General features: G+C 40.8%; 35 protein-coding genes, 27 long non-coding RNA genes and 1 pseudogene across 106 annotated transcripts in view; 32 read left to right on the top strand and 31 right to left on the bottom strand.

The window, feature by feature from the left end:
- The window catches only part of LOC124199767, a 10,686-nt gene extending 1,635 nt beyond the window's left edge, over positions 1 to 9,051 (top strand). Inside the window, exons 4-11 of one of the 2 annotated variants that reach the window (XM_046595703.1) lie at positions 1 to 163; positions 248 to 621; positions 679 to 819; positions 890 to 1,684; positions 1,792 to 1,964; positions 3,123 to 3,316; positions 3,999 to 4,123; positions 8,047 to 9,051. The exon at positions 1 to 163 is cut by the window's left edge and continues 6 nt beyond it. In XM_046595703.1, coding sequence (XP_046451659.1) covers positions 1 to 163; positions 248 to 621; positions 679 to 819; positions 890 to 1,426 — 1,215 coding nt within the window. In that variant the 3' untranslated portion in view covers positions 1,427 to 1,684; positions 1,792 to 1,964; positions 3,123 to 3,316; positions 3,999 to 4,123; positions 8,047 to 9,051. Of the gene's footprint in view, positions 164 to 247; positions 622 to 678; positions 820 to 889; positions 1,685 to 1,785; positions 1,965 to 3,122; positions 3,317 to 3,998; positions 4,124 to 8,046 lie in introns of both variants that reach the window. The other variant, XM_046595702.1, reaches the window with a different exon arrangement.
- LOC124199766 (transient receptor potential cation channel subfamily V member 5-like) lies at positions 1,447 to 7,082 on the bottom strand. The gene is made up of 19 exons (XM_046595701.1): positions 6,664 to 7,082; positions 5,730 to 5,806; positions 5,447 to 5,625; positions 5,292 to 5,373; positions 5,046 to 5,222; positions 4,785 to 4,974; positions 4,560 to 4,713; positions 4,349 to 4,499; positions 4,159 to 4,262; positions 4,011 to 4,093; positions 3,541 to 3,937; positions 3,333 to 3,464; positions 3,117 to 3,268; positions 2,855 to 2,964; positions 2,280 to 2,443; positions 2,150 to 2,212; positions 2,024 to 2,077; positions 1,826 to 1,951; positions 1,447 to 1,735 (listed from the first exon to the last, which is right to left on the bottom strand). Exons 1-19 carry the CDS (start codon positions 6,699 to 6,701, stop codon positions 1,544 to 1,546), a joined length of 2,625 nt encoding a protein of 874 aa, XP_046451657.1. The 5' UTR covers positions 6,702 to 7,082; the 3' UTR covers positions 1,447 to 1,543.
- Positions 7,732 to 9,180, bottom strand: LOC124199769 (glycine-rich cell wall structural protein-like). 2 transcript variants are annotated; one of them, XM_046595707.1, is made up of 6 exons: positions 8,923 to 9,180; positions 8,756 to 8,791; positions 8,512 to 8,629; positions 8,283 to 8,416; positions 8,053 to 8,214; positions 7,732 to 7,975 (listed from the first exon to the last, which is right to left on the bottom strand). In XM_046595707.1, the coding sequence occupies exons 1-6, from the start codon at positions 9,128 to 9,130 to the stop codon at positions 7,872 to 7,874; spliced, it is 762 nt and encodes a 253-aa protein (XP_046451663.1). In that variant the 5' UTR covers positions 9,131 to 9,180; the 3' UTR covers positions 7,732 to 7,871. The 2 variants fall into 2 exon arrangements, with proteins under 2 accessions (XP_046451663.1, XP_046451661.1); XM_046595705.1 differs by having other exon boundaries at positions 8,756 to 8,794; positions 8,923 to 9,179.
- A 383-nt stretch (positions 9,181 to 9,563) lies between these two features.
- LOC124199771 lies at positions 9,564 to 10,443 on the top strand. Its single transcript, XM_046595709.1, has 3 exons — positions 9,564 to 9,914; positions 9,989 to 10,120; positions 10,183 to 10,443. The coding sequence occupies exons 1-3, from the start codon at positions 9,883 to 9,885 to the stop codon at positions 10,322 to 10,324; spliced, it is 306 nt and encodes a 101-aa protein (XP_046451665.1). The 5' UTR covers positions 9,564 to 9,882; the 3' UTR covers positions 10,325 to 10,443.
- A 1,249-nt stretch (positions 10,444 to 11,692) lies between these two features.
- Positions 11,693 to 12,331, bottom strand: LOC124199776. Its single transcript, XR_006876999.1, has 2 exons — positions 12,133 to 12,331; positions 11,693 to 12,063 (listed from the first exon to the last, which is right to left on the bottom strand). It is a non-coding gene; the product is annotated as an uncharacterized LOC124199776 (long non-coding RNA).
- Positions 12,332 to 12,493: 162 nt separating this feature from the next.
- On the top strand, positions 12,494 to 15,070 carry LOC124199768. Its single transcript, XM_046595704.1, has 8 exons — positions 12,494 to 12,735; positions 12,840 to 12,971; positions 13,035 to 13,168; positions 13,398 to 13,766; positions 13,829 to 14,021; positions 14,097 to 14,519; positions 14,600 to 14,773; positions 14,830 to 15,070. Exons 1-8 carry the CDS (start codon positions 12,704 to 12,706, stop codon positions 15,008 to 15,010), a joined length of 1,638 nt encoding a protein of 545 aa, XP_046451660.1. The 5' UTR covers positions 12,494 to 12,703; the 3' UTR covers positions 15,011 to 15,070.
- Positions 15,071 to 15,746: 676 nt separating this feature from the next.
- On the top strand, positions 15,747 to 16,317 carry LOC124199775. Its single transcript, XR_006876998.1, has 2 exons — positions 15,747 to 15,974; positions 16,041 to 16,317. It is a non-coding gene; the product is annotated as an uncharacterized LOC124199775 (long non-coding RNA).
- A 177-nt stretch (positions 16,318 to 16,494) lies between these two features.
- LOC124199772 lies at positions 16,495 to 19,900 on the top strand. 7 transcript variants are annotated; one of them, XR_006876990.1, is made up of 10 exons: positions 16,495 to 16,643; positions 16,746 to 16,982; positions 17,136 to 17,273; positions 17,354 to 17,466; positions 17,604 to 17,695; positions 17,779 to 17,895; positions 18,414 to 18,690; positions 18,762 to 18,869; positions 19,199 to 19,332; positions 19,411 to 19,900. It is a non-coding gene; the product is annotated as an uncharacterized LOC124199772 (long non-coding RNA). The 7 variants fall into 7 exon arrangements; XR_006876988.1 differs by having other exon boundaries at positions 19,199 to 19,900; XR_006876991.1 differs by having other exon boundaries at positions 19,187 to 19,900.
- Positions 19,901 to 20,066: 166 nt separating this feature from the next.
- On the top strand, positions 20,067 to 22,531 carry LOC124199773. Of its 3 annotated transcripts, XR_006876997.1 has the most exons (6): positions 20,067 to 20,381; positions 20,517 to 20,758; positions 21,805 to 21,891; positions 21,959 to 22,079; positions 22,257 to 22,411; positions 22,478 to 22,531. It is a non-coding gene; the product is annotated as an uncharacterized LOC124199773 (long non-coding RNA). The 3 variants fall into 3 exon arrangements; XR_006876995.1 differs by lacking the exon at positions 20,067 to 20,381 and having other exon boundaries at positions 20,394 to 20,758; XR_006876996.1 differs by lacking the exons at positions 20,067 to 20,381; positions 20,517 to 20,758 and adding an exon at positions 21,414 to 21,711.
- Positions 22,532 to 23,370: 839 nt separating this feature from the next.
- LOC124199765 lies at positions 23,371 to 25,305 on the bottom strand. Of its 3 annotated transcripts, none has more exons than XR_006876987.1 (6): positions 25,038 to 25,305; positions 24,801 to 24,977; positions 24,461 to 24,598; positions 24,288 to 24,390; positions 23,940 to 24,028; positions 23,371 to 23,880 (listed from the first exon to the last, which is right to left on the bottom strand). It is a non-coding gene; the product is annotated as an uncharacterized LOC124199765 (long non-coding RNA). The 3 variants fall into 3 exon arrangements; XR_006876985.1 differs by having other exon boundaries at positions 24,782 to 24,977; positions 25,038 to 25,303; XR_006876986.1 differs by having other exon boundaries at positions 24,790 to 24,930; positions 25,038 to 25,303.
- Positions 25,306 to 25,363: 58 nt separating this feature from the next.
- Positions 25,364 to 26,903, top strand: LOC124200626 (annotated as a pseudogene).
- Positions 26,904 to 27,911: 1,008 nt separating this feature from the next.
- Positions 27,912 to 30,394, bottom strand: LOC124199462. Of its 2 annotated transcripts, XR_006876843.1 has the most exons (6): positions 30,246 to 30,394; positions 29,685 to 30,193; positions 28,552 to 28,638; positions 28,364 to 28,484; positions 28,032 to 28,186; positions 27,912 to 27,965 (listed from the first exon to the last, which is right to left on the bottom strand). It is a non-coding gene; the product is annotated as an uncharacterized LOC124199462 (long non-coding RNA). The 2 variants fall into 2 exon arrangements; XR_006876842.1 differs by lacking the exons at positions 29,685 to 30,193; positions 30,246 to 30,394 and adding an exon at positions 28,732 to 29,029.
- On the top strand, positions 29,823 to 30,570 carry LOC124199461. Its single transcript, XR_006876841.1, has 2 exons — positions 29,823 to 29,948; positions 30,388 to 30,570. It is a non-coding gene; the product is annotated as an uncharacterized LOC124199461 (long non-coding RNA).
- A 1,035-nt stretch (positions 30,571 to 31,605) lies between these two features.
- On the bottom strand, positions 31,606 to 32,210 carry LOC124200439. 3 transcript variants are annotated; one of them, XR_006877306.1, is made up of 3 exons: positions 32,110 to 32,210; positions 31,917 to 32,029; positions 31,606 to 31,629 (listed from the first exon to the last, which is right to left on the bottom strand). It is a non-coding gene; the product is annotated as an uncharacterized LOC124200439 (long non-coding RNA). The 3 variants fall into 3 exon arrangements; XR_006877304.1 differs by having other exon boundaries at positions 31,611 to 31,688; XR_006877305.1 differs by lacking the exon at positions 31,606 to 31,629 and adding an exon at positions 31,744 to 31,804.
- Positions 32,211 to 32,424: 214 nt separating this feature from the next.
- Positions 32,425 to 32,832, bottom strand: LOC124200440. The gene is made up of 2 exons (XR_006877307.1): positions 32,687 to 32,832; positions 32,425 to 32,587 (listed from the first exon to the last, which is right to left on the bottom strand). It is a non-coding gene; the product is annotated as an uncharacterized LOC124200440 (long non-coding RNA).
- Positions 32,833 to 33,066: 234 nt separating this feature from the next.
- LOC124200438 lies at positions 33,067 to 33,924 on the bottom strand. The gene is made up of 2 exons (XR_006877303.1): positions 33,358 to 33,924; positions 33,067 to 33,291 (listed from the first exon to the last, which is right to left on the bottom strand). It is a non-coding gene; the product is annotated as an uncharacterized LOC124200438 (long non-coding RNA).
- Positions 33,925 to 34,236: 312 nt separating this feature from the next.
- On the bottom strand, positions 34,237 to 35,028 carry LOC124200437 (NF-kappa-B-repressing factor-like). The gene is made up of 3 exons (XM_046596674.1): positions 34,783 to 35,028; positions 34,534 to 34,707; positions 34,237 to 34,477 (listed from the first exon to the last, which is right to left on the bottom strand). Exons 1-3 carry the CDS (start codon positions 34,998 to 35,000, stop codon positions 34,297 to 34,299), a joined length of 573 nt encoding a protein of 190 aa, XP_046452630.1. The 5' UTR covers positions 35,001 to 35,028; the 3' UTR covers positions 34,237 to 34,296.
- Positions 35,029 to 35,312: 284 nt separating this feature from the next.
- On the top strand, positions 35,313 to 38,788 carry LOC124200432 (elongation factor G, mitochondrial-like). The gene is made up of 10 exons (XM_046596667.1): positions 35,313 to 35,526; positions 35,591 to 36,087; positions 36,144 to 36,260; positions 36,330 to 36,448; positions 36,510 to 36,662; positions 36,732 to 36,890; positions 36,966 to 37,282; positions 37,347 to 37,601; positions 37,661 to 37,870; positions 37,929 to 38,788. Exons 1-10 carry the CDS (start codon positions 35,440 to 35,442, stop codon positions 38,274 to 38,276), a joined length of 2,262 nt encoding a protein of 753 aa, XP_046452623.1. The 5' UTR covers positions 35,313 to 35,439; the 3' UTR covers positions 38,277 to 38,788.
- LOC124200434 (sentrin-specific protease-like) lies at positions 38,532 to 47,627 on the bottom strand. Of its 3 annotated transcripts, none has more exons than XM_046596670.1 (10): positions 47,171 to 47,627; positions 42,608 to 42,842; positions 42,155 to 42,543; positions 41,997 to 42,093; positions 41,825 to 41,930; positions 41,176 to 41,756; positions 39,751 to 41,110; positions 39,441 to 39,685; positions 38,794 to 39,368; positions 38,532 to 38,712 (listed from the first exon to the last, which is right to left on the bottom strand). In XM_046596670.1, the coding sequence occupies exons 1-7, from the start codon at positions 47,227 to 47,229 to the stop codon at positions 40,583 to 40,585; spliced, it is 1,995 nt and encodes a 664-aa protein (XP_046452626.1). In that variant the 5' UTR covers positions 47,230 to 47,627; the 3' UTR covers positions 38,532 to 38,712; positions 38,794 to 39,368; positions 39,441 to 39,685; positions 39,751 to 40,582. The 3 variants fall into 3 exon arrangements, with proteins under 3 accessions (XP_046452626.1, XP_046452627.1, XP_046452625.1); XM_046596671.1 differs by lacking the exon at positions 47,171 to 47,627 and adding an exon at positions 43,124 to 43,224; XM_046596669.1 differs by lacking the exon at positions 47,171 to 47,627 and adding an exon at positions 42,952 to 43,191.
- On the top strand, positions 43,767 to 47,047 carry LOC124200435 (sodium/potassium-transporting ATPase subunit beta-like). 2 transcript variants are annotated; one of them, XM_046596672.1, is made up of 7 exons: positions 43,767 to 44,122; positions 44,251 to 44,415; positions 45,265 to 45,405; positions 45,640 to 45,759; positions 45,829 to 46,115; positions 46,176 to 46,344; positions 46,422 to 47,047. In XM_046596672.1, the coding sequence occupies exons 2-7, from the start codon at positions 44,286 to 44,288 to the stop codon at positions 46,523 to 46,525; spliced, it is 951 nt and encodes a 316-aa protein (XP_046452628.1). In that variant the 5' UTR covers positions 43,767 to 44,122; positions 44,251 to 44,285; the 3' UTR covers positions 46,526 to 47,047. The 2 variants fall into 2 exon arrangements, with proteins under 2 accessions (XP_046452628.1, XP_046452629.1); XM_046596673.1 differs by having other exon boundaries at positions 43,975 to 44,181.
- A 180-nt stretch (positions 47,628 to 47,807) lies between the features above and the next one.
- LOC124200433 (lateral signaling target protein 2 homolog) lies at positions 47,808 to 51,569 on the bottom strand. The gene is made up of 6 exons (XM_046596668.1): positions 51,090 to 51,569; positions 50,867 to 51,013; positions 50,670 to 50,801; positions 49,967 to 50,604; positions 49,478 to 49,889; positions 47,808 to 49,405 (listed from the first exon to the last, which is right to left on the bottom strand). Exons 1-6 carry the CDS (start codon positions 51,123 to 51,125, stop codon positions 48,743 to 48,745), a joined length of 2,028 nt encoding a protein of 675 aa, XP_046452624.1. The 5' UTR covers positions 51,126 to 51,569; the 3' UTR covers positions 47,808 to 48,742.
- Positions 51,570 to 52,063: 494 nt separating this feature from the next.
- Positions 52,064 to 52,799, top strand: LOC124199533. Its single transcript, XM_046595365.1, has 3 exons — positions 52,064 to 52,196; positions 52,269 to 52,431; positions 52,516 to 52,799. Exons 1-3 carry the CDS (start codon positions 52,093 to 52,095, stop codon positions 52,645 to 52,647), a joined length of 399 nt encoding a protein of 132 aa, XP_046451321.1. The 5' UTR covers positions 52,064 to 52,092; the 3' UTR covers positions 52,648 to 52,799.
- A 2,635-nt stretch (positions 52,800 to 55,434) lies between these two features.
- Positions 55,435 to 62,826, bottom strand: LOC124199743 (homeobox protein bagpipe-like). Its single transcript, XM_046595677.1, has 4 exons — positions 61,633 to 62,826; positions 60,666 to 60,757; positions 60,305 to 60,438; positions 55,435 to 55,835 (listed from the first exon to the last, which is right to left on the bottom strand). The coding sequence occupies exons 1-4, from the start codon at positions 62,483 to 62,485 to the stop codon at positions 55,487 to 55,489; spliced, it is 1,428 nt and encodes a 475-aa protein (XP_046451633.1). The 5' UTR covers positions 62,486 to 62,826; the 3' UTR covers positions 55,435 to 55,486.
- A 14,374-nt stretch (positions 62,827 to 77,200) lies between these two features.
- On the top strand, positions 77,201 to 82,868 carry LOC124199583. Of its 5 annotated transcripts, XR_006876884.1 has the most exons (14): positions 77,204 to 77,486; positions 77,704 to 77,870; positions 77,950 to 78,137; positions 78,374 to 78,666; positions 78,728 to 79,090; positions 79,189 to 79,263; positions 79,327 to 79,418; positions 80,363 to 80,512; positions 80,570 to 80,883; positions 81,000 to 81,313; positions 81,384 to 81,510; positions 81,616 to 81,981; positions 82,085 to 82,393; positions 82,486 to 82,868. It is a non-coding gene; the product is annotated as an uncharacterized LOC124199583 (long non-coding RNA). The 5 variants fall into 5 exon arrangements; XR_006876883.1 differs by having other exon boundaries at positions 77,201 to 77,486; positions 77,950 to 78,666; XR_006876885.1 differs by lacking the exon at positions 77,204 to 77,486 and adding an exon at positions 77,555 to 77,646 and having other exon boundaries at positions 77,950 to 78,666.
- Positions 82,869 to 84,777: 1,909 nt separating this feature from the next.
- Positions 84,778 to 85,183, bottom strand: LOC124200331. The gene is made up of 3 exons (XR_006877270.1): positions 85,127 to 85,183; positions 84,865 to 85,046; positions 84,778 to 84,800 (listed from the first exon to the last, which is right to left on the bottom strand). It is a non-coding gene; the product is annotated as an uncharacterized LOC124200331 (long non-coding RNA).
- An 851-nt stretch (positions 85,184 to 86,034) lies between these two features.
- On the top strand, positions 86,035 to 86,375 carry LOC124200508. The gene is made up of 3 exons (XR_006877334.1): positions 86,035 to 86,081; positions 86,144 to 86,249; positions 86,318 to 86,375. It is a non-coding gene; the product is annotated as an uncharacterized LOC124200508 (long non-coding RNA).
- Positions 86,376 to 88,210: 1,835 nt separating this feature from the next.
- Positions 88,211 to 90,457, bottom strand: LOC124199618. 3 transcript variants are annotated; one of them, XR_006876903.1, is made up of 7 exons: positions 90,196 to 90,358; positions 89,766 to 90,079; positions 89,569 to 89,695; positions 89,386 to 89,463; positions 89,098 to 89,315; positions 88,663 to 88,994; positions 88,211 to 88,593 (listed from the first exon to the last, which is right to left on the bottom strand). It is a non-coding gene; the product is annotated as an uncharacterized LOC124199618 (long non-coding RNA). The 3 variants fall into 3 exon arrangements; XR_006876902.1 differs by having other exon boundaries at positions 88,686 to 88,994; positions 89,098 to 89,463; positions 90,196 to 90,457; XR_006876901.1 differs by having other exon boundaries at positions 89,098 to 89,463.
- Positions 90,453 to 94,834, bottom strand: LOC124199619. Of its 2 annotated transcripts, XR_006876904.1 has the most exons (7): positions 94,158 to 94,834; positions 93,209 to 93,370; positions 92,413 to 92,705; positions 91,816 to 92,351; positions 91,661 to 91,752; positions 90,567 to 90,716; positions 90,453 to 90,509 (listed from the first exon to the last, which is right to left on the bottom strand). It is a non-coding gene; the product is annotated as an uncharacterized LOC124199619 (long non-coding RNA). The 2 variants fall into 2 exon arrangements; XR_006876905.1 differs by lacking the exons at positions 90,453 to 90,509; positions 90,567 to 90,716 and adding an exon at positions 90,761 to 91,268 and having other exon boundaries at positions 91,322 to 91,752.
- A 10,466-nt stretch (positions 94,835 to 105,300) lies between these two features.
- On the top strand, positions 105,301 to 121,790 carry LOC124199747 (homeotic protein Sex combs reduced-like). Its single transcript, XM_046595681.1, has 3 exons — positions 105,301 to 106,708; positions 120,608 to 120,819; positions 120,893 to 121,790. Exons 1-3 carry the CDS (start codon positions 105,559 to 105,561, stop codon positions 121,139 to 121,141), a joined length of 1,611 nt encoding a protein of 536 aa, XP_046451637.1. The 5' UTR covers positions 105,301 to 105,558; the 3' UTR covers positions 121,142 to 121,790.
- LOC124199748 lies at positions 109,216 to 109,958 on the bottom strand. The gene is made up of 3 exons (XR_006876976.1): positions 109,868 to 109,958; positions 109,619 to 109,713; positions 109,216 to 109,430 (listed from the first exon to the last, which is right to left on the bottom strand). It is a non-coding gene; the product is annotated as an uncharacterized LOC124199748 (long non-coding RNA).
- Positions 121,791 to 128,192: 6,402 nt separating the features above from the next.
- LOC124199554 lies at positions 128,193 to 130,311 on the bottom strand. Its single transcript, XR_006876878.1, has 4 exons — positions 130,101 to 130,311; positions 129,865 to 129,972; positions 129,401 to 129,615; positions 128,193 to 128,600 (listed from the first exon to the last, which is right to left on the bottom strand). It is a non-coding gene; the product is annotated as an uncharacterized LOC124199554 (long non-coding RNA).
- A 1,994-nt stretch (positions 130,312 to 132,305) lies between these two features.
- On the top strand, positions 132,306 to 133,833 carry LOC124199702 (shematrin-like protein 1). Its single transcript, XM_046595618.1, has 2 exons — positions 132,306 to 132,545; positions 132,615 to 133,833. Exons 1-2 carry the CDS (start codon positions 132,519 to 132,521, stop codon positions 133,530 to 133,532), a joined length of 945 nt encoding a protein of 314 aa, XP_046451574.1. The 5' UTR covers positions 132,306 to 132,518; the 3' UTR covers positions 133,533 to 133,833.
- Positions 133,834 to 134,896: 1,063 nt separating this feature from the next.
- On the top strand, positions 134,897 to 136,021 carry LOC124199700 (keratin-associated protein 19-2-like). 2 transcript variants are annotated; one of them, XM_046595617.1, is made up of 6 exons: positions 134,897 to 135,056; positions 135,148 to 135,257; positions 135,335 to 135,426; positions 135,499 to 135,612; positions 135,706 to 135,783; positions 135,847 to 136,021. In XM_046595617.1, the coding sequence occupies exons 1-5, from the start codon at positions 135,042 to 135,044 to the stop codon at positions 135,774 to 135,776; spliced, it is 402 nt and encodes a 133-aa protein (XP_046451573.1). In that variant the 5' UTR covers positions 134,897 to 135,041; the 3' UTR covers positions 135,777 to 135,783; positions 135,847 to 136,021. The 2 variants fall into 2 exon arrangements, with proteins under 2 accessions (XP_046451573.1, XP_046451572.1); XM_046595616.1 differs by having other exon boundaries at positions 135,499 to 135,622; positions 135,707 to 135,783.
- A 1,440-nt stretch (positions 136,022 to 137,461) lies between these two features.
- On the top strand, positions 137,462 to 138,687 carry LOC124199256. Its single transcript, XM_046595006.1, has 3 exons — positions 137,462 to 137,591; positions 137,669 to 137,779; positions 137,858 to 138,687. The coding sequence occupies exons 1-3, from the start codon at positions 137,574 to 137,576 to the stop codon at positions 138,524 to 138,526; spliced, it is 798 nt and encodes a 265-aa protein (XP_046450962.1). The 5' UTR covers positions 137,462 to 137,573; the 3' UTR covers positions 138,527 to 138,687.
- Positions 138,688 to 140,328: 1,641 nt separating this feature from the next.
- On the top strand, positions 140,329 to 141,904 carry LOC124201220 (glycine-rich cell wall structural protein 2-like). Its single transcript, XM_046597730.1, has 6 exons — positions 140,329 to 140,417; positions 140,523 to 140,558; positions 140,638 to 140,850; positions 140,918 to 141,065; positions 141,154 to 141,454; positions 141,574 to 141,904. Exons 1-6 carry the CDS (start codon positions 140,376 to 140,378, stop codon positions 141,704 to 141,706), a joined length of 873 nt encoding a protein of 290 aa, XP_046453686.1. The 5' UTR covers positions 140,329 to 140,375; the 3' UTR covers positions 141,707 to 141,904.
- Positions 141,905 to 142,963: 1,059 nt separating this feature from the next.
- LOC124199489 (DNA-directed RNA polymerase II subunit RPB1-like) lies at positions 142,964 to 145,224 on the top strand. The gene is made up of 4 exons (XM_046595313.1): positions 142,964 to 143,043; positions 143,119 to 143,263; positions 143,345 to 143,665; positions 143,739 to 145,224. The coding sequence occupies exons 2-4, from the start codon at positions 143,120 to 143,122 to the stop codon at positions 144,987 to 144,989; spliced, it is 1,716 nt and encodes a 571-aa protein (XP_046451269.1). The 5' UTR covers positions 142,964 to 143,043; position 143,119; the 3' UTR covers positions 144,990 to 145,224.
- Positions 145,225 to 147,400: 2,176 nt separating this feature from the next.
- LOC124199502 (cell wall protein DAN4-like) lies at positions 147,401 to 148,478 on the top strand. Its single transcript, XM_046595322.1, has 2 exons — positions 147,401 to 147,613; positions 147,693 to 148,478. The coding sequence occupies exons 1-2, from the start codon at positions 147,416 to 147,418 to the stop codon at positions 148,392 to 148,394; spliced, it is 900 nt and encodes a 299-aa protein (XP_046451278.1). The 5' UTR covers positions 147,401 to 147,415; the 3' UTR covers positions 148,395 to 148,478.
- Positions 148,479 to 150,835: 2,357 nt separating this feature from the next.
- On the top strand, positions 150,836 to 151,918 carry LOC124199464 (mucin-5AC-like). Its single transcript, XM_046595284.1, has 2 exons — positions 150,836 to 151,047; positions 151,123 to 151,918. Exons 1-2 carry the CDS (start codon positions 150,910 to 150,912, stop codon positions 151,819 to 151,821), a joined length of 837 nt encoding a protein of 278 aa, XP_046451240.1. The 5' UTR covers positions 150,836 to 150,909; the 3' UTR covers positions 151,822 to 151,918.
- Positions 151,919 to 152,814: 896 nt separating this feature from the next.
- On the bottom strand, positions 152,815 to 154,043 carry LOC124199456 (adhesive plaque matrix protein-like). Its single transcript, XM_046595270.1, has 3 exons — positions 153,818 to 154,043; positions 153,350 to 153,745; positions 152,815 to 153,277 (listed from the first exon to the last, which is right to left on the bottom strand). The coding sequence occupies exons 1-3, from the start codon at positions 153,827 to 153,829 to the stop codon at positions 153,023 to 153,025; spliced, it is 663 nt and encodes a 220-aa protein (XP_046451226.1). The 5' UTR covers positions 153,830 to 154,043; the 3' UTR covers positions 152,815 to 153,022.
- Positions 154,044 to 154,884: 841 nt separating this feature from the next.
- On the top strand, positions 154,885 to 164,376 carry LOC124199555. 3 transcript variants are annotated; one of them, XM_046595385.1, is made up of 4 exons: positions 154,885 to 155,008; positions 155,921 to 156,707; positions 156,798 to 157,035; positions 162,309 to 162,656. In XM_046595385.1, exons 3-4 carry the CDS (start codon positions 156,915 to 156,917, stop codon positions 162,581 to 162,583), a joined length of 396 nt encoding a protein of 131 aa, XP_046451341.1. In that variant the 5' UTR covers positions 154,885 to 155,008; positions 155,921 to 156,707; positions 156,798 to 156,914; the 3' UTR covers positions 162,584 to 162,656. The 3 variants fall into 3 exon arrangements, with proteins under 3 accessions (XP_046451341.1, XP_046451340.1, XP_046451343.1); XM_046595387.1 differs by lacking the exons at positions 154,885 to 155,008; positions 155,921 to 156,707; positions 156,798 to 157,035 and adding exons at positions 159,629 to 159,850; positions 162,725 to 162,846; positions 162,985 to 164,376; XM_046595384.1 differs by having other exon boundaries at positions 155,921 to 157,035.
- Positions 164,377 to 167,860: 3,484 nt separating this feature from the next.
- Positions 167,861 to 169,455, top strand: LOC124201140. The gene is made up of 4 exons (XR_006877538.1): positions 167,861 to 168,161; positions 168,242 to 168,533; positions 168,623 to 168,722; positions 169,157 to 169,455. It is a non-coding gene; the product is annotated as an uncharacterized LOC124201140 (long non-coding RNA).
- Positions 169,456 to 173,175: 3,720 nt separating this feature from the next.
- Positions 173,176 to 175,070, bottom strand: LOC124201138 (mitochondrial dicarboxylate carrier-like). 3 transcript variants are annotated; one of them, XM_046597607.1, is made up of 7 exons: positions 174,971 to 175,070; positions 174,685 to 174,895; positions 174,464 to 174,619; positions 174,233 to 174,402; positions 173,964 to 174,171; positions 173,813 to 173,893; positions 173,176 to 173,720 (listed from the first exon to the last, which is right to left on the bottom strand). In XM_046597607.1, exons 2-7 carry the CDS (start codon positions 174,787 to 174,789, stop codon positions 173,562 to 173,564), a joined length of 879 nt encoding a protein of 292 aa, XP_046453563.1. In that variant the 5' UTR covers positions 174,790 to 174,895; positions 174,971 to 175,070; the 3' UTR covers positions 173,176 to 173,561. The 3 variants fall into 3 exon arrangements, with proteins under 3 accessions (XP_046453563.1, XP_046453564.1, XP_046453565.1); XM_046597608.1 differs by having other exon boundaries at positions 174,954 to 175,064; XM_046597609.1 differs by having other exon boundaries at positions 174,992 to 175,053.
- A 67-nt stretch (positions 175,071 to 175,137) lies between these two features.
- Positions 175,138 to 176,990, top strand: LOC124201137 (U3 small nucleolar RNA-interacting protein 2-like). Its single transcript, XM_046597606.1, has 6 exons — positions 175,138 to 175,495; positions 175,558 to 175,998; positions 176,067 to 176,187; positions 176,243 to 176,440; positions 176,519 to 176,658; positions 176,720 to 176,990. Exons 1-6 carry the CDS (start codon positions 175,252 to 175,254, stop codon positions 176,950 to 176,952), a joined length of 1,377 nt encoding a protein of 458 aa, XP_046453562.1. The 5' UTR covers positions 175,138 to 175,251; the 3' UTR covers positions 176,953 to 176,990.
- Positions 176,984 to 181,915, bottom strand: LOC124201136 (condensin-2 complex subunit D3-like). Its single transcript, XM_046597604.1, has 8 exons — positions 180,637 to 181,915; positions 179,625 to 180,541; positions 179,424 to 179,557; positions 179,168 to 179,360; positions 178,834 to 179,103; positions 178,324 to 178,768; positions 177,949 to 178,250; positions 176,984 to 177,880 (listed from the first exon to the last, which is right to left on the bottom strand). Exons 1-8 carry the CDS (start codon positions 181,820 to 181,822, stop codon positions 177,047 to 177,049), a joined length of 4,281 nt encoding a protein of 1,426 aa, XP_046453560.1. The 5' UTR covers positions 181,823 to 181,915; the 3' UTR covers positions 176,984 to 177,046.
- A 220-nt stretch (positions 181,916 to 182,135) lies between these two features.
- On the top strand, positions 182,136 to 183,375 carry LOC124201141. The gene is made up of 3 exons (XR_006877539.1): positions 182,136 to 182,245; positions 182,596 to 183,269; positions 183,331 to 183,375. It is a non-coding gene; the product is annotated as an uncharacterized LOC124201141 (long non-coding RNA).
- Positions 183,376 to 183,472: 97 nt separating this feature from the next.
- On the top strand, positions 183,473 to 184,458 carry LOC124201139. Its single transcript, XR_006877537.1, has 3 exons — positions 183,473 to 183,636; positions 183,743 to 183,999; positions 184,102 to 184,458. It is a non-coding gene; the product is annotated as an uncharacterized LOC124201139 (long non-coding RNA).
- Positions 184,459 to 185,944: 1,486 nt separating this feature from the next.
- Positions 185,945 to 187,464, bottom strand: LOC124199507. The gene is made up of 4 exons (XR_006876858.1): positions 187,274 to 187,464; positions 187,105 to 187,206; positions 186,820 to 187,044; positions 185,945 to 186,003 (listed from the first exon to the last, which is right to left on the bottom strand). It is a non-coding gene; the product is annotated as an uncharacterized LOC124199507 (long non-coding RNA).
- Positions 187,465 to 188,158: 694 nt separating this feature from the next.
- LOC124200777 lies at positions 188,159 to 203,786 on the bottom strand. The gene is made up of 16 exons (XM_046597071.1): positions 203,696 to 203,786; positions 203,464 to 203,567; positions 203,302 to 203,383; positions 201,955 to 202,881; positions 200,576 to 201,885; positions 199,475 to 200,504; positions 199,234 to 199,413; positions 197,036 to 199,156; positions 196,691 to 196,973; positions 195,586 to 196,625; positions 193,238 to 195,520; positions 192,742 to 193,178; positions 192,321 to 192,677; positions 189,199 to 192,258; positions 189,024 to 189,116; positions 188,159 to 188,909 (listed from the first exon to the last, which is right to left on the bottom strand). The coding sequence occupies exons 4-16, from the start codon at positions 202,877 to 202,879 to the stop codon at positions 188,436 to 188,438; spliced, it is 13,593 nt and encodes a 4,530-aa protein (XP_046453027.1). The 5' UTR covers positions 202,880 to 202,881; positions 203,302 to 203,383; positions 203,464 to 203,567; positions 203,696 to 203,786; the 3' UTR covers positions 188,159 to 188,435.
- Positions 203,787 to 204,559: 773 nt separating this feature from the next.
- LOC124199525 (mitochondrial pyruvate carrier 1-like) lies at positions 204,560 to 205,475 on the bottom strand. The gene is made up of 3 exons (XM_046595357.1): positions 205,314 to 205,475; positions 204,982 to 205,082; positions 204,560 to 204,919 (listed from the first exon to the last, which is right to left on the bottom strand). Exons 1-3 carry the CDS (start codon positions 205,373 to 205,375, stop codon positions 204,756 to 204,758), a joined length of 327 nt encoding a protein of 108 aa, XP_046451313.1. The 5' UTR covers positions 205,376 to 205,475; the 3' UTR covers positions 204,560 to 204,755.
- Positions 205,476 to 205,758: 283 nt separating this feature from the next.
- LOC124199523 (beta-1,4-mannosyltransferase egh-like) lies at positions 205,759 to 209,271 on the bottom strand. Of its 3 annotated transcripts, none has more exons than XM_046595353.1 (9): positions 209,105 to 209,271; positions 208,033 to 208,196; positions 207,697 to 207,971; positions 207,341 to 207,616; positions 207,112 to 207,258; positions 206,930 to 207,058; positions 206,622 to 206,845; positions 206,449 to 206,551; positions 205,759 to 206,379 (listed from the first exon to the last, which is right to left on the bottom strand). In XM_046595353.1, exons 3-9 carry the CDS (start codon positions 207,952 to 207,954, stop codon positions 206,134 to 206,136), a joined length of 1,383 nt encoding a protein of 460 aa, XP_046451309.1. In that variant the 5' UTR covers positions 207,955 to 207,971; positions 208,033 to 208,196; positions 209,105 to 209,271; the 3' UTR covers positions 205,759 to 206,133. The 3 variants fall into 3 exon arrangements, with proteins under 3 accessions (XP_046451309.1, XP_046451311.1, XP_046451310.1); XM_046595355.1 differs by lacking the exon at positions 209,105 to 209,271 and adding an exon at positions 208,283 to 208,427; XM_046595354.1 differs by lacking the exon at positions 209,105 to 209,271 and adding an exon at positions 208,242 to 208,392 and having other exon boundaries at positions 208,033 to 208,181.
- A 203-nt stretch (positions 209,272 to 209,474) lies between these two features.
- Positions 209,475 to 211,013, bottom strand: LOC124199524 (putative defense protein 3). The gene is made up of 6 exons (XM_046595356.1): positions 210,698 to 211,013; positions 210,552 to 210,618; positions 210,321 to 210,451; positions 210,147 to 210,238; positions 209,899 to 210,055; positions 209,475 to 209,691 (listed from the first exon to the last, which is right to left on the bottom strand). The coding sequence occupies exons 1-6, from the start codon at positions 210,878 to 210,880 to the stop codon at positions 209,611 to 209,613; spliced, it is 711 nt and encodes a 236-aa protein (XP_046451312.1). The 5' UTR covers positions 210,881 to 211,013; the 3' UTR covers positions 209,475 to 209,610.
- Positions 211,014 to 214,719: 3,706 nt separating this feature from the next.
- Positions 214,720 to 216,572, top strand: LOC124200037 (homeobox protein Nkx-2.3-like). The gene is made up of 4 exons (XM_046596119.1): positions 214,720 to 215,571; positions 215,635 to 215,756; positions 215,820 to 215,921; positions 215,984 to 216,572. The coding sequence occupies exons 1-4, from the start codon at positions 214,944 to 214,946 to the stop codon at positions 216,467 to 216,469; spliced, it is 1,338 nt and encodes a 445-aa protein (XP_046452075.1). The 5' UTR covers positions 214,720 to 214,943; the 3' UTR covers positions 216,470 to 216,572.
- On the bottom strand, positions 216,511 to 219,041 carry LOC124200036. Its single transcript, XM_046596118.1, has 6 exons — positions 218,877 to 219,041; positions 218,511 to 218,820; positions 218,284 to 218,438; positions 218,011 to 218,212; positions 217,685 to 217,936; positions 216,511 to 217,623 (listed from the first exon to the last, which is right to left on the bottom strand). The coding sequence occupies exons 1-6, from the start codon at positions 218,988 to 218,990 to the stop codon at positions 217,148 to 217,150; spliced, it is 1,509 nt and encodes a 502-aa protein (XP_046452074.1). The 5' UTR covers positions 218,991 to 219,041; the 3' UTR covers positions 216,511 to 217,147.
- A 386-nt stretch (positions 219,042 to 219,427) lies between these two features.
- On the top strand, positions 219,428 to 225,871 carry LOC124200043 (homeobox protein Hmx-like). Of its 3 annotated transcripts, none has more exons than XM_046596126.1 (6): positions 219,428 to 220,957; positions 221,022 to 221,155; positions 221,218 to 223,405; positions 223,473 to 224,157; positions 224,774 to 225,099; positions 225,164 to 225,871. In XM_046596126.1, the coding sequence occupies exons 3-6, from the start codon at positions 223,136 to 223,138 to the stop codon at positions 225,572 to 225,574; spliced, it is 1,692 nt and encodes a 563-aa protein (XP_046452082.1). In that variant the 5' UTR covers positions 219,428 to 220,957; positions 221,022 to 221,155; positions 221,218 to 223,135; the 3' UTR covers positions 225,575 to 225,871. The 3 variants fall into 3 exon arrangements, with proteins under 3 accessions (XP_046452082.1, XP_046452081.1, XP_046452083.1); XM_046596125.1 differs by having other exon boundaries at positions 219,428 to 221,155; positions 221,218 to 221,869; positions 221,976 to 223,405; XM_046596127.1 differs by having other exon boundaries at positions 219,428 to 221,155; positions 221,218 to 222,452; positions 223,154 to 223,405.
- Positions 225,872 to 231,138: 5,267 nt separating this feature from the next.
- Positions 231,139 to 232,893, top strand: LOC124200284 (putative defense protein 1). Its single transcript, XM_046596459.1, has 5 exons — positions 231,139 to 231,373; positions 231,442 to 231,508; positions 231,574 to 231,679; positions 231,742 to 231,833; positions 231,906 to 232,893. Exons 1-4 carry the CDS (start codon positions 231,215 to 231,217, stop codon positions 231,758 to 231,760), a joined length of 351 nt encoding a protein of 116 aa, XP_046452415.1. The 5' UTR covers positions 231,139 to 231,214; the 3' UTR covers positions 231,761 to 231,833; positions 231,906 to 232,893.
- LOC124200283 (periostin-like) lies at positions 232,320 to 233,905 on the bottom strand. The gene is made up of 6 exons (XM_046596458.1): positions 233,745 to 233,905; positions 233,553 to 233,655; positions 233,221 to 233,474; positions 232,944 to 233,133; positions 232,655 to 232,864; positions 232,320 to 232,583 (listed from the first exon to the last, which is right to left on the bottom strand). Exons 1-6 carry the CDS (start codon positions 233,847 to 233,849, stop codon positions 232,435 to 232,437), a joined length of 1,011 nt encoding a protein of 336 aa, XP_046452414.1. The 5' UTR covers positions 233,850 to 233,905; the 3' UTR covers positions 232,320 to 232,434.
- A 702-nt stretch (positions 233,906 to 234,607) lies between these two features.
- Positions 234,608 to 239,277, top strand: LOC124200285. 4 transcript variants are annotated; one of them, XR_006877248.1, is made up of 8 exons: positions 234,609 to 235,629; positions 235,780 to 235,909; positions 236,071 to 236,764; positions 236,901 to 237,427; positions 237,542 to 237,748; positions 237,821 to 238,694; positions 238,959 to 239,042; positions 239,126 to 239,277. It is a non-coding gene; the product is annotated as an uncharacterized LOC124200285 (long non-coding RNA). The 4 variants fall into 4 exon arrangements; XR_006877250.1 differs by lacking the exons at positions 238,959 to 239,042; positions 239,126 to 239,277 and having other exon boundaries at positions 234,608 to 235,353; positions 236,071 to 236,777; positions 237,821 to 238,906; XR_006877249.1 differs by lacking the exons at positions 238,959 to 239,042; positions 239,126 to 239,277 and having other exon boundaries at positions 234,608 to 235,629; positions 236,088 to 236,777; positions 237,821 to 238,906.
- A 1,397-nt stretch (positions 239,278 to 240,674) lies between these two features.
- LOC124200282 lies at positions 240,675 to 241,308 on the bottom strand. Its single transcript, XR_006877246.1, has 3 exons — positions 241,140 to 241,308; positions 240,972 to 241,080; positions 240,675 to 240,911 (listed from the first exon to the last, which is right to left on the bottom strand). It is a non-coding gene; the product is annotated as an uncharacterized LOC124200282 (long non-coding RNA).
- A 257-nt stretch (positions 241,309 to 241,565) lies between these two features.
- LOC124200281 lies at positions 241,566 to 242,709 on the top strand. 3 transcript variants are annotated; one of them, XR_006877243.1, is made up of 4 exons: positions 241,566 to 241,693; positions 241,755 to 241,855; positions 241,923 to 242,115; positions 242,182 to 242,709. It is a non-coding gene; the product is annotated as an uncharacterized LOC124200281 (long non-coding RNA). The 3 variants fall into 3 exon arrangements; XR_006877245.1 differs by having other exon boundaries at positions 241,579 to 241,693; positions 241,761 to 241,855; XR_006877244.1 differs by having other exon boundaries at positions 241,598 to 241,855; positions 241,923 to 242,095.
- LOC124200280 lies at positions 242,658 to 246,561 on the bottom strand. Of its 3 annotated transcripts, none has more exons than XR_006877240.1 (8): positions 245,727 to 246,561; positions 245,457 to 245,629; positions 244,417 to 245,394; positions 244,202 to 244,355; positions 243,949 to 244,135; positions 243,710 to 243,882; positions 243,565 to 243,650; positions 242,664 to 242,961 (listed from the first exon to the last, which is right to left on the bottom strand). It is a non-coding gene; the product is annotated as an uncharacterized LOC124200280 (long non-coding RNA). The 3 variants fall into 3 exon arrangements; XR_006877242.1 differs by having other exon boundaries at positions 242,687 to 242,961; positions 244,417 to 245,404; positions 245,727 to 246,560; XR_006877241.1 differs by lacking the exon at positions 243,565 to 243,650 and having other exon boundaries at positions 242,658 to 242,961.
- Positions 246,562 to 247,224: 663 nt separating this feature from the next.
- On the top strand, positions 247,225 to 248,785 carry LOC124200279 (transforming growth factor-beta-induced protein ig-h3-like). Its single transcript, XM_046596456.1, has 6 exons — positions 247,225 to 247,372; positions 247,472 to 247,574; positions 247,653 to 247,906; positions 247,978 to 248,167; positions 248,247 to 248,456; positions 248,532 to 248,785. Exons 1-6 carry the CDS (start codon positions 247,268 to 247,270, stop codon positions 248,678 to 248,680), a joined length of 1,011 nt encoding a protein of 336 aa, XP_046452412.1. The 5' UTR covers positions 247,225 to 247,267; the 3' UTR covers positions 248,681 to 248,785.
- A 4,229-nt stretch (positions 248,786 to 253,014) lies between these two features.
- Positions 253,015 to 254,772, bottom strand: LOC124200278. 4 transcript variants are annotated; one of them, XR_006877238.1, is made up of 5 exons: positions 253,988 to 254,772; positions 253,692 to 253,921; positions 253,500 to 253,628; positions 253,345 to 253,438; positions 253,015 to 253,272 (listed from the first exon to the last, which is right to left on the bottom strand). It is a non-coding gene; the product is annotated as an uncharacterized LOC124200278 (long non-coding RNA). The 4 variants fall into 4 exon arrangements; XR_006877239.1 differs by having other exon boundaries at positions 253,345 to 253,628; XR_006877236.1 differs by having other exon boundaries at positions 253,015 to 253,628; positions 253,988 to 254,128; positions 254,219 to 254,772.
- A 5,701-nt stretch (positions 254,773 to 260,473) lies between these two features.
- LOC124200277 lies at positions 260,474 to 264,237 on the bottom strand. Its single transcript, XR_006877235.1, has 4 exons — positions 264,136 to 264,237; positions 263,874 to 263,973; positions 263,472 to 263,684; positions 260,474 to 260,759 (listed from the first exon to the last, which is right to left on the bottom strand). It is a non-coding gene; the product is annotated as an uncharacterized LOC124200277 (long non-coding RNA).
- Between the last annotated feature and the right edge of the window lie 2,485 nt (positions 264,238 to 266,722).

Here is a 266,722-nt window from a genome sequence, read left to right as displayed (position 1 = left end):
CGAATCTCGTGCGACTATTGCCCAACGCACTACGGTCACGATATCAAGGAGCCACATCGACAGAATCTGAGCAAACAGGAGAAGGATTGGATATTAGAGTTGCTGCGTCGGGGTTGGAACTCGGACGAAATCGTGAAAACCTTACGAAACGGCACCATAACCGGTTAGTTCTCGATCTGTAGACACATCAGTCATTCAATCTGTCTTGTTCGAACGAGTTTCAGCTTTGACATTTTACGCGCTTCAGGAACCAGTATACGAATGATGAGTGTGACACGGCAGGACGTGTTTAACGTTTGCCGATCTCACGGTGTCGCGAACTTTGAGCGTCGCGATCCAGACGACAAGAGCAGCGTGAAATTGTGGGTGGATGAGCTGCGCTCCAAATCGTCTGTTCTTATCTGGAATCCAGAAGACAATGTTCTTCTTTTGGCCGTGATGAACGAGAATCAAACGGTACTCGCCCGAATTCATTCTCGCATCGTTTACGTTACTGACATTTCCTTCACCTGGGACCGCCATCACCGCCTGATTGCGCTAAGTGCTTTGTCTACAATAGATGACGACGCGTATTTGCTCGCTTACGCCATCACAGATCAGGATGGACTGGAAGCCTTGCAGGTTAAAATAGTTGTTCTTTCATTTTTGACATAACGATTAATTTGCTTTAATTATTAGGCCGTTTTCGCTGCAGTTCAAGCGAAATTGGGGCAAACGTTCCAACCAGAATTCGTTTTTTCTCAAGATCCGTCGAGAGTAGCTGACGCATGGATACCAGGAACGGATAGCTTTCCGATCTTTCTTTGTTCGCCGTGGAATGTAATAATCTAGATTGATCGCACATATTCCTACGAACTTTTTTTTTAATATTCAGGAATTACATTTTCAGGTGGAAAAAGAATGGGATGAAGGCCGAGTCAAGTACATAGATAATGATCTGAAGCGAGAAGCCGTTAAGAAGAGTTTAGACATTTTGCTGGCTGAAAGCGATCCTTCGAAATTTTCTACTTTCCTTCAGCTCGTCAACGGCATGTTGAATGCAGATGAAAGTTTGCATCAATTTTCGCAGTTTTTCGTCACCAGCTACGCCCAGCAAGCTGCCCACTGGTCGAGGTTTCATCCACTACCAGACTGCTCCTCGCTTCAACGGCTAAATGTCGAGTTGGAACTGATAGCTCGTCGGTGTAGAGCGCTCAAACGCTTGGACAAGTGTATATACTCTCTCGAATTCCTGTCCTCCAACCAGCCTTATCAACCAATGACGGAATTCCGCTGCAGCTCCACCCAAAAAGAATCACAAGAAGTATGCAATCTACGCCGCGAAATCGCTGAACAAATGAAAACCCTAGAGCGTGTCGCTCATGAATGTGATAACCTGGATGCCCTGAAGAGAATCAATGGGGCCATCAGACAAGCTTTGGAGTAAACATTGTTTCGTCAGAGAAGTGGAATTGTTTGTATATTCTTTGAAAACTTTTTCTACGGTTGATTTTTTTGAAACAAAAAAGCGGAACAACAACAAGAACAGCAACAAAAAAAAACTTTAAAATTGGTTTTTCGTAATTGATAAATTGACGTTTTGAGTGATCACGGGAGTAGCCGAGCATTTGCTGCCATTGGTGCCAGACTTCGCTGCCGCTTGGGCTTCTGCCAACTTTGCCGCTCTCCGTGCAATGCTTCGCTTGTGAGTATTTCTTATGTCATCCAATTCCTTCATCTCTTCCATATCTTCATCCTGTTTCATTAGGAGGGAAAAAGATACAGTATATATGGGGGTTATTTCAGTTACAGATATTCTCGTGACTTCCGGCCGGCTTGTGTTTACCGATTGTTGTTGTCGAAGCATGAACGCCCTTCTCCCATCCACCATCGGCTGCGAGTAGAGGACCATATTTTCCAATCGGGATTTAGGATCAACACCTCTCTCCACGACGAGGACAATGCGAGCCCACTGGAACGTACAAGTAATTGAAATTAGTTAGTAGCTTACAACTTTCCAGTTAAATCTCGGATGCCTTATTACCTGGCGTTGCCATTCGTTACGCGTTTCGGCGATTTTTGTATAAGTGTTACCCATCTAGTTTGGCAGAATTTCAGAACATATTATTATAGTTAGTTTTCTAAATAGGTTTGTGTCAAAATTTTTTACCATAGCGATCAACATGTTAATCAGCAAAATTCCGACAATTGCCATGTAAACGACGAAAAGAATCTAATTAGAGAGAAAACAGTTTTGATTAAGCTACTTTGAAGGAAGTGTAAATATAAGTCGATAGTACCTTTGCTACAGTTTCGTGTTCCGTCCGTGCAAAAGCTTCGTAGGTACTTCCAAAATTATAGAGTGACATGAGAAACATCATCATCACCGAGTCGACCGGAGTCGGCATGGGATTTTCGGCGTGCTCACGGTTGTTCGGATGAGTGAGAAACACGATGTAGTACGCTGTTGAAAGAAAAAACAGCGATTAAATTTCCATAAATGAACATTGGATCGTCATAAAAAAAAAACCAAGTCCGAATTTTATGCGTTTAGCCTCGATCGCAACGCGTGTAGCGCTGCCTTGAAATGGGGCCAGACACCTGTGTGTTTTGAATTAACAACTACTTGGGGTGATTGGTCTTGCATTCTCTTTTTTTTTCGCAATCCCGGATCATCTGACATGTTAGCCAATTATACGGTTTGAAATACGTCGAGGAGAAAGTATTCGTATGAATTAGCCAACGTTTTTTCTTTTTCTTTTTGTGTCTGATTCCAATCAACCAGTCAATCTGATAACTCAAAATTGGCTCTTTGATTGTAGTTGTTACATTTGTTTGGTCATGCGCAACCTCCCAACTTGGGAGAGCTGTTTACCTTGAGAGAAACCCATGACGAATACCACGTAAATGGTGACGAAACGCAGCAAGTCTCCCATAATCATTCGGTAAATCATGACGACGAAAGGCCCAACTTTCTTGAAACCTCTTTGATTTCATAATCGCACCGATATAGCAAAGAAATTTAATTAGAGTTTTAATAAATTGGAATAAGTTTCTAATGATCTGTGCTGTTCTTTTTTATGCAATGTCTCTAACCTGCTTCTCTGTAACCCTTTCTTTTTTACATGTTTACGTACCTGCAGAAGAAAAGGAAGTACGGAGCTGTCGATAACATGACGAGCACGGCGACGATGTCTTCCTCGGCTCTCAGACAGAACCAGCGCAAAAAGACCATGGCGATGACGAACATGCAAGAAATCAGAAAGAGGACTCTCGACGGAGCAGTGGCCTACACAAATGATGAAAATGTTTAAGGACCACCATTTTTTTTTTAATGGTAAGTTGAAACTTACTAAATTCTCAAAGAACATTTTCCTGCCGAGAAAGCGAGCTTCCCGAGCTGCTGCGCCAAGGTACAAGGCTACACCAATCAAGACGCCAATTTCTCCGCCCATCCTAGCATAGCCTTGTATCGTAGAATCGTACTTTTCCAGGGAAAAAAAAAACAGAATGAATTAATACCATCCATCAAATAAGAGGCGTAATTTAATTCGTTCTTACGTGTTGTAAAATGCACGCGTCCTCCTCATTGTATCTGTGTCTATCTCTGGGTGATACCGAGGATGCCATTGAGATTTTGGTAGGTCGAGGACTGGGACTAGTGATTGGAATGGTAGTTTCTATGCGGGTTGTTGTTATTGGCTCAGTGACCGTACTGTTCAAATCGTCGTAGGCCGTCGAATCAATTGTGTCATTTTCGGTTGGCCAGTTTGTAGTACTCGACAGTGGCATCTCTGTTGATGAAAAGGGCGATGAGGGCCAAGTCATGTCGGTGGTTGTGTAACTTTGCGTTGTAGTCATTTCTTCTCTCAAACGAACGGGAGGACTCGGGCGAACCGTGAAGCAGATTAACGAGATTACAAAGTACAAGGCGAAAAGCAAGAAGCAGCGATAAAACCTGTTTGAACCCACCCATGATTACTGATTAGTGATTGTCTATTCATTGATTTCGATATTAGGTGTACGCTCACCGGAATTTGATGAAAGTGTTCCACTTTGCGTGAAGAAGGTCGATGACGACATCGTCCATCAGCTCTAAATGGGCTTCTGAATCCTACGTGAAAACCGGACGGACATGGATAAGGTAATACCAACTTCTGAAACTTTCTAATTGTATACTCCGAAAACGACGAGATTGAGAACCGAGTCTTTGTCAATGCCCCCAGTAGCACCATCGATCGTATCCAGCTGGGGAAGGGCATAAGCACTGCATGTGACGTTACCTAGAAAGAAAGAAAAAATAGACCCAAGGTTGGTTTATTTTGAACGGTCAACGTCCGGTATGTAGTTCGCGTGATGTAATCCTTACCCAATTGCCAGTAGACTTCTTTTTGAATTTTGAGGATGTGAAAGAACATGTCGCGGCGAGCTAATTTAGCAGCCAGAGTCAGCGGAGTGAGACCCAATCGGTTGCGGATGTTCAACAGGGAACCCAATTCGTGCGCCATGTCAAACATTGCCTGTATATCCGCACACTTTTGTCAAAACTGGATTTGAAGAATGTTTGAAAATTGTATTACCGTCTTGTCATAAATGACAAGCATGTGGAGTACGGTATTGCCATTAGTATCTTGGCCGTTGGGATCCGCGCCTTTGGCCAGCACAAGTCGATAGCATTCCTCTTGGCCGAGACAAGCGGCAAACGCGAGAGGATATTCACCCCAGTAGACGTAACTAAAGAATTTGAATCCTGGGTCAAGAACTGCATTTTGTCTCCATAGTTCTCAATCGTCGTAGTCATATACCCGTCGTAATTAGTAACTGCGTCATTCAGAACAACTTCTGAAGTGAGACTGTCGTAGCGACTGGCTTTCTGATCTTCTGGACTCATGAAATTACCACAGCAACGATCCTGGTAATTGACTCCGTTGTCCAGTAAATATTTGACCATGGCAGGATCTTCGTTAACGATTGCGATGTGAAGTACGTTCTCGCCTGATTTTGGTGCGAGAAAATTGCTATCGATCGTTTCGCGCTAAGTAGACAATAACAGAATTGATACAGACCGTAGTACTCTTCGTCGAGGTAGATGTCGACAATCAGTTTCGGGTAGAATTTGAGAAGCCTTTTCGCCAAATCTGCGTGTATGGATGTAGCCGACAGCATGCACAGATGCATAACAGTCTCTCCGACACCGCCCCGCTGGTCTAAATCCCAGCAAACTTCCCGATAATGCGTCGGATCTAGATTTTTTCGAATTTTTCCTAAAATAATTTCTCGTCTTTAAAGCAAAAGTTTGGTTTTTATTATACCTTTATCGTTGGAGAAGTTATCCGCTACGTATTTTTCAATATCGAATTTGTAGGGATCTTCGACTTCTTTGAGACAGGGTAGCTATTAGATCGTGCAATAAGGCGGGAGTGAATATAGAATAGTCGGTAATATAATTTAATGAGAAAAGATTTACCAATTTGGTTTTGGCTCGACCCCTATTTCTCAGCAAGACGAGATGTGCGATGTGCACCATTTTACCTAGGCCTTTGTTGTAGAGACAGGGCTCCACCATTTCTACTATAGTCTTGTCGACTTCAGTAAAGTCTTTGGTCTTGGAGGCCTTTTTCATCAATTCAATCAAGAGCCCACCCCCTGCAGATGGATTGTTCCGGCGAAAAACATAAATCCAGCAGTCATAAAAGATGATTAAGTAGACAGGAATAACAAACAATAGTAAAGGTGTCGGAAGACATTACCTTTGAGATCGACCAGTTTGTAGCAGGTTGATGATGCGGCACCCTCTGCCTGCTTTTTAATGCCGCTCGTCACATTGCTTGACGCATTACCCATGTTGACGATTAGATTCCAAGTCGGCGCCCCCCGAAATGAGAAAATAAATCAATTGACTGTTTTAATGGATAACTTGCACAGCGGGGCACTAATACATAGGCCGAGAAACTAGGTGAGGCTAGCAGCACAAGAGCTATTTAATCAACTACTTGGCTGTTAGTTTGTTGCACTGTTCGAGAGAACTCTTGGGCTATAATAAGTATCGGCTGAATGTCGTTGTCGACGTCGTCGTCGTTGCGCTATCGACTCAACTGTGTGTCGAGTGTCCATGGAAACCAGTACAGCCAGCGCGGGCTCCAAAGTGTTGTGGGGAAACATCGAATGGTCTCAAGTGCCGGGCCGCGACGACGACGACGTAAAACAGCTGGGAGAGAATGCAACAGAACTTGTCACTACTATGTCGTACGTGCCTGGCACCGTTTGAACTTGGGCACATGAGGGATTATATAGCTCTTCCGCTTAAATGCCACGGCGCCCCTGTCCGTGCCGCCCTCCAACCTGCCCCCTCCTGTCCACCCCGCTTGATGCTTCCCCCCCCCCCTACTCTAGTCATATTTCATCGCGGGTTATTGCCTCGAGTGCAAATAGTTACCGGGAGACGGCACAGAAGTTTGTCCCGACGCTCCACCAATTCTTTTTTTTTTTTTTTTTTTTCAATAGAACCTGATGCGTTTTTCCACCCTGCGCATTTGTCGCTCGACTGATTACTTTTTGTCGCCCGCCCACGCCAGCGATACAAAATAGTCAAACACTAATACAACTAAAACGCGCTTGAATTGGATTAAAATAAGATTGAAAGTTAATTGTAATTTGATTTTTTGTTTTTTTAAAGATACTTACACAGCGGTGATTTCGTTGCTGTTGCTGAAGAACTTCATCTTTTATCGGTCGTCGGTAGATCCTAAACGGAGATCGAACTTGTTGGTCGACACTGGTTAGATTGAAAAGTGCGCGCAACAATGGAAAGCCATCGCTAATATCTTTTTTTGTGAAGATTCCCTCGCGGTATCGCGGTTGGCGACCAACAACTTTCAGCTGTACATAATGGGGCACAAGCACGCACAAAGTCTTTAGCTCACAATCGATTGAATAGTAGCGAAAATAGTCCGCTCTTGATGGGGTTGTTTTTAGGATTAAAGCGAAAAACAAGCGAATCGCACGCCCGTCTCGATGGTGTTGAGGTAACCGACTCGACACCGAGTGCCGGGTGTTGTAGCGGGGTAAATATACTTGAGCCTATCAGCCTATCAGCGCGTAGCTGCCACTCCGGCGGTGGCGAAAAGGGGGTGGGCGGGATGATGGAAGGATCAAACATGGGTCGGGAGGTGTTTGGACTTGAGTTTCCACCGAAAAAGTCAACAAAGGAATCCAGTGCTATGCAATCCCTTTGCTTACAGTCATTTCAAGTTGTTGACGTCACAACAGTTCCATTTTAAAATACTTAACTTGCGTAGGTTTAAAATTTATCGATGTTTGTTGGTTTTATTTAAAACGAAATTACGTCACTTTGTTGTTTTATTCACAACGGGTTAAAAATATTTTGACGTCGTGTAACCTTTGTTCGTGATTCCCTTCGGCATTTTATAGTGTCGGATCGAAATGTCTGAAAATTGTTGAAAGGAAAATATAGCACGTGAAAACGGTCGGACGCCGTCTGAACGATTATTGTGCAGATCAAACGTACCTAAAAAGAAAATGACTGCCAGCACGAGATAGTCATTATTCTTTTGTCGAGGTGCCAGCAAGAATAATGATGGCCAATAACAAGCGAAAAATAATAAAGCGAAAGCGACAACAAAAGAAAAAAAGACCAATTCAATAACCAACCAGTCACAGAACATTGTGCGCTTTTTGAAAAATGATTTAGTGGAATGTGTTTTGAGAAATGATTTATGTGACAGAGCTCAGTCGAAGTTAAATTATTCTTGTATTTTATTATAAAAAATGGGTGGTGATATAGTTTATCACGTGAATATAAGTTATTAGATAAATTGGGAGCTGTAGGATAGTAACGAGGACTTCATTGACGAGCAGACAGTCTTATCTAATTAACCAAGAAGGGCGGGTTGTTGACAGGAAGCTTGGCTGCCAATTGCTTTAGCGCAGCATTTCAGTTGACCCGGACATTGGTAGTCTTGATAGCATGGTTGGCCTAAATTTACCAATATATTAATTATTTGTTTTATTTCTTTTTCTTTTTTTTTTGTTTTTCGTGAAATCAAGGTTTACCGAAGAGACCACCGATGGCTCCAAGGAAACGAGGGTCGGTTTCTCCCGGACCAGAGCGGCCTTGAACATCTCCGCCAGAAGATTCCTTAGTTGCTTCATCGGATCTTTTACGACGCTCGGTCTTGTCTCCGCTTTCACCTCCTTGATCAGCGCTACGGAATCCTGTTGGATCAATGAAAATTGAATTAGAGTAAATGATTTTTCTAACAGAAAAGATTATTAATTTATACCAAAACCACCGTTGTAACCGCCGCCTAGCCCGCCATATCCGTACTGTCCTGGATAACCATATCCACCAGCTCCATGATGGTGGCCGTAGCCATTTCCGCCGTATCCACCATAACCACCGGGATATCCTCCAAATCTGTAATCCAATATTAGATTTTACAAAAGTTCATTTATCGCGTAATATTAACTGCGCATTAACGTGAGTAGTGTAACAATATTGAAATAACTTACCCTTGTTGACCATATCCACCATATCCGCCGTACCCTCCGTACCCTCCTTCAGGTTGGCCAATTCCTAAGCCCAAAATTCCAGGGCATCGGCCAGGTTTGGTGGTTCCAATCGGGTAACCTAATTAATTATATAATTCTAACTTAATTAATGGGTTAACAAATTCGTTTAATGCAATTATGTTAGTTAGAAAGTATGTTCGTTCAATTCTTTTAAAAAAAAGAATCTTTGTTTTTTTGTGTGTACCTGCGCCGAAGCCGCCACCACCAATTGGACGATTAGCTCCTGGTGAAAAAAAAATACATTTTATTTATACAACATCAGTAAACATTTATCTCTTAAGATTCCATTTAATAGTTGAAAAAGTACTGTCACACAAAAAATTACTTTGAAATAAAATGCAAAATATTTACCGCCCAAAAGTCCAAAGAAACGAGAGTCAACATCTCCATTGGAAGGAGAACCGGCAGCTTCGATCACTACGCTGTCGTCAAAGGGGCCATTACGAGTGCCCACGTTAGCGTTATCTTGAGATGTGCTGGGCGAATCTTCAAAGATCACACCGCTGGCTGTGGCCGAAACGACCAACAGTAAACTCACAATCACTCGTAAAGAAAACATTCTATTGGGAAAGACAACGTTCAACTGACTTGACTACCCCTCCCAGTCAACCACTTTTATACTCTGGCCGCCTTAAGGTAAACGTAAATTAACTGTCGAGGTATCAATCCTATTTTGAGGTCAGGATATCCCGCTTTTTATCCGTCCTCGCCGCCAATTGGTCAGTTTTCGGTGGCGCGTGGGGGGGATGTAGAAGAGTCAAGGTGAAAGGATTCTTCCGGTGGCTTGTATCAATATCTTTCAAGAGAAATTTTGTTTTCAAGAAATTTAAGTTCCGTGAAGAAAAGTGAAAGTTTTGGGTTTTTTTCTCTTTTCTTCTGCAGATAGCGGTCAAGGTTGATGATGACGAGATGCTGCTAGATCCCAAGACGTTATTTTCATCATTTAGGTAAAGGTCAGGGTAGTAACAGTAACTTTGGGTTTTCCATACTTCGACATGTCTTTGTTACTTTCGGGGTTTTGTTTTGTTACCGATGATAACCGCTTTGTCTTACTTATTCATCGTACCCCCTTTCACTTGGGAGTGAGCAGCGCGACGGCGGTGAATCATATAATTGCATTCAGCAAGCGTATGATATGTCCTCCTGCTGATTAGCCAAGACCTTGGTTTTTTTTTCATAGCAGACTAACTAGTCACCGCATCAAAAGCGAAATTTTGACAAGCCCAAATTGCCTTCAAAAAGCGTGTTACAAGGCGAGACATTGTGATTCTTTGTCTTTTTAAATTATTTTGCTGAAGGTTGTTTAACAAAATGGACGGTGACTGGGATATCGAGAAGTATAAGTAAGCTTTGTAAACGATAGCTTATCATTCTGAATTTTTGTTAGTTATGTTTGAAACTTTGAATTGTGAAACAGGAACAAGTTCGAGCCTGAAGAACAATGGGAATTGAAGAAGCAATTCATGGAAACACACAAAACTCTTTTCTCTGAAGATCGTGTTGTTTGCCTCGCCCAGGTTCTCGTCAACATGGAAATTTTAGGAACAACGTATGTCTATAATGAAATTGAAATTAAGCATGTAAACTAATTTCAGATTTGATTGTTTTTAGATATCCACTAGAAACCATGAAGACTGTTAATGAATTATCGGTAGATATTGTTGGAGAGTTCAGAGAAAGACAAAAGACAAGACTTCAGAGAACATTTGTGGGGGCTGCAGCAGCTGCTAATGCTAAATTCAGTCGCAAATAGACATGTGATTTGCTGCATCATTTTTTACAGTTCTGATAATTCATAAATTGAAATTGACAGCCTAATTATTGCAATGCATCATCATTGATGAAACCTGATACATAACATGGATTCTTGAACTTCTTTTAATTTTTAAATTTACATTACCTTAATTTACATACAAATAAGCTTTGAACATTGTTTTGGTGAGTATCTGCTTTTAGCTTGATGAATGAATAATCAATTGTCAGGGTGATACATCTCTTCTCCTTAAATAATGCAATAGCTTCAGGACTTATTTTGCAGGCTTAATCTTTTCAGATTATACACTTTGTATTGTGTATAAGCCTTGCAGAATTTTATCTGTTGAAGTTTGAATTTTTCCCCCTTTCAGCTTGTGTAGTAGGTTGCAGGAGTGTATACTGACTTAATTCCTCTACAGTGTTTCAGGTTCATATTAATTTGATCAGGTATTGTTTTTCAATGACAGGTTTGATTAAAAAATCATTATATATGATTTACAGGGAAATACAACAAATGTCGACAACACTTCCAAAAAAATTCTTTTTATTGCATAGATGATAGATGTTCATCAAGAAAAACATTGAATGTTGAATATAGACCTTTTTCACAATGCGGAAAGTCGGGATTTTACAATCCGGCAACGCCGCAATCGGCCATCTTTGTTCTAATTAATTTTTCCCCGTGTAAATTCCCATAAGGAATCGGGGTCCCTTTACTTTTAATTCATTTTCTACTTATTGGTGTCTTCAGTCCAATATATTTCTCGTGTATCTTGTTCCCCGAATAACTGGTAACATTTTCATGTATGGTAAGTATTACTTGTGACTTATATTAATTATGTAATTTGAACTTTCATTAGGTTGTTTTGATTCTGGAATGTCAAAACAGACATGTTGTGTGTTTGTGTGTCTGAATAGGTCAGCCAAGTTATGTATTTAACTAAAGATGTTGACTGGGCATCTGGCACCAACACGTAATCATGAGAATAATTCCATTGGGATGGCTACTGTTAAAAGAATTAGTCGCTCTGTAAGAAGGCAGATTGCTAGTATATGTTGAAAGATGTAAGAGGATGGTATATTATTTATATTGATTATGTCATTTCAAACATTATTTAACATATTTCATCATTTTCTCCCATAGACACCCACACGTTCCAAAAGATGCAGTAACTGATGTCATGAAAGATAATGCTGGAGATACCCAATGCAGAACACCTTTGATTTACACATCAACAAATTGGTGAATCAACAAACGAGCAGCATCCATCTACCTGCAACACAGCTCTTGCATTAGAAAACCAGGCATTGGTTCTTCGAATAAAAGTATTGAAAAATGAAAAGACAATAACTAGTTGAAACAGTGTCACATCTTCAGTATCTGTATTAAAAACTTCTTTTCACCTCGTTTAATACAATGTTTCTCTAGAAAAAAGAATCGTGAGTATTCTTAAACTGATAAATAAATAACGATAATGAATCAGGTAGCCTAATCATAGTGAATGCTTCGTCAGATTAGGAAACTAAATGTTAAAGCAGTTGAATTAGTAAATTTTAAACTAGTTAACCCCAAATACTTTTGAGGGAATTGTTACCACATATTGTGGATGTTCAATAAAACTTTTGGGATGCAAAACTTACAGTAACAGATTCATAAACATTGTAGCTGTTACCGCAGCCAAACGGCAAACACACAACATGTCTGTTTTGGTTTTGACATTCCAGAATCAAAACAACCTAATGAAAGTTCAAATTACATAATTAATATAAGCCACAAGTAATACTTACCATACATGAAAATGTTACCAGTTATTCGGGGAACAAGATCCACGAGAAATATATTGGATTGAAGACACCAATAAGTAGAAAATGAATTAAAAGTAAAGGGACCCCGATTCCTTATGGGAATTTACACGGGGAAAAATTAATTAGAACAAAGATGGCCGATTGCGGCGTTGCCGGATTGTAAAATCCCGACTTTCCGCATTGTGAAAAAGGTCTATTATAAATGAATATCAAAATAGGACTAGATACTAGAAGCATGCTAGAAGCCCCAAAATAAAAATCGCGAATCGGAGTAAGAAAAGGTCAGAATCATCGGAGAAAATAGAAAAAGCAAGTTGCAACTTGCAACTCCGCATTCCGCAAGTGCTTAAGTCGACACTCGACAGTCGACAGCATTCGAATTTCGTTCATGCTCATTAGTATCACCTTTGTAGCAGTCTAGCAGACCATTTATACCACGCTTGAAATTGAAGTGAACATTGAAGTCAAAACACAGACTGCTCAGTAGCAACAAGACTTCCCGAAGCTATTCTTTAGTTTTAAAATTGTATCAGTATATCATAAAATCAGAAACCTTTTTTACTTTAAGACAATGGAACAAGATTGGGATATCAGCAGTTATAGGTAGGTTAACATAAAAAGTAAAATTGATTTTATCAACATGTAGCGAGTTATAGGTAGGTTAACCTTAGATATTAATCTGATCTGTCCCTAAATCTGTGATCCAGGAATAAATATGAACCAGATGAGCAATGGGAAATGAGAAGAAAGTTTATGGAGGCAAATAAGCATAACCTGCCTGAAGATCGAGTTGTATGTCTTGCTCAGGTTTTGGTGAACATGGAATTTTTGGGAACAAAGTATCTCATTAAATTTTAATGTAATTGAAATGAAACATTGATTATTTTTTGTTATTTCTTTAGATATCCTATTGAAACGATGAGAACTGTTAATGAACTGTCACAGGAGATTATTGGAGAATTCAGGGAACGACAGAAGTCTAGGCTGCAGAGGACATTTGTTGGTGGTACTGATGCTGCAAGTGCAAAAGCAAATGGCAAGCTTTTTTTTTATAAAAAGATTTCATTTCCAAAATTTTGCCTTGGAGCCTTTCATTCCTTGTAGTATAGCCTGTGTTCAGTTCTTTCCTTTAGTTTTTTTCTTTTGTTAGTTTGTGTTCTGACTTCAGACCAAAATTTTTAAGTTTTAATAACAGTGAATTTTGTATTTTTTTCTAAACTTACATAAAAAATGTGACTGGTTTAAATTAATATTTACTCTTCTAGGTAAACGACCTGATGCTAGCACATTGAAATCTCAAACAGAAATGAGAATTGCAGAATCAAACGCATCATATTTCTTGTCTGCTATCCTTTCTAGTAGAAGCGCTGTTGTAAAAGAAGAAACCACGTTAAAACAAGAAGAAACTAGCAAATTGAATACGTTAACAGTAGCTTCAAACGGAAATGACAGTAAAACGGAATCACGCAAAAGGAAAAAGAAAAAAGTAGCTCGCTCTGTTGAAGAAACACACACGGACAATGTTACATCCAACAGCGACTGTATGGTAACGCGGGATTCTTCGCAAGTTTCTCGTCAATCAGAGGAAATTGGTGAACCCATCTGTAGAAAGAAAAAAATTAAAAACAAGAGTGGTATAATCCTTTGATGAAATATTAATGAAACCTTTATTTTTAACCGTTTTCTGATAAAATAGTTGAAATTACAAACCCAAAGCTTTCAAATTTCGTAATAATAATGCTTAAGAAGGAAAAAACAAGAGTCACACGGAGTGCCTCTGGCGATACTCTTTCGAAACCAAATTACCGACAAATAATTGAAAATTCTGCCCGTTTATCTGCTGTTCAGCTACAAGTCGTAACAAAGTTTTCGGATAATCAGAAGAAATGGTAAATATCTATATTTATTTTCAAATTTTGGGTTATTGTGGAATTCATGTAAAATTATTTTGTTGTTATGCGAAGGGAAACTGTTCTTCTTTTGGATGGTAGAAAAATTGCGTCGTCGCTTCACGAAAATCAGAAATTGTCTGCAAAAAATGTCTCTAAACTGGCCTTTATCAATTTGGAAAAGACCCACTACCAAATTGTTGTAACTGACACCAAGTGTGTTTCAGTTGGGCACTTCATGTCGCAAGAAGAAGATGCCAGGCTAACACGAGCTGAAAACATGTTGAGTACTAAGATTACAAAAGAAGTTATGAGAGGGAAAGCAAATTCAACTCAAGATTGTTCCACTGACCACGCTTTTGAGATCTTATCAAAAGGTGAGACTACCATCACACAACCAGTTCAGTCTACGTCTGCTATGAGAATGATGAAATTGATGGGTTGGACTGAGGGGACCGGGCTTGGACTGCAAAAGCAAGGAATTGTCGAACCGATAAAGTAAATTAATGTTTTTTTCTCTTAGTAGGCCTATATGATAAATTATTAGTTTAAAATATTTCATGAATCCTTTTTTTCAGATCTGACGTGGTTGTTGGCAGAAAGGGTATTGGTTACCACGACGGTTCCAGAAATGCTGAACCATTTGCAAAAAGTATTCGTCGCTACCTACAGAATTATAAAAACAGCGCTTCAGTCCATAATATTGTATTTTCCAGTGAGTTTTCCAGTGAAGAGAGGAAGTTTATTCACGAGTAAGTTACAAAGAAAAAAAAAATCGAGACATTTATTAACGTTTGATTTTCTTTAGTGTTGCTCGTAAAATGGGAATGCTCTCTTCCAGCATTGGCAAGGAGCCTAAACGTCAGTTGACTGTCCGTCGCTCCCCCTGTAAACCTCGCCCTTTAATTGAACTACTTAATCGACTCATAGAATCAAAACAATCAGATCCTCTCTTTTCTAGAATCAATCTTATTTCACCAACAGGCTAGCTTCTTGAATAATATTTTTGCTTGTGAATCCCAATAAAATGCGTTGGATTTCACATTAAAGGATACGTAAGTTTATTGATTTAAATGAGTAGAATGGATTGAGTAGAATGGAAAAACTATAAAATGTCTTCATTAACTTTATTTTCACGGTAAAAAGACATACGATAAAAAAAGTAATGGCTTGATGAGTATGCGTCGACAGTTTCCCTCTGGGGGGAGAGCCAGAAGGAGGCTTTCAACCTGGAGTTAATTTGCGACATCGCCAAGCTTTAACGAATAATTTTTAAAGAGTAGTTAACTCAGAGGTTAACTGATTGGTAAGCTTAAATTAAAATAATTACACAGCATGTTGATACCGAAAAGATCATAACCAAGTCTTTCATGGCGCGTCAGTATACGTTCCCTACCACACGTTCCTATTTGATTACATTTGTGCTTTCCAGCCCGATCGAATTTTAGCTGCGTGAAGATAAAGAAAGTCTAGAACCCAAATCCCAGACAACTTATATTTTATCCTGTCTCTTGGTTTATGATTATTCTTTCTGTATACAAAGTCACATGAAAAGACGAAGTCAACCGGAACGGAACAATAAAGGTAACAAGGTGTGCTGTAGTGGCGTGATTTGTTAATCATAGACATGACATCTCGAATCTGGTACGGATTTTTCTTTATTCAAGATTCCAACACAATTGTGTTTTAATCACTTTAAAAATTTGCCATTAAGCTCTGAAGTCTGAACATTTTGTATTCACAGTTCACACAGTCGGACTTTTGGACTTTTGCCGCTTTGGCTGATTGCTGCAATTGCGGAGATGCCAGTTACCGATGCGGACGTTTTTAATTGCATAACTGAAAATGACAACGTTGCGCCTTGAACGATATTTTCAATTTTTCAATATGGCTGCTGGCATTCGACGAGGAAATGTAGTACATTCATTCCCGTCATTTTTCGTTAGATAAATGGTAATTTCTGCTTGTATTTTTTAAGGCTATTATTGAATGTAAAGTTTTTGTGTGGTGAATTTACAGGTAACAGCTAACAGCCTCCAATTTATATTTTGCGATTCCATTCCATCACGTTGCCTGAAACTGCAGTACATTTTCCCAAAATGTTTCTTGCAGCATGTTGTACGTTTCGTCACATGATTTCGTCACGTAATTTATTCTTTAGGATTTTAATGTGCCTTATTGGAGGAACTCACCAAACTCGAAAATGGAAACACCAAAGTTTGCTGTGTTTATTGGGACTGTTTATTGGGTCACCAAATTGGAGTGACATGTGAATCATGTGATGGTGTGGCACATGCATTTGGAATCACCGTGTAAAATCAAGTTTACTTATGAGTGGGGTGTTGCTTTAATCTGGCATCTTTCTCTCAACACATCCTTAATAATTAATGAAGGCAAGTAGTTTTTTTTTTTTTTTCATTCTGTTTGTTGGGTAGCGTTTAACACACTGTTTTTCTTTTTTCAATTTCATAGTAAACCAAGTGAGATTATTCTTGGAACAACTTTGGTCTGATGAATGAGAAATTCAAATTCTTCTTGAGTACTTGCGTGTCATGGCTTTCATGCTCTTCCATAGCCTAGATGTGTCATTAATCAAGTTGTTTTGAAAACAACCCAATAAATGTATTAGTCATAAGTAAATTAGATATATTAGTTATAAGTAAATCTTTGTGAATCTGTGCACTGTAGAAATAATGCTGTTTTTTTTTTTTTGTTATTTTACAGGTTCTACTTCAGCTGTAGGCCTACCCCTTTCGGTTGTTACTACGAGAAAATGAGATGGCATCTTGTGTCAGTCTCGCCAGTATTTAAGTCATCATCGTGGTGTTGTACAAATATACAGCAAACAAGTAGATGTCTTTGCACATCCATTAATACTGCAAAAGAATTCTTTGTTGATTAAAGAAGAAGTCCAATATCGGCTGCAATCTGCAGAATAATCCATCTCGTCGCAGACTCGCAGTAAGTGATGATTTTCCTTGTGGCGACGTTTTGAAGTAATAGGATGAAGACGGTTAATGTTTGTTCTACGTTTTATCAATTTGTTGGCCATTTTTATGATTCTAAGCATTCTAAGCAGTGGTTAAGGTTGTGAAGTTGTCATGTTGTCAATAGGTGGGGTTCGAATTCGTCAACCAGAGGTGGTCTTTGAAAGCCAAACCACGTCATTCGTTTCCGGGACAATGTGCGGATTGTGCGGTGTTGTATCCATTACGTCGAGTTTCCAACCTTTTTCATCATCAAGATGGAAAGGTAATTTTGTTTTAGATTTTCTCCATTACTACTGTGTATGTTAAATAGTAATGTTCATGTATTTGTTTGTGGATCTATAGGTGGTTTTGCCTACAATTTCAGTCCCACTCCCAGTGTGTCATCTGGCCAAGTGGCCTGAAATTGCTGTCCGGATGCCGAAATGTCGTCTCGTACCAGAAACTTTAATGCAATGGTAACTATTTTGATATTCGTTTTTCAAAATTAAGATGTTGTAGTATTTTTATTCAGTACATTCCTTATTTTGGTAATTCATTACATTTTAATTTTGATTCAACTACATTTGATTTAAAAAATGGGTTTTTGTTCCAGCTGTAAAATTACAAAAAAAAAATGTTGAAGCACCTTTGGAAGAAGTCATTGGCATGCTAATTTCATTTTGTAACTACTGTCGGCTTCCATAGGTAATTCAATCTTTTTCCCTTAAGGTTCTGATTGCTAGATTAATTCAAGCTGTTGAATGATTGTGTTTGCTGCCAATGTGTAGATGGTGAAAGATGTGCTTGACGCGAAACAAGCTGCTGTTGTCTATGCTGGTGTTGGTGAATCTACAGTTGCTTTTCTTACCTTCTTCAGCTTCTCTGGACACATGGTTTTTTTACAGGTTTTTTGTCTTAATGATTAGAATTAGATTGTTTCAATATAGATGTCAGAAAATGTAAAGAAATGTAAGGACCAGTCAAAAAGAGATTTAGTGCTGAAGCCTTAATTAAAGAAAGATGATATAATTGCTTTTTTGTTTTATCTTCATGTGCTTTACATGTGAAACAGCTTTTCCTGTCCAAAGCTAAATTCCACTTGGCAAAATTATCTGATCACATGGATTCATTGCTGTCCATTTTGCAGAAACCAGAAACAATTTTATATTAATTGACACATTTCCTTTAGATTCAACATGTTTAACTGTTTGATGACAAAGTTAGTCAGAACTCCAACCCTAACAGCTGCTGCTGCCGCACAGGCACAGGCGCACAGGCAGAAAAGTTATTCTATTTCTTCAGACAATTGTGTTTTATATTTTCTTGAATCCCAAGCTCTCTGTTAATATTATAGATTTTTATGTTGGAAAAAATAAGGAAAGTTAGAAATAGCTAATCAAATCATTTGTGTGTTGTGTCATAGGGAAATATGCTGGAGTAATCTAGTCTTCATCCTCATTTGATTCGTTTCGTGCCAGCTAGTGGAAGGCGTGACGAATTCCAGCAAGCAATCAAGCAATATCCAGTCGTTCCGTTCAGTCATTTGAACAGAAATCTATTGGCTGTCGCTATAGTTGGCTAAAATGTCCACCAGGGAACGCGGGTGTGTTCAAGGACGGAAAAATTCAGCCATTCTGTTCCAAGACGCAGCCAAATTTGATGGTCTTGACGTTTACCTTGTTAAAATTGAAAATTGAAAGGTATTTCTGCTTTTATATCTAATGTTTAATTAATGTAAAATATCGATTTGTAAAATTTGTGGGTGATTTAGCATGTAAAAAGCACTTTGCCAAAATCATCGGACTTGAAACTACCTGTACATTTTGCCGAAATGTTGTACCTCCTACTGGCCTCGTGTGTCTTGCTGCTTGTAGACAAGGTAATAATGTTTATGAATTTCGTTAAAAGAAAGCTATAAATGTCGGTGATTAAAGACGAGAGAGTAGATTTTGTTTCATCTTAGTTTCAATATACGTGAATCATTGGGCGTGGTTTTACATGATTTAATTTTAATAATTACAACATTTTTTTGTGAAATTCGAAAATCTTGTTTACTCTCGACTCCTCCGAAAAATGTCTTACATCATAACAAATTTGACCAAGTGCTTAATTCAACTTTACTCCTGTCAATTAGATTTTACTCTTTTCAATTAAACATTATAAATGTGTTCCTTAATAGTAAGTTCACTAGTTCAGTTTGTAAAATAGGTTCAACAGCCAGGTGATATTTCTGCATTGTTGTTTTACACAACTTGGTTTTTGGGTGCGGCCAGCCGGTGAAAGGTGCTATCAAATCAAGTTGAGCTGTTACATGGAGTCTGTGGTGGCGGTGTTATCCTGGAGTGTGTTGGTGTTCTGACTGTTTGTGTTAAGTGTATTCTCTTCGTCAGATAACAATTTTTCATTTTCGATTGAAGTAGGTTATGATGTAGATAATGGCACATCTGGGCTTCCTCTTCTCTGGTCCCGTTTCCCTAATAATTAACCAACGCTCGCCGGTGGTCGCTCACTCGCTATGAAACTAGGAGGATGAGAGGGCTCTGGTCGAACGGGGACTTGAAAGGTTGATGATCCGATGAAAACTTTTGGAAGATCATGAATCTAATTAGGAATCCTACTATGATTAATCGAACCTAGCAAAACTTGTCTCGCACTCTTCTCTCTTCTTCCATGTCCAGGGAATCTACCTGGGCAGAGTCTCCCCCTGTCTTGATTGGTTGGACTTTGCAGGAGTAAAGTAAAAAGTGAATTATTTAAACCTTGTCCGATACAAGAGCTTAAATTGGTAACATGGAAAATAATTATAATAAAGAATAAATTAACAAGAAAAATGAAATTAACCTGAAATATATAGTACGTTATACGGTCATAGCAAAATTTACAAATACAACATTGATAATCTTCTATTTATTTTCCATGCTTACGTTTCGTTATCCTTATATGTTATATGTTGCATGGATGTGACATGACAGACGAACAACACATTGAAATATGCCACCAAGGACAGTAGCAGCTTTAAGCACACTTATCACCATCTCCTCATTGGGCTTGAACATCATACAACCATCAGTGCAGGGAAAAAGACAGATTTTGCTTCAAACAGGAATAGATATACCACAGGCCAGGCCCACTGAAGAAGTTAAAAAAATAACAATAACATCTCACATCCAGAATTGTCAATCAACTACTTCTGCACCAAGTTTCCTAGTAAGATAATTCTCTTTTTGGTGAAGTCCTAATTCAAAATTACACATAACAGTGAACATGGAAATGAAAGAAAATGAAAGGACTTCAATCTGCCTAACCAATTTCATTACATGGCCAGTATCTAGAGTGAGGATCAAATGAGCCAGGAACATGCTGTTGTTGCGAGACAAGATAGTGTGGAAAGGTTTTTAAACTTTACCATCATATTTTTTTGACTTAACATTTGCTGTTGCCTTGTAGTAAACCACTTTAACGAATAGAAAAAAAAAATCTGAACAACTGGCAGATTTACCTTACCAACTCGTATTTTTCCTTTCAGCAATCCACTGTCCAAGTGCTGTTGCCCGGGTGCTAAAACGTCTGGAATCACTAACAGATGCCATAGACAAGGCACATAAACGAATGTCAAGAGTCCTTCTCCTCACTGTAGAAGTTGGACTGACGTCCATTAACGATTTCGTCTGTTGCGGTCTCGGTCTGTTGTTTTGTGTGGTGCTGCGGTGGTGGCTTTTTTTGGTGAAGACTAAAGACGAGATATAAATTTGGAGGGGAGACTATTACGTGAGTATCAACTATCAAATATATTTGCCTTTGTTTGTTGGATCTTTCAATTAAGTACTAACTGATAACGAGCTAGAGCGGACATTGCTTTTAACTTTTAAGTTTTATGTTTCTTTTAAACGTTTCTTCTTTCTGACGCTAGACACTGTAGACAGCTTAGCCTTTGATCATTTTTGATTTTTAACTAAAAGAAGCATCAGTTTAGTTACGTTTATGCAGTCCACTGTAAGAAGCATTAGTTTAGTAACGTTTACTTTGCACATCTCTGAAGAAATTTCTCGCTTCCACAATAACGAAATTTTGGGTGATAACTGCCAGTTTCTGTTTCAGCAACAAAGCTCACTTGTTAGATTTTTAATAATGTGATTTTTTTCTACTTCCGGTTTTCTCATTTCTGTCAATAGTTTAATAAATATTCATCTGACGCACAAAAGAACCACATTTTCGTGATCCTCGTAAAATGTGTGGTAAAGTTCATGTTTTTTTTTGTACGTTCGCGTACTTCCGGTTTCGAGAATTATCCTGAACTATAGTTCAGGAAAAATTTCGATTTTGACCAAATTCTGGATTTCTTTTAAATTACACCTAATCGACCCCAAATTTCACGTAGATCATGAATTTTTGGTTTATTTTGTCGACAGCTCAATGGTTAAGGAGCTATCCCTTACTTCCGGTATACTTCCGGAAAATTTGCATGAAACTAACAAGTGAGCTTTGTTCTCTGTAGAATTCTATAGATTCCGTGCTAATTTAAGCAAAGAGAAATGGTCTTTTTGATTACTTTTATGACTTGTGACTATCTAAGGTCATTCCTTTAGATATTGAGTTTTGAACGTGTCAAATAGATGGCGTGAAAGAATGTTGTTTGTTGTGTCACATATGGGCTAATGGCGGTTCGTTGTCAAAAGTTCAGCTACAGCTATCTTCTTCGAAAATTACCAATGAATTCGTTGGTAAATTGACTAGATTTCCTGTGCAATTTGTTTTGCATGTGTTGTTTACTGAATATGTGTTTAATAACATCATTATTTCTCCTCCATTTCCAGGAAAAAATGTGAAAGGTGCATGAAGCCAGTACTGTCAACTATTGTGTTGGTATCCTACAGAATATGTCATCCAAATGACAGAGAGTGGTAACAACCAATGCTAGCTTTAGTAAAGTATTGCTGGAACATAGTCAATCTTCTCATCTTTTATTAGGATTCATCACTATTATCGGCTGAATCATTCTATGAGACTTGCCAGATTGCAACCCAAGCATGGACCAATTTCTTATTCCATCTTCTAGAGAACCTTACATAACCGATTGGTGGTTTAGTGTGTAAGTTTACTTGTCATGTCACTGAACTTATTTTGTTGCAGTCCTATATGTATTTAAAGTATTGTTCTGCACTTAAGTCTATCTAATGTTTGAGTTTAATTATTCTTTTAGATCATAGACATTAAGCACATTGATGCCACAAATTATAGACAAGGTTACTTTATTTTTTATTTACAGGTTTTAGGTTTCTAATGTAGCATGATAGACTTTATGAGAAGTCATGTTGTTTGAAGAAAAAGGACTATACAGTCGACAAGGTTCTTTGGTAACCCGTTGGCTGCTACCCTTGAATCTCCCTGTTTACTTCCTTACACGGGTCCACTTGATTTGAGGTACTGCTTTCTGTTGCTACAACCTCGTTTGAATATTTTCCAAATAAATGTTCATTCTGCTTACAGGGTAATCCTTCGCTACTGATCACACCCACGCTGGTGAAAACCGACGAGAGAATGCTGTAATCCAAGACTGATAGATTGTGTAGTTGTTAGATAAATGACAAGTGCATATCTGGGCTCCCTTCTTTTCTGTGGCCCCGTTTCCCTAACTAACCACTAACCAACGCCCGCCGGTGGTCACTCACCCGCTGTGAAACCAGGAGGAGGGGAGGGCTCTGGTCGAACGGGGACTTGGAAGGCGCATGATCCGATGAAAACTTGTGGAGGGTCATGAGTCTAACCCGGAAGCCTAGTATGACTACATCTCCCCGGAAAAACTTGCCTCGTACTTCTCTCTTTTTCTCGGTCCAGATACTTATCTCTGGGGGCCGTAGACATGTCCTATAACAGCATGTGCGATTTAAACAATGCAACCCACTACCCAATGAAACAAATAGCCATGGTTTATGTTTTGCGCAAATCTGCGTTAGTCAAGTTACAAATTTTTCCTATTCCACAACTCGCGTAGAATTTTGCATGTAATCTATTAGTGCAAATCGCCATTCCATGTGTTTGGTAGTTAAGAAAATGGTTGTTTAAGAAACAAACAATGGGGTGTTCTGAGTAGCCAAAAAAACTCACCATTGTTTGTTTTTTAAACAACCATCAACTACCAAACACATAGGATAGCTATTTGCACCAGTATAGTAGATGCAAAATTCAACAGAAGTTATTGATTATGAAAAACTTGTAACCTAACTGACGCAGATTTCCGCAAAACTAAACCATCGCTTTTTGTCTCATTGCCGCAGCGGTGGTGGCGGGTTGCGTTTAAACTCGTGCAGAAGAAAATGGTTTTGAACCGGACGCTCTGTTTATTGAATTTTTTGAACATTTTAAAAAGAACATAAAAATTATTTCATATAGTGTGTTTTTTTTTATTTATTACAGATATTACATGGTTAAGGTTTAACATTGGTTTATAGGGTTAAGGGTATAGATTTAAGGGTTGATAGGTGTATGTTATCGGGGTTTGAAGGATTGGAAGGTACAAGTCTGTGGGGCTTGGAGTTTAATTGGTAGGGATACATTTGTAGGGTTATAGATTAAATGAATTTTTATCCAAACTTGAAATATCCTCCTTCCCCCCTCATACATCCACCACTTTCCCAACCCCAAAAACATGTTTATTATTTGTTTGACATGAACATCCCATATTTGTTTTTGTTGCTTCTGAACTTATAAACGATTAAACGGTAAACTGCAAGTCACGATGACAATTTAACAAAATATGATGCAACTTCGGTAACACAACATCAGCACCAAGGAACGGCCAGTTGAACTTGATGTAGAAAGAAATTTCACCAGCATAGGTTTCAACAACGTGCCACATCGGACAGCAACTACGCGAACATAAAACACTAAACCTATTAACAAAATGAAATTAATTAATCTAGATGAATAAATGTCACTTTACGTTATTTACAAGAGTTAAAGCACTCAGCTGGCTGCATCAAATCCATGTGTACGTTGGGCAGCAACAAAGAAGCTCATACTTTTACTAGACTGATAATCCTATTTATAAAAAAAAACTAAATTACTATCAACTATCAAGGAAACAATGTCTTAAATTACAAAAACAAAAAAGACAGAAGTCAAAGTAAACTATGCAAACACAATCCTTCAGAATAAAAGTTGCAAAAGAACCTACAGGCCTACAGCTAGCAAGCATTAACAAGGTAGACAACTGAAAAATCTACAACAAATAAGGTAAGAGATAGTCACCGACTTACTAAGTCTGTAGTCTCACAGTCAGAAAGTTGAACATATTTACCTGAATAGTTCTGAAGTGTTTCTTACAAAACGTACAGCCGGTACAGGAAACAGAGGAATTTATCCTTGGCATGGTTGTCCAATTTCAACGAGCTCAATTTCACCTACATGAGGGGAGAAAAGAGTTACTTATAACAGGAAATCAAATGCGGTTTTGTTTTCTTCTTTTCAGACCTGGAGTGTTACAATTCTGGCTCGGCATCACTCAATGAGGGGAAAGAATTGAGGTAATCACTAGTTGTGATTGTGATAGGTAAATGATTTTCAATCTTTTCATTGGTATCCAACTCTTACGGCACTCTGTGAAGAACTCTATAAACAAATAATGGTTAAAGCTTTATCAAAATATCTATTATAAGGACACAGGATCTCAAATGAAGTTAAAGTTAACTACACAATTCTTTGGAATAAATGTTGCAAAGGAACCTACAGCTAGCAAGCTTTTCCAAGATAGACAACTAAAGTTCTACAACAGGCAAGTTAAGACATAGTTACCAACTAACTTAAATCTCACAGTTCGAAAGTTGAACATATTTATCTGATTTCTTCTGAATTGTTTCTTACGAAACGTACAGCCGGTACAGGAAAAAGAGACGACATCTTGGCAAAATGTACTCAGGCTCTGCATCTCTGCACATGATCAGCTGGAATTTCCAAGTAGAAATTATAGGCTAGGTTACCACACAAATAACTAAATTCACACACAAATAATTAAGATTCAGTAACATCTAACAATCCAAACGGGAAATACCATTTCTATGAAGAAATATGTGAGGAAAGAAAATACGCTGTACGAATAACGATACGAATAACGATCGGTGTTCGAAAAAAAATGGCGGAGACTCGGCGAGCGAAGACTTATTGTTCAATATGAGTAGTTGTAAATGTGAATCATAGATGGCTATGAAACTTGTATTATAGTCTGCTAAAAAAGAGTCAAATAAAATGTCTGCACACGATTGTCAACCTACGTAATTTCAGCAGTTTGTGTCAACTAGACCCATTTCTAATTGTCCCACATCATTTCGCAAAAATGAAAAAATTCAAAAAGTGTATAGTAACTATCATCTTTTTACAATGGCGGTGAGTATCATTAGATTATTCGTGAATGCCTGAATGGCATGTGCTGTAACGTGTAACCTGCTTTCTGTTTAAATTTATTAGGAGATGACGAACTCCGTTCGCTGGATCTGAGTCCGAACAAGTCGTTGAATATGAGATCTTACGGACTTAAAGTATACAAGAGAGCAGCAGTTCACGTTCAAACATAACGAGCTTTTGATCAAGACTGGGCCTCAGTTAGGCCAGGTGCCAGGTCTTTCCATCCAGCTAGTGTCCTGCTGGCCTTGCATAGTTGCATCAGGGCTGGGTTGTTCCGGGGGCAACACCACCCGGTAAATTTGCCAAGGTAGAGTTGATGAAGATCACCAACTTTCTTCACTTGACACCACCCACTATTGAATTGAGAGACAAATGCCAAGCATTGAAAAGTGAGAATCCTGCAGGCTGCAGTATAATAGATAGTTTAATAAAGCTTTAACCATTATTTGTTTATAGAGTTCTTCACAGAGTGCCGTAAGAGTTGGATACCAATGAAAAGATTGAAAATCATTTACCTATCACAATCACAACTAGTGATTACCTCAATTCTTTCCCCTCATTGAGTGATGCCGAGCCAGAATTGTAACACTCCAGGTCTGAAAAGAAGAAAACAAAACCGCATTTGATTTCCTGTTATAAGTAACTCTTTTCTCCCCTCATGTAGGTGAAATTGAGCTCGTTGAAATTGGACAACCATGCCAAGGATAAATTCCTCTGTTTCCTGTACCGGCTGTACGTTTTGTAAGAAACACTTCAGAACTATTCAGGTAAATATGTTCAACTTTCTGACTGTGAGACTACAGACTTAGTAAGTCGGTGACTATCTCTTACCTTATTTGTTGTAGATTTTTCAGTTGTCTACCTTGTTAATGCTTGCTAGCTGTAGGCCTGTAGGTTCTTTTGCAACTTTTATTCTGAAGGATTGTGTTTGCATAGTTTACTTTGACTTCTGTCTTTTTTGTTTTTGTAATTTAAGACATTGTTTCCTTGATAGTTGATAGTAATTTAGTTTTTTTTTTATAAATAGGATTATCAGTCTAGTAAAAGTATGAGCTTCTTTGTTGCTGCCCAACGTACACATGGATTTGATGCAGCCAGCTGAGTGCTTTAACTCTTGTAAATAACGTAAAGTGACATTTATTCATCTAGATTAATTAATTTCATTTTGTTAATAGGTTTAGTGTTTTATGTTCGCGTAGTTGCTGTCCGATGTGGCACGTTGTTGAAACCTATGCTGGTGAAATTTCTTTCTACATCAAGTTCAACTGGCCGTTCCTTGGTGCTGATGTTGTGTTACCGAAGTTGCATCATATTTTGTTAAATTGTCATCGTGACTTGCAGTTTACCGTTTAATCGTTTATAAGTTCAGAAGCAACAAAAACAAATATGGGATGTTCATGTCAAACAAATAATAAACATGTTTTTGGGGTTGGGAAAGTGGTGGATGTATGAGGGGGGAAGGAGGATATTTCAAGTTTGGATAAAAATTCATTTAATCTATAACCCTACAAATGTATCCCTACCAATTAAACTCCAAGCCCCACAGACTTGTACCTTCCAATCCTTCAAACCCCGATAACATACACCTATCAACCCTTAAATCTATACCCTTAACCCTATAAACCAATGTTAAACCTTAACCATGTAATATCTGTAATAAATAAAAAAAAACACACTATATGAAATAATTTTTATTTTCTTTTTAAAATGTTCAAAAAATTCAATAAACAGAGCGTCCGGTTCAAAACCATTTTCTTCTGCACGAGTTTAAACGCAACCCGCCACCACCGCTGCGGCAATGAGACAAAAAGCGATGGTTTAGTTTTGCGGAAATCTGCGTCAGTTAGGTTACAAGTTTTTCATAATCAATAACTTCTGTTGAATTTTGCATCTACTATACTGGTGCAAATAGCTATCCTATGTGTTTGGTAGTTGATGGTTGTTTAAAAAACAAACAATGGTGAGTTTTTTTGGCTACTCAGAACACCCCATTGTTTGTTTCTTAAACAACCATTTTCTTAACTACCAAACACATGGAATGGCGATTTGCACTAATAGATTACATGCAAAATTCTACGCGAGTTGTGGAATAGGAAAAATTTGTAACTTGACTAACGCAGATTTGCGCAAAACATAAACCATGGCTATTTGTTTCATTGGGTAGTGGGTTGCATTGTTTAAATCGCACATGCTGTTATAGGACATGTCTACGGCCCCCAGAGATAAGTATCTGGACCGAGAAAAAGAGAGAAGTACGAGGCAAGTTTTTCCGGGGAGATGTAGTCATACTAGGCTTCCGGGTTAGACTCATGACCCTCCACAAGTTTTCATCGGATCATGCGCCTTCCAAGTCCCCGTTCGACCAGAGCCCTCCCCTCCTCCTGGTTTCACAGCGGGTGAGTGACCACCGGCGGGCGTTGGTTAGTGGTTAGTTAGGGAAACGGGGCCACAGAAAAGAAGGGAGCCCAGATATGCACTTGTCATTTATCTAACAACTACACAATCTATCAGTCTTGGATTACAGCATTCTCTCGTCGGTTTTCACCAGCGTGGGTGTGATCAGTAGCGAAGGATTACCCTGTAAGCAGAATGAACATTTATTTGGAAAATATTCAAACGAGGTTGTAGCAACAGAAAGCAGTACCTCAAATCAAGTGGACCCGTGTAAGGAAGTAAACAGGGAGATTCAAGGGTAGCAGCCAACGGGTTACCAAAGAACCTTGTCGACTGTATAGTCCTTTTTCTTCAAACAACATGACTTCTCATAAAGTCTATCATGCTACATTAGAAACCTAAAACCTGTAAATAAAAAATAAAGTAACCTTGTCTATAATTTGTGGCATCAATGTGCTTAATGTCTATGATCTAAAAGAATAATTAAACTCAAACATTAGATAGACTTAAGTGCAGAACAATACTTTAAATACATATAGGACTGCAACAAAATAAGTTCAGTGACATGACAAGTAAACTTACACACTAAACCACCAATCGGTTATGTAAGGTTCTCTAGAAGATGGAATAAGAAATTGGTCCATGCTTGGGTTGCAATCTGGCAAGTCTCATAGAATGATTCAGCCGATAATAGTGATGAATCCTAATAAAAGATGAGAAGATTGACTATGTTCCAGCAATACTTTACTAAAGCTAGCATTGGTTGTTACCACTCTCTGTCATTTGGATGACATATTCTGTAGGATACCAACACAATAGTTGACAGTACTGGCTTCATGCACCTTTCACATTTTTTCCTGGAAATGGAGGAGAAATAATGATGTTATTAAACACATATTCAGTAAACAACACATGCAAAACAAATTGCACAGGAAATCTAGTCAATTTACCAACGAATTCATTGGTAATTTTCGAAGAAGATAGCTGTAGCTGAACTTTTGACAACGAACCGCCATTAGCCCATATGTGACACAACAAACAACATTCTTTCACGCCATCTATTTGACACGTTCAAAACTCAATATCTAAAGGAATGACCTTAGATAGTCACAAGTCATAAAAGTAATCAAAAAGACCATTTCTCTTTGCTTAAATTAGCACGGAATCTATAGAATTCTACAGAGAACAAAGCTCACTTGTTAGTTTCATGCAAATTTTCCGGAAGTATACCGGAAGTAAGGGATAGCTCCTTAACCATTGAGCTGTCGACAAAATAAACCAAAAATTCATGATCTACGTGAAATTTGGGGTCGATTAGGTGTAATTTAAAAGAAATCCAGAATTTGGTCAAAATCGAAATTTTTCCTGAACTATAGTTCAGGATAATTCTCGAAACCGGAAGTACGCGAACGTACAAAAAAAAACATGAACTTTACCACACATTTTACGAGGATCACGAAAATGTGGTTCTTTTGTGCGTCAGATGAATATTTATTAAACTATTGACAGAAATGAGAAAACCGGAAGTAGAAAAAAATCACATTATTAAAAATCTAACAAGTGAGCTTTGTTGCTGAAACAGAAACTGGCAGTTATCACCCAAAATTTCGTTATTGTGGAAGCGAGAAATTTCTTCAGAGATGTGCAAAGTAAACGTTACTAAACTAATGCTTCTTACAGTGGACTGCATAAACGTAACTAAACTGATGCTTCTTTTAGTTAAAAATCAAAAATGATCAAAGGCTAAGCTGTCTACAGTGTCTAGCGTCAGAAAGAAGAAACGTTTAAAAGAAACATAAAACTTAAAAGTTAAAAGCAATGTCCGCTCTAGCTCGTTATCAGTTAGTACTTAATTGAAAGATCCAACAAACAAAGGCAAATATATTTGATAGTTGATACTCACGTAATAGTCTCCCCTCCAAATTTATATCTCGTCTTTAGTCTTCACCAAAAAAAGCCACCACCGCAGCACCACACAAAACAACAGACCGAGACCGCAACAGACGAAATCGTTAATGGACGTCAGTCCAACTTCTACAGTGAGGAGAAGGACTCTTGACATTCGTTTATGTGCCTTGTCTATGGCATCTGTTAGTGATTCCAGACGTTTTAGCACCCGGGCAACAGCACTTGGACAGTGGATTGCTGAAAGGAAAAATACGAGTTGGTAAGGTAAATCTGCCAGTTGTTCAGATTTTTTTTTTCTATTCGTTAAAGTGGTTTACTACAAGGCAACAGCAAATGTTAAGTCAAAAAAATATGATGGTAAAGTTTAAAAACCTTTCCACACTATCTTGTCTCGCAACAACAGCATGTTCCTGGCTCATTTGATCCTCACTCTAGATACTGGCCATGTAATGAAATTGGTTAGGCAGATTGAAGTCCTTTCATTTTCTTTCATTTCCATGTTCACTGTTATGTGTAATTTTGAATTAGGACTTCACCAAAAAGAGAATTATCTTACTAGGAAACTTGGTGCAGAAGTAGTTGATTGACAATTCTGGATGTGAGATGAGGGTAATTGTTATTTTTTTAACTTCTTCAGTGGGCCTGGCCTGTGGTATATCTATTCCTGTTTGAAGCAAAATCTGTCTTTTTCCCTGCAGGTTGTGATGGTTGTATGATGTTCAAGCCCAATGAGGAGATGGTGATAAGTGTGCTTAAAGCTGCTACTGTCTTTGGTGGCATATTTCAATGTGTTGTTCGTCTGTCATGTCACATCCATGCAACATATAACATATAAGGATAACGAAACGTAAGCATGGAAAATAAATAGAAGATTATCAATGTTGTATTTGTAAATTTTGCTATGACCGTATAACGTACTATATATTTCAGGTTAATTTCATTTTTCTTGTTAATTTATTTATTATAATTATTTTCCATGTTACCAATTTAAGCTCTTGTATCGGACAAGGTTTAAATAATTCACTTTTTACTTTACTCCTACAAAGTCCAACCAATCAAGACAGGGGGAGACTCTGCCCAGGTAGATTCCCTGGACATGGAAGAAGAGAGAAGAGTGCGAGACAAGTTTTGCTAGGTTCGATTAATCATAGTAGGATTCCTAATTAGATTCATGATCTTCCAAAAGTTTTCATCGGATCATCAACCTTTCAAGTCCCCGTTCGACCAGAGCCCTCCTCATCCTCCTAGTTTCATAATGAGCGACCACCGGCGGGCGTTAGTTAATTAGGGAAACGGGACCAGAGAAGAGGGAGCCCAGATGTGCACTTATCTACATCTATATGCTAACCTACTTTCAATCGAGGATGAAAAAATGTTCTGACGAGGAGAATACACTAAACACAAACAGTCAGAACACCAACACACTCCAGGATAACACCGCCACCACAGACTCCATGTAACAGCTCAACTTGATTTGATAGCACCTTTCACCGGCTGGCCGCACCCAAAAACCAAGTTGTGTAAAACAACAATGCAGAAATATCACCTGGCTGTTGAACCTATTTTACAAACTGAACTAGTGAACTTACTATTAAGGAACAGATTTATAATGTTTAATTGAAAAGAGTAAAATCTAATTGACAGGAGTAAAGTTGAATTAAGCACTTGGTCAAATTTGTTATGATGTAAGACATTTTTCAGAGGAGTCGAGAGTAAACAAGATTTTCGAATTACACAAAAAATGTTGTAATTATGAAAATTAAATCATGTAAAACCACGCCCAATGATTCACGTATATTGAAACTAAGATGAAACAAAATCTACTCTCTCGTCTTTAATCACCGACATTTATAGCTTTCTTTTAACGAAATTCATAAACATTACCTTGTCTACAAGTGCTTCTTTCACCATTCTTTCGTGTCAAGCACATCTTTCACCATCTACACATTGGCAGCAAACACAATCATTCAACAGCTTGAATTAATCTAGCAATCAGAACCTTAAGGGAAAAAGATTGAATTAGCTATGGAAGCCGACAGTAGTTACAAAATGAAATTAGCATGCCAACGACTTCTTCCAAAGGTGCTTCAAAATTTTTTTTTTGTAATTTTACAGCTGGAACAAAAACCCATTTTTTAAATCAAGTGTAGTTGAATCAAAATTAAAATGTAATGAATAAAAATACTACAACATCTTAATTTTGAAAAACGAATATCAAAATAGTTACCATTGCATTAAAGTTTCTGGTACGAGACGACATTTCGGCATCCGGACAGCAATTTCAGGCCACTTGGCCAGATGACACACTGGGAGTGGGACTGAAATTGTAGGCAAAACCACCTATAGATCCACAAACAAATACATGAACATTACTATTTAACATACACAGTAGTAATGGAGAAAATCTAAAACAAAATTACCTTTCCATCTTGATGATGAAAAAGGTTGGAAACTCGACGTAATGGATACAACACCGCACAATCCGCACATTGTCCCGGAAACGAATGACGTGGTTTGGCTTGACAACTTCACAACCTTAACCACTGCTTAGAATGCTTAGAATCATAAAAATGGCCAACAAATTGATAAAACGTATTACAAACATTAACCGTCTTCATCCTATTACTTCAAAACGTCGCCACAAGGAAAATCATCACTTACTGCGAGTCTGCGACGAGATGGATTATTCTGCAGAGTGTAGCCGATATTGGACTTCTTCTTTAATCAACAAAGAATTCTTTTGCAGTATTAATGGATGTGCAAAGACATCTACTTGTTTGCTGTATATTTGTACAACACCACGATGATGACTTAAATACTGGCGAGACTGATACAAGATGTCATCTCATTTTCTCGTAGTAACAACCGAAAGGGGTAGGCCTACAGCTGAAGTAGAACCTGTAAAATAACCACAAAAAGACAGCATTATTTCTACAGTGCACAGATTCACAAAGATTTACTTATAACTAATATATCTAATTTACTTATGACTAATACATTTATTGGGTTGTTTTCAAAACAACTTGATTAATGACACATCTAGGCTGTGGAAGAGCATGAAAGCCGTGACACGCAAGTACTCAAGAAGAATTTGAATTTCTCATTCATCAGACCAAAGTTGTTCCAAGAATAATCTCACTTGGTTTACTATGAAATTGAGAAAAGAAAAACAGTGTGTTAAACGCTACCCAACAAACAGAATGAAAAAAAAACTACTTGCCTTCATTAATTATTAAGGATGTGTTGAGAGAAAGATGCCAGATTAAAGCAACACCCCACTCATAAGTAAACTTGTTTATTCACGGTGATTCCAAATGCAAGTGCCACACCATCACATGATGTCATGATTCACATGTCACTCCAATTTGGTGTCCCAATAAACAGTCCCAATAAACACAGCAAACTTTGGTGTTCCCATTTTCAAGTTTGGTGAGTTCCTCCAATAAAGCACATTAAAATCCTAAAGAATAAATTACGTGATGAAATCATGTGACGAAACGTACAACATGCTGCAAGAAACATTTTGGGAAAATGTACTGCAGTTTCAGGCAACGTGATGGAATGGAATCGCAAAGTATAAATTGGAGGCTGTTAGCTGTTACCTGTAAATTCACCACACAAAAACTTTACATTCAATAATAGCCTTAAAAAATACAAGCAGAAATTACCATTTATCTAACGAAAAATGTCGGGATTAAAAGTACTACATTTCCTCGTCGAATGCCAGCAGCCATATTGAAAATATCGTTCAAGGCGCAACGTTGTCATTTTCAGTTATGCAATTAAAAACGTCCGCATCGGTAACTGGCATCTCCGCAATCAGCCAAAGCGGCAAAAGTCCAAAAGTCCGTGTGTGAACTGTGAATACAAAACGTTCAGAGCTTAATGGCAAATTTTTAAAGTGATTAAAACACAATTGTGTTGGAATCTTGAATAAAGACAAATCCGTACCAGATTCGAGATGTCATGTCTATGATTAACAAATCACGCCACTACAGCACACCTTGTTACCTTTATTGTTCCGTTCCGGTTGACTTCGTCTTTTCATGTGACTTTGTATACAGAAAGAATAATCATAAACCAAGAGACAGGATAAAATATAAGTTGTCTGGGATTTGGGTTCTAGACTTTCTTTATCTTCACGCAGCTAAAATTCGATCGGGCTGGAAAGCACAAATGTAATCAAATAGGAACGTGTGGTAGGGAACGTATACTGACGCGCCATGAAAGACTAGGTTATGATAGTTTTCGGTATCAACATGCTGTGTAATTATTTTAATTTAAGCTTACCAATCAGTTAACCTCTGAGTTAACTACTCTTTAAAAATTATTCGTTAAAGCTTGGCGATGTCGCAAATTAACTCCAGGTTGAAAGCCTCCTTCTGGCTCTCCCCCCAGAGGGAAACTGTCGACGCATACTCATCAAGCCATTACTTTTTTTATCGTATGTCTTTTTACCGTGAAAATAAAGTTAATGAAGACATTTTATAGTTTTTCCATTCTACTCAATCCATTCTACTCATTTAAATCAATAAACTTACGTATCCTTTAATGTGAAATCCAACGCATTTTATTGGGATTCACAAGCAAAAATATTATTCAAGAAGCTAGCCTGTTGGTGAAATAAGATTGATTCTAGAAAAGAGAGGATCTGATTGTTTTGATTCTATGAGTCGATTAAGTAGTTCAATTAAAGGGCGAGGTTTACAGGGGGAGCGACGGACAGTCAACTGACGTTTAGGCTCCTTGCCAATGCTGGAAGAGAGCATTCCCATTTTACGAGCAACACTAAAGAAAATCAAACGTTAATAAATGTCTCGATTTTTTTTTTCTTTGTAACTTACTCGTGAATAAACTTCCTCTCTTCACTGGAAAACTCACTGGAAAATACAATATTATGGACTGAAGCGCTGTTTTTATAATTCTGTAGGTAGCGACGAAAACTTTTTGCAAATGGTTCAGCATTTCTGGAACCGTCGTGGTAACCAATACCCTTTCTGCCAACAACCACGTCAGATCTGAAAAAAAAAGTATTCATGAAATATTTTAAACTAATAATTTATCATATCTATGGGAACAAAACATTAATTTACTTTATCGGTTCGACAATTCCTTGCTTTTGCAGTCCAAGCCCGGTCCCCTCAGTCCAACCCATCAATTTCATCATTCTCATAGCGGACGTAGACTGAACTGGTTGTGTGATCGTATTCTCACCTTTTGATAAGATCTCAAAAGCGTGGTCAGTGGAACAATCTTGAGTTGAATTTGCTTTCCCTCTCATAACTTCTTTTGTAATCTTAGTACTCAACATGTTTCCTGACTGTATCTTACGTGCCCCTAAATTACACTTCTACTATTCGACTTCGAGTCAACTTTCAAATCTCAACTGCAAGTCTGCAACAACAACAAGCAACAAGCCAACAACCGACGAGACACGAGTTTTTGGTTTTACTTGTGAAGATTTTTGTACTGTTCCGCAGACGAACTTCCGTGAGTAACTGATAAGCGATGTTGAAATGCCAATCCCTCTGAGTCTCCGACTCTCTCGAACATTGATGAAAGTTCCTGCCGGCAGGTGTCGATAGATAGGAAGTAAGTAACTAGACATGAATAGATAGGATAGCAGACAACTTGTCAGTTTCGGGTCAAAAATATAAAAGGGCTCACGTGCACTACCGGCTTTTACTAAAATTTAGTATAGCTGTTATATAAATTGATTGTAATTTCGATTGAAAAATTTAGCATTTTAAATGTTTCCACACATTACTGCAACATGCCTCTTGCGATCAGCGAAATGTGCTTTGCGGCACGCTCGATCTTCTATCTTATACCGAAAGGTAAACTTAAAGTTTGTTGTTTTTGGAATTCCGAGTTTTCCAATTTGCCTATTTACCTTTTTAGACTATTTCGCGTTCTTATGCAGCTGTAGCCAAATTTTCAGAGCATAAGGAGCTGGAGAAAATCAGAAACATAGGGATTTCTGCTCACATTGATTCAGGAAAGACCACATTGACTGAGCGTGTGCTGTTTTACACTGGACGAATTGAAGAAATGCATGAAGTCAAGGGTAAAGACAGTGTAGGTGCAGTTATGGATTCCATGGAGCTGGAGAGGCAAAGGGGAATCACAATCCAATCAGCAGCAACCTATACAGTGTGGAAGGATCACAATGTGAACATTATTGATACCCCAGGGCATGTAGATTTTACTGTGGAAGTTGAAAGAGCTCTCAGGGTACTAGATGGAGCAGTTCTTGTTCTTTGTGCTGTAGGAGGAGTGCAAAGTCAAACATTGACTGTAAACAGGCAGATGAAGCGTTACAATGTACCCTGCCTGGCATTTATCAATAAGCTGGATCGATTGGGCTCCAATCCCTATAGAGTTTTACATCAACTGAGGTAACATTTAAGTTTGTGTTAGTCTTTCAGATTATTATACATATTTTTTTATTTAGGACGAAATTAAATCATAATGCTTCTTTTCTACAACTCCCAATTGGTTTAGAAAGTGAATGCAAGGGAGTTATTGATTTAGTCCATCAAAGAGCCATTTATTTTGAAGGAGTTCTTGGGTAAAAATTGAAATTCACTTTACTTTACCCTGCTTTTCAATTTACAACAAATATTTACTCGTTTAACAGAACTACCATCAGGTATGACGAAATACCTAGCGATATGAGAGCAGAGAGTGAAGACCGGCGACAGGAATTAATCGAAAGCGTTTCGAACGTTGACGAAATACTTGGCGAAATATTTCTTGGTAAGGATTAATTTGTATTTATTCTGCAATCATCCGTTTTAAATTCTATTTCTGTAATTAGAGGAAAAGGTTCCTACTGAACTAGATCTCATGGCTGCTATTCGTCGTTCATGTATCAAACGAGTCTTTACGCCAGTAATGCTGGGTACTGCATTGAAAAACAAGGGTGTCCAACCCTTATTAGATGCCGTTATTGACTATTTACCAAATCCAGGTACAGCTAAGTTATTTACTGGAAATATTATAAAACTTTGCTAATTTTTTCATTGCGCCAACTTTGCAGGAGAAGTCGTCAACTATGCTCATATAGAAAAGGAAGGTAAGGAACGAGAGAAAATTATACTGAATCCAGCTAGAACGTCAGCAAGTCCTTTTGCTGGGCTGGCCTTTAAGTTGGAAGCCGGACGCTTTGGGCAATTGACTTATGTTCGAGTATACCAAGGTATTTATCTGCGCCATTTTGCATTCCTTGTTGGAAAAAAAAGAAAATAAAAGTTACAATTTGCTGTTCCAATAGGTATGCTCAAAAGGGGAGATAACTTGTACAATACTCGTACAAGAAAGAAGATTCGTGTTGCTCGTTTAGTGCGAATGCATTCTAACGAGATGGAAGATGTCAATGAAGTATATGCCGGTGATATCTGCGCACTTTTTGGTGTCGATTGCGCCAGTGGAGACACTTTCGTTACCGAGCCTAAATTAGAAATAGCTCTAGAATCAATTCATATACCGGAACCAGTTATCTCAATGGCAATTCGCCCGGCCCACAGCAAAGATATGGACAGCTTTTCCAAGGCAGTCGGTCGTTTTACTAAAGAAGATCCTACCTATCATGTAAATTGCACTATAAAATTATTAGTACGTACCTTACTGAAATTCGTTTTCTTTTCCTTTATAGATTAATTACGACACAGACAACAAAGAAACTATCGCGTCCGGGATGGGTGAGCTTCACTTGGAAATTTACGCTCAACGTATGGAACGCGAATACAATTGCCCAGTTGTTATGGGCAAGCCCAAAGTGTCTTTTAGAGAATCACTTCTTTCTCCTTGTGAATTTGATTATTTGCACAAGAAGCAATCGGGAGGCTCAGGTCAATTTGGACGAATCTCTGGAGTGATGGAACCGCTACCTGCTACAGAGAATACTAAAGTAAGAACTTTACCGATGGGGTTTCTAGAAAAAATTACATTTTACTTTATATGTCTTAGGTGGAGTTTGTTGACGAAACGATGGGTACGAACGTACCAAAGACATTTATACCTGCCATTGAGAAGGGATTCCGAATGATGGTGGACAAAGGGTTGCTTTCCGGACACAAGATTGCTGGAGTCCGATTTATCGTTCGTGACGGTGCTCATCACATAGTCGATTCTAACGAAATTTCATTTATTTTGGCTGCTCAAGGCGCTGTGAAAGAGGTCCGTATTTTAGATAGTAACAATTATCTGATTCAAAGTAAAACAAAGTTTCTTATAGGTTTACGAAAACGGTTTCTGGCATATCCTTGAGCCGATCATGAGTGTGGAGATTACTGCCCCTGACGAATTTCAAGGAACTGTAATCGGACAGCTCAACAAGCGCCACGGTATTATCACAGGAACGGAAGGAAATGACGGCTGGTTTACTGTCTACGCCGAAGTACCACTCAACGATATGTTTGGTTACTCCACCGAGATACGTTCGAGTACACAAGGAAAAGGAGAGTTTTCAATGGAATATTCGCGCTATTCGCCAGCTTTACCAGATGTCCAAAACCAAGTCATCAATAAATATCGAGAATCTATAGGTATCAGCACCACGGACAACAAGAAAAAGAAGAAGTAACTTAGGTTTAAATTAGTATTAGTTACAAGCAATTGTGTGAAGTATCAGCCGACTCGTCATCCAAAACTTATTCGGTATTTCCTGCTAGTGACATTTTGTAATATAAACGGTTGACTTGTTCGACATGCAACATCTGACTTTTCCATTTTTAACTGTACACAAACCAACCAATACGCGTTGTTACAATGATTCAGTCGAGTTATGAAAGCAATTTCGGCAGATCGCATGCAGATTTTTAAAAAATTCAAACACTTATCTGGTTGGTCATGTTGTATTGCCTTTAAATTATAGCAATAGTTCCTTGTATCGACATTTTGTTACCATCGCTCCCACATTCAAGACTCTCAATGATTCGGAGGGCTTCATTCTTGAGACGCGACGAGCAGTGCATGTCACCAACACTGTAGATCATATAGCAGCTGGTCTTGTTGAGTATCTAGTTAACGAACAATTGAGATGTATTAATTATAAATATAGGATGAAAGTGCAGGAATAAAAAGTAGTTAAGATAACTTACCGAGACAAGATATTCTTCACATTTGATAAACAAAGATTCAAGTTTGAATTTGTTAGCGACAGCCATCAACTTGTAGCTATTGTTAACCAAGTCACATTCACCCGTATAGATGAAACGGATCATTTGGGCGAAGCCTTCGGCATCAACTCCTTCTACTTTGATTACTGATTCACCTCCACGCACCAACTGCGCCAGAAAGGGGCAGCTAGCAGCCACAATCCATTTGTGCGCCCTAACATAAGAACCGGAAATAACGAAAGTTATATCATGCCAAGGAAATGAGTGTGCCAGTCGTTGAGGAGATCCAGGGCTGTCGAAGTTAGTGTCAGTGTTAAGAATCTTGGATGGCTCGGTCGACGCACTACTGTTACTATTTCTTCTTTTTTTCTTGCGTTCCTGATTCGTTATATGTTTTGTGTACTGGACAGTGCAGCGAATCGTCATGGCATCGTTAACTAAGAAGACCGCCTTGTCTTTTAAAAGCTCATCCATCTTCATAAATTTAGAACGACCCCAGCCACTGCCTCTCTTGAAAGTATTGTCTCCTGTCACTTTGTGTACGATCCTATCTTCACCTGATCGAATAAATATTAAGCAATAATCGATCAAATTTCAAATTGATGACAATCGTTTCTGCTGTAAATTACCAAGGATTTCTACGGAGTATTTGGCAGGAAGTTCAGGCATGTCCGATGACTTGTCCAGGTTGATGAAAAAAGAAATCGTCTCAGTTCCTGGAATTGCATTGGAACTAGCTTCTTTGTCGCCTTTGGGAAATAACTGAAGTGTCCATTTAGTTCCAGGATCGTCCTCGTGGCCGAAAACGCTTGAATTGATAAATGTTAAATGGCATTTTGTGCTTGAGAAATATTGCTCATAACTTTCAATTCTCCTGAAATGATCAAAATGTAAGTTTTATAAGCTAACTTTGATAACTTTTACGTAACTTGCACTTACCAAGTGTGTACAACGTGATAATGTACAGCACGAGTGACACTCAAAAATTCACCCACATTTTCTTCGTCACTCATCATTTAACTAATTAAATATTAGGAAATTACAGACAAAGATTACACGCAGTTCCTAACCTCGTGGCAAAAATTACAGCTTTCTGACAATCACCAAAAGTTAACTAACACGTGTTTCTATATAGCAGTAAGTACTAGAAACAAATCGCCAAAAACCCGAAAATAACAAATGGATTCCGGCTCTATTGAGGCAGACTTTTAATTCAATAACTGATACTGAAAACGTAAACACGAATGATTTAGTGAATGATCACTAAATGCAAACCTTTGCGGGACACCTCTCACACGCTTTGCGGTTTGCGAACGACTGGGGCGGGTCAATCGCTTGGCTCGCAATAAATTCACAAAATTCAATCGATTGTGGAGACGAGAAAAGAATATGGTGTCACACATCCAATCACAGAGCGAGTAGACAGGTGTGGTACACAACTTTGTACCCCATCCTGGAGACTGGAGAGGTGGGGTACAATACATAATGAAAAATACTTACCCTTCCCTTAACCCCCCGAGGTGTTCCTTGACGACACTGTTGCAAGTTGATATAATCAAGAGAAGAGTAGCTGAAAAAAGCAATATTTATTCTGCATTAATATTTTCTTCCTTCTTGTCGAAAGACAAAAATAAGCACATGACAGTGTCGAATTAGCAAGTATAAATTAAGATAGAAAGAACAAGGAAAGACCTCCGATTGAAGTGATCTAAAAGATGGGCAATTAATTTGTTTAGGGATTGATGAGCTTTAAGATGGGCGTTTACTTTGTTTAGGGATTGATGAGCTTTTGGGTGATAATTTCGTATACCATTCTCTTTCGGAAGTAGGGCATATCTTTTTGCGCGAATGTAATTTTGGCCTTCCGTGATAAGTACTCTGCATATTTACAGGTAAACATGCCACAATCAGAGCCGTTCATTTGCTGAGGAATGTCTTCTACACACTCCAGTGTCCAGTTGCTTGTATCGAGGGAAGTCTTCTTTTTGTCCATACTTTCCGCTTCCATGTAGCGCTTAAGCCCATTAAGGCAATCTTGATTCCGACCACCCATACTGTCGTAATATCGGATTGCCTGTTCCTTTGGACAAACGGTCGCTAGACACCAATGGAGCCCTAGATGGACGGGAATCAAAATGATATCCTGTTGGAAGAGGTCGACTTTTCTTGTCCATCGCTTGAGTCCACCATGTCCCGAGCTCATCAACTTAGGATAGAAAAATGTATTGAAGGCATAGGCTTTGGGCCAATCACCGGAGCTGCTGCGCTCCATGACGAGGGTTAGGTAAAAATTTATGACCTAAGGGAAAACATAATGAAATGTTGATTTATGGAATGCAGCACAAATTAACGCAAACAAGTTACCTGATCATTCAGCCAATTAAGTCCAGAAAGAGTTTTGACATCACGCCGGGTAATAGTAAGACTGAACGCATCGCACAGAACTTCATTTTCCGAATGGCCACCCCAAGCTTTCTCAATGACATTATGCATGCCACTAGAGATTTCCGGCAAAATTACCACTTCTTCAACTTCTGGTTCTTCGATTACAGGCCTGATGGCAATCTCCAATTGTTTGCGAACTCTGTTTTCTAAATCTTTCTCCCATTCTTCACGATTTTCAGCTAAAACTTTGCATCGAATCGCTTCTTCATCTCGCAGTCGCTGCCGATCACGTTCTTTTTTATTAAAGCGACTCTTGATTTCGGAGATGAAGCGACAATCGTATTGAGGAGACTGTGCCAGTGCTTCTTCTAAAGAGTTGATCCGAACAGCAGATTTAACGGGAGAACGGTTAATTGGCGAAGCGATTGGGGTTTTTTGGAAAGAGTTCGACTCATTGACCAGGTCGATAACAATGCTCGATGCCTTAAGCTGCAACTGAATTGACTTGGCTTCATTACTACCGATTTTCTCTTTCAAGATAGCTGAAGAATTTTGGCAGCCTGAAAAAATGTATCTTATTAAGTAATTGATTCCATGTTTTGACAATGCTTAAGTTGATTAAGTTTACTTGATGTAGAAGCCAACGATGTAAGTGAAAATCTGCCGGAAGGAACTTTAGTCGTAAATTGACTAATAAGAGCTTTGTATGACAGCTTCTCGTCCATTCTGACACACTGTTAAAAAAAGCATTACAAAATAAAGATTTCTTACCGAAAAATTAAACAATTTTTTATTCTTACATTTTGGATTGCTAAGGAGTGTGAATGGTTATTCAGTATAGAAGATTTCAGAGCTTTGTGTTGTTTGGGGGATCCATAAAGCTTTTGCATCAGTGGCCTAAAAAATAAAAGAAACTTGTCTTGTCATGAGTTCATTAAACCATGGAAAATATGCACACCTGTAGTTATTTTTCTGAACACCTCCATTGGAAACTCGTTTCGTAAAATCTTGTGTGTTTTGTTTAAAGGGGATTTTTGAATGGATGCTTGATGAAAATTCAGTTTTCTTGCTTGATGTGGTAATAGTAGTTGCCATGGGAGTGAAAGCGAATGTTGGGGTAGATTCAGATTTGTGTAAAGCTTTGGCTTTTGGTTTAACACTGAGAGCAGTGCTACCCAATCTGTCTACCATAAGTCTCTCCAACTGACTTAAACTCGATCCAGTTTCAACAGGCCCAGTGCTTGAGAGAGGTTGATTTAATTCCATTTTATTCTTTTGTGTGCCAGATTTCAGATCTTTTTGATTCTGGTTCCCACGAGGAATTTCTTTCAAAAGTTGGGCATCAACCTAAGAATCAAGATATAATTGCTTACTTAGTCATATAAAAAGATAAGGAATTGATAGAGCTAACTGGAATTGGGCTTCCAATAGGAGTTGATGTCTGCAAGTTTGAACCCTTGAAAAATTTATACATATTTGTCTCTTTGGTCTCTAGATCTTTTTTGTTTCTTTGGCTTGAATACGCCATGCTCTGAATGTGATTCTCTGTGTCATGTGGAACCCCAGACATTAGTTTAAGTTTTTTCGTACTTGGAGCATCATTCAATGTTGGTACTGCCAAATCAGGAGACCGTTCATCTGGTGAGCTATAACATAAAAAAAAAAAGATAATAATGATAAGATAAATATCCATTCATGTCTTTTTTATCATATCGGTCTTTTAAATTTTAAACATTTCTGTCTTTATTAACTTACAAATCCCTTCCCCGCTTTTGACCCTGTATTTGATCACCAGTGGGGAACCAGTTAGAAAAAAAATTCTTGAATTTCCCCAACATTTGGGAATGTTCTTTTGAAATTTTGTAACCTTAATTGCTATCAGGCAAATCAAATCAAATATAGAGTAAAGTATAAACAAGAAATTCACTCGTCAGTAAGGCAGCTTGTTATAATCGCGTTGTTTCAATTGACAAGACGCAGACGAAATCGGTTGCAAATTTTCTCGCCAGGCGGCTTAGTCCCCAACCTATACCCCAGCCACAGCCAGAGCCCAGAGTGCCCAGAGGCGATCAGTGATTTAATTTCCAAACGGGAGATATTTGAAACGGATCCTTCGATTCGATTATTTCCGCTTGCAAGATTATGTAAACAATTTCGCTCTTTGTTATGCACTGAGATAAAATCATACAAGAGTTATTCATAAAAAATATGTAGGGTTGATTGATACGAATTGAAAGGTCGCACAATTTAACAATTCTTAAATTTCGCCTGTGTAAAGACTTGAATATTTCCTATTAAAATAAATTAATCAATTGAAGAATTGAGTCAAAAAATTTAGCCAATGTAAAATCGCATCTAAAGATTCAACATGTATGATGTTTTTTATGAGGTTGTTTAAAAACAGAAAAATAAAGAATACATTATTCCGAATGGGGGGAGAAAATAACCGCCGAAGGGCTTGTGTCGCTCAATTCACGCAATCGCTTAAATCAAAGAGCCAAACAGCCAAATAAAACAAAATATGACCACCATCACTATTTCTGATGGATGCCGCTGCGAGGCGCTAGTTTGATAGCGTCAGCAGATGAATACCAAATTGGGCGTTTCCCAACACGAATTTTTTACACGTTAAAATAGAAATTCGAAAACTAGTGATGAGCAGTACGAAACCGGCCAAAAAAGAAAATATTAGTAGTAAGCCACGCCCGGAGAACCTCATCTGAAAAGACGAGGAAAAACCCGATTGCACCCCAGTATAAAACCCCCAACGGGCACAAGTAAAGGCGCCCTCAAGCGTCATATTTTATTTTTCCCCGCTAACACGACACGGGTCCTCTCTCTTCTCCTTCTTTCCCCGACTTTTCACTCTCCAGCGAGACGGTGGCGCAGTCAGTTGGGAGCAGGTTGTTTTCGTCGTTTCGGCCCTGTAAGTTTCTCTGATTACAATCATAGCTCGTCAAGTTCTTTGCTACTACTACTACCGAGGTGCGCGCGAGAATCAAGCTGTGCTCATCATTTGTGTCTTCTGTTGTTGTCTATTTCTTTTGATTTTAGAATACAAATTTCCCAGCCAAAAAAGAGAAACAGCCATGACTGAGAAGAAAAGTGAAGACTACTTCGCCGTCGCTCCACCCAAACGCTCGGGCTGGGCGAGCTTTAAGATCTTTCTCTGGAATGGAGAGACGAGCGAATTCCTTGGTCGCAGTGCCAGCAGCTGGGGTAAAACAAAACATTCATTTATTTGCTACTATCGATAGAGTTATCAGAAAAAGTCATCAACTAGTCAGAAGAATAAGTGGAATAGGGGGAGGCCAAACACAATGGCTGACGACTTTCGATCCAAGTAGTGGTGCAGACATGCACGCAAGAGACTAAGGGGGGGCTGGATTGACAAGGACCTGCAGTAAAATCAATACCTCGGTCGTCTGGGGATCTATAGGAAAACTTTCGGGGTAGCCCTATATGTTGAAACAAGAAAAAAAACTGCCACTTTTATTTCGCTATGGGTCGCCATAGCAACGGCTGTACTGCTTAGTTCACTTTATGGATTATCTCCTTAAGTATGTTCAAATTTTGGACTCTTGAAAATGAAATGTTGCTACTGAAATTGTCCCTGGAAGCACCGTTCGCATTTGCTATGTCATGAACTGGAGAGTAGAAAACGAGATCAAACCAGTTTCAACTGGAAAAGAAAGTTTCACCCATTGGGCATAGTCCTTGTGCTGAAGACAGCCATCATCAGCACACACATGTACCGCTAAATGTCCATGACCCGAATAATTCTTATATAGGCAGAAAATTCTAAAAACATATAAACAAACATAAGATGTAAAATTGGAAACTAGAAGAGTTGAATTACTTAATGCCTAACTTCAAATTGATGGTGGCCGCCAACCCTACAAGGCTAGAACTAGAAAGGAAACAATATGGACCTAAATTTAACGGGATTGATGCTACAGCACGTCCAGATGGAAATTTATGTGTTTTTCGTTACGTGTGTAGAGTCTCGAAGAACAAATTTGTGATGAAACCACGACTTTCATTTTCAAAATTTTAATTCATTTACAGCCAAAATTTTCTTGTTCTACGTCGTCCTCTACGCTTTCCTGGCCGCTTTCTTTGCTGCTATGCTCATGGTTTTCTTCCAGACATTAGATCTTTACCAACCAAGGTGGCAAAACGCCAACGGACTTATCGGCACCAACCCAGGTAAAAAAAAATTAAAAAATAATTTGAAAAAACATTTAGCGTTAAAAAATGCCAGTTTCCCACGGTTTGCTCAAGTGGAACGTCTTGAATATTGAGCAATTCCAGCCGCAACTGGAGCCGTCCGGTCTATTCGAGACTATCATTTTACATGATTGAGCCAGACGTGACCTATTGCTTGCAATTCCCAGCTAATATGATTATTCTTCTCTCGATCTTTCTCTCCCCACCCAACAGGACTCGGATTCAGACCCATGCCCACTTCATCTAACGTGGAAAGCACATTGATCCACTTCAAACATGGAACAGCTGGAAATTGGAAACACTGGACTTCCGAGTTGGAGAAATTCCTTTATCGTAAGTTGTCAAATGTTGTAAAGCTTTCCCGTTTACAATCAGTTTTAAATTTCAATTGAAACGAAATAGCGTACGACACTGTGGCCAGCAGCGGCGAGTACTTCACCAGCTGCAGCTTCGACAAGTGGCCTGCCGAGGGAAAAGTTTGCAACTTTGACATCAAACTGTTGGGCACTCAATGCACCAAGGAAGAGAACTTTGGTTATGAACGCGGTCGTCCATGCATCGTCCTCAAGCTCAATCGTATCTTTGGCTGGATTCCTGAGCCATATGACGATCTCAACGATTTGCCTGCCAATATGCCTACTGAGCTAAAGGAGTACATCAAAACTAAAGCAACTGAAAACAAGGAACAGGTAACTTTTTAGAACGCCTTTGATTTAAGTGGCTGAAACTGATTCGTAATTTTGCCCTAGTTGAAAATGATTTGGGTCTCGTGTGACGGTGAGAACTCAGCTGATCGAGAACATATTGGAAATGTTACATACACACCATTCCGTGGATTCCCAGCTTACTATTTCCCATACAAAAACGTTCCAGGCTATCTTAGTCCTATTGTTGCCCTTCAATTCCAGAAGCCCGAAGGTATGTTTCTCGTCAAGTTATTAATTTTTGTGGATTGGAAGTCGCAATTGAACCCGCATTTTGTTTTCTTGTTACAGCCGGCGTTCTTATCAACATCGAATGCAAAGTCTGGGCCAAGAACATCGTTCACGATCGCCAGCGCCGTCTTGGATCGGTTCACTTTGAGCTCTTGATGGATTAGATTATTCTGATTTATATATAGGAACATATTGATAAGTGCAAATTAGGAATTTGCTATGAATCTCCCATCATTGCCACATTATTTTCACATTCTCTATTGGTGAACTATTTTAACTGATTATGGTTGAATTGGTTTGATTGAAAGCAAAAGGCAAGTAGATATTTGTAGCTGGTAAAACAATTTAATTTGGTGTTCAAACTGTAGCCATCCACATCCCTCCTTTGCCTCCTATTTCGGCTATATTTACCCTTTGATTCTTTTGCTTCAAAGGAAAAAAATCTCTTTTGTATAGTTATTCCGATTGTTAGAAATTTGCAGACTTGCCACAAGAGAAAAAAAAAAGAAAAATAGTATTTCAGGTCCCTTTTAAAACATCAATCAAGAATCTCCTTTTGGGTCTGTAATATCATGAAATGACTGAAAGTGTCAGTAGTCTGCAGCTCTTTCTGTCTAAAACAAAAAATGTATCATTCCAATTCCCTTGATTCTGCAATAAATTAAACAGATCCATTCCTGGAAAAACTCAAAACTCTAATTCTTAAATCGCTAGCCTGATGCCTACTGATTTTGAGCTGGGTGCTGGCCTATAGCTACAAACACATGGTTTTAACATATTTGACTTGTGCATTTCACACGAATCCTTACTTGAGTTGATGCCGAGGCAAAGTTCTGCTTGGACGACCGGCGAAGAGAGCAGCCCACATATTCTGTCTTATTATGGGTATGGTAACCGTTGCTGTAGCTGCTGGTTCGTCAACATGGGGAAGTACGAAAAGGTAATTCCATGCAATTGGATTAGTAGAGCGTGCCTTGGGGTGGAAATATTTCACTTTGTGTTGCGATCGATGTGGAACCAGGGTTTGCAAAGCACGAAACAATCTCGTTCCACTGTCGTTATCTGTCAAATCACGTAAGGTTTCTAAACTACTGACTTTCTGTTTTCGGATGACAGTACATCCTGTCGTCTGTTTATTTGTCTCGAGTAGAGCTGCGTATAGTGATACCACTGTATTATATTAGGTTGTCAGTCACATCAGCACTTAACTATTTTATTTGAAATTCTCCGAAAGAATAAATAGGTCAAAATGCCAAAATGGTGTCGACCTTAAAAAATTATTTTAGTTGTAGAAAAATTTTTAAATGAATAGTTATGCCTACCGAAATGGTAGAATAACGTGTTTTAACGAAGGGTGTACTGAAATCCCCACCAGTCCTTCTTTGGAAAATAGATTTCAAACGGGAAAAACCGAGATTCTGGCAATAGCTTGAAATGGTCATGTCGTGATCGGAAACAACAATTTTATTATTGCGTAGCTATCATAAAGAAGGAGAATATATAATATAACAGGTCAGCAGTGTGTCCAGCAAGAAAGTGGTATTAAATCGAATACCAATTGAGGGGAGGGAGAATGGATTGAATGTACAATTACACATTCGTCGCATAATCCTTGTGGATATTTTGACGATCAAAACGATGATGTTTTGGGCCGATTATCAAGTGACATTGGTATAAAGGATGGGGGGGGGAAACTGGTAGGGAAACTGCAAAGATTGTAAGGGCAGGCTGCAGTTCGATCCAAACCTTAAACAAAATAAACCAACACCAGATTAAGTTGTTCAAATTTCTCTAATTCATTCTTCAATTTCTTCTAAATTCTTCATTCTTCATCTTGCGGGAGGGGGGGGGGGAAGGGAAGGGAAGGGAAGAAAAATTTCATGTTTGTGGTCTCACGGAGGCCATCGATCACCAGAACTGTAGCTCCAAATTCCGGCAACGATCAAGACTATTTCGCAATCAAATAATTGCTTCAATAAGAAAGACCCAATAAAAAAACACAAAAAAAAAAATGAATAATAATTGTACAGAAAAGGAACAATAGGAGCGCGCATGTGTGGTTATTGTGGGCGAGATACGCGAACTGTACAAGGCAACACGGCTTCGTCCTGTCACTAGTCACTAACCACCCGCAAGATGTAAATTTGACGATGCCGGGAGTATAATAATAATTAATAAAATGGTTGCATGGGAAAATTGGGGAACCAAAAGAGCAGACGGGGCTTGGTTTGATATAATCTGAAGGTCAATTTGTAATTGCTTTTCGTCATCATGGTCAATGTGGTGATTCCTTTTGTAGAGAATATTGTGCGTAGTCTCCTGGAAAGTGCGACAAACGGGCAAGAGGCGGGTAGTGTAGTAATGTAGCTGTAGAATCGTTATTAGGAGAGAGAGGCTTCCGTCACGGCGAAATGTGTCACGTGGAACATGAAGCATCGATTGCAGACGCGGACGGGCTTGACGTGGCCGTAGCGAGGTAAAGGGACAGCGTTAGCACTGCACTTGCCGCAAAAGACTTTCCCACAATTTCGGCAATGATGGCGACGGCGAACGACAGTGAAAACCGATTGACAGGACATGCAGTGTGGCGCCGACTCGTCGGGAATCCAGGCCGGTGGCGTCGAAAGCTGCCCGTCAAGTGGGAATGTGCTGCTGGGGCTGCCCGAGTACGGAGCTACTGTGGTGGCCCGATGCATAGTCAATGGAGGCGTTCCATCCGATGTCTGACTCAGACTGGACGGTGGCGTTTGATCCAGCGAATCCGTTTCGGCGTGATCCGGTTGAAGCAGCCCACTGTCATCGTCGTCGACAGGTGACCCGTCTGGCGACGGTGTCGATTGGCTAAGGCGGAAAGGCACGTTGCTCGGTAGCGAGCTTCGTCTCTCCTCTTCGGACGTCTCCTGCTGGAACTGCTGGCCAGGGAATGTCAAGAATGAGCTGTTGTTGACGTACCAGGCGTCATCTAGCAATGACGCCGAATTGCCGCTGTCCACCTCCTCTTCTCCTTCTTCAGCTTCTTCCACTGGCTCCTCCTCCTCTTCCGTCTGCATGAAAAAATGCACAAGTTTATGATTAAACTGTAAACAACAAAAGCGGGCTAGTAATGTTATTCTGACCGGGGAGGCGTTAATTAGAAAAACAGCCTTGAGGATGGCGCGTAGATCTGATGCGAAGTTGGTCTGCAGCTGATCCGCCACGCCAGAAATGCAGACAAAGAGTCTGTGGATCAAGTCTTCGCTGCTTTTAAATCGGCCCCGAATTTGATTCCGTGAAGCGATTTCGGCCGCTTGCAGGGCCAGCGCTATTTCTTCGTCATCTTGACACTCGGAGGCGGCGGACGTGACAGAGGAGCTGTCGCTATTCGTACCGCATGCTGACGACGTCGTACTAGAACACGAGCTGGTATCGCCTTCGTCATTGGTCCTTCGCTCAACTGTGTGACCAGTCCGGCCTTGGTCTGCGTTGGCCACTTCCGCGGGAGCCGCGTTACTACTGCTGTTGTTCTTTTGTGACAGCTTTCCTGCCACTCTGAATGATGAACGACAATGTTGGCTATTAGGGGGGAAATGGGAAACAAGAACGAAAACAAAATGCAATTGATTTACCTCTGAGTGGTTGGGTAATCCTGATGAAACTTTGTTATGTACTCATCCGTCTTGCACATGGGGTAAGTGCCAGATGAGTCCGACGTCGGAGTTGGGTCCGTGGAACAAAGAGCCTTTTCGAGGAGCTGCAGTTCTTGGCTAGTTAGGGTCCACAGCAGATCGCGAATTTTACACAGTAGATTACGGAAAGGTCGGAAGAGTTCAGACAGCTGCCTTTGAAGATTGAGTGGTCCGTCAGGAAGAACGAGAAGACCACAAACGATGGCAAGCCGCGGGATAGTGAACATCAGCGCGGGATCACAGGCGTCTACCAAGTCTTGGGACAAAAGTCCCAGACTCAAGGCACGTTGTAACGTCTCAGAGAACAGGACAATAATGTCCTGCTGGTGGTTGTACTCGAGCGCTGTTTTAACTGGAACCATAGCGCTGACGTAACTCAGCTCAAATTCAGCGAAGAGCCTATCGAACAAGCATAGGCTTTCGCGTAGCTTGTCGGGAAACTCCATCGAGTTACGGAGGCACTGCTCACGTAGTTGTTCCCGCACCGTCTCCAGCGATTTGGCCAACGCTTTCGCCAAAGGACGCATCACTGCACTTTCCGTTTCTCTATTTAAAATACTTGAACCAGCTGCCAGGCACTGTAAGACAAAAAGAAAAAATGTGATGAGCATGAATTAAGGAGACTAAAACATCAACAGCCAACCTCAGCACCGAACCATAACTGGCCAGCTAGGTTCTCTTGCAACACATCATCAGGAAACTTGGATCTGAAATCCCTGCATGCTCTGTCGATGGGCATCACTTCGTCCATCAACTGACTGCATATTGTCAGCACCTGAAAACGATGACCAAGGTGAAAAATCAATATCACAATTTTCAAGGCTACAAAACTTATCGTACCTTGTCCTGGCACTGCCTTAGCTGGTAAACAAGCGATGCACACCGTTCTGGGTCTTTCCTTCCATCGAAACTATCCAATTCAGTGGCCACTGCATTAAGCTCCTCATCTGCATAGTAAAACTGGGCCAGCAAAGATGTATCATGTTTCTATTGGGAAATGGAAAAGAAATGGCCACATTAAAAACAGGTCTTGGTTGGTGGACAAAATCCTAGACTGAAGAACCTTTGGTTTGTAGAGCCACTTTCGGAGTGAATTCATTTTAATACAGACACAATCTCGTGGGGAACACTCACACTCAACTCCCTCTTCTGTGCGAGGGGTTGATTTCTAGGTTTGGTACAAATTCACCAGCTCACAGCACTACAGCAGCTCTCATTCTCACGACCAAAAACAGAGAGAAACAAGGAGAAACAGACGGACGCAACTAATCATGACGGCGATTCGCTTTCTCTTGTAGAAAACGTCAACCTGTCTGAGTCATCCTCCCTCAAAAACACTGGTCTTATCACTCTCTTGCACTTTGCTCTGTCGTCGGGATTCGACACAAAGAAAGATTACCGATATTCGAGAGGCGAAAATTTAGAACACCTTGGAGGCCACTGGTAAATAAAAAAAAAAGGTTTTCAATGCCAAAGAGAGAAAGAAGTGGGCATTGCAACATACACACACAGTTCTTCTCTCTTGCAATAGTCCCTCGGCAATTGTTCGCTAGGTGGCTAAACCACCAAGTTCAATATATTGCCGCTAGATGTCTTAACTAAAAGAATCGCCGCTTTCTTTTTTAAAAAACTAGTCCGTACGTGTTTAGGTGGAAATTGGAGATTCAAATGCCAATCACTACAATATGTGCATATACCGTCAATCTTTCAATCCAATCAAGTAAAGTTTGACGACTTTATTCCCCTTCAAGTTCTGATCCCAAAGTTATCAATGGACAGCTGATTTTCTATCAACCCTCAGAAAATTGAATCAACGTCCCAGGCGGAGACTAGCCACTAGATATACTATGTACACAGTAGAGAGACGTTGGTTTAAAATTAGCCACCAACCACAAGGAGCTGGACGAAATGTCAAGAACTCGTGTCAGGCTGAACTTGTGTCACCGAAAACTTTTCGAGTCAAGATCGCCGACTGAATATCAATCAAAAACACAATCTTGAGGATATTTGGACGGTATATATAAAGCCCAACGGCGATGGAGTGGAACAAGCCACAACATCACTCGATGTTCATCAATCAGTACGTTCGATACTCTTCTTTTGCCATGGCTGTCCGTCTGTATTTCGTCCTGCTCCTAGTCGTCGTGTCCGCCATGGCCCAGACATTTCAGTTGAGTTCCATTCGATTTCACTTTGTTCACAAATAATTCATTTCCCCGCCAATCTGATTGCCCGAGTGCAGGTACAGCAGAGGCTGGACCAACGGTCGCAAACGTTCCGATCCTTCTTTCGTCCAGCAGCAGCAGCAATGGATCCAGCGCAATGGACACCCCATCGTCGTCCCTGCAGAATTCAGGAGCAATTCCTTCGAGGATTGGAGCCGTTACAGAGTCAACAGCGAAAAGGTATTTCTTATAGTGTGTTCTTGCGTCACTTTTTCTAAAAAGGGATTTCATGCTCATTTCGGTTGGTTGCCATGACGACAACAGGTGAACGAGGACGGAGATTCTTGGCTCGTCCACGTTAGCCATTGCGCCAAATTGGCCACGTCGCTGGGCTCCGTCTTGAAGAACAAGGACGCCAAATCCGACGACAACCCACTCATTGACGTTATTCATTAAGATTATATTTATAGATATAATATTTTGTGTGTGTGAAAAAAAGAAATTCGTCCTCGTTCAATTGAAATGCCCACACGACAAAATTGCGTGTCTACGACCCCGTCAGCGGACATATTATAAAGAGGTTGGAATTATTATTATCTCAAGATGGAAATAAATAAACGAAAAATAAAACTGAATACTAGACACACTGTCATCTCTCTCTAATTCAGATGCCGACGTCAAACGGCCTCGTCTGTTTGTACACACGTAAATAATAATGTCAGATCGGCCAACAAACACGAGTCACGCTATAATCAAATTCAAAAAACATTATATAACTCGATGGTTGGCGAAGAAGAAAAAGTTTGGCCCTTTGTCGACCCCGGGAAAAAAAAGAAAAAAAAATTACGAATTTGAAGTCGTTTATGACAGGACACTGAAATGATGAGATAGCAGCAGCGGGAAAAAAAATAAAGAATAAAGTAAAAATGAGGAATGCGATTTGGTCCGACGCGCTGCGCTGCTCGGCCGTCGTCGTCGTCCGCGCTCGCACATATTACATTCACCGGCGAATATAACCTCCGGTTTCCAACACAAAAAGTAGCGACTCTTTGTGAACAGCGCCCATTTGATTTTCATTTTTGGGTTCTTTCTTCTATATCCTCCTGTTTGCTGGTGTTCTCTCTTGACTTGTGCAGCTCAGTGTAACACAAGTAGCTTTTTGGCCGGGAATTCTTTTCGTCAGGGGAGGGTTTTTGGTAGTCCAGTGACAAGTGACACGCCAATGACAATAACTTTCCGTTGGGGGGGGGCTGCGGCCCTTATAGGCCCATCTGTAAACAGACGGCAGCACGCTATATACAGTGTGTGTATGTACGTTGTAATTCGGTATCAATGCCGTGTCTAATAACTACATGGGGGAGAATATTATTATGATACGCGTACGGTACAACACACAACGTCAACTCGTCGCGGAGATTCAGTTAATGTTTCAAATTTCTCGGTTAAAAAATACAAAAAAAAAATAAAAAAATATTTTATAAATCGTAGAAAAGAAAAAAAAGGAAACTGACACGGAATCTCTACCGCGCGGCATTCGAACGTATCGAAAATCAATAAATGGTAGTCGTAAAAAAATAAGAATAAAGAATAGAAAATAAAAAAAGAGCCAGCCAGCCAGCAGCGGTCTTTGAGTGTAGAGACAAACTATTGGAAAATAAAAAAAAAGCCGCCCCCTGTAATATAACAATGCCGAGGTATTATCAATAATGGTAATAAAAGAACAAAAAAAGGAAAAAAAAAAGAAACATGGCTACCGTGTGATTTCGTCACCCGAATGCCGCCGCTGCCGCCGCCACGCTTCGTCCGGCCACACGGCGCAAAGAGCGCGCAACATCAATATATAAAGCGCGCATCGTTAGATATTTAAATTTTTAAAAAACACACACACACATTTTTTCAAAGTCTATCAATCGGGCGGGACGACCCCGCTGCTGCTGCTGTTGGGTTTCCCGAATAAAATAAAAACCAAACCCCCCTGATAAAAGACCCAAAAGAATGTAGTAATTCAGCTGTCTTGGAGCTATTTGAAGATCGGAGAAGAAGAAGAAAGTTTCTCAACTTCTCGCGGGCTATTTGGCTCGTTTGTGTGAAAGGAATTGAACGCCGCGCCGCGACTCTCTCAGCGCATAGCGCAGGGCCAAACGACGACATGCACACAGACGATAAAGAGAGAGATGCTAGCTATTGCTATTGTTGTGTATTATTCCGTCTTTAACTGCAGGGCTTTTTCTCATCGTTTTCTGTTCAAACCGTTACATCTTTTTGGTGTCCTGCCGCCGCCGCATAACTATAAGAAGAAAAATATCAGAAAACACTAGATAGACCACTTAGCAGCTCTGGATGATTGACCCTCATGAAGTGTAAAGGAACTACTACTATATAATACATGTTTTTCCCTTTTCGCTTCAATTTTCTTTTGGGGTTTTTTTTCGGATGTGTTGGGCGCGGGGGAGGTTGTCCACATTTCTTTTCCGACACCTATAAATATATATCTAAGAATGTATTATAAGAGAAGGTGTCAGTTTTTATATGCCGACCACCCTCTCGCCGGATTTTCGAAATCAACCGGATCGTGGACATTTAGGACGAAGGCTGACGATTTTGGTTTTTTTGTTTTGTTGTTTTTATTGTTATTCTGATTGTTATTGTTGGTTAAGGTGTCGATAATTGAGGTCGCGGGAAATAAACACACACGGACAATTTCACAGACACACGGAGAGAATCACATGCACACAGATATTTTGGAAAAGTAAAAGGAGGGAGCCGCAGATGGAAAGTTGCCTTTTTATTTCATGGATGGGATCGAAAAAATAATAATTTGGTTGAGGAATTTGAAATGAAACGATTTTGGTCTTTCTAACGCATTTAGCTCGCTTCATCATCATCTCCAGGTGGGTTATTTAAAACATCGGTCGGGAAGCCCAACAGGTCGAAAGCTACACATCGTCCAACCACACATACACACGCATACACACACACAAAAAGGGGTGAAGAAACAAACAACATATTGACATTTATTTACAAATAAATTCAAAAAGAAGAAAAACAAAAAAATTCTGTTTAAATTTTTGAAAAACTGAGATTACAGAAATAGAGAAAATTGTGAACATTATATTGTGCGAAAAGCGTGTGAACATTGAAAACAAACAAAAAGTTTCGTTTATTTTTTATTTTATTTTGTGAACTGAAATTTTTCGAAAAACTAAATTTTTTGGGCGCCAAAATTTGATTTGGATTTTTAAAAAATGAATCGAGCGGAGATTTGAAACTAATATGAATTGGTTTTGATCAAAAATCAATGGTGATGGTGATGATATCCAGGTGAGGATCTGTTGCCAGGATCCGATGACGCAGATTCCGCCCACGGTTGCAAACTTTGCAGGGCGTTGAGTGAAGTGGCGGTGGGACTGCCGCGCAAATCCGGTTGTTGCTGCCTGTTGTTGTTGTTGCTGCCGTGGACCTGCTGAGTGGGTGCTGGGGGTGACGTTTCGTGGTGTTGCATAGACGATGACGATCGCTGAGCAGCAGCGGGGGCTCCTGACGTCACCGGATAGAGCGTCTTTGTCATGGCTTCCGCCTGGATGGATAACATCAATCGATTGGCCGCTTGGCGCTCAGCTTCTCTTTCCTCGGCCGTCTGGCGCCTGTGTAAATAATTAAAAAAACAAATTATACTACACGTTTTATTTTATGAATTCATTTGTTTTTCAAATCAATCATCTCGCGCCGGAGGAGGAGCTCAACCAATTTTTGAAAGGCCAGCAAAAGCGGCTAGTTGAACTTAAATAATCACAGGGTCTAAGCGACATCAGAGGCTCCGCGCTCCTCGTTGTGTCGCCAGCTGATGGATGTGTAACACGAACTGGTCCAACACCCACTCACCACCAAAAGGTTAAAGAGCCCCCAGAAGGAATAGAAAACCAAAATCCAGCATGGGTGACGAAACGGGTCACACAACAGTCGAGGAATTTCGTGTTGTATTCCATCCACCCAAAAAGAAAAAAGAGGAGCGCGCTCGGTTTGTGTGTATGCGCATTCATTTGCATAAAAGGGTTATAATCGGATTAATTTGCATAATTTCAGGTCGTCTCGTTAAAAGACATCGAGAGCGTTTTTCCTGACCGGTCGCCACTCGCTCTTGCCCATCAGTCTGCAGCAGCAGCAGTCAGCAGCTCTTTTATTACGTCAAATTAATGGCCTAACTGAAAAGTTGAACAACACACCAAAACACACAGCTATATAGCTAGAGTATCTAGAGAAGAGGAGCTGTTAAGAAACTGTTAAGAAAGGAACCTTTTTCCTCCCCTTTTTCTCTATAAGAGCTGCTGCTGCTGCTGCTGGAGGGAGTTGGGTTTTTTCTGTGAACTGCTGGACTGACCGGTCGGTTTGTGTGCTGCGCTGGCTGGGCCACAGCCACTCTTTGGCTGGCGTCTCATACCAAACTCGGTAGCCTAATGGCTTGTTACCATCAAGAGCTATCAAACGGAGGACGAGGGGGGCAGCAGCAGCAGCAACTGCAGCTCTTATATAGATGCATTTCATTGTGTCGAGACTGAGACAGAGAGAGAGTGAACGGCAATCAATCAGACGGACGACAGCAGCAGCAACAGCAACCCAGGCATTTCACGTCATATCGCTTACTGGATATTTCACTTTATCGATAAGCTGCGCATAACATTCCTACGTTCCTCCAGCAGCGCTGCCCTATTCACCCCATTTCTCTGCTCTTTTAAAATAAATAACCCAAAAAATTGGAAAATAATTTTTTATTTCAGGGCCGAATAATAATCGACAAAATCAAAAACATTTATAATGCAAAACTATACAAATTTAAATGAAATATAACTAGTTCTCTCGTTTCAAAAGTGGGTTGGAAACTTTAGAGTTTAACCAGTTGCTGGGGTCATTAAATGACCGACAAGCAATCCATTAGCGATTGTTGTCCCCCTCCTCCTCAGGAATGATATACCCAAACTGATTGGCCGTCGGTGAAAGAAAAAAATAAATAACAAACAAAACAAAGAACAACCGTTGTGTGTGTGTGTTGTCCCTTTTTTCGGTTTTATATATTTTACTTTCACCGCCGATTAGATTTTCTGCTGTATTTTTTCTAGACTGGATAAGCCCATTCAACCCCAGCTTTGAAAAGGAGCGCAGCGCTTGTATACTTGTGATGTGTAAATGTCATCGAATAATAAGTGTGTAGTACAAAGGTGTAGTCTTCAGGTGTATAAATAGTTTGTCTAGCTGAGGAGTCTTCCAAATTACACAAATGTACAGTTGTTTGGGTGTGTAGGTTAACGAGTGTCGGAGAAATAAAGAAAAAAGGGCCGACAATAACGGGTGGGTCTTTCGTGTTTCGACTTCTGTCTATACTCGTGAAACCCCGAAATTAAATATATTTCCACAAAGAAAGAAAAGAGAGAGACGATGGTTTTTAGAGTATAGAGCTAGCCCATCTTTATTTACGTATTTATGTACACACCGCGCCTGGAAATAAACAAAAACGAAAGAGAATGCTGTCGGTGTCTCTCTCTTTCTCTGGCGAGCTTTTATTTTCAAAAGTGGCGCCATTAAAAAGCCGGTTCCAACAAACGCCACACACAGCGCTAATTCTCGACCTTCTCTTTTTTTCGGCGTGGTTCGGCGTGACATATTATATCAAAAAGACAATAGAGCGGGAAATTTAAAAGAAAAAGGCAAATGATACCGCGCAAAATAATTGGGACAAATATTGACTGGGCGATTATCAGAAAATAAATCAGAAAACAATTCAAACTTTGAAAAGTCGATGGCTATTGGGAAAAAAAGGTGGACCGCCCTTAATGGGGCCCCACCTTATCTCGGTCTCCACTAAAAACAGTTTAGAGCCCAAGGTTTTGAAGCAGCCTGGTCTCCAATGTATCACACACAATCTCCTACAGAGAGCTAGCCGATCCACTTAACAATTTTCTTCTTCCAGAGAAGAGAAAAAACAAGTTAATTGATTGTTGCGCGCGCGCGCGAGCGCAATCCCACCGTTTAGAAAAAATTTAAAATAAAAGGCAAAATGGACGACGACGAGACTCTTCTTCTTCTTCTTCTTTCAACTCCGATAAGAAGTGGAGGCCATCAGCAGAGAGGAGCAGGTTTCCGTGTCTCTCCCACCGACTGATGGATGTGTCCTGTTGGAGAGACACGGCGACGACGACGGTCGCCCCACTCTGCTGCTGAGTATATCAAACAGCGCAATAAGACGCTCTCATACAAAAATAGTATATAGACGAGAAAAGAAAAAAAACCATAGCTTCTTCTTTTTGGCTGCTGGTTTAGTTTTTAATAGTTTTTCAAATAGCCCGCGCTCTTTTTTTTTTATCGTGTGGACCCGCAACATGCTCTTTCGATTAAGGACCTTTTTTTTAACTAAAACAAACTGAAATTGAGACCGTTCGTACTGGTATTGTATACCCACACAGAAAAAAATAAAACAAGTTTGTGGATAGATTTTGAGCCACAAATCAAAATGAAATTTCAGATGGTTGAAATTTACATAGGCGACAGTAGCGCAACGACTCTAATAGGAAGACGCATGACATATGGACTTATTCGATTGATGGATCGTGTAGATTAGACTCCCATTTAATACCTCGCCGGACAAGTCATGGCGCATTAGCTAGACTTGTGTGCTATGACGTAACATCAAGAAACCCCACTGTTCAAAATATCAAAGGGGGAAAAACGCCCAAGGACACATCAGCAATAATCAATAAATAACCAGTCGTGAATCAATCGGAATTTCTTTCGTGATAGTATTATAATATCCCCTCTCACACACGACCCATGTTTTCTGCGATTGTTTTGCGGCTCTGTTGATGGAATAAATGATTCGCATTCAGAAACAAAAAACCTGTTCTCTTCTTCCCTTTTTTAATATTACATCGCCACCATTTTTAAAGCGACTAGCCAATATCAAATCTAATGGCGCAACGACAAATAAAAGTCCTTTTTTTAAAAAAAGTCGCCATTCAAATTGGGAAAATAAAGTGATGATGATTTACGCATTTTAGATTATCATCTTTACATTACAATCTCAAACGGAAAAAAAAGTATTTCTTTTCTTTTTCTTTTTAAACCATTTTAGTTTTAGCTGGAAGAACCTGCTCTGGGAGGTGGCGCCCACCATCCTGGGTGGGTTTTTTTTTTGCGGCCGGCGCCAACGACTAGCGACAGACAAATGGGCCCACTCAAACAATTTGAAAAATAAAAAAGACACACACGAGAGAGAAGAAGAGGGGAAAGAAGACTACAGTACACACGACGGGCGGCAGCCAAAGAAGAAGAAGAAATAAAAACGTCTGGATGAACTTGGCGCCCTTTAGCAAACGATCTTCGTCGTTCCCGTAATCAGCCGTGAACAATTAAGACAATCCCGCGTCGACAGATAATAATGCGACTCTCGATCAGCTCGCAAAGTAGAGAGATAGAACCAGCACACGGCAAACCAGCCGAGAGAATATAACATATATACAACCAAAAGAAGAAGAAACTTTGTTTCGACGACGACGACGACGCCATGCACGTAGATATACACACACTGTTGTATATATTGCCTTGGGCTTCCCCCCCGTCCTCCTCGTTCGTTATCTGATTGGCACGTCGGCGGTGAATAATGTAGACGGCCATTTTGAATGACAATCAGGCACTTGGTGAAATACAAATGCAATAGCTGCAGCTGAAAGTGCTCGTGTAAAGCTGATGTTTTTTTTAAATGGCGCGCCAGCCATTTTCAGCGGGACAGCAGGAGGGGGGGAATGTTGCCGATAGGAAATAAAACAAAACAAACTCTCTTCCCATCCAAAATACGTTTGAAAACAACAGAGCGCACTATTGTGCTGTGTGTGTCTGACTTTAAATAGGTTTTTATACACATTATTGAAACTACAAAGCAGCAGCAGGAGCCGGGAGTTTTTGTATGTATAGCTTTAGGGGAGTGTCAATCAATCGTCTATTGATAATGAAGTTGCTCCTCCTTTTTGGCCCCCCTCTCTTTTTATTTTAAATTTTAAATTGAATAACCCGCGCGTTCAGGAATTTCGGTCGGTTTAGTTTTGGTAATATTATTATCATCACTGACCTCCATTTGGTGCGGCGATTTTGGAACCAGGTTTTCACCTGGGCGTCGGTCATCTTGAGCAGTTTGGCCAGGGCGGCGCGTTCAGCAGACGCCAGGTATTTCTGCTTGTGGAATCGCTTCTCCAACTCGCACACCTTTTTTTGGGTCGTAGCGTAAAAATAAATCAATGAATTATACAACTTGGTTTCAAGGAGACAATCAAGACTCTTTAATAAAATAATAAGTTGACGTCAGTCGACTATAGCCATTCACCCCGACGGCGAATGTAATGGGTGTTCTAGCGAATCGTTTCGGTGCTGCCGTGTCCACCGAAAGTAATTAATCAATGATTGATCGCGAAAAGCAAATCGACTATGCTCACCTGTAAACGAGTGAATGAAGTGCGAGGTTTTTTCCTCTTGGGCGGCGTTCGCTGCTGGTACGGATGGCCGATGCGTCTGGCCAACGGAAATCCTGAAAAAAACATTTCCAAAAATGTCATTTTACATCGACGTTACAATTATGTAAAAGAGTTGAAATAAAAAACTTGAACTAAAAAAAGAGGTGTCAAATAAAATGTGGGACCGGCGGCCCAGCAGAAGCGCCAATAAGTTCAAAGTGCTTTGGCCATTACTATTTCATATAATATCTCTCAGACTAGCTGTGACTCTGTGACTCTCTCTCGAGATGCTGGCGTATATGGATTCTCTTTTTAATATTCAACATATGCATAAAGAGCAATCCACTTGCGTCGCTGGGGCGTCACGTTGAATGTCCGGATCATTCGTCATGGGCACAGCACAACCCCCCCCCAAGCGAGTCAAGAGATATGTGTTATATACATTTCAAAATGATTATTCTTTTTTTTCGATTCCAGCAGCAGCAGCAGCAGCCCCAAACGGCCATTGATACAATAGCTAGACAGCTACTGTATATACATGTCAAAGAGCTCGCCGTCTGTGTGTGTCTATAATACACATACGTCTATACAGCCAGCAGCAGAGAGTCCACGTCGTAATAAACGCATCAAAGATTCCAGGGGAATAAAAAATAAAGGTGATACAAAATTTGTGAGACTCTGTTTCTCTTTTTCAAATGGAAGGGGGCCTGGGCCTTTATGACGATATCATGAATAATTTAGCGTCGACTTTTATTTGATAGGTCTCTCATACTATCCTCTGCTGCTGTGTGTGTGTCTATAGTGTCGTCGGCGGTTGAGCGACAATTTTCGCTCGATTTATCATCCGTGTCGTGCGAAATGAAAGTTTCATTTTAGAAAATTCAAATCACGCGCGCTTTTTTTTTAAAAGAATAAACAACCCAACATTCCCCGCTATGATGATTATTACCTGCGGCTAATCGATCCTTGAAGACGGTGGCTTCCAGTAGAGCGGCAAAGGCGTTGGGAATTCCGGCCGGATTGAGTCCGCCACTCATGTGGTGGTGGTGATGGAGACTGGCCGGCGACAGCGGCGAGTGTTGAGATGACGAAGATAATCCGTGCGGAGGAGGTGGCGGGCCGCCGGGGTAACCGCCGGAAGACGCCCCACCGCCGGAACCGGCGTTCGTACCCGTCGATCCGGGTGTCGACGGATAGCTGAGGTAAGTGCCGGCGCTCATGTTCAACATGCCGCCGGAAGGCCCTCCGCGTTGGCTGTTGGCAAAGGCGCCGGAATTGTGGTGGTGCTGCATCAAATGCGACGGAATCATGCCGTGGTGTTGTTGGTGTTGCTGTTGTTGCAGGGCGTAGAGGGCGTACCAGTCGATGCCCATCGACGGATGCGGCGGATGACTAGAATAGTCAGGCATTTTCGAATCGTCCGGTCGAGATCCGGCCGATTCCTCGTCGCCGGAATCGTTGACTTTGACGTCCTCATCGTCGTCCACGTCACTCATGTCCTCGCCCATCTCGTCGTCCACTTCCAGCGGCGATTCCGGCGGACTTTCTCGGCTGAGCAACAATTCAGCCGCAGCCGCTGCTGTCACTTTCGGGTTGCTGTTGGACTTGACCGTAGCCGACGGTTTAATCTCCAGCGGATGAGCCGAGGCGGAATTGTCATTGGCCGTAGCTTTTTCCAAGAGTCTAGAAATGCTAAAACTCAATCCACTTCCGGCACTGCTGGTCGTGTTGTTGGTACGGGGTGAGGCCGAGACTGCCATCTTGTTAACAGGACAGGTCATCACCTGACTGTCCAGTGTCATTACGCAAAATTACGCCGGAATTCACTTGTGGTGTGGCACACTGGATCCCGCACGAATATGTTTCACTTTTTTAAGACAACGGAGGGATTGACTGATTTATTCAATTCAATTCCGGCCGGAATAAAATATTTCAAAATTCTATAAATGAACGAAAAACAAATGAACAAACAAAACCAACGAAACTGATTGACGGCGATGTGACTGATTGACTTGGTGCGTGAATGACGGGGGGGGGGGAACGGTGAAACGGCGACGACTTTTGTGACTTGCAGTTAGTCAGCGACTGAGTGCCGGATCGCTGTGTAATCTGCCTCTCATGTCAAGTGACTTGAACGCTCTTCGGGACCCGTTTTCTCCCTCCCCTCCCCTTTCATCCCCACACACAAAGTCACGTGAGGTGGTGGGAGGAGCTTGCGGGCTGGCACCACCGCTCGCCATTGGTCCGCCTATTCAACTGCCATTGGTTCTTTTTGGAAAAAGAAATAGAAGAAAAGAAGGGCAAAGCCCAAAAGTGAGGGTGGGGGATGCGGATTGAATTTTCTTTTTATTTCTTCCGCTTTTTTTCCTTCGTCTATATGCCGAGCGAGTCCATTATATTCCGTTTTATCTTCTTCTTTTCTCTCCCTACCATTTTCCGTTTTGTAATTTTTCTGTCTTTTTCCAGGTTCGTTGTTTTTGAAATATAATGTAAGGCGCGCGGTTTTCACGCTAATACACGCAAAGGTAATACACGCTGGCTATACACTGCAGTGCACATACTACATTACCGCCGCCCGGATGACTTAATTGGATTGTTTTGCCTCCGGTTTTTCTACTTTTCCCCGTTCCGCTTAACAAGCTGGAGGAGCCTCTAATCGACTTGATATTGTGTGTGTCTAACTATTAACAAACTGACTGACTGGGCTATGGAAGGAAAAATTTGGTTTGTTTTTCTTCTTGGCCGCTTCCGACTCTACTCGGAAGAGTCATTCCGGCGTAAGGGAAAAATTATTTTTCTTGTTTGTTTCAAAATGAGGAAGAAGATATTTAAGATGTGTGTGGCGACTAAATAACAATCAAGAAATGAAAGTCTGTACTATATAGGCCTGCTGGCCGCCATCCGGAAACACATATTCCCACCGTTTTTCTGGCTGCCTGGATCTCGTCGTAATAATAATACGGAATAAGAAATAGAAATGAATACAATGACTGAATTATTAGACGCTCGATCGATTGCTGGAGCTCTCTCTTTCGGGCGGATGCTGCTTGGGAGGATGAAAGAAAAGACGGACATAAACATGTCGAGAAACCAAGGGTCACCGAGGGAATTTCATCCCAGCTCGGCCGGCTGCTCTGCTACTGCTGCGGGAGTTTTCAATTGAGCAGAGTGGCTCTCGTCTCTTTAAGACTCTCTTGACTATTGGACGCTCTCTTGTCTGATGGCAGCAGCTTTTCTTTTTCAAATAATAAAACACACACAAAAAATAAAAGAACGGCGGAAACATTAAGGATTAACATGATTGCACCTTGATTCCGTGCTAGTACTTGTTTAGGCCTATGTAGATATGGCAGAGCCAAAGAAAGAAAGAAATTGGATTAATAAATAATTTCGTGCCGGCTATAAATGGATGCGGTGCGCAATTGTTTGTCAAATATGTCATGGGTGGTATATATGTATAGTGCGCATATATAAAGTGGGGGTACTATAATTTAAGCGTATAATGTATTATTATTAGAGACGGCCGGGCATATCATCATCAGCACTGGTGATATTATTGTTCTAATAAGTTTTAAGAGAGTTGACGTCGGGTCGCAACGATTGACACGCAATGCGGGAAGTGTATAACCCCGCTCTCTTTGCTATAGCCTGGCCTGGAACAAACGCCCAGCACACAGCTCTTGTGTACACATTTATTCTCGTGCGCTGCCCGGCTCAACTGGGCACATCGTCATAAAGCAATTAAACGCCGGCGCTATACTTGATGTCAGCCGGCGTCGTCTCCATATAGTTTTTGTCGGGGGCTAATAATTTTCCCCATTGAAATAATACATTCCCCCATTTCTTTGAATTGATAAAAAGTTAAAAATTTTTACAATTGATATCCTCCCTTATTTGCTCTTATAATTAATTGCTTATGGCGCTATTATTTAAAATTTAGCTAATTTGGAAATCAATGAACGATCGATCAATAAAAAAACATTATCTTTTTCTTTTGCTGAAGGCGAGACAGGATTCTGGGAAGGACAACAAAACTAGTCATTTGTTTATTCGTGAGTGTTTGGAAAAGAAAAAAAAAATTCGAATTGAAATTTGTTGAGGGGGAAGAAGAAAAATAAAAAAACGAGCCGGTATACAAGCAGAGTAGAGCGTGGTGATCAATTCTTTTCGATGAACGTGACAAGACTGGTCTCATTTTTCCAGTCGAGTCCATTTGTTTGTTCTGGCTTTTTGGATGTACACCAAATATATATAAGCTCATCACAGTCGATCAGAATTGAACAGTTATATAGAGTTTTGTCGATTGAAACCCAAACGAATCTGGTCAAACATGATGCATCCCCCCCCCATTAGACGTGTGCTGAGCTCTCTCTCTATTATACTATTTCCCTTTTTCAAGTACGCTATAATACACTTAGCCGCTGTAATATAATATGACAATTTGGCGAGGTATCATCAACTTCGTTTTCAAAACTCCTGCCTATACTGCCTGATGCTCTCTTAGTCAGATTTTATTACAGCCGTGATTATATACATGCACAGTTGCAACTCGAAAAAGTTAAGAAACTATTAGACATGTGTGTGTATATACCCCGTTATAATATCAGCGCTTCTATGTGTGTACATATAATAAACCTCCAGCCCGCCAGAAAACTAGAGATATACATATACACAATATGTATATATAATATCTCTATAACGTTAAGTATAACTGCACGCGGGACTAAAGTATATTATATGCATGCTGTTACGACTTGATTATGCCCCCCTCCCAACCCAACCGACGTTCCAGCTTAATCGAGTTATAAAAGCAAAGGCTATGATGATGATGATGATGTTTGACGGTGGCCAAAACTTTTGCACAATTTCCACAGTGTGCCGGGGCCCGTTTTGATTCGTCCTTTTTGTCTAGCTCTACTGCTGCTGCTGCTGCTGCTGCTGGGCAGCACTTGGGCTCTTTTTATGGCTCGTCGTCGTGTACGCCGTTATATAAACGCACACAAAGTCATCGGGTCTGCGCTTGGGGGGGGTCCTTCCACTGCTGCAATAACAAACCGAACGCAGCACAGCCAAAAAGGGCTTTTGGGCTTCATAGGACATAACGTCATCGGCTCATTTGAATAAATCACGGGGGGGGGGGGAGGCAGGACAGACACGTACTATATAGGTAGCCTACGTACACGTATTACATATTACGCGTTTTCTCCGACAGTATACCTACACATACAATTCATATGTATAAGAACTGTGCCGTTTCTTTCTCCATTTGGACGATCGCGTGAGTGTAATATTATTATACAGCCACATCACAAGACTTTGAGGCTATTCGAAACTGACCGGGCGGGACACGCGCATTCAAACCAGAAAAAAAAAAAAATACAAAAATGTTATATTATCGCATATTGCACCGACCTGTGAACGAGAAAAAATAGAGAGGAGATGTTAGATGTTTTATAATGACTGCGGACACTATATACACACGTACGAGAATCAGGCAGCAAAAGAAAAATTATTGGGGGTCACAAAAGAGTTGGGATATAACATGGCATATGGTGATTGCTCCTCTAGCTGCTGCTTTTGGCCCCCGGGCTTTATACAATGATATCTCAAACAAGCGAACGACTTTTTGACTTTTGGAGATATTCAGGGGGGCTGATGGAGAGGGGAGGTTTGCCATGTATATAATAGGCTCCTGTCGCAGATGTCGTGTTATTAATAGACAGAGGGGGGTGAGTGTATAGACATAAAGCACACGCTTATGTTTCATGTATGTATACATTGTGCTGATATCTGTATAGAACGGGGCTGGCTGGCTGGCGCGCTATTCAACTGGTTTTTCTCTTTTATATCAAGTGCTGACCCCTCGGCTGTTTTCATTCGTTGTGACGGTCGACTTGACACTGTCTATTATTGCTATTGAGATTGTGCTGTTGTTGTTTGGGACGAGCTGTAGACTATGGTCAGTTGTCACCGGGGCCGAAACGGAAGCCAGTTGTCATACAAAACTGGTGACGTTATATGTGGAATATATAAGAAGAAAAAAACAGATTGACCTTTAAACAAATCAAAAGCATCCGCCATGATGACGTCATTGACGAAATAAAAGCAGAGCGAAAAGAATAAAGAGAGCCCCTATTATATCTAATAGAAACAGGTGTACATATAGACCGACGGAACTGGATTTGGATATTCGGTCGAGTCGTGTCAATCAACCGAAATTGACGACGACTGTCCTACTATAGAAAGACGGACCCCAACAAACGGATTGTGGTTCTGTAGATGGTCAAGCCTTGTTAGCCGACCCCAAACTTGAAAAAGAAAAGAAAAAAAATCAAAAGATTATAGAAACACGAAGACGGGCGACGGTGGTGCTGTCTGTCTATATAAGCGACGACGATCGTGAACTGATCGTGAAATGCGCAATTGGGAAAAACTCGCCTCTCTCTCATTTATATTCATTTCCTTTTAGGCTATATATTTATAATACAGAGCAAATGTGGTAAGAGAAGAAGAAGAAGATAAACGACCGAATCAGACATGGGCGGCGAAGAGATTTTTCTAACTTGTCGTTGGAGTTATTGCGACTATTATACGCTAGCAGCACGGGCTGATGAAAACACACAGAATTGATTTTCCATTTAATATGAGGGTCTTATTGTGGCGGTCTAACAGTAATTATCTGCGGGTTTTTCATGCAAATTTTTATTTTTATCTGAAAAATGCTAGAGGAATAATATGGGGCTCAGTGGACGAAGTATTAGATATTTATAAAATAATTCCTATCCGTCCAGTGGATGTCAAGCGAGAACCGTTTCGGAGCAGTTTGAATTTAGAGCGGGTCAATTTTTAATAATTTCTAGATCGATATCTTAAGAATCGCTAATTGGAAGATTAGTGTCGTCTGCTTGTGAACGAAAAATCAGCACACCAAATGAAATTGCGAAAATGTGCTTCTGGTGTCATGGCTCTTTATAGAAACTCAATACACACTCTGACCATGTTGTTTAGCAGGTAAATAAAGCTAAGAACACAAATAGAATGATTATTATGGAAGCTTAAATAGAAGAGAAACCTGTTCCAAGTTTGTGAAATGTTCCTGACTAGTACTTATCATGTAAAGCCACCCACCACCCTGTCAATGCATGGCAGTTTTTTACACTATGTTATAATCTTTTTCTTTGTGCAGTTTTTAGGCCTGAGCTAACTATAATTACAGCAAGATGTGCCAGCTTTGCTTGTGCTGGGCATGTCAGCAGGAACCATCTCAGCATCATCGGTTTTTGGGTTATGATTTTCGTTACTTTTATCAACCTGTGACCTGCTAGATAGTTGAGTGTTGCATGACTCAGTGCATAAATTAGTGTATGTGTATAACATGTAAAACTTAAATTCTCATATTTATTAACAATTAAGGTTTAACCAATGTTTCATTTTCAACATTTCCTTGCTGCTTCTGCAAATATTTCTCGTAACCCATTTTATAAATTTTTATTTAGATAAACAGCATCCCGTTTTATTGGAGAATCCACCGATGTCGATCGAGTAACGGATCTCTTCTTCCCCTTTCTTTAAACCCCCCTGTCCTCGTGTACGCCCATGTGTGTGTGGGTGTATTCACGAGAACCTCCTTTTCCCTATTCCGCCTGGTGGATTCAACTTTTCTGCGGATGCCTGGCCGTATTTCCCTGGCTGAAAGGCAGGAAATATTAATCTCTATTCTTCCTTTTGACTAATTGGTGGCGTTGATTATAAATCATTACATAGTACGAAGTCAAATTATTCAACTGAGCTAGGCGATTGTGGCTGCAACCTTTTCACTTGCCGTTTTTGTTGACTCAATTAGGCTTCATTAAATAACTCATTTGTAGAACAGATCAGGCTTGTTTTTGTATACCTCACAACTTTGTTTGTGGGTAAACAATCAAATTCAAAAATATTTTAACTTTATAACACTTTGTTTGCAAAGTGCATCTTGAACAATTGAGGGACCTGTGCTGGCCACACCGTCTTTTCTAGATTTTTCATTTCGGAATTTTTTGAACGAACCGCCACCCAAGCCCAGTCGTCGAATCCCAAAATTTGCGCGCGCAATTCAAAACGAAAGGGAACATTTTTCTTTTGATTATTGATGTCTTTTCGGTATGTTGAATTGTTGAACCTTCGTGTGGCAATAGTTTTACTTTACATAGCAAGACTGTTGATGACTAGGTAGAGATTGGCGGGCCGATCGAGTTTGTCTTGTCTCCTTTTTGGGGGTTCGTTCGATGATTGAATCGAAATGTCAAACGGGTTTGTCTCCATATAGATTTATATAATGCCTCAAAATACTTGAAACGTTGCCTTAATGAATGTTGAGGCAATCAAGTTATCGACATGGCATCAGATAACTTCATGCTGGTCTCAAGTTTCCACCGTTTCGACGGTTGGGAGAGAGAGAGAAACAAAACGAGAAAAACGACAACAGCGCGCAATCCGGTTAAATCATTCCCAAAAAAACCCGCAATGCGCAACGCATTGCATTCTCGTGCAAGATGAGCGGCTTTTTTCAAATTTATGTTATTTGTTTTTTTTAAAAGGCTTCTTTCTTTCATTTATTTTTCGTGGCCATGAAATTCCAATCTCTACAAAATTTATAAAACTGAATGGGACGACTCTAACCGGGCGAACACGAAATCTCTCGTTTCTTATTTTCATTCCAGTATTATCCGAATATGTTTTTGTGGTAGTTAAACAAGTCGATTTGACAATAACAGGTTACCTATTCGTACATTAGACAGGGAGGTTTATAGAGACCGTTCATAAGTAAGACTTTGGCCCGTATAAATAATGATTCATTTACCCAGATCGACTTGGTTACAATCAATGCGACTTGGGAATATCAATGGACTCTTTTGCACAAACAAGACTGATGACAAGTTGTTTCGAGATTTTTCGGTTGGTTCCTTACATGTTGTTGAATTTCTGCATTCCTTTTTCAATATGTGTGTACTTGAAATAACTGGTGTAAACCGCAGGTGGATTCCGACTATGGGAAAAGTGCTAATAGTTTTATTTTTTTCAGAAAGAAAATTGCCTCCTTGTTTGTTTCAATATCCTTTCGCTTTGCTCGAGTGAAAATTATAGTCAAAACGTCGTCGTTCTATTTCAAACTATCCCAAACAGTTCTCATCCTATAACTGCACATTTTCCGGTTTTAAACCCAACTCCTCCTTCTCTCTGCTGCCGTGCTGCCTAATACGCAGAAATGTATTAACATAAAAGATAACGCCAGTCGACAGAGCAAACTGCTCACTCACTTGCTGACTACTACAAACAACACGAAACACATTCAACTTGTCTCCTATCAATTCCAAGCAATTTAACGACGACTACCTTTGGCTGCTGCTTTTTTTTTTGTCATATTCCAAGGACTTTTCGTTGTCTATTTACTCTGGCAACGAATCTAAATATGACAGAGTCACGAAAAGTTCGATAAAAGGAAACACACAATGCGATACCAAGAAAAGTCTACAGCCCAACATCGTCGTCAGTTTATAATGAAAATGCGGAGAAGAAGCGGGTCTCGGTTGGTTAAAAAAACCAAAAATCTTAAGTCGATTGGAATTTTCATTGAAGACTCGTTTTCTGTTTTTATCGCGGTTATATAGGAGGAAGCATTCGTTGCGCTTCTGTTTTTATCGTAAATTTGTGTAAAGCTACTTAGTTCCCCCCCTCTCTCTAAGCTCAACTGACTAACCAAAAAACCGGAATCGTGCGCTGTGCTTTTATTCAAACGATAAACTTTCACATTTCTTAACGAAATCGTTTTTCGGCTAGCTGCTCAATCACCACCGCACGACATATGTTTTCCTTTACCTAGTGTACTATATTATAATATACGTGCAGCGCACACAGACGGCCAACAATGAGCGGCAATCAGTCAGTTTGGCTGGGGCGAGTATGTGTGTAAGGGCACAGCAAGGCAAAACGCATTAACATCAGAGGGTCTGACTTATAGTATATGCCCGGTTGCTGCCTTTTCATGTACATAATTGGCGATAAATTGCAACGGAACACCCCCCATGAATTTTCACCCATGGGTGTGTGTATATAGGCCTACAAACACTGTTGCGGTCATCAAGGCCCCTCCTTCTTTTGTGTAGTACATTTTTCGGGGGGTTGGATCTCTCTCTATATAAAGCAGTTAAAGCTGTACAGCATATAGGCTACATCTATGCTGCTCAAATAATAAAGTCCCAGATCGATTTGATGGGCCGTGAAGAGGCCGGTAAATGATGAGATCGTATACACCCTTTTTCAAGCCGAGCTCTTTTCTGAACCCTGCTGATGTTTCTTTCATGTTGCAGTTTGTATAGGAGTATAGGCTATATCCAGCAGCACCAACAGAGTGTGTGTGCTGTTTTGTGAAACCTTGTTATGGATGGTATATTATCAGGAGAGGGCTCATCCCCCACAGGAATATCTATGAGCCTTTGCGCCTCTCTTTTGATTGTATTTATGTATCAATTATTCCCTTTATTCTTCTACTGGCCTCTTGTTGTTGTTTGAGCCAAGCACTCGTGTCGGTTGTGTGTGTGTCCATACGATTCGTACGAGAGTCTCTTTTGTGGGTGGATAAAAAAAGGACAAAAGGAAGAAATAAGAGAGGGGGCTCAGCAGCAGCAGCAGCAGCACGCACGGTGTCAACATCCGTTGAGGTCTTTTGCCCCCGGTATTATAGACCCTGCGGATCATTGGATTACATCCGTCATCAATTATATAAGAACCTACTTTAGATAATGGACGCGCCCAGCAGCAGCACGAGAACGCGAAATAAAATAAAGTAGATGGTCTCGGAGACTCTATTTATATATAACGGCGTACCCAAGCGGTTATCATCTCTATCTAACGACGTTAGAGGCCTGCAATTTTTAGTTGTTCAAAGAGATTTTCAAGATGTGATCAAGTATATTTTATGAGATCATAAAGTTATTGACTTGACTCTTTTTTTATTCTCTCTACTCCAATATGTGCTGCCCTTTTCCTTACATTTCGTTTGACTTTGATGTCGTGTTTTATAAAACAGGATTTGCTTATACATGTGTATGCAGAGACACTCACACTCAAAAGCGCGGGCCATTCAAATCAATTCAAATCATGACTGCTGCATATATGTTTAGATATTACGATGGCTAAAGGTTTCGCTTTCTCCTCTGTGTGATGGACTTGAATAATTGATCATGAGAGAGAGCTGCTGGCTATTGGGAACTGCTGAGCAATATAGAAAGGGAATAAAGAGCGGAGGGGATTGAAATCCATCGGCGGATGATATTCCGCACAGGAAAAAAAAATAAGATAGAATAGGGGGGAAAAGGCGTTGGTGGGAAAAAGAGGGTATATAGGGTCCTGAATCATTCGTCACCTGTCATGGCGCATCTAAACAAAACAGAAAGCTTAGATATACCCCCGTTGTATGCACACATAGACGCCCACCATTTTGAACTTTTATTCTATGCATATGTATAAATCTACACATATGATTAATTGATAGGAATCATTTTCATTTGTTGCTGGCCTTTATATAATAAGGTTCAGTTTAATTCACGTGCAACTCTCTGCGCTGATGGATCCCGAACATGTGCGCCAATTGATCCAACTTTCGTGTAAGGAAAGAGGACAGAGTTTGGGAGACTTGAGGTGCCATCAAGGGGGGGGGGGTAAAAAGGTGGATGGATATCCTAATCGTGTACGCCACGGCGGCAAATTAAAGGAGTAAGAATAAGAAGAAGCAGGAGAGAATAAGAGCAAGTTAATGAACGGCTAACGAAGCCTAATGAGCTATAGCAGGAGCAGTTCAAGTTGGCTAATAGCGCCAGTCCCGCATAATATAAATGACCAAGTTGTGTGAGCTGCTAGGAGCCATCCCCGCCCGTGTCGAGAGTCAAGCCGGTAGACAGTCAGACAGTCAGACCGCCTAAATGATGGAATAATTAAAGACTCGGTACATCAAGCTAGTACTATAGCTGCTGCTACTGTTGGCTAACTGCGCCAAATCCCACCTACGTCAATAATAGGATCTAACACGACATAGACTTTCTCTCTCTCTCTCAACTTGGCTCTTTGCCGCCTCAACTATATCACCGCATACTTTGCTGATGGAATCGACTGCTGCGACAACAGCAGCAAAACAGTTGGCTCACAAAATGCATGCGATAAGTATTTGCATAAATGCAGAGGTACCGGTAGGTAGGTAGGTAGGACCCGTCACTTTCAATTAGAATCGACGCCAGGGAAAAACAGACAGGACACACACACAGGGAGAGAGAGGAAAGCGTTTTTATGGCTAAAGTTGATTTTATATTGAATAGAACAGGAACGCTTGTTCTATATAGCGAATGGCGTACGCCCGTTTGCCGTGGGCACTCACCAGTGCTCAGTTTCGGTAGTATAACCGAAAAGAGATCTTTTAACCATCAATAAATCAAGGCCAATTAAACAAGAGCTAATCAGTTTTAGGAGGGGGGCCACTAGAAGTGAGGGGAGGACCTTTTTCAATTATTAGACCCATCCATTATCAAAGTTTTATAGAGCTAGTGTATACCAGAATCATGAGGGAAACTCAATTCGCTTTAAATTTCACGTACCAAATTAGAGCCTCAATGCAATTAAAATTTCGAATGAAATGGAAATGACAAAATCGCATTTATAGATGATGATTACAGCAGGTAAAAACCTATTGGAATGTGGATGCAGATCACGTTCTCACATTGGCGTCAGCACTGCGCTGGTACAAATATCAGAAGATTGGAAGAAGCTTTTAATGTTGAATGCTTTTAGAGTGGGTGAATTCATCAAGGCCCTTTATAATGTAGGCCATTTAGGCTCTGGCTCTTGTATACATGTATAGGCCCTCTGTCTCTCTTCTCTTCTCGCTATTATATCCCTCCAGAGGCAGATCTATAAACAAAAACAGCACCGGCATATAGTGTGATGTGTTTTCCAGACTCTCTCTCTCTCTCTCTTAGCTATATACGCCACTGCTGCTGCTGCTGCTGATTCATTCATTTTTAAACTGGACAAGTGGTTTTGTCTGTCGAGTTTCAGACAGTGGGCGGACCCCGGTGGCTGCCTAATAAGACCCGTCCTTTATAACAAATAGATATAACTTCTGCGAGAGGCCTAAATAGAATAATAGTTCCATTTTCTCCGTTCTCTCTCTGTTTTGTGTGTGTGTCTGGTGTCTGCGGTGTAGTTTTCATCAAGATCATTAAATATATTCCAGCCTGGTCTCCAGCAGTCAGAGCGTCTATTTGATAATGATGGTATGCGATGAGAGCTATAGTCCGGGCATCTATATTTGGGTGTATAATATCTGACTATGCGCCGCAGTCAGTCGCCGGGCGGCATATTACACACAGCACAAGACGGACAATAGTTTTTTTTTCCCCTTTCTTTTCCGGGGGTTGGATGGTTTCAGCTGATATGAGAAAATTAAATTAAAATGGGCGGCGGAGGGGCGAAGAGGCGGGACGATACCGATGATTTCCCACGACGTTAATATAATAATACAAAGTCAAACATGTCGACATTCATTTTTGTGTACAAGAAGAAACTAAATGCCGGGGCTGTTAAGGAAACAAGACTTTTTTTTTTGTCTTGCCTTATTGTTGTTGTTGCAACCAAACAAAACACACAGGATATGACAATATGAAATAGAATCCTATTACCCATATCTCTATAGACTCTCGCAGTTATATACAAGTATATATACCTATGTACAATACAATATGTAAAAGAGAGTCTTAAGAAGGGCAAAACACAATGAGTCTGTTTAGTCGGGTTGCACGTTTTGTTGTAATGGAACATAATGGCCGAAAAAGGGGCCCCCGAAAAGAGAAAAACGGAAACAGATGTCATCAAGAAAACGAGACGTAGTCTATAGACCTGCTGACGAGCAGCAGCAGCAGCATACCATCACAAAAGAGAAAAAAACCACACGTCGAAAGAGAGAGAGAGATATGCCTGTTATTTTGGCGGCCCCCAACGAGTAGACTATTAGTCGGAGGGAAAAAAAGGCGCTCTGTTATTTGACAAGGTAAAACACGATGTGAATATGAGCGCTGCTGATGAGGCCATCGGCGCATATAAGAAAAAGGAGCGGTGGCGCCGCTTTGCGTCTCTCCGCTCTCTTTTTTCTGTGTGCGTTCGGTGTGCAATCAGCCAATCAGCGGACTAAAACTCTCGTAGGTAGGTATATATACATCTATGGGGTAGTGTACAGTGCAGTCACAACATTTATTTCATTTCGAGAAAGAAAGAAAGGCACCGTCAGTTCCCCACACCAATTAACATGTCTAATTGTCACTTTTCTTCTAGTTCTTTCGGTTGTGAGCTGCTGCTGCGCTCGGGTTGTTAACTCCACTTAACTCTTTCTTGTTTTCTGTTTCTTCTAGCTCGTTTATTGGTCTGTTAGTAAAGAATTAACCGTGAAAGGAGAGCAAGCACCAAGAAAAAAACAAAAAAAAAACAAAAAGACGAAAAATAAAAGTTGGAATATTATTATTATTATTATATTTCCTCGCCTTATGTAGTCTTAACCACCACCCTCCCCCCAAAAAAAAGAAATAAGCGCTCCGGGCTCGTTAAAATTCAATTAGAATAGATATCTACCGCCATAGTTGCTTTTGTGCACACATATAATAGACAACAGCCATAATCGGTAGAAAATGTTGTGTGCTGTTTGTGTATATATATATGTACGTATGTGAAAAACCATCAGCTGAGGTTATGCGTCGCATTATAGTCGTCCGCAGCTGTGCGCAAAATAAAACAAGGAAAAAGTGAAAGATATCAAAAAGCTTTTGCAATCAAAATGTATCTGAGCTACTGTCTTCTACGGGGATAAAACGCAATGATTCATTTGACAGAACATTCAATTCAATGGGAATCGGACATTTCAGCTGCGGATCGATAAGAGGGAAAACGAATATCGAAATGCTTTTAGCTGGCCAGCAAAAGAACGAAGTAAAAAGGAATTATGTGTAACCCAGCAAACAGCGACGAGCAGAGAGAAATCCAGTTATAGAGGTCAGGTTACAGGTTACAAATTTTCCCACTGTGTGGTGTGTCCATCACCGTTCCGTCATCGCTGAAAGAGAAATGGACAGAAAAAAAATAAAATAAAAGGTGGACTTGTCAATCGAGTTGATGATTTGCTGGCCAGTAGCTAAATTACATTTGTCTCATCCTGTATAACCTCATCCTGTATAACAGGCCAAATGATGCAGCCAATAATTACCTGCTCCGGGTGGTAATCTTTTCGTACGTTTTTTATTTTCGACGTGATTTCGGTTACTTTTTTCGTCAAATTTCTTTTGATCCTTCCTAATGGTTGAGTTTACCGGCAATAGATGGCTAGTAAAAAAGAGGAGAGCGCCAAATATGGAAATAGTGAAATAATCGTGAAATAAACGGACCATCACGTTGATGATCACAAGAATGAGCAACAATTTTACTGACCATTTCGACAAACTACTCCTAGACCTTCAGGTTTAATAGATACTTACTATTCAGTACCGATTCTCATCTCGTAGCTTTTAACTCGTAGCTTGTATGGACACGAAATAATTTTTTATTCGTAACGTTTTCTTCCTCATGAAAGAAGAAGAACGAGGAATAACTCCAAAGTTTTGAATTCGCAGGCGTGAATAATGCAAATTTAACAGTTTAGTTCCTGTCTTCCTGGTCTGATTCGGTCCAGGTTTTAACTTGATACAAACAGATAGGAGCCCGAATGCGCCATCTAGCGGGGATGGTAAAACGGCTGTTCATTTGAATAATTAATTCATCATTCGTTTTTATCGTTCTTCTGTTCATTTGGATCCACATATTTCCGCGTTCATTAAAATAAAATAAATTAAATGGCTAAAATTGTTTTTGTAAGAATATTTCTTTCATAAAACTGTATGAGACTATTCAGCTAAATTTTCTTAAGGCATCCCATAGCCCGATAACGGCGATTAACCTACGTTAATTCCACCTCTCCCAACAAAAGGATCCTAGCACTTTCGATTTTTTGCATTTCCATGTCCTTCGTGTAAATGCCCTGTATAATTTGGTGGATTACTTCGCTAACTATTTCTCTATCTAATTAGGAATTACATTTATTACATGTAACTGTGAATACGAAAGACTTTTACTTGCTTCCACCATTTTCGACAACTAGTTTTTTTTGTGTGTGTTTGAATGTACTGTGACTAGTTAAACGTATTATAAGCTACAAACTCCAAGTAGCCTGATAGTATAATTAGTTAGAACCTTTCTGAAAAACTGGGTTTTCCAGTTGTTGCTGGATGGATTGTTTTGGTGTTTGTTCCCATGTCGTTAACTTGCCGAATTAGGATACAAGAATGTTAAATGATGACATTATGATTTGGTGCTCGATTGCAGAGTGAACAGAGAGCAATCTGTCAGTGTCAATATTTGTCTGCTTTAAATCAACAGACACTAACACCACAGCCCTCCGTATTTTGTATTTTGTATTTCGTTTGTGTCCTTGAATTTTCCTCATTCTCAAACGTAAATCAGCCCTTCCGGTATCTTGCTAACCGCAAGTAGCTGACAATCCAGCCGTTCCGTCCAGTCGTTGCCCGTTGGTGGATCTTGGCTCTCATACGCGACTAAAATGATGTCCTCTAGATGGCGCGCGTGTCTTCGTTGGAGATGAAAATTCCGCCATTTTTTTTCTCGAGAAACTGATAGAAAATGTGTCGTAAAGTTGTGCGTTACGTTATTACGGTGTACTTTACATTTTTCGTCAAAATGGTAATTCCTGCTTCAGCTTCTTAATTCCTTACTCTATCAGTTTTCCTACAGCAAGTATATAGATTAAGTTTATTGATGACCAGAGAATAGATCCTTTTGCTTGACTCTTGTATTTTGACAAGGAAATAATTTTTTAGGGACTACATTGTTAGAGCAGTTTGTAAGTTTATTTCTGTTGTTTTGTTCTCAGAACTAATTTTTTTTTTTTTTTAAATAGGTTTAACATCAGGATCAAGTCAAAACTATTTTGATTGCTTTCTATGTGCGCATGGTTTTGTTGCAGTCAGCTGGTGAAAGGTGTAATCTTGTAAAGTTGAGCTGTTGCATGCAGTGGATGTGTGCATGGTGCTGGTCTGGTCTGGTCTGGTCTGGTGTTACCTTTGGGTGAGTCATAAATTGTAATGGAAAATTTCATTGCAGACATCCTTTATGAAGTCATGCCATAATCTGCTTTTCCATCCAGAGCTGTGAGAAGGATCATGATGGTGTTACAGAAATTGAGAACACGACAAAGTCTTAGCTTCATGGCTGTCGTATCATTACCATGATTTTGTTGCAGCCAGCTGATGAGAAAAGTGTGATCGATTCAAGTTGAGCTGCAGCTGCTTCCTTCCAAATAACTGTTTATGTTTAAAGAAAGCCATATTGTTGGTCAGCTTCCACTGAGATTTTTTTTATTTATTTTCTTCCAATCAAACTAGAACAAAAATTCCCACTCAGTATTTCCAAGTTTTTATAACTTATTGGAAGTAGATGTACATAATTCTTTACTGGTTTCTTTTCAAATTTACATTATTATTCATTTTCCCTAAAGTAAATTTTATTATCTGTACCTTTTTTCACATTTCAAAATGTTATTGGTTCATTAATGTTCTTTTGCTTTTTAGGAGTTCATGGTCAGTGATGTTTGAGCTGTTTTTGGTGTTGCTGTTTGGTGAACAGTGGTTTTGCAGTCCCTTTCCAGTTGAGAGATGCTCTGAAATGGAACTTGTGCAGACTTGTAGTTCAACATCACACTTAAATGTGTCATTTGTCTATGTTGGTGTCCATGCAGTATATGCAGTGTTGAACAGTTGGGGTAAAATAGTCTATGCTGCCTGATGGCTGTCGCCTGTCGGTCTTATTTTATCGGTTGCATTTTGTCGATATGTCGTCTCTTGCTACCTCTGCCGGCGTTGAGGTAATGCTTGATGTTTCGTTCAGTTATTGACTTTTATTTCAAATCTCTGTTCTCATTTCAGTTGAAACGTTAGCCGCCGTTCCTTAGACTTGATTCACCGGTGAAACTAAGAAGACGTAGCTGAAATTCAAGATTGATCAATAAATTATGTAGATAAATTACACGTGCATAATCTGGGTTCCCTTCTTCAGTGGCCCCGTTCCCCTAACTAACCAATAACCAACGCCCGCCAGTGGTCACTCACTCGCTGCGACAACCAGGAGGGAGATGTCTGTCGAACGGGGACTTGCTAGGCGCATGATTCGATTAAATCTGTTGGAGGGTCATGAGTCTAAGCCGGAAGCCTACTATGATGCATTTCTCTCATGATAACTGCTCCTCGGCTCTCTTCGCTCTTTTTCCGGTTTCTCTTAACCATGGCCGGGTAATCTCCCTGGTCGAGTCAGTCGGGCAGTGTCTTCCCCTGCTTGACTGGCTGCAGTTTGAATCGGACGGTCTGTTAAAATAAGAATTTAAATCTAGAACAACGCTTCCTTTGAGCGGCCCGGACAATCCTGAACCCTTTAGGGTTGCTATTCCATCGAGGCTTAAACGAGGGTACGTAATTACACGTTAGTCAAAATGCTACAGCTAAAAAATTCAATTGTTTGTATTACCCAGATGACGCGGAGGTGTTGCCCATTGAGGGGTTTTGGTGACAAGGAGTCACTGAACGAAACGCCAAACCAAATGAAGAAAAAACATTAAAAAAGGTAATGCTAGATACGACATGAAGCTTTTGCTTTCGCAGAGAATAATGTGTATTTGTGTGCAACCAACGATCCTTTATGTATCCGAGCCGAGTCCTTTCCATCTATTCGGTGTGAGGAGCAAAACCCGAATTTCAACACATTTTACTGCTTAGCAACGAAAACAAAGCGGGTGTCAAAACATCTTTTTACTTGCGGCATACTTTATTGCGGTAGAAACGCGTTGATCATGTAACAGGGTGAATTTTTTCCCTTTTGTTCATGCAGCATCAAACGACACGCGATAGGTTCCGGCGGTCATCAACTATTCAAGATGGTAGACCTGTCAATGTAAAAGACAGGGTAAGGGTAGCTCCTGTAAATGTTATTCATTTATGTTAAAAAGCTGCTAGTAGGATCTCATCGTTGAATCTGCGGTTACAAAATCCATAGTATTGTCAATCAATCATTCGATTTGTGTTTTACATTCTCCTAAATCAGTTGTGGAAATACGATTTTTTACCCCCGCTTATCCTGGATGGTTATTTAGGATCATGTAAGTTCATTTTTTAGTTAACGTTGTGAACGTAACGGACGAACTCTGACAGTCTATCGAGCTTTAGCAATTTCGTCAAATTTCTTATTTTATTTAGTTGATTTAACCGTTTTATGAGAAACCTCGATTTGTATTTTTTTTAAATTAATAATTTATCTATTTTTTAATCTCTGTTTTGCGATTTTTTGCTCCGGTTGCAGGTGCAAGGGTCATATGTTTGTAACTTAGATAAGGTTGCAGTAGAATATTTCAAAAAAGCCAATTGTTGTTCAAACGGTTCGAAATTGAATATTTATTCATTCACTGAATAAATGAGTCAAATGACTCAAATGTCAATTGGTATAAAGTGACTAAAGTTTAAGCCATTATCATTTATGACTTGATATATTTATTTTGATATTGGTTTTTGTAGACCCATCCCCAGCAACGTCATCCTGCAGAAAGAAAAAGGCCATTTCTATGGCCTTCAGATTCGAAGATCGCGGAGATAATTACGTAAAACTGGCATGGGGTGGCGTAGAGGTTGGGTGAGAATGGCACGTTTTTCAACATTATCAAGCAGGTAGAATAGCCGCAAGGGTAAGCTATTTGGTATTCATTTTGATATTGGTTTTTGTAGACCCATCCCCAGCAACGTCTACCTAAAGAAGGAAAGGCCAGTTTGCATTTCAATCGAAGGTCATGGAGATCATTAAGTAAAAAGTGTCATGCAGTGGTGTAGAGGTTGGGTGAGAACGGGACATTTTGTATCATTTTATCAAGAAGGTAAAATAACCGCAAGGCATAAGAGGAGGGGTGAGAAAAAGTCGTATAAAAGGCGAGAGAAAAGTCGACAGGGATCAGTCGAGCGAGTATCTCCGACACGGTAACAGCTGCATTCCACTATCTGCCATCAGCTGCATTCTTCATCGTACTATCAGTTCTCAATCATGGGTAAGTTTTCTGTTTGTCGTATTTAGTTGTGTATCAATATTCAATTTCTATTTTTTTCTATTTGCTACTAGCAAGTTATTGGTGAATGGTAATGTTTGAATTTATCAATTGTCTAGTAAACTATGCTGTCGTGCTGTTGTTGGGTGTTGTGTCGTTGATGGCTGGTTCAGCCACTGGCGTACCGATGTATCCTGGGTATGGCGGATACCAAAGCACTACACTGCCGCCTTAGTACACAACTTACGACACAACCAGTTGCTACACCGATCCCCCCAAGTACTTCACCACCATGCTGCCCCGAGCTACTACACCGAATCCCCGCAGTATTATTCTTCTCCGAGCTACACTACTAAAGGGTAGAGTACTACACCGAGGCTCCCCAACACTACATCACCAAGGCACCGGAGTACTACACCACTACATATCATGGGTAAATATTCTGTTAGGTCGAGTTTTAATATGCCAACTACTAAATATACAAATTATTTAATGTCTATTAGTAATGAAGGAGAGAAAAGGTGAAAGATTTCAGCAGCCGATTGAGCATCTCCGTTACGGCAACAGGAACTGCCGTGCACTATTTGTCATCAACTTCATTCTTCGTCGCATTAAAAGTTTTAAATAAAGGTAAAAAATTTTCCATAGAGTTGTGAATCAACTCTACTTTTTTTCTATTTGTTAATATACCAGTACCATAATTGAAAATAAATTTAAAATTTATTAATCGTCTAGTAAACTATGGTGTCGTGCTGCTGTTGGGTGTTGTATCGTTGATGGGTGGTTCAGCCATGGTGTACCGATGTCTCCTGGGTATGGCGGGTACTATAGCACAACACTGCCGTGCCGTCTAACTAATTAGCATCAACTTCCGCTGCTCCAGCTTACTACACTGAGGTTTACAAGTGCTACACCACCATGGATCCAGAGTTTTACACCACAGCTCATGTTGCCCCGACCTACTACGCTGAATGCCCGAAGTATTTTTCTTCCCCGAGCTACACTACCAAAGGGTCGAGAACTACGTCGAGGTTCCAAGTATTACATCACCAAGGCACCGGAGCACAAAAACGGTTGAATACTACACAGAAGCTATCATGGGTAAATATTTTTTTAATTTTTTCATGGAAATTTGAATCAACTTTCTAATTGTCAATATGCCAGTTATTAATGCAAATTAAAGTTCAAATTATTTGTTGCCTAGGAAACTATGGTGTCGTGCTGCTGTGAGTGTTGTAATCATGATGGCTGGATTGACCACTGGTGTGCCGATATCTCCTGGGTATGGTGGGCATCAACAACAACATACGCAACAACCGCTTACTACACTGGGACCTGCAAGTGCCAAACCACCAAGGCTTCAGAGTATTACACCACAGTTTATGTTGGCACGAGCTACTACGCAGAAGCTCCGGAATAATTTTCTTCCCCGCTTCACTACCTTCACCACGCCGCCTCCTTACTCAACAACAACAACAACGTCAACACCTACTTACTAAACGAACGCCTCCAAGTACTACGCCATAAAGGCTTCGAGTATTAAACTTCAACCTATGATGCTCCAGCTAACTATAATAACGCTCCCATGTACTATTCTGTTCCCAGCTACCACACCGAGGGTCAACCTGTTACACCGCCGAAGCGCTCAAGTACTGCACTACAACCTACATTTCACGAAGACACCGTAGTACTCCATCACGAAGGCACCGGCACGTTAAACCGAGGCTCCAGTTTACTACACTGTAACCTACGCTGCTCCAAAGTACTACACCGACAAGGCATCCGAGTATGACACCACTACTTACGCTACTACCACCTACTACACCCAAGCTCCGAAAGCACTACTCTGCCCCGAGTTACTACACCACTAAGGCAGCCGAATATTACACCACAAACTACGATTCCGCAATTCGGTCACTTTCATGGTCATTGGTCACTGGAAATTAATTGTTGATCTTTGATGAGAAAATAAAGTTTTAATGCTGGTAGTTCTTTTGGAAGACTTTTGGTAGTAGCTTCAAGCCTGTCAACATTGCGACAGTTGTCTATTGGCGTTGTATTTCTTCAAGGCCAGTATGCCAAGTATTCAATTGTTTGTCTAATGTTTTAGAGGTTTCCACTGCCTTAGTCACTCTGCATACGGACATGTTCTTGTTATTCGACGACGATGATGATTCAAGGGTAAGTTACGAAAGAGACTTGTAACTGGTGATTTTTCAGTTCTTATAAATAATAGGCAAATGGCTGACTTTAGTATGAATAAAGACTTTGAAGTTATATTGCTACAATTCCTGAACAACTCTTGTTATAAATTAAGAAACATTGAACAAAAAGCTTATTAAAAGAATTGTGATATATTGTCCCGCCTCCACCCACAATTCCACCACATTTTACATTGTCCCGCCTCCACCCACAATTCCACCACATTTTACAGTCACATACACATATACATACAAATATACATACACTTAAGTTAACCCGTTGGCTGCCACGCCATACAACCCGTAGGTTGCACTCTACTACTCTACGCGCCACGTCTGAAGGATCCATGACCAAAGTGGGACTTGCCATTACTGACAAGTCCGGGCTGACAAGGGGGGTGCATGGTGCATTGCCTTATAACAGGCGCCTTGCGGCAAATTTTGGGCTTGGCGACTTTCCGACCCCGCGGTTTGTAAACCACGAGACCGAACAGCGCGGCCCGTGCAGGGGAGAACAAAGGCGTGGCAGCCAACGGGTTAACTAACACTAACACAAACATATTACCAACAACAAATGAGGATCCGCGCTGACATTTTGGAGATACCAACGGCGTTGAAATGTCCATCTTCTCGACGGCATTACCTGAATAAAGACAAAACCATTCTTATTTAGTGACATGCCAATAAAAGTTACATAATACAGATAGAAACAATAGTCAGGTTTTTAAGCTCAAAGATTTAAAGATTCAATTTTTTTAACTTAAAATCAAGCTTGCAATATTAAGAAATGTAAACAGGACAAAGCTCACTTGCTAGTTTTTTGAAAATTTACCGGAAGTATACCGGAAGTAACCACAGCGCATCAACCATTGAGCTGTCGTCAAATTAAACCACATATTCGTGATCCCCATGAAATTTGGGGTCGATTAAGTGTGATTTAAACGAAATCCAAAATTTGGCCAAAATCGAGAATTTTCCTGAACTATAGTTCAGGAAAATTTTCGAAACCGGAAGTACGAATACGTAAAAAACAAAACATGAACTTTACCACAAATTTGACGAGGATCACGAATATGTGGTTCTTTCGTACGTCAGATCAATATTTACTAAACTACTGACAGATATGAGAAAACCGGAAGTAGAAAAAAAAACACATTTTTTAAAATCTAACAAGTGAGCTCTGTTGGGGGAATAGTTTCTGTTAGTTATCACTAAATATTTCAACAAAATAACTGCCAATAAATGTTTAAAAAGATGTGCAAAGTAACTGAAACTGACTGTTTTGACAGCGGCAAATTTTCAAAAAGCCATCTAGCGTTAGAAAAAAGAAACGTCCAAGTAAAAACTTTGTTTGCGCGCAAGAAGGGCCTGATTTTGTAATTATTACACAGACAGAGTCTAACGCAACTAGATTATTAGTAGATAATCTACGAAAGTAAGTCAATTGTCGGGTACCTGGGCATAATCCCGTGGTGAGTGACTGCAGGTGTGTAACAGCGGAAGGAAGCGATCACTGAAGTTGTCCAGAAACTCGCCAAGTCACCAGTGAAGTAAAACAAATTGTGTTTAGAAGCAGTGAAGCTAGTTGAGCGTGCGTCGCGAAGATAAGGATGGCGAAGAACGTTGATGGAAGTCCCTCTTCCGTCATGGACAAAGGTCAGCATTGGCACAAGAATCTCCATGCCAGGACCACACCATTCCATAAAAAAACCGTGTGCTCTGTAAAATAAAATGTTTTACATTAATGAAAATATAACAAAGAATAAAGCATATCAATCCTTACCTTTTCTAAGAAGCACACTGCAATTTTCATGATGAAAAAACCGTAAAAATGGAAATCACAGGAACAAAAAGTCTTACTCCTCATGTTGAGATACATTTCCTGATGCTTAAGAAAGTGTCATGAAGTGTTATAGTAGCATGGTGATAGGTGGTTCACTTCACATTCTTCATGTCACTGAAACTCTAAGTGGAAATGGGAAAAGGAAATTCTCTACGTTATTTACAAATTTACACAAATTTACCTATGAGAAATAAAACTGTACCTAGCTCTTAGCTGGGTTGCCTTCTAAACAGAAGTAAAAACAGCCATAACAACAAACATGCTGTTGCAGGGTACGCCTATGGTTCCTTGGTTCAAGAATACCTATGTTACATGAAAATCTGAATTGTAACGGTCTGGTAGCAGTAATGGGCAAATACCTTATCTCAACACATTTGTATTCCACAATATATGAGCTTCAAACATGAGTTTTAGGCTTTTGACTGCATGAGGATCTAATGGATGGAAATTGACTGAGCGCTAAGTCAACTTGTTGGAAAGACTGACAGTTTGCATCTAAAATTTGAAGAAATAAGTTGGTACAGTGTAAAATAAGAAAATTAGGTCAAGATAAACCTACATAGGATATGAAGTTAAATTCGGTACTTGAAATCACAGGAATATAATTATAAATTAGCAACCAACTATTTCGCCCAACCTCGTTTCACGATGTAACAACAACAAGGGCGACACTAGCGACATCTGGCAATGAGTTTTGAATCCTAAAGCGACAACTTTGGATTCAAAACTTATTACCAGATGTCGCTAGTGTCGCCCATGTTGTTGTTCTTTGATGGTGAAATGAGGCGAAATGAGCGAAACAAATTGTAGCTAATTATTACTTATATTCCTGTGCTTTCATATACCAAATTGAACTTCGTTTCTTATGTAGGTTTATCTTGACATAGTTTCCTTATTTTTATACTGTACCAACTTATTCCTTCAAAAAATTCTAGATGCATACTGTCAGTAATTCCAACAAGTTGACTTGGCGCTCAGTCAATTTCCATCCATTAGATCCTCATGCAGTCAAAAGCCTAAAACTCATGTTTGAAGCAGTCATATAGTGGAATACAAATGTGCCGAAATAAGGTATTTCCCCATTACTGCTACCAAGTACCAACCACACCACGTCAAATGCCTTACTAAATTCATCACCATTCACCCATATGATAAAGGTAAGCATCAATATAATCTATCACCACACTACTGCAATACTTCATAATGACACTTTCTTTAGCATCAGGAAATTTGCCTCAACCTGAGGAGTAAGGCTGTTGGTTGCTGTGATTTCCATTTTTGCGGGGTTTTTTTTCATGAAAACTTCAGTGTGCTTGTTAGTATAAGTAAAGATTGAAATGCTTTATTAACTGTAAAATTTTCAATTCATTAATGCAATACATTTTTTTTACAGAGCACTTAATAGATCCTTAAGCCAATGCTGACCTTTGTCCATGAAGGAAGAGGGACATCCAGCAACGTTCTGCTCCATCCTTATCTTCCCGACGTACACTCATCTAGCTTCACTGCTTTTTCTGCTACAACTTGTCTTACTTCACCGACGAGTTGGAACACTTCAGTGATCGCGTCCGTCCGCTGTTACACACCTGCAGTCACTCACCACGGGATTATGCCCAGGTACCCAACAATTGACTTATTTTCGTAGGTTATCTACTAATAATCTAGTTGCGTTAGACTCTGTCTGTGTAATAATTACAAAATCAGGCCCTTCTTGCGCGCAAACAAAGTTTTTACTTGGACGTTTCTTTTTTCTAACGCTAGATGGCTTTTTGAAAATTTGCCGCTGTCAAAACAGTCAGTTTCAGTTACTTTGCACATCTTTTTAAACATTTATTGGTAGTTATTTTGTTGAAATATTTAGTGATAACTAACAGTAACTATTCCCCCAACAAAGCTCACTTGTTAGATTTTAAAAAATGTGTTTTTTTTTCTACTTCCGGTTTTCTCATTTCTGTCAGTAGTTTAGTAAATATTGATCTAACGTACGAAAGAACCACATATTCGTGATCCTCGTCAAATTTGTGGTAAAGTTCATGTTTTGTTTTTTACGTATTCGTACTTCCGGTTTCGAAAATTTTCCTGAACTTATAGTTCAGGAAAATTCTCGATTTTGGCCAAATTTTGGATTTCGTTTAAATCACACTTAATCGACCCCAAATTTCATGGGGATCACGAATATGTGGTTTAATTTGACGACAGCTCAATGGTTGATGCGCTGTGGTTACTTCCGGTATACTTCCGGTAAATTTTCAAAAAACTAGCAAGTGAGCTTTGTCCTGTTTACATTTCTTAATATTGCAAGCTTGATTTTAAGTTAAAAAAATTGAATCTTTAAATCTTTGAGCTTAAAAACCTGACTATTGTTTCTATCTGTATTATGTAACTTTTATTGGCATGTCACTAAATAAGAATGGTTTTGTCTTTATTCAGGTAATGCCGTCGAGAAGATGGACATTTCAACGCCGTTGGTATCTCCAAAATGTCAGCGCGGATCCTCATTTGTTGTTGGTAATATGTTTGTGTTAGTGTTAGTTAACCCGTTGGCTGCCACGCCTTTGTTCTCCCCTGCACGGGCCGCGCTGTTCGGTCTCGTGGTTTACAAACCGCGGGGTCGGAAAGTCGCCAAGCCCAAAATTTGCCGCAAGGCGCCTGTTATAAGGCAATGCACCATGCACCCCCCTTGTCAGCCCGGACTTGTCAGTAATGGCAAGTCCCACTTTGGTCATGGATCCTTCAGACGTGGCGCGTAGAGTAGTAGAGTGCAACCTACGGGTTGTATGGCGTGGCAGCCAACGGGTTAACTTAAGTGTATGTATATTTGTATGTATATGTGTATGTGACTGTAAAATGTGGTGGAATTGTGGGTGGAGGCGGGACAATGTAAAATGTGGTGGAATTGTGGGTGGAGGCGGGACAATATATCACAATTCTTTTAATAAGCTTTTTGTTCAATGTTTCTTAATTTATAACAAGAGTTGTTCAGGAATTGTAGCAATATAACTTCAAAGTCTTTATTCATACTAAAGTCAGCCATTTGCCTATTATTTATAAGAACTGAAAAATCACCAGTTACAAGTCTCTTTCGTAACTTACCCTTGAATCATCATCGTCGTCGAATAACAAGAACATGTCCGTATGCAGAGTGACTAAGGCAGTGGAAACCTCTAAAACATTAGACAAACAATTGAATACTTGGCATACTGGCCTTGAAGAAATACAACGCCAATAGACAACTGTCGCAATGTTGACAGGCTTGAAGCTACTACCAAAAGTCTTCCAAAAGAACTACCAGCATTAAAACTTTATTTTCTCATCAAAGATCAACAATTAATTTCCAGTGACCAATGACCATGAAAGTGACCGAATTGCGGAATCGTAGTTTGTGGTGTAATATTCGGCTGCCTTAGTGGTGTAGTAACTCGGGGCAGAGTAGTGCTTTCGGAGCTTGGGTGTAGTAGGTGGTAGTAGCGTAAGTAGTGGTGTCATACTCGGATGCCTTGTCGGTGTAGTACTTTGGAGCAGCGTAGGTTACAGTGTAGTAAACTGGAGCCTCGGTTTAACGTGCCGGTGCCTTCGTGATGGAGTACTACGGTGTCTTCGTGAAATGTAGGTTGTAGTGCAGTACTTGAGCGCTTCGGCGGTGTAACAGGTTGACCCTCGGTGTGGTAGCTGGGAACAGAATAGTACATGGGAGCGTTATTATAGTTAGCTGGAGCATCATAGGTTGAAGTTTAATACTCGAAGCCTTTATGGCGTAGTACTTGGAGGCGTTCGTTTAGTAAGTAGGTGTTGACGTTGTTGTTGTTGTTGAGTAAGGAGGCGGCGTGGTGAAGGTAGTGAAGCGGGGAAGAAAATTATTCCGGAGCTTCTGCGTAGTAGCTCGTGCCAACATAAACTGTGGTGTAATACTCTGAAGCCTTGGTGGTTTGGCACTTGCAGGTCCCAGTGTAGTAAGCGGTTGTTGCGTATGTTGTTGTTGATGCCCACCATACCCAGGAGATATCGGCACACCAGTGGTCAATCCAGCCATCATGATTACAACACTCACAGCAGCACGACACCATAGTTTCCTAGGCAACAAATAATTTGAACTTTAATTTGCATTAATAACTGGCATATTGACAATTAGAAAGTTGATTCAAATTTCCATGAAAAAATTAAAAAAATATTTACCCATGATAGCTTCTGTGTAGTATTCAACCGTTTTTGTGCTCCGGTGCCTTGGTGATGTAATACTTGGAACCTCGACGTAGTTCTCGACCCTTTGGTAGTGTAGCTCGGGGAAGAAAAATACTTCGGGCATTCAGCGTAGTAGGTCGGGGCAACATGAGCTGTGGTGTAAAACTCTGGATCCATGGTGGTGTAGCACTTGTAAACCTCAGTGTAGTAAGCTGGAGCAGCGGAAGTTGATGCTAATTAGTTAGACGGCACGGCAGTGTTGTGCTATAGTACCCGCCATACCCAGGAGACATCGGTACACCATGGCTGAACCACCCATCAACGATACAACACCCAACAGCAGCACGACACCATAGTTTACTAGACGATTAATAAATTTTAAATTTATTTTCAATTATGGTACTGGTATATTAACAAATAGAAAAAAAGTAGAGTTGATTCACAACTCTATGGAAAATTTTTTACCTTTATTTAAAACTTTTAATGCGACGAAGAATGAAGTTGATGACAAATAGTGCACGGCAGTTCCTGTTGCCGTAACGGAGATGCTCAATCGGCTGCTGAAATCTTTCACCTTTTCTCTCCTTCATTACTAATAGACATTAAATAATTTGTATATTTAGTAGTTGGCATATTAAAACTCGACCTAACAGAATATTTACCCATGATATGTAGTGGTGTAGTACTCCGGTGCCTTGGTGATGTAGTGTTGGGGAGCCTCGGTGTAGTACTCTACCCTTTAGTAGTGTAGCTCGGAGAAGAATAATACTGCGGGGATTCGGTGTAGTAGCTCGGGGCAGCATGGTGGTGAAGTACTTGGGGGGATCGGTGTAGCAACTGGTTGTGTCGTAAGTTGTGTACTAAGGCGGCAGTGTAGTGCTTTGGTATCCGCCATACCCAGGATACATCGGTACGCCAGTGGCTGAACCAGCCATCAACGACACAACACCCAACAACAGCACGACAGCATAGTTTACTAGACAATTGATAAATTCAAACATTACCATTCACCAATAACTTGCTAGTAGCAAATAGAAAAAAATAGAAATTGAATATTGATACACGACTAAATACGACAAACAGAAAACTTACCCATGATTGAGAACTGATAGTACGATGAAGAATGCAGCTGATGGCAGATAGTGGAATGCAGCTGTTACCGTGTCGGAGATACTCGCTCGACTGATCCCTGTCGACTTTTCTCTCGCCTTTTATACGACTTTTTCTCACCCCTCCTCTTATGCCTTGCGGTTATTTTACCTTCTTGATAAAATGATACAAAATGTCCCGTTCTCACCCAACCTCTACACCACTGCATGACACTTTTTACTTAATGATCTCCATGACCTTCGATTGAAATGCAAACTGGCCTTTCCTTCTTTAGGTAGACGTTGCTGGGGATGGGTCTACAAAAACCAATATCAAAATGAATACCAAATAGCTTACCCTTGCGGCTATTCTACCTGCTTGATAATGTTGAAAAACGTGCCATTCTCACCCAACCTCTACGCCACCCCATGCCAGTTTTACGTAATTATCTCCGCGATCTTCGAATCTGAAGGCCATAGAAATGGCCTTTTTCTTTCTGCAGGATGACGTTGCTGGGGATGGGTCTACAAAAACCAATATCAAAATAAATATATCAAGTCATAAATGATAATGGCTTAAACTTTAGTCACTTTATACCAATTGACATTTGAGTCATTTGACTCATTTATTCAGTGAATGAATAAATATTCAATTTCGAACCGTTTGAACAACAATTGGCTTTTTTGAAATATTCTACTGCAACCTTATCTAAGTTACAAACATATGACCCTTGCACCTGCAACCGGAGCAAAAAATCGCAAAACAGAGATTAAAAAATAGATAAATTATTAATTTAAAAAAAATACAAATCGAGGTTTCTCATAAAACGGTTAAATCAACTAAATAAAATAAGAAATTTGACGAAATTGCTAAAGCTCGATAGACTGTCAGAGTTCGTCCGTTACGTTCACAACGTTAACTAAAAAATGAACTTACATGATCCTAAATAACCATCCAGGATAAGCGGGGGTAAAAAATCGTATTTCCACAACTGATTTAGGAGAATGTAAAACACAAATCGAATGATTGATTGACAATACTATGGATTTTGTAACCGCAGATTCAACGATGAGATCCTACTAGCAGCTTTTTAACATAAATGAATAACATTTACAGGAGCTACCCTTACCCTGTCTTTTACATTGACAGGTCTACCATCTTGAATAGTTGATGACCGCCGGAACCTATCGCGTGTCGTTTGATGCTGCATGAACAAAAGGGAAAAAATTCACCCTGTTACATGATCAACGCGTTTCTACCGCAATAAAGTATGCCGCAAGTAAAAAGATGTTTTGACACCCGCTTTGTTTTCGTTGCTAAGCAGTAAAATGTGTTGAAATTCGGGTTTTGCTCCTCACACCGAATAGATGGAAAGGACTCGGCTCGGATACATAAAGGATCGTTGGTTGCACACAAATACACATTATTCTCTGCGAAAGCAAAAGCTTCATGTCGTATCTAGCATTACCTTTTTTAATGTTTTTTCTTCATTTGGTTTGGCGTTTCGTTCAGTGACTCCTTGTCACCAAAACCCCTCAATGGGCAACACCTCCGCGTCATCTGGGTAATACAAACAATTGAATTTTTTAGCTGTAGCATTTTGACTAACGTGTAATTACGTACCCTCGTTTAAGCCTCGATGGAATAGCAACCCTAAAGGGTTCAGGATTGTCCGGGCCGCTCAAAGGAAGCGTTGTTCTAGATTTAAATTCTTATTTTAACAGACCGTCCGATTCAAACTGCAGCCAGTCAAGCAGGGGAAGACACTGCCCGACTGACTCGACCAGGGAGATTACCCGGCCATGGTTAAGAGAAACCGGAAAAAGAGCGAAGAGAGCCGAGGAGCAGTTATCATGAGAGAAATGCATCATAGTAGGCTTCCGGCTTAGACTCATGACCCTCCAACAGATTTAATCGAATCATGCGCCTAGCAAGTCCCCGTTCGACAGACATCTCCCTCCTGGTTGTCGCAGCGAGTGAGTGACCACTGGCGGGCGTTGGTTATTGGTTAGTTAGGGGAACGGGGCCACTGAAGAAGGGAACCCAGATTATGCACGTGTAATTTATCTACATAATTTATTGATCAATCTTGAATTTCAGCTACGTCTTCTTAGTTTCACCGGTGAATCAAGTCTAAGGAACGGCGGCTAACGTTTCAACTGAAATGAGAACAGAGATTTGAAATAAAAGTCAATAACTGAACGAAACATCAAGCATTACCTCAACGCCGGCAGAGGTAGCAAGAGACGACATATCGACAAAATGCAACCGATAAAATAAGACCGACAGGCGACAGCCATCAGGCAGCATAGACTATTTTACCCCAACTGTTCAACACTGCATATACTGCATGGACACCAACATAGACAAATGACACATTTAAGTGTGATGTTGAACTACAAGTCTGCACAAGTTCCATTTCAGAGCATCTCTCAACTGGAAAGGGACTGCAAAACCACTGTTCACCAAACAGCAACACCAAAAACAGCTCAAACATCACTGACCATGAACTCCTAAAAAGCAAAAGAACATTAATGAACCAATAACATTTTGAAATGTGAAAAAAGGTACAGATAATAAAATTTACTTTAGGGAAAATGAATAATAATGTAAATTTGAAAAGAAACCAGGAAAGAATTATGTACATCTACTTCCAATAAGTTATAAAAACTTGGAAATACTGAGTGGGAATTTTTGTTCTAGTTTGATTGGAAGAAAATAAATAAAAAAAATCTCAGTGGAAGCTGACCAACAATATGGCTTTCTTTAAACATAAACAGTTATTTGGAAGGAAGCAGCTGCAGCTCAACTTGAATCGATCACACTTTTCTCATCAGCTGGCTGCAACAAAATCATGGTAATGATACGACAGCCATGAAGCTAAGACTTTGTCGTGTTCTCAATTTCTGTAACACCATCATGATCCTTCTCACAGCTCTGGATGGAAAAGCAGATTATGGCATGACTTCATAAAGGATGTCTGCAATGAAATTTTCCATTACAATTTATGACTCACCCAAAGGTAACACCAGACCAGACCAGACCAGCACCATGCACACATCCACTGCATGCAACAGCTCAACTTTACAAGATTACACCTTTCACCAGCTGACTGCAACAAAACCATGCGCACATAGAAAGCAATCAAAGAAGTTTTGACTTGATCCTGATGTTAAACCTATTTAAAAAAAAAAAATTAGTTCCGAGAACAAAACAACAGAAATAAACTTACAAACTGCTCTAACAATGTAGTCCTTAAAAAATTACTTCCTTGTCAAAATACAAGAGTCAAGCAAAAGGATCTATTCTCTGGTCATCAATAAACTTAATCTATAGACTTGCTGTAGGAAAACTGATAGAGTAAGGAATTAAGAAGCTGAAGCAGGAATTACCATTTTGACGAAAAATGTAAAGTACACCGTAATAACGTAACGCACAACTTTACGACACATTTTCTATCAGTTTCTCGAGAAAAAAAATGGCGGAATTTTCATCTCCAACGAAGACACGCGCGCCATCTAGAGGACATCATTTTAGTCGCGTATGAGAGCCAAGATCCACCAACGACTGGACGGAACGGCTGGATTGTCAGCTACTTGCGGTTAGCAAGATACCGGAAGGGCTGATTTACGTTTGAGAATGAGGAAAATTCAAGGACACAAACGAAATACAAAATACAAAATACGGCGGGCTGTGGTGTTAGTGTCTGTTGATTTAAAGCAGACAAATATTGACACTGACAGATTGCTCTCTGTTCACTCTGCAATCGAGCACCAAATCATAATGTCATCATTTAACATTCTTGTATCCTAATTCGGCAAGTTAACGACATGGGAACAAACACCAAAACAATCCGTCCAGCAACAACTGGAAAACCCAGTTTTTCAGAAAGGTTCTAACTAATTATTCTATACCATCTTAAATGTTACAGTTATCAAAATATAGAAGTTAGTCAAAACAATTACCTTGCAAATAGGATTTCCTTAGATTTGTAAGACACAGCTTAGCTTATTGGATTGGGCCAAAAGCACCTATGCCACATGAAAACTTCAGCTTGATTATTGGATAATCAAGAAGGTTGACTTTTCATTTTATCTGGTCTTTAAGTTTCATAACACCCCACCCCACCGACCCCACTCAGCACTTGAAAAAACTTTGTTGCAAACCTGGAACATGTAGGCAAAGCCAACCTGCAATTTACCTGGACTAACCAACGCTTTTCGACACTAATGTTGATGTACTTTTCACTGTCTAGCATATTTTTCAACAGTCATACTTTGTATGATGTGAAAATTTTTATCCATGTTAATTTCCATGTTGATTGGTAGAACATATTGTCTGGCAATTCATCTACTCCTGTGTTGCTGCCACTGAACATTTGAGTACTTCACTGTCTACAGTTTGTATTCAGTTTGTGTTCGTATTTGTACTTCGCAACCTATTCCAACAAGGTTTTCTCTGGACTGTTTCACTGTTTCAACCACGTGTAGGTGGACGGGACACCGGTGGGATAACACAGATTGAGGAATCGAGAAACAAAAGGACACTTTGCGTGAACAGACTCCTTTACTAAATGCACACTTTATTAACCATGCTCACGACGTGACATCAGTTTTGTTTCTTGACTTTTTTTCAACAGCAGACGAAGTTCTATGAAAACTGGGAGCAGTGTTGCCGATTTCTAAAGTTCGATAAAGAACGAATCTTTCTTAACTGCGAAGAAAAAATTTCACGTGTTGTTAAAATATATCAACGTAGATGGATATAATCATATAATAACATCCCAAAATTAACATGACATGCTGTATTTATTCCATTGTTTCTGGTTGATGGGGTAAAAATGTTTTCAAAATGAACGGTAGAAGGCACGGCAGTTCCATTTTCCTTTCGAAACGATTGGCGGTATATTCAAAAACCCTTTTTTCAATTCGACCGACGAAAATAACCAGATCAATTCCTATCGCTAGATGGCATTTATCTTTCCATAATAACAAATAAAAAACTGAAGCCAAAACAAAATTTAAAAAAAAAAGAACGAGAGATTTCTCCAGCTGCCGTTTTTCTTAGCTCCGTCCTCCTGGTTCAAAACAAGACGGATGGGCTTCTTTGACTAGTCTCTGGGCAAAGCTTGTTTCCGCGTCGTTCCACTCCGGCAAGAATAAGCCAACCAGTCGTCTTCTACTTCTTTCCCCCTACCTCCTTTTGGCGTTCCGGAGCAGGAAAGCAAATGAGCCATGGATCGTTGCAAACTTTGCCAAAGGGGGGGAACGTTGGCGGCGGTGGTGATGGCGCGGTCTGGCGGCAGGAGGAGGAGCAGCGGCAGCAGGCAGCACAGAAGCAGCGAAAGTCCTTGCTCCTCTACTAGAGTTGCGCCACCAATCATCATACCTATCACGATAAATAACTCCAAGGGAACCCAAAAACCGACAGACAGTCAATTTTCTTTTTCGGCTTTTTTTTATTTTTATTTTTTAAAGTTTCCCAGATGGGCTGCGCGCACCGCCTTTATCATGAGCATTCACGCCGTAACGTAATTGACACCTCCTCAATCAATCCTTTGTGAATGACGACACTTTTGCCAACCCACTTTTCCCTTCACGTTGACACCCGGAGGAATTTCTTCTTCTCAATCCCCCACCCACCGCATACATCAGAGCTCGACTCGGCGAGAACGGGCAGAAAGAAACGAACAACATAACACGAAGAAGAGAGATAGCAGCTAGACTAAGCCAGCCGGAGAGTGATGGTTGCGTCAAGTCGTTTCGGAGATAATTATAGGGCCATTATCGGGTTATTACGTCATTACCACTTAATCATAGTCATTAGGAGTGTTTCGAATCAAATGGATCCCATTAGACGCGTCTTGATGATGGCCCCGGTTATTCTCGGGGTGGACGAAAAAGTGGCCGCCAACTCATTGCCGAGGAAGAGCCCCAACTACAAAAAAGAACATTAACGACAACAAAACGCTAGAAAAATAAAATAAAAGAAGAAGAATAAGAAGGAAAAAGAGGCCAATAAGGGGTGGACAGGACCAGGGCATTCGCCGGTCGTTGTTAATAATAAATAGACAAAGCGCGTGAGTGTATGTAACTACTAAGCTCTTCTATGTGGATATAACAATGGCCCAAGACCGTTTGTTCCGTTTCGCTGCCAAACATCCACAGCAGTGGCTAATTAAAGCGCCTCGCCACCATGTGTTTAGATGATGTACACCACCAAGAGCTATTGTGTTGTGTCGAGCATATTTAACTCGTTTCACAATCAACCTCGCCTTGATTTGGCCTCCGCACCAATTTGGGTACACACACACGAGCAAATCATTATCTTCATTCAGCGCACCTTTTTTAAAAAATAAAACAGAAACGGAGTAATTTAACCGAATTTAACGAGAGATACGTAGTAGTAGTATACATTGTCGAGTCGAAGATATTGGAGTCGTTCTAAATGATTTATTCCCTTTTTCGAGTTTCAAAACAAACAAAAAAGGGACAGCCGACTTGCGACGACGTGAAAAAGGTAAAAAGAAAAAACCCCGAAAAGTTATTTATCCTCTTTCTTTTGATTTACGACAGGAGTTTAAATGAGCGGTTCAAAGGCACATCGCCCGTCCGCTCTTGTAACTATATTTTCCATTTGATATCTGACGAGGGAAATATATGTAATATAAGAGTATAAGGGGATGGAAAATAAAAAGGGTGGTGTTGGCAGTCCAACAGTTTTCGGTTTCGTGTGTGTGCTGCCGCGCCATCAAAAACCCCCGAGCGAGTAATGCTTGTCTTTTGCGGTTCTTCTTCTTCTTCTTCTTCTCCTATGTATAAAGAGCCGGACCCAGCAGTCATCGTGTGTCCGCCCTATAACTCGTTCCGTCTCTGAAAAAGACCTCGCGTCGAGAGACAAGGAGGAGTAATATAAGAGGACGTCGGGATAAAAAAACAAAAAATGAATGGTAAAAACTTTTAAAAAAAGAAGCAAACGAAAACAACAAGCAAACCCGCACTGTTATGTGTACTTAATGGCCCGCGTCTCGGGGTCATTACTCACAAGACCAAGCAGGCCACTCTCTCTCTCACCTTTTTTTTCTTTTTACTTTTTTAAACACACACAGACGCCGGGAAATTAGAGGGGGGTTTGTGTGGGAGGAGGCCCAGGTGTGTGTGTGTGTGTTGCTGTATCCATATCCAAGGGGTCTGTCTATAAATAATCGGAGCGCATCATATCGCGTCCGTTTTGTCTTCATTTTCTAGATGATGAGATTTGTCATCCAAGATGCCTGGGCCGGCCGTTTAGTTTGGCTGATGGCAAACAGCTCCATTTAACCATTGACTCCTCCCTCTCCATTTAGCGTGTCGAAATGCGAAAGAGGGGAGAAAAAAAAAGTCGTTCATTATATATCTTAGCGGATAGAACCGCGTCCCAAGGATTATTACATCATACCAGACTTTAGCTTTTGATTGATGAACTGGCTTTCTTTCAAATTTACGTTAGATACAGTGTTGCATCTTCTCGTTAAAATTTTCTTCCACCCCGGTCGCCGTGCGTGTGTGTGTATGTGTAGGAAATGAATCAAAAAAGATTAGTACGAAAAAATTATAACCGCACACCCAAAACTTTATTTTTTCTTTTCTTATCTTTTTGAAAAATAAAATTTTTATTTTCGTTGTTTTCTGGCGATTTTTTGGTTTTCTTTTTTTTTATCTCCTTTTTTCTTAGCTCTAACGAAAAGAAGTGTTTTTTATAGCGTACTGTACCTTGCGGCGACATGTTACGGGCGACTTTATCAAAAGGGAAACAGTTATGGCCGCTTCTACTTTTCTGAAAAGAGAGAGACATATAAGAGATAAAAGAGCGAGAAATTTTCTGTGTTTTATTGTGTTTTTCTTCTCCTTAAAGAAGAAGAAGAAGAAGAAGGAAAGAAAAAACCGCAGCCAGAGTGGCAATAATAATAATAACGCGCTGGCTGTTGCCCTCCTTTGATATGATTATTACGACTGGAGCAACTTACATTTTGCTGGAGCGGTGCGGCATAAATCACCCGGCCCATTGAAAGGCGGCTTCCTTTTTCTCTTTGGCACAGCAGCAGCAAGCGGTGGCGGCGGTGGTTTTTCTCTTGTTTCTCTTCTTTTTATTTTTCTCCCCTTTTTCTTTCCCCCCTTCAACAAGAAAAAATGAAGAAGTTGAAATCGGTTCTCTTCGTGCCGGAATCAAACGCGGAATTCTTTTTTTTTCTCAACTCCGAGCTGATGAATATCAAACACTAGATGGCACTGGCTACTGGAAACTCTCTCCACACACATAACTCATCATCGCTCTTTCTCTCACTCGTGTATGTAGGGTCTTTGTATAGTCTTGATCAATTTCTTCTTCATCAATTTGCATTTTGATGTTTTTTTCTTTACGGAACCGACGAGCCGCACAACCACCGGCAGAGCGGCGGCGGCGGCTGCTGCGGCGATCGTGTGTCTGGCTGATGATGGTATAATGAAGACGACGTGTCTTGATCAATCACCATACACACTAGGCAGTCGGACGTGAATAGCCTGCGCGCTTCTTTTCATATCTCTATCGCCCCCCCCCTCACACATTTCCTTTGCCATTAAATCATCATTAAATCACACGCGCATACATACAAGTGCCGACTGAGAGGCATATAGGCCTATAGGTATCTCAGCATTGTTGAGGCTTGGTTCGGGAATAATTTGAACGAACGAGGGTTATAAGAAAAAGATAGAAACGGCAACAACGTCCGTCAAAATCTCTTCATCAACAAACAGCCAGAGGTCACAGCACAGCAGTTTTTTCTGTACGTACTACAACAACTGAACAACCAAAAGAATAAGAAAATAATAGGAATCGTAAAAGAAAAATATATATCTAAAGTCACATATTCTTTTTATTTTGTTTTACGAGTTTTCTTCTCATATTCTTTTGTGTGTGTGTGTGTCTTCTTCGATTCAACATTCTTCTTCTTCTTCTTTTTTCCCGTCTGTGTTTTACAGCCCCCGCCGACACACAGAACGCAACAAACCGGCGGGACAGAAACAACAAAACGGTCGGTGCGTCGTTTTTCGTCGGACGACGTGTGAAACGTGAAAGTGCGACTTGATTATATCCTCAACAATAAAAACTACGGCGGAAAGAAAATGAAAAAGAAAAAAAAAGGATAAAAATACATTAATAATAAAGTTGTTGCTGCCGCTTCTTTCGATTCTTATCTGCGCCTAAAATAATATAAATTTTTTCCTTTTTTTTTTCTTTTTATTCGCTCCCGCATATTCGTGCGTGTTTGGTTTTTTTTTTTTTTTAGTTTGTGTAAAAATAAAGGTGGTGGGGGGAAGTACCACACCACCAAATGTGTTGTATATAGATATAGACATCCTCCTCCTCCTCCTCTTAGACCGGAAACCCCGAAAATAATGTTATATAACCCAGCTGGGGTGTGTGTGTGTGTAATATTATAAATAAGTCATTAAACTTGATGATTCTTTCTGGTGGCGGCGGCGCTATATAGGTGTACCGTAGTAGCAGCAGCAGCAGCGTATTATATTGTGTGAGCGCCACCACCTTCAATTTATGTGAAGCTTTTATGGCGGTCCTATTATCTATATAGAAGGCATCATCATCAGCTGTGATGTGCTCCATAAATTGACCAAATATTTTGGCTTTCATTCCTACCCACTTCTATAGTATATATCCTTTTTCTCTCTTATACTCTTATAGACACCATAACCGTGATGACAATGGCAGTGTGTGTGGGTGGATATACTATACAAGCAATCAAGCAATCCCATGATACCGGTCATTTCAAACGTCACGGAGGCGTAGACCCAAAAATCGTTCGGGGAACTTACACACACACACACAGAAAAAGGATTGTTAAAAAAAAACCCAAGACGAAAATTATACAACTGGATGGACAAGGTTGTCAGTGAATAAAAGTTATTAAAAATTTAAAACAAAAATATCAAATGGCAAAATATTCTTATTGGAAGTTGTTTTTTCTTATTTCTTTATCCCAGCTTATTTCAATCGATAGAAATGAGCCAACGTCATGTACATGTTAATACAATTGTTTATGTGTCATCGCTGGGTCGAAGGTCAACTACACAAGCGGCTCAAGGGAAACAGTTATTTGCCACCGATTAATGTATAATACGCGCCGTTCCAGGTAAATCATATGGAGAGAGAGAGAGAAGACGGACCCCTTGAGCTGCTCTCCGGTCGGCGGTTAATGGGGCGAAAACATTAATAAACCCCCCGCCAGAGACAGGCTAATTACTCCTTTTTGTGTCTTTATTTCTTCAAGTGAGTTATGCTCCTCTTCATCTCCCCTGATATGATCCAATCGGTCGGAATGGGTAAAACGATAAGTCCCTCGGCGCTTTCACAACGTACAGCAGTGGCCAGCAGGCCTATAGAAAACGCACACAAGGAGCTGAAACTGTTGTTGTTATTCATCTTTGATCCGTCGCCTTCGACCTTTGTCACAAATACGAAATTGAATCAAAAAGAAAAGAATCTACTAGGAAAGGAGATATCGACACACTTGATCTCTTTTTCTCGATAATGTGTTAAGAGGATTGCCGACTCTCTTGATAAAAATCGTGAACATTCGATTTTCGAAAATCCATTAGAAATTCAACACATGAGCAGCAGCTTATTGCATGTCGTATCCATTCCAAATTGCATTTTAATAGATGACCCCTCACACAGTTCGCACACACATGAATCAGCACAAAACTTTTCAGAAAAAACAAAACAAGATAAAAATGATGTGTGTGTACATGTTTTGAGATTTTAGCCATCACGTTATTGAGCGTTGCCGGATCCCACCACGAGAGATTAAAGTACAAAAAAAAGATTGCTGGGGAAGACAAGGCTCGTACATTCAAAGTTCATTAGATCGATCGAGCCGCGGAACCCAATTATCGATTAGGGGCAGGCGTGAAGACCCGAAAAGATATAATAATCACCTGCTTCTTTTTTTCTCTCTCTAGTCTAGCTACACTTTTTGGGTTTGGTGTGCAGATGACGGTGATATCACCGAGAAAATCAAAACCCCACTTGTTCGTTATTCTTGTGTAGAAAGTTTTCTTTTTGAGATAATAGAGTACATTCATATACCTAGGCTGGCTGTAGAGCTGTCTCATTTTCAAACGTGTGCCAGCAGGGCGATGATGAGCCCTTACACACTAACTATCGTATCGTGGGCGGGGCTCATCTCTCAATCGCAGAATGGATAGGCATGAGCTCCAGTCTATGTCAGCCTACATAGTACATAGAACTCTCCTTATATGTAGAGAAGGGGGGAGATGGAAGAAAAAATTTCAAAAAATAATAATTTTTTTTTTCAAGGAGGGGAAAAGAGATTCGTGTGTGGTCGGCAGACACACACACACGTATAGAATTTTTAAATGGAGTTGTTGTTGTACATATGCAACTTTTGAATCAAAAAAAGTACTGCGGGTTCTTTTCTTTTTCTTTCTTCGTGCGTGTGTGGCCCCGTAATCCGCGCGCGGCATTTCTCTCTCCCACTCCATCGCCGGATGAGATTTTCGTGTTGTAAAAACATCAGATAATCGAAGGTGAACATCACGTCAACGTGCTCACAACACACACACAGCCATTATATAGACACTCTATACAAGCCTCGGCGTCTTATAATACAGCTCGCTTGATATTAGTTGTTGTACGCATTCCTGCCAAAAAAGAAAATGTTTTGTTTCGGGAATGTCTATAATAAAAAAAAATCACACCGTCGCAACAACAACAACAACATAAATCAGAATTATACACCTGCTGATTACATCAGGGGAGAGATGCGCAATAAACCGATTGAATCAAAAAGGGGAAAAACAAAAAAAATCTATTCCGCCCGGTGTCACGAACAGTTTCCCAGGATAGTTTGGTTTTATTTTCTTTTCAAATTTAGCGCGCGCAAAAATCTCAAAAAGAGAGCGAAATGTTCTCACGTTGAGCCTCTTTAAAAAAAAAGTGAATTAGTCACGAAAAAATAGAAGAATTGAAAGTGAGAGAGAGAGGATTTAAAAAAACAAAGTGCGAAAAAGAATAGAAGAAGAACACCCACCCGCATTTCGGGTGTGATAATTTTGCTTTTGGCGCGCTACTTTCCGTCTTATATTCCACCTTTTTTTTCCTCCCCTAAAGTTACTATAGACCGACGACGGCTCTTTTGGTGTGTATGTGTGGGGGAGTTGTAAGGTAAGCGATGCTCGATGACGGTGTGAAAAATGGCGACCAGCAGCGACCAGGTAGACAAGCGGCGGCATATCAATGCGCACCGGGGGATTTTTCGCCCCCTTTCCAACCCACCTTATGGTATAGTAGTAGCTACCCCCTGTATGTACACAAGGTGAGTCAGCTGAGTGTGTTGTTACAATTCTTTTTTCTTTCATTTAAAGGTGGCGCGCAGGACAACACACAATTCTTTTCTGCGCCTTTTGATCTTATTCTCTCGACGTGTTTTTGAATGGCGTGGGAAAACAACGAGAAGGAAATTAGATGGAAAATAAAACAACTAAGGGCCACCCCTCTATGTATGTCCACTATTATCTTCAGACTCTCTTCTTCTTCTTAACTGCTGCCGGGCTGCTGGCGGGTTTTTTTTTTGTCCTTGTTCTCCCTCTTGTCTCGATTTAACAAGGTGACGAACACCAGCAGCACACCTTTTGATACGTTGGATGTATAGTTTATAGTATTAGATTTTATAGATTGATAGTGGATGGCTGGCCAAGGCAAAAAGAGTCGGCTTCTTCTTGTTCTTCTTATGGACTTTAATTGTTCCACACCTGGATGGTCTTTCTCTCGAGATCATCATAAAAATAAAAACTAAAAAAGGACAGAAATTGAAGCTGCTGGATGGATGGATAGTCGATGTCCAAGACGTTCTCACCACCGTGGAGGATCTGTTTTTTTTTTTTTTTTGGGCATCTCATGGCCGGTGACATCGACAAAGTAACTTCTCAACCGTTGCGTCTTTATATTCTCTATGTAAGCTATCTTGTAACCCCCCTGGTTTTCTTAAATTCTCGCGGGGAAAGGAGAGAAATATCAAGCGGTTATTAGACCCGTTTCGGTCAGTTTACTTTTGTTGATATTATACATTTTCCAAAATAAAAAAATGGGGGCTACTCTAGATATATATACACAACAAATCAAAGACTCTTTGGGGGAGATTCACCTGACCGTATCGGATGAGGGGGTTTCGAGAAATCACCAAAAATGGCATCCGTTGTAGTCGTTTTTTATTTTTTCGAAAGTCTGAAATTCTTTTTCTTTTTTTCCCCATCTATTCCTTTCTATTAGTTTCTCACGTCTCCACAAAATTTAGACTGACTACTGGGGTGTGAATGTGTGTGTGTGTGTAACTAGTTTATACACATATTACAATCGTTACGTAATGTCTGCTGGCTACCAGTTTTTTTAAACTTTTTTTTTGTGTTACTTATAAAAATTTAGTTTTTTTTCCGTATTATAAGCGCAGTCGAGCCTGTGCTGATGGTGTTTATAATTTCACCCAATCACGTAGCACGATCTCCTGTGGTCAGAGGCCAGTGGCGGAGCTCATTGTCGGAGTTCTTTCTCTCTATGTGTAGAAAAAAAACACGTCCGGAATGGAAAACCGAAACGCCACGACTCTTATTCTCCCCCCCACCTATCCGAAAGGAAAAAAAACGCATTCATAATGTATGATGGATCAACTAACGTGACTATCAAAACTAACCAACCAATCAACCCAAAACGTATGGAGAAAAAAAAACCATAGGCCAGCGCGCAGCAGCAGCCATCAGCAGTCGATCAAGTCGAATGGCTCAAGGGCCTTTTGCATCTACTTATTATTAGTTTTTGACGATATTATACACACACACATGTATAACCACCGTTGGTTCTTTGGCGGTTGCGCACGGAAGAGAAACTTTTTGACTGTAGACGTACATGTCATTAAAAAAAGCAACAGACAATTTGACGTGCTTTCAAAAATCCTTATTAGGTTATACGATGTGTGTATTATAATCTCTAGTGACGACTCTTTTCTTTTTCTTTTGATTATTATTAGAACAATTCGAAAAAAAAGGATGATTGGCATCCGCCGAGCCGGAACGGAAGCTGCGTAACAATTGTGAATCACAACCAATCACAACCATTTGTAACGCTGGCGGGCGCTGGTCCAGCATCTCTCTTCTATAACATCTTTTATCTACGTTATACTTTTGAAATGGGGAATTGAGTTTTTCTTTTTCCTTGTTAATAATCCAGTTACAGGTTAGGGTTTTCGCTTACACACGCAATCGCACCCGAGTAGTATTGATGATATAGACGATGGCACACACACACGTGCCCCCCTTCTTCGCCGTTAATACACTGGAGGCCATTATAGGCCTTGCAGCTTCATGTTACAGGATCATCAGGAGCAAGTTTCAGCCAGCGACCTCACGCCGCTTTGGGTATATACAGACGGGTATTATAAGTGCCCTATAGTATAACGGTCCTCTAGCTCTTTTGTTTTCTGGTTGTGTAGTAGATTATAGATGACGGCGACGCCTCATATTTTCCCTCTAACTCGTTGAGTCAACACGCGAACCCCCAGCAACACTTGGCTGGTCATTAGAAGAAAAATAAGAAAGAAAACAAAACCCCAAAAAGTTGTGAAAATCTAAACCTTCCCCGGAGAACGACGTTGTTTCCCACATGACAGCTTTAGACTACTATCTCCGAATAAAAACACGTACCGTACACTTTGTTATCCGATTGAATGAAATGGCGCGTTGTCCAACGTGCTAAATGCTAATCAGAAAGGCGAGTTATGCGTATGAGTTGTGATGTCTTGATTTGATTCCTCCGTGACAAGCCTAGTTAGTTCGCTCGCGCGCCACATACGTGTACACGAGTAGTAGCAGCTACAAACACACACACCCCAACGACTAACCCCCTGGCTCCGATTGGGCGCCGCCCACGACCCACCGATTCCAGCCAATCGCTGATCGGTTCCCTCGGAGGGAGGAGTTTACGATTCGATATTAAGCTCCTCCCTTTCTGGTCCCAGCCCACCACCCAAGTGGTAACTCGTCCGGAGAGCGGCCACCGTTCAGTTCCGTTCCGCCTCTCGTGGCCGTCGTTTTACAAAAATTTTTGACAGCCGCGCGCAGCACCAGCCGAAATTCCGGAATTATTATTTTTGTTTTACTTTGATCGTTTCTTTTTTGTTGTTGTGTACTCGGGTTGTTGGTGTTGTTGTCTTCGTTCGTTTCGAGTTGTTCCAACTGATTGACAAGTGTGACGACACACCGATTCCGGACTGCCAAAAAGTGTTTTGTTTTTTGTTTTTGTTTAGTTTGTCCGGTGGACATGAAAAAAATGAGGCCGGCGGATTGTAGCGCGGATGAGTACAGCAGTGACGACGAGATCAGTGTGGGTTGCCCGTCGCCTCGACGGACTGGAGACAGTCGAGTGCTGGCCGACGACGAGGAGATGGAAGAGTCCAAAGAGACTCTGGTACTCACTAGTCAACACATCCGGACGGATGGAGACAATGGCGGAGATGGCGCCAAGAATAGCGCTTCCGGCGGCGGCGGAGTCAGATCCTTTTCTATTCTGGATATTCTCAATCATCGGCCGGCTCAGCCGCCGCAACAACAACAACAACCGCCGCAGCGTTCGATTAAAAGCGAATCGGAATCGTCGGCCGTTTGCTCGGCTGCCAAAATCCGGCGGAAGAGTTCCAACGTTGTGGACAGCACAGCGTCGGTGGGTGTGACCGATCACATCCATCCGTCCGCACAGCAGAACGATGCGGATTCGCCGACGAAAATCATGCGGCCGTGGGATTATCCGCATTTGACCCTTCCGGCTCACTTCCAGGCCGCAGCGGCAGCCGCTGCGGCGGCCGGATTCCTCAATCCCAACCGATGCCTGCCGTTTGCCAATCATCCGGCGACTTCACCTTTCCTTCCGGCTCCGGGACATCATCACCACCACCCGTTCGGCCTGCAGTCGCATCCGGCCGCCGCCGGTCTAGGCTTCCATCCGCACCAGCATCCCAACTTCCATCATCACCTGCACCACCACCACCAGCAGCGGGGCGCTGCCGGATCGTCTTTCGTCGGCGGAATCCTGTCGGTCGGCGGCAGCAGCAGCGGCCACCTCTCGCCGTCCAGTTCCTCGGCCTCGCCGGATTACATCAGCGCCGGAGGATCGAGCGACTGCGAGGCGGACGACGTCTGCTCCACCAGCGGCAACAGCGCCACATCCGGCGGCAGCCCGCTCCTCCAGCAGAGGCAGAAATCTCTCCTCAATTCCGGCTCGCTGGTCGTCAACAACAACAACGGCGGCGGCAGTGCCGGAAGCGTCCGGAAATCTTCGGGAGCCAAAAAATCATCCGAGAAATCCTCGGCGGCCGGAGGCAACACATCCGCCGGAGGCACTCCCCTTGACGCTCTCTTCCAGATGACCTCCAAGACCTTCGACGGTTCCTCCAACAACGGAGCCGATTCATCTGGTAAGCGCGGCATTTCAAACATTTTCAAACTGTTTCCCTATTAGAATAATCTGCATCGATGTGGCAGTGCGTATAGAAATAGCCGCGATTGACAAAGTCGACCTTCCATTCCGGAGGAGAGAAAAAGAAAAAAAAGTGTCGTTTTTATTGTTTTCGGAATTTCGCCAGGGTCTCGCTAATGGCATTCGACCTCGCTAAACGCAATCCGATGACCCACTATGTCCCAAAATGAAAAAAAAACCCAACGGTCCTGGGTTAAAAGGGCTCCAAATGTCTTTGGGGGTCCGTCAAGAGTTTACTGGATGTACTGTACTAGTGAAACAGCTGTTGCATTCTACAGCATGCTCATTAGCATCTACATCCACTAATATATATAAAAGTCTAAGGCAAATGAGAGTCAAATCAGAAATAGTCTCGTCGAACTGGACTTTTCTGCCTGTGGTCTGCTGGGCGAAATCTAAACGGGGCCTCGCTGAAATGGACTTTGATTGATGGCACTCTCATTATTAGCAAATAGCTGTTGTTTCCTACTCCCCAAGTTGGGTCTGTCTGTGTGTGTGTGTGCCTCCGGGAGCTGCTGTTTTCATATGCACATCAATTAGTTGATTTGCGGTTGCCGATTGGCCATTGGCCAATTGAGATTGTCTCATTTGCGTTTTGCCTTGATTGCGGCAGGTGAATTAACTAATCAGGAACGAAAAAGACGGAGAGAATAGAACAAAGTGTGTTACCATTGCAGACGATTAAAACAACTGAAAGAGGGGGGTGATGATGATGAGAATTCTATTAGCCGTTTTTGCAGGTTATTTTTCCGGCTGGAGAGTAGAGAGAGAGAAAATGAGAATCAAGCGTGCGTGTTATATTAACGGAGGAGGGTTCCCTTTTTGGCCCATTTTGTCGCCGAAACACAAAGAGCTCTTCTCTCGGAGCTGGTCTATTTTGTGTGTGTGTTGGGGGGTAAGATAATATCAGAGAAACGGGACTTGTCAAATTCAGGAAGAAAAAAAAGAAGCGGATGAGTTTCTCGCGTGCTCTCCGTCGCCCAGATCTTTTTTTTTTTGAAAAGTTACACAGCGCACTATAGACCTATCGAAAAAGTGTTGCTCGTTCTGTCATTAACTCATCCGCCGACGCCGTGTTTTAGATGTTGAACACATATAGACACACACAAAAAGGAGCGCTGGATTTTTTATTTTTTATTTTTCTAGTCGTCGCTTTTGGTTGTCACATAAGAGCGCGTCAATTATTTGTCGATCGGGATTCCACGGTTGATCAATTTCCTCCCCACTCTCTACACGACAACGACGACGACGGAACTGAATTTTTAGTTTTTCGTGTCCGATATAATGACGTACTTGTATAACGAGCGCCGCCACGGATTAGTCTGCTTAACCGCACGCAACGTCGTGTCGTACATTAGCGGTCATCATCCGAATTTCAATTTTTCAACACAAAAAAGACCAAAAAAAAAAACCGTCCAGGGTCTTGATCTTTTCCCGTTTGACAATTTTTCTTTGGCGGTAAAAATTTGAAAAAATTAATCGGAAATAGAAATGGGAAAAAAAGGATCGATTGACGGATGAAACCGGAGACGAGTATATACCGACCACCATTAGCACGATAGGACTAATCAGGTGCGCTATAGACCGATGCGGGTGATGCAGTACCATATACTTGGAAGATGGCGCTAATTTCAAACAGAGTTTTTGTTTCTTTTTCGGCGGTGGAACAGACGGAATAGAAAGAAAGAAAGAAAAATGGGTCTGGTGGTGTAACCTCCAAATTATAATAATATAATGATGAAAGAGTGCGGCGGGTGTCACGTGATACTCTCTCTAGCTCCGTCTAGTATAGTGGATATATATCGCGCTGATGATGATATCGCTGATCCTTTGCTACATAATAGGACAGGGGGGGATGTGGTTTCCATATCAACTCTCGCTGGCGTTCCCATTATAACGTTCAAGTTGTTATTGTTGCAGAAGAGAAGCGGCGGAAGTGTGGGGTCTCTCTTGTTTTTCTCTCTCCCCCCACCCCATCCGACACCACCACTGTGATTAATAATCGATTACGTTTGCCCAGGTAGCAGCACACCGGCTCTAGCCTATACATAGCGAAAAACAACTGAGGCAACAGGAAGAAAAATTATGTGGAATAGAAATGAATTCAGGAAATCGATTGTTATGTTGCATCCTTTGTTCTTGGCTACCGAAAAAATCGCTCATTCCAGTCATCCATTCTAAAAATGGGGAGAATCTTTTCATGTAAAGAAAATCATCGCCAATTGAATTGAAAAAAATTTCTTTCAAAATAAAAAGGAGAACATATTATTAAACCAAGAGGTGCCGGCAAAACCCTCTTGGCTCATAACTCATCAAACGGCAAGTGAAAACAGTTTCAGTCAACCGCCTAGCCTAGCTCAGGAATAATCCTGCTCCGTACTATCTAACGACTGACAATCAACCAAATAATAAAAAGGATAGAGAAATATTGTCCTACCTTTGTGCCTGGGAAATACGGCCAGACATCCACAAGTGCTCCATCCATTCGCAGAAAGGTTGAATCCACCAGGCGAGATAGGAAAAAGGGCCTCAGACTCATGAATACCCCCACACACACATGGACGTACACGAGGACAGAGGAGAATTAAAGGGGAAGAAGAGATCCGTAACTCGATCAACATCGTTGAATTCTCCAATCAATTAGACGGGATGCTGATTATCTAAATAACAAATGAAAAAATGGGTTACGAAAAAAAAATTGACAGAAACAAGTCAGTCTGAAAAGTTGAAAATGAAGCAGTAGATAAACTGTTAAAATTGTTAATCAACAAGAGAATGCATTTATGCACTGAGTCATGCATCACTCACATATATGTAGTAGGACAACAAAAGTAATGAAAATCATTACCCAGCCGATGATGCTGAGATTGTTGCTGATGACAATTCTATACCAGCACAATCAAAACTGGAACATCTTGTAGTTATGATGACTAAGGCTCTGACCTAAAATTTGCACAAAAGAAATATTGCATGGTGCAAACAAACTGCCATGCATCAACATGGGACTTGCATGGGATAAATGCTAGTCAGGAACTTAACATTTCACAACTTGGAACAGATTTAACTCTTCTATTGAAGCTTCCATAGTTTTATTTACCTTCCAAACAGTTCGGAGTGTGTATTAAACGATTCTATAAAGAAACACGACCAGAATTGACCACATTTTAGCAATTTTATTGTGTTGTGCTGATTTTTCCCTCCACAAAATGGAAAGCAGACGACACTAATTTTCCAATTAGCGATTCTTTTAAGATATCGATTATCGATGGAATTATTTAAAATCATCCCCCTCTAAATTGAAATTCAAACCGCTGAAAAACGAAATATAAGCTGGTTTGATCACAAATTCACAAGCCAAAAGGGGAATCAAATGACGATGTTACGCCACGGTCTATTTTGAGCAGCAGACAGCTGTCAGAGCTCAGCCATTCCATTCGGTAAATTTAAGAAAGAAAAATAGATGTGTGATACATAAAAAAAAAAGAAAAATGAAATGGATAAAAAGGGCTAGGCCTTCCAGCAAATGCAGCCCAAAATGCAGTTGAGAGTGTGGAACGCGAAGAGTTGTCCATGAAAAGATGTTGATGGAGCATGTCGGACACGTCGATTTTCGTTTGCCTTCGTGTGTTACAAGTCGAGAACATTGGGGAAAGACCCAAATGCTCCGTTCCGAACAAACCCCCTCGTCGACATCTCTGAGTGTATTCCAATGGGGACCGGATCGAATCGCAACTAGAAAAACCCGGCCCTTCTTCGTTTCATTCCCTTTGCGGATGGTGTACACATCCCCCCGCCGCCGCCATTGGTACAAAAATGAAGCCATCAAACAAAAAGGCCAAAGAAATATATATCTACTTTGCTCTTTTCGATATTATAACCAGCCGGATCGGACATGAAGTGGCAACTAACTAGCCCCTCTTCTCTCTTTCAATTCAATTGAAATCAACCAAAAAAAGCTCTTGTGTCTATAAAAAGACACACGTACACATTCGACCGAGTTTGATCGACTCGAAATATCTTGGGCGAATCAATTTTCTGATTTTAGAGTTTGAATATTATGTAAAACACGTAGCTAGTCTACGGAACAATGCAACATTTGGAGAAAGTTACATTCAAAAAATCGAATATCTCTCCGGCCTCAAACTATATTTCCTTTTTAATAAAAATTGAGCATTCAAGTCGCCATTCTATTCCGAGTAAAAAGATTTGCAGCGCGTTCATCAAATCATAAAAAGAAAAAAGAAAAAGAAAAAAAAGGGACACACACATTCCAAAAACAGATGCGTGTTGTATAGTGTGTGTGTTGTAATGGGCATACGAATTGAATGGTCAGCTGCTCGACTCCGACTGCACACACATTAGGGTGGTACTTGTTGGTGGCCATTAGTTATGGATCCCATCAGGTGTGATGTTACTAATCGGTGCCCGTTTCTCTCTCTCTTTCCTTCTCCTTCTCCTTTTGAGTGTTTTGTGATGGGCCTCTGGCGTCCCGGCAGAAGCGACAGCAGCGCAACGGGCCCCAACAATAAGAACCTAATGAAGGCGCGCGCGGTTCTCTTATATACATTTCGTCCCATTCAAATGGGGAAAATGAAGTTGGAAAAAAAAAAAAGAAAACCCTCAGCTCAGATCTCTCTCTTAATGATGGGGGCCTGCGTTGTTGGCCCGTCTCGTTAAGCCGGCCCATACAACCTCAACTCGAGAGAAATGGCGCAGAGGGGAAAACTGAAAAATGAAAATGAAAAAGAAAAGAGGAGAGTTAGTTATATATGTCTACGCCGTGTGAAATGTCTATTTATTGTTGTGTGTTGTTGGCTGTTAGTTACAGTAAAAGATATCGCCCCGACTGTATATGTATGTGGGGGGGGGGGGGGGGGGGGGACCCTCGATGACTTAATTCAATCTGCGCGCGCGGAAACTTGCCCCGAGGCTCTATCACGTAACAGATGTCTCTTCCGTTCAGGGTCACATCCGAAAATGGAATTTTGGTATTTCTGGTGACCAAATCAGATAGTTTTTAAAATTTAAATCGTAGACTTTGCTGGGGGGCCAATAAATGCGTCATCTATTTAACTTGCGACTTTTTTCTTTTTCCTTTTGAAAGATACTACCAGCTCAAAAGAATAGGAAAAGAAATAGAACCGCAGCGGGGGTGGGCCGGGTTACCGCCAAAAGAAGGAGAAACTCTCTCAGTTGTTTCTTTTCCTTTTCTTCTTCTTCTTCTTCTTTACCTTGACAGGTAATCAGCGCCTTCAGGTGTTGATGATGAAAAAGAGAAAGAATCTAAGAAGAAGAAGAGGGGAAGAAAATGAGTCAAAGAATAGCACAAGATTATTCTCTCATGGCTTTTTGAGCATGTATAAATATATAAATGTCTTCATTAGGGATGTTTCCTTTTTTTCAAAAATCCCGCCGTGTGTAGTATAAGAGTGTGGGGGAATCATTATTCAATCTTTTTCTAGATTTTTTCCGACTTGGCGTCGACGCGAGAGCATTAGCATAAGATATTTTTTCTCCGGCGTTAGACACATGTACACGTAATACCGGCACTCTATTTTTTTTCTTTCCCTCCGTGAGCGCACAAGGACCGCCATTCATCACGTTCAATTAAATGGATTTTGAATGGGCCGCCCTTTTTACTTTAAAGTTCTTTTGAGAAAAATACAAAAAGTCTTTGACTTATTCTTTCCACAAGGGTTATGTGTGTACTAACGATCAACACCTGGCCGGCAGGTATATAGTAGTACTTCATCAACTTTTCTATAGGCAGTTCAAAAATAAATGCTGATAGGCCCAGTGAATCTTGCGCTTCTTAATTATATTATAAAGACAACGCTGGAAATGTCGTGAAAATGAAACAAATGTGAAATAAATAAATTCACACTTGTTTTGTTGTCGTCGATTTCCCTGTTGCGTGTGTGTTTTGTTTTCGAAATGTTTTCTGTTATTCGAAGAGAGAGAGAGAGAGCTTACAGCTCGTCTATTTACAAGAGGCCAAGTCACTCGTCAGTTTAGATAAAATTCCGGGGCTCGTGTCTGTTATGGATAAGGAAAAAAAGAAAGAAAGAAAAAGAAAAAAAAGGCCCATCCCCAAACTTATTTTTCTTTTTCTTATTTTCTTTTGAAATTACAAGGAAAAATAATCTATATAGTAGCTACTGGGTTTCTGTTTTGGGTTTGGTGGTGATGGTGGTGTGCCCCTGTCTGTGTTTGTCTGCGTGTTTCTCCTCACTCTTCTTTCATGTTGAGTAACACTGACAACGTGACATCTGCACAACGTGTGCGGGTTTCGGTCCTCCTCCTCCTCCTACATATAGCCCATCTTCTCTCCGGGTCCGGTTTGTGTCTTAACGGACAAATTCCGTCTCTCAACTCTCTTACATCTAGTTCTCTCTCTCTCTCTTCTACTTTAATTTCAAACCACACATAACAAAAACCAACCATAGACACACACACAGACAACACCAAGACAATCCGGCCTTGTCATCACCTCCCCCGCCGAGTTCCTTTTTTCTTTTTCTTTTTGGGCCGGAAGAAGAAGAAGAAGAAGAAAGTCCCGATGACGTATGTGTTTGTAGGTGGAGTTTTGACTGGTGTGTGCAGTCTAAGAAAAAGGGAGGTTAGGTTTAGAGAAGAAGAAGAAGGATCTTTTTGGAAAAGGTTAGAAAAATACCTACCGCAGCCATTGTTGATGACCGAAAGTGAGAAAAGAGATGGCGGCCTTCTCTCTCTCTTTCTCTTATAACACCAAACTCAAATGAGCGCCGAGAGACAACAACACCGGCAGCAGCAGCCGGCCGGCCACAGTGCGCCCATCAGAAGAAGAAGATAAAAGAAGAGATGGCCAAGGTGAGAGGAATCTAACATAATGGAGGCGGGGATCGAGGTGGCAACAAGAGGAGGAGGGTGTAGTGTATAGGGTTGACGGATGGGTGGTCAAAAAGAAGCCGCCTCTCTCTTTCTCCTGCTGGATGTGTGTAGCAGTACCGGTGAGACTCACCACCGACCGCAATAGCCTATCAGATAAAAGGCCGGCCCTTATAGAGCTAGAGCTAGCTAGATAGAGCTGGATAGACTCTCCTTTTTTTCTTTCGTTGTATGTATATCATTTGACTAGACTCTTTTTATTATTGCCCGTTGTTTTTGTTTTCGTTTGGGGGGAGATTATATAAATTTTTTTTATGCCCAGTCACGATGCGCAACCGGTAGCCCCCCTCTTCTTCTTCTTCTTCCCATTCTTTTCTTCTGCGTTTCCTTTTCTACTCGATTACATTAACGAAAATGTTTTATTATTTTCGCCCACACCAATCCGACCCAGCCACTTTGATATTTTTCACTCGGGGTGGTCCCCCCCTGGGTTTGTCTGAATCAAAATGAGCGACTCGACTCTCATTAACGAATTTTTGACACAACAAAAAAAGACTTTGGATGAAATGCTGGCGGATGACTTGAGAGAAAGAGAAGAGACCCCGACTCTATTTACTACACAATCCGTCAAAAAGACACAAGTTGTTCATCCCTTGATTGTTTCCTGTTTCCCTTTTGATTTTCTCTCTCGGCTCCATCCGAAACGAATCAATGAACATTGAGAAAAAAAAGAACTTTGAACGTCAACCTGTTTTTTCTCCTCTTCTCCGCATTATATTCCGTCTTCCGGTGTGAAACAAGAGTCGAAAAAGAACAAAAACCCTCGAGAATTTCTTTCATTTTCCCGTCGAAAAAAATGTCGTGAATTCACCAACTCGACAAAAACATAAAATAGTAAATTCGGTAATTGAATCGTCGATTCATCCAAGTGTCTAATAGAAAAAGAAAAAAGATCCATCCAGTTAAACAGCGGTGAACTAGAGGATCTAACCGAATGAAAAATCGCCCGTTCCACCACGTCACGGCGGGACCGCCGACAGAGCGGCCACTTTATTACCATTATAGAATTATGTACACGTAGTATACGTAGATACACACATATACGCAATATGTTACGTGTAGAGGAGATTAAGTGTGTAGAGAGAGAGGGGGGTTGGAAAAAAAAGGTATTTGAATCAATCAAATACGGAGGCGCATCCGCACATGGATCTAGTACGAAAAACAGCTGATTGCCCTCCCCCCCCTTCTATCCTTCCCCCTTCCTCCTTTATTTTTGAGTGAAAACATAATACGTATAAACCCTCTTACAAGTTGAAATTGATGTTCTAGTCGGAGAGAGCTGTGTGGATGACTTGATTCGGCTGAGGGTAGAAAAGCGCAGGTGTTGCGGAGCCGGGCCCAGCATGGGGTGAGAATCTCCCCCCACTCGTTTTCCACCTCATTTATCACTTCTCCAATTCCGTAATGTCTTCATCATGGCCCAGCAAAGTGATCAGCTCAGCCAGCCAGCAGCAGCAAACTGCTCAATTTTGATTCCGACTGAACAAAAACTCGTTCGTGCCCAACAGACACAGAAATGACGCCATCTGTCGTGGGCGTGATTTTTGATGAAACATTTTTCTCCTCAACTCCCCCGCGCTCTTCAAAACTTGTTTTTCCCCCCTTTTTTCTCATTTTTCGTTTGAAATGTGACGTCATTTAACAAAAGTAAAAATCGCCGTTCCGGCTGTCATTTGTTCGCATTAGACACACGAAACGATTTCTGAGCTGGTGACTGTTGTGCGTGCCATATACTACAGGCGTGAATCTTTTCGGTTATTATCAATCTTCTTTTTATTAGAAAAAAAAAGAGCAGCCCTGGAAAAGTATATAGGTCCGATTGTGTCCAATATCTGTACAGTTTAGCTGGAATTCTCTTTTTTTCTGGATGTTGATTTATTTCTTTTTTTTAAACCCCCAGAAAAAAAGTTATTTTTTCAAATCTTCAATTACAAGACGGGTTAGGAAGATGAGAGAGGGTTCAAACGGGTTGTTTTTCAACAGCTGGTAAATATCGTGGGAGGTCGAAACCCTTTTTTTACCCCAACAGAGTCCGGTCAAGAAACTCTTTTTAATGTCCGTCAACACCTACGGACTTTTGCGACTGTTTTCGCTTTGGCCTAGCTCTCTCTCTCTCTCTCTCGCCACAAACGACTCACTTTGAGCTGCTGAGCTGGCCTCATCCGGAGCGACGTATATATACTGGCTACTCTTCTCGAGCTGTTATATATATATATATTGAAAGTGTCGACAAACTAAGCGATTCGTCCGGAAGGGACCCATCAGCTTCTTCCCCCGTCTCCGACAAAGTTTGAAAAAGAAAAGGGAAGAAAATCTATTCCGAGAAGTGAAAAATCAAAATATTAAATTTAAAAAGAAAAATCATGTTTTCTTTGATAATGACCTGGCAGCAGCTCGTTATTGCGCTGGAGAGCAACGGGTCCGGCCCCCTTCCGCGCTGGATTAAAAATAAAAATAGTAGAGAAAAACCCCTTCAGGGTGTCTACTAGGCTTATTCTTTTGTGTTCACTAGCGACTAGAGCAGAGCAGAGGTTCTCGCAGGTGTTAGGGCCGACACGGAAAAGAATGAAAATCTTCTCCCTCATTTACGGATGACTAAGATTCTATGCAACAATATGTACAGTGCAACCGGAGGCCGACGACGACGACGGCCGATGATGAAAATCCGCGCCGTCTCGTTAGCTCGTCGGACATTTTTCCCGGTCGGTCGACAAATTCGTCATCGTTTTCTCAATTGAGTTGGTTCGTTTTTTTTGTATTTCATTTGATAAATCAAAAAGCCCTGAGGACGCAGAAATCAAAGAATAACGTCGTTTGGGAAATGACTCAATGGCGGAGGCGCATTCGATCATCCAATTCGATTGAAAAGGCAGGAAGAAAAAAGATGACGGCCCGCAGGTAGCGCATCAGTAGCGAGAGAAAAAGAAAGAATAGGTAGGGAAATCTAAATGTAATAGCAGCTAGAATCTCTACATTGTTTTGGGTGGTCCAAAAGGGCAACAAGTCTCTCCCACCCCTCACCACCACCACCCGTTTTGTATCAGTGGAAAGAATCTCCAAAGTGATGAGAAAAGAAAAAAAAAAAGAATCATTCGGAATGATTATTACCTCAACCTTGACGCTCGGCGGCCATTTCTAATGAATCAGCGCGGCCATGATGATGAGGCTGCTCGGGTCCCTTGTCAAAATTTCTCGCACCTGCTGGCGTTGATTGGAATCAAGACCGAGGCCTACTTTGTGTGTAAAAATGTGTATTAGCTATAGCTAGAGACTGTGTCTTGTATGTATTACAGAGAGAGAGAGAGATATGTACCTGGATGATGATGAAAGCCGACGCGATTGGACCGTCATCATCCGTCATCTGCTCCATCACATCTGATCCATCATCATCAAAGTGGAACAATTGCCGCATTTTCCATTCCGCAGCAGGTTATTCTCTCCCATTATCTCTCCATCCAGCAGACATATAGGCTTCCTTCCTTCCATCTCCATCTCGATTGGCGGATTGAACTAGTTTTAAAATTTGTTATTTTATTTGTAATTTTTCGGTTTCACGTTTTTTTTTTGGGACGATTTCTCCGATTCAATTATGGCGCGGGCCTCAATCAATCGTGTCCCGGAAAAATTGTCTTTAAATGACGCGCGGGGAAAAACATTTGAAAGGCTGGCGGCAATTTTGATCGATTTAAAAAAATAAAAATCAGGAGAGAGAGAGAGCTTTTAAATATTACATGCGATTAATCACCATTTAGAAATACGTATACACAATAGGGAAATAATCACAAATTGGTGATCTGTCTCCGCGTCGTTCGGATGCAAATGATTTTTTTCCCCCAATCTTTTTCTATATATATATTTTTTTTTAAAAATATTTTTGGGGTTGTTGTTGTTGTAATTTCTTTCCGGGCGAAATGAAATGAGGAACGCAACGACCTTTTATTTCATTTTGATTGTTGTTGTGTATATGCCGCCGATAATTAGCCTCGGCCGCCGCCGCCGCCGCACCGCGCGCGGTATCCAGCCAACACACATCCTGCACGATCCATCATCATCAACACCTCTCGGCTTCAGCGGCGGCGGCGGCGGCGGCGGCATGGGAATAATAAATGACATTCAAAACCGTTTCTCTTATTTTTCTTCCCTTTTCGAAGGTTTTTCTTCATTCTTTCTTTCTTTTATATTCTCTATCCGCGTTCGGATATTATCTAAATATTCCTACATCCAATTCTATTCATAGTTTCACATCCGCCAATCGGAAAACAACAAAAAACGAACGAAAGTATCTAAACGCTCGGGAATTTTTGGTTGTCACCTCACGCCCGAAAAAAATAAAATAAAATTCCCTGGGAAATCAGTCCTCCCCTCCTCTTTTCTAGATTGATATAATTCAGTTTTATGTATTATATAAATACAGCAATTGTCAAACAGCTTTTTTTTTTATATCAAGAGGAAATCAAAACTGTTTTGTGGGTTCTGTGAAGTTGTGTGTATGTGTGTTTCTTCTTACCATTTTTATAGACCCAGCCAACGTCGTACCTATTAAAGGCATGCGGAAGGTTCACAGCAGCACACACACACAGGGGCGGGCCCCTTTTTTACTATATTATATATTGTGCTGCTGGTGAGAAGCTCATATTTTCCCCCTCCCGTTTTATTGATATCACACTTTATATAATGATAGATAGATAGAGATAGAGATAGAGAGATGCTTTCATTGAGTCGTTGTTTTTAAGTGTTCTGGGAAAGCGGCGGCGGTTGGCTTTCCAGCGGCGTAGAGAAAAGGAACTTGATTCGACAGAGAGGCGGTCGGACGGGTTGAATGAGCATAAAGGAGGAGGGGAATATTATATATAATGTATAAAAAAAAAAGAGCCGAAAATGTTTTATTTTTTATTTTTGTTTCAAACAACCTGGGCCGCCCGTTTCCGCCGTTCACAAATAAAAAACCGCGGACCACTTATTGTGTTACCAGCGGTTGTATAGTAGCAGCAGCAGCAAGCAGCCCTTGTATTACTACTGCTAGACTATATACACTCGAAACTATAGACACACAAAACAACATAAACGTGACTCTATTCAACAATCAAAAAAGTGCCGCTCGCTTGTTTTATGTATCGAAATTGTTTTTGAAAAGAAAAAGTGAAAACCGTCGTCTATTTCGGTTGGACTTTGTGTGTGTGTGTGTTATTACCATTATTATTATTACGTATATAGACAGCCAATGGCTTTATTATTGGTACAATTCACTCGCATTTTATTGTCGCATTTCTTTAGAGCCGTTGCTGGAATTTCGACGGCTTAGATTTCTACGTGTGAGGGCTTGTATAGATATTGGAATGGAATTTTTTGATCCTGTCACGGAATTTGGTTTCCCGGGTGTCTCGAAATGTTTTAGCGTCGAGATGTCAACTATTTCTTCCTGTCCCCGTGTGGGAGGAGCTTATTAACACTGGGCCGTCACATATTTTTCTAACCGTTTCATTTTCTCTCCCACCTGAAACAACCCCGCCAACAATTCAAAACTCCAACGAACAAGAGTATTTTAAAGGAGCTGCTCAGTAATTAGTCACTTTCAGTTTGTCTTGATGATTCGAAACAAAACGATTTCTAGGAGCTAGAGGAAATATGAAGTCGTCCGTGTTTGTTTCCAAAATAGTTTCATTCGACGCTCTTGGCTTCCAATGTCCGCCCACAGACAAACAACACAGGCGATGTACACAGAAGAGCATCATGCCATTTGTCAATGTTGCGGGGCCCCTTCGACCTTCTGTTCAGTGTTCAACTGTGTCATTTGTCTCTTTTTCAAAGAAAATAAAAATAAAAGCCAAAAGAAAAATCGCCATCATCTACTAGACACAGACACACTCGGGACGAAATGTTTCAGTCCATCAACTCCAGCTAATATCCAGTCTAGTTGCAGTGTCCCTCATGTAGTATAATACTCTGAGCTGCTGTGACGTCATAGAGTATATATCGTCGAAAGCTGTGGGCCTCCCCCATAGTTGCCCACCGAGTGATAAATGGTGTCTCAAAGTGTTTGGAGAGAAAAGGGCAACAGACAAAAAAAGATGGAGATCCAATTGAAGGTGTGACCCAACTAATAGCCCGAGTGGAGTGTCTTGGCTGTGTGTATATGTGTGTGTGTTGCTAGTGTGTATAAATATCGACAAGAAGACCTCCCTCTCAGCTCTCTCCCTCCAGTCAAAAGTTGAACGGAGCGGACGTTTACTTAATGGTTTGTTGATGGCCAACAGAAGCAACTGGTCCAGTAACGACGTCAATGACAAGCGACTACTTTGCGCCTAGCAGGGAACCATCACCAAGGCGATGGCCAACTTCCTTCCTCCATCTCTGCTCGACTCTGACCTTATTCAACTGGTGAAAATCGTTCCTAAGGGAAATGAAAAGAAAAAGCTTTTTTTTCTGATTTTTTCCAAAATGAATAGCGCAGGGAACTTTTAACCCCGTGAGTCTTTTTTCCTTCCCCCCCCCCAACGTGTTCCGTCTATATGTAACACGAAGCGCCCTCTCGAACTTATCACCAGGGGTCAGATGTTGTGTCTCTTCTCGTCAATTGACACTTTGAAACACTCCCCGGTCTCTTTTTTTTCCTTTTATTATTTTTTAAACTGTGAGGAAATGTTTTTTGGGAAAATAAAATATATATTTTCTGGGGGGCTTGAAATATTTCCATTCGACACGCCAACTGTTTTGTATATATGCATAATAAGTCGATGGATATCCTTATGTGGCCCCTCCCTTTAAAAAGATTCAAATTCAATTGGATTTGGCTAGATACTGCTCTCATGTCGAATGTAATTTACGTCATCTATTCCAGGCGATTAAACATTTTTTTTTGGGAAATGAAAAACTAATTCGAATTGATTTTATTTAATTTTTTGGAAAACAGGAAGTCAAAATGGGAGCGGTCACGGCGGAGGAGGAGGAGGAGGCGGAGGCGGCGGAGGGGGAGGTAGCGGCGGAGGGGGTGCGCTCTTCAGTCCCCGACAACAAGCCAAAAAGAAGCGCAAGTCCAGGACGGCCTTCACCAATCACCAGATCTTTGAGCTGGAAAAGAGGTTTCTCTATCAGAAGTACCTGTCACCTGCCGACCGCGATGAGGTAATTTAATTAGATACGCAAATTGTTATTCAATAGAAAAAGAAATTAAAAAAATGGAACTATTATCGCGCAGATCGCCCTGACACTGGGACTGACCAACGCCCAGGTGATCACCTGGTTCCAGAATCGACGCGCCAAACTCAAACGAGACATGGAGGAACTGAAAAAGGACGTCGAGTCGGCCAAGATTTTGGGCAGTCACCACCACCACCATCATCACCAACACCATCACAAGGCCTTCATCGGTGCCCACATGGATCTGAACATGTTGCAGAAAAAGGCCGACGAATACAATCAAGCCATCGCCGCCGCCAGCGATTGAATGTAATCAATTGTATTACACTATACCGCCAATTCGAAAATCTTATATTAAAAAAAACACAAATTTAAAACAAAACAAAAAAAGACAAAAAATACCGTGTGTAGTTTGCTTTCAAACATATCTCGTTCCTCCCACTACTTTTCAACTCTTCTAAACTATTTTCTACCAAAATTTTACGACAAAATTTACTACAAAAAAAAAGAAATTGACAAAAAAAAAACCGACAAATATTTTATTAATTATTATCATTTCAGGTGAAAAGAATAACCATTGGTATTTTGTATGTTTTTTTTGCGTGCGTGATTGTGTGTGATTGTATTTTGTTCTGTGCGAACGCGTGTTGTTGTGTCATCATCAAAATCGACGATTTTTCTTTTTTTGTTTGATTTGTTAGAACTTTTTGTGCCCGACGACGATTTTCCTTTTTTGATTTGTTGTACATTTTCAGCTCCTCCACGAAAAAATAATTTCGAGATAGAAAAAAATTCACTTTGTTCTTTGTAATTTGTCTTTTTCTAAAAAGTTTCCCCAAAAAGTTTTTCAATTCGCCCGCTGTCCTCCCTACTCTGATTTCTAAATAGCGAAAAGAAAAAGAAACAAAAACAAAATAAGGACAGACAATATATAAATTAACATCTATCGTGCTGATGTCGCAAAAATTTCCTTTTGTTTTGATATTTTCGTGAAAAGAGAAGGAAGAAACTGATCAAGTCGAAGTCGAGTGATTTGCTGCCGACGCCGACATCACATATCTCATCATAGCCGTATTATATGCGGGAAAGGGTCGGGTGGGAGGGGAGGTATCAGTTCGGGGAGCCAATTACGCACACACAACAACAGCAGCCAGTCAGTTGTTGTTCGGGTATGAAAATATACACCGACGGCCAAAACCCAAAAAAAAAAAAAAAAAAAAAAAAATTAGAAATTACAATTCATTGCTTGATTATGCGTGCATAGTTTTTATTTTTTCTTGTTCTCAGATTATCCCGCTCTTTGATAAATTCCCGCTAGTTCGAGATTCAAAATACCCGCCTCCAGATTCAAACGAAAAAAAAGGAGAATTCGTGAGTTGTATAAACAACATTTTCATTATATCTCAATTAGCAGCTACTATTTATTATTTCCGTTGTTTGGCTGGCGTGATGGCTCAATCGATTCGATCGATCAACTATCGGAAATTAACTCGACCGAATTGGCGAACTTTTAAATTTCCCGCCGCCGGCCTCAAATTAAAAAATCAAATAAATTTGAAAATCTTGAACTAGGTAACACAAAAAAAAATGGGGGACTGAAAAAAAAGAGGGAAATTAACTCGTTACGAAGCGTCTACCATATTTATTTACATGTATATATCCCGTGTATAGATCTACAAAAAAAAAAAAAAATGGGAGCTGCCCACTTAGCCGACATAAATCAGCGGTTGCAAGCGGCGCACAACAGCAGTCGCCCGAATCCAATTATATCTTCACGGCATCCCTTTTTTTATTTTATTTTATTTTATTTTTTTATATTCTCTCTCTCTTTCTCTTTACACGTCTCTATCACACTCAACGCCCAAGAGCCACATGCATTCTTCTTATTATTATTACATGCTAGATATACTGTACACTTGATTATATAAGACGTGATGGCCGCCAACTAATCCAGACACATCTTGACCATAGCTCTTCGTGGAGATGTTATCAGGTTGATATGAGAAATGTATATAGACACCGGCTTTGTGTATACACACACACACAACAACATATCAGCTCGTTATTATTTACCAGAGATTTTGATTGACGATGATTATACACATCGTTTTTCAGATGTATACGATACGCCGGGAAAATGGCGCCGTTATACTTGAGTGTTTTGAAATCAATATTTATGGGTCGATCAAATTAAAACCACAGAAAAATAAGTGCCTCGCATTATTCCGGAATGGATATTAGTCATCCGCATTTTTTGGGGTCATCCGCAAAAAGGTAAAAAAAAATGTTTCGATATTAACCGAAAATGGGGCAAACATTCAAGAAAATGAGTCTATTATGGCTACACACCATATAGACACACGGACGAATCAGCAATCGTATCGCCTATAACTGGCCAGTTCACCGAAAAGAAAATATAAATACAAAGCCGCACATATCTTCTATAATAATAAGCGTGCGCCCAGGTGTCTGTTCTAAAAGGAGCGGATTGGGGGGTGGTGGTGGTGGCGCTCACACATCTTTCTAGACCCATCGATCAAAGCGATGATGAATGAGCTCTCAATTATCACCGAGTGTGAATAGTGTATAATATCTTTCTTTTCTTTTCTTTTCTTATCTTCCTTCTTCTTCTACTTCTTCTTCTTTTTACCTTTAAGATGTATTATTCTTTTTTCCAACTGGCCTCCGGGTCTAGCTTGTGTGTTGTGTGTAATGATGGCGCGGCGGTTTCCATTGCTCTTTTCTCTAGCTTGATTCTCTCCTCCTCCCACCGAGCATACACACACACACATACAGACACACATAAAGGGACACCGCTTTGTAATTAGACTGTCGGCTTCATCTTTTCTATCTCTCTATCTCCTTTATTCTTTTTTCTTTACTCCGAGTTGCTTCTCTCCGAATGTATATACGGAATCAACTAGCCGCCGGTGCATGTTATAAAGGGCAAAAGCCAAAAAGGAGGGGGGTGATGGTGGGTGGGTGTCTAAAGGTTCTCCCCTCTCAAAACAAATTTCGTTTTTTCTTTCTTTGCCTTTTCACCTGATGGAAAAACATATTGGAGGTAGACAAATGCTCATCACACTCTCCTTATGGACGATGCCGAGCAATGAAAAATCAAAGGAGAATTGGAACCGGTGGAGAGATGCGGTAGCTGTGGGGCTTGCAACGCCATTAGAACCTTGTTACTAAGCTTGAAAAGCTTCCGTCGTCCATATCTACGCAGCACACACACAGAGAGAGAGATATATACAGAGCCCCACTTATATCTGTCTAACTCTCCCAGTTCAAACTCTCCACTTATGTGCGCATTTGAGAAAAAAAAAGGCGCAGAGCTTATTTATTTATACCCAGGCAGCAGCAGCAGCAGCAGCGAAATGGTTGAGCAAATGGGCTGCAATGTTTTCGGCTGCTCGAGAGTTCAGCAGGCGATATCGCGTGACAATATGAAACCGACGATGATTTATTGTCATCAAAATTTGTTTTTTCTTTCTTATAAATGAAGAAAATTTCTTTTTAACTTTTCGGACATGGGGGGCTGTCGCTGGGAGAGACTGGGGATATCTAACGCTCTTATTACACATCGTTACGAAAGTAGACAACATCTTCATCTTATTATTAGAGACACAAAAAGGTCTGGAAAAGGAATATAAGGTGGGAATAACACAAGAGAGGAGAGACGCTGTTAGTATAAGGATTTAAAAAAAAAGACTTGGGGGAAATGTGTACTATACACATATAAAGGCTATATCAAGTGTGTGGATGGAATAAGAGACGAGAGGGATGAAAAAGAGCGACAAAAGGACGTGCGATAATTATGAATGAAAGAGCTCGAGGGGCCTGTCAGGTGTTGAGAGAGCTGATAGATGGCGGCCGGCCCCGCCAATGTTGGGCTCTTTTATACTTTTAAATGCCTGTTGGATTCTATATGTAGTATACTAGTAGGATAGCATTTAATACACACACACAGAGCACCGCAGCAGACATGGAGCCGCTCTCTTGTTGTTTTTTGTTTTTTCCTTCTCCTCCATTTGAAATTGTATCACAGTGTTGTAATTTTTTTGTTCTTTTCTATAATGGACACACCGCTGGGTCCTATCCACGGGCCTCTTAAATTCATTCCCGTCTAGTAGTAGTACAGTGTATCTAGTCGACTCCGTGTAGTATGTAATTCAATCCGATTCGTATGCTTTAGATGTGGATTAGCGAGTTAGAAATTGTATAACGCGCTACACGTATAACGTAAAAACCTTTGGGCTGCGAATCAATCAGAATTGAGCGATGTGCCAGACCGTATATCATTACGTGATTTCTTTTTGTATGAACAAAGAATATTAGAATACGCAGACTAGTGCCAGGAGGTGGAAGATGAAGTGACACACGCGTGAATCCTTATATAGTAAGTAGTCTCGACCCCCCAAAAAAATTTGAAACAAGAATATCTACCAAAAAAAAGTTCTTGTCGGGAAAATCTCGTTGGCAATAATTAATTCACGCGATAAAAGTGAAATCGCGCGAAAGTTGTTGGCTGTGTGTCTGTCCCGAATCGACTGTGTAAATAATAATTCAGGCCAATCTTGTATATAACTCTTAAACAGCAGCAAAACTAAACTTATAATAAGACATACTGGAATTGACCTGGTGATTATCAAGTTATCGTTTCATTTTCGGTAGTAATTCCATCGCACCCATCGCGCAGTTTCTATACCAGGGCAGCGGGGCAGCCAAAGCAACAGGTGTTTGGATTTTTAATATCTCTCTCTCTCTTCGTCCTAGAGCGACATAAAAAAAAGGAGTCTAAAGGATTGTATAAAAATAGCTCGTAAAAATGTGTAACAATTCTTTTTTTAAAGCGCCAGCAGTTTTCTGATGTTTTCAAAGAGGGTCCAGGGGGAAAGCGCAGATTCACTCCGATAATTTACCAAATAATATAAGGGAAAAAAAAAAGAATCTATACAACCCACGGATTGATTCTTAGATTATTAGCTGGTTGATGCTGTTATCCATACATAGGTCTGTGAATGCATAATTACAACCTTGTAACACAATCTGGCACTAATTTTCGGGGCATTGTGTCTAAGGCGGAGCGGCGTTTGTTAATGCCTGGGAAACCTTGTCAAACAAGACCAGCAGCCCAACAATGGAGGGGCCCAGTGTCTTTTTCTTGGCGCTAGAACAAAAAAAAAACCCGATGATGCCCAGTCAACTTTGACCGACATTCAAAAGAGCGTTGCTGGCCGCGCCTGCTGGTCTCTCTATACCATTATGTTCATATTTAGACAAACAAACCGTTAGGGAAAATAAAAGCCGTTTTTACTTGATAAACCTCCCGATCTCCCCTTGATTTTTATTTAATATTTATCTTGAAACCATTTCTGGGTCGTTTCATCAAGTTTTTCCTGTAATAATTGCGCTAGAAAGTCTCATAAAATAAAATAAATAAAAAAGATTGAATCACCAGAATTCTCGGTGTAGGCACAGCGATTATTCTGATGATTATTACGCAATTCCGAGATGCGCTCGGGCTAATCTCCAAGAATTCGAAGAAGTGGGAGGGGAAAAAAATAAAAATAAGAGGAGAGTGGAATTTCACGTCATCATCAACACACAAAAGCTGATGCACCGTGGATAATCCGAAACTCCTCTGACCAATTAGACAAATCTATCTCATCAGTAAAAATAGCGGCAGCAAGATAAATATATCTCTTGATGGTTTTCCTGGAACACGAGTAGAATATTTAGAATCATCAACTGTAATAAAATATCTGAATGCGAATAGAAAGAAGATAAGACCCCGGTTTGATTCATCATCTTCTTCTTTCACTTTGATACTAGTCGATGGAAGAAAAAATCGAAAATTCCACGTTTTATTCTTTCCAGATTTATTTTGCGGTGGGAAATTTGAAAATCTATTCGTGATGCTCGCGCCCTCTCAAATTATATAGGCGCAACCCGCCGATGGTATACTATACAGGCAACATATATATACTAGCTAGTCAATTTGCATATTCAACCATCTAATATATATAAGACTCCGCCGCATTGGCTTTCGTCGGCTATAAATATTATACGAAAAGAAGATTGTGATACGCACAGGTCTCTCTCTCATATATATACTGTAGGTACAGTATATATATATTTCAGAAAGATTGTTTTGCCGCCACTCTATGTAACATGACCGCCGCTGGTAGTTGTATACATTTAGCCTAGGTGCTGTAACACGTAGATATACTGCTGCCACAATTACGTCTCTATCTCTTCTCAGATGGTCGGAGAAGAGAGAGAGACTATCTCTTGTGTTTCACGCGCCGCCTATAGGTGTCGGATGATCATCCAACGCGGCCCGGGCAAACTTGTTAATTGACCAGGAAACACAACGCGCCGGGTATATTACGACATAACAATTGGCCCGTCACGACAAGACACACACAGCACAGATCATCATCATTTGCCTCTCTCTCTCTCCATCTTCATTCGTATATCTGCTGTGTTAGCCTCCGCCATAAATATAAGACGAACTTATAGCCGCCTCCCCCTTCTATTTAGTAATCATTTTATACCAGTTCTGTGTGTGTCTCTCTATGCGCATCTATATGGAGAGAGGAGAGTAATATACCTACGTCGGCGACTCGACGCTAATTAGCGTCGACACTCTGTGAGGTGACACCGTAAACGGCCATTCACAGCCTACAACAGCTGTTGGATATGCGTAGACAAGGGGGAGAAAAAAAAAAATGGTTAAAGGTGACAAATTGTAAACCTTGGAGGGAAAAGAAAAAATCTCCTTTGAATTATTTCGAAATCATAAAAAAAAAAAAAAAACTACCGAAAATTCACGCGGAATTTTCTCTTGTTTAACGACCCAGCAGCGGAGACTTTTGGAATAAATCAAGCACCTGCTTACACAGCAGGTTGGGTGGCTGCGCAATCTGCATTCATCAGCCGGTATATATCTCTTATAATAATACTGGGTTAGTACTTGTTTCATTATCCAGCTCGTTATTGTAACAGTAAAAATGTGGATTGCGCGCGTACATGTACGACGGAAGATAAGAAACTTTTTAGGGAAACCAACGGCCGACATTTTCACGATTGTTTTCGGTCTTCACTTGCACACATCAGCTGATGTTATCTATCTATTCGCAGCTAAAAGTGCTTCATCAGAAGAGTTGTCTAACCTTTTAAATGATTCGACTAAATAAGAGTGCCGATTATAAAGTTGTCGATTTCAATCGAGGACGACGAACGGAAGTTGAACGGATAATCACCGGGTTGTATTTTCTGTTGTGAATCAAAGACGGCGGCAATCGTCGTCGCATTCATTTTGAAATGTTATCACCCGAAAAAAACAGACGATGGAGAGATCATCCTCTTTATTCCCATTCTTTCTCGCGGTACGTAATGACAATAATCAGAGGAGAAGAATATAAGAGCCCCCCGTCAGATATCATCATCATCATCGGCGGCTTTGGGTCGTCGTCTAAGTGCTGAAGAGAGGCATGAAGAATGAGAAAAGTACAACGACAATCAGGCGAAGAAGAAGAGAACAACAAGACAACAACAACAGCACAGAAAAGAAGAAGAAGAAAAAAACACCTTGTGGGAATTGAGAAATTGTCGTCCGGGGCCGCGCGCACGGCATCTCGGCAGAGCGGCGCGAGAGCCGGGCGAAAAAGGAGCCACTGGAGGAGGTGATGGCGGCGTTTTCTCTCTTTGTGCCCATATAAGGCAAGTCATTACACGCCGTCGCCCGTTACGCACCTCCTCTATTCACAACAACAACGAGCAGCGAAAAAAGAAAAAAAAAAGACACGGCGTATTTATTTATAATGGAGAGAGTTCTTCAAGGGGGAGTCGTGAATCGTTCGTCCCGAGGAAACCCAAGGGGGGGGGATATTTAATACAATCAAACGGGCACCGGTTCAACGAGTATTTTTTTTTCTCTCTGTAAAATTGTGAACACTGAGCGAGATCTAACAGCCAACAGAGCAACCATGATGTTTTCTACACCGACTTTCAAATTTTTGTTGTGAAAAATTTGTTGATGTAGTTTGGCACTTGGTTGATAGATGGCAGCAGTTTGCAGCTTGATTTTAAAAAAGGATAGAGAAAAACGCCGCGTTCATTTGAACCGCATGTTTCCGCGTTTATTAAAATAAAAAATTAAGTATTAAGTTAATACTTAATTTTAGCCAACGGGCGACCATAGACGTCGACGTCACACGTGAACCAAAAAGTGCCGGTGTAGCAGCAAATTTTGGTGAAAACAAATTGTTCAAGTTCACTTTGCTTCAAGTGTTTCAAGTTCAAAAGTTTTTGAATTTGATTGTTTACTCATAGACAAAGTTGCGAGGTACAAAAACAAGCCTGATCTGCAGTGGTTCTACACGTGAGCTATTTAATGAACCCTGACTGAAAAAAAAACAAACAGCAAGATGAAACAGTTTCAACCATGAAACCATTTCAACGCATGGCTCAGGAATGATCCTAATCCGTACTCCGCAACGATTTAAAATAAACGCCACTCAATAGTCAGAAAGGAAAGATAGAAATGAATTTGTCCTACCTTGAAGCCTGGGAAGTTCAGCCAGGCATCCACATCCAGGTGCTCCATCCATCCACAGAAAAGTCGAATCCACCAGGAGGGATAGGTTAAAGGAAAGGGAGTCCTCGTGAATACACCCACACTCGCATGGGCGTACACGAGGACATTTAAGAAAGGGGAATTGAAGAGATCCTTTACTCGGTCGACACTGGAAGTGTCTCCAATTAAACAGGATGCTGTATAAAAAATTTCAACAATGAGTTACGATAAATATTTACAGAAACAATAAAAACAAGAAGAAGTTGAAAACAAGACAGCAGAATTTGTAAACCAGGGGAATAAACTGTAACATTATAACCTAATTGTTAATAAACAGGAGAATTGAAGGTTTCCTTGAAATGACTTGCATAAAATGCAAGTCATGCATCATCGTGCAGAATTTGGCAGGTCACATGTGGGTTAATAAAAGTAACAAAAATTATTACCTAAGCGATGATACTGTGGTTGTTCCTGATGACAGGAGGACAACAGTCAACACTTTGTCCAGCACAAGCAAAACTTCACTGTTACAATGGCTGACTCAGGCCTCGAATCTGCAAAGAGAAAAAGGTTTAAGGGGATAAATAATGCTACTCAACAAGACATAATTCACAAACTTGTAACAAGTTTAACTCTTCTATTTGAGCTCCCAAAGTCATCCCATTTTATTTTGAGCGTTTACCTGCTAAACAGCATGGAGTGGAGACTGGAGAGCATGCTGGATAGCATGGAAAGCTTCGACACCAAAGTTGACATAATTCGATGACCACATTTTTTGCTATTTTGTTTCCGTGCATCCACGTCACAAAAAGTTATCGTTCCGTTTTTCTTTGTCCTTTTAAAACTTGTATTGCTTGTATCATGCTTTTGCTTTGACGATGCTTTGCTTTGATTCATGCTTTGCCTAAAACGAAAAGTCGAAAATGAAAAGTCGAAAACGAAGCAGACGACACTACTCGTTTAATTAGCAATCCTTAAGATATCGATTATAATTTATTAAAAATCGATCCTCCCCTTAAATCCAAACCGCAAAATAAGGATAAAAGCGGTTTAATCGCCAGTGCTCAACTTCCGCTGAACGAATCGGGATTATTTCCACATCACATTGTCGTAACAAGAGAAGATGGTGGAAGGCAACGTCGTATTCACAGATAAATGTAATTACTAATTAGAGAGTATGACACAGTTGGCAAAGTAATCCACAAATCATACAAGGCATTTACACGTAAGGACTTTATTACTTGGTAATGCAGGGAATCAAAAGTGATGAGAGTTCTAAAGTTAGCTATTGGGCATACATGCCTTGAATACAAAATCAGCGGAATCATTCATTTCTTAAGATAATAAACACACTTACAATATTTATTTTCGTTAACACTTAATTTTTTATTTTAATGAACGCGGAAATATGCGGATCAAATGAACAAGTGTTCGTTTTTTGCCGGCGTTTTTTCTACCCGTTTTAATCAAGCTGGAAACTGCTGCCACCTATCAACAAAGTGCTAAACTACATCAACTAATTTTTCACAGCAATTTCTGTTGACGTCACAACAGTCTGTTGAGGTTGATTGATTGATTGACTTAACAGTTAACACTTACCATAGACAAGTTCGGGATGCTGAGTTGCACAACCGCAAAATTAGGATCGTGCGCCAACGAGTTTTTGTAACGTTGTGGGGATAGTAGAAAGCGGGTTTTTTATTATTTAAGCATAGAATTACTTATCTAATCTTAGAAATGTTCAGGATTATCGTTGTTTAGAACATTCTGCTTTTTATAGAGTAATTTTAAATGTATAATTCAGCTTAGTTTACCCATTAAAATTAAAGAAAGTCCAAGCCTGGGATGCTGTTTAGTCTTTTCTTGTGTGTTTGAGCTTGTCACTTGTCAGCAGATCTGTCAAAAAACACAAGAAAAGACTAAACAGCATCCCAGGCTTGGACTTTCTTTAATTTTAATGGGTAAACTAAGCTGAATTATACATTTAAAATTACTCTATAAAAAGCAGAATGTTCTAAACAACGATAATCCTGAACATTTCTAAGATTAGATAAGTAATTCTATGCTTAAATAATAAAAAACCCGCTTTCTACTATCCCCACAACGTTACAAAAACTCGTTGGCGCACGATCCTAATTTTGCGGTTGTGCAACTCAGCATCCCGAACTTGTCTATTTACAAATTGCGTGAACATTTTCTTGTCTTGCATGCAAATAATTCAATTTTTCTCATTGTATCAGCACGGCAAAAAATGTATTGTTTCTCCCAAAATTACTGTTACAACAAAAGTGAATAAACCATCTTTTTTTTTAATTCTATGTTGTGAAAATCGGTTGCTGTATATTAATCGTGCATTAGGATGTCAGTCACTAGAGCAACGGGACCAATAACAAAGCATTTATTTGTGACAATCAACAAAATCAGAGAACACAATACAACTAGCCATAAAATAAGTTGGAATGCTTGCTACTCAGTTAAGTAGCTATTATCTATAAGAATAAGACGAACGTTGCTGATAAGAAAAAAAGCGCTACGATTGAACGATTCTCAGCCGCTTGGAAAATCATCTGTCCTGACTCGTCGTGACTACATCATCCGGACGCCGATTAATATCGATTATGGAATTCAACAATCACCATCTCGGCTTTCTCCATCCAAATAAATAGGCTACCGGATACAGGTCTTGATAAGATTAAAAAAACGGGAAACTATTAGATACAAAATTGAATTTTCTTTCATTGCTTTTTACACCCAGCTATTACAGATTTCACATAAGTTGGTAAGTTTCCTTGTCCCAATTATTGCACAAAGCCGGACCTCTAGGGAGGGTTGCACTGATCTCTGATAACTCTCCGCCGTTCCACGCTGCATAGTGTTCTTGTTGCTTAGATGCTTGTCTTCGTCCCAAAGCGGCTTCCTGCTCTCTCTCTTTCTCAAAGGCAAAATCCGTCTGGATAGTTTCAGTTTCATAGGACACTCCCGCTTTCTCCGTTCATGTAAAACCAGGTTAACTAGTTACTTTTTTGTCCCTTGAAATCTTATAAAAGGCACTAAAAATCTTTTTCTTTTCATCATTTACTGGCCGACCTTCAACCGCATCATGAATCCCCATCGTGTAATCAGCACGGTAAAACGGCATTCAAAGTCTAACACTTTATAATTTGACAGTACTTAACAAATTCATTTTACATTACAGCTGATTTTCTTGGTCGTCTGCTGCACATTTTCGTTATCGGACGATTCGCAAGATCAAGCATTCAAAGCTTTGGCCGACCTCTCTGCAGTCGGCAGTCGTCGAAGTTATGGGGCTGGACCTTCTTCTTCTTACGCGTCGTACGGAAACCAATACCAATCCGTTCCAGTCCCAGTTCCCATAAGCCCAGTCACGTCTTACGGCTATGGACAACCTCAAGTGATCCTTCCAAAGGCTCCTAAAGCCAAAGGATGGATGAAAAGCATTTTCAAGTCGTCAAACAAGGGCGCCACATCAGCCTACCCTTCTTACGTCATACCATCATACGGATCATCTTATACTTCTCAATATAGTGGCAAATCGCCGTACGCAGAGCGATACGGTGACTACCCAACTGGCTACAATAACGGTTACTCCGGGTCTTACGGGTCTTCCTACGCTCCAGCCTATGGTTCCGGATCTTACGGGTCTTCTTTCGCCCCAGAATTTGGATCATCTTACAACAACAGAGGCCCATTGATTCCTCCCTATCAACCAAACTTTGGTGGTATAGGAGGTTTCGGTCTGGATTTCCCACTGCAACCGCCACTAGTCGGCTCATCGCTCTATGGATCGCCGGGGTATGGATCGTTTTACGGCCTCAATTATGCCGGAGTCGGTGGGAATATAATCGGAGGAAATATAGCAGGAGGATCTTTCGGGTACGGCGGATACCAGCAGCAGCAGTCTTATACGCCCACCTTGTTTGGCGCATTCGATAATTATCGAGGTCCGATTTACAACGGTGGATTTAGACCAACGCTGGGGCCGTACGGCGGAAAACCGTTTAGCGATTTGCTCTCGGTGACAGATTCGTACGGACGGCCACTATTCCCTTATCCTTCGACCGATGCTCTGTTTGCTAAAAAATCCGATTCCTAATTGCTTTCCCAAGAAATTCTGCCTTTGTTGTTTTCTCAATTTTCTCAACGTCCGGTACGATGTTTCCCAACTGATTTTGTCGCCACTCATCTACGTGAAAGGGTCGTTACATAATGCAACAACACTAACCAATCATAAGCGTCATTTATTTTTATGTTATGTGTTAAAGCTTGAAATATGTGGAATCTCATCAAGGATAGATAATCTAACGGGATAGATGCCCTGATTATGTATGTTTTCAATATATATTTTTGCCTTGACAGATTGTCTGCTGGAAGAAATAAATCAATTACAATTTGAATTTTCAACAATTTAATTGCGTTACATCAATTTTAGGTAGCATTGATATCGTTCTATAAACTCCGTCTGACGAAGATCTCAACAGCTTAAAAGAGTCTTACACTTTACAATCCTATTTAGATCATTAATTTAAAAAAGGAACTGGGAATTTGATAAAAAGAAGTTATAAATACATTAAGTCTATAGGAAAACTAAAAGAAAAATAGCATTAGTCTTTCTACATTTAGTTTAAATAGAATAAATGAAACCCAATAACTTGAACCAGGAACTTTATTCCATTTTAGCAAACGGAATTTGTGCGTTAGTTTTTATCAACATCGTATTCAACTTCCGCGATTTCTTTTATGACTTGAATATCTAATCTAGCCTGACTATGAACTGCTCATGTTAACGAGCGAAACTCGCTTTTCGTCTAGATTACGGTATTTTCTTCATGCTGAATATAAAAAAGATCTTTTTATCGAAAATTAAAATCAAGTATAAATGAATTAATCAATTTCAAATTTGAAGTATAAATCTATACACAGCGAGAGTGAAAGGAGTCCCAAATAAACTGCTGGTCGTAAGTTCAAAATTTCCGCTCCCGTAACCTCGGCTGATGCTTTGGCCTATAATCAAATGTACTATTATACCTGTCCAAATTCTGTCAGCGGTGTTCGACATTTCCTCTTATTCAATAACCTGTTAGAATTGGTTCCTCTTGCTCTGTTCTAGTTTTTCCTTATATCATCTAGACTTTCCTACTTCCTTTTGTCGCCTCTATGACCAGACAATTTTTTCACAGCAAACATTTAGTCATTTCTAACTTTCTTTTTTTCACAATAGGCATAGACTTTGTACAATCTTTCTTTGAAACCCCCTCGAAAAACATAAACCCGATCATAAAAGTCAATATAGCTAAAGGGTTAAAGCTCCTCCCTCTTTCTAAGGACATTTGAATATCAGGAATAATATTGAAAGACACGCGACGATTGTTTTTGGGAGATCTATTGACCATTCGAATGCCAAGTTATAGGTTATGACACCTGTGAAAGCCTCAGCCTCTTTTCCTTCTCTCGAGCCCGCTTTGATACTTGATGGACAGTCTAGTCCGATAAAAAGCCGCTCAGAACGGACCGAACAGCATCAGTTTCCTAGCAGCAACAGCAGCAAAGTCTCAGTAGCAGCTTTCGGCAAGCCAGCAGCGCAGCTTATTTCTTAAAAACAAATATGGCTCTCGTCAAGGTAAATTCGAGTTTACTGATGCTGTTTGGTCGGGCTCAATTCTCAATTACACTTTATTTATGGCTATACAATAACTGTTTGTAAAAATTAGGTTCTGTGTCTGTTCGCTATCATCCAATTTTCCGCCGCCCAATTGCTTGGTGGTTTTGGAGGTTATGGTGGATACGGCGGGTATGGCGGTCTAGGATTGGGTGGACTCGGGTATGTAATTCATACAAGTTGACAATTCACGATGATTAATTCGGTATGATTTAAAACGATTGCTATCCTTTGAATAGATATGGAGGCTATGGAGGCTATGGAGGCTATGGAGGACATGGAGGATATGGAGGATATGGAGGATATGGAGGCTATGGAATCAGTCCTTACGGTAAGGGAAATTGAAAAACGATTTAAATAAATAGTCGTTTGGATTAATTCATTTGAATTAACTTCTTAAAAGGTTACGGAACTAGCTATTATGGTGCGAGCCCGTATGGTTTTAATTCCGCTCTGTACGGAGGATACGGCGGCTATGGTGGTTACGGGGGTTACGGCGGTGGTTACGGTGGTTACGGCGGTTACGGGTAAACAAATTCAAAAATATTATAATCAACAATTATAATCGCGATATCAAAATTATAATTGATTGTGATACCTTTTTGTTTTAGTTACGGCAGCAGCTACGGCTATGGTCGCGGCTTGTACGGTGGCTATTCCCCTCTCGCCGGCCTTTATTAAACAACAGGTATACTTTCCGTTATCAACATTGTATGGGCCAACACAATTTTAATTCTCGTCTTGATTTCAGTTTCATTTCAGCTATGTTTTTTTCGTCCCGTCTTCAAAATATCTGTACATGGAACATGTAGAACAATTTTAGAATTTTATTATATACTCCCCATCCTTAAGGCATCTTTTAAAAATCTTTCTGGCTAGTTCTGTCGGTTTGAATATAAATACAACTTCCCAATGGCAATTTTAAATTGTGGTTTACTTAATTGCTTCGTAATTTTGGGTGTCTAACGTTTCAGTTTGCTATTGTCAACAATCTGATATATTGAAAATGAGCAGAGTACAACTTAAACAAGCTATATCCCAAGCAAATTGCCTGAATGCCTTGAACATTTATTTTAAGATTTCTTCTAATCTAGCCATTTTAGTGGCCTCAGTATGGCCTTTGACAAAAATAAGCTATGTCTGTGACTGCCTCTGCTAGCTTTGTACACTACAAAATAATGTACATCAGGTTTACAAAATTAAGACAAACATACCTGCCAAAATACTAGAATGTCCATTAAAATGTCCTTGAAGTTGGTGTATCGATTATTTCTAGTATTTTCTCACACTCTCAAAAATAGAAGGAAGAAAAACATGACGTTTCATTTGTCGTTCGTTAAATTGTAGTCTGCAATCTGGAATGGCCCAGTTATCATTTGCCAGTTTGCGAAAATAGTCAAAAATTGACTCAAAAGTTATTTTATAATTGCCTTTAAGAGTTTTTTTATAGAATTAAAAAAAAAATTACTGGGTAAAAATAAAAACTAAATAAAATGATGAAATTAAATTAATCGAATCAAGTTGGAACGCTAGTAACTATACGAAAAATGTCATAAACACCGTCGGGGTTCTTATAAAACTAGACCTGTCATAATAAATGTAATCTGGTTATATGCTGGAAACGTCAGTTGAAATGGGCAAAATAAACCTAATTGGAGCCCAAGGAAGATATAACTTCTAATAAGTACTATACCCACAGTTAAGAGCCTTATAATTAATTGCAAATACCAATAACTGGAACAACCCTTATTTAAAAAAAAAAACAGTAAATTAGAACACAAGTCAAGTGCCTGTATGGATTTAATTTTCCCAATCTCTTTTCCCTTTGTTATGTGTGTCAACTGCGCAACCGACGAAGGGTTAACCAGCGCATAGACGGATAACAATTGAGGTTCAAAACGAGCAGCCTTTTGTTTTCCTTGAAAAAATCCTTGACAGGTAAAATGACCCAGACTGTTTTCCGGTAATCTAAAAGAAGTCCAACCCTCTTCCTCCAATTCTCTTCCAAGTTAGATCGGCGGCATATGTATGACCCAATCCGCTATTGTTTGGTTGTGACACGATCCTGTCGCGTTGTCGCGTGATGCCATACATCCTCATATTCACAATAAGAAAAAAGGCGACCATCAAGAGTAGGCTACCATTCAGCCGCGTTTCCTTTTCTTTTCAAACCCCAAAGCGTCTGAAAGGGAAATCAACTTTTTTGTGTAACGAGTTCCCAAGGTTATTTGTGATGTCGGATAACACACACACAAAAAGGAGCTGGACATTACCGGACTTGTCGTAATCATAAATCCTCTGAAATATACTTTCAGCTGTAGCAGAGGCGGGATTTATCGTGTGTATAGTATAGTACCGAGAGTGGGCGTACTCTATCCTGTACCTCTAGAGGATGTCGGGAATGTTTAAATAAGCCGAACGTGCAACCACTTGGATCGATTTAGGTCCCCAGCTTAGCTTTCTTTCATTTTCAGCGGTATGGAACTCTCCGTCAAGGTATGAAACATTTAAGTTCATTTTAGATTTGTGTTCCGAATGATTTTTTAAATACTAAATTATAATGCCTTATGCAGGGCATTTTTCTGCTGATTTGCATGGCCGCCTATACTCGGGGTGATGAACTCTCAGTCGAATCACCGGCAGTATCTAAATCGGCGCCACTTTTAGCTCCTGTCCGTCCCCAGGTAATGAAATAATTGATGAGGTTTCACTTTCGTTTGCATCACATATTCAAAGGCGGGGTCCATATCATTTATGCACAGCCTCTTCTCCCACCTGCTGCTGCGGCTGCTAGCGCCGACTATGGATTCCGTTACGCGGTCAACGACTTTAAAGGCAACGAGCATTCGCACCAGCAGAGACGCGTCGGCAATTCAGTCACCGGCCAATACAAAGTCTTGTTGCCCGACGGCCGATTGCAGACGGTTACGTACATCGCCGACGAGAACGGCTACCGGGCCAAAGTGGATTACACTCCTGGCCGTCCGGGAGAGGCTACCACAGCTGGCCTTGGCGTCCCGCCACCTCCGCAGCAAGGGTCATTAAGACCCGGGCCCTTCAACGTTGTCCCGTTTGCCGCCCAGAAAAATGCTGATGCCGAAATGGCCGCTGTTGAAGAGACGCAAGGACAGAGTCCGCTTCTGCGGCGAGATGACGCCGTTACCAAGGAGGATATCCTTGATGTTGAACAAGTTGATCTGCCATCAGCCGGCGATGATGCAAGTGACGCGGATGAAGATGAACGTCCGACTGTCAAAAGAGGCACCAGGAGACTCGGGTCCATGGCAGCACCAATCAGGCTGGCCTATCCAACTTACAGCAGCCGAGCTGGCCGCGTTCGATTCAACACGGATTACACCAGAGGACCTCGGGTGGTCGGACCCATTCTCAGTTATAGGTCACCCTACACCCTAGCCCGTTTCGCCTATTAGTATTAGCCGTCATCCGTCAAATTTTGACTTTTCCCCAATCAACAGAGGGACTATATGATCCCCATTAAAGTACTCGTTCGTCGAACAAACTAAATAGAAACTAAAATGATTGAACTGCAATACATCGGACCCATTTTTAAAAAATACTTGACACACTTTTTTTGTTCGGAACGAAATTATCTGATAACTTATAACGAGCGAATATATAATCGATTTGGCGCGCTCTACAGCATTTCAGCGCATGACTCGCAACTCTCAAATTCTCTTTCCACACAGCATCGACCGAGTTGTAATCAATTGATTATCGGTCCATCCATGGGAGCTAGAATGGAAGCGCTGTGACACACGCACACGATGCCTATAAATCTATAATTTCCCAGTCATCACGCCCGTCGTCACAATGAATGATTCACGGACGGCTAGTTTCTCAATGAAGTGGTCTTCAATAAAACTTGGGTGATGAACAATTTTTTATTTTTTGTATATAGATTTCGTCTCCCACTGGGAGGCGAACTATAAATCCATTATGGCGACATAAGATGACAGTTACAGTCTGATATTAGACGGGCATCGCGCACTATATAGATCTGTTCGCTAGCTCAGACTATAAAAGAATGCGATCGTTATAATAGAGCCGTCGTTGATGAGTGTGCAGCACGCGGGAGTCTCTCACGAACTCCCCCAGCGTCATGGGGGAGCATTTTTGTTCTTCCCCATATTTTTGCTGTTCGAACGGCTGATGCCTTTTCTCTATTCGTCGTATAATCGAAAGTGAATTGGAATGCATGCGATCGAGAAAAAAGGGCCACACACATTTATTTCGTGACAGACATGCGACTGTCGCCAAGGATTGCGACACGCACTATATCCTGCTATGAGATAACACATTTTCGCTCAAAGTCATTGAATTCCCTTTTTGGCGAATATGTCGACAGCAGCAGCAGCAGCAGTCGACATCACGGACTTGACAGCAAGGGGGGATTTCGTTATATAGTTCCTTGTGGCTTCCATCGCGGATGACAAATGTTGATTTCATCAACCGGAAATAACTTTCGGGGAAATACGACAAATAATATGCCCTTGAAATATACTACTGTAGACATAACTTCGCCCGTTCTATTATTTGTTTTCCCATTCAGATGTGGCGTTCCATTTATTCTTTTGAGTGAAATAACAAGGATTTCCTCGTCTCTATGTGCAAGTTTCCAGCATATCCTCTTCCGCGTACATATCAACTTGTTTTAATAACTTTACCAGTCGCGGTATTATACCGGTTTCCTAAATTATGTGCAGTGATATTACGTACGCTAATAGGAACGGCTCGTGACTCATTTGATTTAGAAAGTGCTACACGCTAATATAGACTAGCTACTAGGTTCGTCTCTCTATGTGTACGATGTAGTTTATCCCTGTTCCGGCCCACGCAGCAGGAGTCAGACTTATAAGTCAGATCAACGATGATGGCATGCAACATAATACTTTCTCTTTTCTGTAGAAACAAACTTTTGTCAACCTTTCCACCTCCTGTTTCGGCAGCGTGTGGAACGCGTTCACTTTTCATTTTCTTTCCTTCTGTCTCAGACGGAACGACACACGCAAACGCACAGCTGTGGAGATTGGCTAATATGATTTCGTATCCCTTATTACTACCTCAAGAGATGAAGGAGTGTCTCTATGGCCCTTTTCTTTTCTTGTTAGACAAACGCGTGTGTAGCGGATTTAGCTGTCGGACAATGAAGACTAGATATCATTTTGGTTTTCCTGGTGAAAAGAAACATGGAGAAAAATGATCAAAAGGATATAAAAGGTGGTCGGGTCCGCAGGTTTTAATTCAATCACTTAACAACGGATGTCCAGAGCAGTTGAGGATAAAGCCACCATGTTATTCTATGTATAGTTTTATTTAGAAATCATTTTCCATTTTAATTTAACTCATTTTTCCTTCATTCGGTAGACCTTCTAAATTATGTCAACTTTGATTGTGTTTATTTTTCAGTGTTTCCTCGCTGTTGGATTTGCGGCCGTGGTTCAGGTAAGATAATTAAATCTTGCGGTGGTTTTCAATCGATATTTACTGGTTCAATTCAATCATCTCGTAAAACAAAAAAAAGGCTGGATTACCCGAAGCTGGTGGATTTCGGTACGCCGTGAACGATTTCAACGGAAATGAGCAATCTCACCAGCAAAATCGCGGACCAGGCAACGCCGTTAACGGCCAGTACAAGGTCCTTTTACCAGATGGACGTTTACAGACGGTTACCTACATTGCAGACGAAGGTGGTTACCGGGCTAAAGTAGACTACACTCCCGCTGCTCCCGGAGAGGTATATTTACACAATTTGCCATGAAAGATGTGCGAAACTAAAATTTCAATTGAACTTTTCTATACAGGCCACGACTGCTGGCAAAGGATTACCTTTACCAGCCACTTCTCGATTTTCTAGCGTGATTGGCAATGGATACGTATCCGGTGTAGGAGGAGGATTTGGGGCAAGCGCTTTCGGTGCCGCGCCTTACGGAGCTGGAGCCATCGCAGCAGGTATAACGTAGTCTAAACAGTTCATTGCGTGACTCACGCACGGAATAATTAAAAATAACTGTTGTGATCACTCAATGTGTGTGTATAGGTGCTTTGGGGGCTGCTGGATCGTACGGATCTGGATTTGGCTTCGGTGGCGCCAGCTACGGCGGGATGTTCAACCAATTCTCTGGCGGATATGGAGCTGCTGGATTTAGTGGAGGAGCTGGATATGGCGGAAGTGCTGGATATGGCGGAGGGGCTGGATATGGCGGGGTCGCTGGATATGGCGGAGGGACTGGATATGGTGGGGTCGCTGGATACGGCGGGGCTGCTGGATACAATACAGGAAGTTACGGAGGATTTGGAGGCGGCAATAATTACGGAGCCGGAGTATCCGGGGGCTATGGGTAAATTAAGTTTTATTATATAAAAGAGAATGTTTGCAAACATAGTCAAAGAAGAACAAGTACACAGTAATTGGAAGAACATTTTTAACAATTCACCCTTTTCATTATTTTGTTTGAAGGTATTCATCTCCGATCTTTGGAGCTTTGGGATACAACCCGATTGGACATTCTTCCGCTTCTCCGGCCGGATACTCGTACGGCTATTCAACGCCTTTCTCCCAAGTCTATTCATACAGCAATATCTTGGGCTAGAGGTTTATTACTAGATAATATCCTATACACGAAACCCTATCAACTTGATTGATCAAATAACCCAGACATATTATTCGCAATAAGATGCACCTGCATTCTTAATTCCATTTTTTTTAAACAATGTATAAACCGCATTCTGTATAAATACCAATCGCGAAACGTTTTACGGTATTCACTGAATAAAGAATTTTGAGCATACACATCATATTGTTGACGAAATTGAACGATTTATTGAATCACGAGTCGGGAAATGTGAATTCTTGTTATCGGTGTATCATTCCACGCGATACTGCGAATTAATTGCAAATGTACTATAATTTGAGATGTTTAGACTAACTGGGCCATTTCTATATCATGTTATGTACTTTCTCTTCTTCCAGGTGCACTGTTACAAAATCTAGTATGCACACAGAATCTTCTAGATGCTATAGTCTTAATTAGCAAAAGGGACTATCCGTGGGGAAATCCATGCGACTTTCAACAAAATGTCTTTGTATTTTTACAGACAAAAGTCGCCCTTCAAACTCTACTTATAGAATGGCCACAGCAGAGCTCTCCTTTTTATTGTCTTCAAGCGCATATCTTTTGTTGTATATGCGTATTTATTTTTAAAGAAGAAACTTGGAGCTATTGTGCATCAAATCAACTTTGAGGAAAGCACACTCAACAATCAAAATGATGACCTTCTCGAATGGCTCTCTCTAGCTTTTATATGTCAACAAATGTTGACAACCAGACACAATCAACTTCTTAGTTGACATTCCTTCTCATACGCGAGACGGAAGAATGTATTGGTGTACGTTTGCTATTACACTGCAGCTCCGATTACCTGGTCGATCGATGCTCTTATTTATTAACAAATTCCTCTTTTGCGTAACATAATCTGCGATAAGTTTCTTTTTTGGGTTAGCAGCAACGTTTCGGTTGGTCTTTCATACATATTTCTATTATCTGGGGCTCAAATCAACAAGTCGTCTTGAATATACAAGTATATAGTCCCCTCACCTATATACCTGCTCTCAAAATGGTCGTAATAATATCGCGCTGATGGGGGGAAAGAGTTCGGAGAAATCCCTTTTGTTATACCTGCTGGATGTCTGAAAATAATTGGCCGATCAATACGCCACCGGATTGTAATTGCACCAACGTCGGCAGGTGAAAGTAAATCGCGAAGCGCTCAAGGTTTAATAGATACGCAAACACGTTTTGCAGCAAGTGAGATTGACTATATAAGGCTCGCACCTGACGATAGAAAAGTATATTCTGTCATCAGCAATCCATCAGAGTAACAAGTACTTTTCACTCCTCTCGATCAGCAGCACTTGAAAACAAAACAAGTAAGTTAATAAGTAACCTTATTTTATTAGTGAAAGAAAAAACCTATTTAATATTTCGATTGAATTAATTATTAGGATGTACGGAATACAATTGAAAAGCTTTCTGCACCTTGCTCTGCTTTGCGCCGCCATCAGCTTGAGTTGGTGCGGATCCGACTACACTCCGGCCAGTTATACAGTCACCGGAGATACTTCCCCACCAGGCGACGGTTACGCACTGGTAATAATTAGATTAATTCCACTTTTCATTCTTATTATCTCGAAATTTTTAAAAATGTAAAAATTGTGTGGAATATAACAGAAACAAATTGTCAACTACGAGTACGCCATCGACGACTATTACGGTAACAAACAATCCAAGAAGGAAACCATCAATGGAGTTGAATACACGGCAGTTGGAGAGTACAAAACTCTCCTTCCGGATGGCAAGACGCAAGTGGTGACTTACGAATCGGGACCCGAGGGACACAAGGCTAATGTCAACTACGAAGAAGGTACTAGTTACGTGGCTCCAGTGGCAACCTACACTCCGGCCGCACCTTCTTACGAAACTCCAGCACCTACTTATGAAACTCCTGCGCCATCTTACGAGCCCGCCTACGTCGAGCCACCCTACGAAAAAGTAAATGGAATGGTTAAAACACAAATCTAGATTTAAGATATTAATTTGTGTTTATTATTGAATGAAAACAAAGGTGAAGGTGAGCTACGAATACGCTGTTGATGATTATTATGGTAACAAGCATTCCAAGAAAGAAACCATCGATGGAGACACGGCAGTAGGAGAGTACAAAACTCTTCTTCCGGATGGCAGACAGCAAGTGGTGACTTACGAATCGGGACCTTACGGTCATCTGGCTAACGTGGCTTACGAGAAGGGCGAGACCTATGCTCCGGCACCATCTTACACTCCGGCGCCACCCGCTCCAGTCTACACTACAGAGGCTCCAGTTTATACTACAACTACACCAGCTTACACCACAGAGTATACCACCACTACACCCGTTTCCACGACCGAGTACACTACAACTACACCGGCTTACACTACCACTACACCGGCTTACACTACAACTACACCCGTCTACACCACTACTACACCAGTTTACACCACTACTACACCAGTTTACACTACTACTACACCGGTTTACACTACCACTACTCCGGTCTACACAACAACTACCCCCGTCTACACCACTACTACACCGGTCTACACTACAGAGTATACCACAACTACACCTGCATACACTACTACTACACCGGTTTACACTACAGAGTATACTACCACTACACCTGCTACTACTACACCGGTTTACACTACTCCGGCTCCCGTTTATACTACAACTCCGGCTCCATACACCCCACCTGCTTACAGCCCACCAGCCTACACTCCTCCAGCCTACACTCCTCCAGCCTACACTCCTCCGGCTTACACTCCTCCGGCCTACACTCCACCGGCCTACACTCCCCCGGCATACACTCCACCGGCCTACAGCACACCGGCTCCTTACAAGGCACCACCTATTGCACCATACGTACACACGAAAACGTCGGTTCAGTACGTAAAAGTACCTTACGTCGCTCCAGCTCCGGCTCCTTATTACGCACCAGCTCCTACCTACGAAACTACCACTTATGCCCCTACCACTTATGCCCCTACCACTTATGCCCCTACCACTTATGCTCCTACTACCTATGCACCAACCACTTATGCACCTACCTATGCCCCAGCTCCTGCTTACGCTGCACCATCTTACAGCGCTCCTGCTCCTTCTTACCCTGCATATCCCCCCTACGCCATTTCGTCTTACCCTGCTCCCGTTCCTCAGTACCCTGCTCCGGCTGCTCCAGCTCCATCCTATTACGTTGCTCCAGCTAAAATGCCATCCTACGCTGCCCCTAGCTACTCTGCGCCGACACCCATGATGTCCGGCTACGGTAGACGATAGGCCCGACTCCGGTCGTTTGTCGTTCGGTCATCAGAATCCTGCCTTAACATTTAAACTTTTCAATTTCAAATGTTTACACACTTAATGACGCCATGAACTTTCTTGATCTTTATTATTTTTTTAGTTTTTCTTATAGTTAGGTAATAGTTCAATCTATATGACATAACATTTCCAATTCAATTTCAATTCAATATGTTGATGCAAAATGGAAAATACATTTAATTCAAATTCCTAATCCATTTTCTGCGTTGTATTCTTGGAATCGCGGTGGTTACTACATTAATTGGATGATTACACGTCAATTTGGCAGCAGAATGTAGAAAACGATTTGCGACCAAGTCACACAAGACCTTGCAGTTGAAATGTGTTTAGGTGTAATAACATGTAGTTGGCCACGCCATTACGTCGTGATTTATTGCCTCGTAATATTAGAGAGAGGAGCATTCAACGTCGTAACTCTATGGAAAGCCTTTGAACTCGAATAAGAATTCTACGGTCAGCGGAAGTAGCACAATCATCGAAAATGACATCACGCGGGAGATTTATAATAATAATAAGGAAAAACGTGAATGAAAAATGATGGCCACTTTGATCGCAGTTGAAGTACTAGGTATTCGTCCAATATTTTTGATTTAGATAAGAAATGTATCAAAGAGTATATAATAGGAATAAGCGAGATCCGGCTGATTCATCACGGTAAAAGTTATGACGTCACAAAGTGGAGAGCACATACGTCTTATATACGGCGATTCTTTTTTTCGCCGTATTTATCGATCGCCGGGGCGGATTCTGCCAAGTCAGTTAGTTGATTAACAACGACGTGCAGTCCACAAAAATAGCAGCACTAACTATATACATCACAACAGTCGAGTCTGAGAAATAATCGATAGTCCCAGCAGCCTCGCACTTTTGTTCTGATTTGTAATTCCGTACCTATAGAAAACTTGTGCCTTTTACACACGGAGACCTGTACCTATACACGTCTATAGCCAAAAAAGGCAACGAGTTCTATTATACCTACATGTAGAACGGAAGCATGTATAATTTGACAACAGGTTTCCATGGACCCAGTTTGGCTAAAAAGCAAATGCATATTACAATTCATAATAGTCCGCAAAACATCAAAGAGAGCCCAGTCATCCCCTCCATGTGATTAAAACGTAGACAGTATATATGCCTTTCTTATATAATACTAACACAGAATGGAGCCGCCAGCACAAGACGGATACATATTAATTAAACTGGGTATAATATGTATAGTTTGCTTTTATTCTCCAGCAGCAGACCTTTCAGCATAATGTATAAATGCCTTCGTTAGCGGAACGGAATATGCACAATACAACAAGCCTATATAGTACATGCATACATTTCAAAAATTGTTTTCCATTAATTGGCGGGCCAATTCCGAGGCGGAATATATTGCTGGAATTAAACCATGTGTATTATATCACTATTACATATTATACAAGAAATATCTAAGCTCTTTGTATATTATAGTTCCGCGCTATTCAAATAAAAAAAGGCCAACATTTTCACGGAAGCCTGAGTCATTGTACATTCACGGTACTATAGACTTTTCACGAGGAGCTAAGGGGGGAAGTCAATTGGATTAGCATTGGATCATGTCGTCTTGTTATCATAAATTTGGACTCGTCTCTTTTTGTTCTTTCCATTTCCACACCGTTACAATTGGAATTGACACGAAGACCGTGCGTCATACTACGTCTTCAGCACCTGTCCAGCAGCATAGATTCCATCACGATCTGACGCATCCATTTCCCCCCGTCCCCATTCTTTGTTTGAAATGACGTCAGTTCGATGGACTGATATCAAACTCGGATTAAAGAATGCCACATTGCGCTTTCCCTGTGATGTCACAAGAAGATGAAAAAATACTACCAAAGGATATCGTCTATATTCTTTGATAACGGGGCGGTTGATATCATATAATACACAGACGCCAGATCAAATATTTAATGAACTTTTCTCAATGTCAAAAGCCCCCTTGTGGCATGATAATATTATTTCTATCATATCCTTGTGACGGGCGCCTTATTCCATTGAATCAACAAGCGGAAAAAAGTGGGAACGTGAGGACACACAAGGCCTCCTCCCAAGCTGGATGGATATCGATCCATCCGACGAGTATTTTTCTATTATTACTTTTTATTTTTCACAGTTATTTCCTTGAGCCTCCCCCCCCCCCCCTGCACCATCTTTTTTCTTGATAATAGCATTGGTGTCCTCGTGCCAAATTCAGGCAAAACTCTGCTGCTCATCATTTCCTCGAAAGTGTCTCGTCCCTGCGGCCTGATGTTTGTTATTCCACATGTCCTTGTTATATTCGGTAGAAGTACTGGCTGTCCACATATTGCAGCAACGGATCGGGTGTTGTGTATATATAGAGAGTCGGAGGGGGGCTGAGGATGATGTATCCATCACCGTCCATTCTTATTCCACTTCAGTCGGGTGTAGAGCCATTCAGAGTCATGACGACGCTCCACCGATCATTCATAGGCTCCGCCAATCCAGCCACCGCCTTGTTGTTATTGCTAATCAGCATTTTGACGTGGAGCTCGTGCAGCCTGGCTTCGCCTTTCAGCCAGCCGGATACAACACCAGCGGTAAGCTTGAATTCAATTGAAATCTATTTAATAATTCCCCGGCGCCTCTGTCTTGAATGTTAGATTTTCATTTTTACAGACGGAATTGACCCAACTGCTGGGCGCTGGAGAAATTCAAAACACGGCAAAAGGTAGTGATGGAGTGGCTGCTGGCACTCTGACGACCGTGACGACCACCGGAACGTGTAAGGCCATTCTACCTGACGGCCGGCTCCAAACGGTTGTCTACACCTGCGCACCGACCGGCTACAGCGCCGTCGTCCAGTTCCATAAAGCCGAAAATCAGAGTGCTACTCACGAACGGAATCAGACTAATGCTAATGCTCCGGCCAACGCAACAACGCAACAACAGCAGCCTTTACAACCTATTACGGAGATCCTTTTCCTCCGGCCAACAACAACCGACTCGTCCGCTCGGCTAACGACCACCACAACGACGACAGAGAGTCCGTCCATCACGACGAGTAGCGCAGCTATTCCTCCAACGACGAAGAAACCGGAATCGATGGTGGCCATTGTGCCACCACATCGATTTCACATTGAAAGTGACCAAATTCGAAAGGTTTCATTGGTCCAACATTCTCTTCCGTCTCTTCCGCTTTCAACCAGCAGCACAACGACTCCGGCTACAAAAAGACACCGGAGCACTACCGTATCAGCCGCAGTTAAGGATGAGAGTCCGGTAGCGACAACAACTCCGGCGACCACCACCGGCAGGAGACGTAAGACGAGATTGAACATTGCAGCAGGAGCGATCCAATCAGAACCGTCGCTAGTATAAAATAATAACGTGAATGATATAACAATTGAAAAAAAGGTCAGATGGAATAAAATTCTCTTTCAATACACTGTTGCCATTTTTCAAGCTCTTTTTTTGGTGTGGCTCTTAATGAGTTTCATTTATCTCCCGTCGTCGACTGTAATTTGTTTTATCCCACGCACTTTGCGTGACCCGTTTTTATTATTAGGGACCCGGGCCGTCGTGACTCTTTTTTTTTTCCCCATTTGTAGATGGGCAGCAATAACCGAGTCGACATGGAACGGCACTTTTCTTATTCCGCTCCGCAGTACATTTCTTTGGATCTAGCCTACTACGCGGTCGTCTCAATAAATCAACAACTAGCGGATCGAAAATAATCCTTTTGAAAAAATCGGACAACAAACAGCCGGTGGAATAAATTTCTTCGAAAGAAGAAGAAATGGAGAAAAGAAACTTGTTCGCCGAATCGTAACGACTTTCGGGCCGCCGTCATTATTCATCCACGTATAACAGCCCCAGTTATATGAATCACGGGGTGTGTGTGTATGTGAGTCGGCTGGGCATAAAATGGCCGATTCGCATGCGGAATGCAAGTTGGAGCAATTCTTATAATAACGACTCTGATCGGGGATGACAATGGTCTCCGTGATCTCCATCCAATTAGCCATCCGGCCGCGATCAATTGGCAAAGTTGAGTCGACTGGAATAGCCGATGAGTTCGCACACCCGTTGACCTCGATACATATTTCAAGTTAGCACAGCACATCACGGGGTATGAAATCAAAACGGGCCAAGACTTTGTCGATATCCTCGAAAAACTTGAAACATCAATACACTATACACACGTCGAGCGACTTATAACAAGGAAATCGATTTCCGTTATACTCGGCATATCATCAGCGGACCGTACGCTGCCGGATCGCGTGGACGATTCCGCGCCTTGGTGGTGGAAACTGAATGCCGAATAAAATCTAGTGAAGCCATTCGCTGGATAGAATGTATAATGCCATCAGTCAGTGAATATAAGTTGACAGTTGAAAGTTGTTGGTCGACGAAAGGACGAGGAAACGTGCGGGCGCATACAATTTTTCCGCACAATAAAAACCCCGCACACCCTAAAGTTGTGCTGGGGAATAACATTCATACGAGATTAATTTCTCAGTCGGAAAGTTTTTTTCTTTTTTAACCGCCGCACATTATAACCATTCACGATAGTATAACTAGTAATATACGGTTACTCGTGGCATCGACATTTATTGCTCCGGTCTTTAAAAAGGAGGCCGAGCTTCTTTTTTCCAAACGTCATAAAATGATGGTGGGTCGTCGGATGTGTCCAATGGGTTTTTATTCCTTCAGATGGGCCGCTAGATATTGATTTGTTTGGCGGTTAATGGGAGCACTTTCAAATGATGTTTAAAAAAATGACAGCGCGCCAGCGCGGTCCCAAAAAACAATCAAATAGTATCATTGCAGAATAGTACATAGAATTGAATGAACAGTAATTGTTTTAATAACTTTAACATCATGTTGATTATAGACATAAAACCTCTGCTAGAATGCATTTTGAAAATTTCCCATTTGAATCTATTCTACTAATCCAATTTGATGTTGCCCGACCGCAGATTGGGAATCCAGGATTCGTCTTTTTGTTCTTTGGTATCATTCCAAGCGAAACGGAAAAAGGTGGACGATGGCCAGCAGAAAATGGACACCGGGACCCATCATATCCGGCGTTATTTTTTTTTTCTTGGTGAACGCAAAATTCGCGAAAAGAAACGCCGAGTGAGAGAGAGAGCTGGGTCCGATTGCGCATTATTTAGATATAATGGGATTTATATCGATCGATATCGCGCACGCGAATAGAAGTTCTCACGATATGTACAGAGATAGTATTAATAAAAATGTCTTTTTCACATGTCGTGCTTTCTTGTTTGTTTCTTCCAAGAGTCAACTCTATCGAAAACCAAACAGACGTTATATGTTTGTTTTCGATCTGGTGTACTACAATGTCTGGCATAAATCTCCAGCATGGACGACTGGGGAGCCATTAAATTGTTATATATGTACGGCCACGGATATATAGCTCGCACTATAATCTCGTATAATCATCTCTCCCTTATTAGAAATCATCATTGGCCAATGCTATAACAATAGTAATTCTGTTCATTATATATCCGTATACCTGGGGAAAGTAGACAGACCTTGAACACAGGCCTGTATATACTGCCATTCGCTATGTATACCCGCTCTATAGGGAGACTATCCAAATGGTTTGGATTATATTTCCCCATTTACGTTTTTGTCAAACACAAAACAAATTCTTGGGAGGTGTAGAAATAATAATAAGGCGAGTCAATCTGGAACCATATCTTTGTCCTTGAAGAGTACTTTCGTCCTCGAGGGCCTCTGTCATTATTCCAGGGTTCCTTGGATATAAAAGTAAGTGAACTGGCCGTTCTGGTGGGTAGAAATTGTCAGTTGATCATTTGTCATCTTTCAGGAGACACCATCGAGAAATAACGACAGTCCATCCATCATGCAGCAGTCAGCCAAGTTCCTATTCATTTCGTTGGTGGTGTTGGCTGCTACATACAGCAACGCAGCCAACATCAGTTCATCCAAGTCTAAATTCGTCACGACAACCACTCCGGATCCGGACGAAGAATTCGACCAGGTAAAATGAAAATTCTTCTATATTATTTAGAAGAAGTTGACATGAACTGATTACGATTATTCGATTCCAAAAAAGGGCGATCCTTTCCAATATTCTTACGCCGTGGAGGCTGAGCCGACCGTCAACGAAACTCGGGTGAGGCAATCGAAAGCGGAATCGAGCGACGGCCAAGAAGTCGTCGGTCAATACAAGGTCCTACTGCCGGACGGCCGTCTGCAGACCGTTTCCTACACGTCCGGACCTAACGGCTACAAAGCCACTGTCAAGTACGTCCAGGTTGGCGTCGAGAATCCCGCGTTGGTGGTGTCTTCATCAACCGAGTCAAACGGCCGCTCCTTCACCGTTAGCCGGACGCGAACAACTTCTCCCACCACCACCACCACGACATCAACCACTACAACGACGACCACTAGCGCTCCTATGGCTGTCCAGGAACCGGTTGATGACCGACGGGAGAAGCAGAGGCAGCAGACGGAGCCGATCGATAGCCGGACGAGCTCGAGCAGTCGATCCCGACAGCGCAGTAATCGGACACGAGGAGGAGGTGAACGATTTCGTTCCCCTCAAGAGACAGCAGCAATGTCGGCCAGCGCTGCTGCTGCTTCTGTCGCCGGTAAAATGACCAGCGATCTCACAATGATGACTGCTGTCGGCCAAACCGACGATGCAACTCGAATCGACTCGACAGTCTCACGCTTCAAATCATCTCCGCCTTCGTTCGGCATGAAAATGTCGAGGAGATTCGACGGCAAACGGACCGACGATTTCAATTGAACATTTCGTTATTTAACGACCATTTTGGTGATTTCAAGTGACAAATATTTTTGATCGAAACTTTTCCTTACAAATACAATCGATTTATGAGCTTCAATATTTGTATTGCAAATTTATTCTTCAACCGAGAAAAAACTGTCAATTGAAAAGTGAAAAATATGATAACTGGAATTTATTCATTTAATGGCATCGTAACTTTCCATCTACCACATAGTCACATATAGCCTTGTATTATAAGGTAGTAAATCGATTAAGATATTCCCGAAAGAGCCATGTTTGTTTATTTTTTTTTAAACTTTGATAATAGTTTATTTGGGCTGGTTGGGTACACTCTATACTTTGCTACTCGGCGGAATTATATCGATCAGTCGAGCGTTCGTGACGAATTTCCCGTTGGCATGGGCGTCACGTGGAAAGAGCCTTTTCTCAGCCTATACATACATGAAGAGTTCAAGAATGAATGAAGTGCTGCAATTATTCCGTTTGAAGTCTAATGATCGATGTTCTGTTTGTTTGAAAGTTGCGCCTCCCCCAAAGCATCAAGTTGATTGACGATTATCCAGCTCCTCCCCTGTTTGCTTTTCCTTTTATAACTCCATCAGCATTATTACTATTTGCTAATAGTCTGTATGTATGCTTTCTTAAAGTAATATGTATAGCCAGCAAGATCCCAACAGCAGAAATGAACCAAACCGGGAGAAAGATATGGTGGCCGGAAGGGATTTACGGTTACGATCTAGGTATATGCGAACGTATATACATGTGACATCCTCGACATGTAGTACTGGACATTTCCCCTTTGGCCTCTATCCACCGGGCAACAGCTCCAGCTGGCCTCCCATCCGTCCTCGTTATACATCCAGAGCCAGCAGTAGTAGCAGTAGTACCATATTATTTTAAATTGACGATATACCCCGTCTGCTGCTGCTTATACGTCCTTATACAAGTACACTATAGTCCAACGTGTTTACGACTCCAATATAGTCCAGCTGCTGGTATACAACGACTGCTTTATTATACACACACATATATAGAGTTGAGACATCAAAGGTTACACAAGTTGATCATAAACACAAGAGGTGAAAGTTGCTGGCAGCAGACGGGCAAGAATTTCCGGCGTTCTGAGGGGGAACAGTGTCAAAATTGTACAAGTGCGCGGGACTATGCGGGTCACGTTCCGGTTAATATTATAGCTGCTATACTACTGGGATGATCCATACTTTGACGTGCTGTAATAATTCTCAGTGTCGCTGTACTGACTGCTGCCGGCCGGCTCGTACGAGACTTCAGCCCTGTAGCCGTTCTGGTCGGCTTCGTAGTTGACGATTTGTTTGCGACCGTCTGGCAAACTGACAGTGTACTGGCCCCTGGTGATGGAATTCTCGTGAGTTTCGCTCCTCGATTGCTCGTTGCCGTAATCGTTGACGTTGAACTTGAACGCATAGTTGTACCATCCCTAAGAACATACAAGTTGCGTGATGAGTTATATACACAGAAATGTCAATCTGAATGTCAATGGATTTCTTACGTTTTCATTGGCGTCGTAGTTGTCGGGGTAGTAGGCCGGTGTAGTGTAGGTCGGCTGCTGCTCGTAGTAGGCCTGGCTGGTTTGGTAATAGGCAGCTGTGGTCGGCTGTTGATAGGCCGCTGGCGTTTCGTAGGCCTTGGTGGTGTAGTAAGAAGTTGTTGGGTAGGTCGTACTGTAGTAAGCAGTTGTGGGGTAGGTCGTTGTGGGGTAGTAAGGCTTGGCAGTCGTGGTGTAGTAGCTACTGCTGCTGCTGGGGTAATAAGGCTTGGCCGTTGTGTAACTCGGCTGTTGGTAATACTGAACCGGTTGCTGGTATTGCACCGGCTGGAGGTAGTACTGCACCGGTTGTTGGTAACCGTATGAATGGACTCGAACGATGCAAAGACCAACGAAAATCTACACACATTTCAATTCAATCCGTTTTAATACAATGAAAGATAAATTGAAAAAAAAAAAAATAAAACTTACCAGGGCGAACATCTTGTCGAGTTTTTGGGAATTTTGATTCAATTAATTCCTATTGTTTTTTTTTCGGGGGGTATGGTAGGAAAGTTTGTGTAGAAACAAGTTGAAAGTTGCGTAAGAGAGAAAATCGAGTTATATGCGACTAGAAATTTGGAGAGAGCTATTTTTTGTCTGTCACTTACAACTTTGTACTGGACAAGTTGTAGCACACTGCTGACAATTGGCTGCGACTGCTCCGAGTTTTATATGTCTCGAGTCTCCACTAGATACAACCAATCCTCCAATCTGCCAGCACCAATAGAACCCTGAGGAATCTAGAAGGTTAAGGAGGGGCACTTCAATAAGTCACCAGAAACACAAGAGGGGGGAAAAAAGGTAATCTAGCGAAGAACTATATAGTAGGCCCCACAAGAGCCTTGAACTTTTCGACTCCATCTTTCATGACAAAAGTCATTGGGCCGATTGAGAAGAGCATTTTTTTTCTTCTTTTAGATCCCCAGATGAATTATTTATTTGTTTTTGTTTATTTGAAGAATTCCTTAAGGGGATTGTGTTGGGGGGGGGGAGCTCTCGGTTATTTTTAGTACGTCTAAAGTGAGATTAGGTATAAAACAATACAGGTAAGAGGATTGGGTTCCCGTTTAATCCATAAACGTCACGCGTTTAGGGTGAGCTACTTTTGTGGCGATCGTGGAGGAGTCTAGAAAATTGGACGACACAACCTAAAAAACCAAATATTGAAATAGAGGGGGAGAAAATTTTGTTTAGAAATGTATTTAAACATGCTAGTATGAAAAAAAAATTAACTAGTTTAAAGCAATAAGGGAAGGAGTCTTTCTTTTTTAAACGTTGAGTGGGGAATGTGAATATCGTTGGTCGTTGCCATTCTAATTTTGCCAATATCTAGTTTGATCGAATCCTGTTTTATTCGGTTTAATTAGTTTTATTTTATTTAGTTTTTTTTTCTAGTAATTTTAATTGAATATTCGGTTACAGATAATTACAAAAATTACTTTTTATTAAACTTTTGACTCATTTTCGCAAACTGGCAAATGAAACACTAATAAGACATTCCAGAATGCAGACTAAAATTTCACCACCACGTGAGTGAATAGATCGTAAGATAATAAACCGTAGATAAAAACTGCAAGACATTTGTTGCTCTTCACAATGGACATTCTAGAATTTCGGCAGGTATGTTTGTCTTAATTTTGTAAACCTGAGTGTGAATTATTTTGTAGTGTGCAAAGTTGGCAGAGGCATAGACATAGAAGAGGTCAGGCCAACATGGCTTAGGCCAACATGGCTGAATTAGAAATCAATTTTAGAAGAAATGATGAAAGCATCATTTCAATAGTCATGTCAGAGTTTTCTTGTCCAACATCACCCATGTGAATAAGTCACTTGGTGGTTGTCGTTGGTGAAGAAACTTTAGCACTCATAACTACATACCGGTCTTTTAATACTTTGAGGGCTAAGAATCTATTTATTGAGTTTTTTATTCGGTTTTAAAACAAGAGAAAACTCAATGAAAAACTGAATATTATCTAGTTCATCATCTTGTTTAAAGCAAAATACTCAGTTTTTATTTCATTGCATAACGAAATTTGGAATTTCTAAACCTAAATGTGCAACGCTAGCGGGGATAGAAAATCACGGAAAATTCGCGTGACGTTGTTTGTTGGTTAGAAAAAGATCCTTCATCATTTCTGAAAACACTGCCCTGATTATCGCACATCCCCATAGAGTCCAGGCTGCGATGAAGTAATTACAAGGCCGTTGTATAATCAAATCGATCCGTCCAACATACCCAAAAATCCGGTGGTGAGTGTTACATATGCATACACTACCCAGGTGCAGGGTGACGGCTGCTGGCCGCTTTTTATATGTTCGCGTGATGGGTTGGCTCAATCCTTTGACTACTCCCCTTCGTCATATAGTGTGTGTGTGTGTGTTACGAAAATGGCATGCCGCCTACGCAGTTATATACCTCCAAACATCATCATCATCACTGCTGGGCTTGGCCTGATGATGCGTCACGAAAGCCCCTCCAGTTGCTATCCACCAGTTCGTTTATTCTTTATTTCTTTTTTGTTTTGTTTCCAGGACACACAAATGCAAGTCTACAGCCGGAGCGGTTGGTTGCACCCAAGTTTTCCTGTCATGTGTGTGTATAATATATTCACACACATCTACAATAGAGAAAAAGTCAAAAAGACGGGAGCTGCTCATCGTTCATCGTTAGTTGGTGCGGATCGTTTGAAACAGCTCAAACCGAAACGCTCCCGGCCGTGTGTGTGTGTGTTTTATTTTCCATCTCCGTTATTATTGCAATTGGCATCGAGTGCTCGTCGTGTCTGTTTTTGTTAAGTGCTTTGGGGATGATTAGGTGTCGAGTGTTGTGTGTTCAAAACGGTTGGCGGGAAACAATATCAGAAATTTCCGTGTCGCTGTCGTGTTTGTATGACGCCGCTCGTGTCGTTTTGTAGGTCACCTGCAGAGACTAGAACATTCGAGGCGTATTCCTTTTTTGTCTTTTTTAAGCCAAACAAACAAAACAAGAGGGGAGACTCCCGGGGTCGTCGTCGTCGTGTTTTGAGACTTTGAACCAATTTCTTTTGCTGCGTGAATCTGTCGCCGAGGAAACGGGAGTGCGCCAACCAACTGGAAAAGCCGCCACAGTGCATGTCGGGTGAACCAGCGACTGTACACCTTTATTGAGTGCTGCTGGCTAGCTAGCTGGCCCCCCTCCGGTGGGAGGTCTAAACGGGATGGCCACCACCACCACCCGCTACTTCACCTAACGGCGCCATTCGTCGGATGGCTCGCTCCCTCTAGCCCCACGTCTACGCATATGTTGTGTGTCCATCATAAGAGCTCGACCTGCGTCGAGGTAAAAGCTAAAAGAAGATTGGCGTCATTATCTCATTGGCAAAACTTTTATTTTCCGTTTTATTTTTTTTGGGTTGTGGGGCCGGCCAAGGTGGACGGACGGACAAGGTGGGCAGCCATTTTTTGAAACCCCACTCCCCACTGTGTGTGTGTGTGTGAGAGGCCCAGCCACCAGGACAGTAGTAAATACGTGGCGTTACGCGAGATCATGGGCTGCGCTGACAGCAAAAGCGCCGGACTAGCCAACACGATCACTACCGTCGCCGCGGCCAGCAACGGCCAGCAACAGCATCAGCAGCCCAGCAGCAGAGATCATTCCAACTTTCAAAGTAAGTGAGTCCCATTTTTAAAAAAAGTTTCTTCTTCAATCTAATCGATTGAATTTCCCAAAATGTTTTAAGTCAATTTTTTGGTTTTAATGGAAGGGGATTAATGTTAATAGTGTCGAGAATAGATTCGAAAAAATCTTTATTTCTCTCGGTCGACCTTTCATCTTGCTTGTTGGGATAATAATGGCTCCTGGCCAGCCTAGAAAGGAGACTACTGTATAGTATAGTTGTCCCTTTTTTTTCTTTAAGGCTTAACGAGCCTCTCGAGGTCTTTCGGGTTCTTCTTCTTACTTCTTTATGGATTTCCCGCACTGTTTCCCTTTCTGCTCGTCTCCTTTTTTTTTCTTTATTGTTCACTTTTGTGTTGGGGATCATTCGCGGAAAGAAGGAACGACATGCGAGGCCGTCACAACTCCCAGCAGCACTCTTTCCCCTGTTTTTAGACAGGGTCCCGGGGAAAGATCGTCGTCGGTAATATCTTGGACTGTTCAAACAGACGCAGCAAAGTACAAAACAGGCCAGCCCCAATGGAGAAATCCATATACAAAACTAAGCAGCACTGTATGTACCATATGCGGCGTTGAAAACATCACAATAGGGGGAATGCCGGGCTAAATATCCGCTGATGCACACAGGCTCCACCTTTTATAGATTTTTTCAGAATTTGTTACCTTATATGTTTCTGAGATGTTTTGTAGTTCATTAGTTTTGGGGCTAGATTAAATTGAAAGACTAAGTTGGGTATGTATATTCAAATGTTTTTTGGAATGTTTTGAAATTGGATTTCGGTTGATTCGATCTTCTACAGACGTCAGCCCTCGGCTGTTTGTTTGTGAAATTTCTTGTTTATTTGCGAGGTATCTTTTCGTCCCTTGATTTTTCCTGATTGCTTTGTTTGTTTGTTGGATTTTCCCTTTTTTTCTTCCGCGCTTTGTATACACATCCAATCCGAGTTCCATGTTCCAGAACAGTCAGACCATTTCCAGCAGGGGTGGGGGGGGGGAACGCCGGACCAACATTTACGGGACGCCATTTGCCTCGAAGGGGGGAAGGAAAAAACAGCGACTCGAAACTTTTTTGTTTCACGAACGAAACAACGTCGACGAAAACTAACAAAAAAGGGGGAAGGGGGGGGGTCATCATCATCACGAAATCAATAGAACAGCGTAGAGAGAATAGAACACACGCTGGAAGCTTCCGGCAAAGTCTGAGCTGCTCTATGTGTGTGTGTGGAGCCAGTGGAAAGTTATTGAAATAATTATACACGATGGGGAAGCTCTCTCCCTCCTGTATATACTATATAGCTAATTGCATATGCAAATATATTCAAATTTCCCTCCTTTTTTTTAAAAAATGCGACGACGGAGACGAGTAGTCTAGCAGAGAAATCGATACAGCGGCCAAGATTTTAGAGTTCCTTGACGACCGGATGAAAAATAAAAGTTGGCTGGGGAGATTCCGAATTTTCCAATTTCGATCGCCCGGCTGATTTCGCCCGTTTGAGCCTTGTGTGTCGTTGAGGGCGCATCTGGGAAGATGCATGAGACGGACACACAAGAGACTCCGTCTAGCTACTAAATTGAAAAGACGAGAGTTGTTAATAAAAAAAAAAGCTAAAAGTTTGACAATCGCAAAAGATTTTCCCCGTTCGGATTGGCAATTTCTTTTTCCTCGTCCCGCATATTTTTAGAATTTAAAAAGAATTTTACAAAAAAATATTTTTTTCACGACGACATTTTTAAGGGCGCCAACACTTACTCACGCTTGGATTCCGTTTTTCCTGCAACCTGGCAAACAACAAGGAAATTGTCTTCTATCGACTTGATTGGTGGCCCTTCAGACTTTTACCCTGTCACAGCCAATGCAAACAAACTTTTTGGCGTTTATTTTTACGTCGTGTTGTTGGAACCAAACATTTTTGTTTTATCATTCGTTAGTCTCTCGTTAGACGTTTTGTTTACCTGGGGGGAGTATCCTTTTATTTTAAATATTTTGGTTTATATACCTACACTCGGATCATTCCATCTCCACCAAAACGATGGGCGGGCGATCTGAAAAAAGGGAAACTTTTGCAGCGATATAAATCATCTGTTATGGAGCCCATAAACGTCGCCGATATAGTTCTAGATATAGCCGACCAAGTTTGCCCCATCTATTCTTCTGCTTCCGAGTGTGCGCGTATGGAGAAGAAATGTGTGTTGATTTGCTAGGGGGGCAAAGTATCTACTTGAAAAATGCCCCAAGTCTATATAGGAGGACCCTCTTTGATGTTACGTAACCTCGGCCAAACTCGATCGCCTTTTTTAGAAAATGGGAAGAAGTTTCCGCCCCTGGTGGTTGATACACACATTGGCACGTCGATCTATTTTGTTGATGTGTGTCTCTCTCGGCGTGGAGAGGACATGCGCAAACGTGGGAGGGGGAGAAAAATGTGTCGGAAGGAAATACATTTCCTTCTCTGCCGCCCTGCTGGAAAATAAAAATAAAAAGTCGGGAGGGAAAATGCGCGCGAAACCTTCACGATCCCGACAGCACAGTTTACCACCCTCTCAGCCCAGAAAAGTCCTCCCACCACCACCACCACCACCACCTCTCGGTTCGCTCTGTCTTATACACGAAGCCCACCGTCCCGACCGGTGGCTGTAGCCAGCAAACCGAGCTCCAGATCGGTCATCTTCGTTCCTCCTCTCCTATCCAACCCAATTTTTTCAAAAAAACTTTTCCTTTTTGTTTAATCGACAAAATCTCACCAGTGCTTCCCAGTTGTGTTTGTGCATCTCAAATCAATCGACCGCTTCCTTTCAAATTTGCAAAGGTAAAATTAAAAAAAAAAAAAAAAAAAAAAACAATTTAGCGAATTTGTTTGATTTTGGCTAAAAGACTATCAATCGCGGTTGATTATGTAACGATTTGGTTTAACCGTGCCGCTGAAATCATTAAACCAGTTGATTATTTATTTATTTTTTGTTTGCGGGGATTTGTTCTTTTTTCTCTTAACCCTGGACGCTCTTGACGTAATCTATAAGGCTGTTGATAACCTAGCGCTGATTGGCAGGTAACTCAATCCTTCAAACGTCGGCTGGTATAGAGAAAATGGGCGAGGTTCAGTCGGCGGGATTTTGCCAACCTTCATTGACTAGTATATAACCGGCACTGATCTTAATCGGATTTGATTCATCTCTCTCCTCCGTGCTGAGGCCATCTATATTTATATATAGCCCGCTCGGCCGGCCGCGCTTTGGTCCTTTCCATCAAACCCGTTGAACCAGCGTTCATTCGTTCCGACTATAGTTGGAAAAAATGGCGCAGACACACACAGGCAGGCGACCTATCAAACTAAACAAGACCCGCTTTTATCCATCCATCCCTTTGATCGTGTGTGATATTATGAGAGAGAAATCGCCGGAGCATCAGCCAAACTCCTCTGGGCTCGTTATCAGAACTTGGCAAATATTAGACCAAGGCGACCAAACAGCAACATCTTCTCAAGTTCACTTTCTTGTTTCTTTTCCTTTTTCTTTTTACGATAGAGAAGAAGATTAATAATGAGAAAGGTTTCACATCTACTTTGTGAATTATTGACAGAAATTCATCAAGGAAGACGCAAAATGTAGACTTAAGAATCCGTAGGGAACCGCAGCAGCAGCAGCACCAGCAACTATAATACACCTTGATGGTATATGCCTATATAGTGTGTTATATAGCCCCCCTTTCCTTTCCAGCTTATATTGTAGTTGGCCATGTTTGAACTAATCAAACAAAGCCGGGTTTTGCGTGCTCCGCTATATATGTGTGTGTGTGTGGGAGACCGTACATGCAGTAAAACGGGGGGGATCCAGCTAGACCTTCTTAGAAATAGTCCTCGCCAGTTTGTTGGATCAATCGAGGCTCGCTTCCCTATACTTTATACACCTGACCTTATATTTTTATACATACCGCCAGAAACTACAATGTTATATCATCTTTTTCCGGGGGGAATACTTTTATAGAAATAAACTGGGTCACCTTTTTTTTATTTTTGCAAAGTTTATCGATTCTTATCGATTCATTTCCGCTTAATTCCGCCCAAAAAAGTCTTGGTTCTCCGAATGGAAGTTGCACCGCGGGAAACAATAAAGTTCCCGCTGATGGAGCGTATTATCACGTAGACTCTCTGTTGATTACCTCCTGACTCAGCTGGAAATAAAAAACAGAAATAAAATACTCGCCTCCCTCCCAAACAGCCGACGTCTTTATTGATGTTGGGCGCTAGTGACGCGCTACACTGGCGGATATAATAATAAGAGGCCGACTGTACATACAGCAGCAGCTTCTTTCTTATTTTCTCCCGACGTAGCTAAACTCGACGCGCGTGCATATTATTACATGGTAATAATGTAGCATGCAAAAAGGAGTAGGGCTCTTTTTGGGGCGTTGACGGATGCTCTATCCCATTTTCCTAGTGTCTAGCCTACTGTACATATTCATAGAAACTGCTGCTGCTGTGGCATTGCGATTGGGATATTGTTCCGCCGCCTCCGCCGCCATCGTCGTTTCTATATCCATGGAGAAAAGCGGAAAGCAATTAGACAATGTTGAAAGGGACATGACGGACGCCTCGTCACAAAAGAGAGCCGGCCGGGATCGAAGACAATAGACACACTCACAAACGTGCCCATTGCCTATGCAAAACGAAGAATTATGAAAGTTGTATCAAACCAACCGCGCGGGATTTTCAAAAATTCATTTTGATGCGAGTTCGGAATTCCTTTACCGAAATGTTTTCAGGACACGACTTTTGTGTCGACAAATATGAATGTGATGCAACGATATTACATTGCTGGAATAGATATGTATGTAGGGGTGACTCTGTTAGACCAACATCGCAATGTGTGTGTGCCTAGTATGAGGGTACATACAGTCTGGATAAGATGAGAAATCTCTCGTTTCCTCTTTTGTCCTATATTGATCTTGGTACAACAAAGATGGCCGACCCTTATCCATAAGTGTTCGCCATCTCTGTTATATTACATATGTGCTGTACAGTATGTATGCTATATAATATACCTTCAAGGTATCTACAAGATTTGCAGCAGCCTGTATGTAGAAAACATTCTGTTGTTGCTGGCCGCGTCTTTCATCTTTTTTTTTTCTTTCGACATTAGACCCTCCTGGGCCTTTTTTGCCCAGGGAAAAATCTTGGTTATTGTCTGTTCTCTTTTATTTTTAAATTCCGGCAAGGCTGGATTATAATTACTGGCGGTTAATTAGAAAATTCTCTGTAACTTTTGCAGCCAACGTCGAAGATTCAGCCGCAGGGCACTGTTGCTTAGCCGACGAAGAAGACGCAGCTGTCAAGATCCAGGCCTTCTACAGGGGCTACCAGACACGTCGTGATTTGGCAGACAAAAAGGAGAAGGAACTTTACGGTCCGGGTGGTAAACCGGGCAAAAAGAAGAAGGGAACTTATCCGAAACCTCAGGCGCCGACAGCACCACCACCACCACCTCAACAGCAACCGGCAGCAGCAGCGGATTTGCAACAACAACAACCAACTACTTTGACGTAAAAACAAGCCTTCCGCCAATCAATAAAAATGGATTTGGACACAATGGATCCCGCTGAACTCGAGCAAGATTTGGGTACATATATTTTTTTGGTTTTCTATTGATACAATAAACTAACGACTGAATGAAATGTATTCCGGTAGACTTGATGAACGCCGCCACCAAGATCCAGGCCTCCTTCCGTGGTCATATGGCCAGAAAACAGGCGGAGAAGAGCAAGACCGACGGCGAGATTACTAAGGAGATGGAGAAGCTTCAATCCAAGGTAGTAATGCGCGCACGCACAGCTGTAATAATCATGTCGTCATAATCCTCTTACGATGCTTGTGAATATTTAAAAAAATGATGATCCGGTTATCACGCGCTTGTTATAAAAATGAAATTTTTATTGGTTGGAACGCAGAGCCCATTGCCGAACGAGGAGGAGCTGGACGTGGACTTGAGCGACCCGGGGCTGAATCACGCCGCCGTTAAAATACAAGCCTCTTTCCGTGGCCATATGACACGGAAGACTCTCGTCAAAGATTAATTTAAAGCCCAAAATAAAACAACAAAAAAGTTACAATTACGAAATGGGACAGCAGAAATAAAAAAAAAAAGGAAATTTAATTAAAAATGAAAAGGAAACTTTTAAAAATATCCGGCATTGACATAACAGAAAGACCATACACTTGAATTTAAATAATAAAACAAAACACAGACGATCTTTTTGATGCTATTTTGGAAGGGGAAACAAAAACTAAACTAATTCAACACGGAAAAACCCACCTCACTTGAAAACATTTCACTTGTGTCACTACAAATTTAAGTCATCGAGTTCCTTTTCAACTAAAAAAAAAACAAAACAAAATCACTTTTGTTTTTCGTTTGAATTCTCTCGTGTTAATTATTCTCTCTATCTCTTTCATTCTCTTTCCTATCAATTAAATAATAATACCTGTAGTCTCTTAAATCTCATTACGTTGATTCGTATCCGCTGCCTAGGGGGACGGCATAACCACCAAATTTGTTGAATCCATTTTTGTTTTGTTTTTCTTTCTTTATGATCGATCGCAAGGTTTTTGTCTATCTCGTTCAACAATAATCATCCTGATGGCCCAATCCCGAAAAAAATAATAAAGAACGTGCGATCCACCCATCATTCTGTAAGCCTCTTTTCTCCTGTTAGATCTCTCTTTACACAATTATACTGGCGAACCCTTTCAAACATCACGTTCTTATGTCATACCAAATTTTGTTTTTCCTTGAAATAACTCCCATGAAAAAAAAAAGAGATTTGCATACACAGACACAATCCTCTTCATCCGTTTGGCTGGCCCAAGTCACATTTTATTTGATGCTGGGCCGATTTTATATTTCTATCGATCGATAATTTTGTTTTTTTTTTCGAATTAAATACATAGAAAAAAAGGGAAAAAAGATGGGACGTGAAGAATTTAAAGCAATTTCGCTTTGCCGAGTTCCTGACTGGCATTTATAGGACAGAAATTTGGGATGCAAACATTTAATTTTGGGTTTATTTAATAAAAATAAAAGCGGAGATGGGTGTCACAATTGCGAAAGAAAATCGGGACCCTTGTATAATTTCCCCATCAATTTGTTTCCAGTAGTAGTCAATCAACACCGCCGATCTGTTAATTACGAACACAACTGGGCGAATCGATTTCTGGATTTTCAGTTGACAATGACAATATTCTCGTCCTTTTCCTTATTCCTTCATTCTCTTTTGTGTTTTCATCAAATCTCGTCATGTATACTGTATACACACCTAATACAACCTCTCTCTCTTTCTCTCTCAGATGTCGATTGTTATATACTTTCTAGCTGGTTTTCTTTGATCCGAAAGCGCTCGGGAAATAAATTCGTCGTCGGCGGGAAATCAAGTCGTACGTGCAGACTGTTTGAGTAATCTTCTAGAGCGCTCTCCCCCCTCCACCCCGACACACACAATCATCTAATAGAGAAAATCAAGTTCAGCAACCCAAAGAAAAAGCCCAGCTTTCCATATTCTGCTAGACTCTCTTTGATATAAATATTGTACGACGTCTACGCTTTTGCTGAACTGGACTTTTTCTGTATGGTGTATAGTTTTACCACTTGGAATAATTGCGGACCAGCAGCAGTCGGTTTTTCCAACCCCCAAAACTGTTGTGCTGGGCAATTGAAAAGCGTTCCGCTAATGGTAATGGCACATTGAATATAATAGCTGCACGCTGAAACAACAGCAGAGCGCAATATAGTTGGCTTTGTTAGTGGTCCGATGGAGAGAGAGACAAAAGGAGCGTCGTCGTCGAATCAAGAGACTATAAAGGAAAGACGAGATTGTTGTTGTGTGTGTATTAATAGAAACAGTGGGAGAGTGGGAATCGGCATTATCAGTGCCCTTTAGAGAAGCCGAGAGTCGAGAGGAGATGGACACCCAATCAACTGTGATGGCTACTCAATGGCTATAGAGCCGGTATAGTATGCTGGAAGGAACCAAGAGATTGCCCGTGATTCTTCTTCTAATAAGCAATCCAACACCAAATCATCGGCTGTGTAATCCAAGGCGAGGTCGCGATAAACTAACTTTTCATCACATCCACTTCGCTGATGTTATATAATAATAAATAATAATACGCCAAAGTTCATTTGAGTCTATTCTGCGAGCGCTCTCCAGTGGCCAGTGCGCATCATATCAGCCCCAACATGAATGGATTGTATTTCTTTTGAGAGTAAAATATAAATAAAATCCGCCCACGTTCTTCCTGATTGCCCAGGTGATATCGATCCTCATCCGAGAAAAAACCTTGGTGGAAAATCAAATGTTTCCTATACGTTCAATCTCATAGCAGTGGTTTGCAAGGATGAATTCACCGTAGAAACTCTGAATGATATTCACTGAATCGTGTTTAAAAAGTTAATATAAACTAAATCAAGCCTGTATAAATGATTTCAAGTCCATCTCCTAAACTCTGCGTGAGATGAGAAAATATAATAAAAGTTATCAGAAGCTCGAATAAGAAATAAAACGATCCTCTCTCTCTCTCATTATTAATAGGTCCGTAGACACATTCGGGATAAGTTTAGCAATTTGACCCTGTGCTGTAGGACTACACTTAGGTCTATACATCGTCTTTGGTGCTAATCACGTCGGTACACTCTTATCGGCCGAGCACATAATCAAATGTTTGTCGCTACGATATCGTCGTGGGGAGAGCTAGAGAGAGAAAGTCATTACGAAAACCCCCCCGTGCGTGTATCGATCGTTCAGAGACACTCAGCACTAGCTGGCTGGGCGGGCGGTTCCTCCTGTTTCACGACGACGTAATAGACCGCCCGAATGCTGCACGCTTTATTATACACACACATCTCTATATGGGGCTAGATACTCTATTCTTTTAGCTCAAATATAAACCGGCGTAAGACGACATTCTAGCGCTGATGGAGCCGTTAATAGACTATTATCCGCAAATTGTCTCCAACAGCGTCTAGCCCCGAATTCTTTTCGTGAGGATATTACATCGCCGCGCTTTGATTCGTCGGGCCGCGGTTGTTGTATAATTTAGTAGCGATTTGCATCAGCGCGTAGTAGACGTGAAAAAAGTTTTCCCACGTCTGTAAATGTTCCAGTAAGGAGCAAAATTGCCGTGACGCTGGGGGCTGCTGGCAGGCAGGAGCAGTCACGCGAATCAATAGTAGTAATCAGAGAACCTAGATCCTGATTCATCCAACTAGGAACTTTCTGAATTTCCGGCTCTCTACTGCCACTGCCACTACACTCGGCCAGCAACGCAGGGCAATGATATATATAAAAAGAAAAAGGCTCCGGACGGAAAATGAAGTTAAGAGGCCATATAAACCTACGCATTTATAAGGAGCGCGCCGACACCAGTCAGGATTATAATATGAAAATGTATGTGCATATTCTCTACATATTAAATAAAAGAATAATATTTTCCACCACCAGCCTGCTCTGGAAATAAAAGGGGACAGACTCACACAGCTCTGTGGACTCCTAAATTGAAAATGGCGTGTGTGGCGGGCTCCTATTTTTCTTTTTGAGGCTCCTATCTTTCCATCTATCTATCCATTTTTTCCCGTGGCGCGTGGGAGAATATATATACATACACCCCGATCCCGCAAAGACCGAATGTGTGCTATACAAGGACCCTGGAAAAAGAACGATTCCATATCCACACAGAAAGATAGGAAATATATATATATATATGTATAGGGATATATATTTCTGTTGAAAGAAAAATGCTCCTGTATATAAAAGAAGAGAGAAGTTGGGTCTCACAATATCCGACGGCGCGCCTAGGGGTCGTCGAGCCGAGAGTGGCATCCAATTATATCGGTATATACATCATACACATTGTGTGTGTGTGTGTCTTTTCTATATCCAGTCAAACCCAACTGTGTGTGTATATATTCAAAAGTGTCTATTTTAGTTGGGATTCACATTGTTTTGTTATATAGACCTTGGCTCCTAGGTCCCGAAACAGCTGTTCCTTTCTTCTTCTTCTTCTTTCTAGTTGATACAAAGAAAATTGGCCGAGCTTCGAGTACACTATACACCTTCTTTATAGACTTTTTTCCGATATGTAGTTTTCTTAGAACTTGTGTGTGTTATATACACTGAACGGCTAGGTCTGTTGGCCAGACAAAAAGATGGTCGGCCAACAGGATCGAATGATACCGGCCGGAGTCGTTGCCGACGTTCTTTCGTGGTGCAGGAATTTCTCTGCGTTGGAGCACGACAACGGCATCGCCGTCCATTTTCATTTCAAGTTGGGTAAATGTAAAAAGTAAAGGTATAGTAGTACTGCTGGTGTATTTTTACCATGCTCCCCAGTGATGCTGTTTCATTGATCCACTTACGAGAAATCCACAAGTTCAGCTAGTGTCTCTTTTCCACGAACATTTTTCGTTCGCCAACGCATCCAGCAACTGTGAATAATACATTCGTACATTTTAAAATCGAATTTGCATGCATTGTTGGAAATTTCAAGTTAAACTTACACCAGCAGAGTCTCTCGAACAATAAAGTGCACGGAAGTGGAAAGACGATTTGTTCTCTTTTTTGTTATTTTTCTTGATATTCGTCGTCGCCATTAAAATTTAAGTTGGAACGACGAGGGAATCCTGATGTATAAACTATTTCCCAAATTGGGGTGGATAATAAAAGGCGAGTTGAAAGGAAAGGAAAGCTTTTTTCATAATATTTATTTTAAAAGAGTTCTGGGTACATAATTAAGCTAATGGCCGCCATGCAACGCCGCACTTGACAATTTTAGACTTGGACTGAAATGGAAACATGGAGCCATTTCAAACTCAAACACTAGATGAGGAAAGTGACTTGAGGACCCATGTTTCGAGAATAGAACTTGATTTGATTTGTTAGGTAACTTGAGTCTGATGGAAATGTGAGTTGGTTCACCCCAACGATCTCTTGCTTTATGTAATGTTCACTCGTAACGGAGGAGGACTCACGTGGAATATCCCGCCAGTGATGGACTGATGATGGCGTATTCTTGAATACTTGATCATTTCTTGGAATTCACCTCAGTGATAAATTTGAGAAACACTTTTCTGTTTGTAAGTGAAAACTATAACTTGCTATAACTTTTGACTTTCATAACGTTTTCAACAAGTTTCAAATTTCTTGATATTTCCAGACACTTTTTCATACGGCTTCTAGACATCAATAAAAGGCTTTGTGAAATTGGACTATTTCAGCTGTCCCTGTTGTCCATTCATGCGAAAAAGAGTGGACTGTAGCAACAATCAGATGCCACACGATCATGGATGGCAGTGATACAGAATATGGATCCACATGCATGGGTTGTGCAAAAATAAAAGAAGAAAGAATAAGTGATGGCTGAAATATCCTGAGTTGGTAGTCTGCTGGTCCGACTTATTGCAAGCTGACGTGAACGCGTCGAGTCATCGCAACGATTTGCTCGAATGGTAAAACTATTTTTTCTTTTATAATATTGTTCCCCCTTTTTCTGTCTCTCTCATCTCTTATAGATATAAATGTCTCTCATACACGACAGGCCCTGCGAGCACATCACGACTTGCCGGCTAGGATGTTCACGGGTCTTCATGGAAAATAACGCATAGTACATTGCTGTGCTGACTGCGCAGCTATAAAAGGTAATTCTTTTTTCTCGTGTGTCGCTCAACAGCTCCCCAGCCTGAGCTGTCAGACGAATACGCCGAGATGCTACTATATAGTGATCCTGCGAAGAAGTGAGGAATAAGGATGAGGAAGTTTCCCCTTACCCCATAATATATACCGAACATTGCTCAGCACACACACACACACATACACACGAGTGTCGAGAAACAATGTGTGCTGTCAGGTCTCCTCCCTCTCTTTCGCTTGGCTGAATTTCCTCCAGCCAAATAAATCATCGTCGTAGTACATCCAAAATAGGGCATTAACCTAACCCCTCCACCAAGTTTTCTAGTCGACCGGAAATGCTCTCGCTAGCTTTTTTGTATCTCTCTCTCTGTGTACGTATTCAATCTCTATCATGTTGTCTATCTATCACGATTGTTTGTTGGTATTTGTCTTGGATACATAGACACAGGACGAAAAACAGCCAGTCGATGCAAGAGATAACAATCGTTCCGTTACGATCTACTAACCCCCAGATAAGTCATCACTTATGTTTTCTATAGTGTAAATATATATAATACAGTACTACAAATTTCTTTCTCTTTCCCTGGCTCCTATTCTAGGATTCTTTTTCATGTTTGGAGATATCCAGAAGAAAGGCAAAAAAAGAACACAAGATGAACAAGAGAAAAAGATTAGGAATGCTCCGCTTGTAGCTCGGCCGTGTCCCGCTTGCGGCGACAACGAGAAAAAGGGAATCGAATCACAGGCAATTTCCTATTTTTATGCTTTTTTCTTTTCTCCTTTGTTTCTTTCCTTCTAAGGTGGCTGGTAGACGGAATACTTTGTATACTACATCTTTTTTTATATCGAGCTTTGGGTTGGCAATTCGCCGAATGTCGGGGGGTACCGTGACAGTTTGAGTCTGCTGAAACAGGCGGAGCGCTTTTTTTAAAAAATAATTTTAAACGTCAAAGGGCGACTGTCTGAATCGTTTATTCTAATTATTTTATGGATGAACACACAAAAAGTTGAACTCGGTCGGCAGCATTAAGGAGTGGCCTGATGGGTTATGGCATGTACATTGTCGAGCTGACGTGTATTGATCCGTCCTCCCGGCTGCCTTGCTCCCCTGGGTCCTCCCTTTTTATCTCGAAAGAAAAATTCCGTCTAGCCCACTAACTAATATCCTCGATTCAATCTCCGTCCGTTTAATATTATGTCAGGCTCTTTTAACTAGTCCTTTCTTAACTCTGCTTTTACACAAGTCACATCTTGCCGCTGGTCGATCCTTCCTGATTTCTTTATGGATTCTTTAAGGATTGAATAATTTCTTTTTTTCTATTTGTATTCAACTATAAAATGATTTTTTTCCCCTCCTTTGGACCAGCAGTACATCAATGATTCTAAAAAAAGAACCTAAAAACATTGCAAACTCTTGACGCAAATGTATTCGTGAATATATTTATCGTCTTTCTTTTTATCCGCTTGTAAAATATTTATATATCAGAGCACAGGGCGTTTTACGACACTCGAGGCACCTCTGCTACTTTATTCACTCTATATAACCCTATAGCTCCTAAACCGAGCCTCTAGTTGAGAGAAGGAGCAAGGTTGATGGAAGAAAGATGAAGGTTTCTTTAGAATCGAACTTGAGACACTTTTGTGTGTGAGGGGTTCTCTCGCGAAATGTTTGGTATACCATGGGCTCATCTGCCAGGGAACGAAAGGTGACAGGAGCCGAGAGGGGGGAATATAGGAGCCGCCCGACCATCTGGAAACCCTGGCGATTGATGTTAAAATAACCAATTAACTGACGTTTCCATGACACGCTTGCCTGTACTCTTGTATCTTTCGGACGTTGGATGATTGAACTCGATTCTTCATATCGTGGCAGAAGGCAACGGTCGGGCTGAGCACAACCCGTAGGGTCAGTGGGGATGAGAAGGGGGATCGATTTTTTGGGGGGGTTTCATGATGATCAATTCATCGTCTCGAGTGCGACAAAAAGGAAATGCATCAAAGCCTCTCAGCTGATGCTCCCGAGTCTTCATCTTTTGTTTATCGTTTACCGAAAGTGCAATATAAAGTGTCGTCTTTTTAATAGTGACAGCGCGTCCCGACGTCTTTGGAATCACAGTGGGGATTGTGGCGATTGGCGATGCGTGGCGGAAGGAGCATGGAGAAGAGGCGCCGTCAACCACATCGTCGTTGAAGACGACGCCTGAAAAACATTTGATGACGTCAATATATACGCTGACACATTTACGTCCTCTGCATTCAAGAGAGGCCACTCTACAAGCTCCGCCAGTTTAGGGCTGTGTAGTAGCACCACTGTCCCCTATCTTCTTTTATTTAAAGAAATGTAAGTCTACCGTTTTTTTTGTTTTTATTCCGTCAAGAGAATCGATGGCGCCAAAGTGTTTGACATGTTCTAAATGGAAAGAAGACATCCTACGCGTGACTTTGGGCCGGACTTGTAGACCCCCCTCCTGTGCCTGCCTGTCTGTCGTGCTCTTTGCCGTTATTGGACAAAGCCTTCAGAACTAATTAGGTTCTCGTGTCCTATTGATCTATTCGATTGATTTTCCACTTGCCTTGCGACTCGCGACCTTTTTCTAAACATATTTGGCAGCTAAAATTGGGAACTTTAGAGGTGATCAAATATCTTCATGTTTATAGGTCCGGAAATCTTTTCTATCTTGCCTTTTGCATTTTTCCCCCTTTCCCGTTACTATGAAATTCAAAGACTATCAACAGTCGACGACACAGCAAGGATCGATCCCGATCGGCGTCATCAACAAGCCGTGCCGCTTCTCTTTCTATTCGAGGAAAAAAGGGGAAGACGTGTAACTCCATTAAAGAGCTCCGGTTCGAAAGTCTTAAATCCTCCTTTTCCCCCCCTCCGCTAACACCAGGACCATCAAGACTTTTTTCAACCTTTTTTTCCTTCTTTCTTTGCCTTTTTCAAAGGAAATCATCCCCGCCTGTCTATCAGTAATCCCGATTGAAAGTGAAAAACTTTTTTTAATAGGGTCCTTCAATCCTTAAACAAAAGAGATTCTTTTTTAAAATTATTGTTCCTTTCCTTTTGCTTTGTCTTTTTGTTTTGTTTCTCCATTTTACTTGCGCGCTCGATGGCGGCCAACTTTTCTTTCTAGAACTGTGACTTCACCAGTTTATCCGAGTAGAAAACACACAGACAACCTCGGCACTCGGCTCCACCGTGGCACACTTGAGTGCTACAAGGGACTAAGGGAAACAAAAAAGAAAGAAACAAAAAATAGTTTTAACATCTGGAAACAATTCTTTTCCATTTTGGAAAGGTAACAGCGAGAGATAAAAAAATAGGAGGAATTGAATATTTGAAAAGACGCTCCCATAAATAAACGCAAAGGTGAAATTGTTGGGGAAGAAAAAGATGAGAAACATTCTATCAAAAGGAATTGAATTGCCTCCTGGAATTCCCCAGGATTAGATTGAGGCTTAAAGTTCGATATAAAAGAAAAAAAGTAAGAAGGATCGTCTAAAAATTGAAAAAAGTAATACATAGTAGAGTACCCCCTTCTATAGAAATACGCTCAGTCGTATATATTTTTTCCTTCACCAAAGATGGCCAGAAGCTTTTTTTTCTTTGTGCATGTATTTATAAGTTGTAGTTGTGGACGACCATGCGTGGAGAGTGTATATAGATAAAGTCCGAACAACCCTAAAAGATGGAAAGAACCATACTCTCTCGACACACCCTTTTTTCGGCACGTTTTATTTTTTTTTTTTTTCGCCTATCGATTCGTTTCAGTGAAGACGCTCTTCGCTGCAAATAGAAAACCCCCCGTTCGTAAAAATAAAAGTGTAGCGAAGAGAAAAAAAGATTCGATCGATCATGGGTTGGCAAAGAGCTGTGCTTCTGTCACGCAGCAAAGCTTGTTTTCCTTTCCCGACTCTCAATCCTTTCTTGTTCCGTGCCTTTTGCTTTTTATTCATTTCCTCGATCTAACATTTTGCTTTCGCTCAGGTAAGAAGGAAGACACACGACATTACCACACGGTTTGTAATCGCTACATCTACTTAATGCCAGACTCATCTACTGGGTCTTTGGGGGAATCCGAAACAGAGAGGACTTGGAAGGCTGTTGGGCTTTTTGTTGTTTTACACAGATAAAAAGGCTCGTTTCGTTTCTCACGAAAAGACGACTGGATGGAAGGGAATGAAATAGATTGAGATGGAGAATATACGTCTAGCAGCGCTCACAGAGTCCAATTAAAATGCAATCAGTCCCAAGAAACAACGACGGTAGGATCGATAATACTCCTGGCTTTTGTCATTCCTTAATCTGCTTTGGATCCCATCAGACTCTCCGCTGAAACAATACAAGGCACAAGCTGAGGATAAATTTAACTGCTACTACTATTACAGAGCTCTATATCCATTGGAAATTATTTGGCCGTCTGCAAGGAATAAAGCGGATTGAAATAATGGACAAAGTCGAAATAGAAACGTTACATCATGTTTGATCAATCAGGAATTCATATCGCATGGGTGAATAAATGCAATATAGACAATCAACTGGGCACATTCAAACAGCAGCAACAAAAATAAGTATTTCCAAGTTAAGCCACTTTTTAAAGACTCATTTTTTTACCCTATAATCTTTCACCTTTATATTTCATGTAAAACTATAATTCTTTTCTTATCTCTACTTATGCTCTGTGTTGAAGACAATCTTACTAATAAACATCTATGACTATCACAGGTGCAACCGACAGTTAAACTCCCTTGGTGGGCAGAATCCTTGATATGTTCGTCGTCCGTCCGTCATTCGTAAACAAATAACAAGCGAATAAGCGAAGCGAATCATTACATCAAACATCTCATTTGGTCTGTAAGTATCCAAAGTGTTTACGAAGCTGCTCAAGGAAGACGAAGGTCAAAATCGTTTGTGGTGCCAGGCGAATGAAAGCCGGGACGTAACCTTTGTAAAATCCCAGCGGTCCTAGTTTGGCCGTGTACGTGACCAGATGCATCATATTCTGCACGGAATGGAAAATAAACAAGTCAAATATCGGCCCGAAACTACGTGAGGATATTTTCAAATGTTGGAATAAACACCGCGACGTCTTACTTTGAATTCTCCAGGTTTGGCGTTCATCGCTCTTGTTTTCAAGACGTCTAGAGGTTGTGTCATGGTAGTTGCTATAGCCCCCTTTAACGAAGATTACGAAACGAAGGTCGTTAAAAAGTTATTCAACCTTCAACAGTGAAGCGAGTCTTACGGCTGCGAGAGAGGCAGAAAAGTGCGTGATGAGGTTGTCGTCAAAGTGACCGGATTTGAGTAACATAATTTTGATTTGATCATAGAAGGATAGCTGGCCGATGGTCATTAAAACCGCTCGTCCAGTAGCTGTCGATGCACCCGAGAAAAGGCGCCTAAATCCTTCCTCTCGGAACACACGGAAAACACCATCGATAGCGTGCTTGTAGCTGTAATCCAAACACGGATGAATAACTTGTAAGTTACTGAATAATTGTTGTTAGTTTTTACTTTCTTCTTTGGGCTTCTGGAACCTTAATGTCGTTTTGCATTCGTACGTTAATCATGTCTCCAGGTGTACCAACAAATCCACCTACAGCTCCAGACATTCCAGCAATAAGTGCTTTCTGATAAAAGGGAATGTTATCGGCTTTGGCACCACCAACATATTGTTTTGACGCCTTACAAGAGTTAACAGATGTGTTAGATGCTTTAATATATCAAAAAGAATGACTGAATTACTTCATAGATCCCAAATCTTGCAGTTGAGTAAGTTAGTTGTCTGAGAAGAGAGGCTGTGAGGCCTGAGTAAAGAGCAGTGATTCCCTGTTGTTTCACTATACTAATGGCTAGTCTTACGGCCTTAACCTTTCCATCTTGTTGTGTCTGCAAATGTACCTAAAGTGACAGAGAGCTTGCTATAAATCATTTTTGCACTGTAAAATTTTTAGGAGTAAAAATACTTTAATTAAATCAAGAGGATGAGTAACAATTGCTGCTCCACTGGAAGCTAGACCGCCAAAGTACCAGCGTGAAATGCGTTTTTCTGTTGTTGCGTTAGCAATCATGTTTTTTCGGCACCAAGGTGAGTGTTCAACTTTTAGTAACTAAGAATCTTCTGTGGATGATGTGATGTGACAGGTGAAAGTCTACAAGTTGCTGTTATGAATTCACCTAAACAAATAAAAAGTTTTTGTAAACAACACAATTTCTCTAGCAAAAACAAACGAACCATTTGGGCAAAATAACCTTGATTTAAGTTAGGCTTACGTGACGGAATGCCTTAATTCAACGGCCAAATTAATAACAACACGAAAGCGATAACATTTGATTCAGAGACACCTAGCGGTCAAATTTAAAATTTGAAAAACGCCACCTAGGAATCATCATAATCAACGCTAAATCTATTCTCTTAGTTCGTCAGATGGCGCGAGGCAATTTTTCGTCTGTCAAACCACGTGCATTTTGTGCTTACAGTTTGTAATTTTGATCGACGAACGAGAAACTAACAATTGCTTCACATTCTTAAAATGTCATTTTTCATTCGCAAAAATCAACGTGGTGCCAAACGCAAGAATGGAGCAACGGTCACTGACAGCAGACCCAAAACTTATAAAGAAAAAAAGCGTTTGGCTCATGACGACGAGATTTCTAGCCACTCCGAAGGAGAAAATGACGATTCAAAAGTCTACTCAGAATCTGAAGACGAAGAGACGGTGCAAGAAAAGAGACTCAGGCTAACGAAAGAGTATATTCAAGAAATCGAAAATCAGGGTTGGTAAAAAATGTGTTACAAATGTTAAGAAATATTTACAAACCTTAATTTGTTTCTCTAGAACGTTTAAGAAGAGAGGAGGAAGATATTGACAAATCAGTTATTGCTCATAGACTGAAAGAAGATTTACTTGAACAAAGTGGAAGACTGAGAAGAACTGTTGCAGATTCATATGACAAGATTGATGAAACTTTGATCAAACATTTGCATTGCAAAGATCACAAGCAACCCATTACGTGTTTGACAATATCACCTGACTGTCAGTCCCTTTTTACTGCATCAAAGGATTGCACAATTGTTAAATGGTCTCTTGTAGAATTCAAAAAAGTTGCAGTAATCAAGAGGGTTGAAAAAAAAGCTTCCCGTGAAATCAAGGGCCACAAGACTGTAGTGCAAAGTCTTACTATTTCATCTGATGGAAAATTCTTGGCTAGCGGTGATCTGGAAAATCAGGTTCACATTTGGGATCCCATCACACTGAAGTGGTTGCACACATTTAAAGGTTCTTAATTCACTATCATTTGAATTTTCAGATGATTCATAAGTGTTTTTATTTTTTTTTAATCTTAGGACATAGAGCTGGTATTACCGGTCTAGTTTTTCGTCGAGGTACCCATACGTTATATAGTGCTTCAATGGATCGTACTGTGAAAATATGGAATTTGGATGAAATGTCTTACGTAGAAACACTGTAAGTTGGGATAGATTTCCTTTTCTATTCCGAGTTTAATTGTTGAAATCCTCAGATTAGGTCATCAAGATGCCATCACTTCCATCGATGCCTTGACCAAAGAACGAGCCATTACGGCAGGCGGGCGGGACAATTCTGTGCGTGTTTGGAAGATACCTGAAGAGTCGCAGCTTATTTTTAATGGACATCAAGGATCCATCGACTGCGTTCGTCTCGTAAATGAAGATCACTTCGTCAGTTGTGGAGATGATGGGTAAGGTTTTTGTATGATTTATTTACACGTAATTCAGTATTATAACCCTATTACCCAATGTTGCCGCACGTATAATAGGATGCTGTCATTGTGGGGGTCTCAAAAGAAAAAACCGCTGTTTAGTATACCCAACGCCCACGGAGTCGATGAATCGAATAACCAAGCCAATTGGATATCTTCCGTTGCTGCTCTGACGAATACAGACCTTATTGCATCAGGTAAACATAGAGACTTACTTCCCTAAAGAACCCATTTAAATCTTGTGAACGAACGAAGCAGGATCCCAAGACGGTTTCATTCGTCTCTGGAAATGCGGCGAAAATTTCCGTAATTTGTCGCCGCTTATGAGTATCCCAGCTTGCGGGTTCGTGAATTCATTGGCTTTTTCCTCCGATGGTAAAATGTTAATCGCTGGTCTCGGACAAGAACACCGACTTGGTAGGTGGTGGCGGAATGGATCGGCTAAAAACGAAATCCTTATCATTCCGCTCAAGCAACATGAAAAATCATGACCTTGTGCGATTAAATAAAAAAATTGTTGAATTCAAAACATTTGACAAGATTTTATTGCAATTTATTTTAAAACCAACGTTAGTTAAAAGAACTTCAATTACATCTTCTTCTTTTGGATTTCCTTTTCGGAGTAGATTCGAGCTCGGGTAAAGAATCGGCTTGATTATTTTCATGATCCGGTAAATGAATGTTGCTCAAATCAACGTCTCGTATTTGAAAACTGACGTCGTCGACTGGAACGTTTCGAATGGGAGTACTCATAATTCTGGATGCTAGAAGACGTTTCACTGCCACATTTTTAGGAGGTAACTTATCCACGCTTGGTTGTACGAAGGGAACAGAAGTATCGGCTACTGATGGCACTTGCTCGACTGGATCTCCATTCAATCTTGCACTGTCATTAGCGAATGAAACTTGTGTTTTCCTTGTGGACCTTCTAGACTTATTGGTCGGTTCTTGTGGTTCCGATGATGTTGATAGCGCTTCTTCTACTGGACTTTTTTCAACGACTTGTTCGGTTGTTTTAGGGATTGCATTTGATTTTATCGGAGTCTCCACTGGCTTGTCTGAAGGCCTTAGTGTACGATTATTGGCTAGACTTCGCCTGTCATTCGATTGAACTCTTACTTGCTCATCCTCACGCGGATTAACTAATTCTGGGGGTGGTATGGTTCGATCTACTCGGGGTGTTGGCATTTCGGCTTCCATCCTCTCTTGTTGTTCAAAACGTTTGATGTCGAAATCAATTTCAGCCATTAGCTGGCGATCTTCTGCTAAGATTTCTTGGATCTCATCTTTATAGTCCTTCATTAACTCTCGTAGAAAAACCATTAAGTTGCCCATCAGTGAGGATTTATTAGCAGCTAGCTTGCGCTTCAAAGCTACAACAATCGGTACAATGTTTTCGATAACATTCCGTTTTACGACCTATCGCCAAATACAAAGAAAAGTGTTGACTTAATGAATCGAAAAATACGTAATATCTCAGTACTAACCTGCGCGATAATAGCCTTTTTTGTGGACTGAACGATAGCTTGAGCTATGTCTTCTTTCTCTACCGGATCGTCATCCGTTGAAGCTGACAGAGAGGCTAGTTTGATGTCGTCGCAGGATAGTACAGCCAGGGCATCTTTCAACACAGCCTCAGTGGAAGCGTTTTTGAGAGACATAACTTCTTCAACAACACCATGGAGCACATCGCGTGTAAGTCGGAATGTAAGCTGAAATCTCGCCTCGTCGTCTAAATTCTGAAGCATAAACTGGTAGATCTGAAATCGACGACGGGTATGTTGTTGGCCTGGAATTTACACAAGCAGATTTGGTAAATTATTTCAGAATTTAAAGCGAGCAAAGGAAAAATATGTACAGACCAGCAATGGAAAATAGTTTTTTCTCTCGATCCGTTAAAGCATATCGGTTGTACGTTGGGTGACCCTTGTAGTCATTAAAATGGAACACACATTCAATGAAGTGTTGCTGGATAATGGTAGGTTGTCTATGGAGTAAACGCTGGGTAACATAAAAAAGAGCCAGGTCTCGTAAACTTTCATCGTCATCGCATGCCAGCTGCAGGATGCGGAAAAAGAATGTGCCCCGGATCTTCAGATAGTCTTCTTGGAGAAGGTGAATCAGTAAGACAAGGGTTTGTTTCCTCACAGCGGGAGTTGGGTCACGTAAACAGGCCGTTACTTGAGGCATAACAGGATCGATGGCTGTCGCGTAACGGATAACCCAATCGCACAAACAGCATACGATGTTGTTGCGGACAGCCTCATGTGGCGTCGTCTCGAGTAAACGACCCAAACCAGGAATGAGCTGAGAGAAACGTTTAGGAGATGAAGTCAAGCCACATAAAATTGATCAATTTTAAAAACGTATACCCGCTTAGCCATCTCTTCATGTTGAACGCTGAGTTTACCCAGCGAAATAACAGCGGCTGCTTGTAAACGTGGAGGAAGTTTTCGTTTGGGTTGTGACTGTGGCTGTGAAAAAGGAATCGGAGCATCGACTCCACTCTCTGGTTGAAAAGCAGCGTGTTGCAACAGCAAGAAGTGTCGTTTGTTTACTTGTTGTGGACAGTGCAGGCCAACACAGCCTAGAGTGAGAATCCGTCGTGCCAATTGTTCTTCCTCTTCTGGCGAAACATTTTCCTGGAAAGTTACATTTTAAACATCTTTAGTATTTTTATCCAGTAAAATACTAAATGGTGCATACTTGTTTTCTGAGATGGATGCTAAGAAATTCACCGGAACTGGATATAATTTCCCCTGCCCATTCAGCAGCTTCTTTGCGTGCTTTGTCTTCATCGGCCACTTGCTGCTGAATACAAAACACTATCATGTCGCAAGCAGTGGCAATCACGTTTGTAGATAATTGCGAATTGGCAACGAAGCGGCTTGAAATTTCACTGGAAGGATAAAATGTTATAAATTAAAAAATGACTATTCTAGTGCAGTGAATCTTAATATACCGTATAGTTTGTACATTCTCCTTGCTCATGCTAGGTAGAGTTGCTCCAATGACTTTGTATACTTGCTGTATACAATAAACATTCACCGAATTTGTTGATCCAATGTTTTCTTGCAAATAATCAAGGGCAAATTTCTGTAAACATGTAAAGCAAATGTGTAGGACTGTATTGGCGTGTTTGTATGATAGAATATTTGAATACCTTGACGTTGTTGTCAATGGTCGCATGGCGAGCGAAAATTGCGACGAGAGTTAGTGCAGCTCGGGGACGCTGCTCGGAGTTTGAAAGTAGAGTCCGTAAAAGTTGAGCTGGAATTTGTTGTTGACGAGACCACATTTCGACGGCTTTGCTCAAATAGATGTCCAAACCTAGTTCGATGATGACTTCTAAAAGAATCCAACCTTTCTGGCTGTCATTCCCGACCAATGATCGCAATACGAACTGATCAGCACATTCAAGTGCTTTCTCTTGCACACGCGTCTCACCATCGATTACCAAGGGTAGTACCGATCGAGCCCATATTTTTTGAACGGCTTCATTTTCTGAGTGTTCGCACAAAAGATCTGTCATCATTTGAGCTGAATTGCGACGAATGAGCATAGCGACGTCACGGCACGCATTTCCAAGGAGTTTAAGAAGATCTTGAGTAAGATAGCGTCTATGTCGTCGAGTGACCGAGAGCAGCAATTGCAGGGCATTCTTACGCACATGGACTTTTTCGTCGACGGCACGCTCCTTGAGAAGATTCATAATAGCAGATGCTTTAGGCAAAAGCGCAGCAGTAATGTTGATGGGCTCCTCTCCTTGCAAAATTTCCACAATGTCAGATTCTTCCTCTAATTCTTCGGCGCCAGTTGTTTGTCTATCTACTTCTTCACTAAAAATTATGTCGAATATTTCAACAACAGAGCGATCGTTCGACTCGATACATTCACCCAGTATGGAAAGTGCTTTGGCTCTAACAGTTGCTGACTGATCGGAGCATTGGCCAAAGATAACAGCAAAAGTGAGCATGTCAATTTGGCCGTTTTGCAATAGAATTGACAGTATTTCCAAAGAAAACAGACGAAGGAAGGCTTGCTCCGTGTGAGCAAGTAATAGGAACCAACGGATAGTCCCTAGAAAATAATAATAATAATAATAATTAATATTTAAAAAACAAAATCAAGTTATTTTCAATACATACAATTTAAAATGATAGAAAATTAAATACCTTGTCGGTGCTCTTCTGGAATAAGTTGGAGCAAATCTAGAGCTGTTTGGGCTGTTTTATGACGATACTCTGCTCTATCGACGACTTCGACACAAACGTGTTTAATAAGTCCATGCACGAGAGGGTAAATGATCTCTCCGAACTTGGAGATGAAGCTGTTGACTAAATTGAAGCTGATGTCTTTTAAGGCCACCAAATTCTTGTTATTTAAGTCTTTTTCACTTGGATCAAGCACCAGGTACGGTAAAATATGTACAAAGACGTGATGGACAGTTTGGACAGCATCACCATGAAGTGGATTGCAGAAGTTGTGTATGATTTCAAGAGCCTTCAAACTCACTGCTCCCCTATCTAGGTTGATAATTGGTAGTATGCATTCAACAGTTTCTTTTAAAATGTTGGGATATCGTTTGAAGGAGAGATGCTGAGCAACCAAAAATAAAGCATCCAAAAACCTTGACATGGCTTTTTCAACAGCAGCTATTTCCTCTGGTCCAATCGGAGCTTCTCCTTCTTCTTCTTCAAATTCTGCTACAGGCTGTGTTTGCTTGTGACCTTTCTTAGCTTGTTGAGATTGTAGTGCACTTTTCTGTGCATATTTTCTAGTCTGCACATATAGTTGGACAAGTTGCAATGCCTTCATATAGAGCATTTGATGAAAGACTCTGAAAGCCATGCTCCCCGGTATGCATATAATTGTCAAGTACATTTTGGCAGCTTCAAAACATCTTTGGCGTTCTTCATGGGTGCTGGAAAGTGTTGAACCTCTGTCAATAAAAAAACCAATGAGAGCTAAAAGACTTTGGATATTAACTTTTTTCTCTTGAAACAGAAAACTCCAGAAGCGGGACCCATTGTTTGTAAGGTTGGTGTTGACAGCAGCTGAGTTATTTTCTGGCATCAGTGAACTACCTAGTGACTGTCTCGTAGCTGTAGAAACCTCACTATCCTCAGATGATCCCTTATTTGATTCTAACCACAGTAAAAAAGCTTTCTGTAAATGAATTAATCGTGAAGTGATATGGCATTCTTCCAGAATTTCATCATAAAGCAGTGGAATGTCTTGACACTGCAAAAAGTCGTTGTCGATCACTTCCTTTATCCATTCTGTTTCAAGTTTATCCAATTGTAAACAATCCAATTCTGAAGCTACGGTTTGTTGGTACATTTCAACGTTATCTTCCATTTTATTACGATCTACTACACTATTTTCGAATCAAGCCACCATGGCCATGCAAGCCACGAACACAGCGTCATATTTCAGGCGGGAAACATTCGGTATCCGTTGTTTGTGAAGCAGACGAATTTTGATTCAAAATAACAACAAGTCAGATTTTCAAAACACAGACGCGTCAGGCGTCACCAGGTTTTCTTTATTAAAATTTAAACAAAAGTGTGTTGTGCTAGATTAATAATTTTGTATTTTTCAAGTATGAAAAAATTAAAAAAGGAAATTACAATTTAAGGATCAATATCCGAATATCGAAGTTTTACCAAAAAACATATTGACGTTTGCGAATTTGCGATAATCAGCCCGATAGCAGCCGATAGCAGTTCCAGCCACATCACCAAGATTTCACGTTTCAATGAACAATACCTCTGGTTAGTGGTAAGTGTTAATTTAATTTATTATTGGTTAGTTTCCCCCCAAGAACGAATCATGAAACAGATGAACGACGAACGAGTCATGAACGAGTGACGACTCATAATTCTAGTTTAATGGAAATTCGTACTGCTTAAGCTTAACGAAATTCATCTGTCGTCAGCTCACTCTGCTGTATTTTTTCTCTGTCGTTGATGGTGGACCAAGAGTTTTTTTCTTGAGAATGTTTTAAATGAAATTTTTTTTCTTTTAACCATTGAGATTTCAATATGTTCTTTGTAGTCTTTATTCATTCATTTTTATCACTCACTGCGTACTTGATTAATTGCCTATACATTTTGTACTTTAAATTCAAGGAAATATTCCTGATCGTCTAGTTTCTGATGTCACTCACATCCAGAGCTTCATCTGTGTCATCCTCTCACATCTTTGACAACAACTCAAACTTTTTTGCCCATTTTTAGTTCTGTGGCATTAGATTTATACAGATATACAAGTAGCGTAACTTTCTGATTGTAGCATCATGATCTATAAATAAGACTCTATCTTATTTATAGATCATGGTAGCATTGGACCATGTGTATAAGATTTAAGGTTAGAAGTCCACTAACATAATTAGCTATGATATTAGGCAATTTTCAAAAATGAAAGTACAACACATACAACGTAGCTGACATCAAATTTGACTTTCTTAATTCGTATAGTGATGGACTGTTTGCAGAAAAAAAACAGAATTTGGCTGATGGGCCAGCCCAGGATTCAGTCAAGACGACTGCGCCTTTGAGCTGAGTCTCTGCCAGCCCACTGGTGAATATTTCGATGTCGTTGACGATTGTAGACGCTGGCCAGGAGGACGGTGTTGGTGGATGAGATGCGTCGCAACGATCCCTAATTCCCCAAAGTCACCCTGTAGACGGACCAGTTTGCATGTCCATCCCGCTCGAAGGTCACGGAGATCAGTACGTAAAAGTGTCATGGAGTGGTTTAGAGGTTGGGTGAGAAAGACACGTGTTTCAACATTATCAAGCAGGTATGTACAATAGCCGAAAGGGTAAGCTATTTGGTATTCATTTTGATATTGGTTTTTGTAGACCCATCCCCGGCAAAGTCACCTGCAGAAGGAAAGAAAAATTTCCTTCACTTTCGAAGGTCACGGAGATCATTACTTTGAATGTGTCATGTGGTGTAGAGGTTGGGTGAGAACGGGACGTGTCGCATCATTATCAAGCAGGTAATAGCCGCAAGGCTTAGAAGGGGAATGGTGAGAAAAAATCGTATAAAAGGAGAGAGAAAAGTGCGAAGGAAAATCAGTCGAGTGTGAATCTCCGGCACGGCAACAGTTGCAGTGCACTCTGTCACCAACTGCCATCTTCATCGTACCAAATTCGCTATCATGGGTATGTTTTCTGTTTTTACATAGTGTTTGTATTAATGTAAATTATGACTGCTTGTTAATATGCCAGTTGTTATTGAATAATTAATGTAAATTTATTAATTGTCTAGTGGTGCTGCAATTTGCTAGTGGTGTTTTATCGTTGATGGCTGTGCTGACCACTGGTGTACCGATGTCTCCTGGGTATGGCGGATACCAAACCGCAACTCCGCCGCCTCCCACACAACAACAACATACGCAACAATCGGTTACTACACCACCAAGGCTGAGTACTACCACAACTTAAAATGCCCTGAGCTACTACAAGGCAACAACTGCATTGCCCTATCACTGCATTCCTCATCGTGTAAACGATTCGCAATAATGGGTAAATATTCAGTTTTTTACATCGAGATTTGTATGAATCCTTCTTCTTTCTATTTGTTAATATGCCATTGAATATTAATGTTTAAACTTATTCATTGTTCAGTTAAAGTCGTGCTGCTGTTGGGCGCTGTATGGTTGGGTCGACCACTGACTGGTGTACCGATGTCTCCTGGGTATAGCGGATACCAAACCAAAACCCCGCCGCCTTACTAAAAAACAACTTTACGACCAGTTACTACACCGACACCCCCAAGTACTACACCACTAAGTCACCGGAGTATGATGCCATAACTTACGCTTCCCCGAGCTACTACACCGATGCCCCGAATTATTACTCTGCCTCAAGCTACACCACCAAGGCAGCGGAGTACTACACGACTACACCGAGGCTCCAGCTACTACACCGAGGCTCCAGCTACTACACCGAGGCTCCAGCTACTACACCGAGGCTCCAGCTACTACACCGAGGCTCCAGCTACTACACCGAGGCTCCAGCTACTACACCGAGGCTCCAGCTACTACACCGAGGCTCCAGCTACTACACCGAGGCTCCAGCTACTACACCGAGGCTCCAGCTACTACACCGAGGCTCCTGCTACTACACCGAGGCTCCAGCTACTACACTGAGGCTCCAGCTACTACACTGAGGCTCCAGCTACTACACCGAGGCTCCAGCTACTACACCGAGGCTCCTGCTTATTTCTCGACCAAAACGGTTGAATACTACACCGGAGCGCCTCTACTCTGCCCCTATCTACACAGCCACAACTGAGGCGGGCAAGCATTGCGCTGCCTTGACTTACTACACAGAAGCTGCTCCTTCCTACTACGTTGAACAGAAATGCTACACTGTTGCACCATTTTACTACATCCCAACCTACGCTACATCTAGCAACAACACCGAAGCCTCCAAGTACTGCACCGAAGAAGCATCATGTTACACAACCACGTACGATGTCCCAGTTTAGTACACCGAGGAACCCAAGTATTGCTACGAAATTCGTGTTCAGATTTGTCGATTATAAAAGTTGCTAGACACCGATATTTGATAGTGGATGTTTAATGAAAAAATAAATATTTAATTGCGGGTAACCACCTTGTAAGACTTCCCTTAATACCTTTAAACCTTTCGACAATGCGACAGATGTTCCTATTTTAGAGATAACTGCTTCTCTAGTCGCCCTTCATACGGGCATATCCTGGTCTTTGTACGAAATTCTTTTTCAGGGTAAGTTACGAAAGAAACTTACTGTTTTGTGTTTATTCAAATGTTTAATAACAACAGTTCTGTTTTTAACTTGTAGGATGGTGTTGTAGACATCGTGTTTGGCCCTTAGACAGAAATTTATTGAAAGAGAACATGTCTATAAAAACATACAGGTGGCTTCATGTCAGAGTTGTAACAAATATACTGTTTATTTTCTAAACATAACTTTGTTATAAATTACTCAAACTCAATGAACAAAAACATGAAAAGGAATTGCTTTATTTTCCCACCTCCACCCACAATTCCTCCACTATTTAAAATCACACATATACATACATACATACATACATACACTTAAGTTAACCCGTTGGCTGCCACGCCATACAACCCGTAGGTTGTTCTCTACTCTCTACGCGCCATGTCTGAAGGATCCATGACCAAGGTGGGACTTGCCATTGCTGACAAGTCCGGGCTGACACGGTGACAGGAGAAGATGGAATGCACGCCTCTAGAATCCATCACCGTATCGACAAGGGGGAAGTCCCTATGGTGCACTGCCTAACAGGCGCCTTGCGGCGAATCTTGGGCTGGTGCGACTCTCCGACCCCGCGGCATGTAAACCACGAGACCGAACAGCGCGGCCCGTGCTAAGGAGCTAGGGGAGAACAAAGGCGTGGCAGTCAACGGGTTAACTAACACAAACGAAAACATATTACCAACAACAAATGATGATCCGCGCTGACATTTTGGACCGGCGAAGTTTTGGTGTCCATCTTCTCGACGTCTTCTCTGCATGACCTGAATAAAGACAATACAATACAATTAAGTGAAATGCCAATAAAAGTTACATAAAAGATAAAGGAACATTAATCTGTTTTTTTTTTGCTCAAAACTTTACAGGCGCTTAAAATGTTGCTTAAAATTAGCTTTCAACATTAAGAACTGTACACAGAACAAAGCTCACTTGCTAGTTTTATGAAAATTTTCCGGAAGTATACCGGAAGTAGGCGACAGGGCCTTAACCATTGAGCTGTCGTCAAAATAAACTAAATATTCGTGATCTACGTGAAATTTGGGGTCGATTAGGTGTGATTTAAACGAAATCCAAAATTTGGCCAAAATCGAGAATTTTCCTGAACTATAGTTCAGGAAAATTTTCGAAACCGGAAGTACGAATACGTAAAAAACAAAACATGAGCTTTACCACAAATTTGACGAGGATTACGAATAAGTGATTCTTTAGTGCGTGGAATGAATATTTACTGAACTACTGACTGATATGAGAAAACCGGAAGTAAAAAAAAACAACGCATAATTAAAAATCTAACAAGTGAGCTTTGTTGGCGGAATAGTTATCGTCAGTTTCCACTAAAAAATTTAAAAACAACAGCTGCCGATTAATGTTTAAAGAGATTTGCAAAGTAACTGAAACGGACTGTTTTGACAGCTGAAAGTTATCGGAAAGCCATCTAGCGTTAGAAAAAAGAAATGTCTAAGTAACACACTAACACTTCTTTTACGCGCAAGAAGGGCCTGATTTTGGAATTATTACACAGACAGAGAGTTTAACGCAAATAGATTACTGGTAGATAAAATAAGTCAATTGTGCGGTACTTGGCGATAATCCCGTGGTGATGGCTGCAGGTGTGTCACAGCAACGGAAGTGATCCAACTCGCCAGTGAAGCACGAAAAGTTGTGTAGCAGGACTAGCAGCATAAGAAGCACTGAAGCAGTGAAGCTGGATGAGTCTTGAAGATAAGGATGGAGCAGAACGTTGGTTAAGTCCCTCTTCTGTGATGGACAAAATCCAGCATTGGCTCAAAGATGTCTGTGGGTATCTGTAAAAAAAATGTTACATTAATGAAAATATAAAAATTAAAAAGCATATCAATCTTTACCGTTGGTAAGAAGCACACTGAAATGTTCATGATGAAAAACCGTGATAATGGAACTACAGCAACCAACTGCATTACTCCTCGTGTGGGATAAATTTCCTGATGCTAAAGAAAGTGTTATGAAGTAGTGCAATAGCATGGTAATAGACTAATAGGTGAGATTGATGCTTACCTTTATCATATGGATGATGATTCAGTAAGGCATTTGACGTAGTGTGGTTTGTGTCGTTGCAGTCATGGGAAAATACCTTATCTCCACACATTTGTAAACCACTATATGTGTGCTTCAAACATGAGTTTTAGGCTTTTGACAGCATGAGGATCTAATGGATGGAAAGTGACTGTGCGCTAAGTCAACTTGTTGGGATGACTGACAGTAGCTATGCATCTAAAATTTGAAGATATAAGTTGGTATAATATGAAAATAAGGAAACTAAGTCAAGATAAACCTACATAAGTTACGAAGTTCAATTTGGTATTTGAAATCACAGGAATATAAGTATGAATAGCAACAATTTTGTTTCGCCCATTTCGCCTCGTTTCATCCGGGACGTAGGAACAACAAGAACGTTAGTGGCGACATCTGGTAATGAGCGAAAAAGCTATTGCAACGTCAGGCTAAAAGAAAAAATTTCTATTGTCGGTGGAGTTCTATTGTCGGACATGTAATTTAAAAAATTATTGGAGTTCTACTGTCAGGCAGTGGATTTCTATTGTCGGGTATTTTTAATAATATTTAAAAAAAGGAGTTCTTATGTCTTTGAAGTTCTACTACTGTCGCTGGAGTTCTACTGTCGCATACAAAGAAATTTGTAGTTCTTCTGTCTTTGGAGTTCTGTCAGCAACCCCAATAGGACAGCGCAACGTTAGACTACTACGGAACGGCTGGATTGTACTGAAATGAAATCATGTTCTATTAAGTAATAACACGTCGTAAAAATTCTCCCAAGCCAGCAGTCCAACGCAACTTCTGCTTAGGCATCGACCTGATAGATAAAGATAGGAAGATTTAGGACGCATACTTTTTTTTAAGCTGCTGGATTTAGAGCAACGGAAATTTTGGTTTGTTTCTTTATTTCAACTTACAAATGAAATCATTACATCAGAATCGAACACAATTTCAACTACTAATTATTTCGGCATTTAGAAGCCTTAACCACAAGGTCCCATAAGGCCATCCCATAAGGCCATAATCACATAAGGTTATAATGAAAAAGCTTTGCTTCAACAATTTTGATAACAAGTTAACCACATTAAATGCAATTAACTTCATGATTCTGAATTAAAAAAAAAAAATAAGAACATATTCAAAATAATGCAAATAAGAATGAAGCCTATTTTTTGGCAAGTGACTCTGCAATCAAAAGTACATGACCAAGGTTTTCCATTTTTAGTTCAACAGGAATTCCATCCCATTCGGCACCTTCGATCTGTCGGATGGCATACAACAACGACTTTTCAGGCATTAGATCGATAGGAACAGGCTGCGAAGCTGACACAATGTTGACCATTTGTAATATCGTTTCCAGAAATCCATCAGGTTGAGCGTCAGCACGCAATTTTTGACTTGTCAGTTGAGCCAAGCGTTCGGGTATCATAACTGTCCAGCCCTCTGGAACGCGACCGCCGAAAATATCATCACCTTTCATACGAGACATGATGGCTTTTAGCAACCCAAAAACATGTCGCACTTCCAATCTTAAATGACGATTGAGAACGCCTAGTGTAGCGTTCGACATGTGCCGCTCTGTCAAAATTTCTGACAGTAACAGTTCCTCCAAAACGTCCGATATGTAATTTTTTCGAACCTATGTAACGATAAAAAAATATTTCAAATAATTTCTAGATTGAAATTAATTGCCACGTCAGCAGTTAACTAGGCCATTGATAGTTGTAAACTCGCGAAAGTGCGTTTAAATTACCTTACTAATAATGAGTGGCTCAGTATTAGAATGAAGATGTGTGATGGCCGAAATGAGGATAGATCTAGCCTCAGCTAAGCTGCGATTCTTCTCCTGTAATGTGAAAATAAGTTTTTAAATGATAAAAATATAGTACAGGCATAATATAATACTGTAGATCTAGCTATAATAATACCAAATCGGCTAGGATGAGTTCCTGCAATTGGGGAGGAATGGAAGATGGTTGCCAAGCAAGGGAACGCCTCTCTAGGATTGTCAGAAAATTGCTCGATTCCATGTCATCTTTAAAGACAAATTCGGGGATGACGTCTACTGACAAATCTTCTGCAATGGTACTGCCAGCCGATCCTAAAATGGCAGACATAGCAAATGACTCTGCTAGCTGGAGAGTGGCACGGTCAATCACATGATCTCGGATGAATCGATCGACCTCTTCTGTTGACACATGGGCGTATAAAGACTCGTCAAAATCGGTCAAAGTTGCAGCACTGGAACAAGAGAGCCGAACACGGCCCGAGCCTGCACGGCAAAGAGGCTGAATGAAGTCGGTGAGTGCAATAGATGATGCGGCTTCCACAGCATGACTCAATAATTGGCAACTGAATGTAGTTTCGGGTAGATCATTGCCAGCTAAAATCAGAATAAGAGGAGCTGTCTGCTCCAGCACCGTTTTGGGTCGGACAGTGATATCGACTTGTTGACATTCAAAGTAATCCAAGAAAGATTTTTTCTCTGCATTCTGCAACTGACTGAATCGATCCCACAGCTGCTTGAAGCCATCAAAGAGGTTCATAACATCGTCTCTTGAAGCAACTGGGCGCCCGCGATCTAGAATGATCGATTTCTGCGTGACGATTTCCGCCATCTTTTCCAATCCTTGAGCAATAGACATACGATTAGCTTCTTCAAGTGTTAATTCGCCTGGCAAACTCGTGCGAACAAGTGCTATGAAACGCATAGCTTCGCCAAGGTATTGCAAAGCGTTCAGTTTTCGCATCAAATTGTCGTCATCAAGCAAGAAACTGAGGAAAGGAAAATTCAGGCGCAATCGATTATTCCTGGCGAGTTCCAGTTGTACGGACTGTCGATCAGCAAAGACTCTTCTGGCGTAGGCCCAGTGCGAGGTTTCGTTGTGCAATAAGGATTGGTGAAATGCTTGTGATGCTTGGTCAGATTGCCCTGCAATGTGATCGAGCTCTTCTGCTAGATTTACCTGTTGAGCCAACAGTTCAGCTAATCCATTTTCGAATGCTTCTCTCGCCTGCGTTCCGTTAGTGAAGTCGGCTGCGTTAACAAGAAATGAGGGATTTGGTGAGGCGAATAATTTGTGAAGCAGTAAATGCCCAATGCGGAACTTGTCCGTCATCGTAAGCGGTCTGGAAGTCACCAACAACTGACAAAGGAGGTCCAGATGAACGATAACATGATTTGAAAGAAGTTGGACGAGCGAACGCCGGTTCTCAGCTGGATGACGTTCCGCCAATGGTAATGTAAGAAGTAAATGAACGATTGTATGTTGATCGGTCCTTGGATTCAATGCAGCATTCATCAATGCGAGAGAGTTGAGCAGAAGTGCAAATCGGGTAACGACCGGAGAACAATTTCTCACAGCAAAAGTTGGTATCCTGGTGGGCGTTCGGGTCACGTAGATGCCACAGGGTGGCTGAAAATCTCGGGCAGTGGCCCGACGGACTCCAGCCCGTGGCTGATGAGCTGCTTGGCTTAGGGCGACACGACAATTGACGCAAATGGATTCTGGCGTAGGATGTCCACAATTTCCGACACAATTTAGCGTTCCACAGTTGCAAACAAACCAACGCATTGCTTCCAAGGTGAAACTGGGTAAGTAGGGATGGTTATCGATTCCGGGCAATAAAAACTGTGCCACAGGAACCAGGTTGGTAGTCATTTCTTTCAACAAACGGATTCTTTTGGCTTCAAAGATGTCATTTGCGTGATAAGCTAATCGTGCGACGAAAGGAGCCCAGTCAGGTTCGAGGTTTAGTAATAGAGGATAATGTTGGAAGGCTCCAGTCTCGAAGCGATCACCATCCAACAAGCGCTCTTGAAAGGGATCGGCTGTAGTGGCCGCAGAGCGCATGGCGAAACCCAGCGACAGAGGAGATAAGGTCTTAATGTAGTTCTTAATAGTTTTTTGATGGTTCAACTCTTCAGCGATCCTCGGATTACGAAATAAGTTACTCAATTGAGTTTGGTCTCCCTCGGAGGAGGAGAAGCGCAGGATGAAAAATAGTAGAGCATCTGCGATGGTTTGATCTGTTTGGTTTTCCCGCCAACGAGACCATTCTTCAATAACATTCTCTATTCCATTTTCATCCCCAGCAAGTTGTTGTCGAATCAGTGCTAGCTGCCGAATACGTCTAACTGTCCAATCACCCGTCATAGCGGCTTGAATCACATCTTGGGCTGGTTCCTCTTCCAGGTTGTTCTGAACATCTTGGTCAGAACAAGCGAGTAACGCTAGCAATAAATTGTGAGCATTGGCGTTGAGTTCGCGGTTCAGACGATTGCAGCGGATGGTCAACAAAAGCTCGTCGATAATGTTACTGCCAAAACGAGTTGACAAGACTGTGCGTACGATAACAGTCAAAAAGCGCCACGAGACTCGGAGACGCGAATCGGAACTTAGAAGGAACTGAAGAAATTCTCGGATTTCACGCGGATTATTCTTGTGCTGCTGGATGAACAGTTCGGCCACACGCTCGAAGAAGAACATGAATTTTTGGTGATCTTGGAAGAGGGATTCGATTACTTTGGCATTTGGCGTCCGTAAATGATGAACTGGATCTTCTTCGTCGTCTTCAGTCGAGGTCAAAGGATGCGCGCAACTTGAGCAACTTCCATTGGTACCTGCTCCGGCGACATTCTCTTCAAGCAGTACGATGGAATTGGTTGTAGGACATTGTCCTAGGATTTTGGCAAGTTCTTCCGGAGAGCTGCATGCTGACGTGCTCTTAAGCAAGGCGTATAAATCGGCTTGACGAACAAATCTTCTGGCTTGCCCTCCACTAGAAACCCTTGGTCGTATGACTGAGGTAACGACTAACTCTGTCAGATTTTCAAACAATCTGTGAGGCGTCGAAACCTGTAATTCCGGAAGTGTGATCTTCGACTCAGGATCAAAGAGCAGTATACGTTTGGTAATTCTCAAACCCAGCCAAAGTTGCGGCAAGTCTTCTACGCGATCCAACAAATTCGTGAGAGCTGGGCTTACCTAAAATGTAAATAAAAGCGTTGAGAAAACAGAAAAAAGTAAAACAGAGACGCAGAACGTACTTCGATGGATGAAACGGACTGCATAAATCTTTGACGAGACCTAATGACATCGGTTGAGGCTAACGTTGCTAGGGATAAGCGAGCCGCAGTTTCCGTGAAAAATTTCCAGTTACGCATCCTGCCCGTTGCTTCCTTCCAAAAGTCACCATCCATTTCTGCCTTAGCGAACGAGGCGATGCTGACTAGTTCCAGGGCGGCGATTACCTCACCTTGCCAGTGTTCCCAATCAAGGAAAAACATGGCTGCTTCCTCAAACAGATTGTCAACGAGGTAACTCATCTTCGACAACGGCACATTTTTCAAACAGCGATGTAGATGGGGAGGAATACGAAGCAGAAACCAATCGAGGAAATAGTCCTTATTGAACCAAAATGACAGATTAGCAATCAATAATAAGCTAATGGAATTTTTAAATACGTACTTCTTTGATCTTTTGAGAATCATCTTCTTCATTTTTACCCACATTATCTAATAACCATTGTAGTGGTCCATTCAAACGTGATTCTGTGCGTTGGGCGTAACTCATGTCAAAACTGACCAACAAACGGCCAAAAGGTCGAGTACAGGAGCGGAAACCAATTGGGATTTGGACTAGGGAATCGGAAGAGTTGAGTGACATCAATCGATCAGGATAATTGGCGCTGACAAAGTCACACCACAACTTTGTTGAAGATTTGTCAGATACGCGCCAGACATCGCTGATGAGCAAAAGGTGTGCAAGTTGGTTGCTGATTTTGTGCTTGAAAACACCCCAGAGACCTTCTGTTAATGAAGAAGACGAATCAAAACTAGCATCACTGACGCCATCGACTACGTTCCAGGTGATCCGGCTTTCCTTGAGTTGGGCTAGCAAACACTCTGTTGAAAAAAAGTAAAATCAAATAAAAACGTTTAATCAATCAGATAATACTTTTTACCTTTCAACAATTCGATCAAGCGTCCATTGCCCGGTAATCCTAAGGCCGTTCGCACTCCACTATAAAATTGTCCCAAAGAGGATCGTAAGCTAGCAAGGCTTGTCTGTAAAACTGGACCAAGCATTTCGAGCAATAGTGATTTAAACGACTCGTTTGACATTTTTTCGATAAAACTCGACACTGGTTGGTCGGCGGGCGATTGAACGAGCTCTCTCAGTGGTATCTGGTGCTGATCTGCGGTGCCGCTGTGAACGACTTCGTCCACGAAACAGTAATCCCATCCGTCACCGAAAGAAAAGACCCAGTGCATGTTGATCGGGCGTGGGTCAACGTGAACAATGAAAACGACCTGGCATTTCGTCTTTTCAAAACGCTGTTCCACTTCGTACTTGGCCAGTTGAAATTGTTCGATCGGCCCAGTCACCGCGTCGTACTGGACAATCAGACAGAAGTCGGGATCAGCTAAATCTTCATCGTCGATGGAATCCAGTAGACGGATGAGTTCTAGTTCAGTTTGCACGTCAAAAAGTTGGATGGTGAAAGAGTCAGCAAGCGTGATTTCTAAATGTCGGAGGGTGTTGGTCATGAGGACCATTCGAGTTGATTTGATATTCTGGATAGCGTCGTCAATGCTTTCCAGAATAAAATTGTGACGGTAGCGTCGGCAAAAATCTTGTAACTCGGGATGACGGATGCCGAAATCACGTTCCAATTTGATCATGGCCACGGGGTTGGCAGCTCGCATCCAGATGGTATTTGCCCCATAGGGATCTAGATCGTCTGCTTCTTCCAGTTCCATCGGAATTCCTAGATCTTGCAAATGGAGAGCCAATGAAGCGAAAGATTCTTCATGATAGCCGTAGATCAACTTTTGTCTTTTTATCATTTCTGGAACAGCTAACCAGACAGCATGCGATTCGATGGCATTCAGCCATGTTCTTCCGGTGTCATCTAGGAGATGAGAAGGTCTAAGTTCGTGCTTTTCGAATCTGGACAAGATGGCTGGAGACATCAACTCTCGATTAAGTGCCACGTCGGTATCCTGAAGGGCGATGATTCGAAACGGTCCGTTGGGAAGAGCAATGGCTCGAATGGAAGGACCAAGGGCAATTTGCGTCATGGTAACTTCACCTTGAGCCCAATATTGTTGGTTGAGTACCATGTAGAGGGATTCAAACAGCTGATCGGCGTGACACAGGATGAGTACGCCGCCGGCACGGATGGCTTGTTCCACTTGACGCAATTTTCTCGTTACGGCTGTAACCTGCAAATCGCCAGGGAAACAGGAACCGAAGAGAACGTTCCAGTTTGTTCCGTCGTCCAATCTGTTTTTCACGTGTCGATTTAGCAGTTGTAAACCAATCAGGGATCGATTGAGTATCATCAAATGTCTGGCGATGTGAATCGATAGCTCTTTGGACGAATCTTGAATGTTTGAGACGATCAGTTCGAGTGGCGACGTTACTGGTATGACATTTGAATTCATTTCGAGGTTAACGGCCATAGTCTTTCTAACCATCTTTCTAGCTTTTTCGTGGCCTCCAAAGTTACGAATAGCTGACTGAATCAATAGATATTGAGATATGCGAACATCACGCACATCTCCCAAGCGATTGAACGACTCAAAAACAGAGCAGACGAAATTCTTGATACAGAAGAAGAAATCTCTCATGGAAAAAAAGTGTCCGCCGCCCATTTCTTCTCTTTTATCCAGTTCTTGATAGGTACTGACAACACTTTCTAGGCTTTCTTTCAACAAACGAAGAATGCGATCTCTTTCCGACTCTTTGGCGAATTTAGCGATCAAAGAATAGGCCAACTGTTCCGCTGATTTCAACAGATCATTTTTGTCAGCTTGCGTTCGCAGAATTAGGATGCCTCGATTCACCTGAGCAGCGTCCACCACCCAATTACTTAGGGCAACTACCGAGAACGGGGATTGTTGTTTTTCGCCAGAAGTCAAAACTGATTGGCGTTCTAGTTCGGAATGCAACACTTTGATAGGTTTTTCAGGCGACATATCTGCCAGACCAAGTTCATCCAGCACCACCATGGCCAGCATAGTCTTGGGGTCAACACTTAGTCGCTGTGCTGATTCAAACAGCGCTTTAAATCCAGAAGAAGTTGACATAGGGGAACACTGGAAGTAAAGTTCGGTAATCGCGGGCAAGTCTCCTAAATTGTGCCGGAGTGTGTGGTTTCCAGGAGAAAGCACTAATTTCAGGATTTCAACAGACAAGGACTTCGACGATCCAGGTCGTCCGACGATAATCAGGAAGATTCCTAAATTTAAAAGAAAACGCAAAATAAAGATTAAAGAAATTAACTGGGTAATGAACAACTATTACCGTTTAGGACGCACACGTACAAGGCGAAAAGATTCTCGCAAAGGGCATCGTTCAATGCAATGGCACCGGAACCAATAGAAGCCCCGTGCGCTTGCTCATACAGCATTTTGGCGATAATTCTGGATACTTCAGTCATATTCCTGGATGCAGATTGATTTTTGCCAAAAACATTCTCCAAGAAGGTCTTCCGTTTGCGGAACCGAAACGCGTAGACTAAATAGATGGTCAGATCGGCAGCTTTCCCTGCGTCATTTCTCGACATCATTTTGCCGGCCGATGTCTGACAAAACCAGTGAAAAAGTTGAACAGCTCGAGTAGTATCGCGAAGTGACACGGCCGATTCCGGATCAACACTCAATGCTCGTGCTACTCGGTGACTCTTCTGAATGATGGTGACAAACCATTTGACGCAATCAGCATGGAAACCTGGAAGTCCGTGTTGGCATATTTCGTCAATATACGTGTTCTCAGCTTCATCGCAGAGATGACCAAAATCGTAAATGTGGTCGTAAAAAGCGAGCGGTAACTCGTTAACGCGATACACCAAGCCGCGCCTGTCAGTTCGAGCATGGCTGGAATCGTCGTACTGAGTTGACTGAGCAAAGCGAAAAGCCAGCCCAACAGTTGCTTCTTTGTCAGCTTCGTGAAGATATCGGTAAGGATTAGCGGCACCCATTAGATGTAGATTTTCGGGCAAAACAGTTCCGTGGCAATGGCGATCCAGCATCAATTCTTTGAGGAAAGCGATAACACACGAATCCGCCGTATTCATTTCGTCGAAAAAAAGGAAGACTTGAGCTTCGGGATTTCCCATGATGGTTCTCATGGCCGACTCTATCATATCTTCCACGTCTTGAATTGTAGTTCCGCTGTTCACGTTACATACCTCAAAAGTATGACCCAGCAACGTTTGAATCAGGAAACGGAATAGAGCACTTTTACCAACCCCAGCTTCTCCGAAAGCCACAACGGGCAGGCCACAGCGAATTCGATAAAGAGCGAACATCATTTTTGTGATGTTATCCCCCGTCAGCACATATCTACAACAAAAGTTTAAATTAAATGAGGAAATGTTGAACAAATTGTTGGCGAGGTTTTAACTTACCCTTGATCTTGGCCGGTTAGTTCACGTAAACGTTGACTAGCTGGAGTGTTTTTAGGGTGGTTATCCAATTGGTTAACTTTATCAGCACTTGTGACGGTTCCGTCCAAGAGCAAGAGCGATCGCATTGCGTTGAGAATTACTTCAGCGCCTTCTGTTGTCTGCATTAAATTTCTAAATCCACGGAGCTCCTGGAACTGCAGACATTGTTGCTGCAGAATGGGCAGCAAGCTAGCATGGAACATATTTTTCAAGGCGTCCGCGTCACGTCCGACAATGTTCATACCTTGTATGAACCGATAAAATGTAAGTAAATAAAAACCTAAGTAAAATGTAACGTTGTAATACCGGTGACAGATCCATCCTCGTTGAGTCCAAGCAAGAACATGGCTCTTTGACGATTAGTCCAATCCATTTCAGTTAACTTTCTTTCTTGATTGACAATCGACCAGCATCGAGCGATGCTATCATTGGCCACTTTGAGGAGCATGTTGAAAACATTCAGCTTGAAAACTCGTGCTAAATCTTCGCGCTCAAACAGGTACACGGCCGAGCCATTGAACCACATGGATTCAATCATGGCGCAGATGTGTCTATGAAGAAATGAGGCCATGGCATTCAAACCACTGAAGGTGGGAGCATTTCGATTTTCGGGATGTTGGAAAGAAGCCACAAGAAGATCAAAAGTAACTTCTTCCGGTAAAGGATCTATCATGATGGTTTCGGGGAGTGAACAGAGATCATCCCACATGCGCAATCCTTCTTGCCCAGCTTGTTTCAGCTGGAGAAACTTTCCAGCAGCTACTAGAGCATTTGAACGATTGACTGTAACCGGTTGACCAAGGATCCGTGGCATTGCGGCTAAATCGTAAGTGAAAGCGAATTTGTTACATTCACAAACATGGTGTTTGCCCAGGTAAGAGATGACGGGAAATTCGTTCGCCCCGAAAGGAGAAGCGAATTCCAGGGCGATGCTGGTCTGCGAAGAGATCATCCAATATCCTAGTTTGGCCTTTTTGGGATCATAAAGTGCTCCATGCATGAGTAAAGAGAGCAGAATGTCATTAAATTCGAGAGAGACAGAGTGGGCGATATCTAGATGAAGAAAAGCAGCGCCTTTTCTCGACTGACTCGAAAGATTTTCTACTTTCTTCAAGCTGGCCAGCAATTCTTCGACGGAGCCTGTTCTTACACTTATGCGATAATAATCAGGGCTTGGCACCAGATCCGAAGCTTTTTGCATCGCTTGTTGGCTCTTACCGCAACCGGGAAGTTTTGACGTGAAGAAATGAAGATTGGCTGCATTGGGCAAAAGGCTGGAAAAGCATTGACGTAGTTGGTCGGCTGTGAAATTGATTTCCAGTAGACGGTCTGAAACGAGACCAAGTCGAGCGCCGAGTGATTTTGTCGACTGAACACGGTAATGGTGCTGGGCCAATAGCATCAGTTTTGTACGACGTTCTGGTAACACCCGATCCACACCTTCACGAACAGCACTTGCGCAAGCTGCAGTTAGTCTCTCGACGTGGGCGATAACGAAAAAATCCTTGTCAATATTAGCCACAGACCAGAGTTTCATGAACCGTTCGACTTCCAGCTTGTCCGTGTTGGTTGTCACGAAAAGAATCCGGCTGGGCTCTATTGGTTGATGAGTCAGTGATATATAGGCGGCCAAGGCACTTCCAACAAGGAGTTCCCGAGAGACGTTCAAGATGACGACTGCTTTGTCAATGAAGTGAGAATGTAAGGTTCGACCGTAGGAAACAAGGAACGGTGGGAGTGTGAGCTCCGGATTTCTTTCATGAAAAACTGCTTCAATTAGTTGGTGAAGATCCCGGAGAATAATGAACAGCTGGGCAGTTGACAGCCAATCTTCTTCGTCGCCAATGCGAGGAGCTCGTTGAACGAGCTGCTTGACCAAGGTCTCGATTTTTAACGTCGCCGAAGGTAGAAGAATTTTCAAAATTGATAAGACATCTTCTAATTTGTTACGTCCAATCAGGTCGGCCAGCTGCAGAAGGTAGCCACGCGAAAAAAGTGCCAAGAGAGGCATTTCTTCAATCTCTTTCCAATTGTTGGTCCAGCCTTCAAGCTGCTTCCGCATAAGTTGAATTTCGGTTTCTAGATCAGTCATATCAATGACAATTCGGTTACGGAAAGTGTAAGTGACGCATCCCGAAGCGAACAAAAGACCGAAGACTTCTGAAAGTTTCTCGATTAGACTGACGTTTTTTCTGGTGCGACCAACCACGTCTTCGCTATCATCATCGTCATCCATTACAGTCAAGTCCACAGCCATGTCAAGTAGCTGGAAGGCTTGCTTAAGTTCTTCCATTGAGAGCGATCCCCTAGGTTTCAAGCGGATTTTAATCGTGTAGGATTCGTTATTGGGATCAATAACAACTTGATGAAGCTTGGCCAGCTTTTCTTTAGCATCTTCAGATGGTGAAATTACGCTGGCACGAACAGCTGCATATTGTATCAACATAATCATGATCACAAATTAAATTAATTAATAGATAATTTAGATTAAAAAGATAATGAACCTGCTTGAATCTCGGGAAGCATGTTTGCAAGCCACTTGCAATCAATCGGCTGAACCCGACCGGAAATACGCTTAGCGAAGCGTTCTTCTGATATCCGAACAATTTGCAATAAGTCCTCGTACGTATTAAATTCATTCTGAAGGAAAGGAGCAATCCGAGTCCTTAAGGTTTGAAGTTGGCCTGTAAAACATCCTTATTAACAAACAACTAAAATAAAATAGGATTTAATAAAGTAAATTACCGTAAGCGACCAGCAAAGTGCCTTGTAGAATTTTTCCCATGGCTTCCATATCTTTTTCATCCTTTTCTTTCAGCCACTCGATAAGTGGAGAACGATTTCCATCTGTTATCAGGGAGCTAACAAACTGCATTGCATTCCGGGTTTCAGGTCGTTCTGGGTCGATATTAAGGTCTTCATTGACCACTCTGAGAATTCCGGTTTCTGTGATTTGGGCCAAAGTGGTACTTTCCCACTGTTTCAACAAGTTGTTGTCGACGAAATCGTACAGATTATCTATCGGGCCTCTTTCTTTGATGGAAAAGAATCGGAGGGCCGCTACAAATGGGCCGATGATATGTCGTAGTTCTTGAAGGTTTTTAAAATTCCGATATGCAGTTGCTACACCTTCAATTGGCTGAGACTGCAGATGTACTCGCGAAAGAACATTCGGATCAGGTTGTAATCTGCTGATTTCATCCATTTGCTTGAATGAAACTGTCCCGCCAGCAACAGTACGGGCCAAATTCTTCCATTCGGTGGCACATTCACGAACGAAAACTTGCAAATCTTCTTTGCACAGCGGATACGTTTGTGCTGTTGACTTGACCGTTTGATTCCAAATCTTTTCCATAAACAAAGCACATCCCTTGACTTCAAATAGCCACTGTGCAGAAGTTCCCGATAAAGGTAACGGCAATGTTAAGGCATCTTGCAAAGTCAGAATACTCCTCTCAGAATCAATATCCTTTAAGTAAATCTCCCATTCTTTAGTTTGGAAAATGTGGACGGTTTCTAAATTACTAGCATTTTCATCGCCTTCTTCGTTGTCCAAATCGCCCTCACTGTTTTCGTAGTCGTATTCAGCATTTTCCAAATCGTCCTCCTGATGGTCTGCTGATGTGGTAATCGTCACTTCAGAACGGGAAAATCTGCTATAGAGGATTCCGTACAAGTTATGGCGTCTTCTCAGTTCTTCGACATCTTGACGAAGTTCAGCTAGTTTTCGTTCTGTGAGACCAAGATTCTTCAAACAATCTTGCACTTGTGGATCCTATAAGTGAAACATGGCAATTAAATAAATAAAGCTTACAGTAAGCATAAAAAGAACAGAAAGCGGCTTACATAAAGACTTGATAATTCAATAAGTGGAACTTGGCGATTTTGGATTTTCTTCACAATTTCGTCTAGCTGGTCAAAATGATTCTCCAGCTGCTCAACTATGCTCTTTGTGCTTCCTTTGCGGTAGGGTTTTAAAGTTGTGTCCACAGTCATACCGGGTTTCTTCAAAACCGAATGCAGATTATTAAAGAATTTTCGAGGTAACCTGCTCATAGCTTTTTGAAGATCAACGACTTTGGGACGGTCAAGAAACGGAATGTCCTTTCTCTCGGCCAATACCAGCAAGATTAGTTTTGTGGAGGGGACGTCCTGAAAAGAGCCCGATTTCAAATGGTCCCTTGTCATTTTTAAAAGTCTGATTTCGATCTCTTCTTTAGCTTTGGGAAAATTGTTGAAGCCAATATCCTCCAGTTGGGCAAAGTAGCGATATTCTTCCCAACTTAAGTTCGAGAGCGTTTTCAACTTCTGGCAAACGATAGTTTCAACAACCGACACCACGACTGGTAGCAAATAATCGGGCGTCCAACAAGCAAGTTTGACAACATCCAAAAGCTTCTGGTTGAAAATGGTTTTGATGGCCTCATCAATCAGAGTCGTTTCATTTGGCCTTGTAAGGTGAGCCGCTTCTTCAAGCGGTAAACCTAGGCATGCTTTACGTAAGAAATCCGAGCGAAGAATCCTTTTGAGGTCGTCCATGCTAGTTTTGCAAATCAGCAGTTGAGGCAACAAAAGCGGATCCAACAAATACTGATAATTTTCATTTTGTTTGAAGACTGGACAGAGATTGGAGTACAACTCATCAATTTCGTTCCATCGGACTAAATAGTCGACTACTCTAGTAGCACATTCTATGTGATCTAGCAGTATCTCCGGATTTTCTTGCAAGGTCTTCAAAATGGATTCTGACACTTCCCGATGATTAAGTCTTCTTAATACTGCAGATTGGCGATTGTTATTCAATTCGCCCGAGCGAAATAAAATCCACCAGTAATCACGCCCAGCACCTAAAGCGATGCGTTCTAGGATGGTAGTAAACTTTTCTCGATTGCGCCTTATCTTCGGTAGTTTTAGCAAATAGAGAGAGAATTTCTTGCTTACTGATTCCAAAACTTCCTTCAATTTGGGCAAGTAGACTTCTGTAAGGGAGACCCCTATTACCAACAGGTACAATTTGTCAAAATTCACTTGAAGTTCAGGTTCTTGAAGCCATTTGTTAATGAATTGCCGAAAACCAACGAAAGAGCAGTCATTCCCTACAGCTCGCTTTATCTTGAGAATGCTTTCACTCACAAATTCAAATGCAGCGTCCCAGTCTGCGGAGAGAAAAATATTAATGTTTTCTATGCATATGATAATTATTATATATGAAATAGATTTATTACCTGGTACTACATTTTCGAGTGTGTTATCGAAGACAATATTTACAAATTCTTCAGCTATGCTTTCTTTTGTTTCTGACTTCTGCATGTATTTTGCCAAAGTTTCCCACATTTTTCCGATCATAGATTTTGCTTTTTTGGGTTTCAAAACAAAAAAATTCCATGAATCGGGTAACAATTCTTCACTTCGGTTGTCCAGTGGTCCATCTCCCTCATATTCTATGTTTTGGTCAGTCTTGCTGACGTTAACAAATTTGAACGGGGAATTGCTCCGAGAAGGAATGGGAACAATTCCCTTAAAAATGTACAAATCTTTGGTTATTTCCAAAATCGCTTCGAACTTTCCCTGCGGATGCTTCCATTTCCCCAAATTTTGATCTTCTCCGGTTATGGCCAAGAAATGGTTTTTGACAAGCGGAGCTGCTATAAAAACTGTGGCGGTCCAAGCTGGTTGTTCGACATTAGTTAACAAATTAGCAACTGTTTGAAGAAGCAAATCTGTCTTGATGTTAGGGTCTGTCTTCGGGTTCGTTGGTATTGAATTAGACGACAATGTTACTTGTGCGGAAGCTCCCTTTTCTATCAAATTTTCAACCGTATTTTCGCTATTTCTGAAGTTTGTTTCAGTAGCTTCATTGCTCGACACAGTACTTTGAAATTGCTTGAAGTTCGTATTGCCAGTTGAATCTGTATGCTTCGCACCATCGTTCGTGTTCGAAGCTTTAACTTCCTCTAAGATACTGACTTCAGTTTCATCGACTGGTTTCGCATTGCCTTTCTTTTTTATTGGGGGTTCCGCAGTATCAGATGACTCGTCTACTTCGATTCTGGTTTCAACATTTTGAGCGTCTTGTTGACTATTCTTGTTATTGATATTCGCCGAAGTTTTTCCATCTTTACTATTATTCCCTTTTCTTCCGCCACCCATTCCTAAAAAAATAAATTCATTATTATTATTTAAAAAGGTTCCAAACAATTATATCACAAGAGAAAACTTGTTGTAAATAAATGACTCATTTAACAATATTGCAAAAAATTCAAGATAAATGATAAGTGGTGATAAGGTGGTAAAGATAACCGAATAGTTGACATGAGAACATCGACATATCTTTACCAAGATCAAATAGTTTGACTATTGGGACTATCACATTTTATACAACACATTTTGATTATCCAAACTAGAGTAGTGCCATGAAAGTAAAACATGAAACATTTTATCAAAATTGTTGAGTCATTTAACAATAGTCCTATATCATTATAATGAACCCTTTCAAGACACGGAATGACACAGTGTGTGGACATAATGTAACTGAATGAAGAAGTAAGGAGACAAAAAGTTAATAGGATTACCTCATACACCTTTCACCGTGGTTTAGAAGTTCAAACAGACTTACTGATTGTGTAAGCAGTTGTCATGTAAACACACTGCTAACTGAAATAAAAAGGATGGAGTCAACAAGTTAATAATTGACCACGTCTATTTGTACTAATTAAAGAGAGAAAGATGCAAACCTTGTTCCTAACAGTATCGTTCAGACTTCAGACAGCCTTTCTGACGACGAGCCTAAGGGCTAGGCTAACTTCTATACTTTATCAGCAGGACACTTATCTCGTAGCTGTTTCGTGAGAAAAAAAGACGATTATCTAATAGCGAAACAACTTTTTTCACTGCTGAGCAGCTCTAAACATATATGAAACGTCTAACCAAAGATATAATATTTAACTCATTTTTAGGCCAACTTACTTGTAGTGTCGTCGTATCAACGTTTGGAGACAAAATGTTTTTTTTGTAATGAACGACGATGATCCTTGATCGCGCGCCAATCGCCATGCACCGAATAAGAAAAATATGTTGCGAACGCCATCTAGGAATGGTGGTAAGCACCAGTAAAAAAATATTGTGCTTTTACTTCGTATTTCAAAAAACGCTGAACTCAACATCGTTCCCAATGACCCAGCACACTACACAGTATAAATGTATAATGAGTAGAATCGTAAATTAGTCGATTTTGTAATTTTTTCAACGCCACGCCAATTTGTTCAATTTTTAAGAATATTAAACTTTAGTTTAATTTTGAATCTTTGAAATGTTTGTGTGAATAGCATGTGGAAATACTTGGAAATTATAATGAGTCCTTGGTTTTGTTGTTGTAAAGCTTGTAGCGCTTCTAGTTTAGGAAATAGGAATCAAGGTCTTCTTCAGAAACAGCACTAGTCTAGCACTCCCAATTCAACCTTGATTAGCACCATATTATCAGATTGATTTGGTAATCAAGATAGTCAAGATTTTAGTAAACAATTAAATTATTTTTCCAAGAAAATTTTGATTTAATTCACATTTTATAAGATAAAAGTGTTTATGGAACTAAGGATAAGACTGTAGAGTTAAGTTTGGTTTCAACTTTATCAATGTAAATGAGATATGCAAATATCCTATGTAAACTACTAAGAAAGCGTTTCGCAAGACTTCACGAAGGAGCGTTCCATATGTTGCATGCTTCTTTTTTAGGAGAAGATCAAGTACTTTGGCGTAATTTTAAACGTGAACTGTAATAAGGGCATCACTAACTGTAGCGTCAGCATTCAAAGTGAAAAACGAGACGGTGCATTTTGATTTTTCTTGTGAGAATTCAAAAATGCATTGTAATTATGACATCACAATGTGGTTGTTAAAAACATGATTTGGACAATAAGCAAACACATCAAATGTCCATATATGCCACTATCGAATATATCGACTGCTACCAGTTTTCTGCAAAGCTCATCTTCATACAAATACTTGTACAATAAAAATGCAAGTTGTACTATGAAGTTTCCTCTTTTTCTTTACTATACTTGTGCTTTAGAAATCTGTAGCCTTGAAACATTTGTGCACCAGAATTTGTAAAATGACAACCAAACAGAAGCAAGTTGCGAGGCTGGACTTTCCAAGCAAATCTCATAAAAATCATCGAGTATAGTGTGAGCGCTATAACCATAAACAAAACATCATTAGGATATTAAAAAATGGAATTTGATATAAATATTTACCAAGAGTCATTTTCCCACTAATCAGTGAAACATCCTTGCCTGAATCAGCAATAGCTGCAATAGGGATTCCCCAATTTGCCACAGGTCCCCAAAAATGTGTGCTGAAAAAAAAAAGATTTATTTTAAAACTTGGAATCGTGAATATTGAGAAATCAAATTTTTGCTAGCCAATAAAATAACGGAGAATACAAATATATGAAGTAAACACTAAACATAGCTAACCGATAACTACCACAACACGACCTTCAAACAATCATGTTCCATGATCGCCTTTAAAAAAAGTCAACAAAACTCTAGGTTGGTTACGTTTAGGTTTAGTTTGCTTTAATTACCTTGTCAAATACTCCCGCATTTCTTTATTCGTCAAATAATTAATTGCGCGTTTGGCAGCCATTCTAGAAAAGAATTAACAAAAGTTCAGAGATAAACAAATGTGTGTTTTGTTGTATCTAGGCAGGCAACCACAATGCGTCTGCTTCGTGAAATCACGATTCTGGTCATCTAGCGGTGGAATTATTCCTTCAGTGGGCACCCTTCCAATTTCAAATTAACAAACCGAGTTTTTATTGCGCCAACACGTCACAGGGATTTCCTTCCTTTCGTATCGCATGACTGGTAACTATACGCGATCAAGCATTCGCATGGAATATAAAATGTAATTCAAACGTTATTTGGATACCTAATTAAAAAACGGTTCGCTATCATCAATATCTTATTGTATGGAAATCTATTTGAAGTAAGCATATACTGAAGGGTGCAGACCAGAGTCTTGTTGTCTTTTGTTTAAAATTTTTATGTATAAGCCCACACAAATTGCATTCAACAAATGAACAACATATTCAAAACAATTATTTGAATTTAAAAATAACGGTCATCGCGTACACGATTAAGGCTCTTGAAGAATAAACGATCAAATATTTCTAAAAACCTTGACAACTTCAATTTCCTACTTTCAATAGACACTAGAAAAGACAAACGGCATTGTGTGTTTTATATGCGAGCAACATATATCCAGAACCTGTGGCACTATACTACAAACCCTTGGCACATAGGAACATAACAACTTCACAGGCTTCTTATGGAACGTCATCAAAAGAGATCAGGCTCGGAGACTCATAATGCTGTGCAAATGGAAGCACGAGCTATGGGCGTTCATATCACACAAATTGCATTAAGGTCTTTTTTCACCACAAAAAACTTGTGCTTGGGAGTCAACAAACCCCATAGAACTGCAATATTTTCGACTACAACTTTAAAAGGTGTAACAAACACTCCAGCCATTAGGAGCAAAAGGAATTTGAAGATACCGAGGCGAGCAATACTGAAGGATCGACACGTACCATAAATGTACAGGAACATCCATACTCCACCGATAAAAGACACGGAAATATCGACGATCTGTCGTAAGGAAAAATTGCATTGAACGTCCGCTTTATTATGTGTCTTACTTGTAACAGAAATACTTACGTGTGGGATGGCAATGGGGCATACCGGTTTCAAAAAAAGATTGGCGGTCGTCAAAGGCATGGTAATCCAGGAATAAACACTTACCCCCAATAAAAATCGATATCTAAATCACAGAAAACGGATGTCAATAGACAAAATAATATTTATTTTAAAAAAATGTTTACGCATAATACCTAAAAGGAATGTAGGATGAGTGAGCGACTAGTAAAAGCCCCTGAAGCCAGCGCTTTCTCTGTTGTAAAAAATCCATCAAAGTGAACGGAGATTGCTCGTGCATGTCACCTTGAATAAAATCAAAAGAATAGCCCAGGCTAGCAGCGCGGATGCCAAAATACGTGTCTTCAGCTACAGAACTGTCACGGCCATTGTCGAAGGACACCTTACGTTCTGACCCCAACTTTAAAATTTTAGAAAAATTTATGTTACATAAAATGATAATTAATAAAATGATATTCATTTAATCCTAGAAACATATAATTACATGAGAAACGACAAACGATCCTTTCCAGCCTAGAATCGGCATTCGTAAAACCCGGAGTTGGAATTGAATCTTTCCCATGTCCTCAGCAACTCGAAGTGTATCGCACAATGTAGTGAACTGATTAACTATCTAGAAGAAAAAATGTTACAACAAAGGACAAGAAAAAAAGAATTCTAGCTTACCTTTCCGTGCGCATAGGTAATCAACCCTTGGCCAAACTTGTGCTTACCATTACAAACAAAATTGATTATACCCTTTACACTACTGGCAGTCAAAACAGTCTCTTCATCAAGATGAACTACCCAGTCATCATCGTTCAGTCGATTTACCTGTGATTCAAAAAATAAATTCACTGTATGAAAAATGTTACACATTTAAAAGTAGTTTACAAACAGTTGAATTTATGTTTACCCCTTTCTCCAGACAGTATTGTAGTGCTCTAGCTTTAAACATAGCTCCAGATTTAGTCTGGTAATCAACAGGTACAACCACTTCACAAGCATGCTGTGAAGGATTTAGTGATATTGATCTATCAGCTACTACTTCAACAATAAAATTCTGAAGTCCCACATTCAAACAGGTGTCAATGTTTTTTTTTACATTGTTTTGTACTAGATTAGAGTAATCTCCTCTAGTCACAACACGGAAACATATAAAAGGAACTGAGTCAGGCAATTGAATAGATTTCTGAAATAGGGAAACAAATGTTGATCAGTGTTAAAAATGTCATATAAAATAAGATTGCCTTTTCTGTAATCATTAATTACCTTAATTTGGGGATCAGCTGGAAATGGATTGAATAAAATGAATCCCAGAAAATTGAAAACAGCTTGAGGTAAGGCCAAAAGTGCCAGATACTGACATAAGTAGAGAACTAATGAGAACCAGCCATATACTTCCCATGAGCTCTTAAATGATTGTGGAGAACCATTATCAGAATGAGATCCAAAATTTGATCCATAATGGATGAAAATGGCAGTAATACCAAATAGTAGTAATATATTTCCTAAATGTAGTAAAGCCATGTTACAGCTGAGCTAACCTGTTAGAAAAATGTGATGTAGTTAGCGGACAATTCATTTAGAACGTAAACTATTTCTTACATGTGTTAGCACCACTGAAATAAGAATTTCAGAAATAAAAGGTCTTTTCATGGATTTATAAAGCAATGTTCGTCAGATTAGACCATCTTCAGCAATCTTCAGACACTGGAGGATTCAATATCTTCCAAAATCTTATCTCATATCCAACACTGAAAACCATGGAACTGTTGAATGATAGTTAAATAATTACCACGAAATTAAGTTAATACCACGAAACAAGAAAATAATCTTGTTTAATTAAATGTCTTACTGCTTCTAAAACTAATTCGAAGTAAAAATAAAAACAATAGCAAAAAGCAAAGTTTATCAACAAAAACGGTTGAAAATGAACATGAGCGCAGACAGCAGACGACGTTTAACACAGTTGCACGCTTGCACTAAATTCCTTTTATGCTCTACGTAAACGTTTTTTTTCAAGAACTACACGCTTTTACACACGAACGGTAAATAGTTACACAACAAAAAAGGAAGGACGTCCTTGGTAAACATCGTTTCTTTAGCTAATCATATAAGGGAAAATATGTATTATCGTCAACAGGGGGTGCGTAGTTAGACAATCGTAACAATGTCTCCAACCAGCCGCTCGGATTTTTGAAGCAGTTTAAATAGTTTCGCTTCTCTTTTGAAGTTTTTATTCAGCTGGCTGTGGCACACGGAAGGGAAAACGGTTCTAGTTGTCATACGAAGTTACGGACAGATAAGAGTCCTTGGGTTATGCAACCGTTACCTGGGTAATTAATTTTTCAAACGTCTAGATGACTTGTGCATATTTACTTATTTAGCAACCATTGTCATCTTGAGTCACTGATTGTCGAGTAGAGGATAACACAAATTATACACACGTATATTTGGCGCATTGCATGGGAATCGCACAATTCTATGACAAAGTCTATTAATTTTTTACTTCTTATCAATAGAAAGGAACAGCGCTTTTGAAGAGTTACGTGTAAACGTTAAATAAAGAGAAACATGTCCTAGGTACGCACATTTTGAAAAATTATTCGCTGTTCGCACTGACTAAATGTTGAGTAAATTCCTAGATCACTAATAAAATGTTAACAATATATTTTACCTCGTACGAACGGGTGCAGCTCACTTGTTGTCTTCTCTGTAACAAAAAGCAGACTGTCTAGTGTCCATAAGGACTCGGTTAGTGTTTTCCGGTTTTCCTAAAAACGGAAGTTGGGTGAATTGTTTACATTCCCCCTAATGACGCCACCACTACCGTTTTCCTCAACTGTGAGTCCCAGAAACAAACGAGCCACTTTCTCCTCTTATTCAGTTTTGAATATTCGCGGCGGCATACAAAAGCTAATACATGAATGAATGATAGGTAAAAAGAGCGCAATGGTTATCATCCTATTGGTCCAACATATTTATCTCGTGAATATTAAAATTTAAAATGTATTACACTATAATGAAAAGGGAATCTTGCATGCTCATTAAAGGTTGTAATATTTTATTTGTAATTTCTTTTTTTTATTTGACGATTTAAAGAATCCAATTACCGGTTTCACTCGACCCAATAGGTTAATCACGAAAGTAAAGAAGCAACTTCATTTCATCTTAAAGAAATATTTATGCTGACGAAGCCAACATAAAGGTGACTAGAGCCAAAAAGATTGTTCCAATCCACGGAGCCAGCTGAGGGGCTCCCGCCTGTATTATCTATTCCAGATAAGAAAAAAAGAAACGTTGACGCTGTATGTTCTTCACATTTAGCCTCACTTCGGATATTTGTTTACTCACCACGAATGAAATTCAGGTGGTTGGTGATGCAGCACATCAAACAAAACAAAAAATTAATAAAAAATGAATCAAACTTAACTAACGTTGTTCACCACTGTGTATGGAAAATTTACTTACCGCTGTTGTGGTAGTCAAAGGAGTTGTAGTAATCGAAGGAGTAGTCGAAGGAGTTGTAGTAGTTGAAGAAGTTGTAGTATTTGTAGTAGAAGAAACGGATATAACGTCCGACAAGGTCTTCACCCAAAACGTTGTAACATTTCTGACGAAAGTCGTCCTGTGCGACAGGCAGCGTGAAACGATGATACAGAAATAATAGAATGCCCGCTTAAGTTTTTGAACCATTTTCTTGAACGCAGGTTACTTACTTGAAGACAACATTCCCGTCAAATCCCGAAGGAGGAACCCATAAAAGATTGACAATCACTTTCTCTGTATTGTTAGTGTGTGTGGCTGCATTCTGCACACGCCGTGGAATTTAAAATAAGATGACAAGAACAAGTTTGATGAGTTGATATGTATGAATAAAATTGCTTTTTTACTTTTGAACCACTTAGGCAATTCAGGTAATTTGCTGGCGTGATAGCAGGTGTCCCCTCTACAATTTCGCTGAATGTACCAATTGGTGTAGCGGTGTCACCCAATGAATTATCGAATGCCATTACAAGGAAACCTAATCAATTTTAATTTAAATGTTTCTGGTGACTGGTATGAAAACATTTTGGGGACGGAAGGACAAATATTACAGAGCCAATGCAAATACAATCACCAACCTTTGAATGTCAAAATTCCGGTTGAGTTGACCAACAGAGTCAAGCGAACAGATTCATCTGGCATTAGCTGAAATGCGGAAAACATAGACGATTAGTTTAAATTTGTAAGGTAAAGTAAATTTCAAGTGTTTTGATGAATCGATTACCGTTGGAATCGTGACGTAAGGCGATGCACTAGTTTGCGGAGGTACACCATGATCTGGAGTCATGGTACCACAGGCTGCGGCAGGTGCACCGATTGGGGTGCCGCTTACCTGATTCCCGATGGAAAAAGTGAACAAAATGTACAAACATATGACTGGCGAAGCCACGATTTTTCTAAACGACATTGTCCCTAAAATTGTATTGGCAATCTAGGCCTGGGATAATTGGACTACAATTCTCAACTAATACAGTTACACGGTGTTACACGACCAATTTGCTTCACGACCAAAGGATGTTAGCAGCTGATTGTGCGTATACAGAATTTTTCAGTATCAACATACGTTAGCCTGATGATGTTACAGGTGATAAGAGATCATATAGCGTTATTTAGACCAGCGCCAGCACTAAATAACTTGTAAGATTAAGACGTATGTCGTACATGTCTTTGCTTGTATACCTATCATCGCCTGAGTACAGCCGATAAATGCAACAACATAATGCTGCGCCAGATCATAGTTAAGCTGCCAAGCAGTACCCAACCTGATAATCAGACTTTCTAATCGACCTTTCAAAAGTAACAAGGACTACATGAACTATAAGTGTGAACATTTTGACATTTCGGTTGTAGGTGGTTTCGTTTTATTAAAAAAAAACATATCATCTAGTACGGTGCCATTTTATGGTGTTGTGATCTGTTCTTGAAGTAGTTCTAGACGCAGTTGTAGCTGCTGTACCGAACCAGCACTGATAAGGATTTTTGACCGTGAATATTTAAAACCTAGTAGATTTTTAAAAGTGCCCACAAAAGTCTCAATGAACTACTATTGGTATAGATAGCAAAGCCTCACTTGAAGATAACTTCCCCGACAAAATCCTTCCGGCGGAACTTCATTACAACAGCGGAGTAACATTTTGTCGTAATTTGAATTGTTTTCAAGACAAAAGAAGAAACAAAAACCCAAGATTGCACCTCGGTTATGATAAGCAAAATGACAATAACCATTTCAAGATAACTGAACGACAAATAAGCGTCTCAGACATCCAAACTCCAAATACATTTAGAACTTTTCGATACAATTATACAAATTCCTATAGCCAGAAACAGCTGGTAAAAACCTATGCCGCCAAAGACCTTATAGTACGTGTGAGAAAAGCTTGCAGAATAACTACACACAGGCCTATATACGAGACAATGTTATACTACATTTAGACGGTCCCATTTAAAAAAAAAGTTGTCAGTCTGAGCAATCCATTTTCCAAACGCGCTGGGTTTTTCTTTCGTCTTTTAAGCGATTACGGCGGCGCCGCATAATAAATTCCCCTCTGCTGTTGCGCTTTTCTTTGCTGGCTGGCTGCTGCTGGCGGTGGTGAGAAAGATACACTGGGCGGCGCCAGAAACATCCCAGCAGCAAATCATTTCTTTTTAGAAAATAAAAACATATACTGAACTGTATATTTCTTTGGTGGGATTTCTTTTTCTTGGCCCAGCAGCACTCGCCTTTTTCTTATTTTCCCAACCACAGAGAGAAAAAGAAAAAACACGCATCGGGAGAGAGACTATATGGTGTTATATGCTAGTGCTCTGCCCTTTCTGGTTGCTGATGGTGATGCTAGCCCGCAACAACACGCACCACATACTATCTATACGCAGCCAGCAGCATGCAAGGTTTCTTTTTCTATTTGTAACCCAAACTAACACTAACCAGAGATGGCTTTTCTTCATCTTTCCTTTTATTTTTTGTGTTTTTTCTTCAACTTTTCTTTTTTTTTCTCTTGATATTCCACAACACTGACATCACGGCTGTCTATATCACGTCTTTTTCCGCGCTATTTTCCATCTGAAATTTTGGAATTACATTTTAATGAAATATTTTTAATAAAATTAATCGGCAAACACATAAACGGTCGACCCCTGGCTGTTAAAACTCCAATCCAGTTCCGATGGCAATTATCATCGTCATTGAATTTGAATGGATCACGTCGTATTACGTAATCCAGCTCAATTGAATCGTGATATCAGGAAGAATCTGAATTAGAACAGCCGGAAGATGAGAGTGTTGGTCTGGCGGGTCACGGCGTTGATATAGGTGGTGACCTCAAATATGCTGTGCTTAACAAATCTTGTAATAAAGCGTACAAGAATACAAGCCAGGAAACTTGCATCCAACAAAACAGAAACGTCCGTTTTTATCGGAAAAAAAGGAGAGCGCGCAGGTTCGCCGCTCAGACAATGCTGACGCATCCGCCGCGCCATATAGCCAACGATGAAACAGAAAAGATCCAGCGCTATGCACATAATATTAGACAGCAGCCGCAGCGACCAATCCATTTCAACCTCTCTCTCTTTTTTCTTAAAATGTTTTCTTTCTTTTGAAAATAAAATCCCTGGAACAGATTCCTTCTCTGCTTTTTTTGGGTTGCGGTTCTGGCTGTTTCATCTGCAAGGTCGGATGGAGAGTAGAAAATAAGATGAAAAATCTAAAACCCACAAGGAAAAAAAAAGAAAAGAAGAAGAGAAACATGCAACATCTACGCAATAGACCGTCGTCCGAAAAAGAAAAAAACGTCTGCCATCGTCGTTTTTTAACACAGTCCAGGCGCTAGCTTTTTTCCAAAGCTGATATCGAGCCGCGCCGGTCGGATATGGACAGGCTGAAAGTTATTTCTTCACAAAAAGCCGCTCACTCACTCACTTGCCCCCTCCTTTTTTTGTTTTTTCAGATACTACTACATATACATCAAGTTAACATTTTTACTCTGTTTTGATTGGCCTTTTAGCTGTGTGATTTAAGCACGTCAAAATCTAGAGGAATTATAAATTTTACGCACCAATATGACGATGGTTGTGCGTGCGGATCAAAAAGGTTACACTACCAGGATGTTAATCCAGGACGATAGATAACTGCTGCTGGTTTTTGCTGCTTGCGAAATTGTCTAATGAAAATGGGCGTCCCAAATTAAACATCAAGTGGTTCTATTTCCAACGTGAGGGAAGTTCGACATGCCCCAGTCCGTCTTTGCCAAAAAATATTGGCTTTTTGGCTATAAGCTAAGAGAGAGTATATTTGTACAACTAAATTGGCCTATGAGCTTTATAAATGGTTATTTTCTTCTTATTTTTGAATAGAGAGGGACCTTGTTCACTCCCACGGAATGCCAAATGCAGAGCACTTTGTAAAAAAGGCTCGGGAAATACAAGAAGGGACCCAAAGAAAATGGGGCTCAATTTGAGAGAGAGAGAGATGTTAGTTTACGGACTTTGACAAAGTTCCAAGTCAGGACAACATGTACTCAGTGTGTACATAGAGAGGATACAATGGGCCATATTCTCAGGTCAAAAGATCGAATGACCTGCGACGCGCTTTTAAAAGGCTCATGAAGAGACGGCGACAAAAAGAGAGATGGACGTCTATATATGCTGTTGGTCGAGGGGAGTGAATATATAAAGAGCAACAACCATATTGGTTTTGTCAGGATAGTATACAAATGGGCTTATACACATTGGCGGCGGAAGTCTGTCGCCGGACAGTCAACACTAATCATTTTGACTCTGAATTCAAATAAACATATTGTGTGTGGTTTGATCTATACACAGCCAAATGTTTTAAATTGAATTCGTCCAATTTTCAATTGAAATATTATTAAATTGATTACACAGAAATGAGGAGAAGATATGTTGGTTGTGTGTAGCTCATTTAAAAAAATTAAACCGCCATGATCCAGCGCCATGAGAAAATGAGTCAAAGAAACTCTGCGAGCTGCTATACAAGAAGATTGGCAATTAGTTTGATGGCGCCGTTGGACGCGACTGCTGCGTTGTGTCATCGTTCCTTTACACACGAAGAAGGAAAAATGTTGTTGGTCTAACCTCCGACCTTTGACGCGCCGCATCAGTAGCAACACCACCACTTTCTCCTCTTCCATTTACTCCACAAAATATGGGCGGGGCTTTCGGACGGTGGTTGGTTGTGCGTGTGTGTGTGTTTTTGTATCTTCTTTCTTTCTTATTTTGTGTGGGGTTATTCTTTTAAAAGGGAAGAAATAAGTCACGCCTCCTATAGTTTCCTCTATACTCTTCATGTTTATAACTTGCAAGTTCAGACCGCTGATCCACTCAGTTTGGACTCTGAGATCATCGCAGCTTCTCTTCATCCGCACCAGTGTTTTTCAGTTGTTCCAAACATTTTTGGCTGTTTCGTAATTCCCGCCAATAATTATTTAAAACATCTCCGACGGAAAAAAAACAAAATGTTGTGCGATCAGCAAATGGCGACGTCGTTTAGTGTCCGGGATATTTTGGAATTCGACGACGGTGACGGAATGATCGGCAACGGAGTCAGTCCGGGACCCATAGCGGCCGCTGCCGCAACGACCGATCCGTTGCTGCTCGAGCCGATCATGGTGGCCAATCCGTCGGATGCGACGGCCAATGCCGCGGGTTACTACGCCAATTACTGGCTGGAGAACAACGGTAACAACAACAACATGATGGCCGATAACCGGATGATGATGCCGATGGAAGAACAGCAAAACGCTCCGACTTACATTGCCTTACAACAACACGGACACCATCACATCCAGCCGCTTCCGCACCAACAACAACAACACACAGCCATCGATCCAGCCCATTACGATTATTCGTACAACTACATGAGTTACGACTGTCCAGCAGTGGCGGAAGAATTCAGTCGGTTCAGAGAAGATGACGAAACTAAATTGGCTGCCACTCAGCAGAGAATTAATCCAGCAGTTAGCAGACCTCTGACGACTTCTCACCACGTCCAGCAGCTCTCCCACCTCTGCCCGCCGTTTTCGGAGCAGGACGTCGGATGCGGAAATTCGATGGAAATCGCCACCAACAAAATCAAATCCAACCGTAAGTCAGCACAGTATAATTAAATCTTTTAAGCGCTGATTTTAAAAATTTTGGTTGAAACAGGAATCCTAGCGGCTAAACCGGAAAACAATTTCAGTAAAAAGGGAAGCGCAGGTAGCGAATCAATCAGCGCAAATCAAAGAACTACGCGTCTAAAGCGCAAACCTCGAGTTCTTTTTTCTCAGGTATGGAAAATAATTCAAAATTAATTTCCCGCAGTTATTATGTAATCGTTTAATTTTTATCAGGCCCAGGTGTATGAACTGGAGCGAAGATTCAAGCAACAACGTTACCTATCGGCGCCAGAGCGTGAACATCTCTCTTTGGTGCTCAAATTAACACCCACTCAGGTAATAATTTGAATAATTATATAATAAACGAATTATTATTAATAACAATTAATTATAATTAGGTCAAGATCTGGTTCCAGAACCGCCGCTATAAATGTAAACGTCAATTAAGCGACAAGCCGTTAGACTCGTCCAATAGCATCGCAACATCACCGGAACCCGGAACGGCTACTACGCCAATCCGGAAGATGGCTGAAGACTCGATGATATCTTCGTCTGGCGTAGTTGGCACTCCATCCGAAGCGGAAGAATCCATTTTGTACCAGCACTCGACAAACGATCCTCTCCAGCAACAACAACAACAACAACACCCGGTGCTTCCACCTTACTCCACCTTGTACAACCACCAACAGCATCCATCGTCTTCAGCGTACAGTAATAACGTAACGTCGTCTTACCATCACCATCAAGACATGGGTTATTCCGGCGCACCTGCCGAATCCACCGGCTATTACCTGATGGGCGGCGGCAATGCCGGAAATAGCGGAGTTGTAGTTGGCCAGAATTTTCACCAGCACAGTTTCTCTTCGAGTGTTCGAGCCTGGTAAACCCGATCAAAAACAAAGCTGCAGTATATACATACGTACACTTAATAATCACATGAATATATAATTAATCAATAATTCTGTCAATACAAACATCTTTAAATTGTTGGGTATTTGTGTGCGGTTTTTTAAATAGCAAGTATCGTTCCAGTTTCAAGTGGTAATTGAATAGGGATCGGAGCATCTGTATACTACTTGTGTAGGTTGTAGTTATATTTGAATAGGATAGTTGAAAGGGAGAGAGGAGGACAGTAAACAGTGGAAGACGCCAAGACAGTCAGGAGAGAACTGTCATCGTGCATTGAGTAGTGGCGCCACTGCTGGACTTGGTTTCCAGTCTTCTTCTTCTTCTAAATGGCGGATGGACCGCGACATTTCGACAATGAGGAGTCGCGAAATTCGAGAACTCGGCTGTGTGTTTGATTTCTCCTTTCAACTGTCATTCGAATTAGGACCCGGCCGTTTAAGGAGAGACGACTGCTGATGTGAGGACACAATGGGAGCGCACACACAAACACGACACGCTCCATTCATCGAGAGTCAATATTGAAGGTGTACGCTGGTGGCAGTGAAAATGACCATGAAATCTTTTAAGTGCAGTGTATTCCAGCACAAAAAAAACGGACTACTAACAACAGAAAGCTTTAGTAATGCAAGAGTTAATTAACAATCAAACGTATTTCAGGACAGAGAAAACTCTTCCTCTAAAAGCCAACCACTAAAATGGTTACAATGGGAACCAGAGTCATACAGAAACATCCCTGTTGACATAACTACAATCTCTACCCATACTTTATCACCCGCATTCAAACTGAGCGTAGACTGAATGGAAATCTGTTCATTTTGAGACGATACAGAATTGCCTTCTTCACTCACCCCTCGCCCAATTTGATTGCCATTCCAAAAGAGGGCTATAAATATTTGAGAAAGAGCTGAAGACGTCGGGAATTCCGGAACTCCGATGAAAGAAAAGAAATAGATGCCCGTTCGAGGTGCCGTGAAAATTCCAGACGGTAAATCGAAAGCGCCTCCGATGTTGAGTTCAGCCAATTCGAACGGAATGGCAATATTTGTTGTACTGAAGGAGCTATTTCTCTGGACATAGAAGTAGGTAGGTGCGGATTTAACGTCTGCATACCCGATCCATTTTTGAAAACCTATGACAAAGCAGTACTTAGAGAAATTCCAAAACATTATAAAGTAAAAAATCAACAGTACCTGCATCGCTAGGTAGTTTTGTAAAGTCACAATAAATATTTTCAACTTTCGCAATTCCCATCACAGAATATAATCCACTTAAGGTGTGCCCAATGTGCCACAGGTCTTCACAAGAAGACGGCATTCCGCTGACGACTACCTGTCCGGTGCATTCAAATCTGCCCAGTGTGTGAACGCCGGACGAACTTTCCAGAATGGTCCTGCCGAAGTTCAGTTGAGTAATTGGGAGGATATTTTTATCGGTTATCACACCTGCATCGATATTGAGAAATGTCATAATGCCACGAGATCCTAGCTCACCTATGTACGAACGTCATTCTGTTTACCGTCATCGGTTAGAGGTGTTGGTAGGCCAGAATCGCAATTGCATGGCACAAACACTTCGACACAATTGTTATCGATGCCACACTGACAGACGTGAACGCTGCTGTTGCTGCCTGACCAAAAATAATTCGCATTTCCGGTTCTATCATTCCACCAGGAATAGGCGACACCGTAAACCTCGAACGGCGCGGAGGTACAGTCGTACTGCATCAATCAAATGATCCATTGAATTAATAACATTAGTCAAGAAATGAATCAGCATTATAAAGAATTACTTTGATAGACTGGTGGCATTCATTAGAAAGCTCTGCTAATGCTGCCATTTGCCTCGTTGAAGCATTATAATTGATTTCTCTTGAATAGCATCCAGGATCGGTGCAGTGTCCAACATTCATTGGCGATTCACTGTCGTGCAAGATTGACGTCGAACCTTAAAACCCAGTGCAATTAAGTCTAGTGTTGTTACAATAGTAATCATTAATGAGATAATGGAATGTCTTACCTGAATTCATATCACAGTAAACGCTGATAGGATCATCTCCAACGCCCTGGCCGTCAGGATCGATCCAGTACATGCCGGAAGCCAGCGCTGGATTGGAGAGGCGGGTCTCTCGACAAGTTCTTGGCATAGCAGCACTCTTTCCAATTGATTGATTTTCAAGTAAACCATTGTTAGAAGAAAGTTTTAATTCTTCATTGGTTTGACGTCTGTTTTGTAGGAGATCCGTTAAAATCGAGTCTTGCTGTTCATTTTTAGTTTTTAGTTTACTATTTTCACTCTCTAGATGATTTACTTTTGCCTCCACAATTTCCTTTAACAAAAATATTAAATAAGAGTATTATGGTCGGAAAGAAGTAATTATCTTACCAATTTCTCGGTTAATATCTGTAATTTCTCTTCTAAGGAAAGGGCGCAAGTAGAGCAGTTCCAGCAAGCTAAAACTAGCAGACCAAATAAGTGAATCCTCGAGAAGCGAGCCATTTCAAGCGCACCAAGTCATCAAATTTCAAATGAAACTTTATTTTCCCAACCGGCGCCTTATCTTTTTTATATGAAGCCTGTGCGTGCAGTTATTTTGTAATCTTGTTATTAATATATCCTTTCAATACGACTGTCGCGACCGATGACAGACTTTCTTATATAAAACATAACGAAGGAGATGTCGATTTCTCAGGTTAGTCCCCGTTATCAAACCATGATAATTTGATGTGTTTTCTTGTCCATTGTTTGACAATACTTATTTTCCTTCGTGCTGTCTTCATAAGTATGCTGTTACCGCTGTGAACCAAATACGCACACAAAACTTGTGTTTGTTAATGTAATCAATTATCAGAGTTCACTGATAACAGTTTACATTAAGGGAAGAAAAACACGTTGACTTGACATTTGCGTCATTTGCCTTTCGTCATCTCAATTACAAAGTTATCAACCGAAAAGTTTCATATCCAATCACGTGGTGGATAAATTCGGATCGTGACGTGTTCTACCGTCATCTAACATTCGTTTATGTTATTACGTGGGAAAAACAAATAGGAGAGACTCTGTTTTTTTCGCTCCGTTGCTCACTGAAACGTACGTAGTTGCTCTCACTCTTCACAGATGACGGACGAAGCATTTTCGAGAGGCCAAAAACTCCCAAAACTTATTTCTGGTTCGAAAAGAAGGCGACGGTTATAAGAGCCAATAACATCCATGCTTAAGGATAAATCCGGCAAGTTTTAGCTTTTTTTAAAAAATTCTTAGTTATTTTCATCCATTTGGGCTGCGATTGGGTATAATGCTGAATTATTAACCAGAAAGTCCTGCATAGGTTTCTTATGGAAGATTTTACATTTTTGATCCCCCTCTCCTAAAACAATATCCTTTTTCAGCCCCCACCCTTTCTTTAAAAAATTAATTGAAATAAATTCTCTTCCTCATTTGAATGTTTTGTTTTTTGTTTTGTGACATCCAACTTCCTAACCCATCCCCCATCGTTTTCGACCAAAAGTATCTACCCCCTCCCTCCCTAAAACATGGTTATAGACACCCCCTTTAACTCTTTCCTTCCGAGAACTTTCTTTACCAATCGTTAACCACATTTCTGGCCAATCACTTAAGCAGAGCGGATGTATAGAACTGGAAGTCGAGTTTGAGTTTATATACTTGTGTGTATTTCTTCCGGGCCGTCTAATACCCGGACCTGTTGACCATCACAGTCAACGGGTCACGTTAGGTCAGAGGGAACACGTCCGTCTCCACCCAAGTCAATGACGAAAGCAGTTCTCTTTTCTTCTCGGATGTTTTGCGAGTTTGCCACTTTTGCCAGCCACTAGAGCAGAGAGAGAACCCTTCACCCTAGAACTGCGCGAAATAAACAAGCAAAAGGCAGAGCTGTTATTATCATATTCTAATTATGACTAGCAACTCTGCCGAGAAAAAGGAAAAAGATGATCACGTGTCCAAACAGGATGGAGAAAACTATTTCAATATCGCACAATTTTATTTGATTTCAATGTGTTATAGTATCCTCATTCCCAAAAAATGAAACTATACGTTGTGAGGTAACGTGTTGTTTTGCTTCGTTGAACTGGTAAACTATTAGCTACTCTCTTGGCTTCCGACACGTGTTGTGTCTCTCCTCTCGGTCTCTCCTTTTTTTATTTTTTGAATTTTTCTTGCGTCAGCAGCGGTTGCCAGTCTGAGCCCCGAGTGTTGAACGGACCAACTCCATCTGCTCTCCATTCCGCGTCTAGCTCTCTCTCTCTCTTAACTGACTATAGAGTGACACTAGATGTTCCTGATGATGATGGTGAAAACAAGATGACAGCTGATGCAACCGTTTTGCCACCGAACCGTATCGACCACATCTACTCTGTTATACGCTCGTTATACTACATAGGCCGATGGGTTTAAGTCGTTTTCACACTATTACGACTCTATGGGCCACTAAAATTCTAGGCCTAGTTGTATAATTACAGTTAACTAATGGCTATTTCAAATAATCCAGCACGTTTGTAATTCTCATTTCAGGGAAATCTGGTTATGACACGCGTCTTTGAACGACTAGGCCTCTTGTTTGACTGATGGTCGTGTTGTTGGCCCTTTTCTGTTGGTTAAACGACGTTCCATCATCATCGGGTGGCAAGTTCTTTGCCAGAAATCACGTAAAATGTTTAAAGAATTTCCCCCCAAAAAAGAAGTATTTAATTTTTACACTTTTATTTAGGCCTAATGCGAGTGGAGGTTACAACAAAACAGCTGTTGTTGTATTTGTGGAACTATTACAGAATTTATCGAGACTCGTTTGCTGAGTATATAGACGAGAGTCGACGACTTTTTCTTCTTGGCCAAGTGGCTCGTTCCTGTCGTCACTCGGGTCCGCGCCATTCGGTCGTTGAGACGGGCGAACGGCGCGCGCGGGTCGGACGCTTAAAACACCGGGTGTTGCGCCAACTTTTTCGGTTGTTGTTTCTTTCTTTTTTAACTTCCAGCCAGCTAGCTTAAAGCGGTTGGCTGTTGTATGTAAAAGACGAGAGCTGAATTCGGAAACTAAAGTGCGCGGTTGAAAGATGGCCAGGGCCAACAGCATTTTGAGCGTCTCCTATTTCTTCCAGTTACACACACACACACTGTGTGGAGAAAGTGGGGAATCAGCTAATCGCTCGCATAATTTGATGATTGACACATTTTCACGTCTAAAAGAAAACCCAACCAAATTTACAGGACAAAACGAAGCAGCAGACGTGAGTTATAACCGTTTCGGCGTGTACGTCGACTACATAAATCCAAGAGGCTTTTTGAACTACATTTGAAAATACAAGAAATCGATGATAAGAAAGAGCGTGAGAATGACTTAAAGGCAATAGAACATCTCTACTGTAAGTTTGGCTGCCTATTGGTGCGGTGTGTGTGAAACACACAAGTGCAAGAGTTTTCAACTCGAATCTTATTTTCTAATTCTCTTATGGCTTCTCCAAATAGTAGAACATCATCATCACTCGGCAATCAGCTCAACAGACGAACGAGGCTTACATCTATTATCGGTCACGCCGCTTGCGTGATGGAGAGCCCTGCTGACAGCCGCATCATCACACACTACACCACAGATACTATACTACTACCAGCAGCTCTAAACACGGATAGATATAATTGCGTGGGTATTAGTACATAGATATTGATTCAATTTAAAACGTACATACGCATTGATGCGGCTGGCGACCAGTGTCACGGAAATGATCGGATTGCCACCAGGTTTTATTTCACAATAGATTGTTGGTTATTTCTTTTTGTTCCGTTGATGGATGAAAATGGTGGAGCCCTATTCAACCGGCCAATTGTCGCGTGCCATCAGCTGATTATATATCCAAAGAATGTACATGAAAAGGAAAAAAAATCTTCAAATCGGCGATACCCCGTTAGCACTTGACTAAACCGCCGCCATCACACACGCGATAATAATACGTATGTATAAACCCCCACAGATTGAGTGTGTGCTGGACGGAGGGGTCTTCTTCTTTCTTCTTATATAACATTCAAAAATGTATTCCCAACCCCAATACCCGAGCCCCTAAAAACCCCACCCATTAGACTAATGGTTTTGAAGGGGGGAGAAGTGATTGAATGTGGCGTCAGTCGGTCGTACATAACACGCAACCAGCAGCCACCACCACCAGCAGCAGCCAGAGAGAAAGGACGGCCAGTTATTTCTTGTATGGATGTCCACCAGGAGGGTGACCAGACTGGGCTGTTGGTTCAATTGAATCAATATTGATGATAGCTTATTGATTCCACACATATGGATGATGCTGATTAGCCTTCCCCCACCCCTTTTCCCCGGCTCCGGATGAGTATAGATCATCTTACTTTCCTCTTGTCACCGCTCATCAAAGACTATCGGATAACACATTGAACCGATTACCCAATTACCCTTTGTTTATAGTGTTAATCACATCTTCAATTAAAAATCACTTTCCGATTGATCTCGTTAAATTGTTCAATTTTTAGCGGGAAGTTTAAACGGTGTGAAAATGTTTGTTCAACTCATTTACAACGTCACTGAATATCTTGTAAGTTGGGGGGCGTTGTCTATAACCATTTCTGTCGAACATGATTGAATAAGAATTAAGGAGGATCGAATAACTAACATGCTTATTTCCGAACAGACCGCAGACCTTTTGAAGAAGATGGCTGCCATCAGGAGGACGAATGGACGAGGTACACACGCGAGCGAGAGACTGCACGGACGAGATGTAAACTTGTCATCACCGACGCGTCTCTTGATAGAAAGGGAGGCTGGGGTGGGGATGTGTGGGTGGGTGGAAGGAGGTGGCGGGAATAGAAAAGGAGTGGGCGACAATGGCCGCACTTGGCAGCCGGCAAGACCCCACTTCAACAGTCCATCAGCGTCCTTACATGTAAGACTCTCTTTTTTCTCTCTTCTTCACTCTCAGAGTCTCATCCAATTGGTCTCTTTGGCTCCAGCCTGGCTCCGCCTCCTCTCCGCAAGCTCCGCCCACCCATTTCCCTGGGCGCTCGCGTTATAAAGTTGCCGGGATTTCGTCGGCCCCCGTCCAGTTGTGTCATCCAGCCGACGGAATCCTTTCAGTTTTTTTCTCCGTTGAACTCAAACACACAAAACAAAATTCCGACTGGAAAACAGACAAAATGGATTCCGATAAAGAAGTGAATCTCAGTGGGAAAAATTTGACTCCGTTCTCCATCGCCGATATTCTCAGCGGAAGCAGCAAAGCATCCGCCGACAATCCGCCGGCTCCTCCGACTCCTCCGCCAGCATCTCAACATCCGCCGCCAGCGGCCGTCGCCAATGTTCACCAACCGTCTTACCCGTGGTTTCTCTTCAATCCTCATCCGCCGTGCTGGCCGTTGATGTTGCCGGAAGCATCGGCTCAAACCGGATCCGGAGCGACAACAGGCAATAACGGCCAGGCCGACATGAGCAACAGTAGCGCATTGACAACCGTTTCCTCTTCGCCGGAAGACGACGACCTGGACCGGCTGTCGGACGACGACGAGCTGTTCGATCAAGACGACGACGATGACGGAAGCCTCATCGGCAGTTTGATCTCGTCGACGGACGACGGCCAGCAGGAAGACGCCCTGGACATGAGGGCCAGTCACCGCCAACATCGACGTCGCCATCGAACCCGTAAGTCGTCCCCAGCACAAACAATTTGTTCAAATTTCCCAAAAAATGTCTTAAACGATTCGATTTTGTGAACGCGCGTTGGCCACTTGAACTGGACGACCCGCGCAACCGGAAACGGACGCTCTCTCCATTCACGAGTGGAGAGGGGATTAAATGTATTATTTATATAATAACTTGATGGGCATCTGTGTGGGGGTCATATCCACACAACAACTACAAGCTATATGGCGTGTATACACGTGTTATTCCAACTCTTTCTGAAGTGTCGGACCTCTTAACTTGGATAGACGCTCGCAGCACAAACTGTTCACAGATAAGATTGCGGGGGGAAGGCTTATACTACTATTTCCCGCCCATCTTTCAAAATAGAAAAACACAAACAACTTTAGTCGCATATGTGTAGATTCTTTCTTTCTTAAAAGAGTCCCATATTGATCAAGAGGTCGGCTGATGCTGGAATATCTTTTACATGTATAGGAGAAACTCTTCAAATTGATAATGGACGACTAAGCTCTTGATTGGATCTCTCTTGTAATCCTCTTGAGAAATGGTCCCGCACGCTCATCCCGACGTGAAATCGGAGACTAATTGAATAGAATTGTCTTTTTGTCGATAGATCGGATGCTGATGGACAACGAACATCAGGCCGTGAGTGAGGAACGATCGCTGGCCAGTTTGCCGTCGCTTCACCATCACCTCCACCATCACCAGCAGCAGCAGATGCATCATCACCATCATCACCACCACCAGATGAGGATGGCGGCGGCGGCGGCTGCCGGAGGGCTTGGAATGGTCGTATCCGGCGGCCGGAAGAAACGATCCAGGGCGGCTTTCTCTCACGGACAAGTTTTCGAGCTCGAACGCCGTTTCGGTCACCAGAAATACCTGTCGGGTCCCGAACGGGCCGATTTGGCCCAAATGTTGAAACTGACTGAAACTCAGGTGAGTCGAAATTGGAACAGAAATTGAAATTGATAGTTTTTTAATTGAATGATTTGGAAATCAGGTGAAAATCTGGTTCCAGAATCGTCGCTACAAAACTAAACGGCGCCAGTTGCAGCAGCAGCAACAGCAGCACGACGTTGCGGCCGCAACGATGGCCCTCAACAACATGGCGGCGGCTAGGCGGGTCGCCATCCGGGTCCTGACGGAACGCCAAACGTCCGGACCTGCCCCATCCGCATCGGCGGTCCATCAGCTTCACAATCCGCAACATCCGATGGCCAACAACCAAAGATCGTCGTCCACCTCGGTGATGGCTCCAGGCCATTCGACATTTGCCGGACTGGCCGGCCACCACCCACATCACCCGCAACATCATCACAATGTCCACCATCCGTTCTACTATTGCCCGCCGGGTTACCTCGCCATGACCCCGCCCACCGATCCCTTCATTAACACAACAGCAGCACCTTAAATTAATTATTGCAACAGTTATATAAATTTTAAAAAAGATAAGAAAAAATGTCGAAATTTAAGTTAAACGTGTCGCCGGTGTTGTTGTACAAATAATAAGTGTCCTCATTTTTCAGTTGATGTTGAGTGTACAATAAATGAATCAAATATAGTAATTAGATTTTAAAAATTATAATAATTTCTACGTTGGCTGGCCATCTGTTGCTGCGGTAGACGGCCAACAAGTCGACTGTGCCCACACACACGAGAGAGAAAAGGACGGACAGGAGCTGCTTCGACTTTTTTAAAAAACACAGGAGAAATGATAATACATAAATATGTTTGTGTGTGTGTTTGGTCTGAAAAGGATGTTGACGTTGTGATATACGATGCTGGGAGAAGCAGAAGCTCACACAGGAGGAGCTGGGCTGGGCTGGGCTGGCCGGGGTTATATATTTGAGGGAGGTGCAGCGCTTGTTGGGAGGTCTCCGGGACGAAAAAGTAAAGAAAAACAACAACACACCAGGGGCGCGCCAGCGGGAGAAATTTAGCTCTCTCCATTCCGGATAATGTTCTCCCCCCCTACTACTAAAGAAAACGCACAGATTATATATGCTGGGCGCCGGAATAAGCCCCAGCAGAGCAGTTCAGTTCAGTTCAGAGGTGTGTGTATTAAATAGCCGTTTGTTTACATAGCGCATCGCTGTCTAAAGATGCACGCCGGATTGGAGAGAAATAAGTGCTGGAATGAAGTTTCACTCGAGAAATTCGCTTAACTGCCGCGCGGTCTATTATCAGTCAGCCTTGTTTACATACGTTCGTGAACTCGCCGTCAAACGCATAATAATAAGACGAATGGGAGCGCGCTTCTTTTGAATCGCCAGCGCCGATTTCTTCCGACATAATCAAAGGATATAGCGCGCTTGGTCCCACAGTTATGTATATTTACACCAAATGCTATTAGCCTACATTTTCTCTACCCAAGAGGTATAATGAATCAACTTTTCTTTTTTCAGTTCAGACGGAAACGTTCACAGATCAGAGAGACTATAATAAATATCGTTCAAAGAGATGAACTGGAATCGAGAGGGGCTGGCCATCACTACAGGCCCTCCAATGGAGAAATTTCGTTGGTATCATCGTTTTTAAGAGCTAGCTAGCTGTTACGTATAATCCAAACTGACTTGACGTTAACGACTGTGAGCCATTCGCCCGGCCTTCGACCCCTTTCTCTCCCAACGACGACATTTTCATACGGGCCAGAAAGGCCTATGCGTTCAAATAGACACACACACATGCGCAGTATTTGTTATCTATTGTCGATCATCAAATTTATGTTTTTTCTTCTTTCACGGCTTCCATCAAGGGGGTGGAAATGCCATGTCCATTTTTCTAACTTCGGGACTAATAACAGTCGCCCCCGCGGAGAAAAACGGGATCAAGATAAGGAGGGATGAAAAAGAGTGGCGGCAAGTCGATGCTGCTGCTGATGTGTCCTTTCAGCAGCTCGTTGACCTCTTTGGCGCACACACATCAGCCTATATGATATAACTAAGCGCGCACATATGGAAGAAGCTGCTGCTGGTGATCATGAACACACGGGGGCTAGCCGGGGTCACACAAGACCCCCATATAACTCTCAAGTGTGCGCTACAGCACGTCGTATATAGTAGTCTACACAGGGGCCTATACAGCAACACGCCGACCACTCGAACTCCATCATCATCCGTCTCTAAGGAAAAAAGGCTTTTTCGGCGCACTAGTTCCACCCTTAAGTTTAGCGTTTAGGCTCCGGTGAAAAATGAAAATGCGGCGGAATGACCTCATCGCGCTGACCAGAAAAAAACAAAAATATTTCTGAATGGAAAGTTGAGAGAAAACATTTCTGTTAAGCGATGACAGTCCTCAACATTGGACTGCTGCTGAACTGTGTTGTATGTGGCACTTGAAAGAAAAAAAGACATTTTCGGTTCGTTATGTGTGTCGTCCAGCAATATTGGTTTTGACGCGCCTTTCAGCACCACTTTCAGCTTATAGGTTTTATTTTGACGATTCTTTTTTTTGGGGGGTGGGTGGGTTTGAAACAAATGGCGCGGATATGTGACATAACACTCGCTGGCAAGCACATTCCCGAATAGCTCACAGAGACTCTTTGGAAAAGTGGAGGGGAGTTGTAGGATTTGCATGAAGATGCTGCCATCAATTTGAGCTTTTCCAGCAGCAGCCGCTTTTCGTTGAATTGAACATGTGATTGATGAAATTGCATCGCAATTTGCACAATGTCTCTCCCATTTTTAGAAAAAATGACTTTTTTTTAACTCTTTGGGTAATCACAGCATTCACCACAAAATAAGTTCGTCTAGATAATCATTTAATCAAATCCGGCGGGATATAAAAGAGTTGGAATAATTTTCGTTTTTTGGGGTCGACAATGTCTTCAGCTGCATTGTGTACACACACAGCCCACCCGTTCAAGTTCTTTTGGATCAAATGTCACGTGACTGTCAACCGGCCCACCAGCAGCAGCAGCCCAAAAGAGATTGGGGTAGTCTATACAGTTGGGGGGGAGTTATACACATCAGTATATGGAAGGATCTCGTTTCACTTGCACCACTCTGAGAAGCCATCAACATCATCTCTTGTAACACAACACAACACAACACACACAGAGATTTTGTTTTTTCCCTCTTAAAAAGCTCAGCCAGAATAAACTGTTTAGACTGGGACATCCCTCGTCGTCGCCATCACCCATTCAGCAATAAAACCTGATATAGTTATACATTCATTTCTCCGAAGTAATAATAATAAAAAAAAAAGATTCCTTCCGGAAGATATATATATCCAGGAGCTTAGATGTTTTGTCTATAGACCTCAAAGTCAACCGAGTTTTTGTAAGTATACAAATAGAGATAACTCGAATTTCTTTTCTGTCTATACACGGTGAAAGTCATTAGACATAATGTTGTAGCATAGTAAAACGTACAAGTATCGGGAGATTACGAAAGCAACCACGTATATAGAGGGGTGGGTGGGTGGGGGATAGAAGGGATGTCAGAGAAATGGTGGCCAATCAAGAGTGCACTTGAGAACTAGCGGAGCGAGTGCTTGACTGTATATATTTAGGTATATAGACGAAGAAAAGAATAAAAGAGGAAGAAAAGAAGAAGTAAAAAAAAAGAGGTTTAAAAGAGAGCAAAACGAGGCTCTCGACTCGAGTTGTCGTCGCTGACCATCAAGAACGGAGTATTAGGAAAGGACCATCGCTCGTCCCCCAGCACAGCCGTCCACCATCAACGAGTGGGCCACGCCCATTATAGAGCTTCTAGATAGCGAAAAAAAAAAACCAACTCACGTCGGCTCCTATACAAGATTCTTGTTTTAACCCCCCAACTATTTCGTAACATCCCACCGACAAATAAAATACAAGCACATCCATCAAAAGGAAAATGATGACACATTGTCGATTGAAATGAGGACAAATTGATTAGACCTTTTCAAGAATCTTTTGATTGGACTTTTCCTGGAACCTTTGGCAACACACGCATTGCGCGGAGGAGGTAAATTTTATCGATAAAGATGAGGTGAAACTGATTTCTTATCGATCAGATTTCTATATAGGCCTACTATAGGTGGTTTTATTCCTATAATAGAATAGTGAAGCTAGCAGACACCATCGCGCACAGACACAAAGTCAAGAGGTAAAGCAGCTAGCAGTCTCTATACCCACACAAAGTGTACAGTGCATATAACGGACTGGTGGTGCGGTCGTCTCAGCCAAAGGCCCCGGCCCCTGCGCCAAAAAAAGGATAGAGAGAGAAAAGAGAGAGGGGCCAATTGAAATGTGGAGAGAGTCTTTTCCGCTTGTGCGGACTTGAATAGGGTGCGTTGATTGCCATCCGCATCACAGAAGAGAGAGAGAGCAAGAGAGAGAGAAATAAGAGCGCAGTATGTGCGGAAGTTGTCGTCGTTGAACTTTGCCGCCGCTTTCTGGCCGTACAGAGTGTACGTGGGCCTACTGTTGAGTAGGGCACAGCCTGGCCCCACCTACTCCGGGGCTGCTGTGGGACGATTGGGGCTTCCACCAGTCAATTGGCACCGATTACTACATTCAACGCCGTTGATTACATCGTGTATATACGAAAAACCGAAAAAAAAGGAAAAAGAGGGGGAAGCAGCGGGTCTTATGTGTTTATACAACGGGGCGACGGCGCAACCGACGGCGACGACGTCAGTGGCCCATTATCATCAGTGGATTGCACTCGACCGACCACTTCAATTACACGACCGTGTAGTACATTGCCCATCCGTTCCAAATCAAACCCACGGCCGATGATGAAGCTCTTCTGGACGACACAGTTCCCAACGATCCCCGGATCCCGCACCAGTCAATATACACTAGTACTCTCTATATACTTATCTAATGTTATACAATACGAAATAATGTCTCAAATGAAATGTGACAACATATTTAGTAAACAGCATTTATATAGGGATAATAATGTTTCGTTCAAGTCTTTTCATACTGTTTAGGCTATATCAATCCGAACGCCTATCTAGTCATAATTCTGTTTTCTAGTTTGATGTTCCAGCATGTACCTACTTTTGTAAATAAATCAACAACAGTTATATAGAGGATATCCTGTGCTGATGCTCTGTTCCAGGAGCTTCATCAATGAAGGCTTCTGGACTCTCTCTCTGTTTCCTGGCAGTTTTTTTTTTTTACCAGGTCCCCATGTACACAACGTAGTACATATCGTCAAAATCCGGAAGAGTGCAAGATGTTCTGGGATGCTAAAGAGCGCGCCAGACAACAACCAAAAACAGCCGAGCTTATAATATAGTAGAAGAGAAGCTCTTTTTTTTTTTAAAGGGGGAGCGGCCATGGCTCCTGATGTCTGTTAAATTTAGAGTCCAGAAATTCGGAGCTTGCCGTGAGCTGAGGTTGCTGGTCTTCCGCCGAGAAAAACTGCTGCCGGCCCGGAGACTCGCCCGGCTTCTTAACGGATTGTTTGTTGTCGATCCTTCTTCGGGGGTATATGTATAGGACGTGCTGCTGCTGCTGAACTGCTGTGTGTATATGCCCTGCGCTCACAAAAGGGCCCACTCTGACGGGTCTTTTCATTTTCTTTTTTTTTTCTATTCGAACGTTTAAATATAAGCGCAGTCCGGTCTCGTCCGTCGTCGGCGCATTTCAATTGGCCCTCACATCGCGAGCCGGCCCTGTACTATAGAGAGAGAGAGCTGCCTCCGTGTTTGTATACATACTTGGCGTTCGTTAGAAGAGGCTTCAATGTCGTTCCATGTACACTATTGACCAATCTATTAGCTTATGCTATACAGCAGAGACTATACTCCCTCCATCTCTTGTATAGACTCTCTCTCCTACACATATAGCACAGCCAAGCGATTAGTCGAGAGATTTCACAAAGAGCTGTTTATATCTATACGAGCCGTGAATTACACATGACGTGCCGACATGCGCAGTTTTTCTATTAGATAAGAGCCCAAGAATTTTTGTTATATGTCTCTAATTAGTGATAATGAATTTCAAAATTTTATGAAAGCCAAAACTGCAATAGTTACAATAGTCGAGTTCAAGTATTGTTCGAGATCGGTTGAATTCTAATTTTTACACGGAAGATTATTTGAAAAAATAAAAAAAATGAGTTATTGTTATTATTTCCTATTAGCATTTGTGGTAGCGCGTGCGCTGGCCAGCCCCTATGGAGCCCCATTGGCAGCTTGTTCATCAATGACACCATTACACGGTTTCGACCCGCAAACTGATGTAGAATCGCCGTTCATCATTTTACCTTTAATGGTAACTGCCATTTTACTATGTGATTATTTGATTGAAATAGAAAATTATAATTCTCTGTCGTGAATTAGAATGAGATCATGCAAGGCACAATTGTTAACCTTGCATTATCGACTATGACGGACGATTACTTCAAAGGTAAGTGTCAAATGATGTAACCAAACGCAAATAAAACTGGTCTGTAATTATGGGTCAAACAACAGGATTCCTTGTGATGGCTTTTGATAACTACGGCGAAACGATCGGCACATTTTCCGTTGATGAGTATGGCCATTTGATGAGTTGTCCACTTGTCCCTACGGAAGAAATGTAAGAACGTATTTTTCAAATTTATTGGTGGAAAACGTAAATTTGTGATGATTTTCTGGCAGAATGCAGTTACCCATTTGACGAAAGATGACAAATCGTTCGTCCAGTTAAACTGGATGGCACCGCCCTACTTTACCGGACCCGTTCACTTCAGGTTTTTTAATTAAGCCGTTCAGATATTATCAATCAGATTGTTTACATATTCATTTTTATTATTTTTTTTAAGGGCTACTTTTGTCAAGGACGTTGCCAACTATTGGGTGAAAGTCAATTCGTCTGTCGTGAACGTCGTTCCATTCGTTATGCCGTCCTCGGGTGTCAATTTCGCTAGCACCAGCCCCTTGATGGCGTTGCATCTCTTGGCTCTGATTGTCGGCATGTTTTGATTTTCAGCTGTCACTTTTTTGTTGTTGGTAGGACCTTTAGAAATCTAATTCTTGGCTACTAAAATGTTTACGTGATTGTTTTGTTCAATGCCGAGTTAACTTATAAAGTTTGATTTATGGTTCTATTACGGTACGTGATTCATTATATTAATTTCGGTCTTCTTATTCTATTTTCGATTTTAAAACCCTTTGTAAGTGAAGACTACGTTACGTATTTGAAAATAGCATGTCCAAATTTCATACCGTGCTACAGATAAGAGGAAATAATTATTTTAATTTCGTCATACCACTGTTACATAGCACCTCATATAGCACAATGGAAACATGGAAACAGCACTTGCTATTAAGATATTTTGCATTCATGTTTTCTTAGTAGTGATCTTGTTTGTTGTCAGCATAATAGGTATCAGTCATACCCTCGTTGGTTGTCAGAATGACTTCATCAATGGCATGGATAACTCCTTGGGAAGATGAAAGGTCAGCCTTAACAACGTTGGCACCACCAAACGTGATGCCGCCTACACGTTCGAATCAGAAAAATGTGTTACAATCGAAGCATTACATCATTTTGCGACTTATTCGTCCTTACCGGGAGATACAACAACGTCGACGGTACCGCCAGAAAAGACTGGGATGGGACCAGTTGTGAGTCCTCGGCTGTAGAAAGTTCCGGAAACCCAGTGATTGTTAATCACTCTCCATAAAAATTCGTTTGGATGGGTAAAATAGTAGCCGATCAAGTCGCGTGGAAGGCGTCTGAAAGCATCGTCGGTTGGTGCAAACAGCGTGAAAGGGCCGGCTAAAATCACGAATTAAATAAAACAAATATTCATACATTGACAACAGAGGTAGTTTTTGGCATTCAAAAATAAAATTACTTGTTTCTCTAGCGACAAAGCCGACATCGACAAAAGCACCCAACAGAATTGTAAAGTTTCCGTTGCGTTTCAAAACCTCAAAGAACGAGTTCAGGGGCGGAGGAAGTTCAAGAACTCTGTCGATCACGTAAATGACACCATTACTTGCTCTCAAAGTTTTCAATCTCAGAGCTCCGTTGATGGTTAAAATCTAATTTTTAAATTACAATTATCGCAATTAACATTCATTTTATTCGTTGTTCGTTGCCGAGTTAAATATTATCTGGATGCTGCTTACCTCTCCATTTTGACCGTATCTGTTGTAACGGATGGGCTCATTTGGAGCGCCCCTCGCTTGACTAGTTCTCAGAAAATTTCCCTCAATTCTAATAGCAGAAATCAATTGTGGAATCAACGCATTCGTGTGATACGTAATTAATTCCTTGAGTTTTTCAGGATTTTCCAAATAGGAATTCAACTTCATTGGACCCAAGGCGGCAAACGCTTCGTTTGTTGGTGCAAAAAGTGGAATTCCTGGTGGAAATATTACTCCTAAAAATGTAGATTTGAATATTGAGTTACCGTATAATCTTAAATGCTTAAAAAACTGGAATGTTCAACTTTTCTTACCAGGCAGTCCAGGCCCAAGAAGAGTTTCCGCTACACCAGTTTTGATCGCCAAGTCGAGAAATGTTGTTAGGCCGTTTTCTTCCAGAACTTCAAGAATGTTTCCCTGAAATGAAGCAGAAGTTCTAATGTACCATTTCATCAGAATTAAATTTAGTGTTGATTAAGTTAAATATTGAGATTATCTATACTTACAGGAACAGCTGGGTATTCTGGAGTACTCTTCTCCTCATATGACGAACTATACGCCAAAGTGGCAGTTATAAAGAAAAAGACTAAACAAGTTACAAGAGACTTCATTTCGGAAAGACTTTTTCCGCTGCTGGTTGCTCGGAATTCAAACTGATGTCATTGCGGTAGAAAAGGCGCTTTTATACCAAATTTTTCGCGGTTGTTATTGTAAAATGTATATTATGCTCAATTGCAAATACTCTATTAAAAGAATATTCAAATTCTTTGATTGCGTACACATAGTTTTCATTGCATGACATTGCATAACGTAAGTACCCTCAGTCCGTTTGTTGCGTCAACACAAGACATGAATGGTGAAAGTGGTGCAGTGGTGCTCTTTCCAATGGTTACACATTTCGGCGGCTATTTTTAAACTCAAAACATCAAACATTCAAATGGCCATAAATTATGTTTTCATCGAAGAATTTGGGTTGCAAAAAAAAATAGCGGAACAGGCATCTCGTATATATGCTATGGGGGAATATACTAATGCCTCCCTTGTTTCTGCCTCTGGTCAATCACGAACTTGACAAACGCTAGATTAAGATAAGATTTAGCTCTGGTATCACATAATATATTGTCCTTTTAATGTTAAGTTGACTAAAGAAAACAGTAACTTTCATGTTGACCTAATTAGGACTATTTTCAGCGCTGCTGTCATCTAGTGGAGGGAGAAATAAGGTTTCAGAGAATTTTGTGAGCTTCAATTGTTTTGTCAAAAAATTTGTGTCAATTGGCAACACCGCTTTTCAGTTTTCACGGAAGTTCGTCTGCAGTAAAAGGTAAAAGACTAAAAGTTAAAGTCATATCACGGTCACGCAGTTGTCTCGAAAGCGTAACGCTTGTGTTAAACTACAACACGTTGAGGCTGTTATCACTATCAGCATAGTATTGCAAAGTTTCAATCATTGAATTGTGTGATTGCAGTGAGCATGGCGGCATGAATGAGTCCGTTCACGCAAACGTTTTCTTTTATTCTCGATTTCCTAACCTGTGTTACTAGTCCTGTTATCCCCAACGTTGTTGCAACAAAGTAGTCAAATCAAGAAATAGTTTGGAACAGCTCATGCACCACGATCACATTGGTGCAAGGAGTGGAGATGAGGCATGGATCGTTTCACCCACATTGGATTTTTCAATTTCCTTGCTAAAAAGAATGTGTGCTACAAGAAGCTTTTGTTCTAAATGGATTCATCAAGTCAACATTATCTCACCACTAAGCTACAATGCCACAGAAGCAAGTCTTACACTTTTCAAGTAGGGTGTGACTGTTGAAGATATCTCTGCTTGTGAAGAATGCAGCGATGTAGAAAAAGTACTTAAAGAAGTGAACTCAAACATTCAGTGACAGCAGCATCTACCTACGTGAACTGCCTTGCACAACATTTACCTGCAATTAAAAGCCTACATGGGAATTGGCTTTGTTTATGTTCCACATCAAGCAGTGTTGAAGAAAATCCAGTGAGAAGAACGTGAACAATGGTGTTCAATTTAAGTTATTTTTGCCTATGTGTTCAATGTTCAACGGAGGAAATAGATGTTGTTTGTAAGGTTGATGTTGACAGCAGCGGAGGTATTTTCTGGCATCAGTGAACTACCTGTCTTGTAGCTGCATGTAGAAACCATAACTATCCTCAGATGATCCCTTATTTGATTCGAACCACAGCAAAAAAGCTTTCTGTCAATGGATTTTAAAATCGTGAAGTGATTGGCATTCTTCCAGAATTTCATCATAAAGCAGTGGAATGTCTTGACATTGCAAAAAGTCGTTGTCGATCACTTCCTTTATCCATTCTGTTTCAAGTTTATCCAATTTTAAACAATCTAATTCTAAAGCTACGGTTTGTTGGTAAATTTCAACGTTATATTCCATTTTATTACGATCTACCGAGTTTACACTTTGAGATTTCAATATGTTCTTTGTACCTTGTAGTCTTTATTCATTTATTTTGATCACTCTGTGAACTTGATTAATTGCCTACTGTACTTTAAATTCTAGGAAATATTCCTGATCGTCTAGTTTCTGATGTCACTCACATCCTCAGCTTCATCATCCTCTCACATCTTTGACAACAACTCCAACTTTTTTGCCCATTTTTAGTTCTGTGGCATTAGATTTATGATAACAAGTAAGCATAACTTTCTGATTGTAGCATCTGATAGTGTGTAAGTACTTAAGGGTAGAAGTCCACTAAACATTATAAGCAATGATATTAGGCCATTTTCAAAAATGAAAGTACATCACATACAACGTAGCTGACATCAAATTTGACTTTCTTAATTCGTATAGTGATGGACTGTTTGCAGAATAAACCAGAATGTGGCTAATGGGCCAGCCCAGGATTCAGTCGATGGTCGGGCCGACGACTGCGCCTTTGAGCTGAGTCTCTGCCAGCCCACTGGTGAATATTTCGATGTCGTTGATGATTGTAGACGCTGGCCAGGAGGACGGTGTTGGTGGATGAGATGCGTCGCAACGATCCCTAATTCCCCTAAGTCACCCTGAAGACGTGCCAGTTTGCATGTCCATCCCGCTCGAAGGTCACGGAGATCAGTACGCAAAAGTGTCATGGAGTGGTGTAGAGGTTGGGTGAGAACGACACGTGTTGCATCGTTTCGTTATCTAGCGAGTACATAGCCGCAAGCCATAACCATTTGGTATTCATTTTGATATTGGTTTTTGTAGACCCATCCCCAGCAACGTCAACTTGCAGAAGGAAAGAACATTTTCCTTTACGTTCGAAGGTCACGGAGATCATTACGAAAAATGTGTCATGTGGTGTAGAGGTTGGGTGAGAACGGGGCGTGTCGCATCATTATCAAGCAAGTACAATAGCCGCAAGGCTTATGAGGGGAATGGTGAGAAAAATTCGTATAAAAGGAGAGAGAAAAAGGCGATAGATATCAGTCGGGTGAGGATATCCGACACGGCAACAAGTGCAGTGCACTCTCTGTGACCAACTGCCTTCTTCATCGAGTTACCGGTTCGCAATCATGGTTATATATTCTGTTTTTTACATGGTGTTTTGTATTAATGCTTAGTTATCTACTTGTTAATATGCCAGTTAAATTGAATGTTATGGTATTTAATATTAATGTTTAAATTCATTAATTATCTAGTTAACTATGGCGTCGTGCTGCTGTTGGGTGTTGTATTGTTGATGGCTGGGTTCACCACTGGTGTACCGATGTCTCCTGGGTATGGCGGATACCAAACCGCAACGCCGCCGCCTCCTACACAACATACGCAACAACCGGTACACCACCAAGGCTCCAGAACAACTTATAATGCCCCGAGCTACACCATCAAAGAGCCGGAGTTCAACACCGAGGCTCCCAAGTACTACACCACTAAGGCACCGGAATACTGCACGACTACGTATGCTGCCCCTGCCTACTACACCGAGGCCCCTAATTACTACAACACTGAAGCACCCAAGTACTACACTACAACCTAGGCTGTCCTAAGCTACTACACCAACGCCCCGAAGTACTACTATGCGTATAAGGAGTCGTTTAAAAAAGAAATTATAGAAAAGGAGAGAGAAAAGGTGGTAGAAATCAGTCAACTGAGGATCTCCGACACGGCAACAACTGCATTACCCTATCACTGCATTCCTCATCGTGTAACCAATTTGCAATCATGGGTAAATATTCTGTTTTTACATGGAGTATCATATTAATTCCGACAATTTATAAATTTGTTAATTTAGTTATAATTGAAAATATATCAATGACAAGTGTTGCATCATTTTCAACAGGTACAATTGCCGTAAGGCTCGAGTTGAAAGGAGAATCAAGAGAAGGAAAATCATATTAAACGAGAGAGAAAGGGGGATAGAAATCAGTCAAATGAGCATCTCCGACACGGCAACAATTGCAGGGTACTATTTGTCAACAACTGCATTCCTCATCGTGTAACCAAATCGCAGTCATGGGGAAATATCCTGTTTTTTGCATTGAGTTTTGTATGAATCCAATTTTTTTCTATTTGTTAATATGCCATTGAATATTAATGTTTAAACTTATTCATTGTTTAGTTAACTATAGCGTCGTGCTGCTGTTGGGGCGTTGTATGGCTGGGTCGACCACTGGTGTACCGATGTCTCCTGGGTATAGCGGATACCAAACCGCAACGCCGCCGCCTAACTACACAACAACAACTTTAACGACCAGTTACTACACCGAGGCCCTCAAGTTCTACACCACTAAGGCACCGGAGTATGATACCATAACTTACGCTTCCCTGAGCTACTACACCGATGCCCCGAATTATTACTCTGCTTCGAGCTTCACCACCAAGGCAGCGGAGTACTACAAGACTACGTATGCTGCCCTATCTTACTACACCGAGGCTCCCAAGTACTACTGTGATACCAGCTACTACACCGAGGCTCCAGCTACCACACCGAGGCTCCAGCTACTACACCGAGGCTCCAGCTACTACACCGAGGCTCCAGCTACTACACTACTACACCGAGGCTCCAGCTAATTTCTCGACCCAAACGGTCGAATACTGCATCGAAGTGCCCAAATATTACTCTGCCCCGATCTAAACAGCCACAACTGAGACGGTCAAGCATTACGCAGCCCAAACTTACTACACAGGTGCTCCTTCCTTCTACGGTGAACAGAAATACTACACTGATGCTCCACTTAACTACACCCCAACCTATGCTACATCTACGAACAATACCGAAGCCCCCACGTACTACACAGAAGAAGCATCATATTACACAACCACGTACGCTGTCCCAGTTTAGTTCACAGAGGAACCCAGGTATTACTCTACTCCAAGCTACTACCAAACTAAGGCTCATAAGTATTACACCAGCAACGCTCCCGAGTATTACACCGCTACCTACGCTGCTCCGACCTATACTCCGAAGTTGCAAAGTATTCCTCTGCCCTAAGGTATTACACTACTAAGGCATCAATATATTACACCTCAACCTACGCTTCTGCAGCTGATTACAGGGAGACTTCTGAATACTAGAGCTGAATTTTAATTTGATTATTTGTGTCGGGATTTGTGTTCAGATTTTTCGGTTATTTTTTAACAGTTGCTAGTCACAGATATTTGATAGAGGATGTTTAATGAGAAAATAAATATTTATTGCGGGTAACCATCTTGTAAGACTTCACTAATTACCTTTAAACCTTTTGACAATGTGACAGATGTTTCTAGTTTGGAGGTAACTACTTCTCTAGTCGCTCTTCATACGGACATATCCTGGTCTTTGGACGAAATTCTTTTTCGGGGTAAGTCACGAAAGAAACGTAGGCTACTGTTAAGTGTTTATTCTAAATGTTTAATATCAACAGTTCTGTACTTTTACATATAGGATGGCGTAACAAAGTAGTTAGCAGACATTGATTTTGGCCCCTTCACAGAAATTTATTGAAAGAGAGATGTCTTTACAAGTAATAGCCAAGCGTCTTAATGCATGAATGTAAAACTTCAAAGTCAGATAAATATACTGTTTTATTTGCTGAACATTACTTAGTTATAAATTACTCAAACACAATGAACAAAAAGGTGAAAAGGAATTGCTTTATTTTCCCACCTCCACCCACAATTCCTCCACTTTTTACAATCACACATATACATACATACATACACTTAAGTTAACCCGTTGGCTGCCACGCCATACAACCCGTAGGTTGTTCTCTACTCTCTACGCGCCATGTCTGAAGGATCCATGACCAAAGTGGGACTTGCCATTACTGACAAGTCCGGGCTGACACGGTGACAGGAGAAGATGGAATGCACGCCTCTAGAATCCATCACCGTATCGACAAGGGGGAAGTCCCTATGGTGCACTGCCTAACAGGCGCCTTGCGGCGAATCTTGGGCTGGTGCAACTCTCCGACCCCGTGGCATGTAAACCACGAGACCGAACAGCGCGGCCCGTGCTAAGGAGCTAGGGGAGAACAAAGGCGTGGCAGCCAACGGGTTAACTAACACAAACGAAAACATATTACCAACAACAAATGATAATCCGCGCTGACATTTTGGAGATACCGGCGATGTTTTGGTTTCCATCTTCTCGACGTCTTCTCTGCATTACCTGAATAAAGACAAACAAGTGTTATTAAGTGAAATGCCAATAAAAGTTACATAATACATAAAGATACATTGATCTGTTTTTTTTGCTGAAAACTTTACAGGCGCTTAAAATTTTGCTTAAAAATTTAGCATTCAACATCCAGAACTGTACACAGAACAAAGCTCACTTGCTAGTTTTATAAACAAATTCCGGAAGTATACCGGAAGTAAGCCATAGCGCCTAAACCATTGAGCTGCCGACGGAATAAACCAAATATTCGTGATCTCCATGAAATTTGGGGTCGATTAGCTGTGATTTAAACGAAATCCAAAATTTGGCCAAAATCGAGAATTTTCCTGAACTATAGTTCAGGAAAATTTTCGAAACCGGAAGTACGAATACGTAAAAAACAAAACATGAACTTTACCACAAATTTGACGAGGATCACGAATATGTGGTTCTTTTGCTCCTCGAATGAATATTTACTGAACTACTGACTGAAATGATTAAACCGGAAGTAAAAAAAAAAAGCAAATATCGAAAATTTAACAAGTGAGCTTTGTTGGCGGAATAGTTATCGTCAGTTTCCACTAAAAAATTTAAAAACAACAGCTGCCGATAAATGTTTAAAGAGATTTGCAAAGTAACTAAAACTGACTGTTTTGACAGCTAAAAATGATCGTAAGCCATCTAGCGTTAGAAAAAAGAAACACTTCTAAGTCTAAGTAACACTTCTTTAGCGCGCATGAAGGGCCTTATTTTTGAATTATTACACAGACAGAGAGGTTAACGCAAATAGATTACTAGTAGATAATCTACGAAAATAAGTCAATTGTCCGGTACCTGGCCATAATCACATGGTGAGTGACTGCAGGTGTGTGACAGTAACTGAAGTGATCCAACTCGCCAGTGAAGCAAGAAAAGTTGTGTAGCAGGACTAGCAGCATAAGAAGCACTGAAGTAGTGAAGCTGGATGAGTCTTGAAGATAAGGATGGAGTTCAGAACGTTTGTGGGAATCTCTCTTCTGTCATGGACAAATCCAGCATTGGCTCAAGGATGTCCATGGGGATATTGCATGGCCTGTAAAAAAAAATATTAAATATTAAAAATATAAAAATTAAAAAGCATATCAATCTTTACTGTTTCTAAGAAGTAAGAAGCACAATGAAATGTTCACGATGAAAAACCGTAATATTGGAATTACAGCAACCAACTGCATTACTCCTCGGCTGGGATAAATTTCCTGATGCTAAAGAAAGTGTTATGAAAAATTGCAATAGTGTGGTGATAGGTGATATTGATGCTTACCTTTATCATATGGGTGATGATGTAGCAAGGCATTTGGCGTAGTGTGGTTTTTGTGGTAGCAGTAATGGGAAAATACCTTATCTCCGCACATTTGTATACCACTATATGTGTGCTTCAAACATGAGTTTTAGGCTTTTGACAGCATGAGGATCTAATGGATGGAAAGTGACTGAGCACTTAAGTCAACTTGTTGGGATGACTGACAGTTAGCTATGCATCTAAAATTAGAAGAAATAAGTTGCTATAATATGAAAATAAGGAAATTAGGTGAAGATAAACCTACATAAGATACGAAGTTCAATTTGGTATTTGAAATCACAGGAATATAAGTATAACTAGCAACAATTTTGTTTCGCCCATTTCGCCTCGTTTCATGACAGAAACAACAAGAACGACAGTGGCGACATCTAGTAATGAGTTTTGAATCTTATGTTAGTTGCACAATCGCAGTCGCACATACATGTGACATTACACGTCGTAACTTTCAAAAGTTCCTCCAAAACAAATTAAAAAGTTAAACAACGGAGATCGGATAATGAGTTAACTGTTTTTAAGTAATAGATAACACAATCCTTAGCTAATGATTCTTACTGCATTCTTGACTAAATGTTTAAGTTTCAGGTGAAGGGCTGAAGGCCAACTAGGTGCTTGCTCGAATGCTAGAAATAAAATTGTCTAATCCAATAATGCAAGCTCGCAAGCTATGTCTTCTGAAGGTAAACAATTTCTGTTGCAAGGTAGTTATTTTTCCAAAATTTATCTTAATTAACTGTGTTCTTTAAGGTTTATAATTTTCACATGAACTTTTCCCTGTCAAGATTTTGTAAATCTTCAAGATATTGACGCCTTTGCCAGAATGCCAGATCCAATACTTTGCTGCTATCTATTTTGCGGCAAAACAGCAAGAAAATACTGCCTCTCAAGATTTTGTGGTGATCATAATTTAGGAGGACAATGTAAGATTGATAGCTTTGAGGTATTGCTGTCACTACAATATGGTTTGACAATTATATCTAAATAATTAAATATACTCTCCTTTCAGGTTAATCCCTCTCCTCTATTTTGGAAGCCGACAAGAGATTACTGGAATTGAAGACTGATAATTTGTGTAGACATACTATAGATAAATTACAAGTGCATATCTGTGCTCCCTTCTTTTGTGTGGTCCCATTTCCCTATAACTAACCAATAAGCAATAAGAATAACCAACGCCCGCCGGTGGTCACTCACTCGCTGTGATAACCAGGATGAAGAGGGCTCTGATCGAACGGCGACTACTTGGAAAGCTCATAACCTGATGAGTGTAACTGACTAATCACTCCCTAGAAAGCCTGGACTCACACTCTTCTCTCTTCTTCACTGGTCAAATAATCTCCTTGGTCGGAGTCAAACAAAGCTCTCCCCGAATGATTGCAATTGCAAGAGTAACTTAAGTTACGGCCGGTCTGTAATCGCTGTAAATTTGATTTTGTACCTACTAACCTTTCAATTAAAATTTGATGATGGTTTTAAATCGAAAATGTCTGAATGTAATATATTTCATGTGTAATATAATCATTTCCCATTCCAAGTACCACTTAGAAAAACTTAAAAAACACTTAACGCAAAAAAAACAAACAAAAAACATTTCAATCATACCACTTGCAAAATGACTGAGAGAACACAGAAAAAAAAAACTGAAAATAACCAGCAACGTGAATTCTGTTTTGTTCAAGTACTCCTTAAACCAGGTGACAGGCAGGAAACAGCATCAGCCAATTGGACTGCAACACCATAGGCAATTTTAGGCATCGCGTAAACATCAACCCAACAATTGGAAAACCTATGAAATAAAATGCTATATTAAGCAAAAACAAGTTGTTGTACATGTGAGAAAGACAGCAGTTATCCTCAACTTAATCAGTTAGCAAGACAAAATTTTTCTGCAACAGCAAACAGCTTAAAACTTAACCTGGCTAACTAACCCTATCAAAGAAAAAAAATTAAATACATTTTCAGGTATACTTTTGTTACAGAAAACCAACTGGGAAAATTCAGATACCGTTGCCAAGATTGAGTAAAACTAAACTTGAAATTATAGTTTAATGAAATCGAGAGCAGTTAAGTGATTTAATATCACAAACGAGAAATAAATCAGTTTTAGAGGCTTATAGCAAACATTAATTACCTAAGTAAATCTAAGTATTCAAACTTAGAGAGCTTACTGAAGACAAATGTTATTAAAGAATAATGGTTTGTGGAGAATTATGGTAGCAAGTGCGATCGATTACTACTTTACTCGCTAAATGTGACCACGCGTGCTGATGACTAAACTTGCTTTTTTGAAACAGAAGGCAAAATTTCGCCAATTAAACCTTGTTTTGTTCAAGTTCTCCTTAAAGCCCATGATCCAATTAATCATTATCTATTAATGATAATGAAATACCTTAATGAGATGACAGCAGGCCTTTCACACATCATGTAGAATAGTAGAATCCAGAGATGGTTTCATTAGGTACTTGGAGTTGGTAGCTTATAAGACACACACACGTTTAACTAATCCCAAAACATACAATCACAAAAAGACCTACTTTTATCTGGGATGTTTTGGTACGTACAGCTACTGTTCCGATGCAGAAGAGCCGCTGGCCGCTGTAAAACTATTAAAATATGTTTTACCATCTTTGGTGATAAGAATACGCCGGCCCATAGGAATAATGGATACGTAAGGCTCGAACAGGAGTTCCCTGAGGAGCACTCTGCACTGCATCAACGTGCATCAATCACAGTTAGAATAGTTATGTGGGAAATTGGTAAAAAATGGTATTACGTTCTGAAACTGGCTGATCAACACGACAGATCCGGGCAAAGTTCTATAGAATATGGTGAGGTGGTTGGAAAACTCGGATGACTTTCTCTCCTAATCCGGAGCAAACCGGAAATGTCCGAGAGATGCAATGCAGAACGAATCATTTATTACCATGTATTTGAGGAGGACTTATTTCCTACCACGCAACCTAAAGGTTCAAAAGGACTTTAACGATTTTTGTTTTAAAGCTGTGCTGACAGAAATGAAAGGATACCTCCTGGTTAGACACGGTGAATCCAAGGTACATGGAATCTAGTGGTCTGATCGATACTGACATACGCTGTAAGATGCGGGAACGGTGCAAGGCTTGAAATCCGGTCTATTATGCACTTGAAAATCTGGGTTCCCTTTCGAATCCAACTTAAAACCTGTGAAATAAATGACAATATAATTAAATAAAACAAATAAGACCATTTTAGTGATACACACTAGCTTCTTTGAGGATGGAAAGAAGTTCATCAAGCTACAGTTCCATATTCTGTCAAAGATGTGGGTGGGGGCAACTGCCTTAATTAGCCGACTAAATCAATCAGGCGTACTTTTTTTCCAATCCACCGCCCACTGCCCAGAGTAAGGATCGAATTAGTCAAGTAAATGCCGTTGAAGTGAGGCAGAGCAGCGTGGAAAGGCGATTTCTCCAGGGTTTCCCGGTGGTATTCCGGTACTATGGAAACGCAAAACTCACAAATGGAGTAGACAGTGAAGAAAAGATGAACTGAATTTTGTTCGGTTGTGCTATTCAGTACAACCACCTTGGCCGGATTCGTCCAAACATGCTCTGAGCTGAGCTGGCAGTGGAGGAAACGAAACGGACTGCAATTCACTTCATCTTCGCTCAACATCTTCCAGAGGTGAGCCACTTCCACATAAATTGTGAGGTGCTTCGAAAACTCGGATGACTTTCTCTTCTGATCCGGAAGGAAACCGGAACAACGTAGCACGAACAGTTTGCAGCATGGCGGTATGGTTGCCAAACTCGCCACATCCCCTTAGGGAGAACTTGTACGACAAGTAAAATTGCAGTGTCTCTTCTCCGACGCCAGGTTCTAATTGAGCGCAAATGGATTGCTCGTGTACTGGTTGACATGCGTCTTGACCGGACTCCCATGCCCGATTTCAATATGATGGCAGCAGGAAAAGGAGCATTCGACTGCTTTTCTTCTTGATAGTGATTCCACCAGAACCATAATCGTAGCGCGCCACAATAATGTTGAGTTGGACATGTGTACGGGTAATGGATGTATCTTTTAGCACTAATTTGGGATCAGATTCAATATGTAACTGTTCGCTATCCATATCAACGCCACACTATTTCACAAGTTCCACAATTCAGTTTCCATTTTGTCCTTCTTTGAAATTTCTATCTAGCACCTTGTTCGTCGAGTTACAGATAGGATTTGTGATTGCCTTAATATAACTAATTATTAACTTTTATTAATGAAAAATAAAGACAATTTAATTGACTGCACCTTAGGCTCGTTTGTCAACAGTAGTGTACCCACACTACTGTTACCCACCTAACTCAGACAGTATAGCTCGTGATAGAGGGGTTTTTCAAATTCTGTTCTGGCCAAAGCTGCAAGCAATGTTCAACTACAGCATTACAGTTCTACATTGCAAGCGTTTCATCACCAAAATCAGTCTGAAAAGAGAAACAAGAAATTTCATTAAATATACAGAAAAGTTTACTTAACAAGAAAAAAGCACAATATCAATATCATGTGTTGCTAAAGTCTTACTCAATTATCTTGTTGTTCGTTGCAAGAGATTGGTGGTAGAAGATGTTGAAAAAAAAGATCAAGACCAACCAATCTTTTCCTCCATCAAACCTTGAACACATATGCAAAAACTTATTGTACACCAATGTTGATGTTCTTCTCACTGGATTTTCTTCGACACTGATATTTTATTGTTTGATGTGTAATCATAACCCGAGCCAATTCCCGTGTAGGCTGGAGATTGGAAATCTTCTTATTGCAGGCAAATGCTGTGTAAGGCAGTTCATGTAGGTAGGTGCTGCTGTCACTGAATGTTTGAGTTTACTTCTTTAAGTAATTTTTCTACATTGCTGCATTCTTCACAAGCAGAGATATCTTCAACAGTCACACTCTACTTGAAAAGTTAAAGACTTGCTTATGTGGCATTGTAGCTAAGCGGTGAGATAATTTTGAATTAATAAAACCATGCAGAACAAAAACTTCTTGCAGCACACATTTTTTCAGCAAGGAGATTGAAACATCAAATCCTCATCTCCACTCTGTGATCTGAGCACATGGGCTGATTCACACTAGTGGCGTTAGTAACACAGGTTAGGCAATCGAGAATAGAACAAAACGTTTGCGTGATCGGACTCGTTTATAAACTGCTCACTATAATCACACTATTTAATGATTGAAACTTTGCTGATAGTGATAGCATCCTCAACGTGTTGTAGTTTACATGACGCTTCGACTATGCTTCGACTTTCGAGACAACTGGGTGACGTGACCGACATTGTGAGTGAATTATAATTTGAACAAAAACTTACTGTAGATGCAGACGAACTTCCGCGAAAACTGAGAAGCAGTGTTGCCAATTGACGAAGCTCACAAAATTCTCTGGAACCTTATTTCTCCCTCCACTAGATGATAGCAGCGCTGAAATTGGTCCGAAATTGTGTCAAGTGTCAACACTCAACATTAACATTAAGGCACTAAAATCTTGCCATAGAAAGTGACGCACTGATTTCTTTAGTTAATATTAAAAAAGGACAATTATATCGTATTATACGAGCTACATCTTAAACTTACTTTCGTCTCATTCGTGATTGACCAGAAGCAGAAACTAGGGATGTCTATGCCCGCTTTCTACTATTTTTTGCAACCCAAATTCTTTAATGAAGACATAATTCATGGCCATTCCCATTTGATGTTTGAGTTTAAAAATAGCCGCCGAAAGGTGTAACCATTTGAAAGACGAAAGAGCACCATTATCACCATTCATGTCTTACTTTGACCATGGGTAAATGGGTATGGTGTATGGAGAGATCCATGGATCCATTAATCCATTATGGAGATTTCTCTCCATACCCATGCTTTGACTCAACAAACGGACTGAGTGTACTTACGTTACGCAATGTCATGCAATTAACACGTCAATGAATTTGAATATTCTTTTAATAGAATATTTGTAATCGAGCATTTATCAATAGCAACCGTGAAAATAAGGTATAAAAGTGCCTTTTTTTCCCGCAATGACATCAGTTTGAATCGAGTAGGATCAGCGGAAAAGTTTACCCAAAATGAAGTCTCTTATACATTTTTTAGTCTTCTTCTTTATAACTGCCACTTTGGCGTATAGTTCGTCGTATGAGGAGAAGAGTACTCCAGAATACCCAGCTATTCTTGTAAGTATAGTAGATAATCTCAATATTTAACTTAATCAACACTAAATTTAATTCTGATGAAATGGTATATTAGAACTTCTGCAATCTGCTTCATTTCAGGGAAACATTCTTGAAGTTCTGGAAGAAAACGGCCTAACAACATTTCTCGACTTGGCGATCAAAACTGGTGTAGCGGAAACTCTTCTTGGGCCTGGACTGCCTGGTAAGAAAAGTTGAACATTCCAGTTTTTTAAGCATTTAAGATTATACGGTAACTCAATATTCAAATCTACATTTTTAGGAGTAATATTTCCACCAGGAATTCCACTTTTTGCACCAACAAACGAAGCGTTTGCCGCCTTGGGTCCAATGAAGTTGAATTCCTATTTCGAAAATCCTCAAAAACTCAAGGAATTAATAACGTATCACACGAATGCGTTAAGTCCACAAAGGATTTCTGCTATTAGAATTGAGGGAAATTTTCTGAGAACTAGCCAAGCGACGGGCGCTCCAAATGAGCCCATCCGTTACAACAGATACGGTCAAAATGGAGAGGTAAGCTGCATCCAGATAATATGTAACTCGGCTTCGAAAAAAATGAATGTCAATTGGAATTTAAAAATTAGATTTTAACCATCAACGGAGCTCTGAGATTGAAAACTTTGAAAGCAAGTAACGGTGTTATTTACGTGATCGACAGAGTTCTTGAACTTCCTCCGCCTCTGAACTCGTTCTTTGAGGTTTTGAAACGCAACGGAAACTTTACAATTCTGTTGGGTGCTTTTGTCGATGTCGGCTTTGTCGCTAGAGAAACAAGTAATTTTATTTTTTACTACCAACAACTGCCTCTCTTGTCAATGTATGAATATTTGTTTTATTTAATTCGTGATTTTAGCCGGCCCTTTTACGCTGTTTGCACCAACCGACGATGCTTTCAGACGCCTTCCACGCGACTTGATCGGCTACTATTTTACCCATCCAAACGAATTTTTATGGAGAGTGATTAATAATCACTGGGTTTCCGGAACTTTCTACAGCCGAGGACTCACAACTGGTCCCATCCCAGTCTTTTCTGGCGGTACCGTCGACGTTGTTGTATCTCCCGGTAAGAAATAAGTCGCAAAATGATGTAATGCTTTTTTGTTCGATTGTAACACATTTTTCTGATTCGAACGTGTAGGCGGCATCACGTTTGGTGGTGCCAACGTTGTTAAGGCTGACCTTTCATCTTCCCAAGGAGTTATCCATGCCATTGATGAAGTCATTCTGACAACCAACGAGGGTATGACTGATACCTATTATGCTGACAACAAACAAGATCACTACTAAGAAAACACGAATGCAAAATATCTATATCAAGTGCTGTTTCCATTGTGCTAAATTTGGTGCTATGTAACAGTGGTATGACGAAATTAATATAATTATTTCCTCTTATCTATAGCTCGGTATGAAATTTTGATATGCTATTTTCAAATACGCAACGTAGTCTTCACTTACAAAGGGTTTTAAGGTAGAATCTATTGCAACGAAATCTTTCGTTGCACTAACTAGCCATTTTGGCTATTGCAACGAAATCTTTCGTTGCACTTACTAGCCATTTTAGCTATTGCAACGAAAGATTTTGTTTTTTAAATAGAAGAAGGAAACCATCATATTAAATCGAAAAACAATTTTTTTTTTTACGAAATTTGACTTCTGTCATGCTGTGCCGCTTCGACCCATTCCTCCTTCATGCTTCGACTGTGGCGCTGATTGATTTTTTTAAATATTTTTTTTACATAATTTATTTTTTTTATATTATGCTTCAATTTTTTATGCTGTGATAGATTTATCGAGTAACCATCAAGTAACCTTCATTTCTAACAACTTGTACTCTTAAAGGGTTACCATCCAATTTTAATTTTTAACTTTCGACATTCTATGTTTTTCAATTACTAGGCAGACTTATGCAGATTTGGAAGACACTCAACAGTGTACCACTATTAGCCTACTCCTGTACATAAATTCATTATACTTTCATCATTAAATAAGGCAGAGTAACTTAGAATGGGGAAGCGTCGTTGGTTCCATCTTTCCCTTGATTCTTTACAGCTGGATTTCCCCCCTCCCCTGCTAACCTGGAAGTTTTTAAGGTCGTCGTGAATTTAAGCCGGCAAACGAACTTTGGCAAGCACTGGGAAGCAGGAGGGAAAAAGCTAGCTCTTGTCGATTTGTCGGTCGGCTCAAACTCAAAGATTCAACACTTCCCCATTCTACATTTCCCTGTCATGATGAAAGTAAACTTCATTTAGTAACTGGTGATGGTAGTCCACTGAGGTCAGACTGTGATAACATCTCCCCAATTTTGAAAATAGAAAACGTCAAATGTTATTTAATTATTTTAGATTAAAATTTGATGGTAACCTAAAGGGTACAACTTTTTAGCACCATCAGAAATATAAATTATAGCAACACACTGAGACAATGTCGAAAAGAAGGTTACTTCATGGTTACTTGATAAACCTATCACAACCTAAAATTGACACATATTACAAAAAAATATGTAAAAAAAATTTTCAAATCAGCGCCACAGTCGAAGTCGAACAATTTCACAGAATGACAGTTTAAGTCGAATTTCGTAAAAAAAAGAATTTTTTTTTTTATTTAATATAATGGTTTCCTTCTTCTTCTTAAGTTTAAAAAATAAATCTTTCGTTGCAATAGTCAATATCTGTAGTTAGTGCAACGAAAGATTTCGTTGCAATAGCTAAAATGGCTAGTAAGTGCAACGAAAGATTTCGTTGCAATAGCCAAAATGGCTAGTTAGTGCAACGAAAGATTTCGTTGCAATAGATTCTACCGGGTTTTAAAATCGAAAATAGAATAAGAAAGACCGAAATTTATATATTGAATCACGTACCGTAATAGAACCATAAATCAAACTTTATAAGTTGGCTCGGCATTGAACAAAACAATCACGTAAACCTTTTCGACTTTTCGTGATTCAGAGTGCAGACGAACTTTTGTGAAAAAATAAAGCAGTGTTGCCAGTTTTTTTTCTAAAGCTCAATTTTCGACATTATTCCAAACTTAGTTTCCGAAATGGCTCCTAGATGGCCAATTCGTTTCCAAGGGATAGCGACATTGGGACTAATAACCACAAGGACTAATCGAATGCGTCACTAGAACGCGACACTAGAACGCCCTTCCGACACTAGAACGTCCATATTTTAGCCACGACATTAGGACGGAAAAACCTCTAAATTCCGCTGCGGCACTAGAACGTCCACATTTTAGTAACGACAATAGGACGGAAACCTCTGCGACAGTAGAACGGTTTTTGCGACATTAGAACTTATGGAATGATTCTTTGTCACTAGATGTATTTTGAATGCGTCACTAGAACGCCCACCCGACACTAGAACGTCCATATTTAAGCGACGAAACTAGAACGGGAAAAAATATTGCGACACTAGCACGGCTATAATAAAATCTGCGGTGGGGTTTCATTCTTTACCGCTAGATGTAGGAGATGTATAAAGTTTCCGATTAGGTTGCGCGAATTTTAAAACATCGAATGCCGAATGGATGGATTGGTACAGTACAGCTAACAGACATAAAAGACAGGATAAGAACGGCATGCAAAGTATAGCGAATCCTATATGTTAATCCCTAAATACGCTATTCTTTCTGAAATCCTACATATTATCCTAGAAGTATAGTATTCAGGATTTTTCAGTTTCAAAAGTCTCGTTTTCGTAGAAAAGATCTTATTAGTTTTAAACGAAATAAAAATAAAAATTTTTTAATGAAAGTGTTTGTATTACAAAATGTGATAGTAATGGGGAGACACACGAACTTCGTTATCGTAATAAAAAGAATGCAGCGGAATATCGAAAACGAAGTCATAAACGAAAACGAAGGTAGGCCTATTCAGAGGGGAAACTATGAACGAAAATCTCGCGAAAATCGGTCTTGGCAAAATAACGCAGTCTCCAATTACTCTATCACAAAAAACTTTTCCACTAATTATTTTCTGCAATCCTAAAGAAATCTGCGTTCCTCTTTAGGTAGCCAAACGTTGCAAAAATACCGTGCCCACGGTACACAATCTTCCTGAAATTGTAACCGATTTCAGAGTTTGAAATTTTGAATTCTCTGTAATGTCGTAGGCTATCTCTGACATACTAAATTGCTGCACCAGGAATGATTGACTCCCACATGTGGATTACCAGATTTATGTAAACAGAATTTGTCAATATTTGAAAAGAATGGTCCCTTGCCATCAGTTTTCATGTGTAATCCGGCGAATTACGAAATCTCACCGGACAATTGCAAGCATCATTCCCAAGATCATTCCTTCAATAGGCTACTGGTTACACTCAAATGCTCTCCAGGTGTGTCGTTCTTGTTATTACTGTTTTCTAACACATTCTTCGTGATAAAAATGACGTGCTCGGTGAACTGCGTGTGTGATTTGTTAATACAACCTATGACCAGTGTGATAAAAAAACTTTTCCACGAGTGCCTTAATTTGGTCAAAGAGGATAGGGTAGTCTACAGAGCAGGTGCCATTTCGTGGCCTACTAGTTCCTTGAAATGTTTCTGGATTTGAGTACCGAATTTTTCGTTGACGCACAACAACAGCCGCTGAACGGCAGAAGGTGTCCCACGAATGAAAGTTACCGAGCAGTGCTGATTATTATCTTCGCATCTGACTTAAATTGTTCGCCACAAGCTGCATTAAAAAGAAGAGTTAATCAACATCGCTTAAATTAGTTGTGAGCTTTAAAGAATTTACGTTTGATTTCCGATCAATTACTCCGCCTGAAGGGGTTGACGTCGAAAATAAAATCGGTCGGGGAGAGCGTGGCTGTAGACAAACGCCTCCGAGCGCACAAAGGAAACCAGTCATGTTAGCCCACTCGTTGACTTGATCCTAGTTTGAGTAACAATGTAATAAACATGCCTGGGTATTTCCCCCCCCCCCCAAAAAAAAAAAAACAAGTTCCGTTCGTGTTCCATGCTCTAATGAGATGCTCTCCCGTTGCCGGATGATCGGTGAAAAGATTCATTGGTTTGCCCTTCTTCCACGCGAGCTTTCGGATGTCTCCCCTTTCGGATGTAACCCTTGGTAGCGATATCCCAATTTTTTAATGTATCTTCCCATGCCAAAGAAAATGTTAAAAATTGGATCTAGTGAACTATTTAAATCAAGCCCCTCTGTGGCACCTTCGAGATTTTATAAGTCTCCTTTCGTTTTTTTTCTTGATTAGGAAATTTAAAAATTAAGTTTTCGTATTGTTTTCTCTGTTCGTCATCTTATACTCTCACTGTTGCACCTCTTGTGTGGAATAAAATCTCCGTCTTTTGTCTTTCAAATTAGGGTGGGTCAAAAATTTTTCTGATACGACTATACTATATGACGCTAGTTGTTCGTGTGCCCGTGGTCTCGCAAAATTGAACTGAAATTTGACCCGTTTAAAGGGTCCCTTGATATCTGAATTGCATCAATAACAGCAGCCTATGAAAATTCAAGTTTTCATCAACAATATCATAATCAGGCGGTTGAATAAATAATTTTATTATATGGGCAAATTATACATATTTATTCTTATGAATGGTTCACTGGAACTATTTAAATAGTGCAGGATACATGGGAAGAAGGTGATTAATCAGTAATATTAGCATGAAAATGTCTTTATTCTCCAAATAGTAAATCACATTGGACACCGCACTCATTTCCTTAATTTTATTACTTAGATGTCAAAAGTTTTAAGGGACCACAATAAACTTCTGATTTTTAATAAAGAAATTAAAGGATTACAATAAACTTCTTATTTGAATTAAAAAACCATTCATGAACATGATATGTTTTCCCACTATTTGTTGGGCCAGAATGAAATACAATTTTGCTTGTCAAGGCTCTTGCTTTAGAGTACCTACAAATATAAAAACAACCAAAATGAAATTACTCTATAAACAATCATGTGAAATAAATTATGGAAACAAACTATCTAAATGACAAGCTCCTGTTATGATATCACTTAGGGTATTATGTAAATTGACTGGCAACTTTTCTGGCAACTTTCTGAAATAGAAGTATGCCTGAAAAAAAACCAAAATGAATGTCTAAAACAATCATGTCAAATAAAGTATGGTAACAAACTATCTAAATTCTAAATGACAAGCTCCTGCTATGACATCACTTAAGGTGACATGTAAATCGACTGGCAACTTTTGCCATCTTCAAGACAAAACTTTCTGAAACTGAAATGCGTCTGATGATGAATGTAATCTGCAAATAATTTTGTGGTTTAGTTTTCATCATACAGAAAGATTAATTAATAATCAATACAACCTGTCAATTCTATTTTCCACAGCTGCAGCTTTCTTTTTTCTTCGTTACAAAATTTCAACCATTAAATCATGCATGCCTTTTAAATGAGGGAAATTTGTTTTGCATCCGAATAAAGTCTGGTATGCAATGATATCACTTAAGGTGACATGTAAACAGTAAATCAATTCCCAACTTGTCATCTTAACGATAAAATTTTCTGAAATGGAGGTATGTCTGATGATAAATGTAATCTGCAAATTATTTTGTTGATTAGTGTTCATCACACAGAAAGATAAGTGAAAAAAATGAACACATACTCTCAATTCCCTTTTTTTGAACGTTTTCCAGTTGATTCAGCACCTACATGTGAACCATCTGTCAATGTGGTACAGATTTGATAGGTAAAGGAACCATCAGTTGTGACACAAGAGGTATGTTTTTCTTTCCTTATTATAATGCTGCAATAGTTAAAATTTGAAATATAAACATAGTGCTTCACAAGATGAAATCAATCACAAACATTCAAACGATCAAATTAAAATACCCACAGTAGGCCATGCCACATTCCACAAGCAGACTGGCTGTTGCAAATTAACGTCGTCTGCTAGTCAGCACACAATCAACTAAAAGTCAATCTGTGTGTCTTTTTCTTGGTCAAATATCTCGCGAACCACAAATAACGTAATGCAAATTTAGTCTTTTCCGTTAAATGATAGGTTCATCTTTCAATTAGAGGTGGTTGCATCCTCTAATTTTAGAAGACATTTTTTTCCTATATTTTAGAAGTTTCCCCTTTTTTTCCCCTTTTTGCTCCCAATCTCTCGTTAATTTCGTTAATACTTAAAAAATTTAGTCATTACCTGTGTTAAAAGTCATTCTACATCGAATGGGATTAGTCGCGTCGCGATCGGAGCAGCACGAACGTGTCACGGTCCCGAAAACCACTTCGACCAATCACGAATTGCCCCAATTCCCCAGGGACCTCTCACAGTTAAGACTATTTGGAGCGCTGTCGGAACTTTTGTTTCTTCAAATCTCTCACCCTTAAAAGGCGGTAAGCCTTCGGCTTTTTAAAATAAGAATTTTAAAAATCTCTCAGGGATTAAATGGAATTTAACCAGTAGGAACCCAGGCGTAAAATGTTCAATTATATAAGCAATGTCATTATTCGCTTCTGTAAGGCAGCGCGCCCTGAAAATATGGAAAAAGTTAATAATGAACTCTATCAGGAATTGAGAAGAAAAATTAAAAATAACAATGAATGTCAAAATAATTTGAAAATGAAATAAAATAAACCGAAGAACAAAGCCCAGGTGAGAACAGTCTACTAATGTTAGACCGCAAATTACCGTGCTGTAGTTGTTGGCAGGGAGCACGAGAATCCAAGCCGGCTGTAATGGTAAATTGTGAAATGGAAGACAGATTCATTTACAAAATGCGCTTAAGTCCCGTGATTACATGGATGACTAAGATGCGCAAAGACGGAGAAGACGAGAAGAGACAAAGGAGAGGATAAGCGATGATTTTACTGGTTGTGAAAACAGTGGAACCAGCGGCAAGTTAATTCCTTGTAGACGTATAGTAATCAACGATTGCGGTCAGTTAACAGCCCGGCGAAGATGGAACTGGAAGGACAGTGAACGACCGAGGGCTGTACGGACGAATTATGGGAGGGATGAAGAAGGGAGTAAAAAAATGGGGTGGTTTGAAAAAGATGAGAAGCATATATAATACATTAATGGAGCTAGACTATAATATATATAGGCCTATATAGGGTATATACATAAAGCTTCTTTATCTTCTCATTACTCGAGATGTGTTTTCTTCTTCTTCTTCGGTGCTCAATAAAACGTCAAACAGTGTTGTTTACCACCCCCGTATCTTCGTCCCATGCTGGCGCGTTTATCTATAATATTATGCGCTGCACACAGCTTTAAGTGTTGGTACTGTGTATATGGTTTATTCACGCGACAGCCAACACTATGGCCCTTCAAGAAAGGAGGGGGTGAGCATGACGTAACGCCTCAATTATGTATTCAGCGTGATGCGGATAATCTAACGCACCTTCCGCACCGCTTCAAATATAGCTACAAAAGAGACGGCATCTAGTTCTATTTTATTTATGTCGACCTGCTGTGGAAATCGCGATGGGAACAGAACTTCAACATTCCGGTCACTAATTGATTCAAGACATCGCCCCTCTGTATACCTTACCTACGGCACACAGTCTTTGATAGTAGTATAAGAACTAGGGCCGAAAGAATTGGCTAGATCGCTTTAGATTCCTTTATTCTCATACCACTGCCTTTGTGTAATATAGGACACATAGTTGCCGCAGGATCTTGTATAACCGAAAGTTGGAAGCTCCAAGACTCCATTTCAGATTTCAGAAAGAATAGCGTATTTAGGGATTAACATATAGGATTCGCTATACTTTGCATGCCGTTCTTATCCTGTCTTTTATGTCTGTTAGCTGTACTGTACCAATCCATCCATTCGGCATTCGATGTTTTAAAATTCGCGCAACCTAATCGGAAACTTTATACATCTCCTACATCTAGCGGTAAAGAATGAAACCCCACCGCAGATTTTATTATAGCCGTGCTAGTGTCGCAATATTTTTTCCCGTTCTAGTTTCGTCGCTTAAATATGGACGTTCTAGTGTCGGGTGGGCGTTCTAGTGACGCATTCAAAATACATCTAGTGACAAAGAATCATTCCATAAGTTCTAATGTCGCAAAAACCGTTCTACTGTCGCAGAGGTTTCCGTCCTATTGTCGTTACTAAAATGTGGACGTTCTAGTGCCGCAGCGGAATTTAGAGGTTTTTCCGTCCTAATGTCGTGGCTAAAATATGGACGTTCTAGTGTCGGAAGGGCGTTCTAGTGTCGCGTTCTAGTGACGCATTCGATTAGTCCTTGTGGTTATTAGTCCCAATGTCTACATGCCGTTTCCAAACGCAAGAAAAAAAAAACGAATCAATAACGAAGAAACCATTTCACGTTAGTTAAAAAGTATGTATCTACGTAGATCTAGTTTTTTATAGTGATCGAGACTTCAATTGTACTGCTTAACAAAGCTGCTTAACTTGCACTGCACTCCCGCAATTGTATCAAAAGTAGCAAAGACAAAGACAAAAATAAGTTCTAGCAGCTAATGCTGTAACCAATGTTTCCAATCGGTAAGCAAATCCAGAAATATTTATTCTCAGTTCCCCTTTATTGTGCGTGTGATTCAATAAAAGAAATGCCCCCTCTGTACTCTCTCTCACCTTTTAGAATATGTTAACAGCCCTACATCAAAGTGAGAGCCCCCCCGTCACATGTACACACACGGATGACGATCCTTCCTGGCTCCGGGAATCACCGTTATCCATGCGCACAGTGTCTATGATGGATATCACCCATCTAGAAGCACTGAGTTGTCGGCCTCACCAGAGTGATTGACGGCCCGAGAAGGTGGTATCAAGATGGATCAGTCAGTTATGTTGGCTTTCCTCTTCGTCAAAAGTTGTTTTTTTTTTTTCTTTTCCCTTTAGCTTTGGCCATTATACACGTCCTTATCGCTCACCACCGTCTATCTATACGCGCACCGTATGAATGAATAAAACCTTTTGTAAATGTTATACACCATACTCCATGGCCTATGAATCAACAATGCCAACAAGCTTTTGAATCCATTTGCGTCAGTCCCTGTTTAAAATGACGACGGCATCCGGACGGATTACGATATGGTTAGCTCATCTTCCCTTTTCTATTTTTTCTTTCTTTTTTTCTGAGCGATCCAGTCGTCGTGTACATATGGGCTATTAGATACGTTCGGTCGAAATCGCAGTGCATGAAAACTACCCCCTCTAATCGATTTGATGCATTAACTGCAATCGGACGCTCGGATCGACAGCTCATCACGGAGAGCGCACACACAATGGCATCAGACACGACCAGCATCTTATTACACAGCTGCGTCGCTTGGCGTTTACTTCTATTTTAAGACGTGTATACATCAGAGTTTATACAGAATGTGGAAAAAGAACAATCAACAGTTTCAATCCAAGGTTATACTGGCTTTGGTCGGTATCCATCCATCCATCCATCCACCATTTCCTATTATTATTTATTCTCTGGCAGAACCTTTCATTTCACCAAGCCAGTAGATCATAGAGCAACAAATAATTTTTTGAATAAAATAAAAACAAGTATCCTCCCCGGACGCACATCCACAAAAGAAAAAGAAAAGGAAAAAATTAAAAAAAAAAAAGACCCGAGGAGGAATAATAAATGGTAATCACTAGAAATATAAAGGCATGTATAGGCGAGACGTCTCCATTTTCTGTATTGTATTAAATATATTTCCAGTAGCAACAGGACGAGCAAATAGATACACACACACACTGGGAGAAAATGGAGATTTATGCAAAAAAGGGATCGTGGGCTTCTAGATATCCATATCTTCCACCTGATTTTTTTAAAACAAATTCAACCGCTGCTGTTGTACATGTGCGAGAATCGTGTGCGTCTGGTCGACGGCCGCATCAGCAGCCGAGAGAGAAAAAGAGAGAGTATTAGAATAATCAGTGTATACATAAATATTATAAGGAAGCTAGCCTGGCTAGCCTAGCTATAAGGCTATAAGCTAGCTCTATTCTCCCGTAGGTGATAATCGCCAGGAGCAGCCTACGGCCAGGGTCTCAGCGTGTTAGCAGCAGCATCAGTGTGTGTCCTATTTGAAATTCATTAATAATCTCGACCGTGGAGCCAACAGCCGAGATAGAATCACGGTGCTCTTATATGCCCGTCCGATCCGGAATGGGGAAAAAAGAAAAAGTTTTTTGGGTTTGGTTATATAGACGAGTATAGACACCACTGCTGGATGTGCCTCGGCTATGACCTTCCTTATACGGCAAAACTGTTATGATTTGTATCTGTAAAGCTCCTGCTGCTGCTGTTGCTGCTGCTGTTTATTCTCAATGTGTTTCGACTCTCGCCCGCACCTCACCGCCATAGAGTCATTTCAACGGAGGTGGACGTCCCTGGTATCATCGTCTACAAGCTGTTGAAGTCCATTATTATTGCGTATACAACTATACATACACCAATGGAGAGTGAGGAAATAATACCTTGTTCAATAGCGCCAAGTAATTAAATTCTGTAAAGTGACCGACACTTGGCCCATATCACACACCATTCATCTCGAGTGGCTTCTAATTTTGACTCTGTCACCGCCGGTGTCTTAACTTGCGCAATTTTCTTTGGCAAGGGCAATTGCGCATCTAAAATTACCCTTAACTATACTCGCTCACTCTCCCCGCATATCTATATATATACCATTCCCTGGTAATACTTTTAAAATAGCCTAATATCATAAAATGAATGACCCAGATAAAATTACAGATGACTTTAGAACTCGACCAGCAAGAATGGCGATTATTTCTAAACTGTCAAAAAACCAGAAAAGTCATTTTTTGGTAGCCCCTCAAAGTGATGCTGCCGAACCTTTTGGTCTATATAATATAATGATGATGACCCAGTCATCTTCCCATTTCTTTTGTGATGGGGGAGGTTGCTGCTCTTTCGCGGTCAACATGTCACAAACGTATTAGTTGTTTTCATCTGTGTTTCTGAGAGACGTAATGCCGGCCCGCTCATTTTTATGGATAGTGTCTATCGTAGCCTAAGACTACATTCTATACGCAGCAGCCGAAAAAAAGCTTGTATAACATTTTACGATCGACATCACTTCGATGGCGTACAACATTCGACGAGAAGCGCAACAACAACTCAAAAATAGAAGATGGAGAGAGAAGAAAGAATATAATATAAACACAAGTATAAGGGTTTTTTATATGCTGGGTATAACTGAGAGACTATAATATACAAAAAAAGATGGAAGATGGAAGCGATGGAGGTTTTCATCATTTTTCTACCGGCAGCGGTGGCGCCGGCGGCCAGCGGGCGCTATGTGCCGGTATCATAATATCCGAACCGATATCTTATAGAAAAAGTTAGAAAAGAAAAACGTGAGAGATGCGAATGCCAGATATTAATCTATGGTGGCGGGATAAAAGCCAACTCTTCTTCAATGTCCACCTTCCATTTTTCGATATTATTCCGTCCTGCTACAGGAGTTTAGTTTTTTTTTTGAAAAAAGTTAAAAATAAAACAAGAGAGAAGAAATCAAGATACTATATTCTAAATGGCAATTAAATCGTGGAGTGAGAGCCGAGCTTTTTTTTTTTATTAAATTTCTTCTTCCTGGAATTCCCTGTGCATCACGTAACGCGTTACACGAAGAAGAAGAAAATAATTGGCTGGTATTTGAATGATTTGCTAGAGATCGAAGACAAACTACGTACGAGAAAAACACGTTTTGTTTTTACTTCTTTTATTACAAGGGGTCCAGAGTGTAATAACCGAACAAACCAGTAGCCTACATATAGCAGTAGATATACCCTTTGGTCGCTCAATGGATCGACGATTTATTAGGAAATTCCAATTGTGTTTTTTTACCTCTAGTCCAATAAAAATCTGTCTGCGCATCTGGTCGACTCCAGAGTATTATTACAGCAGTCCCGATATTAACAGAGATTCTTCTTCTTTATTTTTTTGCTCCCGAGAGTGAATTCACCAGTAGCCGTCGTCCACTGTGTATATAATAATACTCGCAGTAGTTGTTCGTTTCTTTATCTAGCCGGTGAACAAAACATTTTACCACCGTCTGTAATATATTTCATCGTCCGGTGGAAAAAACAATAAATTTGAAAAATACTATTATAGCTCTTTCTTTCTTTCTCTCTCTGTTGGGCTGCTGCCGTATAACGTGCGAACCGAGCGAGCGCGCGGTTCCGCGCCACCAACATCTTCGTGTCGCCATGTAATAAATAATTGCTATATAGCCATACATAATAATAGAGGAGAGCCAACACACTTGTTGAAGCTCACGTATATAAGCAACGGAGTGAGCCACCGCTGAACTGCTATAGACCATTATAATAGTCTCGTCGCTCTGCTCCTGTTTTTGATACCAATCGTTGCCTTCCGCTAATAAACGCTGGAAATCGTGAGGCGCAGCTATTGTAAAGTTGAAAACCCAACTGCCGGAATTGAAAAAATAAGGAGAAACAATATTATTTCTTTAAAAAAACAAAAAACTAAAATTCAAACGGAGGGCGGCGTGGATCCATCCCATAAAACCATAATACCAACGTGTGTTATAAAACGTTTGCGTGATATTTCCCTTCGATTCACCTGTCTATCCGTTTTCTGGTATTTTATACATGTACGACGGATGGCGGGGATTTTTCTTTTTAAAAAGGTAAAAAAAAAAAAATAAAAAGGGGGGGGGGGAATATAAAACTCTTTTGCGGGGAGGAAGGAGGTCGAGTTAAATAATTGACAACAATCATCTGACGCATCTAGCGGAATGGTCAGCTATATTTAGGAAGGGGATAATCACACTCGCCTTTTTATTTCTAGTGTCTCCGTTTTTTGACCGTGGACATAACACACACACACACGATGCGAAACCCACCCAAAGAAAAAAAAAAGATGTTTAGGGTTACAGAAAAACGTTTGAAAATTATCATCTTTTCCCCCCTTATCCATCCGAAAAAAGTAGCAGCGGCGAAAATATTTATTGGGTCCTAGTGTTGTAATTATCAGCTACCCTGTAGGGGTTCGAGGGTGCGGCGTACTATAAGGACCAACCCCCTCACCCCCACCAAAAAAAAAGGGTCTGTGGTCGGTCGTAAAAAGAAACGAATATACACACGATCGAATGGCATGAAGAGGAAGTCACCGGTCTAACTAAATATACACAGCAGCAAATAGATTTTAATGAGAGCGCAGACAAAAAAGTAGATGATAGACTGTACACACAAGGGTTCCCTACTACTAAGCTACTACCCCTGTGTGATGGTGATCCTCCCATCCGCTGTATAGTATATGGGATATGTATGCATACTAACTTACGTCACGCGGAAGCATATTGCAATCGATGGCCGACTAATAACTAAGCCCCGGCCAGGCGTAAGTGATGTTGAGGTACAGAGACGAGTTTGCATGCGATAACCCACCCACGCAGTAAAAAACCAAACCAAAAAAACCCAGTCACAGATGCGCACAGCCGGTGCGTAATGAAGGTTAACGAGGCTTGATGACGCTTCCTTCTATTCCGGTTATACCTGTATGGATATAGAAACACCCTATATATGGACGTATAGGCTTTTGTTTTTTTTTTGTTAATAATTAGTGGGGGGGTTTTTATTTTCGGTTAGCCCAGATCTATTAGAAAAAGTGATGGAGTCGGTCAGGAAGTTCGGTTTGCTCACTCCTCCCCTTTCGACCATACATACAATCCACGCCCATCGTATACACACTGCCTGTATAGATAGTATGCCAAACTCTGATCGAATCAAACAATCAATGGCTGGACTACTTTTCATTCCAATTAGCAGCAATCAAATGAATTCGATCGCCACTCGATATACAAATCCGATCGCAATTGAAGGCCGCTCCTATGATACATGTGGATATTCTACAACTACTTTATTACCCAGATATATGCAATCAACGATCGCACAGAATACACACACACACACAGACACTGCTATGTGCTATTAGCGATGTATTTACGATAGACTTGGCCTCCTCCCGGCTTGCGTGCATGCACAACTTTCTTGTTGAAAAGACATAACAAACATTTTTTTTTTATTTGGATAGAAAGAAAAAATAAGAGCGGAACGAGCGCGGCCTTAACGAAATAATGTTTCTCGGAATGCCTGTAATAATGCCTTCAGCAAAAGGCGCATAGACTTCTGACTTTGTGATAGAGATAAAAAGAGCCTATACTATATATAATATGCAGCACTCGAATTATGTGTATCTATCGCGCTCCGCTCCGCAAACGGCCATTTTCCACGATCCTTTGATATGGGGAACTTGTTTAACCTTCTGCATTGTTGAGTGGATGCCCATAACGTGTTTTACGACAAGAGCGAAAGGACACACGAAACAAATTTTTTTTTCTCTTTTCCCTTTATACTGAATGCATTAATTTCAAATAAGTCGATTCCCGACCTGATTGGCAAGAAACGCGCCATAATTTCCCCGCTGTGTGGAATGGCATTGAGTCTATAGTTGATTGTCCAGATTGTAAAGATAACAAGAATACAGCAGCTCTATGGATATTGAAAAGAATAAGAAAAAAAAAACCAAAATATAAGGCCACAAGGTCTCTCTTTGGATATGGGGGGCCCAACAAACCAAAAGTCGCAGAGCCTGTGATTGCGCAATAATAAGCGACGACTAAAAATTGGACGCTTTCTAAAAAAAAACGGTCAAAGAAAAAAAATGATATAATAATAAAAACACGCCCAACCTTAGACACATATCGGCATGCAAGAGCCAAATTATGTCATTAGAATTATAACCAGCAAAGACTTTGTGGGCGCTGTAATAAATAATTCAATTTTTCGGTCAAATATTACAGAACGAGGAGGTTACTTTGGTCAGAATATTTTCTAGTTGAACTTTGCTTGAAGCGGTTAAGGTGAAAAAATATTTTTGATTTTGATTGTTTTGCCCACAGACAAGGTTGTGAGGCACAAAAACAGGCCTGATCTGAAGTTGTTCTACAAATGAGTTATTTAATAAACCCTAACTGAGCCAACAAAAACTGCAAGAGAGAAAACGGTTCCAGTGAACCGCCTAGCTTAGAGGAATAATCCTACTCTGTACTATCTAACGACTGACAATCAACGCCATCAAATAGTCGAAAATGAAGGATAGAGATTAATTTGCCCTACCTTTGTGCCTGGGAAATACAGCCAGGCATCCAAAAGTGCTCAATCAGCAGGATGATTGAATCCACCAGACGGAATAGGGAAAAGGGAGTCCTCGTGAATACACCCACACTCACATGGGTGTACACGAGGACAGAGGAGAATTAATAGGGAAGAAGAGGTATGTAACTCGACCGAATATTTGTGGATTCTCCAATCAAAAGGGATGCTGTTTATCTAAATAAAAATTAAAAAATGGGTTTACTTACTTATTACGAAAAAGATTTACAGAAACAAATAAAGTGGAAAATGAGACAGTGGGAGTGCCTTAATTGTTAGTAAACAGGAGAATTCAAAGTTTACGCAAGTCATCCATCATTAAAATGTCTAGCAGGTCACAGGAATAAAAGAAACGAAAATCATTACCCAAGCGATGATGCTGAGATTGTTGGTGATGATAGGTAAATACCAGCACAAGCAAAACTTGAATACCTTGTGTTTATGACTGCTGGCTCATACCTAAAATCTGCACAAAGGAATAGGTTACATAATGCAAACAAACTTCCATTCATCAACAGGGGGCTTACATGATACATGCTAGTCAGGAAAGCTGACATTCACAAAATTGGAACAGGTCTTCTATTTAAGCTCTCATAATCATCATATTTGTATTCTTAGTTTTATTTACCTGCTAAACAGCATAGAGTTTCTATAAATAGAACACGATCACCACATTTTTCTTTGTAATCTTCAACTTCAACTTACTTTGATGATCGAACAAATGGAAAGCAGACGACACTCATTTTCGAATTGATTATACCGAGATATATCGATCGATAGAAACCCTCTTGGCGGGAATAGAAGTTAATTTACTCTCATTAAATGTACTGCCAAAATGAAGATGTGTTTCCAAGGCAGAAAACAACGCGGATATATGTATGATTATTAGTGCGTGTACAGTCTGATGTGCATAACAGAGAGATGATATGGAGAGAGAGTCTAAAGTCGAGTGAAAGCGTTGCAGACTCTTGTATTTTTATTTATTCAGCTTTTCCAGCAGTGAGTATATAGCCGACGTGCCGCTGTGCATTAATGTTCCAATCACACAGACATTATTACTATAACATTCCCCCTTTTGTTTGGTTTGGTTTTTTTCCTGTGGGAAACAAATGGGAATGTCCTACAGACCATAAGATTACAGTACATCTACTTGTGATTGACTAGCACTTGTCCGTTTCCTGTACATATAATTATATATAAAGGAACCGCGAATTCAATTTGAAATCCACGTATAGGTGAGGGCTCCGATAGCAAAAAGGGTAACGAAGGGGTCGTGCTATCTTCAAAGTACTTATTACATCATGTTTTAGAGTCCCCCATTTTGGAATGGCGATAAAAAAGAACAATTAAAACCGGTTCGATTCAAAAGGTGTTGGACACGTCTTGAAAGGTGTCGTTCGATTGTTTTGACTCCCCCAAGTACATCGGCTGCAATTTCCCAAAATGAGTTGCCATCGAAATCCAACACAGGTGGACATTTTTATTTTTATTAAGCGATCTGACTTTTTCCCTTCATACTGATGGCAGCTTTTAACATTTTACAATGCTGAGCCTTTTGGATCGTTCTATAGGCAATAAACGGAGATGAGTGTCCGACTAACTATAGCCAAATCGAAAAAGGTTAGAGAGATACGGGGCCGGCCACTCGAAAGCCCATTATTATCGAAACTCTAGAAGCTAAGAAAAAGCTTTCGGCCGGTTGAGTATAGCCTATATTACACCTGCCAAGTACTATATATAAGCATCATCTATAGTGTAGATATAATAGTCGGCATCTCACCTCCGTTATATATTACGCATTCTAAAAAAAAATAAATAAAAATAAAAAGATGCCGAGCTAAAAGGCCAGGGTTGTCGTCCTGCCGGAAAGACTCGAAAAGTGTTAGGTAGTAAAAATATGCGTGTTGTAATAATAACCCTCGCCGATTGGTTGAGAGATGTAACATCTTGCAACGTGACTTTATCCTACGATACACAAAAGAAAAAATATATATATATATATCAGGTTTATATATATCCACACACATTGGCGAGATTTCATAGCGTCAAAAATCGTAAATGTCGGGCGACTGTCTATATATTTCGGGAGAAGCAAAGAAGATGGGCTATAAATACGGCAGTCATGTCATTGGGTACTTTGGCTAGAGATAGAGCAATACACGCATGCGTGCTATCTGCTATTTTTTTGGAGCCGCTGCTGCTGTTGCGATACACATAAAAAGATGTATTTGAATTTTCGCTCCTAACTTACTGGATAGTATACGTATGTATATAATAAATAAATATCATCTTCGTGACTACGCCCCGACCGTGGTTATTGCCCCATTTCCCAAACCGAACCATCACCACCAGTTCCATATCTATCTAGACGATAATATAAGATAATCTAAGAAACAAAAAACAATGCTCTGAATTTTTCCTCTTTTTTTAAATTTCCCCCCAAAGTTTCGAAACAATAAATTTATATATCCGGCACCTGAATTTCTTGTTTCCATCTTGTTGCTGCTGCTGGGCTTCTATATAACTATTATGTAAAAAAAGTTTCGATTGGTAGGCACACCTCCCCATTTTTTTCTGGCCTATTCATAGCTCTGAAAATGGTCAAAATTGGTTTTTCCTTTTTTTCTTTTTCTATATCCAGCCGTTCAAATCGCTTTATCTAGGCGGAGAATATCACGCCCCTGACTATATATACATGCACTCTGCTGTGTGCTGCTGCTAGTATCAGCCTATATATTTAATCTGTTCACGCCGAGATCGTTTTCTCGACTTGTCTCAATGACCCAACGAAAAAAAACATCAGATTGAACCCACCACCATCGAAAGTAAAAAAAGAAAACACAGAAGCTTTATATATTATTAGATTTTGTCTATCCCAGAGAGAAAAGAAAGCAGATAACCATTCCGGAGCGGTCAATGCGTGTCTAAATCAAATATAATAATGAGGAAATACGTCAAAAGACACGTTCGGTATACGCGGAATGAAGAAGAAAAGGACAAAAGCGGCCGCTCATGAGAAATCTAAAAGAATAAACCCACCAAAGAAAAGAAAAAGGAACCATGGCGAACATTCTTGTTTCTTCGAAGAAGAAGAAGAAGAAGAAGAAGAAGAAGAACATTTTACTGAATGGATTCCTATACACACACAGCGGATCGGAATGTCCGATCTCATAATGAAGACTTTTTTTTTCGTTCTCTTTTTACAAAAAAAAAAA

The sequence above is a fragment of the Daphnia pulex genome, chromosome 8 (genome assembly GCF_021134715.1).
Source record: "Daphnia pulex isolate KAP4 chromosome 8, ASM2113471v1".
NCBI lineage: Eukaryota > Metazoa > Arthropoda > Branchiopoda > Diplostraca > Daphniidae > Daphnia > Daphnia pulex.
Note: the sequence above shows the minus strand (reverse complement) of the source record. Positions and strands in the feature narration are given on the sequence as shown.

What these genes read in the sequence shown, in the direction of transcription:
- LOC124199766 (XM_046595701.1), bottom strand. Translation starts at nt 6,701, where the DNA reads ATGAAGTTCTTCAGCAACAGCAACGAAATCACCGCTGT. An exon ending in CGTCATGGGTTTCTCTCAAG is followed by an intron (nt 2,444 to 2,854) that starts GTAAACAGCTCT and finishes TTCTTTCAACAG; the next exon opens with CGTACTACATCGTGTTTCTC. An exon ending in AACACGAAACTGTAGCAAAG is followed by an intron (nt 2,213 to 2,279) that starts GTACTATCGACT and finishes CTCTCTAATTAG; the next exon opens with ATTCTTTTCGTCGTTTACAT.
- LOC124199769 (XM_046595705.1), bottom strand. Translation starts at nt 9,130, where the DNA reads ATGTTTTCTTTACGAGTGATTGTGAGTTTACTGTTGGTCGTTTCGGCC. An exon ending in TGGTGGCGGCTTCGGCGCAG is followed by an intron (nt 8,630 to 8,755) that starts GTACACACAAAA and finishes ATAATTAATTAG; the next exon opens with GTTACCCGATTGGAACCACC. An exon ending in AGCCATCGGTGGTCTCTTCG is followed by an intron (nt 7,976 to 8,052) that starts GTAAACCTTGAT and finishes TGGTAAATTTAG; the next exon opens with GCCAACCATGCTATCAAGAC.
- LOC124199771 (XM_046595709.1), top strand. Translation starts at nt 9,883, where the DNA reads ATGGACGGTGACTGGGATATCGAGAAGTATAA. An exon ending in TGGGATATCGAGAAGTATAA is followed by an intron (nt 9,915 to 9,988) that starts GTAAGCTTTGTA and finishes ATTGTGAAACAG; the next exon opens with GAACAAGTTCGAGCCTGAAG. An exon ending in ATGGAAATTTTAGGAACAAC is followed by an intron (nt 10,121 to 10,182) that starts GTATGTCTATAA and finishes GATTGTTTTTAG; the next exon opens with ATATCCACTAGAAACCATGA.
- LOC124199768 (XM_046595704.1), top strand. Translation starts at nt 12,704, where the DNA reads ATGGAACAAGATTGGGATATCAGCAGTTATAG. An exon ending in TGGGATATCAGCAGTTATAG is followed by an intron (nt 12,736 to 12,839) that starts GTAGGTTAACAT and finishes TCTGTGATCCAG; the next exon opens with GAATAAATATGAACCAGATG. An exon ending in TCGGATAATCAGAAGAAATG is followed by an intron (nt 14,022 to 14,096) that starts GTAAATATCTAT and finishes TGTTATGCGAAG; the next exon opens with GGAAACTGTTCTTCTTTTGG.
- LOC124200437 (XM_046596674.1), bottom strand. Translation starts at nt 35,000, where the DNA reads ATGTTGAGTACTAAGATTACAAAAGAAGTTATGAGAGGGAAAGCAAAT. An exon ending in GGAATTGTCGAACCGATAAA is followed by an intron (nt 34,708 to 34,782) that starts GTAAATTAATGT and finishes TTTTTTTTTCAG; the next exon opens with ATCTGACGTGGTTGTTGGCA. An exon ending in GAGAGGAAGTTTATTCACGA is followed by an intron (nt 34,478 to 34,533) that starts GTAAGTTACAAA and finishes GATTTTCTTTAG; the next exon opens with TGTTGCTCGTAAAATGGGAA.
- LOC124200432 (XM_046596667.1), top strand. Translation starts at nt 35,440, where the DNA reads ATGTTTCCACACATTACTGCAACATGCCTCTTGCGATCAGCGAAATGT. An exon ending in CTTCTATCTTATACCGAAAG is followed by an intron (nt 35,527 to 35,590) that starts GTAAACTTAAAG and finishes TTACCTTTTTAG; the next exon opens with ACTATTTCGCGTTCTTATGC. An exon ending in CTGCTACAGAGAATACTAAA is followed by an intron (nt 37,602 to 37,660) that starts GTAAGAACTTTA and finishes TATATGTCTTAG; the next exon opens with GTGGAGTTTGTTGACGAAAC.
- LOC124200434 (XM_046596669.1), bottom strand. Translation starts at nt 43,034, where the DNA reads ATGTTGGGGAAATTCAAGAATTTTTTTTCTAACTGGTTCCCCACTGGT. An exon ending in ACTCCTTAGCAATCCAAAAT is followed by an intron (nt 41,931 to 41,996) that starts GTAAGAATAAAA and finishes TTTTTTTAACAG; the next exon opens with TGTGTCAGAATGGACGAGAA. An exon ending in ATCGTTGGCTTCTACATCAA is followed by an intron (nt 41,757 to 41,824) that starts GTAAACTTAATC and finishes ACATTTTTTCAG; the next exon opens with GCTGCCAAAATTCTTCAGCT.
- LOC124200435 (XM_046596672.1), top strand. Translation starts at nt 44,286, where the DNA reads ATGACTGAGAAGAAAAGTGAAGACTACTTCGCCGTCGCTCCACCCAAA. An exon ending in ACTTATCGGCACCAACCCAG is followed by an intron (nt 45,406 to 45,639) that starts GTAAAAAAAAAT and finishes CCCACCCAACAG; the next exon opens with GACTCGGATTCAGACCCATG. An exon ending in TCAATTCCAGAAGCCCGAAG is followed by an intron (nt 46,345 to 46,421) that starts GTATGTTTCTCG and finishes TTCTTGTTACAG; the next exon opens with CCGGCGTTCTTATCAACATC.
- LOC124200433 (XM_046596668.1), bottom strand. Translation starts at nt 51,125, where the DNA reads ATGAATTCACTCCGAAAGTGGCTCTACAAACCAAAG. An exon ending in AGTTATGGTTCGGTGCTGAG is followed by an intron (nt 50,605 to 50,669) that starts GTTGGCTGTTGA and finishes TTTGTCTTACAG; the next exon opens with TGCCTGGCAGCTGGTTCAAG. An exon ending in GATTACCCAACCACTCAGAG is followed by an intron (nt 49,890 to 49,966) that starts GTAAATCAATTG and finishes TTCATCATTCAG; the next exon opens with AGTGGCAGGAAAGCTGTCAC.
- LOC124199533 (XM_046595365.1), top strand. Translation starts at nt 52,093, where the DNA reads ATGTTCATCAATCAGTACGTTCGATACTCTTCTTTTGCCATGGCTGTC. An exon ending in GCCATGGCCCAGACATTTCA is followed by an intron (nt 52,197 to 52,268) that starts GTTGAGTTCCAT and finishes GCCCGAGTGCAG; the next exon opens with GTACAGCAGAGGCTGGACCA. An exon ending in ACAGAGTCAACAGCGAAAAG is followed by an intron (nt 52,432 to 52,515) that starts GTATTTCTTATA and finishes TGACGACAACAG; the next exon opens with GTGAACGAGGACGGAGATTC.
- LOC124199743 (XM_046595677.1), bottom strand. Translation starts at nt 62,485, where the DNA reads ATGACACTGGACAGTCAGGTGATGACCTGTCCTGTTAACAAGATGGCA. An exon ending in CAAGGATCGATTAGCCGCAG is followed by an intron (nt 60,758 to 61,632) that starts GTAATAATCATC and finishes TGTTTTTTTCAG; the next exon opens with GATTTCCGTTGGCCAGACGC. An exon ending in CTTCATTCACTCGTTTACAG is followed by an intron (nt 60,439 to 60,665) that starts GTGAGCATAGTC and finishes ACCCAAAAAAAG; the next exon opens with GTGTGCGAGTTGGAGAAGCG.
- LOC124199747 (XM_046595681.1), top strand. Translation starts at nt 105,559, where the DNA reads ATGAAAAAAATGAGGCCGGCGGATTGTAGCGCGGATGAGTACAGCAGT. An exon ending in CAACGGAGCCGATTCATCTG is followed by an intron (nt 106,709 to 120,607) that starts GTAAGCGCGGCA and finishes TTTGGAAAACAG; the next exon opens with GAAGTCAAAATGGGAGCGGT. An exon ending in CACCTGCCGACCGCGATGAG is followed by an intron (nt 120,820 to 120,892) that starts GTAATTTAATTA and finishes ATTATCGCGCAG; the next exon opens with ATCGCCCTGACACTGGGACT.
- LOC124199702 (XM_046595618.1), top strand. Translation starts at nt 132,519, where the DNA reads ATGAATCCCCATCGTGTAATCAGCACG. An exon ending in CCCATCGTGTAATCAGCACG is followed by an intron (nt 132,546 to 132,614) that starts GTAAAACGGCAT and finishes TTTACATTACAG; the next exon opens with CTGATTTTCTTGGTCGTCTG.
- LOC124199700 (XM_046595616.1), top strand. An exon ending in CTAGGATTGGGTGGACTCGG is followed by an intron (nt 135,258 to 135,334) that starts GTATGTAATTCA and finishes TCCTTTGAATAG; the next exon opens with ATATGGAGGCTATGGAGGCT. An exon ending in CTATGGAATCAGTCCTTACG is followed by an intron (nt 135,427 to 135,498) that starts GTAAGGGAAATT and finishes ACTTCTTAAAAG; the next exon opens with GTTACGGAACTAGCTATTAT.
- LOC124199256 (XM_046595006.1), top strand. An exon ending in TAGCTCCTGTCCGTCCCCAG is followed by an intron (nt 137,780 to 137,857) that starts GTAATGAAATAA and finishes ATTTATGCACAG; the next exon opens with CCTCTTCTCCCACCTGCTGC.
- LOC124201220 (XM_046597730.1), top strand. Translation starts at nt 140,376, where the DNA reads ATGTCCAGAGCAGTTGAGGATAAAGCCACCATGTTATTCTAT. An exon ending in AAGCCACCATGTTATTCTAT is followed by an intron (nt 140,418 to 140,522) that starts GTATAGTTTTAT and finishes TTTATTTTTCAG; the next exon opens with TGTTTCCTCGCTGTTGGATT. An exon ending in CTCCCGCTGCTCCCGGAGAG is followed by an intron (nt 140,851 to 140,917) that starts GTATATTTACAC and finishes TTTTCTATACAG; the next exon opens with GCCACGACTGCTGGCAAAGG.
- LOC124199489 (XM_046595313.1), top strand. Translation starts at nt 143,120, where the DNA reads ATGTACGGAATACAATTGAAAAGCTTTCTGCACCTTGCTCTGCTTTGC. An exon ending in CAGGCGACGGTTACGCACTG is followed by an intron (nt 143,264 to 143,344) that starts GTAATAATTAGA and finishes GGAATATAACAG; the next exon opens with AAACAAATTGTCAACTACGA. An exon ending in TCGAGCCACCCTACGAAAAA is followed by an intron (nt 143,666 to 143,738) that starts GTAAATGGAATG and finishes ATGAAAACAAAG; the next exon opens with GTGAAGGTGAGCTACGAATA.
- LOC124199502 (XM_046595322.1), top strand. Translation starts at nt 147,416, where the DNA reads ATGATGTATCCATCACCGTCCATTCTTATTCCACTTCAGTCGGGTGTA. An exon ending in AGCCGGATACAACACCAGCG is followed by an intron (nt 147,614 to 147,692) that starts GTAAGCTTGAAT and finishes TCATTTTTACAG; the next exon opens with ACGGAATTGACCCAACTGCT.
- LOC124199464 (XM_046595284.1), top strand. Translation starts at nt 150,910, where the DNA reads ATGCAGCAGTCAGCCAAGTTCCTATTCATTTCGTTGGTGGTGTTGGCT. An exon ending in CGGACGAAGAATTCGACCAG is followed by an intron (nt 151,048 to 151,122) that starts GTAAAATGAAAA and finishes ATTCCAAAAAAG; the next exon opens with GGCGATCCTTTCCAATATTC.
- LOC124199456 (XM_046595270.1), bottom strand. An exon ending in ACTACGACGCCAATGAAAAC is followed by an intron (nt 153,278 to 153,349) that starts GTAAGAAATCCA and finishes GTATGTTCTTAG; the next exon opens with GGATGGTACAACTATGCGTT.
- LOC124199555 (XM_046595385.1), top strand. Translation starts at nt 156,915, where the DNA reads ATGGGCTGCGCTGACAGCAAAAGCGCCGGACTAGCCAACACGATCACT. An exon ending in AGATCATTCCAACTTTCAAA is followed by an intron (nt 157,036 to 162,308) that starts GTAAGTGAGTCC and finishes TAACTTTTGCAG; the next exon opens with CCAACGTCGAAGATTCAGCC.
- LOC124201138 (XM_046597607.1), bottom strand. Translation starts at nt 174,789, where the DNA reads ATGATTGCTAACGCAACAACAGAAAAACGCATTTCACGCTGGTACTTT. An exon ending in ATCCTCTTGATTTAATTAAA is followed by an intron (nt 174,620 to 174,684) that starts GTATTTTTACTC and finishes CTGTCACTTTAG; the next exon opens with GTACATTTGCAGACACAACA. An exon ending in CAAGATTTGGGATCTATGAA is followed by an intron (nt 174,403 to 174,463) that starts GTAATTCAGTCA and finishes AACTCTTGTAAG; the next exon opens with GCGTCAAAACAATATGTTGG.
- LOC124201137 (XM_046597606.1), top strand. Translation starts at nt 175,252, where the DNA reads ATGTCATTTTTCATTCGCAAAAATCAACGTGGTGCCAAACGCAAGAAT. An exon ending in ATGTCTTACGTAGAAACACT is followed by an intron (nt 176,188 to 176,242) that starts GTAAGTTGGGAT and finishes TGAAATCCTCAG; the next exon opens with ATTAGGTCATCAAGATGCCA. An exon ending in TACAGACCTTATTGCATCAG is followed by an intron (nt 176,659 to 176,719) that starts GTAAACATAGAG and finishes CGAACGAAGCAG; the next exon opens with GATCCCAAGACGGTTTCATT.
- LOC124201136 (XM_046597604.1), bottom strand. Translation starts at nt 181,822, where the DNA reads ATGGAAGATAACGTTGAAATGTACCAACAAACCGTAGCTTCAGAATTG. An exon ending in ATGAAGAGATGGCTAAGCGG is followed by an intron (nt 178,769 to 178,833) that starts GTATACGTTTTT and finishes CGTTTCTCTCAG; the next exon opens with CTCATTCCTGGTTTGGGTCG. An exon ending in AAAAGGCTATTATCGCGCAG is followed by an intron (nt 177,881 to 177,948) that starts GTTAGTACTGAG and finishes ATTTGGCGATAG; the next exon opens with GTCGTAAAACGGAATGTTAT.
- LOC124200777 (XM_046597071.1), bottom strand. Translation starts at nt 202,879, where the DNA reads ATGGGTGGCGGAAGAAAAGGGAATAATAGTAAAGATGGAAAAACTTCG. An exon ending in CACTTTGCTGGTCGCTTACG is followed by an intron (nt 199,414 to 199,474) that starts GTAATTTACTTT and finishes GATGTTTTACAG; the next exon opens with GCCAACTTCAAACCTTAAGG. An exon ending in AGTCCGTTTCATCCATCGAA is followed by an intron (nt 192,259 to 192,320) that starts GTACGTTCTGCG and finishes TTTACATTTTAG; the next exon opens with GTAAGCCCAGCTCTCACGAA.
- LOC124199525 (XM_046595357.1), bottom strand. Translation starts at nt 205,375, where the DNA reads ATGGCTGCCAAACGCGCAATTAATTATTTGACGAATAAAGAAATGCGG. An exon ending in ATGCGGGAGTATTTGACAAG is followed by an intron (nt 205,083 to 205,313) that starts GTAATTAAAGCA and finishes TTTTTTTTTCAG; the next exon opens with CACACATTTTTGGGGACCTG. An exon ending in TAGTGGGAAAATGACTCTTG is followed by an intron (nt 204,920 to 204,981) that starts GTAAATATTTAT and finishes TTATGGTTATAG; the next exon opens with CGCTCACACTATACTCGATG.
- LOC124199523 (XM_046595353.1), bottom strand. Translation starts at nt 207,954, where the DNA reads ATGGCTTTACTACATTTAGGAAATATATTACTACTATTTGGTATTACT. An exon ending in CAGCTGATCCCCAAATTAAG is followed by an intron (nt 207,617 to 207,696) that starts GTAATTAATGAT and finishes TCCCTATTTCAG; the next exon opens with AAATCTATTCAATTGCCTGA. An exon ending in GATCGTTTGTCGTTTCTCAT is followed by an intron (nt 206,846 to 206,929) that starts GTAATTATATGT and finishes AAAATTTTAAAG; the next exon opens with TTGGGGTCAGAACGTAAGGT.
- LOC124199524 (XM_046595356.1), bottom strand. Translation starts at nt 210,880, where the DNA reads ATGTCGTTTAGAAAAATCGTGGCTTCGCCAGTCATATGTTTGTACATT. An exon ending in CGGAATTTTGACATTCAAAG is followed by an intron (nt 210,452 to 210,551) that starts GTTGGTGATTGT and finishes AAAATTGATTAG; the next exon opens with GTTTCCTTGTAATGGCATTC. An exon ending in CTTTGACTACCACAACAGCG is followed by an intron (nt 209,692 to 209,898) that starts GTAAGTAAATTT and finishes TAGATAATACAG; the next exon opens with GCGGGAGCCCCTCAGCTGGC.
- LOC124200037 (XM_046596119.1), top strand. Translation starts at nt 214,944, where the DNA reads ATGTTGTGCGATCAGCAAATGGCGACGTCGTTTAGTGTCCGGGATATT. An exon ending in CAACAAAATCAAATCCAACC is followed by an intron (nt 215,572 to 215,634) that starts GTAAGTCAGCAC and finishes TGGTTGAAACAG; the next exon opens with GAATCCTAGCGGCTAAACCG. An exon ending in TCAAATTAACACCCACTCAG is followed by an intron (nt 215,922 to 215,983) that starts GTAATAATTTGA and finishes AATTATAATTAG; the next exon opens with GTCAAGATCTGGTTCCAGAA.
- LOC124200036 (XM_046596118.1), bottom strand. Translation starts at nt 218,990, where the DNA reads ATGGCTCGCTTCTCGAGGATTCACTTATTTGGTCTGCTAGTTTTAGCT. An exon ending in AGATATTAACCGAGAAATTG is followed by an intron (nt 218,821 to 218,876) that starts GTAAGATAATTA and finishes TTTTTGTTAAAG; the next exon opens with GAAATTGTGGAGGCAAAAGT. An exon ending in TTACTGTGATATGAATTCAG is followed by an intron (nt 218,439 to 218,510) that starts GTAAGACATTCC and finishes CTGGGTTTTAAG; the next exon opens with GTTCGACGTCAATCTTGCAC.
- LOC124200043 (XM_046596126.1), top strand. Translation starts at nt 223,136, where the DNA reads ATGCTTATTTCCGAACAGACCGCAGACCTTTTGAAGAAGATGGCTGCC. An exon ending in TCGACGTCGCCATCGAACCC is followed by an intron (nt 224,158 to 224,773) that starts GTAAGTCGTCCC and finishes TTTTGTCGATAG; the next exon opens with ATCGGATGCTGATGGACAAC. An exon ending in TGAAACTGACTGAAACTCAG is followed by an intron (nt 225,100 to 225,163) that starts GTGAGTCGAAAT and finishes TTTGGAAATCAG; the next exon opens with GTGAAAATCTGGTTCCAGAA.
- LOC124200284 (XM_046596459.1), top strand. Translation starts at nt 231,215, where the DNA reads ATGAGTTATTGTTATTATTTCCTATTAGCATTTGTGGTAGCGCGTGCG. An exon ending in TCATCATTTTACCTTTAATG is followed by an intron (nt 231,374 to 231,441) that starts GTAACTGCCATT and finishes GTCGTGAATTAG; the next exon opens with AATGAGATCATGCAAGGCAC. An exon ending in GACGGACGATTACTTCAAAG is followed by an intron (nt 231,509 to 231,573) that starts GTAAGTGTCAAA and finishes GTCAAACAACAG; the next exon opens with GATTCCTTGTGATGGCTTTT.
- LOC124200283 (XM_046596458.1), bottom strand. Translation starts at nt 233,849, where the DNA reads ATGAAGTCTCTTGTAACTTGTTTAGTCTTTTTCTTTATAACTGCCACT. An exon ending in CAGAATACCCAGCTGTTCCT is followed by an intron (nt 233,656 to 233,744) that starts GTAAGTATAGAT and finishes GCTTCATTTCAG; the next exon opens with GGAAACATTCTTGAAGTTCT. An exon ending in CGACGTTGTTGTATCTCCCG is followed by an intron (nt 232,584 to 232,654) that starts GTAAGGACGAAT and finishes TCGAACGTGTAG; the next exon opens with GCGGCATCACGTTTGGTGGT.
- LOC124200279 (XM_046596456.1), top strand. Translation starts at nt 247,268, where the DNA reads ATGAAGTCTCTTATACATTTTTTAGTCTTCTTCTTTATAACTGCCACT. An exon ending in TCTTGGGCCTGGACTGCCTG is followed by an intron (nt 247,575 to 247,652) that starts GTAAGAAAAGTT and finishes CTACATTTTTAG; the next exon opens with GAGTAATATTTCCACCAGGA. An exon ending in CTTTGTCGCTAGAGAAACAA is followed by an intron (nt 248,168 to 248,246) that starts GTAATTTTATTT and finishes TCGTGATTTTAG; the next exon opens with CCGGCCCTTTTACGCTGTTT.